Source organism: Penicillium rubens (assembly GCF_028828025.1).
Source record: "Penicillium rubens strain IBT 27055 chromosome Unknown utg000001l_segment0_segment0, whole genome shotgun sequence".
Taxonomy (NCBI): domain Eukaryota; kingdom Fungi; phylum Ascomycota; class Eurotiomycetes; order Eurotiales; family Aspergillaceae; genus Penicillium; species Penicillium rubens.
The window spans coordinates 4,891,198-5,101,691 of NW_026890599.1; the positions used below are offsets into that span (position 1 = coordinate 4,891,198).

General features: G+C 49.1%; 79 protein-coding genes across 79 annotated transcripts; 34 read left to right on the top strand and 45 right to left on the bottom strand.

The window, feature by feature from the left end:
- Window positions 1-757: 757 nt before the first annotated feature.
- On the top strand, window positions 758-2,128 carry N7525_001906 (uncharacterized protein; the record flags this gene model as incomplete). Its single annotated transcript, XM_002557441.2, has 3 exons — window positions 758-1,048; window positions 1,124-1,895; window positions 1,959-2,128. 3 exons carry the CDS (start codon window positions 758-760, stop codon window positions 2,126-2,128), a joined length of 1,233 nt encoding a protein of 410 aa, XP_002557487.2.
- A 2,387-nt stretch (window positions 2,129-4,515) lies between these two features.
- N7525_001907 (uncharacterized protein) lies at window positions 4,516-6,035 on the top strand (the record flags this gene model as incomplete). The annotated part of the gene is made up of 2 exons (XM_061212092.1): window positions 4,516-4,980; window positions 5,019-6,035. 2 exons carry the CDS (start codon window positions 4,516-4,518, stop codon window positions 6,033-6,035), a joined length of 1,482 nt encoding a protein of 493 aa, XP_061071318.1.
- A 2,019-nt stretch (window positions 6,036-8,054) lies between these two features.
- On the bottom strand, window positions 8,055-8,679 carry N7525_001908 (uncharacterized protein; the record flags this gene model as incomplete). Its single annotated transcript, XM_061212093.1, has 2 exons — window positions 8,055-8,076; window positions 8,162-8,679. The coding sequence occupies 2 exons, from the start codon at window positions 8,677-8,679 to the stop codon at window positions 8,055-8,057; spliced, it is 540 nt and encodes a 179-aa protein (XP_061071319.1).
- A 1,220-nt stretch (window positions 8,680-9,899) lies between these two features.
- On the bottom strand, window positions 9,900-14,568 carry N7525_001909 (uncharacterized protein; the record flags this gene model as incomplete). Its single annotated transcript, XM_002557437.2, has 3 exons — window positions 9,900-11,888; window positions 11,944-13,914; window positions 14,014-14,568. The coding sequence occupies 3 exons, from the start codon at window positions 14,566-14,568 to the stop codon at window positions 9,900-9,902; spliced, it is 4,515 nt and encodes a 1,504-aa protein (XP_002557483.2).
- Window positions 14,569-16,701: 2,133 nt separating this feature from the next.
- N7525_001910 (cytochrome P450) lies at window positions 16,702-18,441 on the bottom strand (the record flags this gene model as incomplete). Its single annotated transcript, XM_002557436.2, has 5 exons — window positions 16,702-17,028; window positions 17,080-17,458; window positions 17,514-17,694; window positions 17,754-18,309; window positions 18,361-18,441. The coding sequence occupies 5 exons, from the start codon at window positions 18,439-18,441 to the stop codon at window positions 16,702-16,704; spliced, it is 1,524 nt and encodes a 507-aa protein (XP_002557482.2).
- A 523-nt stretch (window positions 18,442-18,964) lies between these two features.
- On the bottom strand, window positions 18,965-20,071 carry N7525_001911 (uncharacterized protein; the record flags this gene model as incomplete). Its single annotated transcript, XM_061212094.1, has 1 exon — window positions 18,965-20,071. The coding sequence occupies one exon, from the start codon at window positions 20,069-20,071 to the stop codon at window positions 18,965-18,967; it is 1,107 nt and encodes a 368-aa protein (XP_061071320.1).
- Window position 20,072: 1 nt separating this feature from the next.
- N7525_001912 (uncharacterized protein) lies at window positions 20,073-20,401 on the bottom strand (the record flags this gene model as incomplete). Its single annotated transcript, XM_061212095.1, has 2 exons — window positions 20,073-20,206; window positions 20,242-20,401. 2 exons carry the CDS (start codon window positions 20,399-20,401, stop codon window positions 20,073-20,075), a joined length of 294 nt encoding a protein of 97 aa, XP_061071321.1.
- Window positions 20,402-21,483: 1,082 nt separating this feature from the next.
- Window positions 21,484-22,978, top strand: N7525_001913 (cytochrome P450; the record flags this gene model as incomplete). The annotated part of the gene is made up of 4 exons (XM_002557434.2): window positions 21,484-21,544; window positions 21,595-22,535; window positions 22,589-22,749; window positions 22,804-22,978. The coding sequence occupies 4 exons, from the start codon at window positions 21,484-21,486 to the stop codon at window positions 22,976-22,978; spliced, it is 1,338 nt and encodes a 445-aa protein (XP_002557480.2).
- Window positions 22,979-23,144: 166 nt separating this feature from the next.
- On the bottom strand, window positions 23,145-24,560 carry N7525_001914 (uncharacterized protein; the record flags this gene model as incomplete). Its single annotated transcript, XM_002557433.2, has 1 exon — window positions 23,145-24,560. One exon carries the CDS (start codon window positions 24,558-24,560, stop codon window positions 23,145-23,147), a length of 1,416 nt encoding a protein of 471 aa, XP_002557479.2.
- An 871-nt stretch (window positions 24,561-25,431) lies between these two features.
- On the bottom strand, window positions 25,432-26,042 carry N7525_001915 (DUF3237 domain-containing protein; the record flags this gene model as incomplete). Its single annotated transcript, XM_061212096.1, has 2 exons — window positions 25,432-25,856; window positions 25,907-26,042. 2 exons carry the CDS (start codon window positions 26,040-26,042, stop codon window positions 25,432-25,434), a joined length of 561 nt encoding a protein of 186 aa, XP_061071322.1.
- A 574-nt stretch (window positions 26,043-26,616) lies between these two features.
- On the top strand, window positions 26,617-28,408 carry N7525_001916 (cytochrome P450; the record flags this gene model as incomplete). Its single annotated transcript, XM_002557431.1, has 2 exons — window positions 26,617-27,025; window positions 27,078-28,408. 2 exons carry the CDS (start codon window positions 26,617-26,619, stop codon window positions 28,406-28,408), a joined length of 1,740 nt encoding a protein of 579 aa, XP_002557477.1.
- Window positions 28,409-29,170: 762 nt separating this feature from the next.
- On the top strand, window positions 29,171-30,997 carry N7525_001917 (cytochrome P450; the record flags this gene model as incomplete). Its single annotated transcript, XM_002557430.2, has 5 exons — window positions 29,171-29,476; window positions 29,527-29,652; window positions 29,702-29,801; window positions 29,851-29,919; window positions 29,976-30,997. The coding sequence occupies 5 exons, from the start codon at window positions 29,171-29,173 to the stop codon at window positions 30,995-30,997; spliced, it is 1,623 nt and encodes a 540-aa protein (XP_002557476.1).
- A 648-nt stretch (window positions 30,998-31,645) lies between these two features.
- On the top strand, window positions 31,646-32,539 carry N7525_001918 (uncharacterized protein; the record flags this gene model as incomplete). The annotated part of the gene is made up of 1 exon (XM_002557429.2): window positions 31,646-32,539. One exon carries the CDS (start codon window positions 31,646-31,648, stop codon window positions 32,537-32,539), a length of 894 nt encoding a protein of 297 aa, XP_002557475.2.
- A 539-nt stretch (window positions 32,540-33,078) lies between these two features.
- Window positions 33,079-34,796, bottom strand: N7525_001919 (uncharacterized protein; the record flags this gene model as incomplete). The annotated part of the gene is made up of 5 exons (XM_061212097.1): window positions 33,079-33,368; window positions 33,428-33,590; window positions 33,665-34,137; window positions 34,188-34,556; window positions 34,628-34,796. The coding sequence occupies 5 exons, from the start codon at window positions 34,794-34,796 to the stop codon at window positions 33,079-33,081; spliced, it is 1,464 nt and encodes a 487-aa protein (XP_061071323.1).
- A 920-nt stretch (window positions 34,797-35,716) lies between these two features.
- N7525_001920 (terpene synthase family protein) lies at window positions 35,717-36,845 on the top strand (the record flags this gene model as incomplete). Its single annotated transcript, XM_002557427.1, has 3 exons — window positions 35,717-36,062; window positions 36,112-36,385; window positions 36,437-36,845. The coding sequence occupies 3 exons, from the start codon at window positions 35,717-35,719 to the stop codon at window positions 36,843-36,845; spliced, it is 1,029 nt and encodes a 342-aa protein (XP_002557473.1).
- A 986-nt stretch (window positions 36,846-37,831) lies between these two features.
- N7525_001921 (uncharacterized protein) lies at window positions 37,832-38,903 on the top strand (the record flags this gene model as incomplete). The annotated part of the gene is made up of 2 exons (XM_002557426.1): window positions 37,832-37,978; window positions 38,028-38,903. 2 exons carry the CDS (start codon window positions 37,832-37,834, stop codon window positions 38,901-38,903), a joined length of 1,023 nt encoding a protein of 340 aa, XP_002557472.1.
- Window positions 38,904-40,494: 1,591 nt separating this feature from the next.
- On the bottom strand, window positions 40,495-41,904 carry N7525_001922 (uncharacterized protein; the record flags this gene model as incomplete). The annotated part of the gene is made up of 4 exons (XM_061212098.1): window positions 40,495-41,192; window positions 41,407-41,610; window positions 41,666-41,705; window positions 41,761-41,904. 4 exons carry the CDS (start codon window positions 41,902-41,904, stop codon window positions 40,495-40,497), a joined length of 1,086 nt encoding a protein of 361 aa, XP_061071324.1.
- Window positions 41,905-42,906: 1,002 nt separating this feature from the next.
- Window positions 42,907-44,010, top strand: N7525_001923 (uncharacterized protein; the record flags this gene model as incomplete). The annotated part of the gene is made up of 4 exons (XM_061212099.1): window positions 42,907-42,937; window positions 42,996-43,466; window positions 43,635-43,791; window positions 43,854-44,010. 4 exons carry the CDS (start codon window positions 42,907-42,909, stop codon window positions 44,008-44,010), a joined length of 816 nt encoding a protein of 271 aa, XP_061071325.1.
- A 1,029-nt stretch (window positions 44,011-45,039) lies between these two features.
- N7525_001924 (SDR family oxidoreductase) lies at window positions 45,040-46,036 on the bottom strand (the record flags this gene model as incomplete). Its single annotated transcript, XM_061212100.1, has 3 exons — window positions 45,040-45,262; window positions 45,323-45,924; window positions 45,989-46,036. The coding sequence occupies 3 exons, from the start codon at window positions 46,034-46,036 to the stop codon at window positions 45,040-45,042; spliced, it is 873 nt and encodes a 290-aa protein (XP_061071326.1).
- A 270-nt stretch (window positions 46,037-46,306) lies between these two features.
- On the top strand, window positions 46,307-48,568 carry N7525_001925 (uncharacterized protein; the record flags this gene model as incomplete). The annotated part of the gene is made up of 10 exons (XM_061212101.1): window positions 46,307-46,426; window positions 46,479-46,592; window positions 46,648-46,685; window positions 46,742-46,796; window positions 46,846-46,944; window positions 47,012-47,232; window positions 47,292-47,977; window positions 48,056-48,275; window positions 48,357-48,447; window positions 48,515-48,568. 10 exons carry the CDS (start codon window positions 46,307-46,309, stop codon window positions 48,566-48,568), a joined length of 1,698 nt encoding a protein of 565 aa, XP_061071327.1.
- An 814-nt stretch (window positions 48,569-49,382) lies between these two features.
- N7525_001926 (regulator of nonsense transcripts 2) lies at window positions 49,383-53,141 on the bottom strand (the record flags this gene model as incomplete). Its single annotated transcript, XM_002557422.1, has 4 exons — window positions 49,383-49,688; window positions 49,746-52,936; window positions 53,017-53,061; window positions 53,123-53,141. 4 exons carry the CDS (start codon window positions 53,139-53,141, stop codon window positions 49,383-49,385), a joined length of 3,561 nt encoding a protein of 1,186 aa, XP_002557468.1.
- Window positions 53,142-53,638: 497 nt separating this feature from the next.
- Window positions 53,639-53,920, bottom strand: N7525_001927 (uncharacterized protein; the record flags this gene model as incomplete). Its single annotated transcript, XM_061212102.1, has 1 exon — window positions 53,639-53,920. One exon carries the CDS (start codon window positions 53,918-53,920, stop codon window positions 53,639-53,641), a length of 282 nt encoding a protein of 93 aa, XP_061071328.1.
- Window positions 53,921-55,061: 1,141 nt separating this feature from the next.
- On the bottom strand, window positions 55,062-56,804 carry fhdA (putative transcription factor Tos4; the record flags this gene model as incomplete). Its single annotated transcript, XM_002557421.2, has 2 exons — window positions 55,062-55,215; window positions 55,281-56,804. The coding sequence occupies 2 exons, from the start codon at window positions 56,802-56,804 to the stop codon at window positions 55,189-55,191; spliced, it is 1,551 nt and encodes a 516-aa protein (XP_002557467.1). The 3' UTR covers window positions 55,062-55,188.
- A 3,237-nt stretch (window positions 56,805-60,041) lies between these two features.
- On the top strand, window positions 60,042-60,620 carry N7525_001929 (uncharacterized protein; the record flags this gene model as incomplete). The annotated part of the gene is made up of 2 exons (XM_002557420.2): window positions 60,042-60,337; window positions 60,401-60,620. The coding sequence occupies 2 exons, from the start codon at window positions 60,042-60,044 to the stop codon at window positions 60,618-60,620; spliced, it is 516 nt and encodes a 171-aa protein (XP_002557466.2).
- An 827-nt stretch (window positions 60,621-61,447) lies between these two features.
- On the bottom strand, window positions 61,448-62,815 carry sun1 (SUN family protein UTH1; the record flags this gene model as incomplete). Its single annotated transcript, XM_002557419.1, has 2 exons — window positions 61,448-61,495; window positions 61,559-62,815. 2 exons carry the CDS (start codon window positions 62,813-62,815, stop codon window positions 61,448-61,450), a joined length of 1,305 nt encoding a protein of 434 aa, XP_002557465.1.
- Window positions 62,816-63,097: 282 nt separating this feature from the next.
- Window positions 63,098-63,373, bottom strand: N7525_001931 (uncharacterized protein; the record flags this gene model as incomplete). Its single annotated transcript, XM_061212103.1, is given in 2 exon segments — window positions 63,098-63,302; window positions 63,321-63,373. The coding sequence occupies 2 exon segments, from the start codon at window positions 63,371-63,373 to the stop codon at window positions 63,098-63,100; spliced, it is 258 nt and encodes an 85-aa protein (XP_061071329.1).
- A 2,187-nt stretch (window positions 63,374-65,560) lies between these two features.
- Window positions 65,561-66,211, bottom strand: N7525_001932 (glutathione S-transferase family protein; the record flags this gene model as incomplete). Its single annotated transcript, XM_002557417.1, has 1 exon — window positions 65,561-66,211. The coding sequence occupies one exon, from the start codon at window positions 66,209-66,211 to the stop codon at window positions 65,561-65,563; it is 651 nt and encodes a 216-aa protein (XP_002557463.1).
- A 2,354-nt stretch (window positions 66,212-68,565) lies between these two features.
- Window positions 68,566-72,621, bottom strand: N7525_001933 (putative sister chromatid cohesion factor (Chl12); the record flags this gene model as incomplete). Its single annotated transcript, XM_061212104.1, has 3 exons — window positions 68,566-68,767; window positions 69,358-69,768; window positions 69,824-72,621. The coding sequence occupies 3 exons, from the start codon at window positions 72,619-72,621 to the stop codon at window positions 68,566-68,568; spliced, it is 3,411 nt and encodes a 1,136-aa protein (XP_061071330.1).
- Window positions 72,622-73,009: 388 nt separating this feature from the next.
- On the bottom strand, window positions 73,010-74,198 carry N7525_001934 (electron transfer flavoprotein subunit alpha/FixB family protein; the record flags this gene model as incomplete). Its single annotated transcript, XM_002557415.1, has 3 exons — window positions 73,010-73,587; window positions 73,647-73,815; window positions 73,893-74,198. 3 exons carry the CDS (start codon window positions 74,196-74,198, stop codon window positions 73,010-73,012), a joined length of 1,053 nt encoding a protein of 350 aa, XP_002557461.1.
- Window positions 74,199-74,569: 371 nt separating this feature from the next.
- On the bottom strand, window positions 74,570-75,823 carry N7525_001935 (uncharacterized protein; the record flags this gene model as incomplete). Its single annotated transcript, XM_061212105.1, has 1 exon — window positions 74,570-75,823. One exon carries the CDS (start codon window positions 75,821-75,823, stop codon window positions 74,570-74,572), a length of 1,254 nt encoding a protein of 417 aa, XP_061071331.1.
- A 463-nt stretch (window positions 75,824-76,286) lies between these two features.
- On the bottom strand, window positions 76,287-77,345 carry N7525_001936 (zinc-binding alcohol dehydrogenase family protein; the record flags this gene model as incomplete). Its single annotated transcript, XM_002557413.1, has 1 exon — window positions 76,287-77,345. The coding sequence occupies one exon, from the start codon at window positions 77,343-77,345 to the stop codon at window positions 76,287-76,289; it is 1,059 nt and encodes a 352-aa protein (XP_002557459.1).
- Window positions 77,346-78,213: 868 nt separating this feature from the next.
- On the bottom strand, window positions 78,214-79,619 carry N7525_001937 (uncharacterized protein; the record flags this gene model as incomplete). Its single annotated transcript, XM_061212106.1, has 6 exons — window positions 78,214-78,526; window positions 78,578-78,608; window positions 78,672-78,739; window positions 78,804-78,921; window positions 78,986-79,370; window positions 79,446-79,619. The coding sequence occupies 6 exons, from the start codon at window positions 79,617-79,619 to the stop codon at window positions 78,214-78,216; spliced, it is 1,089 nt and encodes a 362-aa protein (XP_061071332.1).
- Window positions 79,620-80,377: 758 nt separating this feature from the next.
- N7525_001938 (uncharacterized protein) lies at window positions 80,378-83,758 on the top strand (the record flags this gene model as incomplete). Its single annotated transcript, XM_061212107.1, has 5 exons — window positions 80,378-80,813; window positions 80,869-80,992; window positions 81,048-81,514; window positions 81,569-81,856; window positions 83,028-83,758. 5 exons carry the CDS (start codon window positions 80,378-80,380, stop codon window positions 83,756-83,758), a joined length of 2,046 nt encoding a protein of 681 aa, XP_061071333.1.
- A 576-nt stretch (window positions 83,759-84,334) lies between these two features.
- N7525_001939 (coiled-coil-helix-coiled-coil-helix domain-containing protein) lies at window positions 84,335-85,373 on the bottom strand (the record flags this gene model as incomplete). The annotated part of the gene is made up of 3 exons (XM_002557409.1): window positions 84,335-84,653; window positions 84,708-85,044; window positions 85,181-85,373. 3 exons carry the CDS (start codon window positions 85,371-85,373, stop codon window positions 84,335-84,337), a joined length of 849 nt encoding a protein of 282 aa, XP_002557455.1.
- A 264-nt stretch (window positions 85,374-85,637) lies between these two features.
- Window positions 85,638-86,787, top strand: N7525_001940 (thiamine diphosphokinase; the record flags this gene model as incomplete). The annotated part of the gene is made up of 3 exons (XM_002557408.1): window positions 85,638-85,752; window positions 85,819-85,886; window positions 85,993-86,787. 3 exons carry the CDS (start codon window positions 85,638-85,640, stop codon window positions 86,785-86,787), a joined length of 978 nt encoding a protein of 325 aa, XP_002557454.1.
- A 580-nt stretch (window positions 86,788-87,367) lies between these two features.
- On the bottom strand, window positions 87,368-88,571 carry N7525_001941 (uncharacterized protein; the record flags this gene model as incomplete). Its single annotated transcript, XM_002557407.2, has 3 exons — window positions 87,368-88,151; window positions 88,218-88,448; window positions 88,498-88,571. 3 exons carry the CDS (start codon window positions 88,569-88,571, stop codon window positions 87,368-87,370), a joined length of 1,089 nt encoding a protein of 362 aa, XP_002557453.2.
- Window positions 88,572-89,143: 572 nt separating this feature from the next.
- Window positions 89,144-90,448, bottom strand: N7525_001942 (putative mitochondrial carrier protein; the record flags this gene model as incomplete). The annotated part of the gene is made up of 2 exons (XM_061212108.1): window positions 89,144-90,196; window positions 90,260-90,448. The coding sequence occupies 2 exons, from the start codon at window positions 90,446-90,448 to the stop codon at window positions 89,144-89,146; spliced, it is 1,242 nt and encodes a 413-aa protein (XP_061071334.1).
- A 947-nt stretch (window positions 90,449-91,395) lies between these two features.
- On the bottom strand, window positions 91,396-92,451 carry N7525_001943 (uncharacterized protein; the record flags this gene model as incomplete). Its single annotated transcript, XM_002557405.1, has 4 exons — window positions 91,396-91,949; window positions 92,004-92,224; window positions 92,289-92,306; window positions 92,381-92,451. The coding sequence occupies 4 exons, from the start codon at window positions 92,449-92,451 to the stop codon at window positions 91,396-91,398; spliced, it is 864 nt and encodes a 287-aa protein (XP_002557451.1).
- A 1,920-nt stretch (window positions 92,452-94,371) lies between these two features.
- N7525_001944 (uncharacterized protein) lies at window positions 94,372-95,186 on the top strand (the record flags this gene model as incomplete). The annotated part of the gene is made up of 2 exons (XM_002557403.1): window positions 94,372-94,815; window positions 94,878-95,186. 2 exons carry the CDS (start codon window positions 94,372-94,374, stop codon window positions 95,184-95,186), a joined length of 753 nt encoding a protein of 250 aa, XP_002557449.1.
- A 2,561-nt stretch (window positions 95,187-97,747) lies between these two features.
- Window positions 97,748-97,969, top strand: N7525_001945 (uncharacterized protein; the record flags this gene model as incomplete). The annotated part of the gene is made up of 1 exon (XM_061212109.1): window positions 97,748-97,969. The coding sequence occupies one exon, from the start codon at window positions 97,748-97,750 to the stop codon at window positions 97,967-97,969; it is 222 nt and encodes a 73-aa protein (XP_061071335.1).
- Window positions 97,970-99,274: 1,305 nt separating this feature from the next.
- Window positions 99,275-100,988, bottom strand: gprM (the record flags this gene model as incomplete). The annotated part of the gene is made up of 3 exons (XM_061212110.1): window positions 99,275-100,558; window positions 100,612-100,766; window positions 100,820-100,988. The coding sequence occupies 3 exons, from the start codon at window positions 100,986-100,988 to the stop codon at window positions 99,275-99,277; spliced, it is 1,608 nt and encodes a 535-aa protein (XP_061071336.1).
- Window positions 100,989-104,169: 3,181 nt separating this feature from the next.
- N7525_001947 (uncharacterized protein) lies at window positions 104,170-106,731 on the bottom strand (the record flags this gene model as incomplete). Its single annotated transcript, XM_002557400.2, has 6 exons — window positions 104,170-105,002; window positions 105,060-105,715; window positions 105,772-106,309; window positions 106,380-106,580; window positions 106,635-106,663; window positions 106,712-106,731. 6 exons carry the CDS (start codon window positions 106,729-106,731, stop codon window positions 104,170-104,172), a joined length of 2,277 nt encoding a protein of 758 aa, XP_002557446.2.
- A 688-nt stretch (window positions 106,732-107,419) lies between these two features.
- N7525_001948 (uncharacterized protein) lies at window positions 107,420-111,075 on the bottom strand (the record flags this gene model as incomplete). The annotated part of the gene is made up of 2 exons (XM_002557398.2): window positions 107,420-107,655; window positions 107,712-111,075. The coding sequence occupies 2 exons, from the start codon at window positions 111,073-111,075 to the stop codon at window positions 107,420-107,422; spliced, it is 3,600 nt and encodes a 1,199-aa protein (XP_002557444.2).
- A 1,531-nt stretch (window positions 111,076-112,606) lies between these two features.
- Window positions 112,607-116,033, top strand: N7525_001949 (FACT complex subunit POB3; the record flags this gene model as incomplete). The annotated part of the gene is made up of 8 exons (XM_061212111.1): window positions 112,607-112,999; window positions 113,140-113,399; window positions 114,090-114,312; window positions 114,369-115,123; window positions 115,173-115,304; window positions 115,366-115,599; window positions 115,649-115,721; window positions 115,776-116,033. The coding sequence occupies 8 exons, from the start codon at window positions 112,607-112,609 to the stop codon at window positions 116,031-116,033; spliced, it is 2,328 nt and encodes a 775-aa protein (XP_061071337.1).
- Window positions 116,034-116,932: 899 nt separating this feature from the next.
- On the top strand, window positions 116,933-118,522 carry aspB (septin AspB; the record flags this gene model as incomplete). Its single annotated transcript, XM_002557395.2, has 4 exons — window positions 116,933-116,936; window positions 117,016-117,306; window positions 117,354-117,820; window positions 117,887-118,522. The coding sequence occupies 4 exons, from the start codon at window positions 116,933-116,935 to the stop codon at window positions 118,520-118,522; spliced, it is 1,398 nt and encodes a 465-aa protein (XP_002557441.2).
- Window positions 118,523-120,190: 1,668 nt separating this feature from the next.
- On the bottom strand, window positions 120,191-122,102 carry N7525_001951 (splicing factor u2af large subunit; the record flags this gene model as incomplete). The annotated part of the gene is made up of 5 exons (XM_061212112.1): window positions 120,191-120,673; window positions 120,726-121,309; window positions 121,358-121,946; window positions 122,000-122,025; window positions 122,075-122,102. 5 exons carry the CDS (start codon window positions 122,100-122,102, stop codon window positions 120,191-120,193), a joined length of 1,710 nt encoding a protein of 569 aa, XP_061071338.1.
- Window positions 122,103-122,279: 177 nt separating this feature from the next.
- N7525_001952 (8-oxoguanine glycosylase OGG1) lies at window positions 122,280-123,646 on the top strand (the record flags this gene model as incomplete). The annotated part of the gene is made up of 3 exons (XM_061212113.1): window positions 122,280-122,374; window positions 122,434-123,176; window positions 123,228-123,646. 3 exons carry the CDS (start codon window positions 122,280-122,282, stop codon window positions 123,644-123,646), a joined length of 1,257 nt encoding a protein of 418 aa, XP_061071339.1.
- Window positions 123,647-124,379: 733 nt separating this feature from the next.
- Window positions 124,380-125,191, top strand: N7525_001953 (40S ribosomal protein uS15; the record flags this gene model as incomplete). Its single annotated transcript, XM_002557392.1, has 4 exons — window positions 124,380-124,581; window positions 124,650-124,682; window positions 124,897-124,943; window positions 125,018-125,191. 4 exons carry the CDS (start codon window positions 124,380-124,382, stop codon window positions 125,189-125,191), a joined length of 456 nt encoding a protein of 151 aa, XP_002557438.1.
- A 374-nt stretch (window positions 125,192-125,565) lies between these two features.
- Window positions 125,566-127,983, bottom strand: N7525_001954 (fanconi-associated nuclease 1; the record flags this gene model as incomplete). Its single annotated transcript, XM_002557391.2, has 3 exons — window positions 125,566-126,084; window positions 126,156-127,491; window positions 127,547-127,983. The coding sequence occupies 3 exons, from the start codon at window positions 127,981-127,983 to the stop codon at window positions 125,566-125,568; spliced, it is 2,292 nt and encodes a 763-aa protein (XP_002557437.2).
- A 274-nt stretch (window positions 127,984-128,257) lies between these two features.
- N7525_001955 (DPY30/SDC1 family protein) lies at window positions 128,258-128,821 on the top strand (the record flags this gene model as incomplete). Its single annotated transcript, XM_002557390.1, has 3 exons — window positions 128,258-128,269; window positions 128,407-128,648; window positions 128,734-128,821. The coding sequence occupies 3 exons, from the start codon at window positions 128,258-128,260 to the stop codon at window positions 128,819-128,821; spliced, it is 342 nt and encodes a 113-aa protein (XP_002557436.1).
- A 1,533-nt stretch (window positions 128,822-130,354) lies between these two features.
- Window positions 130,355-131,569, bottom strand: N7525_001956 (RNA recognition motif domain-containing protein; the record flags this gene model as incomplete). The annotated part of the gene is made up of 3 exons (XM_061212114.1): window positions 131,488-131,569; window positions 131,326-131,431; window positions 130,355-131,273 (listed from the first exon to the last, which is right to left on the bottom strand). The coding sequence occupies exons 1-3, from the start codon at window positions 131,522-131,524 to the stop codon at window positions 130,355-130,357; spliced, it is 1,062 nt and encodes a 353-aa protein (XP_061071340.1). The 5' UTR covers window positions 131,525-131,569.
- Window positions 131,570-131,932: 363 nt separating this feature from the next.
- N7525_001957 (putative PHD finger domain protein) lies at window positions 131,933-135,250 on the bottom strand (the record flags this gene model as incomplete). The annotated part of the gene is made up of 2 exons (XM_002557388.1): window positions 131,933-132,782; window positions 132,834-135,250. The coding sequence occupies 2 exons, from the start codon at window positions 135,248-135,250 to the stop codon at window positions 131,933-131,935; spliced, it is 3,267 nt and encodes a 1,088-aa protein (XP_002557434.1).
- Window positions 135,251-135,659: 409 nt separating this feature from the next.
- Window positions 135,660-136,279, top strand: N7525_001958 (uncharacterized protein; the record flags this gene model as incomplete). The annotated part of the gene is made up of 5 exons (XM_061212115.1): window positions 135,660-135,682; window positions 135,748-135,926; window positions 135,984-135,995; window positions 136,054-136,131; window positions 136,188-136,279. The coding sequence occupies 5 exons, from the start codon at window positions 135,660-135,662 to the stop codon at window positions 136,277-136,279; spliced, it is 384 nt and encodes a 127-aa protein (XP_061071341.1).
- A 343-nt stretch (window positions 136,280-136,622) lies between these two features.
- Window positions 136,623-139,139, bottom strand: N7525_001959 (N(6)-L-threonylcarbamoyladenine synthase family protein; the record flags this gene model as incomplete). Its single annotated transcript, XM_002557386.2, has 4 exons — window positions 136,623-137,868; window positions 137,930-138,001; window positions 138,060-138,122; window positions 138,760-139,139. 4 exons carry the CDS (start codon window positions 139,137-139,139, stop codon window positions 136,623-136,625), a joined length of 1,761 nt encoding a protein of 586 aa, XP_002557432.2.
- Window positions 139,140-142,669: 3,530 nt separating this feature from the next.
- N7525_001960 (citrin) lies at window positions 142,670-144,817 on the top strand (the record flags this gene model as incomplete). The annotated part of the gene is made up of 1 exon (XM_061212116.1): window positions 142,670-144,817. One exon carries the CDS (start codon window positions 142,670-142,672, stop codon window positions 144,815-144,817), a length of 2,148 nt encoding a protein of 715 aa, XP_061071342.1.
- Window positions 144,818-145,674: 857 nt separating this feature from the next.
- Window positions 145,675-146,361, bottom strand: N7525_001961 (DUF5321 domain-containing protein; the record flags this gene model as incomplete). The annotated part of the gene is made up of 2 exons (XM_002557382.2): window positions 145,675-145,853; window positions 145,914-146,361. Coding segments are annotated over 2 exons (627 nt in total), but the record flags the coding sequence as incomplete, so codon positions are not given.
- Window positions 146,362-146,581: 220 nt separating this feature from the next.
- On the top strand, window positions 146,582-152,829 carry N7525_001962 (C50 family peptidase; the record flags this gene model as incomplete). The annotated part of the gene is made up of 2 exons (XM_002557381.2): window positions 146,582-151,196; window positions 151,250-152,829. The coding sequence occupies 2 exons, from the start codon at window positions 146,582-146,584 to the stop codon at window positions 152,827-152,829; spliced, it is 6,195 nt and encodes a 2,064-aa protein (XP_002557427.2).
- A 423-nt stretch (window positions 152,830-153,252) lies between these two features.
- Window positions 153,253-154,408, top strand: N7525_001963 (S-formylglutathione hydrolase; the record flags this gene model as incomplete). Its single annotated transcript, XM_002557380.1, has 4 exons — window positions 153,253-153,508; window positions 153,614-153,834; window positions 153,935-154,129; window positions 154,223-154,408. The coding sequence occupies 4 exons, from the start codon at window positions 153,253-153,255 to the stop codon at window positions 154,406-154,408; spliced, it is 858 nt and encodes a 285-aa protein (XP_002557426.1).
- An 845-nt stretch (window positions 154,409-155,253) lies between these two features.
- Window positions 155,254-155,565, bottom strand: N7525_001964 (uncharacterized protein; the record flags this gene model as incomplete). Its single annotated transcript, XM_061212117.1, has 2 exons — window positions 155,254-155,401; window positions 155,462-155,565. The coding sequence occupies 2 exons, from the start codon at window positions 155,563-155,565 to the stop codon at window positions 155,254-155,256; spliced, it is 252 nt and encodes an 83-aa protein (XP_061071343.1).
- A 1,701-nt stretch (window positions 155,566-157,266) lies between these two features.
- On the bottom strand, window positions 157,267-157,706 carry N7525_001965 (GFA family protein; the record flags this gene model as incomplete). The annotated part of the gene is made up of 2 exons (XM_002557377.2): window positions 157,267-157,617; window positions 157,680-157,706. The coding sequence occupies 2 exons, from the start codon at window positions 157,704-157,706 to the stop codon at window positions 157,267-157,269; spliced, it is 378 nt and encodes a 125-aa protein (XP_002557423.2).
- An 878-nt stretch (window positions 157,707-158,584) lies between these two features.
- Window positions 158,585-159,033, bottom strand: N7525_001966 (uncharacterized protein; the record flags this gene model as incomplete). The annotated part of the gene is made up of 2 exons (XM_061212118.1): window positions 158,585-158,784; window positions 158,832-159,033. The coding sequence occupies 2 exons, from the start codon at window positions 159,031-159,033 to the stop codon at window positions 158,585-158,587; spliced, it is 402 nt and encodes a 133-aa protein (XP_061071344.1).
- Window positions 159,034-160,383: 1,350 nt separating this feature from the next.
- Window positions 160,384-163,689, bottom strand: N7525_001967 (Ran GTPase-binding protein LOS1; the record flags this gene model as incomplete). The annotated part of the gene is made up of 3 exons (XM_002557374.2): window positions 160,384-160,410; window positions 160,484-163,525; window positions 163,678-163,689. The coding sequence occupies 3 exons, from the start codon at window positions 163,687-163,689 to the stop codon at window positions 160,384-160,386; spliced, it is 3,081 nt and encodes a 1,026-aa protein (XP_002557420.2).
- A 436-nt stretch (window positions 163,690-164,125) lies between these two features.
- N7525_001968 (xylulokinase) lies at window positions 164,126-165,925 on the bottom strand (the record flags this gene model as incomplete). Its single annotated transcript, XM_002557373.2, has 2 exons — window positions 164,126-165,361; window positions 165,425-165,925. 2 exons carry the CDS (start codon window positions 165,923-165,925, stop codon window positions 164,126-164,128), a joined length of 1,737 nt encoding a protein of 578 aa, XP_002557419.2.
- A 559-nt stretch (window positions 165,926-166,484) lies between these two features.
- On the bottom strand, window positions 166,485-167,835 carry N7525_001969 (cation diffusion facilitator family transporter; the record flags this gene model as incomplete). Its single annotated transcript, XM_002557372.2, has 2 exons — window positions 166,485-167,059; window positions 167,124-167,835. 2 exons carry the CDS (start codon window positions 167,833-167,835, stop codon window positions 166,485-166,487), a joined length of 1,287 nt encoding a protein of 428 aa, XP_002557418.2.
- Window positions 167,836-168,280: 445 nt separating this feature from the next.
- Window positions 168,281-169,420, top strand: N7525_001970 (putative SIR2 family histone deacetylase; the record flags this gene model as incomplete). The annotated part of the gene is made up of 1 exon (XM_061212119.1): window positions 168,281-169,420. One exon carries the CDS (start codon window positions 168,281-168,283, stop codon window positions 169,418-169,420), a length of 1,140 nt encoding a protein of 379 aa, XP_061071345.1.
- Window positions 169,421-169,615: 195 nt separating this feature from the next.
- Window positions 169,616-170,874, top strand: N7525_001971 (cyclin-dependent serine/threonine-protein kinase phoA; the record flags this gene model as incomplete). The annotated part of the gene is made up of 3 exons (XM_002557370.1): window positions 169,616-169,783; window positions 169,847-169,870; window positions 169,969-170,874. The coding sequence occupies 3 exons, from the start codon at window positions 169,616-169,618 to the stop codon at window positions 170,872-170,874; spliced, it is 1,098 nt and encodes a 365-aa protein (XP_002557416.1).
- A 1,768-nt stretch (window positions 170,875-172,642) lies between these two features.
- Window positions 172,643-173,604, top strand: N7525_001972 (putative cAMP receptor-like protein; the record flags this gene model as incomplete). The annotated part of the gene is made up of 3 exons (XM_061212120.1): window positions 172,643-172,840; window positions 172,904-173,416; window positions 173,572-173,604. 3 exons carry the CDS (start codon window positions 172,643-172,645, stop codon window positions 173,602-173,604), a joined length of 744 nt encoding a protein of 247 aa, XP_061071346.1.
- Window positions 173,605-174,154: 550 nt separating this feature from the next.
- On the top strand, window positions 174,155-174,918 carry N7525_001973 (PMF1/NNF1 family protein; the record flags this gene model as incomplete). Its single annotated transcript, XM_002557368.2, has 2 exons — window positions 174,155-174,537; window positions 174,624-174,918. The coding sequence occupies 2 exons, from the start codon at window positions 174,155-174,157 to the stop codon at window positions 174,916-174,918; spliced, it is 678 nt and encodes a 225-aa protein (XP_002557414.1).
- Window positions 174,919-174,945: 27 nt separating this feature from the next.
- Window positions 174,946-176,685, bottom strand: N7525_001974 (uncharacterized protein; the record flags this gene model as incomplete). Its single annotated transcript, XM_061212121.1, has 4 exons — window positions 174,946-176,215; window positions 176,328-176,469; window positions 176,530-176,560; window positions 176,623-176,685. The coding sequence occupies 4 exons, from the start codon at window positions 176,683-176,685 to the stop codon at window positions 174,946-174,948; spliced, it is 1,506 nt and encodes a 501-aa protein (XP_061071347.1).
- A 1,125-nt stretch (window positions 176,686-177,810) lies between these two features.
- Window positions 177,811-178,277, top strand: N7525_001975 (uncharacterized protein; the record flags this gene model as incomplete). The annotated part of the gene is made up of 2 exons (XM_002557365.2): window positions 177,811-177,861; window positions 177,963-178,277. 2 exons carry the CDS (start codon window positions 177,811-177,813, stop codon window positions 178,275-178,277), a joined length of 366 nt encoding a protein of 121 aa, XP_002557411.2.
- A 1,168-nt stretch (window positions 178,278-179,445) lies between these two features.
- Window positions 179,446-181,069, top strand: N7525_001976 (NTF2 and RRM domain protein; the record flags this gene model as incomplete). Its single annotated transcript, XM_002557364.2, has 2 exons — window positions 179,446-179,766; window positions 179,828-181,069. 2 exons carry the CDS (start codon window positions 179,446-179,448, stop codon window positions 181,067-181,069), a joined length of 1,563 nt encoding a protein of 520 aa, XP_002557410.2.
- Window positions 181,070-182,585: 1,516 nt separating this feature from the next.
- hsp90 (chaperone Hsp90) lies at window positions 182,586-184,978 on the top strand. Its single transcript, XM_002557362.2, has 3 exons — window positions 182,586-182,630; window positions 182,772-183,046; window positions 183,131-184,978. Exons 2-3 carry the CDS (start codon window positions 182,789-182,791, stop codon window positions 184,964-184,966), a joined length of 2,094 nt encoding a protein of 697 aa, XP_002557408.1. The 5' UTR covers window positions 182,586-182,630; window positions 182,772-182,788; the 3' UTR covers window positions 184,967-184,978.
- A 1,771-nt stretch (window positions 184,979-186,749) lies between these two features.
- N7525_001978 (uncharacterized protein) lies at window positions 186,750-187,632 on the bottom strand (the record flags this gene model as incomplete). The annotated part of the gene is made up of 3 exons (XM_061212122.1): window positions 186,750-187,152; window positions 187,209-187,518; window positions 187,578-187,632. 3 exons carry the CDS (start codon window positions 187,630-187,632, stop codon window positions 186,750-186,752), a joined length of 768 nt encoding a protein of 255 aa, XP_061071348.1.
- Window positions 187,633-188,838: 1,206 nt separating this feature from the next.
- N7525_001979 (uncharacterized protein) lies at window positions 188,839-190,217 on the top strand (the record flags this gene model as incomplete). The annotated part of the gene is made up of 4 exons (XM_002557360.1): window positions 188,839-188,924; window positions 188,988-189,155; window positions 189,206-189,660; window positions 189,718-190,217. 4 exons carry the CDS (start codon window positions 188,839-188,841, stop codon window positions 190,215-190,217), a joined length of 1,209 nt encoding a protein of 402 aa, XP_002557406.1.
- Window positions 190,218-191,600: 1,383 nt separating this feature from the next.
- Window positions 191,601-192,578, top strand: N7525_001980 (uncharacterized protein; the record flags this gene model as incomplete). The annotated part of the gene is made up of 1 exon (XM_002557359.2): window positions 191,601-192,578. One exon carries the CDS (start codon window positions 191,601-191,603, stop codon window positions 192,576-192,578), a length of 978 nt encoding a protein of 325 aa, XP_002557405.2.
- A 1,015-nt stretch (window positions 192,579-193,593) lies between these two features.
- On the top strand, window positions 193,594-195,181 carry N7525_001981 (uncharacterized protein; the record flags this gene model as incomplete). The annotated part of the gene is made up of 4 exons (XM_061212123.1): window positions 193,594-193,917; window positions 193,970-194,028; window positions 194,081-194,247; window positions 194,358-195,181. 4 exons carry the CDS (start codon window positions 193,594-193,596, stop codon window positions 195,179-195,181), a joined length of 1,374 nt encoding a protein of 457 aa, XP_061071349.1.
- Window positions 195,182-195,388: 207 nt separating this feature from the next.
- Window positions 195,389-195,787, bottom strand: N7525_001982 (uncharacterized protein; the record flags this gene model as incomplete). The annotated part of the gene is made up of 2 exons (XM_061212124.1): window positions 195,389-195,577; window positions 195,635-195,787. 2 exons carry the CDS (start codon window positions 195,785-195,787, stop codon window positions 195,389-195,391), a joined length of 342 nt encoding a protein of 113 aa, XP_061071350.1.
- A 709-nt stretch (window positions 195,788-196,496) lies between these two features.
- Window positions 196,497-204,246, bottom strand: N7525_001983 (putative polyketide synthase; the record flags this gene model as incomplete). Its single annotated transcript, XM_061212125.1, has 5 exons — window positions 196,497-196,756; window positions 196,813-199,791; window positions 199,843-202,821; window positions 202,896-203,546; window positions 203,610-204,246. The coding sequence occupies 5 exons, from the start codon at window positions 204,244-204,246 to the stop codon at window positions 196,497-196,499; spliced, it is 7,506 nt and encodes a 2,501-aa protein (XP_061071351.1).
- Window positions 204,247-206,456: 2,210 nt separating this feature from the next.
- On the bottom strand, window positions 206,457-208,439 carry N7525_001984 (uncharacterized protein; the record flags this gene model as incomplete). Its single annotated transcript, XM_061212126.1, has 7 exons — window positions 206,457-206,894; window positions 206,952-207,262; window positions 207,319-207,342; window positions 207,402-207,865; window positions 207,927-208,005; window positions 208,132-208,243; window positions 208,299-208,439. The coding sequence occupies 7 exons, from the start codon at window positions 208,437-208,439 to the stop codon at window positions 206,457-206,459; spliced, it is 1,569 nt and encodes a 522-aa protein (XP_061071352.1).
- Between the last annotated feature and the right edge of the window lie 2,055 nt (window positions 208,440-210,494).

Genomic DNA, 210,494 nt, shown 5'->3' on the forward strand with positions numbered 1-210,494 from the left:
ATCTAGCCCCCACAACGCTAGAGTTGGCGTCGCTAGATCAACGTCTCAGCGATGGCAGGTTTACCGTTGAATGGGGCCAAAACGGCCTCTCCGGGGTGATATGAGGCCTTGGACCCCGATATTTTTGATTAACAACGGCACATTCACATTCCCTTGATAGGCATGGGTTGGGGTCAAGGTCATGCGCAGCCTCTGGAGGATGCGTACGAGAAAGTGGCTGGCTGAGTCGCAATCAGACCTGCATTAGTGCAAGGGTTAATATAAGCTAATTAAACCAGAATCGGCGTTGTGCAGGGATATACGAGGTGTCTCTGCGACGCGAGACGCTAGATGGGCCGGGCCGTTGTCCAAGCTCCACCCTGATCTTCTCATTGGATAAAATCCCAATTACACTATTCCGTTCCAATCTTCTTGCGTCGCGACTAGCCTAATTCGGGCTAGACCCTGGAGGATGGCTAAACGGTGCTGACGCCCTCTGGAGTTTCGATAAGGGTCAGGTAATCGTGCCAAGCCCACCAACACTAACACACCGGAACTGGTTCACTCATTAAGTCGACTCAGCCTTCTTTGTTTTGCTCTAAATCTGTGTCCCAGGGTCCTTGGCAAAAATGTGGGATTTTAAGCCGCTTTTGCTGACAGTTGAGTTGAGAATTTCAACAGTAAGCGTGCCCATATTTGGAATGATGAAGTCCTCTTAATAAAGTCACTTTTGAGGTTCGTTCTCACTGGAGAGTTCCCTAGACATCCAGAAACGACCATGCGACTCCTTCTGCACTACCTCGTGGCATGCGCCCTGTTACTTTTACAGGGTGCTACAGCACTTCCACAGGGAATAATAATTCCATCCAGTGTCTCAAGCGCAACAACAGCTACACCCACAGGAACGCCTGTTGCAGAAAATGGAAGAAAATGTGACTTTAATACAATGAACGATTTCTTCGATTACACCAAGAAGAACGGTCTAAACATCACTTTGGAGGTCCAGAACTGCCAGAATCTATGTCTTCTCACATACGGCGTGGGAAACCCTGATCTTTCCGGGATCGGCGTAAGTTTGGGAAAACAAACGTTCTCCATTTTCTCCATAAATGTCGTAGCTGATTGGTTGTTTCTTCTAATCCAGATGATGTATGCATATAGCATACAAACCGGACTCACTATTCTCGTTGGCCCTGTTTATCGTATACTCTATCTCGCATTAGCGCCAGCGAGCAGCTTCATCCGAGATTTGAAAGACATTCAAACGAACTTCTTCTCCTCAAATGGCTTCTTTGTCGGTTCCTCGGCCATAGCTACACTCGCAAACCTGTCACAGAACCCATCCACCTTTGAGGTCGCCGAGATGCAGGCCATGGCATTCCTGCAAGTCAACAGCATCCTCGTGACCTTCTTCTGCATGGTAGTCGCGCAACCAATGTCGCGCTGGGCGGCGCGAGTGTTGCTCTATTGTATAGTGTTCGTCCTCGTGGTCGTTGCCCTGGGCCTGAGCCACCTGGGCAGCGACAGCAGGGCGAACTGGAGACTTGCCTCTGATGGCTGCGCACACAGCTCAACGGATTATAGTGTGATCAACCCCGTCCCGTATCCATCATGGGCTGTTGCTATCTTTACCGTCGCGGGTACGATCGCGTTCTGGCTACAGTCTCTTAAGGAAAAATTCCAAGCAGACAAGTTACACAAGTCGCTGTTTAGGTTATTGATGACGTTTTGGGTCTTGTTGATTGGACTCTTGACAGCGGGTATGGTGGTCGGCCTAACGATGATGTGGCGACAACGAAGGCATCTGCGAAGTTTGGTGAGAGACCAATTTGAGGATGATCAGTGGGGGTTCGGGCAGATTGCTGCCTTGACAATTTGGGCGCCAATAGTGGTCGAATTGATTTATATTCTGAATGGTGAGGAGCTCTTCATACTTGTTGGTGGTATTTGGTCAAGCTGACATGTCCATTTTGTTACAGACTTGGTCCAACGGAAGTCCAAGAGATGGAATCGCTGGAATCAGACTATTAGTGTTTACTTCTCTCCGAAAGCTTTGCAGGAAGATCAAGCTACACTCAGTTCCGACCCGCAAGCCGAAATGAAGGAGCATGGTGCAAGTGGAAAGGTGACCGACGTTGCTAGTAGCTAAACAAATCATGCTACACACGTTGTGATCTTTGGCCCTATATACTTTCAATTGAACGCGGCTGGATCTTTGAGGCAGTCGAACTTGGCAGGGCGCCTGTCTGCAAACATTTGGGGGCCATAGGGATTGTATAAACACTATGCTCTTCTCACTAAATGGCACCATAGTGGCGTCTGGATCTACATGCTTCTGTTAAGATATCAATGCCTGTGTTAAAATGAATATACCACTTCGACAATTCTTAGTCAGAGGTTATCTGGTTAAGCATAGGACTTCTCTGTCGGACTTAGGTCCTACAAACACTCGCTGAATACGAAAATGTTATATACTTTCCATGTTTCTTATTCACAAATGGACACAACTATATTTTAATGACCCCGCCCTGTCATCGAGACCTTGTACAGAAGCGAGCAGCATACTTCGTATACCAAACACTTACTCTAGCCCAATATGTGTTGTATTCTGGCCTATCTTAGTGGTAGTCATGACATCAACTTCACGAAAGCGTTGAAATACTGGGACTCGTTTAATGCACGTTTAGATCGATCACAAAGTAGATCTTTCGCTAGTACTATTGGTGGAATGAGACGATCTGTCCTTGCCAAGATGGAGATTGGCTTTATGCCAAATAAAAATAGAGTTGGGCCCGAACAACGGTCTGTTGGGGTCCCACTTGTGACGAGCCAGATCTACAAGTAAAGCATGATAGCAAAGCAAGAGAGTGCTTCAATTCAAGATACTAAAGACAAGGAAGAAAGAGAGAAAGAAAGCAAGAGATCTGGCGAGCGACCTGAGAAAGCTAGTCAAACCAAGATCTAGTGCAAACGGTGCAAACCCTGTCTCTTCTCGCTTAAGCGAGGCAAACAAATAAAGTAGCAAACAAATCAAGGAAGGCAAACTAATCATAACAGATCTGACATGTGATCTAGCATGTGATACTAGATCAGATCCAGATCGTGACACCACTACAGAAGCTCCCAAGGTTTGCCGTATCCCGTTTAATATCCTATTTATACCCGCCCATCCCCCATCATGATGATGTAGCTTTCGTCCCAAATCTTGCAATGCCTGCAACATCGCTGAACAAAATAGAAAAGCAAAAGCATACAACAGCTTGTGTATGACCGTGGTCACCTAGCGCGCACGGTTCGGGCATGGGCGGCTCGCCGCTCTATTCAGGGCGGATATTTACCAACGAGCATTCTTCGCCTGAATATTAGCCCGTACAGTAAAAGGTACATTAAAATTGTATAGAATTCTCTGCACGAGAAGCTTCTTTAAAGGCAGAAGCACTAACAGAGGGGATCTGTTAAGATGCCCTATAGTCACCTGACCCCTATACTTATAGTCTTACTTTCCTTTTCTCCTCTTTATAGTTTTCACACTATCTATAATATAAAGTGTTGTGTCTCCTTTATAATCTTATCTATATTATAGATCTTAATAGGACCTTCATTTTACCAACAGCCTCGGCAGACTTCGCAAGGGTGGAGCCTTAATCTTGCAAGTACCAGCAGACTCCTTGCAACAGGAGTCTGCAGTTGCAGAGGAAGTTCTGTTGTTATCGTTGCTATTCGTTTTGTCGTTGCTTCAGATAGTGGCAGAAATCCGGCCGTACAACAATGTATGGGTATCCTACAATGGGTAAATACACAAGCGTAATACGTTCAAAAATGGTAGATCATTTTAATACAATTACCCTGTGCTATATAACTACATGTACCTAGGTGTCTCACTATAATAATAAACACATTGCAGGGCTCAAAATGTGGTTGTGTTGTAGCTTGACTGGCCCTTCCGGAGATTAGTTAACTATTATGCACTTCCGTATAGGGTATTCCAATCTGCGGTCCGATGATTTTCTAGATTAAAAATACCCTGTAATCCAACGGCATGCAACCATAGTATTCGACAATTTGCCCAAATGAAACACATGCAAGTTGCGTCACAGCGTTTCGGGCCGACAATGGACCATTATCATCACTTATTGCTGTATTTGGAGTATGATTGACGTTTGACTAACCATTTTAACTCCAGACTGTGCGCAGATCCCCCTCTCCGGAGTCTCAGGGGCAACGGGTCTGAACACTGCCTGGCTTCTCTCTAGGGGGACCGTCGGCTTATTATCGGGGGCGCTAACCGTATGAGGAGAGATCTTCAGGATAAATGCAATATACTTGAGGGAAACCACATCTGCGAAGGACTGGCAACCCGTGCCAAGGGTTATGGGAAGCAATGTCGAGGTCTCGGAGCCTGGCTGCGTAGAGAGAACATCTTAGAGATTCGGATATAAAAGGAGGCGAGCTTCTCCGATCAGTATCGCACTCCAATCATTTACCACAAGCCTAGTACAGTGTTCAACAATTTGAGATATCACTTTTGTCTAAATTATGAAACTGTCCCACACCCTGACAGCTCTTCTACTCCCTCTGATATGCACTGTATCAGCAGCGGATGTGAAAGCATGGAAGTCCCGCAATATTTACTTTGCCCTGACTGATCGCATTGCCCGTGGAAGCGATGATACAGGTGGAGATGCCTGCGGTAACCTTGGAAACTACTGCGGTGGAACTTTCCAAGGCTTGGAGTCTAAGCTTGACTATATTAAGGGGATGGGCTTTGATGCAATCTGGATCACCCCTGTTATCGCTAGTGAGTTCGAATGGTTCCTCATGCTGTTCTGTCCTCGACGACGCAACTTATCTGATCTCCTTACCATTTCTGCAGATGCGCCAGGTGGATATCATGGATACTGGGCGCGGGATCTCTATAGCATCAACGAGAACTATGGCACCGCTGATGATCTCAAAAGCCTAGTTGATGCTGCTCATAAGAAGGCAAGTACAATCGATAGCGTTTCCTAATGGAAGGTACTGACCGGCTTGGAAAATAGGGGATCTATGTCATGGCAGACGTAGTTGCCAACCACATGGGAGGCCCCATCAGCGATAACAAGCCGGAGCCATTGAACCAGGAGAGCTCCTACCATTCCACCTGCACAATCGACTACTCAAGCCAGGATAGTGTTGAAAACTGCCGTATCACAGCAGACCTACCTGATGTGAACACACAGAGTCCCGAGATCCGTGCCCTCTTCCAGAAATGGGTCAAATGGCTCGTCGCGGAATACGGGTTCGACGGCTTGCGCATTGACACTGTTAAGCACGTTGAAAAGGACTTCTGGTCGGCCTTCTCCTCCGCTGCCGGGGTTTACACCATCGGCGAAGTCTGGGACGGTGACCCAGCTTACCTTGCCGGATATGCACAGGACATGGACGGCCTGCTCAACTATGCAGTCTACTATCCCGTGAACAACTTTTACCAGCAAAAGGGCTCTTCCCAGGACATAGTTGACATGCATGATAAAATCGACACCGCTTTCCCTGATCCCAGCGCCCTGGGCACATTCATAGACAATCACGACAATGCGCGATGGCTGAGCGTAAAGAATGACAAGTCGCTTTTGAAAAACGCACTCGCCTACGTGATTCTCGCCCGGGGCATCCCCATTGTCTACTACGGCACGGAACAGGGCTACGCGGGCGGCAACGACCCCGCAAACCGCGAGGACCTATGGCGCAGCAAATTCAGCACCGACGCGGACTTGTACAAGGCCATATCCCTGCTCTCAGCGGCGAGAACCGCTTCTGGTGGCCTCGCTGACAACGACCATGTCCATCTGTACGTCGCGGAGTCGGCATATGCGTGGAGCAGGGCGGGTGGAAACCTCATCGTCCTTACGTCCAATGGTGGATCTGGGTCTGAGGCTAATCACTGCTTCGACTCTAAGAAGCCTGGTGGGACATGGAAGAATACCTTTGGAGAGGGGACAATCACCGCCGATGAAGGCGGAAAAATTTGCATCTCTATCTCTAATGGTGAGCCTGCGGTGCTGGTTGCAAGCACTTGATTGAGACTAGTTATCTCTAGTCCGGTCCCCATAGCCGCTTAGCTGCAGTGAGTTTAGGGTTTTGATCTATTCAGTTGTGCGATAGTCCCTATCATGTTGTCAAGCCTGCTCCCGATCAACAATATGGTTCTATTGGGGCAACAGCATTCTGTTTGGGATATTCTTGTCATCTTTCATTTCTGTACTTATTGTAGTTGAATAAATCGAAGATCCTATTTAGCTGAAGACTGGGTCAGTCTGTATCAGCTTTGTCTCAATTTCCGCTTCCAACCCAGGGACCCATTTGGCCTATGAGGAGCGAGCCACTGAAGAAGGGGAACAGTCAAGGCCATTTTGTTATGTTCACCAAGTAATCCTCCCGGTTTGTCGTGCAATTAATCTACGTCCTGTCACCTCTGGCAACCATGTTAGGTCGCTGCTACGCCCGAGAAGTTCTATAAGGGTATATGTGGCTTTGTTAACGAACCTGATATACACTTAATCTCTGATGAGTTAGCTCTACGCTCTCTCGGTTTAGTAAACCTAGAAATGGATAACCCTGTTTTAACTCAGCCCTTTCTTTTAAAGCTGAAACTTTGACGAACCCGAGAGATTACCTGTTATATAGGGTAATTGTGCCGCTCAACACACACTCCGTGTATAGTACAGTAGATGCAAATTACCCGCAATATGCAAAACGTTCCTTATTTTATCAACTTCACTTACATTTTTGTACTACGCCACAATATCAGATCAAAATCAGAAATACCGAGGAGCGAATCCAGGAAGCACTCAAGCCTATTATACAACAATCATGCCCGGTATCGCTAAATTGGCGCGTGAATTCGATGTTCCATACTTATATATCAACTATGCGGGTTCGCGATCGCCAGTCTAATTCCCGATCAATCGGACTAAATCAACCAAATCCCTAAATCCAATTCAGGGAAAAAAGCATTGATTACCTAGGTCGAATGCCTAAATAATTTATATACTTCACCTACCCCGGAAGTGATTGAAAAAGTCTGCCAATCGCCTTCGAAAACCGCGGGTTCGGGCTAAATGGCTGGTTATGACTACATGTAGGTAGTAAAGCGGCAACGGCACTTGGCTAATGAATCGAAAAATAAAAAGAAACAAAAACATACAACAGTGAGGATTCGCTGGTGGTCACCCACCCAACTACTAACTCACCGGCGTGTGGCTTGAGTACGGCTGAGCGGACGGGAAGCCCTATTTTCCACACCCTATGGTCGTATGTAACAGACGAATTGTTAGAGAGAATGATACAATGCAAGCCATAGGGCGACAGGATGAAGCGTGGGTGCGGCGAGATGGGAATCGCAAAAAGAAGCATGCTGCACCACGAGCCTAGGGAACTTTATCGAGTAAAACGCTGAACCCCTTGGACTCATTACCAGAATGCAAATTTTGTGAGGTCGAAAAATTAATACAAAATGGCTCCAAGCCCTCTTGGAGAGGAAATGGTTCAACTTATATATTCCACAACCCGGGGTTCAGATAAAACAGACACAGGGATGTCTCAGGTTAAAAATACTAGGAAATCAGCTCCACAGCTCCCATCCACGACCTCGTGTTCCCTCCACGATCACTAACACACAAGGAAAGGTCCGACGGCTGGTTCCTGTTAATGGACCGATGTGGAAGATAGCCTTAACCTAATGAAAAGAAGAGTGTGCAATGACACGTTGCGGTGTCGTTGCGTACATAATTTAGGTCAAGAGGTTGAAAGTCTCCGATTCTGAGAGTGTCGAGAATCCCATAGTGAAATCAAAGAGATCACGACAGTTTCGGGAATTTGCACCCTTTCCTCGACATGACCCTCTCTCACGAAAGTGACCGAATCACTGGTTCTTCAGCACTTGAGCCATTCCACCTCTCTGCTCATATTGCTTTATGTACCAGAAGCATATCCCGTAGAGTAGATCAAATCCAAGGAATATGGAACAACACCATAGCATAAACGGAGTTGCCAGGAATCCAAATGCCTCATTCCAGTGCTGCACTCGGAGATAAAAGCTAGGGACCAATGCGAGGGATCCTGTGAAACGGAAAAACCTGCTAATTTCAGCCACAAGCCTCTTTCATTCTTCATATATAACAAGGTAACAAAAGGGAGTACAAACCATAGGGTAAAGGAGTACCCGCGCGTGCTACCCCGTGTCAGTAATACAGATAGAGACCCAACACTCAAAATAGCTTGCAATACGATGGCTATCATGAAGCAGGCCTTGGCTTCTCCAATTTGCTTCACGATCCCCACATAACAGGCTATTGGGGCCCCGAGCCCGACTGCATAGATCAATGGCAAAATGCGCTTTACAATGGGGGCGTGGTCCCACTCTCTAGCACCATATCGGATGGCAGTGTAAGTTACTGTGCCGTTGACGACGACGGCAAGTCGGAAGAAAAGCGTTACCCCCCAGTCATCTGTGGGGCAGATGAACGCGAACGTAATTTCCCATGATAGGTTGAGGCATTGGGATAACAGTGGCATGGCGTAAGTGTGATCCCGAATTGATAGTTGGATCATACCCACGTAGACAATGATCCAGGCAACGTTTGAGTACATATCCATAGACATGGATATATCCCCCCATTCTTGGAACTCCAGTGGAGCCTTTGAAACATCGAAGGCCTCCATTATTTGGGTTGGGATAGAACAATATGAGGTAGAAGCTGAAAGACAACCGGCGTGGATATTGTTGTGATAGAAAACGAAAGGCTATTCAGCATGTATAGGAATAAATATCTTACAAAGATAATACTATGAGAAGTACTGTGAAAAATGCGTATACTGTAAAAACTAAAACTGGAGCTGTCTAATCTCTTAATACATGGAAAGAAGCCCATATTTATGTAATTCTTCATCGTATTCCCCCACTATGTCAGACCAGAAAGGAATCAATAAGAATCAATAATGATCAAGATTTAACTAGATATAGTCTGAATCAAAACGTCGAAACGCCAGTATAGTGCGATAGTCACTTATATGCTGACAGCATAAGTATTGTCAAACTGCATCTAGCTAATACGCTAGTCTTCCTTTCGCAGGAGGCAAATTTCGGATTCTGCATACCGTAGGTCTATATTAGGATCCCGGGATTATGGCTACCATTAAGCCCTCAAAATGTCATATTAATAAGAATTAATTTGGGTTTTACACACGCCCCTAATGTAAAATAAAAGAGGAGGGAGGCTCTATAGCCAATCCGTATCCCTAGTTTCTATAGAGGACGTCTAAGGACTTTGCGATTCTCGTCGTATATTGAATTTGGAAACATGTCCCAAAAAAGAGCTGCTGTCATGGCTATATCTCGTTATAGTGGTGGGTGCTTTTGCTGTGACATCGAGCATACACTCCATTGTGTTACTCCGCCGAAACCTGATTTCCTCGGGCAATAGATGCCCGCGGGCAGTCTTATCAAGCGACGCACATGGGTCCGGATTGAAAAGGAAGCAATAATTGACACGCCATTTAAAATTTGACTGCTTTTACCGAGGATGGGAAATGTAAAGGCTGGGCAGTATATCAACTTGTCATACTCTTCTACGAATTACCTGTAATGTTCTTGCTAAAAAGAAGAAAAAAGAAAAGAAAAAAAAAGGCCGCACCTCGCAGGCCCTTAGCTCGCTCGATGACGACTTTACTTCTGCTTATACTCAGTCTCTTGGCAGCGATGCAAAGGAGCTTGAGGCTAAATTGAGTTATGAGGGTGTTCTGATTCCCCCCGTTAATGGTAATTTTCTTGTTACGCGGTTAGATGAAGAGTTGCTTCATGATACTAAGCGACCTTAAGATAGAGCTGATTTTTGGAAAATGTTTTTTTCAGGCTGGAATTGGATGAGGGAAAGAGAAAGAGGTTAGATAGGGACATGAGAATCCGAAAATACAAAGATCAATGTTTGACCCGACTTGCACGACAAGATGAGTTGGTTTCCTGCGTCAGCCTGATCGACTTCCCATGAACGGTACTTTGGACGATATTCTGCAGGCAACCAAAGAACCCTCTGCCCTTCATAGGTAATCCACAATCCATCGAGGTCAATGGCATAGTGATGTCTTGGGCCAGGACCAAGGAGTTCTGATGCTTTTTCCAAGCTGTACTCTGTGCTTTCGACCCGTTGGAGGCATTCGCGGCTGCTAGTATCCCAAACAATGAAGTCGCGTTTGTCATGCGACAGTAACCGTGTGCCGTCGCAGGAGAAGGTGAGTCCGTCAAGAGGCAAGCGATGGTGGGAATGAACGGTTTTCAGTAGGACGCCATTTGTCTGCCAAAGTTTGATAATGCCGTCATAATAGCCCGCCGATGCAATCATGCCGCAAGAGGACATGGAAACTTTGCGGATTTCACGATCATGAGCCATGAAGCTAGTAAGGCAGAAACCATCCGTTGATTGCCAAATCTGAATCTCTCCATTCGACAGGCCTGACACGATGATTGTTCCATCAGGAGAGAAAACAACTGATTTCACTTTATCATGAGCTTCCAGTATATGGAGACACTCGTCACCCTCCGAATCCCAGATGCTGATTGTCCCGTCATTTGAGCCCGACGCGAGGGTTCCATCAAGAGAAAACGAGAGTGAGTTAGATGGCAGTGACTGCTTGCCATGGTTCAGGACTCTGAGGCAGTCTCCATTCTTGGAATCCCAGATCCTCACAGTCCCGTCCTCATATCCAGATGCAATCCTCCCCGCCGAAAATGCAAAAGCCCAAGACACAAAAGATAGCCTTTCAAGGGGGTTGCATTGAGTGGGTATAGGATTCCAAAGTCTGACGGTGTGGTCCCCTCCTCCAGATACCACATTACCTCCAATGGTGCAAGCCACCGATTTGACACTCTTAGTATGACCTGTCATCTTGTTGAGTAAATGCCCACTGTGGAGATCCCAGATATTCACAGATCCATCCTCAGAGCCAGATATAATGTTTCCATTAGGGAGAAAGGCGACCGTGGAATAGCCACGACGGCGTTTGAATTGGCGGTCAGTTTGATTATGGGGGTCACCTAGGGTAAGACGACAGTCACCTTCCTGCCCCCAGACCTCGAGGTTGTTACCATGCGACCCTGAAACCATTTGTCTATCAGTGGAAACAGAAATTTTGTCGGCGGAATCTGCATGACCAAGAATCTGGAGGCATGTGCCCTTAACTACATCCCAGCTTTCGATCTGCCTTTCAGAACTATACACTGCGAGATGTTGGCTAGATATGAAGGCGACGGGCGATCTTCCATCAAATGATGTGATAGAGTTCAGACATTCACCAGTGTGAGGGTCCCAAATCTTGAGAGTCCCGGGTTCTGACTTCGCAGCAATCTGACCGGTAGGAGAAAACACCACACGGCTCTTGGGATCTTTGCTGATAGAAAAGGTTCTCAAGCATTCTCCAGTTTTAACGTCCCAAATTATGATGGTGCCATTCCGTGATGCGGATGCAATGCGTCTGCCATCAGGCGAAAAGCCAACTGAAGAGACTACGTCCTTATGGCCCTCCAGGATATTGAGAACATGACCACTTTCTTCTTCCCAGATCCTAATGGTATGATCCCATGATCCAGACGCTATGAGTGTACCACTAGGAGAGCATGCAACCGAAGTAACATGAGCGAAGTGGCCGTATAAGGTTTGTATGCATTGACTCCAGTCTGGATCAACCAGAGGGTTTTTTGCAAGCCAGTCTGGCTCCTCGTGCTTGAAAGCATTTCGAGTCAGACTACCCGTTGGGGCGAAGACGAGTGCAGACGCATATATTTGCAAAGGGTAACGTTCGACGACACCTCTGGCCGATAAAATGAACCGATGAGAGTCTCGAACCAAGGGAAGGAACTTTGGTTGAGGCAAGAGATTCTAGCTTTGTTAGTTATATTCCGATATGTAGTTCAACACCGATGTCAAGGCTCACCAAAAGCAATTTGATGAGTTTGACTGAAGTAGACACCGCAACTGAGTAGTTTCTTATGAGACTGAGAGCTTCAATCCAATAGAGAAGATGTCCCTTCCAAAATTCATTGATTGGACCATCATCGCGAAGACTGTCTGACTGAAACTTGGTTTCAGAATCTGAAAGGTGGTCGGCCCAATAAACACAAGAGTACCGGAGAGGCTCAAGTGGATTTTCATCTTCGGGTATTTCGAGATTCTCAATGGAGAAACCTGGGTGTTTCTGCTCATAGATATCTCTTTGCAAACCCCTCATGCACCCAGTAAGCGATTGAGTCACTATCATGTGATGTCCCTCGATGTGGCCATTTGGGAAAATGCTGGACAGGAGCTCTGGACCTTGAGCTTGAACGAGGTAGTCCTTCGCAGACTGATGGACAAAGCGAACAACGTCATCATGATCGCCTAGAGCGAAAAGTCCACATGTTCTCACAATTTGGTCTTCAGGGACCAATTCTGGTAATTGGGCCAACACGACCAGTTCAGATAGATGGAGAGGACGATATGCGCTTGTCATGATCAAAAGAACTGTCTTGCACTCGGTTGCATATTCGGAGTTGTTCATATTGACTAGCATTTTGGTGTACAGACCATAAAGGTCCTTGGGCATTTGCTCAACTCGCGCAAGCAGCATGTCCGGGCGGCAGCTTTTCAGTTCCCGCATGACCAAAGCTACCCACAAGAAAGTGCCGTCTGCTTTTTTTCTGAGCTCACGATTAAGCTTTTCCAGTGTTTGAGTAAGCTTGGTCTCACGCAGCTTCAAGCCCTTCGTTGATTTGTACTGTTTTCGACAATTCTTACCAAGGTCAGAGACCTTTCGGTCAATATAGGCATTGACGGCCTCAGAGATAGCGGTTGAGTTCAGTTCGAGAGAGAGCTGAAATATCCCGCCGTTCTGACCAAGATAACTTTCGATGTCATTTTCGTTCCGACTAGACAGGAGCCATTTCACCTTGTTGTTCTCGGCCGTTTCGATGATAAGCTCCAGGAGTTGCCGTAAGCCAGGTCCCTCCCTTTTGCATTCATCGAGGGCATCGACCACAAGATAAACTCTTTTCATGGAGCTGTCTTTAATCATTGCAAGAAAAGCAGCCTTTAAACTGTAGAACGCCGAGCGCCCATTGAATGCGTTTGATCCCTTGTGTTTGAATCTATCAAGGTACCGAATGAGTGACTGATCTTGACCCAAGAGCATCCATATCAATCCCCTCAGAACCGACGTTGCTGTATTTACGTTGTCTTCTGTACCGCGACAGAAAAAGTATGACAGGCAACATTCATCAAAGCGGGTCTCCAATCGGGCCTTGAGATCTTCAACAATACCCATGAGTAGCATTGTTTTCCCCTTTCCGGCATCTCCCCTCATCCACAGGATTCTATTGGAATTGTCGCCGTACCAGTTGGTGAAATCGATGTATTCCTGGGTCCGAAGAACCCATTGATACGATTCAGGAAGCAAGTCGTCTTTGAGTCCCTGAAGGAGTTGGATGTCTGCCTCCATGTCCGAGACGCAACATTCGCTCATTATTGCATCGTCTATTTCAGACCGACGCATGTTGACAAGAAGTTCGAGGTATGAGCTGGTTTGTTGGATCCCAATAACTTCAGCAGCCGCTTTTACGTCCGCCTCAGCTTCTTCGACACCACTCAATTTCCCATCCCAGTCATCCAATTTGACCAAATCTCCCAGGTACCTCACAAATTGGTTGCGATAGTGGGAGCAGATAGTTTCGATGATGTATTGGAGAATTGCTTTGTATAAATCGAGAATGCGCTCGGCCAGTTGCTCACGTAGCTCGGTCAAGTCGTCGTTTGCCATGGAGCTCTTTTGGTCGAAGATTTTTGAGAGACTAGAATACCATTTCATCTTGAGAACGACCTTGGTGATCCCCTCGCGGTTTTTCTCTGCCTCATATTTTGCGTTTGAGAGAAACTATGGGTTGTCAGAGGCGGAAAAAATGATAAAAGGTATCGGAAAACACTGGAAAGAAAGGAGAAGTGGGTGGATCAGGGTAACTCGAGACAAACTCACCTCTAGAGCAACACAGATGCCAGCCCATGCAGCAGCAGCAGCCGGAACAGCGCTTAGGCCAGCACTAACTGGCCTACTAACAGACCGAACAACATCGATGGCCTCGCCAAACTTTCCCTCTACCTTGCTGATCTTCGCTGTCTTGTTTAAGCCGGCCCCTAAAAGAAGATTCATTTGAGACAGTTTATTCTGTCGGCTCTGGTCAATGACCTTGCTCGTTTGATCTAAAGGCAGCACAGTTGGGAGTAGCCTTTCGTAGCCCTTTAATAGCCCTGGCTCCTCGGTTTTGAGATCATCGTAGGCTTGATGCCAGAGTTCATCTGGTGGAATGTCGACGGCTTTCCTCCTTAGCTTCTGTGTTGCTTCTTGGTTTCTAGAATTCACTACCACTGTTGAAGAAGGGGAGAGTGAAGAGCTCTGACTCTTGGGGTGGGTGGTAGCGGAGTGATCTGAATTGGAGGCAGAAGTATTGGCTCCATTCTCTGGACCGGTCGGGACGTGTTTCGAAGACCGAATTATCCAAAGGTCTCTCCAAGGCTTGTTTGGTTTTCCCATTGTAATGCGGTTTCGATGAAAGAGATACTAAATGTGGTATGTTGGGCGCGGGAAAGGGAAGCCACTTATCTGTGGGGTTCGGCTCTCGTGTTCGGCGGAGCCGATAAACATAGCCAATACAATGTTGTTGACATGCACTGTATGCAGGGTATGCGTTTGTCTCTGTATACAGACTGAGCTCTTTGAGTATTTGCCTAGCTCGGCCTGTTTGTCATATCGCTGGCTTCTTGGAGAGACTACAGTGTGTAGGCTCAGGAAAGCAGGTGGGAGAGAGTTGTATTGGGAAGAGAGGAAGCGAGCTTCCCACAACTAACTAGCTAAGGGTGGAAACCTAGACCCACATGTGGGGTCTCTACCACAACACTTACATACCAGCTTCTTTCCATAGTTTCATCATCACCTCACTTCTTCTTCTATCTCTCTCCCTTCGTAGCCTCAACAGGTTATGAGGCCCTCTTTCCCCCCTTTTCTTTCAAAGATCTAACAAAGATCTTAATCCAGTTGAGCTTCTCCCGGCAGCGGAGACTCTTGGACTGCTTGGAGAATAGCAGAAGCTATATCTCACACTCCTTTATCGCGGCTGAGCGAGAAGCGATCGGAAGACGCCTCTGTGCGAAGCCGAATCACCAAATTGCCACTGTGCGAGTTCCCGAAGACACCGCTGTGTGTACCCGGATTATAGAAATTCACCGCTGTGTGAACCCGCCTTTGTGCAACAAAAGCCCGGAGTTTTGTATTCTCTTTCACTGAGAAATATCTCTATCGTAGTACATAGTGTCTTTTATTAAGAAATATAGTCACTTTATCTTTATCATTATACTTATTTTGATTATCGATTTTTTATGCCCGGCCTCTCCCCAACCAGGAGTGAGAGTTCCGATATCATCTCGTAGTTCGAATCCCTTTAGGTCTCGGACAAACTCGTTGCACCCCTCCAGCCTCAACGTGTGCTCTGCGCCCCGACAATTCGTCTGCTTAATATTCCCAAGATAGCCACTACCTCCGATGCGTCTGTTTAGGTTTCTCCTACTCTAACGTCACGTCTAAAGGAGGTAACTAAAAAGCCACGGACTCTTAACGTTTCGATCTTTATAGGACCTATAGACCCTGTCACTTCTAATACTAACGTTATTAAACCTATTGCGGTGCAATCTAAGACCATGACCCGGGGGTTGAGCGCAAACCATCCGAACATTCCTAAGCAATAGGATGTTCACTTAACTGGCGTTCGTGCACTCGGCCCTACGCCATACAAACCACGCGTGATCGGCCCTGCCCACAGTCCCTATGAACTAACCACATTGCGCGACGTTCTAGTACCCCACATTCGCACTGTTTCTGCCTAGCATACTAATACTGAGAATCGGCCCTTATTCGTTGCTAATGGTGCTTCGAGCTCCATAGGTCAATCCAGTGGCCCAGCTTCCCTGTAAGCTCCAGGCCGACTGTTCTCGATGCCTGATCCTGCAACGATTCTCCAGCCGAAAACAAAGGCTACTGGTTCTTTCCCGTCCAACCTATCTCGCCGCTAGTTAACGGCATCCAATTTCCAGAGTTTGAGTTTCGGTGGATTTCTTCTTCTACTGGCCTCAGCCAGCCCTAATCATCTATGGTCTTGACTTTGGTATTTTTTTCATCCTTTCTGCGGCCTAGTTGAGCCTTTAGATCTTTCGTTTTCCCTTGCTGAATGATGTTCTTATTTTCAGTTATGCAAATGTTCAAAAGCGAAAGATCAATGATCGTTTAACGGGCTGTGTATGATTAACCAAATTATGTACTTGAGCCCCCAATGAATTGATTGATTTTTTTTTTTTTCACTTGAATTTAAATGTCAGTAGACTATCTCATAGAAACCCTAAAGTCAGATATGTAGTCGGGAATGTAACTGTTAACTAGATGAATCTAATATATATGAGCTGTTAGAATGCTATATAGCCGTGCCAAGCGCCCAACACACCTACCGGGTGTTGTTGGTACGCCTTGCCAAGGCCTAATATAGCCTTCCCGCTAGTCAGCTAAGAATTGTAAGCCAATTGTAGCATGTCTATCTTTTAAATTAATATATCCATGTCTAAGTATAGCATCGTTAAAATATTAGAGGACGTCCTAGGGCGTCCGACAATCTTGTTATTATTATGAAGCAACTCGCCTACGAGTAGTCTTGATCATTAGCTTTGGCTTCTTCCACAGCATCGCCATTCTGGAATCCCTTAACCAATCGACTTCTGTGTTTAGAAGCTCGATATCGTAGACCCAAAGGATTTTCGAGAGTAACAGACTCAACTCGATCCATGCCAAATTCCTTCCGAGGCATGCTCGAGGTCCCATCGAGAAAGGTTGAGAGGCCTCGTGGTCATCGACCAAATCACTTTCGAGCCACCGCTCTGGTCTGAACTCCAGTGGCGCATCAAAGTTCTTTGTAGATAGACAAGCTGCTACAGGATTGACGGAAACGATTGTCTGTTTTGAATTAGGAAGGTTCAAACCAAATGGATATGGATCTGTAGTTACCCCTTCTGCAACGAAGTGACCGTCGATGGTATCTCCGCCTTTGGGGACGACTCGCGGTAAGGCCAGCGGCAAAGGTGGATAGATTCGCATCGCCTCGAGAGCTAACGCATGAAGATATTTGAGTTGCAAAGCTGCTGTTGAGTTGATGTCCTCGAATCTTTCGAACCTGTCTCGGATTTCCTGCGTGGCTTTCTGATATACTGATGGGTTCTTGGTTAGATAGTATACGATGCAGCTCAATGTTGTCGCTGTCGTTTCGCTGCCAGCAATGACAAAGTCAGACGCATGGGCCGCGATCTGGACATCTGTCAAATCTTCTGGTCTGTTTTCCAGCATGCGCGTCAAGAAGTCTGGGCGAGTAGACGGATTTCCCAACCTCCTAAATCAAGGTGTTAGAGTTCCGCAGATAGCCCTGTGAAGCTTCGGAGGCATACTTATCGATCAGTGAGATGGTATAGTTCTCATGGCCTGCCGTGTCTTCCAGCATCCTCTCAATTGCTTTCGGGAATAACCACTTGAATGTGGTTGCGAATGCTGGAAACCGCTTGAAGGCATCTGCCAAAGCACTCTGCCCGATCGCCGTGATGATTCGCGAAATCCAAGGATGAACCTCACCTATGTGAATGATGAGTATAGATGCGATGTATGAGGTCTGGAGGGTCTGGAGCACTGACCTGATTTGACCCCCCCAAAAGACTCTCCAAATGCCAAGGAGCCAATGATATCAAAAGTGGCTAAATTAAACCAGACAACAATGTCGATGCCACCCTTTCTCGAACCAAACACGTCAAGCTGAGAAACAAACTCGTTTACAACTTCATCGATGAGTGGCTCTTGCGCTTTCAACGATTTGTCCGAAAAGGCGTGGCTGAGATACTTCCGCATGTGCCCATGCTTGCCAGGTTCACGCTCGCTCACGATCGAATGAGCTTTGTCTGCAAAGACGCCCCCATCATACCAGTCGCTCTTGATGAAAGTCTCATGGCCCGGCCGGAAGTTGTAAATATCTCGAAATGCACCTGCCGTGTTAAAGGAGAGATCGTTTGGAGCCGTCCGAACAACGCTTCCATATTGGTTGTGTAGCTCCAGCAACTTGAAGGGCTGTCGACCTTGGATGTAGTAGTAACAGTAGAGCACGTTGCTCCATGCGGCCGATCGGGGTCCTGGGAACTTGTACAGTGGATGTTGTGTGTGTCTATAGTAGCAGTATGCGGTGATAGCGAGAGCAAGCTGTATTTTATTTCAGAAATGCCTTGCGAGTCACGAATGCTGGGTACTCACTCCAATCAGCAAACTAGTCTTGGGTGTCAAGGCCGACAGGTGGGGTAGTAAAAGCAGCTCTGGAGCCTCGAGTGCATCCATGACTGCGGGTATGCGAAGAAGTGCTAGGTAGGTGCTCTGGAATTGGGGAAATCTTTGGGTTGTGGTCGACTGCTTTTACCAGGCGTTGCGCTCCAGGTTATTCTTTGACGTGACTAGGCCCCAGCAGGATGACAAATAAAATTGATGGCCTCGAGCAGTCTTATGTCGGAACATGCCCTTCTCGAGCGTGTCGGTGGTAAATAAGTCGGGGAGATACCGGATACGGAAAGGTGCCTCACAGATACAGAACTAACGGACTCTTTTCATAATTTTTGGATACGTGTTATTTTTGTAAGCCTAGTTGTCCGTCAGTTTCACTCATTATCTGTGTTGCAGATGGCATGACCAGTGATCTCTTTATGCTCGCAATGACTGACTGAATTAACTGCAAATATTGACTGACTATCTAAGCTCTACGATGGACAGGTACTCGGTATATATAGGCCCTGAAGGCTCCGTAAGCTCTGTAGACACCCACTGTAGCCTGCAATCCTCCCAGGCTCCTGCAACAACCCCAGGTGTCTCATATATCACAAAGGTCTGAGTCTACTTCCGAGACCATTCGTTGCATCTTGATGAAGAGCTCGTCCAGCCTGCTTTCAAGCTTTTTAAGGCTCTGAGCTTGTGCAAGATGATTCATTGATATCGCAAGCTCACGAGTGCGAGAGACAAAGGCCACCGAATACTTCAACTGCAACTTAATAACGGCAGCTGATACGACTTTGAATTCCTGCAGGGACTGGACTTGAAACTCGCACAATTGTATTGCCCTGTTGCGATCAAGACGCTTGTCAGGAGAATCGGACTTGCCGAAATCCACAGACTCATTTTGCTCCTTCACGCGGCAGACGAATGCGGTGATTATTGCCCCCGAGAGGCTGGTGATCTTCTCGCCAATGATCCCAAGAAGTCCGAAGAACTTTATTCTGCTGTTGCAGATGCGACATGTCAAGATGTCATTGCTTGCTGCCGTTGTTTGACGGAGATATGACAAAATAGCGTACATGTTGCTGGGACTGGCGGATAAAATGTTCGACTCAATCTCAGCAAGAACGCGGAGGATGGATCCTCGACATTGGCAAGTTGATGGATCTGTCCTCGGTCTGGCTCGGTCGAAATCTGTTGCGATAAAAGCGTCACTAGCCGAGGTATCGGAGCTTTGGTGTGACGACGAGGACGACGAGGTGCGTGCATGATCAAAAGCCATGAACGCCGACTGGGCATCGGTAGATGGAGGTTGAGATACCGCGAAGTCGCCTATGTCGTCCGACATAGAATTTGCTGGTTCGGTCATCGAGTCAAAGGCCTCGGCATCGAGGACAGCTCGATTTGCGGCACCCACGAAAACGTTCGTCTCCATATCGTCTGGCTGGAGATAGGCGATGTTGCTGAAAATATCATTAAGTTCGTTTTCGGAATAGTCAAGCTCACCGCCGAATCTTTGTCCCTGACGCAAGTCGTTAAGATTCGAGTGTTCGCCCTGGTTCACGCGATTCAAGAATTGGGAGGTAGTGGTCACTACACTGCCAGCCGGATCGGTCTCAGCCATTTCCCACCCGCCGATCTCCCGATCGACGCCATCATTGCCCAGAGGGCTCGGAGCCTTGCTGGTGCCAGCTGTCCCACTCATGTTAGAGAAGTTGGCTTGGAAATGTGATCTTGACTTCGGTCGCGAGCTGTTGCTCGGGGCTCCTATTTGGTAGGAGCATTTCATCGCCTGGCTTCTGCAGCGATCGCAGCCAGACTTGTGTCCACTGCAACGTAGCTAGTTGACCAGAGGAGTTATATTAGCAAGCCAACCGATGCCAGCACGAGAAGGCTTCACCTTTTTCAATCGGCAGCTTTCACAAGCGGAATGTGAGAAGACGTATCCTCCTAATCGGCTTGCAGCCTCTCCTTTGGCATGCTCGATAAATTCCACAGAGTTCTTCTCGGACCCGATCCTGAGAGTTCCAAACATTCTGGCCTAGCAAGTGATCTCAGTTCTCAGAGGGTTGTGAATAAGTAGAGACCCGAGCGCTTGCCTTGAACTTTATTATCTCACGTACCCAGGAATTATAGTATGCACCTGGGCAGACTGTTACGCTGACATGCACTTGTTATTGTGGCTTGTCAAATGGGGCAGGGGTTATGAAGCTATTCGGGCGGGAGATGCACAAGTCACATTCAGTAAATCAAGAGACTTAGGGCGGTATTAAGGGACCCCCCCCTTCTTAGGAGGAAGAGAAGAAGAAGAAAGGACTTTTCTTCTCCTTCTTCATTATCATCATCTTGTTCTTCATCATCTCCTCCTCCTCCTCCTAATGATCAGCTTTGTAGTAACACGCTCTACAGTCAAGCCAGATACGCTACCTCTTCGCTCTATTATCCTTATCTAGTCAGCGGATGCTCTACCCTGCCAAGTAGGTTTTACACCACTCGTGGGACGCCTCGTTCGCACCGGTCCGCACAGCCCGTCACTCCTGCATACGCGAGCCAGTTGCGCGACGGGCGAAAATACGAGATAATAACACGGAGCACACCTGCATTGCCTCCATCTAGTTAGCAGGGCGTCGTTGTGTCAGCTTTTTGCCATGTCGGATACAGACCTTTAAAGGCAAATGCGACCCAAAACAGCATGAGTCCGAACAGGTGAAGTCGTTTATTTTTATAAGTGGCCACACGATTTCCTTGGAAGAGTAACTCGAGCTACCTGGAAGTGAATGCTTATCGCTCAACATGACCATATCTCCGATCTCGGGTCTCTTATCGGTCTATGATCAACCCCCCAACAGCATTTACGTGCTCCCGTTCGTCATCTCTGCAGCAGTAAGCTCCTTGGCATTGGCCAATGGCCATACACTTCGATCCTTCATACCATACCAGGCCCTTTATTTTGCTAACAAGTGGCTAGGCCCTCTGCTATTTTATTAGCCTCATAGTCTTTAACCTCTGGTTCCATCCCCTGGCCAGGTTTCCGGGACCACTATTGGCTAGGTCGACCTTGGTAAGATATCAATTTACTCAATCGATTCCTCTCGCTGATTCAATTAGCTATGGCGAATGCGAATGACCTTGAAAGGCAGAATCCACCGATCCATAGAGGCTGGGCACCAGAAATACGGTAAGTTCATCCCTGCCCGGACGCAAGCAGCTGCTGACCTTTTTGAAAAGGCCCCGTTCTTAGAGTCGCTCCAAACGAGCTCTCATTTGCCTCTGTGTCCTCATGGAAGTCAATATACGGCCACCGGTCAGGGGGCATGATGCCAACGAAAAGCGAATTCTACGATATGTACGGGTCGGGGTTCAACTCGCTCTGCATTGGAAGTGAGAGAGATCCAGAGAAGCACCGGCAGATGAAGTCATTTCTGTCTGCTGCATTTTCGACGAAAGCCCTTTTGGAGCAGGAACCGCTTGTCTCTCAGACCGTTGATGCTTTCATCACGCGACTTGGCAACGACGGTGGTTCCGAGACAAAAGGCCTGGACATGACTAAATGGACAGAAATGGTAGCGTTTGACATACTCGGAGAGATGGCCTTTGGACAATCTTTCGAGTGCATCGTCCGAGGTGAGCCTCACTACTGGCAGGAAATGATTCTCAAACATCTTTACTTTGTCACCGTTGCGGACAATTTGCGGCGCCTGCCATTTGCACTCACATTGGCAAGATTCTTGGCACCTGTTCTGACTGCTGTGCGAAATAAGCACTCTCAATTCACCAGAGACAAAGTTGCCGAGCGCATGACCAACAAGAATCCTCGGAAAGACTTCATGTCCAATCTGATTTCGAAGGTTGAGTCCGGCGAAGTTGACCGCGAGGAGATGACAGCTCATGCATCCACTCTCATCATTGCTGGAGGCGAAACTGTCGCAACTTTCTTGGCAGCTACAGTGTACTACCTACTCAAGACTCCGGAGGTATACAAAGCTATGCGTACAGAAATCAGAAACCGCTTCCCTACCTATGAGTCAATCAATGCGACCTCTGCACAGCAGTTGCCATATCTACAGGCGGTTATCAATGAAGGGCTCAGAATCTATCCCCCTGGCTCACAGGGTTTCCCGAGACTATCACCAGGTTTCGAAATCGATGGCGAATGGATACCAGAAGGTGTACGTGTTTACTAGTTTCTTCTCAATCATGAGCATTCTAACCTGCAAGCCAGACTGAGATCTATACCAGCGCATGGACTGTGACGCACAATCCCCAAATCTTCAGAGACCCGATGAAATTCGATCCAAGCAGATGGCTGAAGGAGAAGTCGACCGATATCAAAGAAGCATCTCAGCCTTTCAGCTTGGGTCCTCGAGGATGTCTAGGGCGAAAGTAAGTGGCACAGCTCCGTAGCTGTTTACAAAAAGCGGCTGACAGTCTATACAGTTTTGCACTTATGGAGCTAAATTTGATCCTTTCGAAACTTTGCTGGAAATATGATATGGAGCTGATGGATCAGTCTCTGGATTGGGAAGGACAAAGCAAGGTCCATGTCATGTGGGACAAGCCTGCCCTGACTGTCAGATTTCACTCTGTGGACGGTAGCACACTCAAGGCATAGCGAGGTCAATAAATTTGGGAACGTTTCATACTCGAAGCAAATTGGTTGTTCATTTTGGTCCAACATTAGTGTGAATAGATGCTTCAATCGACTGACCAGCCAATAACCGACTTACAAAGGGAAGCATTGAATCTGACACAATGCTGCGGATTGGCTATCTATGGGGCTATCTATGGGTTGCAAATCTAGTAAACTCTGCATCACTTCGAAGCCGTTTGCTATGATCTTCCTCCATTGATGTAATCAACTGGACAACCCCATCCTTTGGCGGCAAAATGCAACAGAGACTTTCAAATTGTCGGTCTGGAATGCGGAAGAACTCGGCCTTACCAAGTGGGCCCCATTCAAGCTTATAGAACGGCAGATCAATCCAAGATGTAACGTACAGGTCAGGCCCCAGATTGTCGTTGGCGTACTTGATTGCCTGGCAATCTGGATGAGTGGCAGCCAGCCCGACGACAGCTTTCAGCAACGTTTCGTTTCGGGCCGCGGTGATCGTCTGTCTGACTCTGATCGCAATATCACCAAGATGGGTGCTCTCACTTCCTACCATATTGATCGGCAGGTCCGTAAAGCAATGGAAAAGGCAGTTACCGATGTAGGTTGGCGATATGGAAAGGTCCTTCCTGCCATCAAGGGCCACCACCACGTTTGACTTGCGGTTTGGAGGCTCGCTTTCGGTTATCGATGATGGAAAGCGAGCTCTCATGGTATGTCGCCACAGAAACGCCACCAACGCGTCGTTTGTCGACACCCACGCTCCGCTTTGACTCGGTTGTACCATAGCTTTGATTTCTGCCAGAGCGTCTGAACTGAACGAGAACATACTCGAGATGACTGGTGGCTTCCTCACTGGAAGAAGGGCAGGGATAAAATCGGGCCAGCGAAAATCGTTAACCCCCCTGAACTCGAGGCAGTTGAGTCGCCAAAGGTTTGGGTCACTTTCCAGGTCCTCGAATTTGTACTGCTTTTTCAAAAGTTCAACGTCGAGGAGGTCTGCTATGCCCCTCGAACCGGTACCGTCCCCCTCTGGATCAGCGCTATTTTTGAGGTCAACAGTCCCATTGCAGTGCTCTGAAAACCTTGCAATAATGCGTCCAGCCCCATATGCATCCACGAAATTGTGGTGGAAGCAAAAGGCAATCAATAGTCCGCCGTGGATAAAGTTGGCTTGCACCGACATGACTTTCCGTGTCTCTCCAATACCCGCTGTCAGGGGTGCTAGCAAGTTTGCATCCAGCTTGTGTGGCGGCATGCCGGTGTCTTTCAGATCCTGATATGTCTCCTTCCATTGGGACTTTGGGCCTCTGAGATCGTTGAATACGATACGAAGGTCTTCGAAGGGATTCGGTATGTCAAGGATGAGATGGCCTTTGCGCACACTGCTTTCCATATCCCTTCGGACTGTACCAGTCAGGTATGGGCGTTCTTCTGCCAGCGAGGACAGGGAGGTTTGCAAGAGCTCGGACGTTCCCGCCCTGTTATCGCTGCTAACAGGAAAGCAAAGTAAGTAGCAGTAATAAAATGCTGGAAGCATTTCATCCAACGCACTGAACCTTCGATGTTGTTGTAGCTCGTACATCTTGTTCAGCAATCCACGAGATGCAAATCAAAGTACTTATGTTGCCAGGCAGGTCAGGTCTTGCGGTAGTATAGAAACAAGCAGGATGTTTCGAGGAATGAGGTAAAGCCGACATAGGCATGAGCGGATGCAAGCAGGTACTTCCTAGACTTCCAAGATAAATGGACTCCAAGATGGCGGCCGTGATTCACGTGTTCTGCATATCCCGAAACAGCTCGGTTCCGTCCGAGTACGGGAACCTGGCGGATTTCTACTTTGGGCTTCGTGAAAAGTCGCTCATATTAAGAGAAATTGAGACTCACCCTACATTTGTACTGCCCCTAGAGCCTGCCCTTCTCTCCTCGGTAACAAAATTAATAGGCAGCCTCACAGCGCAATCGTCTTTCCAGAACCATGGCACCCAAGCACGGTGCCGTCTTCAGGCTCGAAGTTCCCGGCCGGCTCACTCCACAGGATAATTGGCTCCCGCTGTTCTATGGTTGTCTCTGCACAGCTCTTGTCGTATATATACAGACATTATTGCCTGGAAACGCGCAGCCATGATACCGCTTCGGTGCAGCTCCGCATACAGCCTCTTGATTGAATATTGTGCAACAATCAGAGATCCTTGCGAAGAGACGTGTGAGTAGGTGAGTGGGCCATAGTGCGTGAATGTGGATCTGCTGACCGAGGTTCCAGTAGAACATGTCGAGGGTCTTATCAATCTTGGGGAGAATCTGTCTGAGCAAGGTCATATGGACAGCGGACTATATGCTAATGAGCAATGCTTAGCATCCGATCATTGAAATCTACATAGCACCAGTTACATGAACATGATTATAGTAGCCTAGATACAAGTCGTGGAGATCATAATTTGAGTATCTCTATATCGCTATTTGACCAGAAACTGGAACAATTTCATGTGAGTCTTAGCCATGCGACCGTCTTGGTAAATCAGTCTCTCCTGCCCAATGATGCATGCCCAATTCAGCCAGGCATACTCCGGGCTATCAGTGTTGATGCGAAAAACCTGCCATGCGTTGATTTCCCCCATCTCTGTCGAGCGCGCGGCGGCTGTCTGGCCCATCATATCGAATATGAGTTTGTTCCATTCGCATATACCGAAAGAGGTGATACGGAATATATGATCGTTGTTGAGACCCTTGGCGATGACGCTGACATTCAGTTCCGCAAGTTCATTGTTATGTATCAGCGGATAATCGCCGCCACCTGGAAGCACCTCTGCCCTCAGACCTTCGATTGCCTCTGAGTGAATGCCGAATCCGTCCGGTAATGGAAAGACGGTGGTAAAGTGTCCTGCCTTTGGGTCAGCCCCAGGTCCAATGTGTGTTTCTATTTCAACTCACCGCCAGTTATGGGGCAGAAAATGAAAGTTCCTCGCGGCGTCACTCCGCCCGTGGTCACTTCGCCCAGGTTGAATTGTATTTCGCCTATGTGCACCAGACGCGGTAGGGGGTCGGGGTCTTTCGTTTGAGGTTCCATCCTTGGGGCGGTGCTCAGGCAAGCAACGATGGAACTGGGCGATCTTCGCTCTAGTACCCTACCCCAAGCTCTCACCTATGCTGACTGCATCTCCAAGTTACAATCGATGCGCGGGGAGGGAACTACTATGGCAAGTTCCGAATAAAGTTCTAGGTCAGATGTCAGCGCTAGTCAATAACCTTCCCTTCCCTAATCAGGGTATGGGCCGAACTACGTGTGCGGCTAGGCTATGTAAGCTCGGAAGTAATCTGTTTGAACGCGACGCAACCTGATGTGTTCAATGTCCGTCCTACCAGTAAATACTTCGTACCAGGGCTGAATCGATCTGCGTCCCAATATGGTCCTTTTGGCTCCTGCGGTGCCGATCCAGAGCTCTTGTTCGGGCATTTCCAATGGGTATCCTGGGCCGGCAGCCGAAAAACTCGAAACCAACTCCCCCGGGGCGCAAATTCCCACCATACTGTATCATTATTGCACAAAGGAAGGTCTATAGAGAGACCAACCAGCTGTCAGCTTTCACGCTCGACTTGATCCATCCTCAGAGAGCTTCGCTTCCTTGTCTACTCTCCGCACTATGGACGCCTCAAAGTTGCCTCTGGGCTCATTTGTGGGCACGACCCTATTATTGTTCATACTTTACAAGCTCGTCAAATTGGCGTACTACGTGGGTCAAGCCAAAAACACCGGCCTGCCGTATACTATTGTGCCTGTACTTGAGACTGAGTTCCTTGGAAAGCTCTTGACTCCGCTCATTCGCCCCTTGTTCACATCAAGACTGTCAAGAGGCAAGGGCTGGCCGCGATGGATTCGCTTTTCGATTCTCGACTGGGCTTGGGAAGAGAAACGCAGGGTTCACGAGGAGCTCGGTGATGTTTTCCTTGTCGTATCGTCTGAGGGTCTCATCTGCTACACCGCGGACGCCGACATGAGCTGGGATGTCATGAACAGGCGAAATGAGTTTCTCAAACCAAGAGATAAATACAGTAAGTTTAACGCTATTCTCATGGAACATCGTTCACTAACTCCACATGCCAGAGGTCCTTGAGCCGTATGGACCGAATGTTGCAACTACAGAGGGCAAAGCGTACAACTTCCACGTTCGCATTACTGCACCCCCCTTCAACGATGGCAGCGGAGCTAACGACCTGGTCTGGAACGAGGCTTCCGACCAAGCACGCGCGCTCATGGAGTCCTGGTCCCAGGAAAACACAACCCGCGACCTTTCACTTGATATCAACCGATTGACTCTGGCCGTTATTGCCTACACTGGCTTCGGCAAAAGATTAGACTTCAAAACCGAAGTTTCTGATCTTCGCAACAAAATTCCTCCGGGGTACAAGATGAGCCTGCATCACGCGCTGCACCTAGTCACAACGTTCATGGTCAAGATTCTTCTCATTCCTAAATGGATTATGAAGATGACATCAATGAAGGAGATCGCTGTCGCGCATGGTGAGCTCGAGAAGTATATGCGTGAGATGATCCGGACGGAGACCGCGAACCTGAGCAAAGACAGCGAATACCAATCTGCCGACGCAAAGGGGAATCTTCTTACATCCGTTCTGCGTGCTTCAGCCTTTGAGGCAAAGGCTGCCGGTCGAAAGCAAGCCTTCAGCGAAGACGAGGTGCTCGGCAATCTTTTTCTGTACCTGCTCGCGGGGTATGAAACCACCGCAAACGCCATGACTTACGGCTTCATCACCTTAGCTCTCAGGCAGGATTTGCAGGACAGGATTATTCAAGAGGTAGATGGGGTTTATGCAGAGGCAGCTGCTGAAGGACGCACGTCGCTTAATTACACGGATGACTTCGAGAAATTCCAGTACACATACGGCTTTATGTACGAAGTTTTCCGCCTGTACCCTGGTGTTTGCATTATCACGAAAATGGTCCCGAAGGATACCACTATCACCGTCTACCCGGAAAACAATTCCCCACAACAGCATGTCCTGCCGGCTGAGTGCCGCGTGTACCTCAATGTCAACGCTGTTCACTACCATGAAAGGTACTGGCCTGATCCCTGGGCTCTCAAGCCTGATAGATGGATGGGTACCATAGGGGCCACTCCAAATGCGCGCTCTAACAAGAAGGTCGTTGCGGGGGACAAGTCGAGACAGGTCAGGGGAACGTTGATGACCTTTTCTGGCGGCGCTCGAGCTTGCCTCGGAAGGAAATTCACACAGTCCGAGTACATCAGTGCTCTGGCGACAGTCTTGAGGGAGTACCGCATTGTGCTCGGCGAAGGCATGGACGCGAAAGTAGTGAAGCAGGAGATTGATCATCTGGCAGCGGGTACAGTCACGTTGGCTCCGCTCAAGTACGTCAAGCTGGCGCTGAAGAAGCGGACAGACGTCAAGACTGGCTAGATATCGCAGATAAAAGATAACTAGTAATTTCTCTCACAAGATTATCGAAATACCTCCGATCCTACCTCACCCAATCAACTTCTCAAGTACCTTCCCAAGTACCCAGACTGGGGTGCAAAAAGTCTGAGTCCTATGTCACTTTTTGGCAAGGGAAGTAGATCTAATTCGGTAATGTTGTTCTCGCTGCTTTCAAATACAGCTCTATCTTTTACATACATATTTTTGGAGGGGTTTTTTTTTTTTTTTTTTTTTTTTTTTTTCATAATAGTAGTGCGACAGCAGTTATCCCCCGGCGACCATCATCGAATTTAATATGAAAGGGTTTTAGAACGATTAATTAAAGGTGCGCAAGAAGCATAGCATGCTATTAATATGGGAAACTTGTATAGATTAGCTATGATGATGGGAAATTGAGTAGAAGCAGTGAAATAACTTCAATTTGAGCCTTTGTTTATTTCTTCAAGTAGCGAGAACAACAATACCTTGGCGAAAAGTGAGAGGGAACTTTGAATTTTTGTATCCCACTGTACCTGAAGAGTATTTATCAACCCCACTTGCCCACGAATGCGCACCTCTCGGGGTATGAAGCCCGTGAACTCGTATCTTCGGGAGCAGCACTGTATATGGTCAAGTCCGAAGACAAACTCGGCCCATATCTTTTATAGGCATTTGTAACAAAACCGGCGCGTCCATTTCCATCATGCTTCCGCTCCAACGCTAGTAGCCTTTCTTGCAGTAGGTTCATGAGCCTCCTGTGCGTCTATGGCCGTGATCTTCTCCTCTTCTGCTCTCGGTTCTCACACTCATGTTGATAGACACCTCGTTCGACAACCAATCCGCGATCTCGAGAACAACGTCGATATGCTGGATCACCTTTCGCGGGTACTTGCACTTAGCTCCCAATACCATGCGCTCGGAGCAGCGATCGCCTTGTTCGCCTGCGCTTGCGCATATGCCCTGGTTGCACCTCGACAACCGCCAAAATTCCCCGCTCCACAGCTTTACGACGAGACTGGACCAATCGATCTCATAGCATTGGATAAGACAATTAAGGAAGGATTTCAAAATGTGAGTGAGAACCTATCGTGTCGCGAGAGCTGTATTAACAATCTCCACAGTACAAGGGTAAATACTTCACCTTGAAGGAGGCCCATGGCGAGACCGTCATCTTGCCGACTAAGTTCATGGAAGAACTAAAGGCTCTACCCGACAATATGCTCAATCTAGATGACGAGATTGATGAGGTATGTCTGCAAGCGCGGTTGAGCAGTGCGGTAGCTGATAATGGTGCAGCGGTTCCTGTCCGAATACAGCCTATTCACGACAACGTCTGTGGGCGGAAGAATCTCGACTGTGGTGAACAGTATCAAGAACGAGCTCACAAAGACTCTCGGTAAACTAACCTACACTGCAGCGTCTTTGATGTGGCTAAAGCTTTGCAGGTAACCTGATGGGCGATATACATGAAGAAGTTGTGTACTCCTTCCAAGAATTGATCCCACCTTGCGACGGTAAGACTCGGGGTGACTGGACCTGGAAACATAATTCACTAATCTTCTTTTCACAGACTGGACTGAACTTGACATCCAAAGTAAGCTTGTTCACATCGTCGCATTAGTGTCTGGCCGGATTTTTGTTGGCCTTCCAATGAGCCGTAACCAGGAATACCTAGATTGCATCATCGAGTTCACACTCAACGTTTTCTTCGCTGTACCTGAAATCCGGGCATACCCGCGGCTACTTCGTTGGACCTCACGGTATCTCAACACCAAAGTTCGAGCAGTGCACAAATCACTGGCTACCATGAGACGATTGATGGCGCCCATCATCGATGACACCAAACAGCAGCTTGAAATGGGAACCGGGCCTCACAATATGTGTGCATGGAACATCAAGAACAGTAACCAGAAGGAACGAGATAGCCTCAACATCCAGGCACAGATGCAGCTAGCGACAAGTATGGCAGCCATTCACACGACTTCGATGACAGTGACGAACGCAATTTTCGACTTGGCTGCCAGACCCGAGTACCTACAGCCTCTTCGTGACGAGTTCCAGGACCTGAGAGCGATCGAGCCATTGCCGTACCTCGATAAGACGTCCATGCCAAAGCTGCGCAAGTTGGACTCGTTTCTCAAAGAGTCCCACCGCCTTAGTCCGATATCCCTGCTGAACATGCGGCGTAAAATCGTTCAACCTATCACTCTTCATGACGGAACTGTGCTGCAACCGGGAATGCACATAGCTTTCCCTTTGCACCAAATCTCGAACGATGAGGACTTATGGGAAAATCCAAGCCAGTTCGACGGCTTCAGATTCCAGAAGCTTAGGGACCTGCCAGGTAACGAGTCCAAATACCAGTTTACGGCGACTGGGACGAATAACTTGGACTTTGGCCATGGTGTGCATGCGTGCCCAGGTCGCTTTTTCGCCGCGAATGAGATTAAGATGATACTTGTACATTTGATCGACAACTTTGACTTCAAGTTCAAAGGAGATATAGGGCGGCCTGACAGCTTGTGGACACCAGGAGGCTACCATCCCGATCCAAGTGTGCGAGTGCTCTTAAAAAGACGTCTAAAGGCCTGAAAGGGATTTGGGTTTGCAGAAGAGACGCGGGTGACTTTGCAGGGCACCTGTGAGGATATCTACTAGAAGAATTTCTAAAGCACCTCAGTGTCACTAAAAAAAAAAGAGGAAAAATAACAAAAGAATCCATTTGAATCATGGATATTCACGATTTGATAATTTGATAATTTGATGATTATTCATAGGCCGTAACCCTGATCCAACACTCAGCAAACTGTTGAATAATATACTACAGAGTAATACACTAAACAGCATGTAATAACGGAATTTGAATCTTTCACAAAAAGGTGTCTGAAATAAAATTGGGATTTTTCTAATCTCTCCACACAGGGAAATGAAGCCGGACTTATGCATCTTCTTGCATCACAATTCACAAAGCATGCAACTGCTCGGATTGTCTCTTAAACCGGCAACGGGAGGCACACCGAAATGACTTGATTGCTAGCTATCCCGTTTTAGTATGTTCTTGTTGTTCCGGCTTTTTGCCTATCTGGGCATATTTCGAGTTGGGCGAATCCATCACAGAACTCATGAAAGTCAAGGGCCAACGCCATGATTCCCCGATGGCAGCCAGCATCTATAGCTTTACTGCTCCACTTGGATACATTAAGGTGCCACCACGTCTCGGTTCGACCCCCAAGAGCTACTATGACATCTCTCAGCATCAAAGAAGAAGACATCCCGCGGCTCGACGGCAAAGTGGTCGTCATTAGCGGCGGAGCCTCCGGTATTGGGCTTGCCGCTGCAAATATCTTTGCTAGAGCTGGAGCCAAAATCTTCCTGTTTGACCGCAACCCTCCCGACAGTGGCGAAGCGCCTGAAAATTCGACTTTTATTAAGGCCGACGTCACATCTTGGGCTGAACTCAAAGCTGCTTTTGCCCAAGCAGGCCATGTCGACATTGCCGTGGCGAACGCTGGCGTCTCCGAAGAACAGCCATACTTCGAGGATACTTTTGACGAGCAGGGCGAGCTCAAGGAGCCGGGATTCGCGGTGGTAGACGTCAATTTCAAAGGTACCGTCATGTTTACCAAACTGGCGGTCAGCTACATGCGAAAGCAAGGGAAGGGTGGCTCCGTTGTGATCACTGCTAGTGCGACTGGATACGCGCCTGAACAGAACTTGCCGGTGTATAGTGCTATCAAGTCGGGTCTGGTCGGTCTCGTTCGTTCTTTGCGTTCGACGCTCCCCCGTTTCGATATCTCAATCAATGCAGTTGCGCCGGCGGCGACCATCACGAAGCTACTCCCCATGGATATTGCCGGACCGCTCATGGCAGCCGGACTGCCCGTCAGTTCTGCTCACATGGTGGGTCTGGCAGTGGTTTATTCTGCCGTGGCCCGTCAGCCACGGATGGTTGAGACTTACGGCAAAGAGAATATGCTAGATCTGGAAAGCAAGTGGAACGGGCGCACAATTTTGACGTTGGGAGAACACTACACTGAATTGGAGGAAAAGTTGGCTGATCTGCGGCCGGTCTGGTTTGGCTGGCGGAACACTGACTTGACCAAAAAGCAGCAAGCTACAGCAGACTTCAGGTAGAAGTCGAGGTCCGTGAGTCGGGGGCTCGCCCGCAATCAAGTACAGTCACAAATGCTTGCCGCATAGATATGTGAGCCTTATACCTACCCACGTATCCATCCGAGTACCTAGCCAACTACGTATCCAAGTACCTCTCCAAGTACCTCTCCAAGTATTTGAACAAGCAGCTTTATACAAGTTATCCATTCAAGTAAGGCAGCTAAGTAGGTAGCAAAGAACTTGCCTAGCCGCCCCCCCCCCCCCCCCCCCAAACATATTTCTTTGGAAATCTTGCCGAGTGCTCGTATACATACCCCACTAGATGAATGAAAACCTCACCCGCCTTAGGATAGTACAGACACCTAGTGTCCCCGAATCACTCTAGATATTGGAGTGGGGAGTATGTGGAGCAACAGGCTTAAGGGGCGGCTGTGAGCCAAGTATATATCTTCTCTATAGCAGTATACAAACATGAAAAAGTAACCACATCCCACGATAAACATATACCTCGACAAGACTTTGGCGGCAGAGGAAGCCATGGAGAGCCCATCCCGAAGCTTTCATGCTGGGCTGTTGATGAACTTGAAGCCGCCAGGAGTCAAAGTTTGGAAGACCTGGTCTGGATCATAGCTCTCAGCGATCTCCCGCAGTTTCGGCAAAGCTGTTCCGTTCGAGAACTTCTGGAAGATGTCCTTGGTCTGAGTGGGTGCTGCGTCGTTCAAGTAAACAAAATCATAGTAAAGGCCCACCTTCTTCGCCCTGTTGTCGAGCTCATCGATCATGTCTTGGAAGAACTTGTAGATTGTCTCATCATCCTTGGCATCGGCCCAGTTACCGCCGTACAGAACAGCTAGTGAAGAAGTTAGTTCATGAATTGGGTAATTTTAGACACAGTCGCAAGATGCTTACCCAGAACCCCGTTGCCGAGTGGGTCGTAGAGCCCTATCGGATCTCCACCCGAGGTTTCTGCGGCTCGGATCATACCAGGGGTGAAAAGCTGATAGGTATTAGTGACGCTGAGATCCGTCGTGGTCTTGATCTGCGGGTTTGCTGCAATCACGTCGAAGAAAGTCTGGTTGACCAAGTACACTGCCTCAGCGCTGGAAGCCAAAGCAGTGGACGAAAAAGCTGTCTCCGATTTCCTACTCCAAAGTTCACAGGATTCGTGTCGTTCTCATGGCCCAGAATTGTCTTTCCAACACGGAAGTCCTGGAATGTAGAAGGTATATCGGTGAAGTTCTTGAGAGCAGCAGGTGCCGGGTCATCGCCTCTGTGCATATAGATACTATAGCCCGATACCTCGCCAGTAGTCACGTTGTACAGGATCGAGGGATCAGAATGAGCTGCGGGATCGCTGGAACCACCGGACGCAACAGCGTAGCTTGCGTATGCGTTGACCAAGGGATCCAAAGCCGAGGCGTCGTAGTAAGCGCTACCCCCCCACATGTATGGAACCGAAAAGGTTGCCAAATCGAAACGTGTGACAATACCAAAGTTGAAAGCACCGCCCTTTAAGGCCCAGTACAAGTCGGAGTTCTGTTGCGCATTTGCCGCGCATACAGTACCGTTGGCGAGCACAACTTCGTAATTGACGACACTGTTCGCTCCCCAACCGTGGTCTTGCTCAATTAGTTCAATTTTTCATCGAAGTGACCGGTCGATAACATACCGCTGTTGAAATAAGAGATACCACCACCAAGCAGAAGGCCAGACACTCCGACCTGTCCAAAGCGTCCACCGGCAACGGCAAGACTGTCTTTGGCAAGCACTTTGTAAACGTCCAGCCAACGGTTTCCTGCGCCAATCTGGACAACAGATTTGGAGTCGTCTGCGTACTGCACGCTATTCAGGCTGGTGGTAACCATGAGCACGCCATTGCTGATGTCGGCAGCGCCAGGGATGGGCATATGCCCTTGGGTGCGAACAGCAAAGGTCTGGTCAGCTTTACGAAGGATAGCCAGGCCACCAGCTACTTCCTCGGCCGAAGCTGGAGCAAAAACACACGTGGGCGTGGTTTGACAAGTCTGAGACCAGGGCTCTACACCATCAAATGTTAGCCTCCTTTCCGCGTGGGGGGCTTGACATGCATAGGAGAGAGAAGATCATTACCAATTACATCTTCGGCAAAGACTGAAGATCCAGGGTGAATGGTACTGTTAGGGTAGCTTCGTGAGAGCTTCTTGCATGCATTAGCGCGACGGTGCAAGACGCTAGCCACAACACCCTGGCTAAGATGGAAAGACAGAGAAAGGGCCAAAAAAGCACCAAGAGAAAGCATAATGATTGTTTAGAAAGATACTGAAATCAAAATTGGAGCCAACAATATTAAGCAGAAAGGTACTATGCAGCCGCAGGGCCAGCATCTTTATGTACCTACCGAATCACTCCCGAGTATGCCCTTGTCGGTCAGCACAACTTTTACAAGCGCATACATAGTAAGGCGTCCTGATTTGCTAATTGCGGTAATGATTCAGTAATACGAAGCAGTTTAATCAATTAGGCTTAATTCGAAGTGGCTATTTTCTATGGAATTCATCCCGACATTGCCCTTTCACATATAGAGCCACGCTGCTACATTCCCGTCTCTTATATTAGGACCATACGCAAGCCTTTTGCTTATCGAATTGAATTCTCTGGTGGTTTATACCAGTCTACCCCACCGATATAGTGATTGTAGTCATTAATGGCAGTAGAGGTTTCTAGCTTCTGTATTATCTCATCACCAAAAGGGGCAAGCTGAATAGCTGCGTTTGTAGAGGTTGCTGATGACCGCTTCCGCTTAGTAGTAGTATCTCTGACTCCTCTCACTCAAGCCAGGGTTGGTGCGAATCTACGAAGCCCAGCCGGCATGTCCTAATAGGGCCGACATGTCCGGTACACTATTCCTGTGAGGGCGCTCTACCCGAATTTGCCGATTTAGGAATTTTCCCAATTAAATCCGCAAATGCATACGGTCCTCGGCCCGACACATCGAAACAGCTGGTTATTGACCGGGCGCAAACTCGGAAAGAACACCAGATGTGACAGTTCGAATTAGTTTCATCCAGGTCGTCAGCGTCCTACGTACACGATCAATTCGAGCTCCTGATAAGACTGGACGAGTTTCCGAAGTCTCGTATTTTTCGACGATATGCTTCCTCGCACTTACTGAAAGCTGTTATCCACGAGTATAACCCTTCAAACCCGGTGAGCGTCGACATGGCTACCTTAACAGAAACCATTACTTCTCTGGCCCAACCGTTCGTGCACCTTGAAGACACTATCAATAGCCCTCCAGTCAAAGAGACAATCAGGCCCAGAAATGACACGACGATCACTCCGCCTCCTACTCAGTGGTCGTACCTTTGCCATCCACGAGTGAAGGAGGTACAGGACGAAGTCGATGGATACTTCCTGGAGAACTGGAAATTTCCAAGCTTCAAGGCTGTTCGCACCTTCTTGGGTGCCAAGTTCTCAGAGGTTACTTGTCTTTACTTCCCTCTTGCACTGGACGATCGCATCCACTTTGCCTGCCGACTGCTGACCGTCCTCTTCCTCATCGATGGTGAGTGCGAAAGGACATGGCCTAATGTAGCCTTCACTGACGAGGTTAGATGTTCTTGAGCACATGTCTTTCGCGGATGGAGAAGCCTACAACAACAGATTGATCCCGATATCGCGTGGAGACGTGCTCCCGGACCGAACCAAACCAGAAGAGTTCATTCTCTATGACCTCTGGGAAAGCATGCGCGCCCATGATGCGGAGCTGGCCAACGAAGTTCTTGAGCCGACTTTCGTGTTCATGCGCGCGCAGACAGATCGAGCGCGTTTGACCATCCATGAATTGGGGCATTATCTCGAGTACCGTGAGAAGGATGTAGGCAAGGCGTATGTGTTCTCGCCCAGGATTCGAGCTCGTGATGCTGACCGTTCGGCCAGGTTGCTTTCGGCTCTGATGAGATTCTCGATGGGACTTAGATTCAGTGCAGATGAGCTTCAGGGTATGAAAGCCCTTGAAGCCAACTGTGCCAAGCAGCTTTCTGTAGTCAATGACATATACAGTTATGACAAGGAAGAGGAAGCGTCTCGGACTGGACACAAGGAGGGAGCCTTCCTTTGTTCAGCTGTGAAGGTTCTGGCGGAGGAGTCCAAGCTTGGTATACCCGCAACGAAACGCGTACTTTGGTCTATGACTCGGGAGTGGGAGACTGTGCATGACGAGATCGTGGCAGAGAAGATCGCATCCCCAGACGGCTGCTCTGAAGCTGCTAAGGCGTATATGAAGGGCCTAGAGTACCAGATGAGCGGCAATGAGCAGTGGAGCAAGACCACGCGTCGGTACAACTAAATGTATAGACTCAGCAAGAATAGATAGAAGCATGAAGCGCGTTACAGAGATTAAGCTTAAGCAAGATGCATTGTGCGACCCTCAAACCCCCTTTTTAGGGGAATTTTGATGCCATGATACCTGAATTAGTACCGCTTTATATACCGCCCTAATACAGTGTACTGTGAATTGTCAATACATCCTGCCTAGATGAAGTTTTTGTACACCATACAAATCAGGTATCTCCATTATTTCCGGTATGTAATAGTACCTAGGTAATTATTTAGGTGCTTCAAGTTGTTATGTCATCCAGGCTGATGCCTGGTTTCCTAGGTGTCAGGCATCACTGTTTGCTAGCTATATTAGCTAGCTTCCATCTGTCAGAGAATCCATCTCTTCCTTCTTTTCTCCCCTTCCCCTTCTGGCTTTGCCAGATCACAAGTGCTTTAATTTTTCCACCCTTCTAACTTGAATCATTCAGGCATGAATTCTCCCTAAAAGAGCTGAACCCTGGCCCCCATACGTCTTCGTACCCTACCAGCCCTGGAGGTTACCTACCATGAGTCATCAAGTCAGCCCGACCAACAGGGGTTTCTTTGTTCCTGTCTCCCCGCTTGCCCGACTCGGGCTTATCCCGATGTCTTTTTGGCGATTCGTGCCGGCTGCTATCCTATTCCGGAAAAAAGACGAAACCACATTTTCAGCTCCCTTCTCCTTTGAGCAGTCGGCTGATGGAGTTAATCCTAATTGGACGGTTATAGTGCTGGATTTGAATCTGAACATATCCTTGCCCGATAAACGGTCTTAAGCAAAACCCGAAATAAAGTCCGAGGTTCGAACAGTCTTTCAGCTCTTGACCCATGTTCCAAGTCGTGCCAGTGCAAGTCACTCCATTACCACGCTCTCCCCCGCACCCTATATAAAGCCCCACCAGACATACACCCTCTCCCCAGCATCCACTTGCAAAATCAATCTACCAGCTATCCTCCATCATCACAATCACCATAATGGCCAATCCGCTCATTAGTAATCACCATGGCAAGAACGGCAAGTACACTCAGGCCTTCTTGGAGCAGAATGGGCCTGGAGACGCTCGACCTACGGCTCTTGACATTCTCAAGGACAACGACCGGATCGATAGCATGAAGGACAAGGTGGGCATTGCCGCTGCTGAAAACCAGAACTGGAATTGACCATAACCAGGTCTTTCTTCTCACCGGGTCCTCTGGAGGAATCGGCATTGAAACTGGTCGTGCGCTCGCCGCAACTGGTGGTAAAGTGTATCTTGGCGTTCGTGATTTGGAGAAGGGAAAGCAAGCTCTGGAAGAGATACTTGAACCCGGTCGTGTGGAGCTGCTTGAGCTAGACATTGGCTCAATGGAAAGCGTCCGCACCGCGGCCAAGACCTTTCTGTCCAAGTCAACCCAGCTCAATGTCTTGGTCAACAATGCGGGGATCATGGCATGCTCAGAGGCGAAGACAGCGGATGGCTTCGAGTCGCAGCTTGCAATCAACTATCTCGGCCACTTCCTTCTCTACAAGCTACTCGAGCAGACGCTCTTGTCCAGTTCCACACCTGAGTTCCAATCCCGCGTCGTCAACGTCTCTTCCGCTGGCCATCACATGAGCTCTGTTGTGCTCGACAACATTAACCTTGAGGGTGAGTACGAGGAGTGGAAGGCATATGGCAATGCCAAGACAGCTTGTATTTGGATGACGAACGAGATCGAGCACCGATACGGTTCAAAGGGTCTGCACGGCCTCTCGTTGATGCCTGGTGGTATTGCCACAGGCCTACAGCGCCACGTCGACCCGGAAACGTTGAAGCAGTGGGGTTCAAGTGAGCCTGCGCAAAAGTATGGCAAGAGCTCGGCTCAGGGCGCTGCCACAACCATAACGGCTGCCTTTGGTAAGGAATGGGAAGGCAAGGGTGGTGTCTATCTGGAGGATTGCCAGGAAGCTGGCCCGGTCCCCGAGGGTGGTACACTGGCGGTCGGTGTTGCACCACACGCCTTCGATCCGGAGGGCGAAAAGAAGTTGTGGGATTTGTCTCTCAAGATGTTGGACCTGTCAGAGTAGGGTGCAGAGGGCACATCTATTGAGGACGTTCTCAGGTTGATGGGGGTGGGAAAAGAGGTATTTACAGTGACGATCCGGGGAATGGGAAGATACATGAAGGGCAAGGTACAGCGCCTCGGAACTCCAAGACACGTGGCGCAGAAGTCAGGACCAGGACAATACGGCAATGAAGGGAGCAATCCACCAATATTGGCTACGAAGGTTGCGCCCTAGGCCTACTCGCCCCGTGTGAGAAGTCTGGTTTGGTTAGGCCTTGGACCAGGCAGCTCAAATGGGGATCGGTATCCGAACGTGATATTGATTTCCGGGATTGCGATATCCTTCGGGGTGTTAGCCGTGATCAAGGGCGCCACTGAGCACTGTATTTAAGCCGGCCAATGACCGTTGGGCCAGCAAACGTCTTGTGTATTGGAATTTTGACCTGCATATTTAAATCGGTATAAGAGAGATTGTAATACGATCGAACGCATACGTGATACAACCTTGAGAAGGAGACGCTCTTTCAAGAGCAGGATCATTTTTTGTTTCATTCCAATGGATTTGCTGATAGAAAATGTAGAGATCCAGTGGCACGAAGGTCTTACAGGCGGTATTTGTAGACTCCTCGGTTTGTCTAGTTGCTCACATGCATCGTTTTGCACCAGCTCAGCCGTGTCTGTCCGTGACAAGTGTTGAGAAACATTGGTGAGGATGTCTGCCCAAATGAGGCATGTTGGAACCACTCTACCTCAACTAATTTCATTGAGCAAAAATCAAATGCAGGCTGGTAAGTCAACAAGCAACACTTTCTATAGATATATTATCACACTTTTTTCCTCCTTCATCTCCCTGGTAGTAACTATATAGCCTCAAGATTTCACCACCTAAATAGCTGTATCCCCATGCCATTATGCTATCCTAGGTAAGGACTGCCACATACGACCATAGGGTGTGGAAAACAGGGCTTCCCGTCCGCTCAGCCGTACTTAAGCCACACGCCGGTGAGTTAGTAGTTGGGTGGGTGACCACCAGCGAATCCTCACTGTTGTATGTTTTTGTTTCTTTTTATTTTTCGATTCATTAGCCAAGTGCCCTTGCCGCTTTACTACCTACATGTAGTTATAACCAGCCATTTAGCCCGAACCCGCGGTTTTTAGAAGGCGATTGGCAGATTTTACAATCACTTCCGGGGTAGGTAAAGTATATGAATTATCTAGGTCGACCCAGGTAATCTACATATGTTCTGTTCTTTCGCCTTCTGCTGGGCTTTTCTTTTGTCCAGCCAGCCCGGGAGAGAGCGCGTTTTTGACGCTGGGTGATGATGGTAACATGCTGAACTCATCCTATAGGAAGATGGCCATCTCTTCGACACATAGGTAAGGTTTTTAGCGAGGTGGTTACAAAGGACATCCAACATCACAGGAGTGATGATCGCTAGTCGGCCAGCGGGAACTGAGGGAGATCTGGCACTGCCGAACAACCGCATGTTCTTGCGTATGTTAGTGATGGAACGCTCACTACACTTTGCCACCTTCACCATTTGGGACGTGGTAAGTCTGCCTGCTGTGTATCATATGGACAACGATCTTACGCTGCCATTTATTTACATTTTTTAAGACCTCATCTGACCCGACCTCCCCTGCTCATGCTCAAGAGTATATTCCGTCGTAACCCGAATAGCCATAGGATCCTGCTTCCCAGCACCAGCCGGCACCTGCTGATTCCCCTCAAGGATATACTCCTCACTCCCCGCATCAGAAACGCGACTCCCCTTATTCGTGTTCAGCACATCATCCAGCTCAAACCCCCCACTCTTCCGAGACCGCGACGAAACAAACGTCTTCGTCTTTCCGGTCTTCGACCCTGTTGCATTGTACCCGTCGCTGTGGTAGTACGGGTTCTTGGAGTTCTTGCGATGCGAGGAGCCCAGCCAGCGCGTGTTGCGGAAGAGCGGTTTGATGCCGGGTAGGGAGACGACGATGGCTGCGACGAAACATTCGCGGTCTGCCCAGCCGAGGGCGGTGCCGAGGTTTGTGATTGATGAGAGGGAGTAGTAGGCGCGCAAGATTGTCGAGATCATAATGAAGATTCCTGAAGAGAACATGACTACCAGGATTATCTTGCGTTGGAGGGGGATTTGGAGTTTGGCGAGGATTGGGATTGGGATCAGGATTATGCAGGCGTCGGATCTGTAGGTCATGGTGTTAGGATGGGCTTCTTCGGTTCTGGGAATTGGGCCTCTTAGGGTGACTTGCAATACGTTGAAGACGGCAATGACAACGTAAAGAGGTTCACGGAGTGTGCAGTTGTCTGTTTCGGTTAGTCGAGGTTGTCGTGTGGATATGACGAGACTTGCCTCCTGCGTAGGGTTTGATCTGCCAATTTCGCGTAACCGGCGTGCAGAGGCAGATGTGTGTTAATAGGCAAATCAACCACGTAACCACGCAAAATGCTGAAGCTGATGTGACTAGGTGACGGTGCCAGGTTCCTTCTCTGTGAAAGTTTAGACGTGCTCAATGCTCACATAGATCGCTGATGGGCGGCACATTGACATACGTGAGTTTCCAGTAGAGGCAAAGGAGAACACCCTTCAGGCACCAAATATAGCAGATGTACCATATCCAATTCATGAAGGCCAGCTTCGATCCGAGGATCATATGGGGGATTTTGCTGTCTGGGACAAGCATAGCTGTTTGCTCGTTTAGTCCGATGTTGTTGCCATACACTCCTATTTGAATTTTAGCTGTGCTGTAAGAAAGTATGATCGTTCATTGGTATCTTACCCAGGAGATAGATGATAGCAGTCAGCATGGACCAAAATATCTGTCATGGCGCTGTCAAAAGCAAATCCAGCAATGTCTGGATAAACCGTACATACCATGCCAGAAACAGCAAAAACATCATCCAGCCGGAGGCCGCGAATGCCTCCTACGTATAGTCGAGCATATAGCCGGACTAGGAGGAAGACCATGCCTATTCCATATTCGGCGAAAGTTTCAATCGTCAAGGCATCGGCGGACATAATGAATATCGAGCACAATGACAATGTCCAGTCGTGAAAGAAAGAAAAGAAAGCACTTTGAATGCCTTGGCAAAGTATATCCCCGAGAGACAGTATGGAGAAGGATCTCCCGGTATTAATATCAACCAGCCACAAGCAACGGCGCGATCAACTGGATCTATCACCTTTAAGCTTCTCGAGACAACATGAAACTCGCTTGGTGCCTTCGCGCCGATCTACTTCAAGATCAGGACAAAGGTATAGGAGACAGATCCGTTGTAGGATCTGTATGCCGTCCAATCCACTAGACCCGAAGAACGTGTCGTCGGTGATCGATCGATATTTTCGCTGCTTGTAACCCACTCTGATATACGATCGCAATAATGGGGACACTGCTACGACATACGTATACTGTCCACCGGGATCATCTGCAGCGGAACACATTCCTGAAAAGGATTTGACAGGATGCTACAGGATTTATACTTTTGTGCGGAGTACAAGGATTGAAGTTTTTTTGCCTGACAGCAATACCCCTATCCAGGACAGACTTTGTCAGGCCCCAATTTTTGCTGCAGGATTTGGACAGGGGCGATTTGCCCCACGAAGGATTGATATGTGGAGTCTAAAGGGCTTTGGGTTCTCAGTGGAAAAATCAAATTATGCAGTTATGCATCAGGTTTCTACTCTTGAATTGTGACTATCGAAACCAATAAGACATTGAATAGAATGTGAGACATCAGCTCGTCTAGATGAAAGAATCCAAACAGTGGAGCTGTCAAAAGACGACTGTTACTCGCGAGATGATAGGCCTGGCTGTTTCACGCCGGAGATTGTCGGGACTGATCACTGTAGGGATTAAGAAATGAGTACTCCGCAGCCGTGTTGTGGGGATTCTAATGGCAAAGACAATGATAGCCCGGTATGGATTCATCGGTACATAGCCATCTAGAGAACCTACGAATGATATAAGGGTTCGTCCAACACATGGCAACTCAGCCTACACAGTATCAAAATTCCTCGAAAATGACCAAAGTCGCATTAATCACAGGAGGAGGTGTGAATTCCCATAAAATCCATGCAGACAAAAGAAGCTAAACCCAACGCATTCACAGCCAGCGGGATGGGTTTGGCCGTAGCCAAAGCCCTATCCTTACAAAAAGACTGGGAAATCTACATCCTCGACATCAACTCAGAGCGCGGAGCGGAAACAGCAAAAGAACTACCCCGAACGACATTCCATTACGCCAATGTGACCAAATACAGCGACCTTGCTGCCGCGTTTCAGAGCATGTTCCAACAGCACGGCAAGCTGGACTTTGTATTCGCAAACGCAGGTGTCATCGAGCGAACCAATTTCTACTCCACGCCACAAGCAGAGAACGACATGGATGTGTGCCCGCCGCCGGAACCGGACCTGCCATCGATCGACGCTGATTTGAAAGGCGTTGTTTTCACGGCTTATTTGGCCCAGCATTATTTCCGTCACTCGCCTCACAGGGGCCATGGCGGGAGCTTGGTTATGACTGCCAGCTGTGGTGGGTTGTATCCGTCTTTCTATTCGCCGCTGTACTCTGCAGCCAAATGTGAGTCCCCCTATGTTGTACCCAGTACAGTATCACCCCTGTTCCCCGTGTACTATTGTACCATCATATGATATCAATGTGATATATCAACCACGGCATCCATACTGCATATCAACTACGATGCTATTTTTTAATTTCGCTTAAACGACCGAGACTAACACAGCCTAGTCGGCGTGGTAGGATTCATGCGATCAATCTCGCAACACTTCCACGCAAGCGGGATCCGCGTCAACGCCATCTGTCCAGGAATTGTGCGCACCAATCTTGTGGATGGGACAGTTTCCCACCGGGCCGATTCATCGAAGTGGAAACGATCGCCCGGCTTGTGCTTCAGCTCGTGGATGGTGGTGAACCCGCGGGTCGGGGGTTGACTGATACGACTGGCAGACACTTGCCCCTGGAGGAACTGTATGGAGTTGCGGTGGAGATTTCCGATAGCGGGTTTTACTTCCGAGATCAGCATACTTTTTGTGATGAGGGTATGCGTGAGGTTATGGACGCAACGGTGGTCGAGAATCAGGTGGGTGCTGTCCTTAATGGTTAGTGGGATCCCGTTCGGGGATAATATACCGTAAGATCATCCCACTTGTAGGTGCAAGTGGTTAGCCTTATTGTCGGACTGTTTCCGTCTCTGCAATAGTTAATGATCCTCGTTACGATATTTGGGATTTCTTCGCGTTTGTCTGTACTTTTTTCTTTCGGGTTGGTATGAACTCTTATTTGAGACACCGTTGAGATCGTCCCGGATTTGTATTCACATACAACACATGAGAATCAAATAGGACTAACTTCGGCGAAATACCGACTTTGTCCGATAAAGGGGAATCCTGCAGAAGTTTCCACATTAGAAATGGCCCCCAAAGAGAAACACAAATAACGGCAAATACACGAGAATGTATATTGCACTCCACTGCTTGCAGGGATGTTTAATCAAATCGGCAATTTTGCAAGACTATTTGTACAGAGTAGGATTCTTGAAGTATTCCGTGCTCTCGCTGAGGATATCCATTGATCATATAGGCCAATCAAGTAGTGAGGCGCTGAACTCGACATATCAATTCTCGGCTCGTACTTTGTGCGGAGTACCCATATCGACGGAGCACTCTGTATGTACGGAGTACGGAGCACATGAACTGACGGTCCGGGACGAGCATCACTTCCTTGTGGAGTCACTCGCGCATCACCGTTGCATGCCAAGTCACAGACCGTTTAAGCGTGTATATTGCAAGACACGGGCCAGTACCGAGGCTACTGGATTTTAAGCATGTCTCGGAACACGACAGCTTAATTAACGAGAGACAAAAGACCATCTGACACATGATAGATCACATTTTTACGGCCGTTAGAGACCCGCGCGGAGAACAAACCCCTGTTTCCGCGAACAAGAAAAATGCGCGACAGCAGAAACAAAGTTATTATTGGCTCGCTTGCTAATATTTGACACGCAAGGTATAAGCTCAAAGGCGAAGATCGTCGCAGCCCGTGGTGGAGCCAATCTGTACATTTTCTTTTATAACGCTAGCCAGTTAGGGCAATAGTACTCCACGCGGCTTGAACTTTGACTCCGAGATGCTCATGGGATGGCGTCCGGCAGCCCAGAAACTTCGCCATGCGACATGCGGAACAGTGGCTCCCAGACTGTGACGGCCCGCTTTGTGATATGACCATTTCCCGGTTTGGGCATGTGGTAGTAGATCAGCTTGTCGGCTGAGCACTCTAATATCTCACCCGCCATGCCGGTGGAGTCTTCTAAGAAGGTTTCATATCCTCTGAGGACGGTCTGCACTGGAGTGATACTAAGTTAAAGGTGATGTCAGTATTGTGCATGGATGCTCGAAGGCCATACAGGATCTCACCATTCAGGAGTGACAGCGGCAATCATCTCGGGTGGCACAATGGGCGTGTTCACAATTCCCGGCATGACACAGTTGATCGAAATATTTTCCTTTTGCTTCAGCAACGGGGCGACGCCTCGTATGAAATGATTCACTGCAGCCTTAGTGCCGCAGTATACCGGATACGTCTTGTGGGGAAAGACCGCGCCAATACTACCCGTGACGACAATACGACCACCAGGCTGCGGGTTATGGCGCATGAAATGGATTGCCAGCTGGGTGCCATAGACAACCCCCTTGTAATTGATGTCCACGACGGACAGATCTGGTGCCGGCGGGATGTTGTCAACTCCGTTGTTCTTCGAGCCGTAGATGTAGAGGGAAGACGTATCGACAATACCGGCATTCGCACATAATGCATCAATACGGCCCCAGAGGTGATGCACTTTGCTGAATACACTTGCGTACTGTTCGTAGTTGGAGACATCCGCAGCAAAGAAGTATGCTCTGTCCTGTGGCAGGTCTTTTAGGAGGGCCTCACCGGCCTCCTGGCGCCGACCTACACAAGCGACCTTCCATCCTTTCGAGCAGAGGTCCTTGGCGAGGTCAATTCCAATTCCAGACTGTAAGGGATCTCTAGTCAGCGACTGATAGCGGGTCCTGCGTAGTCGGTTTCATTGTACTGACAGTGGCCCCTGCGACGATAGCCACGCGGGGTTCGGTATATGAGCCCATCTTATGAGTTGAGATGTGATGGTGTTGGATAGTCAATGGGGGGAAGAAGTTTGATCGAGAAAAATGAGACAAAAACCCATCGGATCATAGTGTCCGACTCAAGTCTCGGGGATTTGCCCTCATATTGTAGTGGATTTAGCGCGAGACGATCCTGGGCCATTGAGTAATGAACGCCCCCTCTCTTCACACGACTGATTCATAGAGTTTATTGTTAAAGTTCTTCCTCTTCCCCGTTTCCCCTTTGCATCCATTGCATTTTCAAATTCCAGCATGGCTGTGGACACAGAAAAGGATTCGGTGCAGGCTGGTTCTCCAATGGAGACACCAGGCTCGCCCGTCGATGAAACAACTGAGCCGGTTGTCACTTCGAAGACATGGATTGTCTCGATGGTATGTATGTGACCAGTCAATTATGTTGTGCATGCTCATTCTGTGCATATAGATTCTTTCTTGTGGTTATGGCCTCTCTTTCTGGCCTATCCCGGTGGTGTCGGCAATTGGCACCATGATCTCTGCTGATATGGGGGATCCAACTGGATATATCTGGTTTGTTCCTGTGTGTATAAAGATTGTTCAAAGGACTTTATGCAAAGAAACTAATCCAATCATAGGCATGGACTATCTCGATCACCTGTGCTTTCTTGATCTTGTATGCTTCTGAAACACCGATATCTTCCCACCCCCAAGCTTATTTAAATTTCGCAGTGGCCCAAACACCGATCTTTTAGGCCGACGTTGGTTCTTAGTTCTGGGAAACCTGGTAAATTGGATCACTGTCCAGCATACAACGCCTCTTAACACTCCTCTAGGTATGCTTCATCGGCCATATTGTGGTGGCATCAGCCAAGAGCACCAACCAAGTCATTGCCGGGCTGGTTGTCTCCGGCTTTGGAGGTGCAAATTGTCAGGTACGAGCTCTCCAATTCTTCTCCATCTCCTTTTGAACTTCCAGCTAAAAGGTCATTCACAATATAGATGGCCGCATTCGCCCTACCAGAACTCCTCCCCAATAAATGGCGACACATCGGAGTTGTCATCGCCGATCTCACAGTCTACATAGCCGTCATCATCGCACCAGTGACAGCCCGCTATGGCTACGAACTGGGTACCTGGGCCTGGAACTTCTGGGGCGTAGCCATATTCCAAGGCCTATCATTCTTCGGCCTGTTATTCCTCTACCACCCGCCCAAGCACCCGTACGCCCAACTCCTGACCCAACCCCAGTGAAACCACCCAAGCTAACCACACAACTCAGCCTCGGCATCCCATACAAAGAAGCCTTCAAATCCCTAGACTACCTCGGCGCCTTCCTCTTCATCGGCGGCGCAGTCCCATTCCTAATGGGGATCGTCTGGGCCGGCGTATACGACTCCAACGACGTCCATGTCGTCGCCCCGCTAGTCGTCGGAGCGGCTGTTCTCGTCTGTTTCGCGCTGTGGGAGTCCTTCGGCAAGCTGAAATACCCACTAACACCAACCTATGTCTTCGCCAGCTCGTGGGGCCGCGACTTCACGGCGCCGGTCATTGCCCTCGGCGTCGTCAATATGTTCTACTACTCATCTAGTATCCTGTGGCCGCAGATGATCACGGTGTTCTATACGAATGGCGGTGCGGACTGGAAATACTCTGTTATTCTGTCTTTGCCGCAGGGATTTGCTATCTTCTTTGGTGCTATGCTTCTGACGTGCTTTGGTAGTAAGCTGCGACATTGGCACTGGCAGCTTACCGGGTCTGTGTTTGTGATGGTTGTTTTTGGATCGTTGCTTGGTATTGTTACGCCGACTAATAAAGGGACTATGATTGCCTTTATCTTCCTCTCTCAGGCTGGGTTTGGTTGGGCTCTTTATTTGAGTATTGCTATTACGCAGATGGGTGTTGAGCATAAGAATCTTGGTGTTAGTGGTGGTATCTCGGGGTGCATTCGCTTTGCAGCTGGTGCTGGTAGGTTTTCTGTTCTCGTTGCTCGGTTTTCTAACTCATACTGCTCTTGTGTTGGATCATGCTAATTCTCACCCTCAGTTGCGACCTCGATCTACCAAACTGTCTACAGTAACTCATTGGCGAAATACACGGCTATATATGTCCCCTCCGCTGCCATCTCCGCGGGACTCCCGGAGTCCAAGGTCACCGACCTAATGGCTGTGGTATCTCAGGGCGCTGCTGCGATGAAGTCATATAGCCCTGCTGTGGTAGCAGCAGCAGAGGCGGCTCTTAGCCAAGCCTACTGCAAAGCGATCTTGTAAGCGCCCACAATAACACAACTCTTACCTGCACTCTCCGGAAACGGGACAAAGAAACGGTTTCTAATGGTCTCTTCTAGTGTGGTGGCTATGGTATCGATGGCCTTCGGCATCTTGGGTCTTGCCGCTTGTCTATGCTGCAAGGATGTCGATTCGAAGATGACCAACAAGGTGAGTGGAATTCTTTTCGGTTTAGGATTAATCACTGTGAGCACCACTAATGGACCGCTTACTTTAGATCGAGGTGTACCTTGAGAACACAGATCTCTCCGACCGAAACAAGTTCCATTAGACCAAACTGTCTGCGTAGTGCTTTCGTGCTGTGCTAACGTGCTGGTGAAATAATTTCCCTTGAGCAAAACAAGCTAGACAAGGGTTGCTTTTGAGATATACAAAATGCATTTAGCCCACCATAATAAGGAGAGATTAGAGGGCAACACCTTCACTTCACGAAAACAATTCCTTTGGTTTTATCTCATGCTCTTGGTCCAATTAAATCCGTTACATTAGTTACTACTGCTAGACTAGACGATAGAGATCATAGCTAAGAGGTACACCCATGGCATTACATTCATATTCGCGTATCCATTCAGTCTGATTGATTCTCTAATTCTCCGAGCCAATTGAACCCCCATCATCCATAGATCGAACAGTGTACGATCTTCGCAAGAGGGCAGCAAAGTGGTCATGTCTTTCGCCAGGTAATTGATGATTGGCGACCATATCGGGATTCGGGATTCTGTATGCGGGTAACATCGAGCTCCCCATCCAGCTCAAGCACACCAGCCGGGATGGAAAGTGATAAAAGAAGGATCCCGAACAGCAACAGGAGTGCCACTTGGATGGCATGGCATTCGCGGCCGGGTAGATTCCATTAGCAAGGACAGATTCCAGGTCATACTCATACGGCGTTGCATACTCGCGTTGTGTGCGACGTATACCCTAGATAAGCTCATTGGGTTGAACCAAGAGTTTCACACCGGGCTGTGCAGAGATGAAAGAATTATTCCATGGTAGGATGGCAACCTTCCACGGGAAAGGTGCTGTCTGCTGTGTCAAGTGAAGATATGGGATATGGACCTCGGTCCAGATAGTGGCAGCATTCATTACCAATTGACGTCGCTGAGCTGGAGTTTGCGGGAACGGAAAGCGGTCCGGTTGGCGCCGGCTTTGTCCATCCGCTGGCCGGTGGGGGTGCGCTTTTCCTGGGTCGCTGCTTTGGAATATCTCAGTTGGAAGTTCTTCCGGTTAACCAGGGGGTATTGCTCACTCTCGGTGGGTTCGGGTTCGGTGGACGCCTCGTAGTTCAGGACCAGGTTCTTGATGCGCTGCTGTTCTTCGCGATCAGCTTGTTGCTGGCTCCGCATGGCAATAGCAAAGGTCGAGTCTGATGGAAGATCGATGGTGCGGGTCTAGATATGATTAGCAAATTGCTGAAACAATATTGCGGGTGGGTTGGAAAGTCCAACCTGTTGCTTGTTCCCCTTCTTCGTCATTAGGGAGAAGGCCATTGTCTTGGGCGCAACTGGTTCGGCCGGCACTGGTTCGGGGCTAGAGTCGCTGGGCATGTTCTCGCGGGGCCGTTTCATAGGAAGAGGGATATCAAAGACAGTCTTGCGTTCGAACCGTCTCGAGTCCATGCTCTCAGCCATCATCTTCTCGAATTCTCGATCAAATTCAGCCTCGGTAACTGGGTCGCGTTCCTCTTCCTGTCGGGTGACAACGATTTGCTCGTCCTCAGACTCGCTGTCGCTGTCGTCGTTTGCCTCGAGATTGGGTCCAGATGCCTTCGACGGGTTAAATGCGTTAATAGGGCGTACTTGATGCAGACGAGATGGGGGACCTACTTCGGCCTCATCGCTGGATTCCTGGTCTTCGTCTATTTCGGGAATAGCATCCTCCTCAAGGTCCTCGTCAGAAGAGCTGCTCTCCGCATCTTCTTCATCAGCTTCAACGGGTCGCTCAGAATCCTGCACGTTGTAGTTCAGGGCAACAGCTTCGCTGAAAATCCGAGTCGCTTCTTCAGCCTCGGTAGAAAGCTTCCACTGCGGGCGAATAGAATGGTACGTATCCTGGACGAGGAAGTCGATATCCATGGGCAACGGATCCTTGGTAAATAAGTAGTACTGGAAGAACGCAAGGAAGAAATCGAGTTTCTTCTTGGCAGAGCCACGGTCGAAGCAGTGGCCACACGTGTCAAGAAGAGTGCATGCCAGGCGCAGGCGGAAGTAGTCGTCTGGCAAGTCCAGCATACTAATCTTTCCAGGCGCTGGGGTACCACCTTCATGACCAAAGGTGATAATGCGGTACAACGTATCGAAGATTACCGGGGAATCGATCATCTTGTAGTTGTAGAGCTCACCTAGATATTTGATTTCCGCAATGCGCTTCTGATTGAACTTGAAGTCGTTCTGCTCGAGGCCAAGCGTGACCTGCTCCAGGACGTTGTCGACAATACCAATCACGAAATCCTGGTGGTACCGGTACAAAGCACTGACAAGGATCGCCAAAAGGTGAATACTGCCATATTTCACCTTGACCGGTTTGCTGAACACACGTTCCAGAATCTCGACAACCTCTGGCTCCTCCCAGTGAAGTTTGCGGATGGATTTCAAGATCTTGGTGTAGTTCCGCTTGTTCATATCCAGGTAGATTAGTCGGCGGATGTACTGCTCCATGGGTGTACGTTCCTTCTGCTGGATCGCTGGGCGTGGTGGCGGGTCAACATAGTAGATGGCATTTTCGATTACCATCCGCTCCTGCTGGGCCAGATGTTGCACGGTCTTCTTGCGACTCAAGGTCTCGAGGAAAGAAGCCATCCGAGGCGATGACTCGGGGTTGCGCAGAAGGTAACGGCCGCAGTTCTCCAGCAAATGGCCGATAATTTCAATGTTCATGCGCGAAAATTCGTCAAGCGAAACCTTGAAGCAATGAAAGATGATATGCTCCGGAACAACACCAAACTTCGTCAATTCAGCTAGGTAGCGAACATTGCTCATACGTACTTGACCGAGGAATTCCTTGGACTTGCGCCGCTGCAGACTTCGGAACTCTTCATCGAGGTACGTGGTCAGTCCCTGTGGAATATCTGGCAGGTATTGTCCAAGCGTTGCCACTAAGCGAGAATACAGAGGCAAAAGATCAATGCGACCCTTGGGGATGTCGGACACAGCCTTGACCAGCCGGTTTCGTGATGCTTTAGAATTAACCCAGCAGAAATCCAGAGCAAACTGGTCGACTTGGTCTTTGGTTTGCAACTCGGGAAGCTTGGCAAGAAGGGAGTCTACCTGTGCACCCACAGTCTTGCTGGCAATGGCAGTGGACTGGTCATCAGCCTCCGCGGCAGCCTTCTCATCCGAAGGCTCAGCAGAGTCGGCGGATTCGCCATCTGGCTTCCTTTTACCCGACTCCTCACCTTCGCCCTTCTTCTTTTTGCCGTCCTCGAGCAAGACCGCAGGCACCTTGCCCTTCAAATCAACCAGATTCTCATAGAAGCGTCTTTCCTCCTCGTCTTCCCAAATTCCGGCACCTTCGCCTTGGCCTCGCAGGTAGTCGGTGGTCTTCACAAGGCCAATACCACCACCGGCAGAAGCATCCGTGGGTTCCTTCTCGGCTAGATCGGGCATGTCGGTGCCCAAAGCCTCGCACAGCACCTGGGTATTAGCCACGAGCTTCTCCAGAACCTTAGACTGCTTCTCGAAATTGGCCTGGCGATCCTCGAAGATCTCACCGCTCTTCACGTATGCTTCGGCATTACGGCGGTTTTGTTGTGCCAGCGCTCTCTGGTCCCGAACCACGTGGGCTTTGACGTCCTCAAGGTACCGGTTCAAGATATTTCTAAACCGCAGCTGAGTCTTCTCTGGGGTCAGAGGTAAATCGGTCTCCGGGTGGGCATCTCCGTTGGTTTCCGTAGTCTGCACGTCCGCGCCAGTCGTAGCGCCATCGGCCTCGACTGTTTTCCTACCCTCTTCGGCGAGTTTCGAGCCGACGATATCCCAGCTGAAGCTCTTCACAAACAAAACTGCAAGGGGCAGGTTCGTATGATCACGGTCATGACCAAGTAATTCCTTCAGAACTTCCAATGGGAACGGGTCAGCCTGTTTGTCCTGGTCCTTCGAGCCTGCGGCGGGAGTCTTGGCTTTCAGCGGTGTATCGGAAGGCTTGCTAATGCCAACTGCTCCCTCTTTGCCCTTCGCACCCAGTTCCTCAGGTCGCTCGACGTCATCGAGAGTCTTCAGCACATTGACCAGCCAAAGCTCTGTAACGACGCGGAGAAGAACGCGGTGTCGAGACAAACGGTCTTTCTCTTCGCGTTCGCGGATCTCCTGGCTGAGCGCCTTGAGCTGCGCTTTATCCGGTGTGCTTAGTCCCCGGCCGAGCAGCCAACCGATCTGCCGTGTAAATTCCCAGGGGCCGAAACGCTGGTGCAGCGCACTGACAACCTCAACTCCAGCGGCAATTTCACCGGGGGACTTGAGCTTGCAGAGGCCTTCATAGCAGGCGGAGATGATCTCGGAAAGGTACTTGTGGAGCGAGAGGGTGCGGATGTCAGCGAGGAAAGTGGAAAGGGCGGAGGCACTAATGCCGGTGCGTAGACGTTTGATGAAGGCAGTGTTCTTCTTGAGCGCCGAGTCAAGGGACTTGCTAGTGGAGAATACATCTGGTTGCAAGTCGTTAGAATCACCCCGAAGGTGGGCTGGAATGACATTTCGTCATAAAGGGAGTCAGGTGGGATTTTACCAGATTCGCCTGCCCAGGCTCGCTCGTTCAGGTCGCGAAGCTCCCCTGTAATGGAAAAAGCCGAATGTCAGTCAATATCTCCAAAGTGAGGTGTGGTAGACCGTACTTTTACGTTGGCGATCCATGGCTGTGGTGTCACAGGCTCAATCGTGGGGTCCTTTCTGAATGTCCGAGAGGAAAGCGCATAAGTGACTTGAATGCCACATTGGGGGAAAAGAAAGAACAAGAGAAAACAAAGCTCAAAGCCTTGAAGTGAAGAGAGAAGGGAGGTCGAAGGTCTAAAGGTCTAAAGGTCTAAAGGTTCGAAGGCGGAGCGGAGATGAAGGCGGACTTTTATTTGCTTATCCATTTATCCCCTTGTGCGATAACTTGGACTTCACTTGGTCACTTTCACCTCTTAACCCCCTTTCTCGTGTTCATTCTTTCGGTTTTAACATTCCAGTTTCACAGTTTCAACTTCATCTTTATCTTCATCTTCATCTTCAACCTCCTTTTGTGATTCTCAATTTAATACTACATCATTTCACTATCCCCAAACCCCACTTCCTAAGGTCCCACCATGTGTTATAACCCTGCATCAAAAGGACGATCATCGCAGCACTAAATGCTGTTTCGAACCATTCTAATCCCCACTATGCACCTCTGTGAACCCCGTCTCCTTTCCCTTTTCCGACCGGTACAATCGTTCTTGCAGCTGGTGCTTCTGGTCCTGGTTACTCCAGCTGTGTTGGCGATGGAAAGTTGGCTTCCACGACTTCTCCGAAGATGTGCTCTCTCGGCTGGGACGCGATGACCCGGCAGTATCGTTATATGGTTTAGGGTTTTGAGCGAAGGGGAGAACGGTGTGATCTCTGCCGATATTTGGGATTTCACCGTGGTTATCGTTGTGATTGTTTGACGCCATTCCGTGTTTCGTAGGTAGTTAGTGTCGATCGAGGTTCCGACGTAAGATGCTTGCCCACTACTGATTTGGAGCTAGCTTATAGTGGTGTAAGAAAGATATTGGGAGTCATCAATGTTGTGCTCATAGCTCATCTGCTTCCAAGGTTGTCCTTTTATACCTCTTCGGTGCGGGGTATTCAAAACCTGAATGTGTGGCAATGAGTGAGATTGGTCCTAGTGGATATTTCACAGATGATACATGTGAGGAGGACCTCTCACAAGGCGTAAGGAAATATTCTACCTGTATTTGGGTGGAGGGGTGGATATGACGTGCGGGTGGCGAAGGTATCAGGCCATTCAGTAGAACAACTAGTATGCTATAAGTATGAAGGAACACCATCAATTCATTCCAGTGCAAGGACAGTATAGTTATTATAGCTACTGACGGGGATTGTGTTTGTATGTTGTACATGAACGTGATATCGTGGCAGCAATAGCACAAACCCTGCAGCAATCATCTGCTGCTGTATCACCTTTGGGAGGTAAGTCGAGAGCATTGTGACTAAATACTTCGCTGGGCTATATGGAGTGAGTGATGGCAATGCTGCATACACTACACTCCTAATCCAGTTTCGCCCCTGCTATTGGAGACATGACAACTATCTAGTTACTACACCATTGCATCCGTATGCTAGTACCTAGATAGCCGATTATTCGAACAGATATATTGAAATTGACTAGCTAACGTACAGGTCGTGAGTGCGTTCAACCATTGGAAAGCAGACTGACAAAAATGGCAAAACCAACGAGGCAAAAGCAGAAGTAGGATACATAGTCCGCGAAGGGACAGTGCCGGGAGGTACTAACGGACAAGGTGGCGAAGCGTCTTTCCAAAAGAGACACCTGCAACATAGGAGCCGGTATCAGAATAACTGATCTCTAGGGCAAACAAAACGGCCAATGATGTCCAAAGAGAACATGACACGTTGGACACCAACTTCGGGATATCCAAGGCCCAACCAAAACGAGATACACGCGCTTTTGGAGACCAAAACTCGTACACGTCGATGCTCTAACGAGGAAGCAAGACCAACGAGCAGAAAAAGAACATAAAAAGAAAAAGGAGGAAAGAAAAAAGGATGTTGATAATAAGGATTAAAAACAGGGTATGCCTCACGCCACGCTATGCGAGTCTCCCTAGCAGTCAGGGAGACCAAGAATCACTGGAAATATGTACTGAGAAAGCCCATCCGACGGTGGAAAGACATAGGAACTTTTTCGATCAATGATTCATTTGGGCTTGCGCCAGAAGTATTGCTGGAAACGAGTTAGTAGGGGTTCGGGTACGTCAATGGATGTATAGGGGCCATGGAGATACTAACCTTGTGCTGCTTCCGGCAGTTGCGTAGGCCTGGCTTCCGAAGATCATCCACCACAGCAGACCGCCGCATAACATCGTCATCCTCGTCGGGAATGTAGTAATATTCACTCTCAAGTGGCTTGCCAGCAGCATCCTTGCCTTCGCGGGCAACTCTGCCGATAAATTTGGTCGATTCGAGAATATTGCGGATATCAGACCTTGAGAGGCCGGTCGAGTACTCGTGGCCGGACTTCCAGTACGCAGGAGGGAGGTTGTTCAAGATGGTGGAGAAGGGCGTGGAGGACAATCGGGAGAAGGCGAGCTGATTGGCGGCGTGGTTGCGGACTCTCTCAGACCGTTCGTCGGTGTGCTGGGGCTTGGCCTCGGGAGTCTCGACTTCCTTGTCCTCGTGGATGGTGGCTGGCTGTCTAGGGGACCGGGTGGGCTGGAGAGGTTGGGCGGGCAGCAGGCTGCGAGGAGAACGACCAGTCTGAGCGGGGGAATCACCCGCCCGGAAAGAAGCCATACGAGGAAGAATGTTCTCTCCGAATGGTCCAAAGGAGTGAATGATAGGATCATTCTCTTCGTCGTTGTCGGAGAAATCTTCAGATCGGCTTAGTTCACTCAACTCGCTCGCCCGCGAGTCGTGAAGCATAGCAGTGGCACGACGGGCACTCTGAGAGGTCACTCCAGTGACGGTGTTGTGACGCTTCAATGGAGAGGGTTCATCTTCAAACACCACCACTGCAGCCCGAGAACGAGAAGGCGTGAAAATCGGCGAGGATGGGGGGATGGCATGCTGAGCAGCAGGCGAAGGGGAGATAGGCGATGCCAGACGCTGGCGATCCAGGAGCGGGCTTTCCTGCAGCTCTCGTCGGGCTTGGCGGCGCTGAGTAGGTGTTGATTCGTCACTGGTCTGTTCCGAGTCCGTAGAAGGGCAGTCCCTTCGTTCGCTGCGAGGCCATTGGACCAGTACGCGAGCCTCATGGACATCTATCATGATATCTGCATCTTTGATGTCCGAGGTAAAGGTCTTGCCTTTGGCCAAATCATATTTCCTCCCTTGGCAGTGAATCTTTATTCCATTCCATCCCATGCACACGATCTCAACCCTGTCCCGATCAAATGGGTTTGGGGCCGGCTTATATGTAGCCTTGACATGGACACGAGAGATCATCCGACTAGCAGAAAGCTGGTGATGACATGAGACACTGGATCTGCCCATCAAAATGGGCTCCCCGTTCTCCAGTAACATAATGGCGGGCACGGCAGACAAGGGCGCACGTTCGAGGGCAGCAGAGAAGGACCGTGGCAGGGAGGGTCGTGAGGCAGCGACACCAGGAGGGGGAGGCGAAGAGGACATGATATGGGTTGACGAGGTCGGGACCGGGGTGGGATACGTCGAGACATCGGGCTCGCGTGCTACACGCTTTTGAGGTCGAGGAAGGGAGGGCGACGAGCTCGGCTCAAAGGCAGGCAGTAAAGCTGCAGGACGTTTCACGCCTGAAATCGAGCCAACTCGGCTCTTCAACGGAGAAGACTCCATAGTAAAAAGGTGGGACGAAGTCGAACGAGCACTCCTACTCACGAAAAGAAAAACCTGAGTCGAGGTCGAGGACCCGCGTCTCCGCGTGTTATACGAACACAGAGAGGGAAAGAGAGTTTTAAAGAAGAGAAAGACGTCAAGGCCTCCCCTAAGGAAAAAGGTGTGGTGGGAGGAGAGAAATTGGTCAAGGAGTAAGGAGGAGAAGCATTGAAGAAAAAGGTCGAAAGGGTGTGTGGTGGTGGAATGCCCTGGGGCGGAGGGTCTTGTCCACCCTGCGCGGAAATGCACGCTTACAGCCCGAGACGCGTTCGATAGGCGCCAACCACGCTCCACTGCAGCTTCGCGATTTCAATTGCTGCCTTTAGGTATTGTTACAAATATTGACTCGTAAATTGAGGGATGAAAACGTGTAAAGGCGCGAATTAAAGGTTTGCTTCCTCGTAATTTGTGCTGTTCAACTCTATACTCCGAACACTGCGGCGCGTCCGCGTCTCAAAACACGTGACCCCACGCGAGACAGTAAAGCGGGTTTAAGGATCTGTCAGGAATGGTATTCATGACTTCAAGATTGGCATTATTTAGCATGTAGCCCCTAGGATGGTTTTAAACAGTCGACTGCAACATATCCTTCCTCCTAATCTTCAAACTATTCAAGTATCAAAAGCCAATACTGGTATTTAGGGTCTCCAAGCTCGTATATAGCTAATACCATGTAGCTAATACCAAGGTATAAAGTACGAAGTACTATGTTATACGGAGTACAATTGTACAATTCATACAATCCCCAGCAGAAAATGCCAGCCTCCTCATCCCCTCAGCCCCCCACTTACTGTCACATTGATCACCGGTCACCTCGTCGCATTTCCTAACAATTTGCCCGACCACCTTAAATCATTTTGGCTCGAGCTTTAGTGAAAAAGGCTTTCTTCCCAAGGGCATATGAGCTAAATTCCAGCCCGGCCAAGTATGAAAGCGAATAACAAAACAATCCTAGTTTTTCCACTGGGTTTTGTTGACAAGCGCTGGTGGGGCCTCGGTTAGTTTTTGATTTTTTGGTATGTTTTTCGGGATAGCTCACCTCACCGGTCTTCTGGAGCACTCCCAGCATTGGCAAAGAATCTTCTGGGATAATCTGCAGGTCGGAATGATTCCATATCAGCTGTGGAGTTATGCCTCTCGTAGAACCGATCCCCTTGCCTAATATATGGGTCTAATGCATGTCGCCTAACGGACGGTTATATAAAACGGTCCACTGAGAATTATATCAGTCTTGAACGAGAGATAATACAAAAAATCCGACGTAATCGAGCAAGGACCATTCCCTATTCAAGTCCTATAGTGTATTTTTGCTTATCAGATTAGAATTCCGGCACCTTCCCTCCCCGAGCTGCGGGAATGGTCAACTATTGGTTTTGTATTCTTTTCTTGGCCTGTGTATGTTCTTATCGGCCATTTTACTCCAACTAACGAACTTTGGCCTTGCTAGTGATCAACGCTGCTCGATATCAATGCTGCTCGATAGCCCCAAGCCAGCTTTCAACATGACGTTCATTTGGATCCCAGTGCCGTTCCACGTCCGATTCTACCTCTCCAAGCTCTTATCCTTCAGAGTCTCCGAACGGCCCAAGATTGTTGGTCTATGAGTCTTTCCGTTACGAGCATACGTGTAGATTCAAATACTCATTCAATATTCCGGTCGTGGCCCCCCTATTAGCTCTAGCTATGACGCTTATTTTGGTAGCATGAGGCAGGGTCTTCTCCACCGGGATATAAGTAGGATATGAAACACTCTGCCAGAGATGTCTTTGCCCTAGGATGGTCTTCGAGGATCTTGCTAAATACATCGCCCCTCGGGCGTGCCACGCATATACCAGCTGACCGGGTGCAGATTCCAGGTAAGGGTGATGGGCTGTTTGAAGCTTCACAGAAAGGTGCGGCTGGGACAATATGAGTTATCGGCTCCTTATATCACCCGGTCGCAAATCAGGAGAAGGATTTAAGCGGTCGGGCGCAGCGTGTGTCGTAGGGTACCGTCTCTGTGGCGGGGAGTCAGGATTGTTTGCGACGGACTAGATTCCACATATGTTGTCAGATGAGTATGTTTTCAGACCCAACTTATATTTTGATGACCTCACAGATTATTAAACTGGGAACTATCCCTCGGCAGCTGTTGTGTGGAACTGCATGTCTACAAAACTGCCTTGAGCATTAGTTGTCACGATCTCTTAGGGCTTCGCTCCTATATATATCGGCACGTGATTGGCAGGAATCACGAAGTTTCATTTTACCTAGGCAAGTTCTTTCAAGTAAGCTACCATATTGTTGACATGCAGTGCATGCAGGGTATGCGTTTGTCTCTCTATATGCAGATTGAGCTCTTTGAGCCTTTGTCTAGCTCGGTCTCTTTGTCATATAGCTGGCTTATATACCAGCTTCTTTCCATAGTTTGTTTCATCATCATCTCAGCTTCTTCATCTATCTCTCTCCTTTCGTAGCCTCAACAGGTTATGAGGCCCTCTTTTTCCCCTTTTCTTTCAAAGATCTAACAAAGATCTTAATCCAGTTGAGCTTCTCCCGGCAGCGGAGACTCTTTGGACTTCTTGGAGAATAGCAAAAGCTATATCTCTCACTTCTGGGAGAATAGCAAAAGCTATATCTCTCACTTCTTGGGGAATAGCAAAAGCTGTATCTCTCACTTCTGAGGGAATAGCAAAAGCTATATCTCTCACTTCTTCATCGCCGCTGAGCGAGAAGCGACCGGAAAACGCCGCTGTGCGTACCCGCCTTTGAGCAACCAGGATTTTTGTATTCTCTTTCATTGAGAACTATCTCCATCGTGCTCCTACCACATGGGACTCGTGGCAGCGTGTAGTGAAAAAGTCAACACAGGACCACAACCCTCATGAACGGCAACAGTGGGGCTCAGCATCCAAACTGAGCAAAGAGGAGTATCTCCTTCTACGTTGCTTGTGGAACCGATATGGGACTAGGAATCTCCCCGATATGCTGGAAAGATCAAATTTGGACGAATACTTTCGGCAGGCCAAGAGGTTCCGAGCCTACTTACCGTAGGTCACAGCCAGACCTCAAACGGACAGATACGATCGATATCTTAGGTCGGACCTGGCCCCGGATCCATAGGGAACCGGTATCTTTGAGATACCGGCGGCCGAGTAGGGTAGGATTGTCTCGGCGTTAATCGAGGAGCGGGCGCAACCTAGGAAAAAGTCAAAGCGGATGATCGATGAATCCGTCAACCTAAGCTTGGTAGCTTTTCTCATTGCTGTTGCCGCCAAACACCCCTCCTTGCGCGGCCGTTGGACGCCCCATAGGAGGCCGATCAAAGCCAAATTTGCCAACGGCGCGGAGATGGAGGCCCAAGTTGATGGGTACTTTGCGGGGGAGGATGGGCCTATAAGGTTAATTCTCGAGGCCAAGTCAGGTTTACGTGAGTACCATGAGCCCCAAGTCTCCATGCAGGAGACGGCGGAAGTAGTTGCGTTGATCATGACCCAGGATGTGGAACCCAATCGGTAAGACTTTCCATACCCCAGCCTCAGCTATGTTATACAGTGCTAATACTAAGTCGTATATAGGCCCGTTTTCGTTATCTCCCAAGATGGCAGTCGCCTGTATATCACAGCTGCCATTTTCAATAAAACATACCTCAGCTGGATCAAGAACAAGCGGACAAAGCTGCCGAGCGACAGCTTCCTCCAGATGAATCAATACGGTCCCTGGGTGCTAACCAATGCCGACTCCATGAAGGAATTTGCGGAGACTGCGCTAGCTATTATGCTAGCAGTCGATTCTTAGACGAAGGTTCTGCACTGCCTTTGTCGTTTTGTTTTGCTTTGATTTTGCTTTGCTTTTGAATGTATTATCTTCATTCCATATTTCCCAGAGTTGTACTCTCCCTGTCTTCCTGGCATGATGTCTTCGGGTATAGGGGTTCCAAGAACGTAGCGTGAATAAGAGGATCAATATACCGCGCACGCATAGAGGAATAGGTCTAGCACTAATTGAGTAGAAAAACACGAAGAATACACTAGTAAATACTGCGACCAGGATTAACTGAGTGTCATGGTGTGCAATTTCGAAGAAGCCGCTAACTACGACCAGACTGAAAGACATCCCAATAAATGAGACAAGTAGCAGAGATCGGCGTCCACGTAAAACAAGTCACCAAGGGTCCAAAGAAAGACATTGGGTAGGGAGATGCAACCTCCAGTCACCAGGACAAAGATGCAAGGCAAGGGAACGAGGGATAGATTTGGAAATCAAGAACTGATTGGTACTTGAAGATGAAGAAGGTAAATCTAACCGTGAAATAAAAAAAGATATCGCTCCCATCAATGTGCCTGACCAGGGGGTAAATGTGGTCATAAGAAATAAAACAAAGAAGATGCAACAAGGATTTGGATTTCGATCCCAGTCACACATAAAACAAAATAGAACTTAAGATACACAGAAAAGAATAATGATCCTTCGAATAAGAAACCGTGAATATAGACAGGGACACATATGGAAGTGAGACGAGAGCGGTAGCTCTGCTCACCCTAGTGTAATTCAAGTGTGGGAAGCTCATCGAATTCCGCTTGGCAGTGCAAGGACTGCCGCCGACCAAAAAGCGGTTGCGACATTTAGTTGTCGTAGAAGACGTAGTAGGCAGCGCCGGAGGTGACACCGACCTGAGGAGAGATATTGTTAGTACGGAAGTTTGCAGGCCGGAAGGTTTAGGACGAAAAACTTACTGTGCAGCCACTGTTGCCGCTGATGGGACCCTTTGAGTCGTAGAATTTGCCATTCTCGTAACGGCACTCATCGCTGAGGTTGTCACCCTCAAGCCTAACGTTGAAGTCGAGAAGCGCGTCGGTGGTCGGGGCATTGGGGAAGATGGACAGGAACTTTCCGGCATCGGTTTCACCGACGCCAAGGTTGAGGGGAGCCGAGTTACCAATAGGCTCGCTGCCGTCACCCCACTGGCAACCCTTCTCAGTGGGCACACCCTTGGGGTTGACGTAGTATTGGGCGGAGGTGACCTTGCCACCCCATTTGAAGTAGTTGTTACCGTTGGGGCAAGTCAAGTCGTGAACAGCACCGGGGGACGCGTTGAGAGGAATGGTCTCAGACTCGGTACCGGGATAGTCAGTACGGCAAACGGCAACGCTCTCGGACATCTTGTTCTTGACGTGCACACCGCCAACACCAGGAATGCAAAGCTGGCTGTGGTCCTTGTTGGTGAGGTAGAGCTTGTTGTCGATCTTACATTCCAGACCACCGACGGACTGGCCGGTGCTACCCTGGGTGGTAGGCCACTGGGACTTTTGGTATCCAGGTGGGCAGGCATAGGAGCACATGGCACCGGAATGGCACTGATCGCCAGTAACAGCGGTCACAATATCGCTGACCAGGTCATCGAGGATAGTGACGTACTGGATACCGGACCAGCCATCGAGGCCAAGGTAGTCAAGGGCGACAGCACCGTAATCCGAAGGGAATTCACCGCAGTCAATCTCTCCATCGGGGAAGTTTGCGGTGAGGCCGGTGGCACCGGAGCTGCTCGAGCTGGAAGAGCTGCTGGTAGAAGCAGCAGCTGTGGTGGAGCTAGAGGTGGGCTCTGCTGTGCTTGTGGAGCTGGCGGGGGTGATAACGGCCGAGGTCTCTTGGAGGATGGCAGGCGCCACCGTAGCGGTTGTGGTTGGGGCAGCCGTGGAAGTCGAGGTGGGTGTGGCAGTGCTTGAGCTGCTAGATGGGCAAGCAGCAGCAACGGCAGAGTCCAGCCACTCAAACTGATTGTTTGCGAGACCCTCGCAGGCTTTCTCGATGCTGATTGGCTGAGGAGCACCGGGCTTAGACGGGTCCAATACGACAAAATCATACACGACGGGGCCTGGGACCGAAACGGTCTCGGTCTCAGTAGCGCGCTTGTGGACGTGGGCGTGGCCATGGCCGTGAGCAGTCGCGAGGCCAGCCGTCGCCAGCGCGGCAACGGTGTTTTGGAACTTCATTGTAGCGGTAGTGCGAAACTGTTGATCAGCATATGTTAGTTCCGTCAAATCCATGTATAGTTCTTGTCGTCCAATGAATCCAGGCCGTGTAAAACAGTCCATGCAACCATATATCGCGTTTGTTGCGTTGCACCATCCTCCGCATAGTTGCCCGAGACACAACAATCCACACCACACCACATCGCGACTTGCTATTGCAACCTGTAGAGATAAACGGGAGATAACACATACATTCAAGGGTAGTGGCGCGTTTGTCGTAGAGAGTCGAGTAAAGGACGGTTTTCAAATGAATGTGGAGAGAACGAATCCCTCTGGTGTGGGAAAACTTCGAGAAAGGAGAGCTGCGGTTGGAAAGACTGGGGAAGAAGAAGTCAGGGAGAGGAGACAAAAAGGAGGTGGGGGGGGCGATTCAGTTGATGCCCCAATTGCGTTAGCGTGATAGTCACGGGAAAAGGGGCAGGTACGGGATTCAACTGCGAGATTCAAGCTGTCTTACACTGCCTACCTTGGTAGTGGACCCTGGACAAGGGTCTGGATGCTACTTGCTTTGCTTGGCATATACAATATCATCTCTCCAAGAGTTCCAAGACTTCATCCAAGATATGTGCTTTGTCTAATTATACGAAGTCACTCTTTCTTTCCCCAATTGGGATTCTATAACGGCGGGGACCCATGGGCGAGGCAGTTCCTTTTCCTTTTTTTCTTTTGTTTACCTTTGGTCCCTGCGGCTTGGCGCCAAAACGAGATTAAAAACTGCCAGGGGGAGCCAATCAGAGGTAAGGATTGCACTTCTTTGGGCCCCAGAATTCAGGTACACCAATCAAAATTCACCTGGTCTGTCGAAATTCCTTACGTATCCATGGGTACTCCGTACCAGGATCATTGATATTAACTATCCAGTTAATATTACATTTGCGTATTCTGCTTTGTTCAATTCTTTGACGACTTATTACAGCACGCTATTGAAGTTACTTCCCCCTTATAATATTGCTTGGATACGGAGTCCGCCAGGGGTAATAATCTCATACGCTTAAGTATAAGACTATCCCCCTGACAGCCTGATCTGGCAACCTGACCAATCTCCTTCCGTACCTGCCCAGCTTTTCCAAGACTTACAGTGCGGTGTGCGTAGCCAGCAAGGGATTCAATGTTTCCCCTGATGGTGGTAACGCTCGGTCCCTACCTAGTCCAGTTCGTATTCGACTTTGACTGGACTCAAATTCTAGCCTATAAATACCAATTTCAATAATGTACCGATTGTGGCCTGCTCAAGGCGTCACAAAAATTAAATCTCAGCCCACGGCAAAAGTACGATCTAAATGCCGCCAGATAGTCAGGAGTACGGAATACGTACCTACATTGGTTGAACTCCATAAGTGAGCTAACCCGCAGTGATGACGACTCCGCGCTTCAATTTTCTAAATTCACGCACTCCATACTCCATAGTCCCTCAGGCAGCCGAGAGCTGCCCCGCCTATCCACTTTTTCGATAATGAGCCAGCCAGTGGAATATTGATAGTCGAGCTAGAAGCCAACGGACTCGTCGATCCACAGCAATCTTAATCCTACTGTTTGGACGGCACGGCCTTGTCCGCGTCATAGCTCGCTCTAGCCTCCATAATCAGCCTAAAATTACATTAAATGTAATATTGTCTCCGTAGGTTACCTGCGCGGAAAAATCAAGCATTCGATAGTTAGCCCACGTTCTCCTCATTCCCCATACGGTAGCGAAGTTCGGCCTAGGTGGGTGGGCATTTCATCAAGGCATGATTTTGTCTTGACATCCAATAACCAATCAAAGCCGACATCCTGACATGCAACCTGCCTTTTCAGGTACGAGTATTCAGCTCCACAGTCCTCCGATCATTCCGATTCTTTCAGCCTTGTTTTTGCTGGTGCCTGCTGCAATGATTGTAGCACCTGGCGACTCTACTCCTTTTGCTCTGTCTAGTGCTTTTAAGCAGATTCAGGTATCGCTCAAAGACACTTACGTTGTATCTCATTAAAATATGCTTACGCGGCTCTGTGGGCTATATACGATATACGGGGAATATCACAACTATTCCGATTATACTGCCTATATTATGCTCTATTCTGCTCACGTTCAAGCATTTCTAACATGATTAGGTCTTATCCCACAGGAAACACAAGAAGACTTGGACAGAAAGAAAATCATACCAACACCAACCAGCGTCTGGCAAACGCACCTTCCCTATACCAGGCTGCACTGGACTTTCCTTTTTTCCCTTCTCCGTCTGAATCCACTCTTTTGATCTTGGTGTATGTTTTCCAGATTTCACAAATTCTGCGCTCAAAAGTTTCCAGGCAATCCGTCTCACATCGACCTCTCGATATCCTTGGCGGACCGTTCAGTTGGCCCTGAGCGAGTTAACGAATAACAAACCAAATTTCCGCTTTACACCCAGCCAACTGGATCATGTCATTCTCAAGGTCAGGCCGCAAATGTGGCCGACTACTCACGGTCCTGGTTTTACATAGGAAATTCCTTTCTACAGCCTATGCTTTTTACAGTCTCATACACTTAAAAGGTATCTGAAAAAGCATCTGAAACACGTCGGTGTGCCTCACATACATACAACCCCCCTAATATCAAGTTAGATTGAACAGATCATATTATTGGAGTCTTGCGTCAAGAATAGAGGCCGAATGAGCGACCCACTGTCCTTGTGGTAGTTCGTTTCATTCCTTCCTATCCACACGCCGATATCCTCATATGAAATCCACTTAGCGCCGCGCACAAGCATCAGCCCGATCCTGAACCGACTTAGCAATAGCAGGACGTTCCTGCACCAGCTTCGACCAGGCATCGACATTTGGGAATTCCTTCTCCATATCAATGCCAAACTGACCAGGATACAGATTCCAAGGAACGAAAGCAGCATCGACATACGAGAACTTGTCACCAACGAGATACTTCTTCCCCTGGAGAGCGCGGTTCAAAACACCAGAAACCCGACGGATTTCGTTGACATAGCGGTCAATTGCACTTTGCACCTTCTCGGAGTGGAAGCGGCTGAACCAGACAGCCTGACCGAAGTATGGACCTTGACCAGATACCTGGAAGTGGAGCCATTGCTTGGCGAGGTAGTATTCCTTCGAGCCGGCGGCAAAGCTGATGGTGTTTTGCTTGTCGTATGTGTCCACCAGGTATTCGACAATCGCGCCGGATTCCCAGAGGGTGATGTCGGTGTTTGGGTCTTCGATTGCGGGGACGCGGCCGTTGGGGTTGATGGACTCGAATGGCTCTTTCTTCATGTCTGGGAAATCGACGATTTTGTGGGTGTAGGGAATGTTCAGCTCTTCCAGGATCATGATCACCTTCCAGGGATTGGGGCCCAGGTCATGTCCGTAGACGGTGATAGGTTTGAGAGACATTGTTTCGTGTGTAGTGAGGTGGTTATTGGGATTGGAGTTGGGAAATGAAGAAAGTCAGTACCAGATCAGGACTGGAGCTATCTTAAACCACGCTTCCGTTCCCTCAGAACCCCGCAATTCTTGCCGATTATTCATCTTGAAACTTCAGAGGTCCTCAGCGAGTTTTCCAGGTGCTGTGGAGCGAAGCTGACAAATGTCCCAACCCGGAGCGGTGGACCCTGCGGAGACTTTCAGAGTGCGGAATTCGATTTCTCCACGTTGTTAGGCGTTTACTGGCGAGGACGGTGTTGCTATCAGACTGAACTGCCGGGTGTATCTCCCAGGTCCTGAGGCCTGATGAAATGATTACTAACATGTTGATCTCGGACAAGGTTGGAAGATCCACAGGTTGGCTGACCAGGCAAAAGCAAATAGCAATGAGATCCCGAGTGACCCTAGGACAATCCGGAGAAGAACATCAACATGGTGGAGACTCTGGCTACTTCATGATTCAGAACATTCGAGCTAGGATGGGTTCCTTCTCACAACTGTCTGAGATCGGATGTTGGATTGCAGCAAAAACCATAGGAATAGTCTCTTTCTGGCATATGGAAGAAATGTTGACGCATCGGTCAATGGTTCCTCTTTCCTCAAAGCCTCGAAATCGAGTTAAATGCCACCATATTCGTAATAGTGGGAAAACAGTGGATATGTACTGCTGCCAAGACCGCAGGGCGTGTTAGTTGGATTATCGAAAGAGATAGCGAGAATTGTGGAGATATTCAATGATTGTTGACTCTGATCGAGTCATCTGAAAAAGGGTTAGAATGCGGCGGACTAGCTGTATATGTATGTAGAAAGTGAAAACAAGGTTGACAAGCCTCGGACTTCGGGATATCGGACTAACACCCATGCTCAGTGTACTCCGATTTTATACCCTGACGACATGTCATAAGAAATATAAACTGTATCCAAAAGCCGCGGAGTATATAAAAATCAAATAGGATCTCTCTGTCTTTCGTACATTAGAATCCAAGGTAGATAATTCAGCATCGGAATAAAAACCCACATGGGTCGGACTAACATCGGACTACCTAAAATCAGCACATCCCTATTCTCCATCCTAACTCGACTAAAAATGTCCGGTTAAAACCTTTCCGAGTCATCTCATTCCATCCTTTGTATATTGTTCTTTGATTTCAAATTTTCTCAAGGCCTGGTCTATTTAAGCTTTGTTGTGACGTTGCAAGCACCCGCTCTTTGAGTCATCCCAAGCCACTTCGTAAATCGCAACGCTTTAGCATCCAGGCGTTTATCCTTGATACCAATGCAATTTTTAGAAGGCCTTCATCCTTTAACTTGTGGCTCTAAAACTGGCTGTTGTCAACATGAAGGGCTACCATTGCCCATCGCGGAGTACAAGTATACAACATACTCTATGTACGGAGTACTCCTTAGTATACTTGGAATAATATGTCGCCTGTGGACCCAAACCACCTAGAATCATCTAAAATCTCTCGGACAAGATCCAGGCCTCAACTCCGATATAGGAAGATCGATAGCCGCATTAGTGTCAGCCTCAAAATGCTCCGTCTAACACATGGGTCGTAAAACGCAAAGCCACACATGCACTACGAATGGGCTGCGCCCTTTCGCAAGATAGTTCTGAACTTGGAAGTCTTGCGAGTTTCGTATCAAAGGGCGTGCGAATGAATTACCGTGTTAGGAACCCGCTTTCGGTATCATCATTTGGGTTTAGAGGATGGAGACACATGTCCCAGAGACGATGTTGTGAGCAGCTTGATTTATCATATCCTTGACTTTCCCGTATATTTCATTGGCCAATTTCCAAGCAACTCAGATATTTTGGGGTTTCCACTCTAACCTCGTATAGTCCCCTCCAGGAAAACTTCCAACTCCGATTCTTACTCCGACGGTTAGACCCACATGTAAGGCAGTGACTGACGCCTTTGGGCCTATCCCTGTACAGTGCAGGGCTTCTAGACTTGATATCTACGTACTACCTATGTATGTACTATGACTGAGACGGTGGGGCTTAGGCGTTTCGAGATTTTCATTCTTCCCTCGGAGTGGCTACCTAGAGTACGGAGTAAATGATGTGTGGTGGTGATCACCCAACATCTACCTCTATATAAAGAGCCGATGATATCCTCGTAGAAAGAAACATTCAATCCATTGCAAAGCATCAGATCCCAAGATCTAAAAAGTGTCATCCTTCTCACACCTTTCTCCCGAACTATAAACGCCAAACCAACTCAAACTTCGTTTACGTCTATACCTCCATTGTCAACGAACCTACCAAGTTCCCCACGCAATCGCAATCCTCCAAAATCTTCCAAAACTACGCACAAGCGTCAAATACCCAAAATGTTCAGCAACTCCTCCAACTCGTCTTCCAAGACCACCTCGAGCGCAGCCTCAACCCACTCCACCGTCTCCACGGCCACAACACTCAATGCACCAGAGGCATCAACCAAGAACCACAAGTGGTACTCGCTCAGCTCGAAGTCCCCGAGCTCCGATTCAAATAAGGCTGCCGCAATGGAGAAGAAGAAGCTGCATAACGAGGCTCTTGCCGGCTACCTGAGCCTGCGCTAAGTCCGTTCGGGACAAGGGAATGCATCCACTTCTGTGATTATCATTACACCTGCTCGATCTACTCAGAATACCTGGATTAGATGCTTCGAGCCTCTTTCCTTCTCTTCTGTGTTCTTTTCTTTTTTCTTGTCTGTTTTTGTGCTTGGTTGGATTTGTTTCGATGTTAGGCTGCTGCGTCGATTTCCGAGTGCACTTGTTCGCCCTTTCGCCTCAACGATGGAATGATTTGGATACCACATACTATGTTTGATTATTTGTGCTTTGATTTTATATCTCAATGCGTTGGTCTTTTTGTCTACATTTAACAGTCATAATCTAGACTGTTTGGCTAGTTTATTGGTGTTTATATATGCTTTGAGGGAATAGAGGAATATCTCTTTCGTTTCAAGACCTAATATCAACCAAGTAATATTGAGTATCTGGCATTCAATGGCTCGTAGCAACCAGTGTTCATTATAGAATGTATGCGAAAAGCAGGAAAAACAAAACTCCAGCACACCATGACAAACGCTTAAAGGAGGCAACCTGGAACACAATGCATATATTACAACCCAGCCATCAACTCTCCCATCGATATGGGTTTCCGGACCGCATTCGAAAAGCCTTCGTGAAAAGTAACCCAGACCTTCCGCCCAGCCTTGGACGACTCATCAGCCCAGCCGTCTGCACTGTTTAGATCCTTAGGCTGTGGCGCAGGTTGCTCAATCAGCCGACCAAAGAAGTCACGCTTGACAGCCGCTTCCTTGATTGCTTTCGCTGCGGTCGTATCATCGGAGTTCTTGTCGCTCTTGATGCCGACTCTAGACGCTCCAATAGCATCAGTCTGCTTGCGCATTGTCGCCTTGCGATACTCTTGGTCGAGCACCTGGCGGACGGCATACCGCACCGGCGCTGTACCACCCGAAGCCTCGATGGTGCTACCTTTGATCTTCGAGAAGACCACGAGTGAGTCAATTGGTCTGTTGAGGTTATGTTAGATTTGTTATGTTTGCATGGACTCAGAATCCCACTCACGGTTCCATTCTATACGCCCATCCACCGTGGCTTCCTTCATGCTCCACTCGGACTTTTTCAAAAGCAACGCCCATCCCGGTCATAACACGCACGGTAGATTGGACAAGGGCACGTTCGGAGTCTTTGCGGACAGTAGCGGTGCTTCTCTGCTCTCCGTTTCCACGGATGACCACCGGCTTGATGTCTGGTGATAGCATGCGGATCAAATAAGGGACTAGATCTGTGATTATACTTTCAGTCGACCGGAAAATGCGAGCCATGGGTGCCGAGAAGGAAGCGTGGAATGCAGCCATGGCCGCGCGGTTCTGCTTTTGTGCTTCAAAGGCAGCAAAGTCGGCTTTGGGTCCTGAGAAAGGGTGGGGCTCTTCGGCTTCCTCGTCATCATCGTTCTTGTCGTCATCGGTGGTTCTGCCAGTAGCCGTAGCAAATAGGTGATGGAATGCGACAACCGACTGGCTGAGGTACGGAATCAGTTCCCACTCTTGGGATGAATGGACTTTCGAACTGATTGAGTCATGGAAATGAAGCCAGTCGTGCGCGGCGTTGGGTTTGGAGAAATAGTTATCATCCTGGTATTGCTGGATGGGATATGAAGCAAAGCAGTCCGATACACAGCGGTCATGATCACCGCTAGAATCGATCATTTCCCGCAATCGGTTGATTGCGTGTCGCTTGCGCAGATCTGCCACGCCGAGAGGAACACGGCTGCTGGGATTATCAAAACGATCTTGGAAACTCATGCCAACAGGAGCATCGGAGAAGCCAGCTCCCTCTGTGAACACACGGTTCACAATCTCACGAACACCCCCACGACTCATCTCCTTGAAGAACGCGCTACTACCCTCGGCCGATGCGTTGAGGACTCGAGTCTCTAGCCAGTTCCTCGTCAGTCTGAGTGAGGATGGCAACGACTCGTTTCGAAGCTTGTGCGCCACAAATTCTGCGGCAACAAGCACGCTACGAATATCACCCTCGGCAGACCCTTGGGATTTGGCACTGCGCTTTTTCCGGGCCGCCATACCCCAGGCTGCTTCACAGAGCCTTCGAGCTCCATCACTGTCACAGGGGATGCCTTCGCGGCCGAATATAACCTTGACTCGTTGAACGACATTCTCTAATGGAGCCTGGCGGACATTGATCATCTCTGCAATGGAAGATGTCCTGAGGGGCCGGAGACTGCTGTGATAGAGGTCATTGCAAACCAAAATCAACGGCCGCATAAACCGGAAGTTATCACCCTTGCGCTTCTTGCCATTATTGCCCTCCGAAGACAATTTCGAGTTTCGTTGGTCAAGCAAAACAAGGTCAATGAGGGCCTTCATGAAACCGCCCTCACCACCACTTCCAGAACCACCAGTGACACCGTCGACTTCGTCTACCACGACACATACGGGTTTACCGGCACGGCGGACCTTTTTATTGCCAATCTCCACGTTCATACCTTTGACGTTTTCGGTTCCCAGTGCGTCACGAATGCGGCCCTTGACCACGTCCCTGCTGCGGTCGTCACTAGCATTGATCTCAAGCACTTCGTAGCCAGCCTGTCTGGCACATACATGTGCCAATGTCGTCTTTCCAAGTCCGGGAGGACCACTCAATAAGAGAACCTTTCGATGGGTGTACTCTTCTTCACCCTCCTGGGTAGACTTCTTCGGTCGAGACTTTGCTAGACCAGGGAATACAATTGGCTCCCATCCCTTGAGCCACCGTAGTACAGATCGATGAGTGCGTTCATCTCCAATAAGATCGGTGAATTTACGAGCACGATATTTCTCTGTCCACATTGCAGAGTCTATCTTCTTTCGCTTTGAGCTCACATTGTTTGCTTCGATGGTTTTCTGGACTTGGGGTTGAGGGTCTCTGTTCGCGGGCTTCTCGTCTTTGGCAGCATCGTCCAGTAATTTGTGGATATCGATACCGTAATAGCTCTTAGTCGCCTTTCCAGGTTCTGTCTCCGACCGATTGGCGATCATTTGTTGATAGGAAACGGGGGCCTGGGCCTTCCTTTGTGGGACATTATGGGTCTTGCCAGCGCAAGTCTTGATCTGGAATCTTTTGGGAGCCATTGGGGCGGGGCGAGGTGTCAGTTGTAATGGTGTTCGAGAAGAGCCAGGTGTAGCATTGGTCGTCTCGTTCAATTTCGCAGTTGGCGCCGGCGCTGCCAGTATACTAGGTAGTTCCGCCGGAGGCTCCTGGAAGAAGTGCTCGGGCAAGTCATATTGATTCTTCAGATGCTCGTCCCGGAAAGCAGCGAGGTCGTCCTCATCGTCATCGTCATCGTCATCAACGAAGCCTCCAACCATGCGCTGGCGCTTCGGCTCCGTCGGCTCTCCCTCCGCATTTGTGCCTTTCCTCTTCTGCGAATCGTTGGTCGCATTGCCAGACGTGGGTGCAAGCGCACCCGGAGACGCCGCTATGAACGGCATTTTCGAAACGGGCGGCGAGGATGGGATAAAAGAGAGGTTTCGAGTAGGAGTGCGAGAAAAAGGTCTCGGGGTCGTCACGTTCTTCGTCGGCGTATCTACTACGTGGTTGTCAGTGGTGCTATGCCAGGCAATGCGGGCTTTCGATCGCGAACCAGGTCGTATGTCGTCTTCGCTGCGAAACACATCGGACAGATCCCACGCTCTATGTTGAATCACAACCCGGTTGCGGGTTTGTTCGTGCCGGTGCAGGTGGATTGCCTCGATATCGTCGGAGAATGATTCGGACGGTGGGTTTTCGTTGCCAGGACCTTCGGAGTGGAGGTGAAGGGCGGGGTCAAACGAAGATAGGAATGATGGCGAGGAGGGAAGCATTCAAACGTTCAGACGTCTCATGTCATTGAATGGTCTCCGATGTAATTCCCCTCTGATAGACGCGCGACGCGTGCAGAACGCGCTAGTCCCGTTTTGGCCACATAGTACTTTTACACTCTTCTTCGAAGCTGTCTACAAATGTATTTCTAGCAGTGTCCTATTTGTAGACTAGATTGTTTCGAAAGTACATTGTCAAGTTTAAAGCATTTGATCATGTCTAAGGATATTGAACTTAGATCAAAATGATGGACATTTGCTATTGTAGACCAAAACTTGGTCCTAGTCCTCTAGTCAATGGTATACTGTACGGTTCATTTAACAGACAAAAAAGGATATCAACCTGCTCAATAGGTCATGATACAAAAGAGAAACTATTCATGCAACCGGATTAGGCGCTCTTGACCTTCTCGGTCAACTCGGGCACCTTGTCAAACAGATCACCGACGAGGCCAACATCAGCAATCTGGAAGATGGGAGCCTCGGGATCCTTGTTGATAGCAGCAATAACCTTGCTGTCCTTCATACCAGCCAAGTGCTGGATAGCACCGGAGATACCGGCACATAGGTAAAGCTGAGGAGCAACGTTCTTACCAGTCTGGCCAACCTGCAGACTGTTATCGGCAAAGCCACTGTCAACAGCAGCGCGCGAAGCACCAATGGCAGCGCCGAGGGAATCCGCCAGCGGAAGCATGATGCGGTCAAACTCCTCCTTCGACTTCAAGCCACGGCCTCCAGATACGACACGGGTGGCTGTGGCGAGTTCGGGGCGCTCTGACTTGGCCAATTCTTCGGACACCCACTCAGTCATCGCGGGGGCGTTGGGGTCCGCTCCCTCAACGACCTCGGCGGAGCCGCCTTCGGTCTCGACGTCCTGGAAGGCAGTGCCTCGCACTGTGATCACCTTGACGTTGTCGGTTGACTGGACGGTCAGAATCGCGTTGCCGGCGTAGATGGGGCGGACGAAAGCTGGTTTGCGGTTAGTGGCCGGATCACATGTCAAACTTCTTTCTCTTGGGTTCACATACTGTCCTCGCTCTCGATGCCGGTAATATCCGAGATTTGCTGCACATCCAAGAGAGCAGCGACGCGGGGCAGCAGGCTCTTTCCGAAGGCAGAGTGGCCTGCAACGACGTGGGTGAATTCGCCCTTCTTAATGTTCTCGACGAGGAGAGGGGCATAGTTTTCGGGCAGGCCCTATTGTGCAAGAAATCCAATTGTTAGTTAAGGATCCTTCTAAAGGAATTGATTTCGGAGGATGCTGGAGTAAATACCTTCTCGTATGCGTCATTATCCACAGCCAGCACTTTCTCAATACCCTTGATCTTAGCAGCCTCGGCAGCGGAGGTGCCCTTGACGCCGGAGCCAGCAATGAAACCCGTTACTGAGCCACCGAGCTTCTGTGCAGCCGCAATTGCGGACAAAGATGAAGATTCCAGCTTGCCATTGCGCTGCTCGAGAACGGCGAGGGTCGAGAGGAGGCGGGCGAGTGCCGAAGAAGCGGGCTGGCTCAACTTGCGGGTGGGTTGGAGCTGAGAGCGGGCAGCCCGCAGGACAGAGTGCCTAGCGATTGGAATCATAATGACAACTTGGTGGAATAATTTGGCGTTGTTCTTCCAGGCGTGGGGGAAAAGAGCAAGATTGAAGCTCGGCGATTCACGGTGATGTGACTTTGGGTGGCTATCGTCGGGATTGCCAAGACTGGCTCCCGAGGTCGGACTCGGTTAATGCGGTGATCATATAGCCTGACCATTCTTCGAAATGACGCAGGCGACGGCGATGAAAAGACTTAATCCATTGCTCTATTACGTTGTATCTGGATGCTTGAGTTCGTCTACTGTTAGATTGATTCCAATTACTAGCACAACATAAATTGTCGGAACAATAGACACGTGATATTTTGTACGCCAGAAATACCTTTACATGCAGAAAACATTAAGAGCTATAACCATCATGAAGTCGCCTTCTTCTTCTTCTTACCGCCAACCTTCGTTGCGGCGGGCTTGCTTGTGTCACCATCCTCGAGAGCCTGAGCCTTGAGCTGCTGGAGCTTCTCTTTCCGTGCGGCCACGGCTGCAGCCTCCTCTTCATCCTCTGCAGACTTGGTCTTCTTAGTCTTCTTCTCCTCGAGCAGCTTGCCGTCTTCAGCGGACTTGCGCTTCTTGGAATCCTTGATAGCTTCGGTCTCAGGGGCAGCTTCCAGCACGTTGGCATCCTCCACCCACAACTCATCAGCGAGCCAAATAGGCAGGGCCATGGTGTTGGCGCCCTTGATGTGAAGAGCCTTGATGTTTCTCCAGCCCTTTGCTACAAACTTATCGGTCAGACCGTTGACCACAGCGGCAATATTCTCAGACAGCTGCTCGGCTGTGAACTTGGATGAACCGACCCGGACGGCAGCGGTAGTGGATGGTGCGAGCTGCACGGAGGCGCAGTTCAAAGTACGCTCGATCTCCTTAGCGACAATAAGAGGAGAGGCGAAAGAGGCGTGCTTCTCTTCCTTGGAGGAAGAGTTGACCTTCTTAGTGTCTTTCTTGACCCGCTTGCCATCCACTTTCTCGATCTCGGCGATACGGATGGGGATTGGACGCTTGCTGGACTTGTAGAAAATCTTTCCGAGGGTCTGGACCAGGCGCATGGCAATACGGTCATCAGCCAGGAAGACATCGTGCTCGGCGAACAATTGGCGACGGCTCTCGAAGCTCTGGTAGCGGGCCTTAAGTTTAGAGAAACCAATGACCTTCTCGATGCGGGAGGAAAGGCCCTGGGGGAAAGATGGGTCGGCAATAATATCCTTAACACCACGCTGGGGGTCGGCAGTGATCACACAGATACTGAGCGAGGGAGATGTGTTGAGAGAGTGAGGGATGCTGATCTTGCCGGGCTTCAGACGGTTCTTGTCCACCACATGCTGCTTGGTGGTGAGAACGAGCCAGATGGCTTCGTTCTTGGTCGCACTGTTCTCGTCATCGGAGTCATCGTCGCCAATGAGAGTCTTCTTGGTGGCGGTCTTCTCCTGTTCCTGCTGAGTAGACTTGATGTGCTTCAGCAGCGCGGTGGAAGCTTTGACGGCCTGATTGGAGTGAAGATAAGTACTTTGCGAAATTGGATCCTGGGAATCATTGGTACTAACCTGGGGCTTGTCAAGCTGATAAGGGGAGCCCGAAGTCACCTTCGAGGTAAGCTGAGTAGTAGAGGAGCCCATTTTAGCAAGTTGTAGACTCGATGGGTATCTCCAATTTTTTCGCAATCATATCGGGACTCAAAAAAATTTCGGAAGGCGGTGGCAGTTCATCCGTGCTTGGCAAAGGGACCACACACCGCCTGGCCTCTCAGGTCTTTCTTTTGGCTCTCTTTCTATTCTCTTGTTGTATATAATTTTAACAGCGCAAAATAATCAGCTTTGCCGTGTTCAAAAATTGTGATACCACCATGAACTGTTGTTCTGAATGTTACGACATCACCCCCGCAAAGCGTGAGATCAACACTTGAACAGCATTGCAGAGCCTTTGCAGTAGTACACCGTGTGTCTGGCTGTATACAAATGTTGAATGATAAAGCCTGGTGAACTAATACTAGATCCTAACGGAGTGTAGATCAAAAATAAAATGAGTGGTGTATAGCTAGATAACTAGACTGAACAGGTGCGGATCATACATCTCTAGGCTTTATAGTGACACAACGATCTTCTTTGCTGAAACACCCTGCATATGGACCCCAAAAGCCTCCTGAATCTTGTCCAGTCCCTTCCCAACGACAAACGCCTCGGGTGCTGGCACAAACTGTCCATTGGCGAGTGCATCCGGGAGGTAGCCCTTGTAGATATTGCTTACGACAGTGTCGGAGGCAGCCGCGTCCGGACCGAGCAAGATGAACTTGATCTGAATACTCGGGTCAATGCTGCCGCCCCCGGGCTTACCGCCAGCGAGAGCAATGAATTTATTAAGAGAGGGGCCCTGATGCTTGGATAGCACGGCAGCTAGCAGGTCGATGGAGCCGTCGCCGATGGAGTAGCCGCCGGCAAGGTGGAATCCCTCGACAGCAGCGCTGATATCCTCGACCACGGTGTCGCTCTTGTAGTCAAACACGTGGGCAGCCCCAAGCTTCTTGACATAGTCGAAGTTCTTAGGCGACGCCGTGGACACAACCTTGTAGCCGGCGGACACGGCTAGCTGGATGGCGGTGCTACCAACGGCGGACGAACCGCCGGTGATGATGACAGCACGCCTGTCGCTAGACTGACGTGCAGGCACAGTTGGCAGATCAAGGCCCAGGTAGCCGGTGTCAAACAGGCCATAAGAGGCTGTGAGGATGGCTAGCGGTATCACGCTAGCCTGCTCAAAGGTAATGCTGTCCGGTAGTGGCGTGGCTAGCCACTCGCGGATGACTGTATACAGCTGGAAACCGCCCTCGGGGGAGATGTTGGTGGAGATGGCTGCAGCTGCAGCTACAACACGGTCGCCGACATGGAAGCGCTCTACTCCCTCGCCCACTTCGACGACGGTGCCGGCCACATCCTCGCCAAGAACAAAGGGGTACCTGATATAGCCTAGCAAGTTCTCGCCGAGCATCTTCTTGGCCCAGTCGACCGAATTGATGCCCAGTGCGCTATTCTTCACCACAATCTGGTGAGGCCCCGGTGATGTGTACGGCGCCGGGCCAATCTCAAGCGGCATGACACCGGAGGCGGACAGCCAGGCCGCTTTGTTCTCTGGAGTCTGGGCCATTGTTGAGATCCTGTTATAGAGAATGGGTGATTCCGTATAGTGTGGGCAGAAGGGGTAGTACCTGGGGTTTAAGATAACAGGAAGGGTTGGGGGGGGGGAGCGTGCAGCTGGACTTTAAGCGAATTAAGAATGCAGATGTTGGTGACGGTTTTCCTATAGAGTATCGGTTTATGCGGAAACTGATAGATCCTTATAGGCATCCCACGGAGCCCCATGCGTAGAAGACGGAGTTAGGGCCGTCGGTTATTTAGCAATCATTAACAGCATCACATATCTGAATCAGAATAAACGGAATTAATGGATTTAGTTTAAGATAACACCGTGCCAACAATCGGCATAGGAGTGTGAATGCCGGTGGATTTCCTTTTTGGGTTTCCTCGAGGGGCGGATCGGATTCTAAGAGTCCGGTCCTAATTTCCATGACTTGGCTATGAAATATGTTTAGAGACTATTTCCATACCAGAATGCTCTATTGTATTGGCTATTGGTTTGCGTAGCCGTGTTTTCGGTCTAGTCGCTTTGGAGCGCCATCCCTACTCCCTGCACATGTGCATACGTAGCATCATACCCGGGCATGAGTTTGATTATTCTCGTACAAATGCATGAACTGGTTTCAGCATGAAACTACTGATCGTGACCGATCCCTAGCAATTCGCATGTGAAGTATGTTTGGATTGGGTTCTCCTTAGCCTTCTAGCTGCAGCACTTGGAAAGGGAAGAACTATCTATAGAAGAATACATCGAATACATCTGAGGAATCCAAGGAGACTACCAAAAAGAACCAACAAAACAGAGATAAGAGGCCGTATAAGTCTAAGTATTTCATTAACTTGAGTACTTCGTTAATTTCAGTCAGTACCCGAGTGACTTATTCCGGAGCCGCCTTCGATTGCTGCATCTCATATTCAACATGGACTTCATCCGTGCGCCGTATCTGGTATTGCTCCATGTCATTGAGAATACTTTCCTGACTCTCCTTCCGCGATGGAGTAGTTCTTTCCTTTTTCGACACGTGAGCCGGAGAACTGGACTGATTGTCGTATATCTTGTATTGTGCATAGGATGATGGCTTGGAGTGACCCTTAAATGTCGAAACGAGTTTCAATTTTCTCAAAATAAGTTCAAGCATCGGTTGTAACGTTGGTATGCAAGCGGCAATGACAACAACATTAGCTTCGACACTGGAGGCTTGTTAGTATGATAACAATTTGGTGGAAGATGGAATTGCTTGCTTTGTCCAAACCACAAGAGGTACAGTGCTAACTAATCCACGGAGCAGCGTTAGCATTTGGAAGGTCAGGATCAAACTCAGAAAAGAGAACTAACAGGTTGGATCAGTCTGGTCAGCCAGACCCTTGATCTGAGCACATTTTACCATTGCGGTTGCAGCCGCGCTAGCACAGATCGTACTTGTTAGCTTTGGGGCACTCCAAGGGATCAATTGGCAGATGGCCCTACATTGAACCCAGACCAAGCGCAGCAGTCAATGCAATCTTTTTGCGCAATGACATTTGCAGTTTGAACAAAACAACGCCTGGATAAATAGCTAGGAAGAGATCGACGAACGCGGAGAAAGCTGTTCATGCATGGCGTTAATCAGTCACTGTGGTGAGAATCACGATCCATTGAACACTACTCACCTCCGTTAAATGTAGCATAGTTTATAAGGATCCAAACGTCCCTACACGTGGCCTCCCCTTTTAGTATCATCGAAGGCTTCCAGAGTGCCCGTGGTGGATTGCACATGGTAACGTAGATCAGGATGTTGATGAGGGCAATGATAGCAACCAGAATAACAAGACCCCACACTGTAATACGTTGGATGAGGCTCGGGTTTAGGATTCGATGGAGTAGCGCCGCAACCGCAAGCTTCGGTATTGCGAAGGATATGATTCCGAAAATGAACGAGATCATATTCCACATGAGAGCGGGCTCAACGGTCTTAGGATCGAGATTGCTCATGTGCTGTCCATACCCATAAGTCACGGAGACTGTCGCAGTCGCAACGAAAATTAACCCGAAGATCTGAAGCAGTCGTATATGTCAAAAGTCTTGGTCCAGAAGGATTTCGGAGGAAGCCGAAACAGATGGGATAATCACCATAGATGCGCCGATCAACCAGTCATCGAACCCGAAGTTGCGTAGCATTCGCTGTCGGATACATAAACGAGCGATAACAAGTAACGTGGCAAGTGCTGTCATTGTCCACATTACCGCCATCATTTCTGGGCCTTTGTCGCCCGTTTTGGCGACATCAGTCATCGAACCCGCCATACCGGGCATTGGTCTATATCAAGATCTGAATCACCATTGACAACGAGAGCAGCTAGAATATTTATGAGACGTAAAGGAGCCGATGAGCTTATGGGTGGCAAAAAGATTAAAATAAAGATCAAAACTAGGGGATTGTCTGATTCAGGGACTAGTTCAACGGTAGTATATTATACTCCGTATGTGAGTACAGGTCCACTTTTCTTGCTTAGAACAGCAATATAAATAGTCGATTGGCCTACATTAGTGATAGTAACGGGTCAAACTGGGGGCACCATGCATTAGTGACATGTATCAACGATCCTGCGCGCCCTCATCTATCTCCGATGTAACCGCGAGGTGTTTTAGCGCACCTAATCCCGGCATGTTTTACAAGTCTTTGTCCTATATTGTAGACCCGCATAGTAGACACGGTCTGCTAGCCCGCTATCAGCTGCCAATAAGTGATCCAGTTGGATTGACTCCATTCTTTTGCCCTGAACCGTACGGAATAAATGAAGAATCCAATAAACACATCACGCAATAACCTTTTATGGTGCTAGTCTGAAGCCTCCTGTCTCATTGTTATTCATGCATGGGATGCTATTACAACATAATATCCTTGTCCTCCATAGTGGAACCCATATACGTTCGCATTCGCTTAACATGGATCACAGGGCCCCTTATATAGCTAGCCATATGTCAGATATTCCATATTCCTGTTTTGATTTCACCGTTTTCTCTCCGTGAAAGGTGTTCCAAGTTCTCACGCAACATTCAAAATGACTGTATCAAACGGATCTGCAACTAATGGCCATGGGCAAGCCATTATTGATCCTCGAGTTGCTACTACGCCCAGCGCCCCTGAGAGACTTGCCCATTTGCAGAAGGAAATTGAATCTCATTCCCAGGCTTACACCAACGGCAACGCTGATGCGCGCCTGAATCTCCTAGAGACAGCCCGGTCTCTCGTACAGGCAATGGAAACACCCCAGGAGACCATGTTGCGATACTGCTGGGCCCAGGTGCGTCAGAACCAAGATCTTAGTCGAGGAACCGAGAATACTTATTTGGCCGTTTCTACATCACAGCCCACAGCGTTCGCCGGCATCGAAACCTGTATCGACCTGGGTATCTTCTTCATATTAGCACAGACAGACAAGCCTAGGACAGTGGCAGAGCTCGCAGCAACAACAGGAGCGGAACCAGAACTTCTCGGTCAGTGATAATTCCCATATCAGTCAAACATAACGCTCATCTCATCATTGTGAAGGTCGTATCATGAAGCATCTTGCCACAATGGGGGTCTTCGTTGAGACTGGTATGGATGAGTATGGCCGCAACGGGCTGACTACCACATTGGCTATTAAGCGCTACAATGATGCTTGGCCGTGCATGTAAGTAGTTCCCTGGACATCCTCCTCTCCAGGTTGGTATACTGACTGCCGACAGTAATGGATGCACCCTTCCAGCAATCAATGCGCTACCCGCCTGGCTCAAGAAAAACGATTATCGAAGTCCCACCGAAGGAACAGACTGTCCATTTACCCTAGGATTTAAAACCAACCATCACTTCTTTGAATTTCTTAACGGCAAGAACCCCGACTATCCCGAACTCGGCGCCCAATTCAACAATCTCATGTCGGCCTACCACCAAGGCAGACCCAGCTGGATGGATGGGAATTTCTATCCGGTAGAGACTCTCATCGAGGGAGCGAAGACGGGTGAAGAAGACGTTTTTATCGTGGACGTTGGTGGAAACAAAGGACATGACCTGGAGGAGTTCATATCGAAGTGGCCCAACACACCGGGTAGATTGATCCTGCAAGACCAGCCACACGTTTTGAAAGACATCAAGTCATTGAACCCAGCAATTAAGCCCATGGTGCACGACTTCTACCGGGAACAGCCTATCAAGGGTGAGTGGGCTGAGACACATCCAAAATTAACTACTAGTAGTGACACATGTCTAGGTGCGCGAGTATATTTCTTGCACTCGGTCCTGCACGACTGGAATGACGAGACATGCCGGAAAATCCTGTCACAGTTGGTTGCGGCGATGACACCCGGGTACAGCAAGTTGCTGATCAATGAGAACGTTGTGCCCAATACCGGGGCCCATTGGCAGGCCACCTCCCTGGACCTGATAATGATGGTGGATCTTGCTGCCAAGGAGCGGACGGAACAGCAGTGGCATCATGTTATTGAGCCTGTTGGTCTCAAAATTACTAAAATCTGGACCCCACTGGATAGTGCTGAGAGTTTGATAGAATGCGAGCTGGCATAAGGTTCACAGGAAGAGGACCTCGGGGCGATCAATATATTATGCTTTTTTTACAAATCGGGCAACTGATTTCCAAGTGGATTACCACGTACCCAGGAGATGGGCATATGAAATATTTATTATAGCTTTGAGTCAGAGAGGGCGTTGTCCCTTAAGCTATTAGCGAAGATCAAGTATACTGCCGAGGTCAAATCTACTTGAAACGATCGACACCTCCGATGTTGCCTTTAAAGTTTTATCTTTCATTTGACGTAGATCTACGGAGTACTCCGTAGATAGAAGTTATGTTGTATGTGCTCCGTACGGAGTGGACGGAGTATGGATACTATAAATTTCCTATTTGGGTATGCCAACTGGAAGCTTCCTATGGCAACCCTAAAAGAGTGTCTTGAATGCCAAACAAACCCAACAGCATATATTACCTACACTGACTTATTAGGTATGAAAAGATAAACATGTAACGTGTTCTCCATGCATAAGAAGCGCGAAGGATCATCTTTTTTTCGTTGAAAGAGACGGGACTGGCACTTTGACCAAGTTACCCACCGAGACGCCACAAGTTCATCATCGCCCCGTTCCGAGTCCACTGATCGACCAAGCGGGCAAGACACCAACACGGTTCCCCTGTTTGTCTTAAAATCAGAAACATCAGAAATTATCCTGTCATGGAAATTCTTGGAAAAGCGGGAAATTCTCCTACGGACATTTCTTTCGCAAGCTTTGGCTTGGTGGTGCTGGACGAGATCCATTTCCCCAACCGGAAACCTCTAACCAATGTACTAGGAGGGTCCGGGGCTTATGGTTAGTTTTGCCTGCACTATATCCCACTATATCCAGAACAACTAGTTTTCTAATACATACATATCTGGTCCAGCCACTCTGGGCGCCCGGTTGTTCCTACCCTCACCACTCAGCCGCTCCTTAGCCTGGCCAATCCATGTGGGAAATGACTTCCCAGACGCCATTGCAGAGCATCTGCAGACCTGGGATATGAATCTGGCCATAGACAAGGATTCAGAAAGACCCTCGACTCGAGGCTTACTGGAGTATCAAGATACTACATTCGGACGTGCGAAATGCCTTTTCATTTACCATCTCTGTTTCCACTTATGGATCCAAACATATGGATGAGCTAACTTGTCTTCTAGCCAAGAATTTCAAGTACACCACACCGGTTCTGGCAGTTCAAGAAAGCAAATTGAGGGGCACGGCCTTGCTGGCTTCGAAGGTGTATCACTATCTTGCTAGTCCCCAGGATATGAAAACACATGTTCTAAATATCCTCGCTCTCCGAGAGAAAGAGGGTATACTAGACCGACCTTTGATTATCTGGGAACCGGCCCCTCTTTCATGCAGACCGGAAAACCTCGAAGCCTGTCTAGAAACCGCAGCTCTGGTCGACGTGTTCTCCCCAAACCATTTAGAGCTGGCGGCATTCTTTGGACAGTCGCCGGTTGCGTCCGATAGATCCGAGATCGAAAGGCTGGGCGAGAATCTCCTGGCTTGCGGAGTCGGCCCGGAAGGAAAAGGCGCGGTGGTTATTCGAGCTGGTGAAAATGGCTGCTTCGTTCAATCGCGCATCACTTCTCAATGGCTACCTCCTTTTTACAGGGCGAACATGGGAAAGGAACAGCCCGCTAAGGTGGTTGATCCGACTGGAGCTGGTAATGCATTCCTGGGAGGCTACGCTATTGGATACCTCCAAAGAAAGGGTGATATCCTTGAAGCGGCCTGTTACGGGTCTGTTGCAGCTTCGTTTGCATTAGAGCAGGTAGGGATGCCGGAGAAGAGCAACGAAGGGGGTGAAGAGCTATGGAATGGGGAGAGTGTTGTTCGAAGGTTGCATGAACATAGGGCGAGGCAAGAATTGTTGCAGTAGGTGGTGATGGTTGTAGAAAAGCCAATGGCAAGACAGGAATCATGGAATAAAGCAGAATGGGCCCGGCAATAACCTTCGAACTCTTGAAGCAAGTGAGAAAAGCTGGGTTCCTGCGGAACCCTAGCAGTCGTGTAGAAACCCATATCTATATTCGACAAGATTTCCACGGAAAATGGACCAGGAGCTCCTTTCCAACAGGAGATGTACCCTCCTCTGATCCTATGCAAAAGCTCTATACTGGATAGTCATGATGCAACAAGTCTATTCGATTTCCCCTCTTTCTTTTATTTGTCCCAGGGACAAGAGCGTGAAGCATATCAGTACACTAAGTTACACATTGACAAGGAGGAAGTATCAGAAGAACACAGGAGCGCAGACCGGGGGAATGGATATGCTGAAAGATCACGGGGAAAATGCATCAAAGGCAAAACCGGAGATGGTGAGATGGCAGAAAGGTCTATATAATACACAACTCCAATCTCAGTCCCTGTGCATTACAGAAAAGAAATCGAGCAGTACGCTTGTCTCTAGGGGAGGGTGGTGTTAAACAGGATGCAGGGATTCGGAAGCTCAGCTCTAAGCCTTGCTGGCCTGGTTCTTCTCCTCGGTGTCATGCGCGGCCTTGGGGATGAGAGAGTCGCTCTCGGCCCTCTCGCCTGCAACAGCGTTGTCGGCCTTTGCCAGGGTGTTGACGTCCTTAGCGCGGGTCTGCTTCTCAGAGGGGTGCGACGACGCATCCACCTCGGCAGCACTGGGTTCAGAGGTAGCGGGAACTTCAGATGGGGCAGGAGCTTCGGAAGGAGCGGGAGCATCGGACTGGGGTTGGGGTTCATCGTCGTCTTCCAGCTCAGCGCCGTAGACTTCAGGGTATTGGCGGAAGCAATCTTGCATGGCCCTGCAAAAATCGTTAGCACAGAACCATCGGTCTCAAAATGACAGTGAAACATACTTGAATTTCTCAATGCAGTCAATGCCCTTAGGCTCTTCTTCGGAGTAGACGAAGCAGCTGAAAGCAGCCTTAAAGTCCTCTCCACATGGCCCGTGGGCCATACCTCCAAGACACGGGCAGTCCCAGTTGATCTCGCCGGTCTCGGGGTTGAACGCGGCCTCCTGGCCGGCCTCCTCCTCGAGCTCCTGTGCGTTCAGTCCACCTTCCAAAACAGCCGACTCGCTCTTCTGGGCCTGCGCGGCAGCTCGTTCTTGCCGAATCTTCGGAGTAATGGAGTCGAGGGTCTTGGGGTTGGCATCATCGCCATTTTGTTTCCGGATCGAAGAAAGGAGAGAGACTAAAGCCAAACAGAAGCAGAGTTAGCGATTTGCGATTCCAGACCTCATTGGCCTTGACGGTGACGGGATTGTCGCGTCTTGCAACCTCGGGATCGAGGAACAAGGGCAGTCCCAACTCCAATCGGCGAAACGTACACTTCGGCTCCTCGGAGAAAACACTGCTCGTGTTGTAGTAGTAGACTGCACCACCGGCCAGGCCCAATCGCAAGAAGGTGTTCTTCCAGCTTCTCGACTTGGTCGGACCGGTGCTTATCAATCGTCTGTTCGCTGGGGTACGGGCTGCGACGGTGGGCGCGCGGGCGAGCGCTCGAGCGGCGGGACGGAACATTATGTGTGAGAAGAGTGCGAATCAATCGAATTGACCGAGAGTTCCTCCAAGAAGGGATTGGGAGGAGGGGAGTCGAGGCACCGCGGGATGGAGAAGTTGGAAAGCGATGTGGATTTTGGCCTGAGGTTGTCTGCCCGCGTCAGCCAGTCACGTTGCAGCTTTGAGTCGAGATAATTATATCGTCACCACGCACGCTTTCGGGCTTTGATTTCTGTTGTTTACATCTTTTGAACTAGTTCGGTTTGGTTTGTTTTATTACTCGCAATGGAGTGGGATCCCAGCCGATTCTTCCAGCCTAAGGGAAGTTCTTCGCCTTACGCTCTTCTCATCCTCAACCAGCCAATCAATGAGAAAGCTTTTGGGGTGCTGAGCAGATATGGTAGGTTTCTATATGAATGCTATATAAACACAATGTCTTGAATAAGGAATACTAATGGCTACGCAGCATCCTATATTATTTGCGCCGACGGAGGTGCCAATCGGCTTTTTGATATGCCGGAAGATAATGACCAAGTAAGCGATATATATGGACTGTACTATTTGCACAATTCTTCTAGACTGCAATTTTGGGGAGAAATACCTAACTGCATCACAACAAGACCAAGCTGACCGGATATAGCTCCCTGACTCCATTGTTGGCGACCTTGATTCCATCCGCCCCGCAGTGCGAGAGCATTATGAGAAACTCGGAGTGTCCGTCCTCCAAGATCCAGACCAATACTCAACAGACTTCACAAAATGTCTAAAATATCTCAACGCACATGCCGCAGAGATCATAGCTTCCCCCCGAAAAGGAGCAAAAGCCACCAAATCAGACACCAATGGCGCAAATGGAAGCACATCAACCTCACCATCTGATCAATCACCTCTGGAAATCGTCATCCTCGGCGGTCTAGGCGGCCGCGTGGATCAAGCTTTCTCACAAGTCCACCATTTGTACATGATGACGCAGACGCAGCGCTCAATCCGGGAAAATGAAACCGACACCTCAAGCTCTGATGCCAAGCCAGCTGCAGGTGGTAACCTCTACCTCGTCTCCGAGGAAAGCATTACCTTCATTATCCAAACAGGGAAGAATACAATCCACACGCCGGCAACAAGACGAGCAGATATCGTGACAGGGTCTGAATCTGGGGGAAGCAAATCACCGAGAAACCGGAAGCGCGGGCAAGAGCAGGAGCAAGAGCAAGAACCAGAACCGGAATACTTCTTCGAAGAGAATATCGGGATCATCCCGCTCTCGTCACCTGCTATGATCACAACTCATGGCTTTGAATGGGATGTGGAGAATTGGCATACCGAGATTGGAGGGCAGTTATCCACGAGCAATCATATCCGCGCCGACAAGGTCGAGGTTGAGACCTCTGTGCCGGTTTTGTTCACCGTGGAGTTAGCGGAGAGGTTGAAGAGGTGACTACGAGCTTCACGTGAAGCATGATATTGCCCAGGTGGGCACAGAGGTTAATAGGAAGCACCACCAGGCTGTCCGGGACATTTCACGCTTCACGGAGCCTAGGCTGTCGGAGGCACATCGCTACCGCAACTTTGCGATTCAGGCCATAGCAACAGTTAAATTGGCTTCCAGCAACCGCTGCGCCCCTATGCCAGCATTAAAATCTCGTCCGCAGGATGGATAAATTCGACTATACATATACTTCTACACTTCGATACCCCTGATACAGACTGGAAAATAAAGAATCGGTCATTAGGAGAGAAAAACAGGGGAGAGCCTCCCAAAAAGAAGATCAGAACAAGGACCAGAATAAAAACCCCAAGGCGCCATCTCTGGCTAGAACGAGAGACCCAGCAAGACAGGGGAAAGAGAAGGCAAAGGAAACCCAATATCGCATATCGCATAAACCACATACCAGTGACTAAAACTTGAACCCATAGACAATAATAAAAAAAAAACAACCATGGAGACGAATAGAATAACAACCATCCAAAACCACTGAATAACCTCTCGAACTGTACAGCCTCACAAAATTCATACCTCACGGGCGGTGCAGAATAGCCTCGTACAGAGCACTAACACCACCGATAGCGGATCCGGTCAAAAGACCAAGGTCTCCACCAGGGACAGAGTCAACGACCTTCCCAATAGCATACCCGCTATAGAAACCAAAGAAGTCGAAATCCTTGCCAAAGACAATGTGCACCAGCAACGCCTTGACGATATTGAAAGTCAACGGATCAAACTGGGCGAGACTAGGCGCAGACCGGGTGCGACGCGCACTGCTAGAAGCCTTCCAGCTCAAGTTGATAAAGTAGGCAGAAACCAAAGGCAAAAACAGACAAGTAAGGAACCAAAGCGAAAACGGCGCCCAGAATGCTCCTTCCAAGAACACAAATAGATCAGGGACGCGGATGGGAATCGCAGGAATCTGCGCGGCTTGCACAGGAGGAGTAGTAGTAAGGTAGCGTATCGGGATCAACTCTTTCGCAAGACTGCCACTCTCAAGCAGAAGCACGATGATCTCAACCGCCTTCACACTGCTCAGCGTTGCTCGCAGGGAATGCGCGCGGTCTACCAAGCCGGACGCAGTCCAGACATCCTCAAGGCTCTCGCGCAACTTGAGCGTCTGCGCATCGATGGCTTCGGTGATGGCAGCGGGAGATGCGGGCAGTGATGGCTCTGGGTCTACGACAGTAGCGAGAAATGGTTGGCGGGGAGTCTGGCGGGGTGTCTGGCGCGCCGACTGACGAGTGCTCGTGCGCGCCGCAGCGGGAGTCGGGCTGACTACAACTGGGCTGGGCATGGGTTCTTCCACACCCTCGCTAGTCCGTAGGTTAGTATGTGCGTTGACAGCGATAGATGCCGTAGCGCATTACGGGCGCTCTTACCTAGTTTCTTCTTTTTCCTCTTCCTTCACTTCCTTCTTCGCAGAGCGGCGTGCTGGAGTGCGCGCTGGGGTTCGCGCGGTTTCGCGCTTCACTGGCGATCCTCTGCGGGGTGGGGTGGCCAGGCGCGAGTAGTATTCAGAGAGGCTCTTGAATCCGGAGAATATAGAGCGGTTTTCGCGGAGATGTCTGTCCAGAACTACGACAAGATCGTTCTTGTTATAGTCATCGTAGCTATAGATTCGATCAGCTTGGTCTATGCGACAATCGCATTCGTTCTTACTGTGGCAGCTCGGTCTGATCGGCCAACTCGGCCAACTCAGGCTTTTTCAGCGACTTGAGATAAGGAAGAGACATAATGTATCCGATATCAACTGTGAGAAATTGGACCAATGTCAAATAAGAAAGTAAATACTGGGGGGAAAGAAGATGCAAGGGAGGGGAGTGGCCGGTAATTGTTTACATCCGCCGATCGCCCAAAACAAAACACGGTTTAGCGCGTTCACTCCCTTTGTTCAGTGTCATTCCCGTTTTTCTTTGGGCTTTTTGCTTTCTTTTTTTAGGTCTCTTTTTAAAGATATGTAACCAGGGTTGGATAGTAGAAAGGTTCTATGTTTCTTTTTGTTATGAATTATATAGTCTGCGCTGTTTGCTTGGATATCAGCAAAGATATCACATCTAATCGGAGTGTAGAACCCGCAATATGTCAAAATATGTATAATATGGGAATGAAAAGAATAGTTATGGTACAGGAGGCCGTAGCCAGTCTAATAATCTATCACAGAGTAGGGTACACAGTATACAAAGTGCTCAAAGCAGGGTCATAACATCCCCAATTGGGACAAAGAAATCCAACGCCCCATATCCCAATGATGAAAAAAGAAAGAAAACCAGAAGCCTTGGAAATGCATGCAGTTAGATGTAAGGCCTTACAGAGACCCTTCCATAATCTGGTAAGCCTCGAGTTGTTTGAGCAGGTACTGATACATAACCAGCATAGTTCCGCTTTGGATGCTAGTCCACACACCGCGTGGGCCCACGCCGCGGAACCACCCCGCAATACCTTCCGTTCGGTAGATCATCTTCAACCCCGTGAACACGGAGGAAGTGTCAAGTCGCGGCGTACCCGGTGGGGGGATCGCTGTGCTTGCCCCTGATGTGGAGATTGGTCGCGAGTGTGCCCGGGAAGGGTGGGAATGTGATGAGGCCGGTGCGTGTGGCCGTGGGCTTTCTTTCGGTATGTGTTCGACATTATGTTTGGCGCCCGAAGAACCGGATGGGGGTTCTGGTGGGTTTTGCTGGGTTTGGATGCGAGTCTTGACCACATCCATGGGACAGGTGATCACACCAGCCATACCGCCAGCGGTGGCGGCTGTCAAGATCTCCAATCCCAGTCCAATGTCCCGTTTGCCAACCCATTGTTTAGCCATTGATTGCTCTTTCTCGTAGAATGCGAATTGGAGCGCCGAAAATGGGAGGTCGCGGAAGATTGTAGCCTTGTAGCCGTGAAATAATGCTGAAATTCCTTCCAGGCGGACGATCTGACGGAACCCATCTCGCATGTTGCGGTAGTTGTAGCCCGAGTCGAAGTGCGGGTTGTTGTGCCGGCCCTGCAACTGGAGTCGCGTCTTCAGCACCTCGGATGGTACGTAGACAACCGATGCAGCCAAGTCCGCAAAGAAACCGCCTGATAAATAGGCGATGCTGGGGTTGACCCCAGAGTCGATCATCAAGCGCTTGGTATATTCATACACGCCGAAGAAGATCACGGTGCCGGGAAACGAGCCGAGTAGGGCCGGTGTTACTCCTCCATATAATCCGCGACAGAATCCTTCTTGGCGGTAAATTGTTGAATAGGACTGACCCATCGAAGTATATTTGGGCGGAAAGGTCGGATCGCCCTGTTGTCGGGTCTTGACTGTGTCTAATGAGTGCATCAACATGTCGCCACATGTTCCTCCGGTACCACCAGCCAACATCGCCTATAATTTTGAAATCAGGTCAGCCCTCGCGCAATGGTGGGATGTCGCTAGGGACAATTGTACATGTAGGTATGGCGGCCGAGGCTCCTCTTCCTCCAACAGCGCGAGGTCATTATGAACAGTGTGGTAGGAATCATTGATTCCACCCGTGGTCGGCTGTGTCCATGTCGGGGTATGCGAGTCCCCCACCGGTGCTGTTGAGTCCGAGGTCGCTGTCGAGAACAGGCCGAACACCCGCGAGGTCAGGCTCATGACAATATTATGCCAAACTGCAATCCCAAGCGGGTACTGGTCGGGACCAGGCTGGGATTAGGGGGGTGCTGAGAGAGTGGATGGGAGAGAAGCACCCCTGGGAGGTAATAGGAAGAAAGAGTGACAAGAGACCGAGAAAGGATTGATTAGTATTGTTTGCGAGACGATTGTTCCACCAGCCAAAATTCTGATCGGCTTCTTTTCGCCGCCAAGCCCGATATGTCGCCTCAGGCATGAGTCACGGGATTTCGTCATAGCATCTGAGAGATGCGAGAGATACCTACCTAGGTACAACATAGGTATAGGAATAGCATAAATAATCATCGTGATTTAGTCTGAGAGACTTCAATCAAATATGTGCAAGGGCACAAAATAATTGGTTCTTATAAACCCGCAAATGAGCTTTTTAGTCCTTATTATCTATCCTCCACGAACTTCCCTGGTACAATATATTCGTGCGTGTCCACTAACAAACTTGGACATAGTTACACCTTGTCCAGTTTGTTTGGACCCTGCTTTTATAGTGGTTGAGACCCCTTTCAGTTTGTGGCCTACTATATTTAGCGGGTTTCTACAAATTTCCAAATTTGATATAAAGAGAAACCGAAACAAGGTATGTTGACAAGAGGAAAGCAAATACAAAACTATGCATCGCAATACTCTAGAAATAATAAACACAAGTCGTTGCGTATAGCATCATCATGGCGGGAATCCTCCGCGTCCGCCTCTTTTCTACAGTCGGGACCGGGGCGTCCCATCCTCCGACATCCTCCAAGTTCTTCGCTCAGGCGGGAACATGCCAATGGGAAAGATAAAGCTGTAATATTATGCCTCGCACCAGCCACCTTCGTTCATAAATCTCGCAAACCGAAAACCCACGTTCTTTCCTAACGCTATGAGCTCCCAGCTTGCAAAGAAAGGTGTCTGGCACATCACCATAGCGACATTTACTGCGGCTTCTTGGCAGCGGTAGGGCCAGAGACGTAGCGGCCGATATCGGTGGCTTCGTAGCCCTGACGCACAATACCCTTGACGGTCTCCCAGCCCTGGCGAACCTGAGGAGGAGTGCTCTGGTGGGAGATGGCGGCATCGGCACGGGCGGTGAGCTGGCGGACGGCCTGTTGGACGAAGGAGCTCTGCGCGTAGCGGGCACGGAAGAAAGACAGGTAGACCAGCAGGAGCACCCAGCTACCCTTGGAGAAGGTGATAGCGGACAGAACAAGGCGGAACAGCAGGGCAATCTCGAGGGTAGCGACAACACCCATGCTAGCATCGTAGTATTGCTTGATGAACCGTCCAATGGTCTCGGCAAGGGGAGACTGCTTGACAGCGGGCTTGGAGCTGGGGGAGGTGGGAGAGGTAGGGGCGGCCGGAGCAGCGGGCTGCAGGGTAGGGATCAAGTACATGCGGCTGTAGGTTGCGACGTGGAAGACCGAGTAGACGCTGAAAGGCAGAAGAGCCAGAATGAGCTGGCGCGAGTACAGCCAGACCAGAGCCATCCCTAGAATATGTATAAGCTTGAATTTTTAACCTTCTCGCATCGCCGATCACTCACCGAGGTATTGCACATTCTCATCAGAGATGAGCTTCATCACAATTGCCAGAGGGCTGCCCTGGACACCCCGGGCGAAGTGGCCCTTGTACACGACGATTCCATAGGTCACGGCGGCCGAGATGAAGGTCAGACGGTAGGCGATCTGTGCCGAGGAGGAGTAGTAGTTGAAGAAGACGCAGGACAGGGAGTAGCGGAAGACGGAGAGCAAAAGTGTCACATGCCTAGAAATTATCAGTAACCCTGAATTGGGGTCTCTTTCGGTGTGCGCTTTAGCAATTGACCTACCCAACGAACCAGGCAAACCTGTAATGTGGTATATCGTTAGTATTGGAAACCAAGGCATTGAAGTATCATTTCGGCATTGGAGGGAAACGCACTGTAGGGTCTGTGCCAAGGCCTTGAGTCTCTCAACCAGAGGCAAGGTTGCAGAAGGAGGAGGAGGAGCCATGTCGTTTTGACAGAATGGAGAATATGATGAAATTGGAGATGAGGAAAAGGTAAGAGTAGAAAATGTGGAAAGACAGATAAGAAGGTGGCTGGGGGGAGAAGCGGGGAGACTTCACCCGTGGACGCACAACTGAGCTTCCCTTCCTCTCCGCCTTTGGTGACGTCGGGTATTCGGGAATGATGCAATTTCTTATCTATAGCATCTATATACTCGACATCTATAGAGCTTGTATTTCTTATTCTCTACTTCTGCTTCTGTCTGTTCGACCTTCGACCTTGTTTATATGTCTGTCTCAACCTCGAGTCGAGTCGGTGTGACCGACCCGCTTGAGGAGATCCAGTTTCAGCACTAACGGCCATTTGCATGTACTTGCAGGATTCTCCAATAGTTCATGTATAAGGTACATCTTGGTAGAGCACACATTTCCTTTGAGTACGTACCAAAGAAGCCTTGACGTACTCAATATATCCTTCAAGCTGATCTTTTGTTCGACTCAATTCAACACAGTTCGAAATTGTTCGGAAATCCATCTTCGCCATGCAGTTCACTGATGCGGAGGCCGCTGATGTAAAGAAATGAGTGGTTAAAGAACTAGGGGACACGCGACTTAATCAGGTACTGGAATTGGGCCTTCACACCCGTAGACAGTCCAAGTTCTGCTGGGAATATATCCGGAACCCGACAAGAATAAACAGCATAGACTCGGGTGGAAGAGCTATACCCATATCTCACAGCCTTAAGAATCGATTCATCCATGACAGTCCCAATTGAGACGGAAGCAGCAGGCCTGTACGGAGTATAAGTGCTTACGATTCTCGGTCAAGCAAAATTGCCAACCCTCATTAGCCGAGGTACGTTACAGAAGCCAGAGGCCCTTGTCAACGTTCGGTTTTTCTTCGGAATACTACTAAGACGCTGACCCCTGAAGGCTTGCTCTGTTTAGACCGATCGGAGCAAAGAGATAAGAAGATCACCCGAGGCACGGAGCAATAACTACCTTGTTGGGAAGCAAATCGCGAGTTCAAATTATTCCTTTAGCCCGGTTGCTACTTAGTATACTCAGTTAACTAGCGACGTAGTACTCCGTACTCCATACGCAAGTAGGCATCATCACATAACTTGGAGTTCCAATGGTCGACGCTTAACTTGCACGGAGGCTCGTAGAACACGGATACGTTTCTATTGTCGAATCCTTCTTGCGCTCAGAGCTTAGTACTAATTAATCCATGCGCAAAAGCTGAAACGAGGTACAGGAAGCATACCCAAGACTTAAATTTATCCCTATGGACCCTTCACAATCTTAACTTTCCGATGTAGTATGCACTAAATCTGCCAGGAACATAACAGACGAATCAGTTGAAGTGAATAATCTGAATACGGGTGATCTACAACAATCGACGCTAATATCGGGATAGCCCTGCTATTTTTAGGCGGGCACGTTGTGCCCTGAGAGGCAATTATCGTCAGGAACACGAACGCCAAGCTTGACCGATGTTTCGATCTAGCTTAACAACATCGGACTTTTAATAACACGAGATTTCCCTGTGGGGGTTATACGACATGGCCTTTCCAAATGTAGATTCGTCACTTTCATTTGATACAACCTCAGCCCTGGATACGGGCCCTGTAGGAAAAAAAAAAAACTACGAATACGAATCGAAGATCTCTCTATATTCAGCATCATTATACGAGCTTCGTGGGGTCCGAGTCAAGCAAGAATGCACAAAATAGTTCTTCTATGTAGGGTCCGATCTCGAGGAATGAGGAGTCCAAGGATATAAAATGCTCATTGATTCCCCTTCAAACTCTTCTATCCATCAGCTCACAACATCACAACAACAGCTCCTCTGCAAGCTCCATCTGCAACACCAGCTTCAACTTCACAATATACTTCAAGTATAGCTCCAACATCCATTCAAAATGATGTTCACTCCCGTTGTGGCACTCGCAGTTGCTGCCCTCACACCCATCGTCAATGCCTACCCTATCACCGGCGACGGTGTCAACTGCCGCTCTGGTCCAGGAACCTCCTACTCTGTAGTCAAGAGCTACAAGCAGGGAGCCGACGTTGCAATCACCTGCCAGACAGCCGGCACCTCCGTCAACGGCAACGAAATCTGGGACAAGACTGAGGACGGCTGCTACATTACCGACTACTACATCAGAACCGGCAGCAGCAGCTATGTCACCAAGAAGTGTGACAGCGGCAGCGGAGGCGATGATGACGGCGACAGCAGCAGTGGAAACCTGCCCGGTCTCACATCAACCCAGTCCAAGCATGCAAAGGATATCATCGGAGAAGCAAAGAAAGAAGACCTGGGTCGTCAGGGCTGTCTTGCTGGAATTGCCACTGGTCTTGTCGAGGTGAGTTCTAACATGCACATTCAATTTCGATATAACGCAGAACAATACTGACACTATCCCAGTCTAATATGCTCATGTATGCCAACAAGAAAGTCCCCGAGTCCCTCAAATACCCCCATGATGCTGTGGGCTCGGACTACGACAGCGTCGGCATCTTCCAGCAACGTGCTGTTTACTACCCCGACATCGCTGCTGATATGGATGCGGCCAAGTCCGCGGCTCAGTTCTTTAAGGGCATGAAGGCTATTAGCGGCTGGAAGACTATGGAGGTTGGCAAGCTTTGCCAGAAGGTGCAGCGCTCGGCCTACCCGAGTCGCTATTCGGAGCGTGTCGCTGAGGCCAAGAAGATTTGTGCTGCTGGTGGCCTGTAGATGGACATGGTTTTTGGCATTTTGCTTGGATCATGTTGACTAGACATTGTGGCTTCTCGACTGCCTTTATTGTTAGAATATGAAGAGTTGCTTTATTATTACCTATAGTACGAGAAATATACAGACGTTTGACATTGCCCTCTCCTTGGGGTTTGCAAAAGCAATGAAGGTTAATATTTGCTCCTCGCTCATGTCATGTATGTGCCAGATCTAGAGTGGTTAATTTTTGCTCATGACTGCCAGACGAGAGAAGAACGAGAGATTGTTCCTGTTAAGTTCTCAACGGTTTTTCCGTTTCGACAAATCTTTCTTTTATTTCTGTAGTTATCATGCATTTTGACGTCTCTTCATCTCATCCAAGATATCACCAGTGTCGTAACATATCTAGACGAGTATCCCTCGAATTACTCTCGCTTCCCGAAACAAGGCCTATCTTTCCAACGTAGACGATATAATATGAAAGAGACGGCAGATAAAGCGCCAATACGATGATCATCTAGATAGGAGCAATTACCTAGTAAAGCCGAGATAATTTATAGCGTGTCTGCTATAGTTAGTACATGTAGTCTGGACTAGGTACTTTGACAACGTTACATATAATATGAAATCACCGCAACCTTCCAAGGCAGTTTTGGATTGAATGCAGGAATTGTGGGGATAAAGAGGCCTCAGGCTGCGCGATTTTTGTATTCAGCAAGGATCATATGAAGATGTGATGTACTGCCTGAGACAACATTGAAGTAGTGGAGAGTCTGGCCCTTTTTACCCGAAAATTGTGTACTTAGTGAAAATGGCCCGTTTTCTGATCGTTGCCCCCGACGTTCCTTAACTTGGCCTTCTCTTTCCTCCCTCTTAGTCTATTGACATTCTCCCGTCTATCTCCAAATATCCAAAATGTCAGACAACACCCACCTACTCCCTAACAAACCTCACGAGCGCCCCCGACAGCCATACAACATATACTACACAATCCCATACTATAAACGATTCTTCTACTCATATACCTTTATTGGGTCATTCACTTTTGCCTGGATAAGCGACTACCTCCCAATAGTCGGCAAAGCATGTCTCTGGATCGGATTCGCTACGACATGCGGACTACTGATCGCTATACACCCATCGATCTGCACCGAGAGGATAAGAATAGACGAGACAGGAAAGCCGGTTCGAGTACGCCGTCCGCTGATTGGGTTCAAAAAATACGAAGTCGCTTTAGACGTTGATGGCATTAATAATGGGCTGTATGATGCTACGGATGGGAATACGGACCTGAGACTTCATGATGGGTGTCGGTATGGGTACGCTAGGATGCGGATATAGAATGTTTCTAGAGGGGTCTGGTTGAGATACTGTGATGATTTGAGTAATGGACACCTCGAGTGCCAGCCGTTAACCGGTACATGTATGTATGTGGAGGTATATTTCCGGCTTTCGTGTACAAAATGAGGGAAGGTGGCGATATACATAAAGGTGATTGTACTGTCTGAAAATAGGCCATTGCAGACAGAGCTACTCTGCATGACAAGCCAATATCATTGACTACAATATTTCCCGTCCAAATGTTCAGGGCTAATGTTACTTTGGGTTATTTTCGGATAGTAGCCTCGAAAAGATTCCCTATCGGCTACAGAATGCTATATTTCTCCTCCTAGTTAGCTCCAAGGTATTACCCCATGAGCTTTCCTTGCTATTTCGTAAGATCAATAAGACTCTTAGCTTGGATCAAGCTATTGAGGTGGTAGGAGAACACGACAGCCATAGCTGGGAAGGGTTGAATGCAGGGGTGTAGTGGTATCCCAAGAGGGAACCGGCGTTGTTTATTCTAGTCGATATAGCTGAGTATAGGTAAAAAAGAATTTAGCCACTAGAAGGAGGTAATCCACTTGTCTCTTCCAACCCGCAATTTCATCGATATATGATACTAGGTATAACAAACCCTTGAACTTAACCCATCCATCTCTCTGACAGACAAAATCATTAAGTAGCCTCATAATCACACCACTTCTCTATCGCATGCCATCTATATCGCTATCTCTTAGATATGCAACAGCAAGTTTTGGCATGCGTCCGCGTATCATTCTGTATACTAAATGGAATCCCACGATAAAGAAGTGACTTGTTACCCTGTGATACCGTCTGATTGTATAGAGTCCGTTAAGATCTGTTTTCTTAAAGGTTATACAGTGGGAAAGCATTGCCAATCAAATTAAACCAAATAAAGCTTCCCCGGAACTTGGTAATCACATGGCAGACCTCGGATCATCATATAGCGCGAACATTAGGATCCAACCTTGGAAGGTCTCTTTCCCCGCCATTTGTGGCCCCATTTCAAGGACAATCCCGAACCCTGTCTGCCCCGGATTCTGCATTTCCAATCATATGTTGTATGCATGGAGTAATGTGAAGCTGTACGCCACCAAAAGCACGTGCGAACCCACCCCAGTGCCATGAATGCCGAAGTGGCCACTCTCCTGGCCTATGAACAGCCACAAATCCTAGGAATCGTGGAGTAACTGGAGCCAGTTCTCACCCGGCTCCGTATATCGACTTCTTACTTCCTAATGTTTGGTCTGGGGAACATGCTACCTCGGTGGATCAACCCCGCAAACGGGAGTTCTCGTGAGATCACCACACAATTCACGACGGATGGTCGTAAGATCCGCCGATCAACAGAACTAGAACAATCACAAGAGAGGTCGATCACTGTACTTCGAAACAGAACCCTTGAGATGTTGAAGGTTCGCCGGATATTTGCCGGAGTTGGGATGCGGGGAGTTCCGTGAACCGTGGCCCGTAGATCAGTTTTCCCGAGGTCAGGATGACAGATGACAGCATTGGCAGGGAATATGTTGTATATGAAATGTTTTGACAGAATATCAAAATCAAGTTAATGACATTCCTCGGTTTGTGCCATGTGGTATTTAAATTAACGTCCACTAGAAAACCAGCCATATACTAGTCTACCCCTACGTGCATGTAGTACATACCCTGTCAATGTACGCAATTTAATTAACTTCCCGACCCCAGACCCTGTCCTCCATACATGTCTATACAGGGTCTGGTGTACGGAGTACATATGTAGCTAAATGAAATACATAAAAGACGTCCATTCAGCCGCGCAATTTAAAGAATGCCCTTATGTAGGTACAACCTTCCAAAATCGGAATAAAGCATCTCACATAATCACTAAATCTCCAGGGCCCGAGAGCAGAATACTCGCGGAGTTTCCACCCGATGCATCCAGCAACGATCTAGAAGGGTTCTCTGAAAGTCTAACAGGGATGTTTGTTACTGTAGTGTGCAGTAGGGTTCGGCTAGTAACCTTGGAATAACGCTCTCACTTCTAGCCGGTAGTACTACTACTATGCAGCAATACTCCGTATGAATCCATGGATACACGCGTTACAGGCTGAAACTATATCGAAACACTAGCCCTAACGAGGCAAAACCGCCGTCCCTGCGGGAAGTGGTGGAGTGCGTAATCCCGTGCAGGGGAATTAGTCTTGCCCCCGGTATTGTTGGTACCCTAATACGGATGGGTTGGGGCCGTCTTCGTGGGACCACTTTTTGCGCGTATGCGGTATTTTAATATGTAGTGACCGTCTGATCACGGGCATACCGAACCCATTTGAATTATCGTGGTTAAGGTTGAGATTGAAATTGAGATTGAGACGGGTGCAAAGTAAATGGCCGTGAGATCCCAATGGACAATGTGAATGTGCTCGGTAGCGAGTTTCGGGATATGGAAAGTGTATTTAATGTGGAGCCCATCCAAAATAAATTGTAATAGAGTTATATATCGTATACCAAGTGGAGGATACGATGAAATCGGCACATCATACATCATTGAATACATACATGTTGGAGTTGCAAAAATCATGAACGCCTTAACTCAGAAATGGTGAGACGCCCCCTGTAACACCGTCGAGAAACCCCTGGGACATCCCTTTTGTAAACCTCCCATCTTTTGGAAACGGGGAATAGGGTATAGGCTAAAGCACAGAAATAGAACAGTAAATATTTCTGAACATTGAAAAAAAAAGAAGAAGAAAAAAGAGGGGGCAAAACATAACGTATTTCAGTAAACATTACACTCGTTCTCGCCCGTACCCTGGCGCAAACGAAGACTGTGGATCCCACTCGCGTGCACTAGCACTTTGTGACGAGCTAGGCGGCCTAGGCCCGGAAAAGCTCAACGAGGGACGCACATAGCGTGCCTCGCGAGTAACAGTAATGCGCTCGGAGCCTAGACTGGGGCTGGCAACCGGACTGCGGCCGTATCCAGTCGTCTGCGTAGGCGTCGGCGAGGGCATGAAAGCGCTGCGGTCAGACCGGCCCATTTGTGTAGGGCTCGGGGAGCGCATGAAAGCATTGCGGTCTGGCCCTGTTCGGGAAGGGCTTGGCGATCGCATGAATGTATCGGGTGATTTCACAGATGTAGTCAGCATTTCGAAGCCCTTGTTGTCGGCGTAGCGGGTGGTCGCATCTGCAGAGACGAACTCGTGGCGGCGTGTCACTTTGCGGCGGAATAGATCCAGCCAGCCGGCGAACATGGATGGACGGGCGAAGAGGATGAAGTTCCAGAAGCCGACGAGCGAGAGCAGAAACACGACTGCTAGTAGGGTTGCTTCGTTGGGGCCGATGGCTGAGGCGTATTCACGGCAGAGGTCCTTGTTGCCGGTTTCAGCAAGGCACATTAGCCAGGGGCTTGCGGCTTTGACGTTTTCTGCCGTTGGCGCGACGGCGTTATCGAGGTTGATGAATACGACTGCGAAGAATATTACGTTGCCGAGGATGATCGATGTGAGGGCGATACCGCGCCATTGGAGTTTGAGGACGCGGCGGACGCGGCGGTAGGCTTGTCGGGCTGTCACGGTGCCGATGCTGGCCGTATAGGACGGGAGGTTTGCGCCGGAGCTGCCTGATGTTGAGGCGGATTTGTCGAAGAGGGAGCGGAGGTAGATGTGGATGCAGTAGATCATTGTCGATAGTTGGAAGAAGAGGGCTGCGACGGCGAAAACCATGATTGGGATCCAGTAGTCGTATAATCCGTTGTCTACGTTAATATGGCAGATATCGCCGAATCGGAATGACACTCCCGTCAAGATCAGCATAACCGTCAGTCCGATTGCTGGGATTCCGAATCCGCAGACAAAGGCTGCCCACATGAACTTCGGTCCCAGAACCTTTTCCCAGCATACTTGTAAGTGGAAAGCCATTGTGCGGATGAAACTCCATATGACCACTAGCCAGCCCCCAAATAATAACAAAGATCCGGAGAAGGCGCAGGAAAGATCGGAGCGCATATCATTGGGGGTGATCGCATTGTGGCATTGGTCTGGTTTGGCGCCGAGGGGGATGATGAAGGCGAGCTAGATTGGAGTTAGCTATGAAGGTCCGTAGCACACGCCAGCATCTGACTTGCCTCCATGCAACAGATTCCCAACGTAAAGCAGACACTCAGATAATGACGGTGAGTCCATTTGACAGGCAGCACGGCGTAGGAAATCAGCAAGAAGATACAAAGAGGGAGAATGGCGACGCTGATCCAACTCGTGGCATGAATTGTATTTCCCAAGTCTATTGTAACCGCGTTAGGATTTGGAAACAGACCCGGAAAGCACAGAACTTACCAGAGTCATATCTCCACTCGGCAAGAGGACATGGCAAGCAACAGGACAAAGTGCTGTTGCCGAGAGTGACCTGCTGGCAATAACGGCCATCGATAAATCCCCCGGCGTCGGGGAATAGCGTCTCCTGCAAGAAGGGAGACGGGCAATGTCCAGTTAGGGCGTGCTCCATGATGGCGAGATATGCATATCCTGCGCAAATCCGTAACGCGCCAGCGCGATATCGCAAAGGAACAGTATAAGTCGAAGAGAAAGACAGGAGAAATAGAGAACTTAAGGGGGGTATACAATTGTACTTGTACGATGTACGGTACTCCGTACTCCATGGGACCCGTGGACTGGATACTCTGTAAGGCCCCGTTCTTTGCCCCACCGGCACACGAGGCACTAGAGTCCAACCCACGGTCCTCCAGAACTCAATTCAGCCTTGGCAAAGTCGGTTAGCGGGGGATAAAATACGTACATACAGTATATTACTCCGTACTGAGTACGGAGTACGGAGTACACAGACACAGACCTTTTGAAGATACTGACCGAGGATCGTATCTAGAAGGCCATAAGTCATAATAACAACCTTGGACGATAAGACTCATAATGCACCTTCCCTTTAAATACTAAATACCTGTAGAGTACGGAGTAAATCTCCGTGTGGGTATCTCGGGTATAATATTACATTGTGGAATAATTAATATAATTCACTCAGCCTCTTCCCATGCTTTGCCCTTTCCGTGGCTAGTGCTTTTTACTATTTTTCAGCCTACAATGGAGACAATGCTAATGGTTAAATCGAGATTTAATTAATAGATCTAAATATGCATCTACACTACTCCATACGCAGTCAATACTTAGGAATTACGAAGTACGGAGTACACAGCTGACAGATACCTCCGAGCAAGTGTCCAGCCCCAAGCTGACGGCAGGTCTGCCAAGTACTCGCCTCTTCATGATTCGGTTGCATTTTTACCCCTGGAGATCAAATTCTGTGTCTCGTCGCACAGAGTGGTCAGAGTCAGAGTGGGCAGTGTCACCCTACAATAACGTTCCTTCTCGAGAGCTCACGCGTTAATCCACCCAATCATTACTACTAACCCACCTACCGCTGTGATCAGCACCGACATTCGTCATTCATAAGTCCAATCGGGTGGCTGACTGAGTTCTATATGATATATGTCTGTATGCCAGACGATCTATCACAGCGAAGTTGTGAAATGTTGTGGAATGATTTGCATGTAAAAGTCCCGGAATCCTCATCCACCACCAATTCGTTCAGATCCTGATGCTGTACCTAACTATGAGATCTCATTTATGGATAGAGTACTCCGTAGCTGACCACCTAAATATTGGACCAACCCGATATCTATATATACCGCCTGCCTATTAAGCATACCGCGTGCAAAATACACCATTACCTCAGTGGCAGAATTACATAATGTAGAAGGGGAGGTCCCTACCTAACGTGTGGATACAGTGTGGCCCAATATTGAGCAAGTCCCACTGTCCATCTCTAAAACCCACTAGAGGAAAGATGTTCATATTTACGCAGTATCGACTACTTATATGCTCAGATCACACCGCATCCTCCGGTGATCATCGCACTTAGCGCCAGCCACAACTCTTAAACCACTCAAACGTTGACTCTTGTTTTCGCTCTCTATGAAGATCACAATCATTGACTTACAGCATATGAGTCAGTTAAATGTCCACATTGAATCACAGCCTAGTTCTCCTCGTCACCTCAGTTCTACCCAGCTTTCTAATTCGGACTCTTCCTATACTCCATACATGATGATGTCTGCTAGCTCCAAGCTTAGAGCTATCCGATTCGCCTACTCCTATCCGCATTAAACCAACTCACAGTCAATCCTATACCACAAGGTAGAAAAAGCTGCTATAAAATAACCCTCGTCCTGCCGAAATACAAACAGGCCAACTGCTGCTATCAGAACTAAATACACATCTCTCAAGACTCCCCTACTTCGTTCTATTCCCAACCCATAAACCACTCAACAGAAACACCAACACAAGCTCAACTAATATCCCCATGGATTCAAGGTGCGCTTAATTAACCTCAGATATTTAGTGACCGTGACACTTAATCTTAAATCCTGAATACTCTACTCCGTACATAAATGAACCCCTAACTATCAACATAACTATCGCAGACCCAAACTCCTTTAAACTACATCGTATTTCAAGCTCCCTAGTCCACACTAAATCTCCAACTAAATCTCTTATCTTCCCCGCCACCTTAAATTGGAATTCTTCGGCTCCGCCAAACTTTCCATTCTCCACTCTCCATTCCGAAAAAGATCCCCGATTCCTACGGAGTACATGCGGGATAGTACAAGTAGCCCGAGATATTCTCGTCGGGGTAGATCCTGAATAATGTCGGATCTGGAGCGTTGTCGGATAAGTTGCCCCCGGAACCCCAGAAGGGTAAATCAGTGGGGGCATGTGGATTCGGTGACACAATGGGCAACGGAAAACCTGCAACGTTGGGGACTGAGGGATGGTTTTAGGGCTGGAGTGGGTTTGCGGTGAAGGTTACGTAGAGGAAGAGATTAGGAAGAGATTGATGATATTTGGTGTGTTGGGTGTTGGGTGTGTGGTGTTAAGTGACACTTGGTACATATGTACATATCTCCAAGGTTTGGTCAAGACTTGTGTTATTTCCAATCTCTTTATGACATAAATTAAGATTGTCAAAGCTAAAGAACAAGTATGGGGTAGATATTGATCGAATCAGAGACAAGCTCGAACAAATACTGGAGTATACCCTACATGTACTCCGTACATAATATGGAGAATGTGTGTCTCATGTGCAGTACTCAGAGGCAACTAAACCGAACCCTGCAGAATCAAATGGGGAAAGGTTTTCGACCCTAAATTTGCTAATATTTCTGTGCTCTTTTTCTTTAGATTCCATTTGCCCACTTTATGGTTATACCTATCTTGCACATTGTACAGAGGGCTGCATTATACTATGATTACTATAGGAGGTCCACGGCCCTGGGGGTATCATGAACAATCATTACTCATGTCTCTGGCATTCGTCACACCATGAGGACACATCCCCCGAATGAACGAGAATTCCCAGTCGCTTGTCACTTGATTCTCAGCATGGCATGGCGTGCTGGTGGTGACAGGACTGGGATGCATGGTCACAATTCGACAGCCGGCCCATTACTCTGCAAATACGCAGTTCACCCCAGTACCCTCAAATGATGTCATCGGATCCAATACAGGCCCGACCAAGAGGGTCCAGGTACTATACAATGAGGGTGGTTGCGTTGAGCCCGCGCCAACCCCACAACTCTAACCGTATCTTGTGAAAAACAAGATACCTTCAAGCCTCAGGAACCAGAGGAACCAGGCGATAGGGTCGAACTCTCATCCCACCCCCACTCCTTCAGCAACTGCTGCACACGATACTCAGTCGCCCAGCCCAGATCCGACTCGATACTCCTCAGCAGGCGCACGGTAGTGCGGCGCTCGCGCGGATCCGTCAGACATTGCCCACTAACAAAGAGCGGCTGCAGCGAGTTGATCCTGACACTTCCGTCCGGGCGGGAGAGACCGATACCCACGATCTCGCGGCTGTGGAATGCAATCTCAGATTCGATGGAGCGGTATGACTGGAGACGAAGCGTGATAGTGCTCCGACGACTGGTGGACTCGTGCGGCTTGTTGATGAGCAACAGAATACGCGCCATGTGGTAGTGCTGCATAGCGGAGGCGCACATGGGCAGGCTGTACCAGATTTCCTGGAGGGTGGAGATGTCTTCGATTTCGTTGGGCGGGCGATGGTGTCCGAGCTTGGATGAGTCTATTCGTGCGCAGGGCCGGAATGTCTCCGGTACCCCGTTGTACCATGCATCAAGCTCGGATTCGAGTCTGTACCACCGCTCCAGGAGGACTTGTTGCGAGACGGCTAAGGGTCCTGGCACGGGTCGGTGGTCGGTTAGGTGCACGTTGTCGCCAGAGCTTATGAAATTGACTATCTTGGACACTATCCAGACTAGTCCGTTGCTGATTAGATCTTCTTTCATTACGTCTTCGCCTTCCGGGTATCCTGCTGCGCCTGTGTTGCTGGGGCGGACAAAGCCCCCGTTGTCGATGAGTAGACCTGCTTCGGTCCACAGGACTGTGTCGTCTGTGTTCAGCCTTGTATGGCTTTCATTGATAACTACTCTCTGTCAGCGGAGGTTGGAGGGAATCATTTATTGGGGGAGAAAACACTTACAGGCAGCTAAGTAGTCCTGCCGCGCGAAATTCCAAAACGTCGCCTTCCGAGCCTTAGAAAGACCCGACTTCTTAGGCGTCTGTGTCTGATATGAATTCTCTCCCGGAGACGGACGCTGCTCGAGAGGCATCATTCCCACTTCAGCAACATCAAGCAATGACTTCACGCCGCTCAAATGACGATTCCACGCAGGCCCTGCGGCATCGAGGAACTCATACACGGACAAAATGGCCGTCGCCGCGAGCACCTCATCGGAATGAACTCCATGCGAGAGCCGACTATCAGAAAGCCGTCTGCGGCGCTTACGTGGGTTATCCGAATCTATACAAAGCTCGGCAGCCTGCCATTGACCAAAAGCCTCTGGGGTGCTCAATGGGGGTGGACCCTCTGCGTCAGGTTGCAGCTCCTTCATTAACAGCTGGATGGCCTTTTCATAATACTTTGCCCCGTACCATGCGAAGTCGGGGTCTTTGTCAGGCCACAGTTCCATGGCAGCTTGCTGGGTGCAGACTCCGCCTACCGGGGCCTTGGCACCTTTGACTCGGCCTAGCTGTTTAGCGGAATATGCGCAGGCCGCGAATTTTAAAAGCGGGTTGGTTCTTGCTCGCACTGGCACGTATGAAGCGAAATATGTCCCTAGGTCAAAGAGATCCATCCTGCAGACAGCATCGTTACTCATGGTTCCACGTCAGCCAGACGGAAGAAAACATACCACAGTCCCGGTCCTTCTGAGTAATGTCGCAAAAAGAAAGCAGTCTCGAAATCGTTCTCTGCATTGTCGTCTGGTGCGTGATTCATGAGACTCATGTGGCTCATATGGCTCAAGCTTCTCTGCGAAACTGCCGGTCTCGATGGAAGCGCAGTATTCCGATCAGGGAGCTGCATACTTGGGTCGATGGAGGGGGACATCGACTGCGAGGGGTTAAGGAGGAAATTAATATTGGTATTGTTGCTGGTGGATGACAGTGACATAGAGGGCGAGGCCGGGGGTATAGCGGCACTCTGCCGTGGGTTTGGAGAGGTATAGGAGGTACTATCGGAGACCGAATGGTCCAGGGGAGAAAAAGGGAAGCGATCGTGTGTTGCGACCGCCGACAAGGCTTCTAATCCCTGCGTCTCGGCATCATTCGTTCGAGAGTCCCCACTACCCCATCTGCGATTTGGAGAGTTTGTCTGCGCTACGCTGCCCGGATCTGTCAATGAGGACTCGAGGTCGTCGGCGTATGGATCGGAGTTGTCGACGAAAATCACTGCAGAGGATATGAGCTACCGTCTAAAAAGGATCCCAAATCGAAACAATATGTCGCAGTGGTGCCATACCATGTTTGGGAACATCCAGCCACACACTATCCTTGTCAAAAGTGTTTTTATACGAATAGAACCCGTTGAGACTGCCACGACCATCTGGGGAGTTCCGGTTCATCGACGCGTTCTGCTGATGGCGGAAAACTACACCTTCGCTGGGACGACATTCTCGGCCCCCTTTGCGGCATTGTGAACACTCGGGCTTCTCTTCATCGCCTATGAATTAGTTAGTCGCCAAGCAATCAAACGGTCGAGAGAACAGATTCCTACATTTGAGCTTTCGTGTTCGACACGTTAAGCTGGGTCGCGTCAGCAATGTACCACACCTATTGGGCGCATAAACTTACCAGCCGGTTCGTGATCGCATACCGAAATGGCATGAATGCGATGCAGTAACAACATCCGAGATAGAGAAAGTGGTGGGTTAAGTTTGGGATACGAAAACCTGGAGATCGACTTGCGGGGAGAGAGCAGGTGACCTGGGGCCCCCACACAAATAACCTGACTCAGCCCTGGAGACCAGGGCTGTGCTCCCGAGGTCAGGTGCTCAGATGTGGACGCGTGGTTTATATTAAGTGGAAATTGGGCTATGCTGTTTTGTGGGATATAATTAGACATTGCTAGTATAGTACGGAGTACGAAAGTACAGTAGTACTTATTGAGAATACGTTCATCAGCAAAAGGGTATTGTATTAATTGTCGTGTCCACGAACAAAACGTGGCTATCTACATATCTCCAACCTCCCAAGCAACACACATCCACTCAAGTGAGAAATAAATCGCTGAAAAGCATATGGTACATCAACACAGACACATATTCACAACAGAGCTTTGAAAGATTGGATCGGCCACATGTGCCAGGAGCAAGGAGCCAGGGGAAAAATTGAAGATAAATCGCGATATGGCCGGCGCGAAAACACAGGCGAATAGAACAAAAGACATTATAAAGATGGCTGGGTATAGCAACGTTGTTTACGATAGAACATAACAGAAACGCCAGCCTCGAAGCAAATCAAAGGGGTTAGATGGTTTTCTTTTTGGTGTGAGAAGGGGCATTAAAGGGCCGGAGCACCAGGGTTGGACTGATGCAGCGAGTTGAAGAGGTACTCGGGCGGCAGGCGCTGCATGTCGGATGGTCGATCGGTGCCAAAGGTTTGAGGGGCAGCTGCATAGCCCTGGCGGCGGCGCTGCACCTTGTTCAGGATGACACCGGCTAGCACGATGAGGAAGACGCATCCCAGAGCGCAGCAAAAAGCGACCAAGACTGCAATGCCATTGGAGTGATGTTTTTCTACGTTGGTAAGTAAGTATTGATTCCTGTCAAGGATAAAAGGCAGGTAAACTCACTGTTGGTGGTGTAAGGGTTTTTGTTCTCGGAGATGAACTTCGACATGCTACCCGGTTGGCCATCAGCTTGCTGAGAAAGGATAAATGGAGTGATATGGGTTCCGTTGTAGAGCGCGGCTGATGCATGTCCGAAGTCCGGAATCACAAGCGAACCCATGATCAACAAGGTCTGTTCGTTGCTCAACAAAGATGCCGCAGAATGGTCATGGCGGACAGGAAGAACCTCTAGAGCATGAATAACTGTGCCCTCGGAGAACAGACTTCCGGGAGATAGGAACTTGGAACCGTCATAGCTCAAGAAGAAGGCCGAGCCATTGGTCGCAGTACCTCCGATCCAGAACTTTGACAGATCTGCGCTAGAAGCTGTAAAGGTAGTCACATTCCCGGGGAGATCCGACTGAGATGCTCCAGAGAAAGAAGTCCATTTTTCGGATTTGACTTCGTAGGTAGCAATTGCGGTATTGTTTCCACCGACCTGGAGGTCACCCACAGCCATCAGCGTCTTTTGACTAGCCCAATGAAGGTCAACCACGGTGCCACTTAGGGACGAGCCAGGTTGATCCCATTCGCCGGTGGCGGAATCAACGTAGCAGACGGAATTACATGGCAACTGCCCGACACCTTCGAAGTTTCCTCCAAAGTAGATATCAGACGAACCCGGTCGATTGACAATAGCATTGACTGAGACGTCTGAGCCCGAGAAGGCCGGCTGAGTCTGAGAAAACTCGTTCTTGTCCAGGTCGTAAACCACAAGACCTTGCAGAGTAGTACCATCGATTTTTCCGGTGACGTTTCCACCCGCATAAAGGGTATCGTTGTGCACAAGCATTGAAACAAATGTTGAGTTACTGTCGACGCCTTGCGGTAGACCTGAGATCTTCTGATTGGTACCGTTGAGAATGGCAATGTTTTCAATGGTTGATCCATTGCTGCCAGCGGCAGCGAAATGCCCACCGTAGATAGTGAGATTCCGGCTCGATTCGCTATCATAGGCACCAGTGATCAGGCCAGTGCTCGATTTCTGGCGGTTGATCTTCATCGACAGAGGAATGAGTTGCAAATCATCGGAATCTAGCAGTGACACGGCACCACCAGCGATGATACCATTTGTGGCAAGATTGCCTGCCAAAATGAGCGTGTTGTTGTGGGAAGCAACACTGGAAAGCTGACCACCGAATTGCATCTGTGTAACATTAAGGTTCTGGAGCCAGTCCTTGTGAGAAGGAACCCACATGGCGAAACCGGCAACAGATACCGCGGGGTTCCCGTTGGAAGCAATGATTTGATCAAAGTCACCGCTCACAGCAATGATTGTTTCGTTGATAGCAGTTGATGCATTCAATTCAACAGCCCAGATCGAACTAACAGGACCGTTCAAGCCTGCACCCAGGGCTGACCACTCCTTGGAAGAGTATGAGTATGCCGCAACGTGCTCAAGGCCCTTAGAACCTGCGTCTGAGGTATCGGTGAAGCGACCTCCAACATACAGGACATTGTCAAGGGTGGTCATTGCTAGTACTGGAGAGTTCAACCCAGAACCGGGCATTGCTGTGATATTGCCATCCTTGATCGACATGATGTTGTGGATCTTGCTGTCGGAGAAGTTACCAGCGACATAGATCACATCATCATGCTCCTTGATGACTGAGATTGTTGCGTTATGGTCAAGCGAAGTTCCCGCCTTGTTAATGTCCGACTTTGTAAGATCCGAGGTTTCAACCTTGGAGGTCGGATCATAGTCGTATAGTCCATTGAGACCACCAGTGCTGGAGAGTAGTTCAAATTGGACACGAGACGCCACGATGGTAATATCCCCTTGGCCGTCCTTGGCCCGCAGGGTAACCTTTGGTCGGAAGGAGTCACTGCTGGCGTCAACGTACCCAGTGTAGAATGTGTCATACTTGTCGTGGCGGTTGGTCTGGTAGAAATATGACGGATCGGGCTGGTCAGAGTCAGACCCACTGGAAAGGGTAGCTGTGACATTAACAATGCCCCGTGAGCTGCAAGAGTTGTCCTGGCTGCAGCCGGGAGTATAAACCTTGATGGTATAGTTGCCGGATTTCTTCACGTCAGGCTCGAATGTGACGGATGTAGTCGAGGCATCAGAGTCGGACACCTTTGCAGACACATACCCGGACTCGATAGTCCAAGAGCCGGTGCGCGTTGACTTGGCGGGGTATTCAATGCCCGAGCATGTCGGTTCGTTGTATTGGTCAATGGCGTATGTTAGGATTTGATCTTGGAAGACTTCGATGCCGTTCAGGCCAGCTCCTTGCCCGTACCAACTGAGAACCTCGATCTGGAGACCCCGCATACCAACGGGATTAACCATAGTAAATTCACGGTATGTTTCACTCGTGTCGCTGGAAAGCGGACAGGACGAGTCACAGCTGGCTTTTTTTCCAGACTCGTCGATGTAAGTCAGATTCATGATGCCATTGTCGGGGAGGGCTCGAAGTAAAAACTCCTTAGTGCCACGTCCATCCAGATGAGTGTTGTAAATGCGAATCTTAGTCGGGAAAAAATCGAATCCGAGGTCTGCTCTCCAAAAGCCAGGCGCATAGTCGTGTAGAAGATAGGTCTTGCCTTTGGCAGCCTTCCCGTCTGTCGAGCAAATGATATTACGAGGATCGGAGTAGCCGTCCAGAGGTGAGTCCGTATCGGATGTGATGGTGGCATTTTGGAGGTTGAGAATTTGTCTTTCGTTTGAGGAGCTGGTGCTGTTTCCCAGGGCATCAAATGATCCTCCAAAGATGATATGACCATTGTCAGCCTTCATAATCGAGCTAACTGGGCCATTTAGGCCACTGAATGGGAGATCAGTCCAGCCATCGTCCGGCGCCCATGCGGCGGCGTTTGTCGTGTTGTCGTAGGCGAATTTTCCTCCAACGTAGACGCGGTTAGTGTCCTGATCGCAAGTCACGGCAGCTACCGAGCCCGAAAGGCCCGGTAAGGCAGTAATTTTACTGGTATTGGGGTCGAAGAGAGCAGCACCGGGTGAATCAACTCCGCCCAGGCTGGTGAAGTTACCACCGACAAATATCCCTGCAAATTTTCCATCTTTTTGAGTGAAGGGGCACATTGCCATGATTTGCGCATCGGCGGATGAAAGACTTGTGAGAATGCCGTTCGGTAGCGGGGTCAGGAGGGCTTGGGTGCCATCAGGAATTGATTCGGTCTGTTCCTTATACTGATAGAGGGACACGCCATCAAAATCACCAGTAATTGATACCCGTCCCAGCGAGCTCAGGTCCAGTTCCGGAACGGAGACTGACTCGAATGACAGGGCGTTGAGAGTTGGTAAAAGCGCGAGGAGCGAGGGCCAGCCGGCCGCCGCGGGCCCAAACAATGAAGAGATCCTCATTGTCGTGGGAGCGACGACGGGCGAGAGAAGTGTAGTTGACCAGTTGAAGTGGCTGGAATGGTTGAAGCGAGTGTGGGAAGACTAGACAGGGCTGTGCTGTCCAAGGAATTCAGGGAGGCCGTCAGGCCGCAACGCGTGGAGAAAAGAACGTGATAAAGAATGTGGCATAAAAAAAGAAGAACTTAGAAGCGAAGGAATGTAAATGAATGAATCATGCTCGAGACCGAAGCCTCACTGCATTTGAGTATCAACGAATGACTGAATATGAAGGTGAAGGGAACCCAGGGGAAGACCCAGTCTTGTTTTTCGAAATTGAAACGGCAATACTCTAAATTACAGCTCCCAAATTAAAAATACAAGGACCACCACGCTAATGCACTTCACAACTCACAGACAGCCAATGAGAATGGCCACTCCCAGCCTCCCGTCTAAATAGTGGGGACCTATGGACCGTGGATGTGTGATATCAAAGGTCTCTTGATGCTGTTGACAAGGATAGTATGATGTACTAGAGGAAAAAAAGCAAATGGGTTTGCAATTGAGGGTTCTGTTGTTTGTCAAACAAGCCCCTCAAATTAATATCTAATAGTCTGTCCATTACTAGGGCAAGGGGGACTCGATAGAATGAGGATCTACCGTTGTACGACTAATTTGCCGGTAATGACGAGATGTACGAAATATTTAGCACTGCCCTTATCTCCTGTGAAGTCATCCATGGGTATCCCCTTTAATCCCTTTTGATATGTCGAATGTGCTTTTTAATGTCATTTATTCTACTCCGTATGCTTGTCAACAATGTACTATCTATACTCCGTACTGTATTAGTAGATCGATGTGTATTAATATATCCTGAGAATCGCATCGTACACCAACGTTGAGCTAAATCACCAAGTGGATCCCGATGTTTTGTCGCAGAAATGATCCAAAGCCCCGCGTTGTTTCGCTTAAATATAGAATCCGGCTCCACGATCTGGTTCGGTCTGCGTATCCCAACACACGCACACCTCTGGGGCGTATGTTGTACGTTGTAGATGTCTCGTTTTTTGGAATCCACATAAATTAACGTATACCATCCGTATACGGAGTACAGATTACCAGGCAGCGAAATTGTCTACCCACAAGGTACATACCTAGGTTGGCTTGCGGGTCAATAGGTGGATATGCCCATAGAGTTTATGCTATGTGTTCTAGTAATGATGTTATATACAACAGAAAAAGGAAGAATATTGCTGATTTCACATCAGGACTGCCCTACCAACCGGATTTCTTATGCTACTTCTTGGCCTTCCCTTTCTGTTTGATGCTCACCCACGGCCGCTTTTTGCTCACCGATCCTCAGCTTAGCGGGATAGACGATATCGCCAGATACTTCGAGGGTAACGGATTTCGGATTCTGAAGGAGCTGGTACAAAACTGGCCAATTAGACGTAGCTGCGAGGAGGTATTAATGCAACACCTGACTTACATGCGCTCCACTTTCCTCATCAACTCCTCTCTCAATCTCTTATTGTCAACCAACTCACACGTAGCCATGGGCAAGTTCTACGAGTCCATTTCAGACGACCTACGTGACTGGGCCCTACGCCAAAGTGTTTTCTTCGTGGCTTCGGCTCCTCTGCGTGGCCGACATGTTAACCTTTCTCCAAAGGGCTTACCCGATTCTTGTCTTGCGTTTTTCGGTCCAAACCAGGTAGCGTATATCGATTCAACCGGGTCTGGCTGCGAAACCATCTCGCATGTGCGCGAAAATGGTCGCATTACATTGATGTTCTGCTCATTCGAAACGTCTCCTCGTATCTTGCGGCTTTTCTCTACTGGTACTGTTATCGAGTGGGACCAGCCCGAGTTTGATGTATGTGTACAGCGCATGGGGAAGACCCCGATTGCGGGAGCACGGGCTATCATCCAACTTGACGTTTTCAAGGTTAGCATTTGTCTTTCATATGGCTTTCGCTCGAGAATCAATCGGTTGCTTGGAAAGCAACACCGAAAAGCATCCCAAACATATTCGTCACAGAGATGTGACTCATAACAAGGATTGATTCTATCTAACAACATATCCAGGTTCAAACCTCCTGCGGTTATGGTGTCCCACTATTGACACTAACCGACGATCCTGAAACCGAACCCAGCCCCTATCTTAAAGACCGCCAGACACTGGGCCACTTTGCCGCCAAAACGGTTAGTGCCGGCCAGATACATAAATACCAACAAGAATGGAATTCTCGCAGCCTAGACGGACTCCCAGGTCTTCGATCTGCGTTGAAAGCTAGCGGGCATTACATTTGGCGGGTGGAGTTGGAAAATTGGTTCAGTCGACACTGGTATGAGGTTGATATATTGAAGTCGTTGGCTTTAGTATTGTTCGTGTTCGTGGGGGTTATGGCGCTAAGGTGGGGCAAGTGACTTGTAATTGTAAACAAGTGACTCTACTACATATGTAGTTATGCGTTTGATGCTCCAGTACTCCGCACTATCAGTTCATGTGGGAATGTTCTATGAGATTACCACTGTACTGGGCTCTTAAAAGCGGCAGCTCAGAAAGGAAAGCCCCGGCAGAGGAAATATGGCATGTAGAGTGCCATATATACATAACCTGAGTCAGTATTCCAAAATACATGACCAACTCAACCATTAATATCTAAATAGAATCCATCGAGTCCCCATGGAAATTTTCGACTAATTTTCCGAAGTTGAACTTGAGTGATTCCTTCAGACTCTCAAAGAAAAAGAATATACATGCTCTTTGTCGCCTCAGGCATCAACGCTAAACGCTTTTGGGCTGAATTGGCCTCCCTACGGCGCGCCGCAACGCGAACTCCAGAAGCCGAAATCTTAAAGCTTTCAACCCAGCTGCTCATCCCTCACCTACCTTTCTCATCTGTTTTCTCGCCACTTCAAATCTCTTTCTTCTGCATCCTATCCCTTCACCTGCCACGATCTTACATCCACAAGCTCCATCATGTAAGAGTTTTCCGCAGTGGTTCTGTTGCCCGGCACTGACCATCTTACAGGGAGAGCTTCGATAACATCTACCTAGACATCTCAAAGCAGCCTGGAAAATGCAAGCTCGCTGAAAGTGGTCTGGGTTGGCGCCCGTCCGGCGGTGGCGATACTTTCACACTTGACAGCAGCAACATCGGCGCAGCCCAATGGAGTCGCGCCGCGAAAGGCTTTGAGCTGAAGATCCTATCGAGATCGTCTGGAGTGATCCAACTGGATGGATTCGATCAAGAGGTATACTTCACCTGAGCATTCTGCGATCATTGACCTATAAACTGACGACTCAAAAGGACTTTGAGCGACTGAGCAAAGCATTCAAGATTTGGTACGGCATTAACGTGGAGAGCCGCGAGCACGCTCTGCGAGGATGGAACTGGGGCAAGGCAGAATTCACAAAAGCAGAGCTGGCCTTTAACGTCCAAAACCGACCCGCCTTCGAGGTTCCTTATTCCGAAATCTCAAACACCAACCTGGCTGGAAGGAACGAGGTCGCCGTTGAGTTTTCCCTCCCCGCCGGCGACGGAAGCGATTCCGTGGCAAAGCCCGGAAGCACAAGAAACCGAGGCCGCAAAGCTGCTGCAGGCCCCGACGAGCTTGTCGAAATGCGATTCTACATTCCCGGAACGGCCGTAAAGAAGGAAAAGATGGAAGGCGCCGATGGTGAGGAAGAAGACAACGAGGAAGAGGCCGAGGAGCAGAATGCTGCCAACCTCTTCTACGAGACGCTCATGGACAAGGCCGAGATTGGAGATGTCGCTGGCGATACCTTTGCTACTTTCCTGGATGTTCTTCACCTCACGCCCAGAGGTCGCTTCGATATTGACATGTACGAATCGTCCTTCCGGTTGCGCGGAAAGACGTACGACTACAAGATTCAATATTCCGCCATTAAGAAATTCTTCCTTCTCCCCAAGAACGACGATACCCATACTCTTATTGTGCTCGGTCTTGATCCTCCTCTGCGACAAGGTCAGACCCGTTATCCTTTCCTGGTCATGCAGCTGAAGCTGGACGAGGAGATTAGCCTTGAGATGAACATGACAGAGTCAGTTTCCCTGCGCTTGGGTCTACTTTACCTACTAACAACCTTTTAGGGATATCTTGAAAGATCAGTACAAGGACAGGTTGCAGCCGCACTATGAAGAGCCAATCCACCAAGTTGTCACCAAGGTCTTCCGTGGTCTATCTGGAAAGAAGGTCATTATGCCTTCCAAGGATTTCTCCAGGTCAGTGCCTGCCAGCCTATCTTTGCAGCATTCGTGTAGCCCGTTACTGACATGCCCATAGCCACCACGGTCACCAAGGCGTCAAGTGCTCAATCAAGGCCAACGAGGGTCTCCTATACTTCTTGGATAAGAGTCTCATGTTCGTTCCCAAGCCCGCGACCTACATTCAATTGGAGAACATTGCGATTGTTACAATGTCGCGTGTCGGAGGCGCTGTTTCCGCCAGCCGAACCTTTGACATCACTGTTAGCCTGAAGGGTGGTTTGGGTGAGCACCAATTTAGCAACATCAACCGGTAAGTACCCGATGTTTTTCTTTTTCCTGGGATATTCTGACATGAACAGCGAGGAACAAAAATCCCTCGAGGACTTTTTCAAAGCTAAGAGCATCCGCATCAAGAACGAGATGGCCGAAGAGGTATGTGAACTCTGTTTCCCTGGTGTGTTCATACAAATGCTAATTATCTTTTAGGCTGCTGGACTTATTGCTGCTGCTCTTGACAACGATGCCATGGGCTCGAGTGATGAAGAAGCACGACCTGATCGCGGATCGGCAGATGAGGATGAAGAGTCAGTTGACGAAGACTTTGCTGGTTCTTCGGAATCCGATGTGGCCGAAGAGTTCGACTCGGATCACGAGAGTAGTGGTGATAGCGATGAAGAGATGGGTGATGCTTCTGACGGAGGCGACAATGAGGATGAGCGTCCCAAGAAAAAGACCAAGGTTTAGATGTACAGCTAGTTCTTTTCAAAATATCCAAGTCTGTTCTAGTAATACAACATGTTATAGCATTTTATAGCATTTTATACAACATATAGTCCAATGTTAATGTTCCTGATATATAGTGGAGCTCACGTGAGTTAATTGGACCAATTCTGGGGCTTTCCAAGGTTCCTTAACCCCTGATCTCAGGAGAAGAGAGATCTGGCAAGTACACAAGTACACAAGTACACAGGTAAACTACACATGAATGTATACGAATGTACTAGTAGCTTCCGACAATCCAGTACCAATAGGAAATCTCACATTCCTAGGCTGGAAATAGAACTGCAGTCCTATTGCCTAGAACCATGCGAACTGCAGTCAGTAACGGTGTTTTTACGGTTTACGTATAGAGTAAAGTAGAAAAGAGCCGAAATATAGATAACATAGGAGCAATTCAAGCAAACAAGTAGAAGAAACAAAAATAAGAATCAGATACATTACATATGTACACATATTGTATAGTCCAGATCCGTATAGCCAACACATCAGGTGTTTTCCCTACGCGGGTCGATCCAAACCAACTCCAGAATAGCTGGGCCCCCGACCACTCCTCCCCCCTTTCTTTCCCAGACTGGCAGATTCAACCTCCTTCTCTCCATCCTTTTCATCTTCCTTCGTTTTTACTCTTCTTTTCTTCTCCTCGTCTCTCGCTTCCGGTCAATTTATTCCAATCCCACCCCCCTTTTTTTTTTGGGAAAGAACAATTCCTGGTACATTCCCCCCCCCCCTGCTCCCCCGAATTTTTTTCCCCTATCGCGACAATTCGACCCCACTGGAGATTAGGAAAGGCGACTGACGACATCCAATCTTCTAGGGGATCTTAATTTACAAGTTTTACATATCCTATATCCCCGGCTTTCGCAATGTGTAAGCTATTCCGCCCATGATCAGGAGACAAACAATCGGGAGACTCTTCCCCAGACAAGATGCTGATATGTTTTTGAAGCTTCGCCACCTGCGACCAGCTCCCCCGTCGCGTCTCCCGTCGTGTCCCGGGACTCTGCCACTCCTACCAGCGGCGTGGAGTCACCTTTCGTCGAGCGCAGCAACCCAATGGGCTCCGGTATCGCCCAGACCGTCACCTCCCGCGACCCCAAGGCCGCAGCTCAGGCCGCCACCGACATGAAGAACGTCGTCCGCCGCAAGCTGACAGGCTATGTCGGCTTCGCCAACCTGCCCAACCAGTGGCACCGCAAGAGTGTCCGCAAGGGCTTCAACTTCAATGTCATGGTTGTCGGTAAGTTAGACAGACAGTATTCCATGACCAAAGCTCATACCCACCAGGTGAATCCGGTCTCGGAAAGTCCACCCTCGTGAACACCCTGTTCAACACCTCGCTCTATCCCCCGAAGGAGCGCACCGGTCCTAATGCCGATATCATCCCCAAGACTGTGTCTATCCAGTCGACCAGTGCCGACATTGAGGAGAACGGCGTGCGTCTCCGCCTGAGCGTCATTGATACCCCCGGCTTCGGTGACTTTGTCAACAATGATGACTCCTGGCGCCCAATTGTCGAGAACATCGAGCAGCGCTACGACACCTACCTCGAGGCCGAGAACAAGGTCAACCGCAGCAACATTGTCGACAACCGCATCCACGCCTGTGTCTACTTCATCCAGCCTACCGGCCACTCCCTGAAGCCCCTGGACATCGAGGTGATGCGCCGCCTGCACACCAAGGTCAACTTGATCCCCGTCATTGCCAAGGCTGATACCTTGACCGACGAAGAGGTTGCCCTTTTCAAGCAGCGTGTATGTTCTTTTTTTTTTTGGAATCCCCTTATTTTCGATTGAAACTGTGGATGCTGACTTCTCTAGATCCTTGCCGATATCGAACAACACTCCCTCCAGATCTTTGAAGGTCCCCGTTACGAGCTTGACGATGAGGAGACCATTGCTGAGAACCAGGAGATCATGTCCAAGGTTCCCTTCGCCGTTGTTGGTGCCAACTCCGAAGTGTCCACTGCTGACGGTCGTCGCGTCCGTGGCCGTAGCTACCCCTGGGGTATCATCGAGGTCGACAACGAGGAGCACTGCGACTTTGTCAAGCTGCGCCAGATGCTGATCCGTACCCACATGGAGGAGCTCAAGGAGCACACCAACAACTTCCTGTACGAGAACTACCGGTCCGACAAGCTCACCCTGATGGGTGTTGCCCAGGACCCCAGCGTCTTCAAGGAGGTCAACCCTGCCGTCAAGCAGGAGGAGGAGCGCGCCCTGCACGAGCAGAAGCTGGCCAAGATGGAAGCCGAAATGAAGATGGTCTTCCAACAGAAGGTCGCCGAAAAAGAAAGCAAGCTCAAACAGAGCGAAGACGAACTCTATGCCCGACATCGCGAGATGAAGGATCAGCTAGATCGCCAGCGCGGAGAACTCGAGGAGAAGAAGGGTCGCCTCGAGACCGGACGCCCCGTCGAAGAGAAGGGCAAGCGAAAGGGCTTCTCGCTTCGCTAATGTCCATGTCTCTGCCATTGCTTTTTCCTTTGCCTATACTTCTGGCAACTAACCGATCCCACTCTCGTTCCCTTTTTTTTCCTTACTCTTGTCACCCATCACACTCCCTTACCGTCCCCATAACGCAACTGCTTTCTCACTGGATGGGCCCGCGCACTGAAAAAAGAATGGGGTTTTCTTTTCTTACCGATTGATTGATAATACGATCCTGCGAGGGTCAGCCTGGGACCTTTCACTTCTTGTGATGTACTTTTTGCTACGCCATATCTTGTCTTGCCACTTTTCTGTGTGCCCTATTACCCGCTCATTTCGTTATTTTCTTAGTGTTTGGGACATCTGGTTGTTCGCCGCCTGTCCGTGTGTTAGTCAATTCAGCGCTTCAGCTTTAGATTGTGCAGTTCGAGTAAACGGTAGACATGGTAGACATGGTTTTCGGATGTATACGGTGGCTTGCGTGTAATGGACATCACCTGCACCTGCAACCGAGTTTGCGTATCGAGTACTTTCTGTTACTTGCGTATCTAGTGTTTATTCGTATTGATTGGATCAACAGCGATTGCATCGATATAGCAGGGAAATAGGGGAAGTGTACGGGAAGAGAGGGAAGCTACACGATGTAGATTGTAGGACGGGTTATAGGCACATTAGAGTAAAAGCTGTATAACTAAAGCCGAGAACCTAAGGCTGTTGACATTATATACCGAAACAAACCCCATCCGGAACCCTGACTTATTAGAAGAAGAAAAGAGGAATACAGTAGAAGAAAAAAAGAGAAGAGCATACATAAGTATGTAAATGAGACCAGAAGTATGAGGGAGAGAGGGTTATGGAGGTCACGTGTGTAAATATATGACGTGACCATCATCCATCTACCCCAGCAGGTATAGCTAAGCGGTAAACGCTTGAGCGATATCTCACTCATCTGGGAGTGCGGACCCCCTCTAAGGCCTACGGTTCAAACCGCGCATGAACCAAAACAAAAATAGGGGGGTCCAGAGTGCGGACCCCCTCTATCCAAAAGAACTCAGATACCACCTATCTCGTTGGGAGTTCAGACTCCCTCTATCCTCGGGGTTCCTAAAAGACGGGCAGGGAGTACACGATCTCTTCCCGGAGTCATCCTTCTTTTTTTCCTTCTTTTTTTCCTTCCAAGGTTCTTCTACCGTGTATATCACACACTTTACGTGCCGTGCCTTTCACTCCTAACCTTGGAAGGTTATCATAACCTAGGGCTGCTCCCGCTGGTTAATCTACATGTTGGAGACGCTAGCCCGTGGAACTGGACCGGTCTTTATGCGTAGTTGAAGTGATATCATGTATTCATTGGGTTTATTCCTACAGTGCGTTGCAAGAAACAGATAGACACAAACACCATGGTTATTGATCGGAGAAGGTACTCTAGACAAACCATGACAGATCGGCTAGGATAGCTTCTGCCAACATATATTCACCCAACACCTATCCCAAACCTCAGGGAACAACAGCACGGCAGAGGAACTAGGGCTTTAGTGAGCATTACAATTGACCGTTGATGATGTGAACAGTTTTTGTTATGGTACACATTTGGGACCTACCCCGAAGCGACTGGTCCCGAGAAAAAGAAAGAGAAAAAACACGCCTGCATCAAGGGAAATAAGGAACGGAAAATCAACAGTATCAACACCGGTTTTACCAGGCCTCGGTGTCGAAGTTCTCAACGCTGAAGTATGAGGCAACAACTGTACGGTCAGAGAACTTGCGACCCGCCAGCGCCTTGAGGGCGTTGGTGGCAGACTCAGCGGTGTCGTACTTAATAAAGATCTTGCCAGCGCCGTGTCCGCGGCGGGGGATCTTGATTCCGATCATCTTTCCGAACTTCGAACACTCCTCGCCCACGTCCTCCAAGATTTCTTCGTAATCTTCGTCATTGAGGAGCTCGTCAAGCGTAACCATGTTGAGAAGCTGTAGGACCTGGGTGGTCTCGAGATCCTGGGAGGTGGTCTTGGCGAACATCTGCATGGCGTTCACGCCCATGTCGAGGCCAGTGGCTTGCGTGGTTCCAATACTGGCACGAACAAACTTGAGGCGGCGGTCAGCCAGTTCCATGCCGTTCAAACCTTCAACGGCCAGAGCAGTGTTGTTTGGGTCGACGTATTCATAAAAGGCAATTCCCTGGAAAGGTTAGTCGCAAAGTATTGGATGGTAGGGAGATATTTAGACTTACCCGAGACTCCTCTGTAGCAGCATCCTTGACCAAGATAAAGGACTTAAGGTCGCCGAATGACTTTAGCAACATGATGATAGCCTCCTCATTGATGTAGGTGGGGATATTAGAGATGCAGATCTTGTTGGGTGAGTCAGGCACCTCATTCAGAACAACGCCAGGCTGGACTGGCTGGGCTGCGCTGCCGTCGGGAACAATGTAGTCCTTTGGCCGTCGCACTTCAAGTCCCTTGTCTCCACTCTCTGGCATGGTAATTCCATCGAGAGCCAATGCGACTGTGGCGTCATTTGGATCCTTAAACTCCAGGAGTGCGAATGTTTTATCTTCAGAAACTTGGGCTGAGATGCACGGATCGACACTGCGAATAACATTGAGACCATTCAACTGAAGATTGAAGAAGGCGATAACGGCATCGCCTGAGACACCGGGCGGGATGTTGTAAACGAAAAGTCGTTTTGATTGACGAGAGTTGGAAGGCTTGAGGGCAGCGTTCTCGCTATCCCCAGTGGGGGGGTTCAGGAAGTCCTTCATGCGGCTTGGGTCCATTGGCTGCTGACGAGGAGCTCCGGGGAGAGGGAACATTCCTGATACTGTTAGGCAATTCCACTAGTCCAGAAGCTGCAAATACATACCTGAGATCTTTGCCTGCTCAGCCGTAACATTCTCATAACCAGGCGGCTTCATATCCCATTGAGTCAAACGACGTTTGCGAGTCAACACCGATGGCACATCTGTCAAATCCGGAGTAGGCTCCTTGCGCCGCGGGGGCGTGGCGCTTCGCTTGCGCTCTCTTCTCTCACGGTCTCCACGGTCTCCACGATCACCGCGATCACCGCGATCAGCACGATCACCACGTCCGCCGCGTCGGTCGTCAAACAGATCGCGACGGGGTCTATCGTCAAAGTCACGGCGGCGACGGTCGCCCCGGTCACCACCCCCACGCTCGGCACGGTCGCCGCGGTCCCACTCACGATCATCGCGACGATAGCGGTCCTCGCGCTCACGTGCACGGTAGTCACGGCTGGTTGAGTATGAGTTCACTTCACGCTCCCGACGGGAGTCAGCTCGGGATCCATGATGAGGCGAACGCGATCGGCGTCGTTCACCACGATCACTCCGATCGCCCCGTTCAGCCCCACGCTCACTTCCTCGTTCGGAACCACGTTCAGCACCTCGGTCGGCAGTTCGGTCGGGCCGGTCTCGCTCACGCCGCTCCTCGCGCTAGAATTGGGGTTAATCGCCGCGGTTGCGACCAAAGATTGGCTGGTACTTACGTAGTAATCGCGGGAACGTCCAGTGTCTGAGAGATATTAGTAGCTATATTTGAAGTAATTGTAAGGATAACTTACCCCTGGATGAGTAGGTATCACCGTTCATGTTGAAGTTGGTTGAGGAAATGAAGCTCTGTCACCAGTGAAGGGGAAAACTCATGACCCGGAGCTGCAGGCGGTGATACCCTCACCGCCCGAGTGTCGACTACGATACTGGCAGAAAAGAACAAACATGAAGACGACGTCTCCGCGGTCTCGAATCACTTTATTCCGTGTTTTAAGGATGTCTGTGGGTGCTTTGTCGGAATGGCGAAAGCTTCCTTTGAGCTTGAGTGAGCTTTGTATCAATACTACACTCAGATGTGGCCAGTCTTTTAGGTTTGTTAGCCAAGTTTTCAGGCCCGGGGATCGCAGATCAAACGACTGACCCTTCTTAGATGGCAGAACTTCCCAGAGACTAAGGAATGGCGATGTGTCCTATATGGCCACCTCCTGTCACTGAGGCAAGACTCGGATTTCTTGTACTATAGATCTGTGCAACCCCCTTCCCATACACTCACACCAACAATCTCCGACGATGACCATCTCGTCCGCATTATCAAGCATTACTTCAACCTGACACCTAATTTGACCGAACTATACTCCCAATGGTCATCACAAGATCCCAACTTCAAGAAAAAGGCTGCGCAATTCACAGGGATCAGGATCCTTCGGCAAGATGCGTGGGAAGCATTGGTATCTTTTATCTGCAGCAGCAACAATAATATTGCACGGATCTCACAAATGGTGGAGAAATTGTGCATACATTATGGAAAACCTGTGGCCACGATTGAAGGGCGTGCATATCATGACTTCCCTCCCCCAGGTGCATTAACTGGCAACGACGTCGAAAGCAATCTCCGCAAGTTAGGCTTTGGATACAGGGCTAAATACATATACCAAACTGCGGTTATGGTATCCAACCGAGATGAAGGCTGGCTGAACAGTTTGAGCAACCCCGAATGTCCAGCATTTGGCGTGGACCCTAAACCCAGCGGTGAAATGAAACCGGAAGGGCGAGAGGGATATCGTGAAGCCCATGAAAAGCTCCTTGAGCTACAGGGAGTTGGGCCCAAAGTGTCAGACTGCGTCAGTTTAATGGGATTAGGCTGGGGAGAGTCTGTGCCGGTTGATACTCATGGTGAGTTTCTCTTGATAACGTTACCGACCTGTTTCTAATCCTTTATAACAGTCTGGCAAATCGCACAGCGAGACTACCGATTTGGAAAAAGCTCCAATAAGAACTTGAACAAGACAACTTATGATGCTGTTGCCAATCATTTCCGCAAGCTTTGGGGTAAGGAAGCTGGATGGGCCCACAGTGTGCTTTTTACTGCAGACCTGCGGACCTTTGCAGACAAACTTGCTGCAACCAAGAAGGTTGATGTGAAGGTGAAAGACGAAGAGTCTGATATCAAGGTGGAGGCGAAAGTGACAGCTGCCGTCTCTTTGAAAATTCCCAAGGAAGAAGACGTCGATGTGAAAGTCAAAGTCGAGGACATAGACGATGCCAAAAAGCCCAGTGGTAAGAAGCGAAAGGAGGCTGAGACCACCGTTCCTACCGTTCAAACAACAGCGACACGAAGAATGTCCAAGCGACTAAAGCGCTGAGACTACTAAGGAGTATTTGGACTACTACTTTTACCCAAAAAAAAATGTCTGTACATCTTATACTGGGACACTGCAAAGTAATGAAATCATGTGCCGAAAGCACGAGTGTACAATAGAGTGTGGTGCGATAAACATGTGTATTTGTATTCAATCATCTTAGCTATATCAATATATCAACGATCAATGCCTATAACCGTAGTTAGTAAAACGGTCAAGCAACTTATAGCACAAGTCTTGAAGTTGAAACAAGTCGATCAGAAGTCCAGATAGATCATCGAGCTAGCATCCGAAAACACTAGCTCTGACATAAGAGGTACCAGAAAATAAAGTAATAACGAATGCGTTGTATCATCAGGTCGGAAGTTTGGGAATTGAGTAGAAAAAAAAAGGTTGGAACTGACCTGATATTGACGGTGGCGAGAGGATGAAAGGCGTGTCGAGTGTATACCTAAGTATAGTACAATTCGCACTCAAATTGAACAGAAAACATCAATTCCAATCAAGTCAAGTGCGAAATTGAGATCGTTGGTTGTTGAAGTTGGAACAAAAGCCGAAGAGAAACGAAGAGAAGTTTTGTCGAAGAAAAGAAATAAGCGAAGGCACATCACGTGACCCCACACACGGCCCCATCTTTCCCGTCCACACTCACACCCTCTCACTTCTCGATTTTCGATCTTTCATCCACGCCGACAACCGACCAGATTTCCTCCGCCGGACACATCGCCAATCCAAAATGGTTCGTCTTCACAGCAAGGGCAAGGGTATTGCCGCCTCCGCCATCCCCTACTCCCGCACCACCCCCGCGTGGCTCAAGACCACCCCCGACCAGGTTGTCGACCACATCTGCAAGCTGGCCAAGAAGGGTGCCACCCCTTCCCAGATCGGTGTTGTTCTCCGTGACTCCCACGGTGTTGCCCAGGTCAAGATTGTCACTGGTATGGAAATCCGAAGAAACGCGATCCCAGGAATTGGAGGATCGAAATTTTCTAACATTTTTATGCAGGTAACAAGATTCTCCGTATCTTGAAGTCCAACGGTACGACTCCCTCCGCCAGCATAATCACCTCCGTCGGGTGAAGAGAGCGAACAAATTGTGTGGGCAAACTTTTCTGGTTCGGTAAAAGAACCCGCTGGTTTCGAAGCGCAAAATGCTCGTCTCTCTCCCCGACACTGGTCGCAGAAATGCACCAGCAATTAAGCCTCTGCTTGGTCAAGAACATCTAGACTGACAGAGAGATTTTGGAATACAGGCCTCGCTCCCGAACTCCCCGAGGACCTCTACTTCCTGATCAAGAAGGTAAAACCTTTTTTCTCTCCCTTTTTCCCCCTTGTCTCCATCCGTGTAGATTATGCTAACCTCGAATCATCCAGGCCGTCGCTGTCCGCAAGCACCTTGAGCGTAACCGCAAGGACAAGGACTCCAAGTTCCGCCTCATTCTGATCGAGTCCCGCATCCACCGTCTGTCCCGTTACTACAAGGCCGTCGGTGTCCTGCCCCCCACCTGGCGCTACGAGAGCGCCACTGCCTCCACCCTTGTCGCATAAGCGCATTTTGGGAGGATGAGTGGTTGACGGAGGGAACCCATCGGATCGTCGTGATCGTCGTATCTGGAGGGTTTATCTTCTGCTAGGTACAACAAAAAAGATTACGATTATTTGATACCCTGTTCATGAATGCTCTAGATCCTTTGTAGTCGTAGGTTCGGCTGGTAAGCGCCGTAGATGGTAAATTATAGCATATATGATCGCTAGCCTGCCAATATATGTTGTAGAGTCGGTACTCAAGTAGTATACTGGATTTCGTCACGATCCTTCACACCTACTATTTGACCGATGTGGTAAGTTGGAGCGCTAGCAGATAAGGCTATGTTGCACCACTTTAAGCGGGCATATATTCATGGAAAATAGATGTATAGGCATTACATATCACACTCAGCTCTAACCTCCCTCGCCACAGCATTGCAAAGCTCAACTTGAACCCCAGCCCCCAATAAGACATGGATCCAAAGACGCTGGGTATCACTCAATCGATCATTCTCCGACTTAACCTCGGCGAACATCACTGTCCTCTTCTCATGATTCCACAGGAACAAGTCCGGGATTCCGCCACCGCGCTGCTGATACTCCTGCGCCATAACTTTGCAGATGGTAGCAAGTGCTTCTCCCCGGAAACATTGCACAATCTCAACCAAGTCATCTAGATCGAAAGACCAGTCAAGCCCAACAGCGCAGGGCTGTGCCTCCGCCTCTCGAGCATGAATCTCACGGATGATCCGCTCTGCATCCCCATTCGTGATCTCAACAAGCCGATGATTGATCTCCGATGCACGAGACGGGTAGAAGACATCGGTGTGGAGATCGAGCGGACAGGTCTGGAACGCAGTTTGGAATACGTTAGGTACATACGTGAATAAGATATCGTAGAAGAGGTAGCCGAACTGTATTGGAGATCAGAGTCAGCTCGTTCTTCCGGATATTCGAATGCTGCTTTGCATGGGATAAGACTCACCAGCGTCCGCACAATTCCCCCCTCGGAGTGATACCCCTTCCATCCGTGATCCCGGTACCAGCTCAGACACATACTCTCAACCCTACACTCGCCGCCCTCTCTCTCATCAACCCAAACAGTCGCTTTCCCCTTCCGCGGAGAATCACCCGTATCAATACGGATACCCTCAATCATCCGCTCAGCCGGCTTCCCTAGCATGACATGTCCGAAATCATGCTGCTCGCGCTTTACCACCCGCAGCGCCTTCTCCAGCTTCGTGATCCGCTTCTGCAGGTCATAATGAAAGATCAGATGGCACAGCGGGTCTTCCAGTCCAGCCTCGCAAGTCCGCAGCGCAAGTCTCTTCCAATGCTTGCGCTGAGCCTCTTCGCTGCGCCCATCTGCAGGCGTAAGCGCCCACATGTAGTGTTCTTCCAGCAGTGCCTTGCGCTGATACCATGCACCGCGCCGCGCAGCGTGGAAAAGTCGCTGGGCGAGAAGTTCCTCTAGCACCTCGTGCTCGCGTTTATGCTCCTTGAACCGTCCGAGCGGATGGAGGCTCTTGTGGATTATTCTTGTGAGCACCCATGCCGGCGAGAACCGGCGTAGATATGCGCCTTCGCCGCTTTCATAGATGCTGTCTTCTTTCTTTTGCTCTTGCTCGACTAGCTCTTTCCATCGGGGGTAGCACTTGTTGGCAAGGTCGATGATCTGCTGGAGGGAGTCAGTTGTGACTGGGCCATTGAATTCAAGCATGTTGTCAATTGCGAATTGGGTTTGTATCGCTGATTCGAATTCCAGTAGCGCTTCTCTGGACGAGAATATGGAATTCGAGCGGCAGACGATATACTCCGGGAAGTTTCTTTTGGTCATTTTGGCTAAGATAATCGTTGTGAGGGACTTTTCGGTCCATTCAGTGGAACGATAGAATACGAGGTGCACTCGCTCAAAGAGAGCACGAGGCACTGGCGAGATTCTGATACACGCACCCGTGTAATCCAGTATTTTCTGGGTGAAATGACCGTCTCTGTTATTTGAGTCTTTGAGTCCTGTTTGGGTCTGGCTCGCTTCACGAAGAGCCGCCAGCAGCTCTTTCTTGCTCTTGCCCTGGACCTTGGCCTCCTTTGCAAAGACCTTGAGTTCTTCCAGCAATAAAAGTGATGAAGCCTCTTCCAGCGTTGTGATCGCTTCTATGCCTTCTGCAAATCTGAATGTATTTCCGAGTTCTGAATCAGGCAGGCTCCGGGCCCGCTGTAGGTCCTCGGCAACAGAGAATAAATCCGAGATATCGGAGTAGTAGTTCAACCGATTGATACGGTGCCAGGCAGAGGTCTTGCGGAGAAACAGCCGAACATACCTAACTCAAACATTAATTTCAATCATAGCTCATCATGTTCCATAGGAAAACATACAGATACTGGGATTCGTAGTACAGCCCCTGCCACTGCCTAAAGATTTCCATTTCGGCCTCGTTAAAGAGATGCGATTCCTGGTCCAGCACAGTTTCCAGTACCAGGTTGAATGCATCCACATATATGGAGCTTTTGCCTTTTTGCCAGGCACCATCTCGTAGTCTGACATGTAATCCCGATTTAGTGTCATTCTGTAACGCCTCGTACTCCTCAATTGCATCCTCATCGGTCTTGATCGCAGGAAGGGAAGTCTCGAGCTCCGTTTGACTGCTGGTAACAATCCCTAAATCGTCCGCTGCGGGAGTCTCCTCTGCCGTGGCCGAAGGACTCGGACTCGGCGGTGGCTTAATCTCGGCGTCTGTACTAGAATCCTCATTTTCAACAGTCCGCCGACGTTTCGCGGGACGCTGCATCTCCCAAAAGTTCAGCAAGGACATAGTCTCCCGTGTCCATGGACACAATCAGTCCCAGCAACTCGAGTCTCCGAGTATAAGCAGACACGAACGACGTGTCTCGCGAACAGGATTGAGACACGAGATCACGTGTTCACTATAACTCTATTGGGTTGTTTGCCCTGTTTGCATATGACATAGACAAAGAGGCACAGCCAAACATTAACGACCTAAGCAAAGACAGTCCGAAAGAGAGAAGGAAAGAAATGCCATCTGAATATCAATCGCAAATCTTCTAAGTCCGCTCTCTAGATATAAAATGGCCCTACCAGTAAGCTCCAGCCCTCCCTCCCTAACGGATCAACACCGAGCTCCACTGCTTCCGCTCCGCGAACATTCGCCGATTCCACTGCTGCGACTCCCACTTCTTTCAAGATACACATCCCAGCTCTCAATTAACCCGTGCAGCCTCCCACTCTCGCAATCTCAGATCCACCCGCCTCCTCGGCTCCTACACACACCCCGGCGCCCCAACCAAAACCCACATCCACAATGGGCGAAGCGAATGGCGGCTCCAACACGCCGCTTGGCGACTTGGGCAGTATCCCTGCAGGCCAGATTCGTCCCGGTGGCGCACCTGCGCGCGTCTATCTCAATGAGAAGGTCGTGCCTTATCTGCTTGACGGGATGAAGTCTGTTGCGCGCGAACAGTGAGTGGAGTACTATGGCTAGCTAGATTTTCTAGACTAGTGTGCTGAATGGGTTTACTGATATATTTTCTTTCGCTTGCGCTAGGCCTGCTGATCCTCTCCGTGTGCTCGGCGAGTTCTTGCTTCAGAAGAGTAATGAAGTGGAGGGCGAGACTAAGAAGGAGTCGGAGTAAAAAGAGGATGGGATTTGGCGTTTGACGGTGCTTGATCGGCTGTTCTGGGGTTCTTGTTCTTCCCTTTTCTTTTTGTGGAAGGAATTGATTGCTTTGGTTTTAAAGGTTTATGAATGGACTTTGATGTACAATAAGACGTTCACCATTTGATACCCCGGTCAGTGTCTATATCTGCCTCGCTAGTAGGATCTGAAAGATGGCAGAAAAGAAGAGATAATAAGGTCTTAGAAAGCGAGGTGGTGATTCCTTGCGTATACGCATCGAGCATGAAACTATGCTAACTAGTTAAATATACAAGAAGGTATATTGTAGGAATTCAGCTTCTCAGCGCATGTACTCTGCATCTTGCAGTCCTTCCAGCTTTAACACTTAAAAGGGAAAAGAACATCTAGAAAGATATCTAAGGTATTGTAGTGTAGTCCTAAATAGAACGTCATTGGTACTATCTCAAATAAGTCATATTATTCAAGTCCCATCGTGAAGGGCAGAGACTATGTAAGTGACTGATTACACTTGTCAAAGGATATGTAACCACCAGGGTAAACTTATGGGAGGTAGGCCAAGGAACAGAAATGCCCTAGTGGTTGGAGAATATATTAGTCTTCACTAAAGACCCAAGTCTCATCAATCAAAGAGAATCCACGAATCCACACGGCCCTGGAATCAAAGACAAAGAGAGTCTTGGATAATTAGCTGCTCAGGAGGAAACCTTGGGTACCCTCTTCGAAGTAGTATGCATCTCACGCTGAAGTCCCAGACTGAGCTAAGGTCTTGTTAAAGGCGCATTAAATCATCCAAGTATCGAAGTCGAAGCCGAGATATATATATATTCAAGCTTGGAAGCTTCATAGAGATCTCTAAATAGGGTAAGTACAATCTTGTTCTCCCCGACCAAGTATTCGGGGAAGAACAAAAGGATTCCAAAAAGAACCTAGGTAGGTCAGCTTGTGAAACACATCTCACCTTTAATGGCATTAATATTCCAAATCGATTAATGCCTGGAGGTTTAAAGGTTGAGACTACAAGCGCAAAGTCGACGGCTTTGGATGGGGCGAATGGTTGATCATTCAGTTGTTTAGAGAAGTCGAATACAATCGAGCCGTTACTGGAGATGGTGTAGAGGTGAAGTTGTAGCTGTAGCTGTGACGAATTTGCTGACCATGAGATAACCGAATTACAGCGATAATCTTCTGTCCCTTTGCTGCTAGAAGTTTTTTTTTTCCTTTCCCGAAGTTGCGTCGCGAACAGACATAAATGAGACACATCATCAAGCGACCGAAGTGTGCAGCGATGAAGTTGCCGAGTCGTGGCGCTCCGTTTTTCCTTTTTTCAAAATCGTCGAGCCGAGAGAAATTGACAAACAAAGACAGCGACGCCCCGTGGCCCGTCGCCCAAATCCCGCATTAAAAAAAAATCACAGAAACAAAGAAAAAAATTGGGAGGAAGTGGGCAAATTGGTGAAACATGGGAACCAGGAACCAAGAGACATCAAAGGCCAGTCTCTGTTCTGGTTAGAAGAAAGGGGGAGACACTTTACCTACCAGCGTACCGATCCTCGCCGCCAGGAGCACCACCAGCGCTGCTGCGTGCCTGGCCTTCATAGGAACGTCCACCACCAACGTAGGGGTCGCGAGCCTCACGGGGAGGGCCGGCAGCATCAAAGCTGGGAGGGTTGGCGTCACGGTCGTAGTAACCACCACCACCGCGAGAATCATCACCTCCACGACGGTCATCACGGCTGTAACGGTCATCACGGCCACCGCCGTAGCGGTCACCACCACCACGGTATCCATAGTCGTCACGCGATTCACGGCGGCCACCATAGTCACGGCCACCGCCGCCGCCACCGTAATCACGACGGCCATAGTCACGACCGTAGTCGCGGCCATAATCGCGGCGATCATTGTAAGAGTCGTAGCGACCATAGCGGGAGTAGTCATCGTCGCGACGACGCCAGCCGCCACCGGAGGGGCCACGGCGATCATCGTAACGGTCACGGCGGGGACCTCCACGACCACCACCACCAGGGGGACCACCAGGACCATCTGAAGAAGGGAAATGTAAGCCGGTGCGAAGGCACAAAGGGAAGGGATGATGTAGCTTACCACGCTTGGGAGGACCGAAGTATTTTCCGGGGGTAGGGGTACGAGGACGGGCACGACGAGCCTTCTCGATGCTGAGGGTGCGACCTTCGATGACCTCACCCTGGAGACCCTCCTTGGCGGCATCAGCCTGCTCGGCGGTGACCATGTTCACGAAACCGAATCCACGGGACTCCTTGGTGTGGGGGTCAAGCATGATAGAGCAGTTCTCGACATCGCCATACTTTTCAAACAGACGCGAAATATCAGACTCGGTCAGGCGCGGGTGAATACCAGTAACGAAGAGGTTAGAGCCAGTATTGACGGCACCTTCATCCTCTTCCTCGATAGGCTTGCGAGCCAGAGGAGCTCTGTGAGTTGATTAGTTTTGGAATTGATATACCAGATCAGACAAATACATACCTGTCGTCAGAGCGGCCATTGGGGGAGCGGCTGCGAGCACGGTCGCGGTCGGCTCGAGGCTCATCGCGAGGAGAGGCGCTGCGCTCGCGATCATATCGGGGCTCGTCTATCGTAAAAGGGTAAATATTTTCGAGCGCGCCGAAATAATCATAAAGGACATACCCGCGTAACGGCTGGAATCGTTGTCGTAGTCCGCCATGATGAAAGGACCGAAGGTGTAGGTTGGAAGAAGGAAGAAAGAGAAGTTGGGAAAGCTGATAAGAGCGGACGCTAAGCACCGGGAAACTGCACACCCGAGGAATCAGGCAGCGGTGCAAAACTGCGTGGATTTTCAGTGAATTGGACGAATTTGGGGGATTTTGAGAAGAAAAATCAGATTTTTCATTCTTTTCTTTTTTGAAGATGCGAGCTTATGCAGGGGGTTAGCCTCGACAAACAGCTATTACGCCAAGACCAAAGAAATCGCCATATTACAGCTTTATTAGCTATAGAACTAGTACACATACTCATACAAACTATAAAACTATAGAACTAAACTAACTCCTGGAATTGGACTGCGCTAAAATCAAATTCGTGAACCCCATACGCATCATGCCCAGAGGAGTAATCATCGTGAGCCTCGCAAACGTCGAGTGCGACGGGTATTCTGTTGTGAAGCAGCCGGGGTACTGGTGGTCTGGCCCTTCAGGTCTCCATCATCGACCAAGTCCTTCAACCCTTCGAGTTCATCCTCATCCAGTTCACTGAGTTCTTCACTCATTCCACGCATGACATCCCGCCCAGTCCACCGTTCCTCATGAATAGTTGTACCGACAGGGTCAAATGGCTGCATGTACCATTGAATGCCACCCATAGCCAACGGTAACTGTTGATCCTGCTCGGTCAAGACAGGCGTCGGATGTCGATAGTAGGTGGGAGCGCTCTTCACAGGATCTTCAGCAGGAGGTAGCTCTTCTGCCCCAGGTGCTTCTAGAAGTTGTTCATCTGCAGGCTGGGCTTCCGTTGGAACCTCTGTCGTAGGAAGTGTTTTTTCAACTCCTTCCATCTCATCAGGGTGACCAGACAGCTCAGTATCACCTTCCGGTTCGACAGAATCGCCACTGCGTGACATCACGCTGTGGTCAAGAATCACATCCAGCTCCTTCAATTCCTTCTCGAATGGTTTGCGATTGAGCTCGCTTTCTTTCCTAATCGCATCCTCTAGGGAAGGCTGGATGACTTTGATTATCCGTTTTGCTAGCTTTCTCTTTTCGCGTTGCTCCAGGCTAAGCTCTGGAGCGCGACCACTAATCTGCGCTTGGAGTTCCGCGGTATCACCGGCGGGCTCCACGCCAATTTCTGAGGTGAAAAGACTGGCCAAGTCGGCAGAGAAGGCAGCAACGGACGGATAGAATCGTTCTTTGAGCCTTTGTCGAATTGACATCAAGCCTGGTGCAAACACACCCTTTCCATCGAGCCTGGAATAAAGTCAGTATGAGTATTGACAAGATAGGACGAGCATATCTTACAGTTGAGCTTTCTCAAGTATTGGCCACAGCAATGGGAACGTAGGGAAGTAAACAAGATCGACGATGTTACGGAGCATCTCTGCATCCTTCAACTTCTCCCTCTCTCGTTTCTTGACTTCGTCGCATAGCATCCTCAACCGATCAAGATCCTTGTAAAGTCGCTCACCAAACTCAATGCGACGCTCCAGACGTTTGTGTCCCGGAACACCCATTGCCACGTAGTCTCTTCGTGTCATTTCCATGGATGAGAAGGTCTCCAACTGCAACTGGAGTCGCTTGAGCAATGCTGCTCCACGTCTCGCCTCTCGCTTCAATGTCCAATACTTGGACGCATCCTCAGCATATTGCTTCCTTTGGCGAACCGTAAATCGCCCAAGAGAAGCGATCACTGAGTTTAAAACAACCTGGGGGATAACTGGCGCACCAGAAGGTAGCTTCCAAATTGTTCTGGGAACACGTTTCCGTTTATTACCGCCTACTGTTAAGGTAAGGCGAGGAGTAAGGGTGCGATCCTCTTCTCCTGCATCGTCGGGGTGCGCTGGCCCCATCGAGAGAGCTGCAGCTTGGCTGTCTCCCCAGCGTCTACCTTGCATGGCATTGCGGTAATATTCGATGGCGTCGGCAGTTGCGGCATCAGTACCATGTTCCAATCGCCAGTCAGGAGGAACGTGCTTGTCGCAGAAAGCCTTGAGAAGATGGGAGTCCATAAGACCATGGCCAATCTTCATCTTTAGATATAGTTGAGCTCTGCGTGCACATGAGACATGGAAGGCAACAAAGCAGTTTTTGTTGCTGCATTGGATAGATGCACCCATCCGCTGTTTGCAGATGTAGCAATTCAACTTCCATCGGCTGCGTGGAACCTTTTCGACGTCGGTCACCGGCTCCATAAGAGATGGATTACCAATAGAAACTTCAGGGATCCAGAAAGAGCAGAGTAGGTGAGCCCATTTGGAAGAGGTTGTTTGTTTAAATGCGCCCTCGGTGTTTGGGCAGAAAATACAGTTGGTGGACCCTCTTCCCAGCAATTGGCACTTGCGGCAAAGCCACTGACCTTCTGGAATGAAAGGAACACCATAACACTCCTGATGCACTGCAAGATCGCAGCCATCGCAGAAAACAATTGCATTCGCGTTCTCACAATCGCCATCATCACAGATAGCACACTTGCTATCTTGTTCTTCGCCCGGTCCAGCAGTCTCGCCATTGACCGCAGCTGCGGAGCTAGAGCGAAGACGTCCGGTCTGTGGGGGTTTGGGATTCGGCTTGGGAATACGCTTCTCAAGGGCATGCCATTCCCTCTCAATTTTGGTCATGGTGATCTCAAACACAGCGGGCTTAATGGGTTCGAGCTGATCTTCACGGCGCTTAGCATTGTATTCTTCCAACCATTTTTCATCCTGCTCATCCATGTCATACTCGACACGTCCAATGGCGGTGTTAATATCCCCATCTGTCATGGCAGGTTGAATCACATCGAGGTCATCTTCTTGGGTGCCTTCAGTCATTCGAATGAATCGCCGATCATGGCGGAGGAAGAGATCGCTCTCCTGGTATCCAACATTTGCCATGGTTCGATCGACATAGTTTTGATGACCGACACCCTTCTTCTCATAGAATGTAAAAGGGTCACGCAGTCGGAACGACGGCTTGGGTAGTGTTAGTTTCTCCCGGGGGTTGGGGCCAGGGGGCGGTATGATCTTTTGCCCTTGCTGGGCGAGAAGGGCGTTGAGGATGGCCTCGGGGCGACGAGGTGGACGGCCAGGCCTACGTTTGATTGGGATTGGGGAAGCCATTTCGCCTGATATGATAACCGGTGATCCTGACAGATCGGAGACTGTCGCACCAGCCAGTGACTCCAGACTCAGGATAGGAGCAGAGGTATCCGGGGCATCAACCTCTTCAGACGTGAAGACAGCAATTTTGCCATCGATGTCCAAGTCGGGATGGAACTCTTCCCACCCGCGTTCTTCGCGTGGCTTGTACCCATCGCCTTGTTGAAGAGCCAGAGCGGCGGCCGTAGAAGAGGTGAACCGACCGTGGGTTTGGTTCTTGTCGCGCCTTGGACGCGACATAGAGGGTGGTGTTGTTGGTACGATGGGAGGTGGCGGCGGAGGGGCTGAGAATGGTTGCTCCATCTCACGCGGTGGACGGCCTGGACGGCCTCGAGCACCTGCGGAGTGGCGTCGGGGAGTAGCTTTCTTGGGAGTTTCTTGGGCGGCGGCGGCGGCTGCAGCTGCAGCGTCGAAGTCGACAAATCTTCCTCCTCCTCCAGGACCACCTGGAACGTACTTTCGCTTCTTTGAAGGAGGGCCGTCAGGGGAATCGAAGGAGACGCTGTTGGGTGATTTGAGGGAGGACCTAGGTTTACTGCGTGATGGACGACCAGAGATTGAATGTCTGACCGACGGTGCCATAATTTAAGAACGAGGTTTCGGGTGTGTGTATGTTGCTCGTTGGGATGGCGATTGTTAATCGGACGGCGTCAGGTCGCGTTCAGAGGCCGACTCAGGCAGGGCCTCGGTAAAAATCAAAGCCGCAAGTCTGAAGTCATGCGACAGCAAACTAGAAATGAATGGGCACAATAGACGCAAAGGACGCCAGAGCCCTCGGAAGCTGCAAGGCGCGATGATGTGTTTGGTTATCTGGTCAAGGCGGAGACACCCAAGCTGTCTGGGCCTGTTGGCCTGAGGCACCAATCTGGACTTTAAGCACCTCCGCAGCTTGACATAGTGACATGACATCCACAGCTGTCCTTTGTGAGCTATTTACGACTTTGTTCCTTCGATCAAGCTTTAATTTTTCATCTTTACATAAATTTACAACATGAGCGGCTCCAGCGACAACAGGTACGCGTTATCCACCCGGAAACACCTCGCGCTTCAGCTTCGCTAACTGTTACTGCCTTCCCAAGGTGGCGGGGTGGAGCCAGTCGCCAGGCGTCGCAGCGCAACTCGAACAACCGTGATAAAACAGGAGGACAGGGAGGCGCAGGCGATAACAATGCTGCTTGGGGCGCATCCAACCCTCCGCAGGAACAGCATGTCCCTGTACGAGGCTTCAACACCGCAGAGGTTAAGAACGTTCTGAAGGGTATGTATATGCACCCAATTTGCAAGTACAAGGTCTAACCAAGCTTTTGATATACAGCAGGACAATATGGTACGTCTTGTATCTACCTCCGTATCTACTAAAGCCTAACCTATGCGCCATCGTTCAGAAACCAAGATGTCGACACCCTACAAATCTCATTTTAAAGACGGCCCTGCCCAACGATCTACTGCCTGGGGTCCCAAGGGTACAGTTTCCTTTCGATCGCAGCATACCTTGGACAAGCAATAACCATATCTACAGCCCAAAACATGGCGAACGGGAAAGACTTCTTCCTAGAGCTTCGCAAACAGATTGCTTCGCTGCAGCGAAGCGGTCCCCCTGTCGGCGGCTGATCATGACGATTACGACTTCATTATCTCAACATACTTGCATTGCACAGTCGGCCGGTCGCGAGTTTGGTTCGTTTTCATGGGTTGCAACGGCGCATCTTCGATACCCTACTGTGGAGGATCCATAGGTGGTGAATGGACTTGGAGGCTGCATGGCATCGGCGTCTCTGATGATTCTGGGTCTTACATGTCCATAATGCACTATGAATCCTTATCTTTTTTTTAAAAAAAATTCATTACGCGCTGTATCAAGGAATTATGGGAATAAAACTACATTATCATACACCGGTTATTATACAGAGATAGTATGTTACTATACAAGCACGTAGCCCTCCAACTGCAATCATCACTCTCGGATCCAGCCTCCTGGGCCAAGGATACCCCCATCACCAGCCTGCGGGTCGAGGGTCCATTTCCGCAGAGGACGACAGCTGAGGTCAGATCGGAAGCCAGCCTCGAACATCTCAATGCCCGCCCATCCAATCATGGCCGCATTGTCGGTACACAAATACGGAGGCGGAGCAACAATGTTTATATTGCCAAAGCCTCGCACTTCCAAAAATGAAGTGAGCACTTTCATGAGGAACTGGTTGGCGGCAACACCACCACTGACAACGAGGGTTTTGATCTCATCCTTGCCAGTATTGTGCGGCCGCAGAGTTTCCAGAGCGATAACAGTGCGCGAAGCAAGGTGCTCAAAACAGACGCGCATGGCTTCCCGGCCTAGATCAACTCGCTCTGCATGCGACATCTTAATATTCGTACCGCTTCTTTGAACAATCTTCCCGACCATGCTGGAAATCGAAGAAAAGCTGAACTGCATCATGCGCGTGTTCGCAAATGGAGTCGTAAGAGACCACCCCCAATCGCTCACTCGCTTGGTTATTTCTTGACCTCGAGTATCTGGCGGCGAGTAGTCCGCGAAATCGGCCTTGCCATTAGGGAAGACGAATTGCTCCAGATTCTTGCCGTACATTGTGCTTTTAGCTTCCTGGAGCAAAGAATCAGGTAAGATATCTCGTGCGGATTTATCGAGCGCCTCTCCAATAGCTATATCTTCGCTTGTAGCGAGGATCTTGTGGTCTGTGATGCCTTTAGATTGAACTAGAGTCGTATGGCCGCCAGAGACAAGAATAGACAGGAAAGGGAACTCGGGCGCTATTGCGGGTGGGCCGGCCTTGGATGCATTTTCCAGACACGTTACAAGTCCCGGTGTCAAAAGATGTGCCTGCATGTGGTGCACTCCGACCATGGGGATTTGCCATGCAACCGACAGCGCTTTTCCGGTGTCGAGGCCAACGGACAGGTTGGACCGCATTCCGGGGCCTCTTGTGGCGGATATGAAATCGGGGAGGCGGCGACGTGTTCCATCTGCCAGTTTGAGTCCATCGCTTGTTTTTGACTCTGGTAGGTAATTAAGGGCTTTCTGTACAAGGGTTGCGAGGTTGTCTTGGTGAGATTCGAGGGCGATGATAGGATGAATTCCCCGATGCGCGCGCGTGTCGGCCGTTACATTTTCAAGAAAATGGATTTTAGCTGCGCTTCCGGATTCTTTCTTTGTTTTCTCGACGATGGCTACTGACGTGTCGTCACTGTTGTTGGAAACAAATTAGTTGGATGGCTTTTTTTCCCCCCGCGTTCATCTCCGCTTACCATGACGTTTCAATTGCCAACGTGAGCAGACCACGGCGGGAGCTCAGGCATCTCTTCGTATTTAGTGCCGATCTGCGAAAAGTCGCAACAGAAGCAACAGAGAATAACATTGGCAAGATGCTTGACATACGACGGGCAACGGGGGCGAAAAAGATCGGACGCGCACGGGCCGGAGAAGCCCTCAACTGGAGCCCTAAAACAGGTACCAAAACAGCAATCTATACTGATCTACGGAGTACGTACTCGAGTGATGTCGGAAAGACTACTATCTACGGATCTTGAGTCTACGTACTATTGAGATTGATAATGTCGGCATAGGGTCGAGGACATTGTTGTATTTGCAGTAACGAACGACTAGGTTAAAACATTTATGCTCAAAAATCAAAATCATCAATCCAGGTCCGATCATAACGTCATAAATATATTGTTCCTCCAAAACTCTGATACATCGTTTTCCCTCCAAGAACAGGATGTGCGGTGTGCATCCAAGGACGAGTCAGCCCAGATGAATATGACACCGTTAAGCTCTGCGCCAGCGAAAAGAGCGAGAGGCAGCATAATCATCCAGAGAACTATCTTGAGACAAGCTGGATGAGCACTTAATGCGCCATTCTGTCATTTATAGGAGTCCATCTTGCAATTTGAGGATGTCGATTGTCGGGCGCGCGAGTTGCTGTGTGGATTGAGGTGACAATAGACCCAGGGTGCAGGGCGTAGTACCATTGCAAGAGCAAGATGCATACCCCGAGTCATTCAGAAGCACCTGGTCGCTCCTTATTACCCCAGCTGTGGACGGTCATTAGTGATACAGATCTCGAACTTGACCTCACTGTCGGACCGTCCACCGCCGCTCTTCTCGTGACATCTTCATGTGCTTGCCGTAATACTCGTCTGGATTCTCAATAGGCGTCACGCAGTGGACAGTTGGCGTCCCTTTGAATTGTATACGCTTGTCAACAGATCCAGCGCGTGAGGATGACTGCTTCTTGAGGATGCTCTTCGATGAGCAAGAGTTTGTGTATGCGTAGCTTGGAACTTGTAGTGAGGAGAATCTCTTGCTGGTCGGACTTGACGCGGAGATTGGCGAGACCGGCGTGCGAGGTAGAGCACTTGGTGACTTGAGCGACAGTGATGGCCGAGGGACATTCTGCGCAGCAGAGATGCTCAAGGACAGCTTTGGCTTGACGACACGGGCAGTGGTAGTGTACATTGTGACAGACGAAGAATCCACGATAATTGAAGAAGTTCACGACAACCAGTTGATGTTATTTGGGAATTTCAAGGAAATTTTGATCGACAAAGATATCCGAGTAGGCAAGGAGAGAAACAAATTATTGACGTAGATGTAGATAAGGAGTTGAAGAACTTGGGCCAGCCAAGTCGGAAAAGACAAAAATAGAAAAGGCGAAAATAGAAAAATAGGAAAATCTTAAACAATATGTAGAACGTAGTCTCCTGGGGGACACAGGGCGGCTATATACACTTGAGAGGGGGAAGACCTGCCACCTTCTTCTGTCTAAGCGCCCACCCTATGCACGACGATGCACAAATTCACCACCATCACACTTCAGTTTCTAACTTGGGAAAGCTTCCGTCCCATCCAGCCAATTATAATTATTGATTGGAATCCCCGTCTAGTGCGCTGTGACGGATGGTAGGATTCCACAATAGGGTGTCCAATATACCCTGCAGCCAACTGCACTTGGAACCCACACACTGGTCTTCCTGTCCATTTGATTCGAAACTCTCAACCGACTATCACTTAATAGGTGAGGAAGATCACACTTACATCAAGTGGATTCCTGCATTACTGAGTGATATCCCCGCATCATCACAGTGATTAGCAGTCACAGCGACAGCTGATTGGTTTGAGGATTCGCAGGATCGTTGCGGCGTCCTATAATTAGATGTCACATGGGGATGATGCCGCACCTATTTTTACTCTTGAAGATTGAGCGATGAAGAATCTATACTTGGACACAGAATGTATCGATGCACACTACAGAGTAAATGCAGTTGTAACACGCTGGTCACATTTTGTTGTGGGCTTTTTTTGGAAGGCCAAATGACATCCAGTCCTTACAAGATAATGCCCCATCTATGTTACATGCTTCTGGCGTGATCGCCTTAGTGGTTTTATTTCCTTACTTTTCAAGCAGAGCATGTATGTTGTACGATGCAATGCCTGAACATGTGTTCTATTTATGGCGCCTCCAAAATTGACAACATATAGTGGACACACATACTTACATACATCTACTTGGTTAGGACAGCGCTAGGGGATAAGGCGTTTGATCTTGTAAGACGAGCCACTATATCTACCCAAGTATCCGAACCTATGACTGGATCTGGCACTGGACGGTAAGAACCATATCAAAAACAGACATTCAAAGACATGGCGAACATGTGCAGAAGACACACAACTCTTGGAATAAAACTGCCTCGAGTTCCTATGAGGTTAACGGAATTCGCAACATTCTATAGGAAACCTCGGGAGCCTTGAGGCTTAGGTCAGGAGGCCGAGGCTTCCATAGCTTGTTGGGAGGATCTCTTGTAGTTCACTCTTCGAGATTATGGCGGACATACTATTCTTGTTCTCTCTCAGTAACCTCGAATAAAAAGAGAAAGCTATACCTCTTTTAGAATCTCTTTCTTGTATGTTCATCAACAAGGCGTAGCAGCCTCCAACAGGCTTTTGGAAATGAGGAAAAAGTTGTGCTCATGCATGAATCGAAACAAGATCAATGGCACTTGGGGTTCTGTTCTTGATGCTTGAAAGGAAAGCGAACATGCTGAAATGTATGAGAAAAAACAAAGTTAGCGGCCGAAATGACCACCATATACTATGTAGGGTATCCATAGATGACAGGATCTTAGCGACTTATTTCCCTTCAGCAGATGTGGCCCTGGATTCTTCAACATGTGTTTAGTATGATCAGCTGGGACCTGGCGGGATATTGTCCTCAAGTTCAGGATCATAGTCCAACGACAAGCAAGATGTACCTTAACTCATTGTGGACTCAAATGGTTTCCAATCTGGGAATCGTTAAGGATTAAAGCTAAGGATAGTCGATTTGGTAGGTGGTAGATAATCTTCTTTTCTTTTCTTACATTTTCGTGATGAGTTCTCATCGATATATTGGAGCAACATGTATATGGCTTCTTCGATCACTTTTGAATCCTTCTGTTTCTCTTGTCTTTTGGACATCTAGCTATTGCTCTATATGAGTATGATATTGATTTGGCCTTATAGCCCTTGGTAGTCCTAAGTGTAATGGCACTTGCTAGGATAGATATATATCCCAACTCTTCACAGAGTACCTTGCATGTAATTTGTGGCAGACATATACTATAGCCCGCATTGAAATTGGTAGCTAGTTCATCCATATTACGGATGGTCTTGCAACATACCTACCTAATTAGGTAGCTCGGAGACATCGTGTGGAGTTCCCCATATTAATTGCCAAAGGCACCATTGGCAGGCTTGGCTCCCGGTGAATCATTTCTTGGGCTTTTCAGGGCTTAAGCTCAAGAGAAAAGTACTTTCGGAGCTGGGAATTGCGGTGGGTGTTATAGCTACACCGCTACACCCACTACATACATATAATGTATGACCCTCGCCCCAATTTATATACGAAATATGGAGTAGTACGGAGTACATAGCTGTCAGGTTTCGCATATCTCTCAACTCTACTCTGTAGTGCAATTGAGTTTTAAGGCTCTGGAGAACCGCGCACTTTGGAAGAATAAGAAGATATAGATGTAGAATCAAGATGAGCTACTATTATAGCAACTCTAGTCGGGTAAATGCACATCTGATATAGAGTACAGAGTATGTGCGGAGAAAAAGGGGGATAACGGTACGGAGTGCTCCGTACATAAAATCCGGAGTTGAGCCGAGTCTGGAAGGCTTGGGAGAGGGGAAGAGATGGGAATCGACCAATTGAAGGGAAATTCTCCAACTTCTTGTTCCCACTGCACTCCGCACCGAACTCGGAGACCTTGGGTGTTTTCGCCCTTTTTCGTCTTTTCGTCTTCTCGTTAAGGCTCACCGGTCCCGAAAGGGCCATGTGACAGGTTCACAACTCCGGTTTTTCCCTCAGTTTCGATCGTTTTTCTTTCAAAGTCGCCTGCTGACTGTGTTTCTTTTGTTTTGCCACTAGGACCTGGATTATGTGGCTGGTTCAGCTATATATACCGTGGCTCATGGTGGCAAAAACAATGCCCATCCCAAGGAATAACTAGATAAGAAGTTGTTCTGGAACAATAAGAAGTAGTACCGCATTGAGGCTAATTTGGGGAGTTGATATTCTGTCGATTATCCAGGGCGCAATGCGGAGATCGGGGGACAAGTGAGACTCTGATTCGGTCCGATCTGCCCGGGTAAATAACGCCATAATGAAAAAGACAAGGGGTAAGTACAAAAAAAAAAATAATAAAACCAAAAATTTAAAAAATTCAACGTGGCCACGGGTGGACGCGTGAAATTTATATTAGAGAATGAGAATATCAAATCTATCTGAAAAATACCACAGACATAAATTATCTATTTCTAGTATTATTATGAAGAGAAGGGAAACTCTGGAAAGTGGGCTCCTTCGATTATCGTAACTTTTCTCCAGCGCTATTGACTCAATTCTCCCCTTCTCCACATCCCTCGATCCCTTCCTTCCCCCAGTTTTCCCTTTTGTGTGGGTTTTCCTTTTTGTTTAGTACTCGAAATCAACTTGGACATACACAATGGCAACCGTTAAGGAAGCTGTGAAGGAATCACTCCTGGGCAGCACAGAGGCGCCTCATCTGTCCCAGCAGTCGCGCTTGAACTTTGTTCGTCATGCGCAAAAGGACGAGAATGGCGAGCTCTTCATGGACCGGGAGAACTTCATTAATGCCGTGGCACCTAAGCATGAAGACTATGTGAGTGTCATCCCGGACTGCAAAAGTACTGAAATCTTCGCAATTACTGATCCGGTTTCCTCCCAACAGCACAAGATCAAGCGTGAACAATATGGTATCCTTTTCAACGTCGCAGACCGACGGAGAGCTGGCAAGCTGAACGTTACCGACTGGGCCTCCTTCGAAAACCTCCTCGCGAAGCCCGATGCCGAGTATGAGATCGCCTTTCGTCTCTTCGACTTCGATGGAACCGGCAGTGTCAAGTTCGAAACCGTGCAGGGATTGTACAACATGAACAAGAGTGCTGACACCATTCCCTTTGATTGGGACTCAGAATGGGCGTCGCTGTACGGAGGTCGCTCCAAGTCTCGCCATGATATGACCTACCCCCAATTCGCCCAGATGCTGCGCGGTCTGCAGGGTGAGCGTATCCGTCAAGCTTTCCACATTTTCGACAAGGATGGTGATGGATTCATCCAGCCCGAGGACTTCCAACGCATTATCCTCGAGACCTCAAAACATAAACTGTCCGACCATGTCCTGGAGAACCTCCCCACCCTGTGCAATATCTCGACCAGCAACCGCATCTCCTACGCCAATGTCCGTGCTTTCCTGAATGTCATGCGCGAGATGGATATAATTGATTTGGTTGTCCGCGAAGCAACAAAGAAGAGCAACGATGGCAAGATCACCCGTACCGACTTCCTGAACGAGGCCTCTCGTGTGACCCGTTTCTCCCAGTTCACACCTATGGAGGCCGATATTCTGTTCCATTTCGCTGGACTGGATGCGCCCTCAGGACGTCTCTCACAGAAGGACTTCGCCAAGGTCATCGATGCTTCATGGCGTATCCCGGTGATGGCTGTGGGCCAGGCCGTGTCTGCTGGACATGAAGTTGCCGAGAAGACCAAGGGTATGCTGCACAACGTTCTTGAGTCTGTACACCACTTTGCTTTGGGTAGTATTGCCGGTGCTTTTGGTGCTTTCATGGTCTACCCCATTGACCTGGTCAAGACCCGCCTACAGAACCAGCGTTCGTCTCGCCCCGGCGAAAGACTGTACAACAACTCCATCGATTGCGCTAGGAAGGTTATCCGCAACGAAGGTTTCACTGGCTTGTACTCTGGTGTCATCCCTCAGTTGATTGGTGTGGCGCCTGAAAAGGCTATTAAACTGACTGTGAACGATCTCGTTCGTGGCTTCTTCACAGACAAGGAAACGAACAGGATCAAGTACAGCCAAGAGATTCTGGCTGGTGGAACTGCCGGTGCTTGTCAAGTCGTCTTCACAAATCCGCTTGAGATTGTGAAGATCCGTCTGCAGGTCCAGGGTGAAATCGCAAAGAACGTCGAGGGTGCCCCCCGCCGCTCAGCCCTCTGGATTGTCAAGAACCTGGGTTTGGTGGGCTTGTACAAGGGAGCCAGTGCCTGTCTCCTTCGCGATGTGCCGTTCTCGGCCATCTACTTCCCCACCTACGCGCACTTGAAGTCCGACTTCTTCGGCGAAACCGCTACTAACAGGCTCGGCGTTGTCCAGCTCCTCACCGCCGGTGCCATCGCCGGTATGCCCGCCGCCTACCTAACCACCCCGTGCGACGTCATCAAAACCCGTCTGCAGGTCGAAGCCCGCAAGGGTGACACCAAGTACCACGGTCTGCGCCACTGCGCTTCCACCGTCTGGAAAGAAGAGGGCCTCGCTGCCTTCTTCAAGGGTGGACCCGCCCGTATCATGCGTTCTTCGCCTCAATTCGGTTTCACCCTAGCCGCCTACGAGGTCTTGCAGAAACTCCTCCCCATGCCCGGTGAGGGTGAGGCCATTAGCCCCGCTGGTCACATCGAGCCTAGTGTCGGGGGACACGGTGCTACGGCGCCTCTGCCTTACCTCCGGTCAAGGAACGCCCTCAAGCTCATCCTTGACCTTGACCAGAACATTGGCCGGGTGCAGGTCCCACGGCCGGAGAACTGGCCCAAGATCCTGCAGGGCTCGAAATAGAGAGGCTTGCTGTTAGATAGTGAGCTGTTTGTCATTTCTTGTCTTTGTTACTTCATTTTTTTACTAGCGATATGTTTCTCATTTCTCATTTGTTCAAGGCCTATCTTTCCCTCGATTTAGCATGAGATCTTTCTCTCATTCCTTTCAGATTGTTTTCATGTTCGCCCTCTTCGTGGTTTAGTTGGGCTTGACTTGGGACGTCCTTCCTCCCTTTGCATCATGATGTCTTCTCTTTCTTCGTTGAAGACCGCCTGTGTTTGCATTGTACCAACAGTAGATAGATCTGCAAAGAAGGTGTGTGGGTTGTATTAGAGGGCCCTGATTGTGGTGTTTCTATCAATCTAGATCTGGTTTGGGTAGATATTCTCCTGTTTTATCATGCGAGTGTAGGCGTACATGTAGATATGTATAGCGTTGACCCAAGTCGTACATAGAGAGCAGATAGATCTTATCCAGATCAAGTACTTAATCTATTTGGGTGCATCTGATCTTATTATCTGCAATGAACCATATTGTAAGATCTGGGGTTTGAGTTGTTTATCCCACGTTCAAGAAAATATGTACATGAATCATAATTTGCAAGCTCACAAACGGGTATCGGAATCCACTTTAAGGAGAGATTCCCTGTACAGGTGATGTTACATTTATATCTGCGAGGATATGTCGGTCATGGACTGGGTTCAGTGTGGGAAATGCCAGACCCGATTGTCGAGGATAGAGTGAAATTCCATCGTGATCTAGAAGATCAATTCGATATCGTTGAGATGGCAGTGGGCCAATGCGGCGTATATTCCAAACCCACACGACCAAGCCTCAAGACCAGAGGTTCGTTCTTAAAGAACAAACTTAGTCCCCATTCAATAGAATCTAAGCTTTCGTGTAGACTCTGTCTTAACAACCTCATCGGTGGCCTTTTCTTCCGCAGGCTGTGTGTGTTGTTTTTGTTCTTTCTCGGGCTCCTGACGCTTCTCTGCTTGTGACTGGGCAGTCTTTTTGTCATGCCATAGGGAATCTTCGGCTTCAATCTCGCGAAGTACTAGATATAATAGTTAGACACCGGCCATGAAATAGAATTGTCGGATATTGGTCGACGCACCCTCATCCCACTCTCGTTCCTTCGCCTCATCGCCCGTTCCCAGTAACTTCTCCACATCGACCTTCTCTCCGTTCTTGACTCGTGTGATAATCTCCGCTAGAAGCTCGATCTTCGCATCCGTCGTCCGAGTATACGCCGCATAGCCGTTCTTCAAAGTGAGCATGCGAATAGCTTGCGAGCCGATCAGAGTGAACATGATGATGTAGAACGTCGCCGGGTTCCATTCTTTAGATTTCTCTTTCGCGGGGTCCTTGCGCGTTCTGCCACCTCGAAGAAATCGGGGAATCATTGCCGTCCATACTGACGTGTCTGCGATCTTCGGAAGGCGATCGGAGGTCGAATATGAGCGCCCAGCCGGAGCGCGGCATTGTCTGGTAGCATTTAATGTAGAAGAAGCAGAAAATATTTGTCTGCTGAGCCCAAAGGGCCTGAATCTGAAAGCCATAGCTCTGTTCTTGTCTAGCAGCAACCGTCGATCTCTAAAAGCGGGAAAAGTTGAGGTCGTGATTGCCTAAGGCGATAAGGCTATCAAGTTCCCAATACAGTATAGCGCTGTTGTTGCTACGACAACCCCCCGTTTAGAGCGTCTGGCTGATAGCGATTGCACATCAAAGGCTCGACGCGAGCGATGACCTCAGTCCTGCAGCTTCGATAAAACGACCACGAAAATGGCGGTTACCGTCTTACCGGCCAGCTCTTTAACAGAGTCCGTGAAACATGCCCTCCGCTCAACGACAACATGCTCGGATGCTACCGTGTTGACCCTCCAAACACTCCTCCGCGGGTCGCCAAAGACGCCCGAGAAACCCACGAAACGCACAAAATCCACAAGAGAACCAACTGCAGCGCCGAGTCGAACGAGAACATCCCGCGCAACAAAGACAAAACCTGCAAATGATGCGGCGCTGCAATCATTGGCCGATCACGATGCGGTGGCATTGTCGTGTCAGGAGAAGCTGGTCTTTGCTACGGAGGTATTCAATGCCACATTGAAGACCCTCACGGATGCCGCAAAGATGGCTACAGCCAAACGCCAGAATAATACCACCGATACTGTCAGTGGCCCCGACACGGGCATCGTCTCGGCTGCGGAGTGCGCCAGACTTTCTTTGTCCACACTACGTACTCTTAAGAATGAGGCTGGGAACGACCAGTTCCCGAACATGCAGCTCGAGCAGGGACTGTGTGTTCTTGCGGGAAAGCTTATTTCCCTGGGACTGAACGACCTGGCATACAAAGAGCTTCGACTTTTGAAGCGGAGAATCCAACAATATCTTGATAACGGGAAGGCCGGGAAGAAGACCACAGAAGCGCAGGATGCGACGGAAGAAGAAGCTTCGAAAGAACGGATGTCAGATCTGCTGACATTCGCTCACATCTCGAACGGGAAATCGCTGTACGGCTTGCTTGTTCCCTTCCACTCGAATGTGATGCGGTTATTCGCTGCGGATAGAAGAGCCTCCACGATCCTGAAGGTGTACCCTTCTTTGCAACTTTCCGATTCGAGTAGCCCTGCTCAAGTAATTTTGGCTGCCTTGAAGTCGGGTCACCTGTCGAATGACAAAGCTGCTCTCCAACTCCAGCTATTATCAAATACAGTTCTATCGCTTTGCTCGGGAACATCTTTCTCGAAGGATGAGTCTTCGAATAGTTTGAAGCCTACGACATCATTGGACTTGCAACTACTTTCCCTCGATGTTCGATGCCTGAGCTGGAAGCTGTCCGGCCATGTCTGTGATGAGAGCAAAGAAGTGTTCGATCCTTTGCTTCGCTATTTTGGTAGCTTTTCTCACCGGAGCAAAAGCGTCGAGAAATCCGAGTTTGCTTCAATCTATAAGACGGTTACCCGGCTGCAAACATCCATTGCAGAGGTCAAGAAGAAGTCCCCAGAAACACAAAATGCCCACCAGGCTGCCAAGCTCATGACTATCCTCGGGCAACTCGCTTTCGACGCGGGTTGTTTTGACGAATCCATGAAGCTGTTCACCCAAGCCATAAATCCTCTCTCAAGAACTCAGTCTCTTTCTTTGGCAACAGTCCGGTGTAAAATTGCATCTGTTCATTTCCAGGCTTCCAAGACATCAAAAAAGTTCCTGGTCGGAGCTTTAGATTCTGTGTCAGAGGCGACTCAATCATTAGGGTTGCAATTAAGAGGCAGCGCAAACGACCTAGATGAACTGCTGGTGGAAGCTGCAAGACTGAAGAAGCTGGCTCTTGCGTGGTTCGGAGAGGCTATCACAAAAAGTTCCGAGACTGAAAGCGAGAAAAACGAAGTTGCCACTCAGATCAGGGAATATCTACAAGCGTTCATCAGGTTCCTCAGACGCTATGTTGGACGCCAACCAGCGGAAGATGGTGACGAAAAAGAGATCGAGATGTTCAGCAAACGTGTTTCGATTTCTAGAAGTATCATTCTAGCTGCCATTGATTCAACTGTCGCAATTGGGAAACTTTCTATCATGTCTCAGAGGCCACCTTGGGAAGACATGCTTCCAATCTTGGCTGATTGCCATCGCCTGCTTTCGACTATCGAAACCCCTGATGAGAAAGATACGGAGACGACGGAAAACCTAGGAATGGCACTTGTTAAACTTTCGAATCTGTTCTGGTCGCGATACATCAAAGAAAAAGAAGCCGGACAGGGTTATCGGGAGCTTTTACCCCTTCTCAAACAATCTACCCAGCTGCTTTCAAGTTGCTCGCCTTCCCAACGCCACACGGCATTTGCAGCACTCAAGTTCGAGAGAATGGCCCATCTGTACATCGAGGGCAATATGTACATTGACTCAGAGCTGATGTTTCGACAATCAATTGAAGAATACATTCTCTCTGGCACTCTAGAGCAGATTGTCAAGAGCAGCGGAGGGCACAACCCAAGTTTGTCGAACCAGGATCCCAAGAGCCCCGGTTTCATGCTTGGCCGTGTATTTTCGGCCCTTCTGAAGATGAAGCTGCGCAGGAAGGGATCTCACCCCTCTGTTGTCTATGATGATGTTGAACTAGAATTCGAACAGAGATGTCTTCTTCTCGAATGGCAGATGAGCTTGCTTGTTGACATGAATAGCTCTTCTTCAAACGAAGAAGAGTTTCGCTTGATTCTCGGCTCAGCTGTTTCCTCCCTCCTCGATCTCTATCCCCCTGACGTCTACCCTATTCGTCGTTCTCGTGTGATCCTCTCTGTCTTGCGGCTTCTACTGGAGCAGCCTACTGCCTTGGATTCAACATTGATCGATACTCTGCTGGATGCAGGAGCAAAGGCTTTGGATGGCGGTTTACAAGTCCGAGATGACATTGACCTTGCCTCATTTGCAATCCATATTAGCAACTCATTGCGAATCATCATCGGTTTCCACCGCGGCAAGATTGACGCAAGCGACCTAGACGACACACTTGCTTCCTGGACTTCATTGGCGCGCCAGTCCCATGACTGGAAAACACTGCTGCTCTGCATCAATGACACGGACTACTGGGTCTTGCAGTTGAAGGCACTGGTTGACTATACCGAAATTCACGGGCTTTGGAAGGCTCAATTATGCACCCTGGAACTGATATTACGCGCCGCGGAGCTCAATCGGTCAGGGGATTTGTCAGATGCTATTATCATTCTGTCGCGCTTGGTACTGCAGAATTGCCGCCTGGGCTACTGCCAAAAGGCAGGTGAACTCCTATCGCGTGGTGAGCAGTATCTTGCTCAAACTAAGGTTTCTTCTCTTGCTACCATTTCCTACAAAATTGCACGGGTGGAATACCTTCTGGAGACCGGAGAGCCTGAGAAAGCCGCCATGGTTCTTTCAGCAGCCCGTACACTCTATGACAAGTGCCAGAAGTCAGAATTAAGCAACTTGACTGTCCTGTCGAAGATCTCATGGGAGAGGCTGGTAGCAGATGCCGCATTTGTTCAGTCCAGGTTGCTCTCCGCACAGGGCTCAGCAACCCAGGCTCTGTACTTCGCAAAGCTGTCTGTAAGGCTCAACTGCCGCATATGGGCTAAGGTTGAGCGGCTCGCCCAAAGAAAGCAAGACAAGATGTTGCCTGCTGCAGGAAACTCTGATGTTGAAGCTGTTGCTGATGGTATCGCGAAACTTGATTTGTCTCAGAACGGGTCTTCCCCAGATATGTCTGCCAGCTACATCCAAGGTGCGCCTTTCTGGCCGCATCTAGGTTCCCACCATACCTGCTTGCTGAACCTCGCCACTTTGTCTGCCCACCATGGCTTGTTCCAAGATGCTATCTATTACGGCGAACAAGCGCTCAAGATTGACAAGACCCTTGATGCCAATGCACGGCTACTGGCGGCACAGACTCAGCTTGGTTGCCATTGGATTCTTAGTGGCCACATGAGCGAGGGACAAGATCATCTCTCTGCAGCGGCTGAATCAAATGAACAAACCCAGAAAAGTATCGAAACCGTGTCTTTCCAAATGGCGCTTGCATCCCTGTACAAGACGCAGGGTGCACATGACAAGGCACTCCGTGTCCTCCTGGAAGCAGATAAAATCATCACAGCGGTCACATCTACCGATATACCTGCCAATATGGAGGCACCAGGCATGGCAGAAATCGAAGAAAAGATGGACAAGTTACGGGTTAGAGCAAGCAGCCGGCGAACCCCAACACCTCGAACCCCAACACCTACGACCACTACCACTCGGCGGACCCGTGCAGCCAGTTCCGCTACTACCAAAACCACAAAGAAAGCCCCAGCTCCAAAGCCAAATCTCCCCGAAGTCCAATCTAAATCCATATTACAACTGAAAGGCAGCATCCTCAGGCAGCAAGCTGATTGCCTGCGGGAATTGCGTGACTTCGAGCGATCTGCGCAGGCACTCGCAGAGGCCAGACAATTTTCAGTGGCCCGAGAAAGCAAGATCGCCCTGGAAATCGGCGAAAGTGAGCATCTGTTGGCCGATGCTATTCGCCGTTTTGCCAGCCATGCCGTGTACTGCGTCTTGCCTGAATCTACAATCTCGCTACCGTCACTTAAGACACCAAGCAAGACGGCAGATGAGTCGAGTTTACCCCCGGCAAAGCCGTCGACAAGGAGAACCAGAGCTCCAGCCAAAACAACGCGCACCAAGGCTCAGCGAGCCAGTGACGACTTTTCGGTTATGCTGACCAAGGCAAGCGATTGTCTTGCCAGTGTCTTCTCTGATGCCACCATCCTAGGCTCAACGCTTGATAGCCATGCGGCATCTCGCTTGATGAGTCGGATCTCTATGCTATCACATGCAACTTCTCCCGGGATCCCGGCGACTCTGGCCCAGTCGCCCGCGAATATGAATGGTAAGTTCTGCGAGACTTTTTAGGTTTGACGTATATCTGACTTTCTCAATCAGAGATCGGACGTGTTGGCGCATTTGCCCGGGAGCGCATGGCGATTGATATCGATCGACAGCTGGCTGATTTCGCCGACCCTCTATTTTGGCCAACCTCGTTCCCCTCAGCTGTCGAACTGGACCAGGATCTTTGCTCCAACTTCACGCAGGATTACGTCGATATTCTGCCGGAAAATTGGAATGTTCTCTCTTTGTCACTAAGTGCAGACCGTACCGAATTTGTGGTTTCACGACTCCAGAAAGACGGCTCACCGTTCCTTCTGCGTCTTCCCCTGCATCGCGGAAACTCAGAAGATGACGACGAAGAACAGTTCACTTTTGAGGATGGGAAAGAGGAGATGCAAGAACTTATCAAGCTGGCCAACGAAAGTGCACATGCAGCCAAGGCCCAGACGGACAAGTTGTCAAAGAAGGAATGGTGGAAGACTCGCGAAGCCCTCGACCGTCGGATGGAAAATGTGCTTCAAAACATTGAGAACATATGGTTTGGAGGGTTCCGCGGTGTGTTCTCGCCGCTGTCGCGGGAGACTACCGCGCTGGCCCGGTTCGCGAGTACCTTTCAAAGCATTCTTGACAAGCATCTTCCTTCTCGGCAGAAGGGTGGCAAGGCCGCCGGACCCCGGCTCACACTACATCATAATGTAGTAGACTTGTTCATTGGGCTTCGCGATCTTGAAGAGCAAGAAGAGCCCGAAGACACACTGATGGATCTTCTTTACTTTGTGGTGGATATTCTACAATTTCAGGGCGAGCGCAATGCCTACGACGAGATTGACTTCGACATGATGGTCGTAGATACTCTTGATGCCTTGCGAGGCTACCACGAAGCTGCGCGCGATGAACTTGCAGCACGGCCGCCGAGACATACAATCCTGGTGCTTGATAAAGCTCTCCATCTGTTCCCGTGGGAGTCACTTCCCTGTCTCCAAGGATACCCTGTCTGTCGGGTTCCATCGCTCGAGTGCCTCAGGGACCGTGTTCTCCAATTCTGCAAGCCATCCTCCGGAACCATCGTGGACCGCAACTCTGGCGCATTCATTCTCAACCCGACAGGCGACCTGCGCACTACACAAACAACGTTCGAACAGGACCTCTCCAAGTTCAAATCCTGGACTGCAGTCGTGCAGCGCGAACCAACCGAAGACGAATTCCGCGACGCGCTGGAAAAGAAGGATCTATTCCTCTACTTCGGCCACGGCAGCGGCGCGCAGTACATCCGCGGCCGCACGGTCAAGCGGCTCACCCAATGCGCTGTTACTTTCCTAATGGGATGTAGCAGCGGCACTTTGACCGAAGCTGGGGAGTATGAGCCCTACGGCACGCCGATGAATTATCTCCATGCAGGCAGCCCCGCGCTCGTGGCTACGTTGTGGGATGTCACTGATCGGGACATTGATCGGTTTACCACGACTGCCTTTGACGCATGGGGTCTGATCGAGAAAAAGGATAAGAAGGATAAGAGTCGGGGAGAGAATGTTGGGCTTGACACGGCAATTGCGCGCTCGAGGAGTGCGTGTGTGTTGAAGTATCTGAACGGCGCAGCGCCTGTGGTTTATGGAGTCCCGGTGTTTTTGGAGTGAATGTGAGGTCATGTTTCTCTCTTATTGTGTATATATACCTTGGCGTTTTCCCCACTGTGGGCAGCAATGTGATTTGACTCTTCGTACTCCCGAGGTCAGTCTTTGGAGAGGTTAGGGGTTTAACAGACCTAACATTGTCTATTTGTGGTATATCCTAAGGTGTAGTTAGTAAACTAACTAACCAGTCTAATAGTTACCAACTCTTAATCCCAAATATCATCTATAAATACATCTACATACATCTAATCGTGTACATAATAGTATAAAATCCCAAATAGGAAGAACAATCCTATCGAAGTGGACCTTTTCCCCTCATGCGGGACATCCCCCCACCATAAAAACGTCAACCTCTCCCCTTCTTCCAAGGTTGTTCTCTTTCCTCCCTCTAACATTACAACATACACAACGTACAAAATATACAGAATGTCCGTCACCACAAACGCAACCATCGCCTCCTTCGGCGGCAAGCTCCTAAAACTGAGCCATGCTGCCACAACCACAAAATGCGAGATGAAATTCAACCTCTTCTTGCCCCCGCAGGCCCAAACACAGAAGGTCCCCGTCCTCATCTACCTCTCCGGTCTGACCTGCACCGCCGAGAACTGCTCCGAAAAGGGCTTTTTCCAGCACGGCGCCAGCAAGAAGGGAATTGCCGTGCTGTACCCTGATACCAGCCCACGTATGTATCTACCTTATCTTTTATTGCCACAATTGTCATCTCTTTCCATCAAATCGAGTTATCATGTTACAAAGGGAAGGGAAATATAATTGACCTTGTCCACAGGCGGCCTCAATATCCAAGGCGAGGACGACGCATACGACTTCGGCTCCGGCGCCGGCTTCTACGTCGACGCCACCAAGGCTCCCTACAACGCCGGCTACAACATGTATAGCTATGTCACCGACGAGCTGCCACAGACTGTCTTTGCTGCTTTCCCGCAGTTGGATTCCAGTCGTGTTAGTATCACCGGCCACAGCATGGGCGGACACGGTGCTCTCACTTTGGTAAGTTATACACTTGTCAAATCTGGATATTTGCTATATGACACAAGAGCTGGAAAAGGATATGTCTTCGTGGAGTGTTTTTGTCTAATTAATTCGTCAGTTCCTCCGCAACCCTGGCAAGTACAAGTCCGTCTCTGCGTTCGCACCGATCACGAACCCGACGAACTGCCCCTGGGGCCAGAAGGCGTTCAAGGGTTACTTCGGCGATGATCAGCAGGATAAGTGGAAGGAGCACGATGCTACTGAACTGATTAAGAAGTGGAGTGGGGGTCCGCTGGATATCCTGATTGATGTGGTGAGTTTGGTTTTGTCCAAGTCTTCTTCTTTTCTCTATTATGTTTCCACTTTCGTCCCTTTTTATCCCGTACAACATCTAATCCATATCCAGGGTACCGGCGACAACTTCTACAAACAAGGCCAACTCCTACCGGAGAACTTCGAAGCCGCAGCCCGTGACGCAGGCATCGACGGCTTGAAGGTTCGCTACCAGCCGGACTATGACCACTCATATTATACCATGGCTACCTTTGCGGATGACCATGTCGAGCATGCGGCCAAGTATCTCCTTGCATAGTGTGTTCTCTCCTTTTAACTCCTAATCTCAAAGATGTTTTACTTCTTATTGTCTTGCGTATATCTTTTGTAAACAGGATCTGATTGGTTCTTTTCTTTTGGCTCAAGTGAGCGCCAGGTTAGGTCGATGATTTAAATGGAGGTATTGAACGATAAGGTATGTCCTAGTTCTGGTCGAATATAACATATAAATCTCATAAGCTTTCACAAAGTAAGATGGAAATTGTTCATTCTCAGTCGCATGTATCGATAGCTCTTAGTTACATGAGCCAGCGAGATCCTTCGTGCACACTACACCTCCTCCGTATTTGGCCATAGTGCTCTCATGCCGGGTTTCGGCCATTTTAGATCTCGAACCGACTTTTTCAAGCTGGCTCATCAGGTCTCTCGAAGCCACTTTTGAGGATGGCATTGTCGATGAGATTTGTATGCCTGACGTGTTTGGTAACTGGGAATAGCCGTGATGCCCAGTTGCTCAGGTGGAGTAGAGATACCAATCCCGGCGAATCAGGGACGATGATAATGACCTCCGCAAACATCATCCTGGTTACTCTAGAATTGTTCGGCCAAAGACAAACAGGCCAAAAGCTCATACCGGTTGCCCTTGACTCCTTCGGAGACCTAAGTGCTGTTAGTACGAACAGGCCTCCAAACGCGGCAGTAACGCGCACGACAACATACCGTTTCACGAGGTCTATGCAAGCCATTGTATTGTTTCGGGCAAGGCCCTTCCCAGCGTTCAACCCAGTAACAGCTCATCAGGCCCATGTCCCGTTAAGATCCCGACGGTGTGTTCAATCTGTCCCCGGCTTGAGCAAGGCCTCAGAAGAAGTGACCCGCATGCACCTACAAACTCCCCCCCCCGTATGATTCGGAGACGGCCGATACGGCAGAACAGGTGTCAAAGATGTAACAGATAGATCCAGGGTATCTCTCGAGGTACGGCGTTACCGCCCACCAGTCCACAACGGGGGCATTACGATCGAGTGTTCCGCTGGAGTATCGATATTAGTATATCACGCATAATATAATAGAGGCAATGATGATTACTTACCTCAAGTCCCATGATCGCCCACGCATTCCAGGATCACGAGAGTGCCCGGAGTAGACATATATCCGCAGTGTATTAGGACCAGCGGAGTCATCCGCATGACCCATAAAAGTCTTAGCGAGGGTCTGTTGTGGCCGGGCGTTTGGACCGACTGGAATAGTAAAGCTTGAGGTGTGAACATACTTGTAGTCGTCTCAGACAGATGTCACCTGTAACGTGTCGGGCGGGAACACAGGGTGAAGATCCTTATACTCGTGAATCTCTCGCAGTGACCAGGTAGTCAATCACCTTCTTGTAGGATGTCAATTCCACAAGCTTGAGTGTTAGAGGTGCATGGCTGTGGCTCGAGACCAGAGCCTTCTGAAGTGGAAAGGAAAAGTGTAGAATTTGCGTCCGTAAGTCCGCCCTATTCCCTGTCCATGGCTTGGGGAAATATACCTGGTGTGTCGGTGGTTTCTTTTTATAATATATTGCAGCTGAAAGCCCGCGGGATGAAGTTGAATCGTGAGAGAGGCTTGTTCTTCACTTCCTAGGAATAAACCCACAAACGATAGACCTTCGTATATAAAGTGGATACAAGAGTAAGTGAAGGAAATGTAAGATAAAGTCAAGTGTCGTGTTATATAGAAGTATATGTCCACTTTTTCTCTCTCGGCTTGCTTTCTTTGTTAGATGATGGCATTGTGAGTAGGTCGGTCACTAGGTTATCCGTATACTGTATAGGTTATATAGTTAGCACAATTCTAAAACAAGCAAACTAAACTAAACTTACTATTGCAGTATATATACAATCTTATAGCACAGCTTGAGTATAGAATTCGGAGTGTAGACGAGCTTAGAGAGTGATCTAGCTAGTTGGAGTAGAGAGAGAAGAGGAGAAGAAGGATTGGATCCGCTACAAAGAGGTAGGAGCTGGGTAGTAGTTATAGTTAGACGGAGCCTAACAAACCAGGCATCCGGCAGAAAGAAAATAATTGTCAAAGGCATAAGCACAGAGATTCTAAGGTTGGATTATATTCACCTTCATAGATTTGTAGCCTATTTCAACTCTATCAGAGGCTATCCTTAGAAAAGTCGTTTCAACAAATTAAGCGTTTGTGGCCCCTTTCTACTGTCTAGCGAGCTGAGAATGGAAGGTAATAACTATCTATATAACCGGACGTTCAGGCGACTACCTGAGGAAACTATCAAAAAGGGCCAAAAAGACATATAAAAAGACTATCCTAGAAGACCACTGACTGAGAAGATTACCGCCGCATAAACAGCCGATTATTCCTGTCTAGAATAACTGTAGAATACCTTAGGTCTTTTCATTCCAGGGTTCTACCTATGCTATAGATAGACCAATCATCTTACAATGCTAACTCAAGGTTACCTTATGCTACGCTTTTGGGGGTGTAAAGTGACTTACATCGAACTTACTCGAAATGACTTCGACGCCTTGCTTAAGGACTAGTTCCGTAGACTTGCAGATATCGCTGCCCTCTGGTAAACCTATCCACTTGGCTGTGGAGGTGTTTTTGAAAATGGGGCGTATTGCATAGATTCCAACTTCACCCTCGATAACCGTAAATCCTCTCAGATGCCCAATGGAAACTAGAGAGAATACGATGTTTGAAAGATGTAGGGGCGAAGACCTATAAATGCTCCATGTAGAGAGATCATCATGACCTCAGTCTATTCGCTTGGAATACCTTTTTTAGGAAGATAAGAGGATTATACTCCAAGGTCTCATGCAGCCCCTGTTCTCAGATTTAGATTCTCATAGAATGTTGTGGATATTTTGCTATTCAATTTCAATCACCTCCCTAGCCCATGCTACCATTGATCCTCCGAACATCCTCATTCCCCATATCATCCACCCACTTATCCTTCCGATGATAGTAAATCTCCGCTGCCAATTCCGCACAATTAAGTCGGTGTTCTTCATCGAGCGTTCCCGACTTCACAGCAACTTCCTGATCATCGCTTGATGATGTGAATGGCGTACCGCAATCAGGACAGAACTCGCGCATTACCTGTCCGCCCCTGTCGCCGCGGTCCAAGTACATCTTGGGTGACCCCTTGGTGTACTCGAGACTGGATTTTGGCACGATGATGTTGGCGGAAAAGCTGGAGCCCGTATAGCGTTTGCAGTTGGTGCAGTGACAGATAATCACCTAGTGACACTATTAGTAAATGGGATATCCTGATTTTGATTAGAGGTAGAGATAAGTCATACCTTAGGGAATGATTCGTTGGGTAACATAATGCGGTATACTATGTTCTTGCAGAGGCAAGCGCCGGTCAGGCAATTCGGAGTCATTGTGGTTGTGGGATTGGAATTTCAGTGTCAAGGATTTTGAGGAATATAAATGTTAGGCGAAATAAGACACTGCTGCTAGACTAGCTAGAAAGTTCTGTACTAGCACGATAACGATGCTATTTTTATCCCGCCAAGAAGAGTAATTGTGAAGTGAATCCAAAGTAGACAGTGGAATTCGAAAATCAGTTTTAACTGTAAACCCTTACAATTTAATTCCCGTGTCGAAAGAAGGAGGCGAAGAGACAAGGCTATGAGGAAGATCATTATTACATGTATGCAGTTGAGGTTATCGTTCGCCTACAACCAAAGACCATATGGAGTTACGAGGCTATGTATTTTACAGAGACCTCACCTTTCCTACTCCGTACAGCTCCCTGGGCTGGTAGGTACATATGTACAAGGTATGTGTACATTACAATACAGTATTTGAACGTTTGGACACTGTATGTATTTTACAAGAAAGTGCTGTACTCCTCTGCACCACTCGCCTGTCTGCTACATTTCAGTACCTCACCTCCAAAGCTCTACGTTACTTCTTGAAACCGGCGTCACCACTCACACTCTTTGCTTCTTTCTCAAGCCTTCTCTACCAAGACAGACTAATTGTTGAGGCTACGAAACTAGAGAGGAGGGAAATCGTGAAGAAGAAGAGAGGTGACGATGCATCTATGGAAAGGAGGCATGTATATGAAGCCTCCGAGATGACAAACGAGACAAACTAGGCAAATTGTTTCTTACACATAGTAAATAGGGACATCGATACATATGTACCCCACTTTGGAAACTGTCCCTAAGACAAGATTCAAGCTAAAGCTATGGCCCTAGAAATTCCCATGAGCGATGTCCTCTTCAAACCACTCTGGGCTGCCTATGAACCCATTAATGTCCTCGAATTCACTCATTTTCATCGCCATCAGCATGTCCTCGATCTGAAATTCACCTGGTGGTTTTCCCAAATCCTTGACAAGGTCCTTATGCCGGCACCGGGCACAACGACCCTCGAGTTCATCCGGGGAGAATACTACGGGTATAGGCAGCGGGGGTTGCTTTGACGCACAAGGCTCGCACATGCGGCAATAGGTGCAGTATCGTCCATATCGACATCTCTCTCGACAAATAGCGCAGAGGACTTCTTCCTGGCCACCCACCATGAGGAAATGCCCTGGTTGATACATCCTGTGGCAGCATCCGCAATCGAGGCAAAATCGACGGCCACTCTCGATGTGGCCTTTTCCGCGCCTGGCTCGTAGTTGCTTATCGGCAAACGCATTTCGTGCTCGAAGTTTCAGACATATGTTGCACGAAAAGAGGTGAGTATATCTGGAATAATTAGTAACTAGAAGGTAGGTTGATCGGCATAGCAAGACTTTGTCCTGCTGGGAAGCAGTTACTTTGGCCAGAGCTCCATGGCAAGTAGATACGATAGTTTTTGTTCCCCTGTCGTAGGCGGCTCTATAGGAACAATAGTCCTGAAACGTCGGTTGGTCTGTAAAAGTGCCACAGATGAAGGGTAATCAAGAAACTGTATGATATATAATTGGAGCTCGGTCGGCAAATCTAATAAAGTAGTAGTAATACTACCCATGGCGATTAGATCTCAAATTGCAGACTTGAAAAAATCAACGGGGGGAAACGAGACGTATATTGGGCCAGTGCGAAGAGGTACAGTAGAAGTCGTAAACATATTCCTCAAACACACCACCCCGCTCTAAATCGGCTAAGCTTAATTAGGCAAAAGAAAACACCTTGTTACGGCCATCCGGCATACAACAACGAACTGAACCTATCTAATGGGTATCGGGATAAAATCTCCATGGGGGTACTGGGTATTTGTTTCGGAATCCACTGTACGTAACATTGGAGAACATTTGAAGGCATGTAGCTGAGCAAAAACCGCTCTTGGGTAGCTTATCTTATTCCATGTCGGAAAAGAATGACGTGGATAGTTTTTCAAGAGGGCCTTGATGTGTCCGTACTAACGATACGAGTGAACATCCACTTGGTTTCATGAGTTATCCCATGACAATTAGAGCTAGACTGATTTCGAATTCCAGTAGGTAGTGCACTATAACTAGACTCTTCATGTAGAAAACAACGTCTATTCTTGCAAATCGTAGATCGACCACTATTCCAAATGGGCACTAGCGTGAAATTAGGGGAGTTACAATTCAAGTTATTCAGCTCACAAGACATAAAAAATATAAACCCGATTTTGGTCCTATCCTATGAAGCTGCTAAGAGGGAGAAAGAGAAAATGGGGGGATACGCCAGGGCGTGTCCAGGTGGATACTGAACATAATGCGAATGCACCGCAGAAGGGATCAACGGGAAGCAAGAAGCAAGCTATATACTCGGAATTTCTTTTTTAAAAAAAAAGATCACGTAAATTCTTTTTTGTTCTTTCTGATTTGCCCCCGAGAGTTGGATCCAGCACTATTCTTGGGGTTCAAGCTGGGCAAGCATGGTATCAGGATCGGAATACTTGGATGAGAAAAGTAGATGGTATAGATGGCGAAGTCACAGGGCGACAGGAGGAGAGACGTCACCTCGTCGCGTCAAAACGTAAATATGGAAAAATGGGGGGAATCTAGAAAGCAGACAGAGAGGAGGAAAGGAAACTTCATGCGCTCAATCGTTGGATGAATGACTGTAAAGTTGCAGGTTAGTTGGGACGTCACCTAGATCGAAAGCGTCGAGAGTATTAACACAGCAGCACATACCGGGAAGAATTGCCGGAACCCTTTCACGTCCAGCTGGCCCATTGCGGTCAGGAACTCTTCGATGAGTTCGGCCCCCATGCCCATGCCAGGCAGTTCCTGATTGCGCAAATATTCCGCATACTCCATGCCTGTCTTAGAGTAGATAGTACGTTGCAGAGCGCCGGCCTCGGCAAGGACCTGCTTAGCTTGTGCATCTTTGGAGTTGAAGGATGGTGTTGTGGGGAGTGCCCAGCACAGTGGCGAGAACCGGGTAATCATGAATCCACCAAAGCCGGGGAGTGCGGCTTGGGCAGGTGTAGCGCCATTGGCAGGGGCAGGGGCAATGTCAGGTCCACCCCAGCAGCTTGCCATACGGCCCAACACGGAGAATGCCATCTTGGCGGTTGTGAAGTCTTCAATATCTTTGGCGAAGTGCTCGATAGTGGTGATCACGGTCTCGAAGATGGACTGGTTTCTCTCACTAATGATGACATTTCCCAGATCGTTGTTCAGCACAGCCAGCAAGAAGTTCAGGTATTCTCGCTTCAACTCGGCAAGCTGGATCTCGTCATCAGTGCCGGTGGTTGGTTCGGCAATACCAGAGAAGACTCGCTGCAAGAAAGGAGTCAGGAGCGTATCGAGGATGTTGTAGATCTCGCCCTTGAACCCAAAGATAACTTGGTCTAAAAGACGGAGGAACAGCGCCATCTCGTCTCGTGATGAAGTCTGAGTCAAGAGCCCATCAATCCACCGGGGCAGTTGAGGGAGAATCTGCGCGCCCAAAACACCGATGAGACGCGAGAACGCAAAGCGAGCAGCAGTCCGGATATTGAATGAAGAACTGAGAGACTCAAGCGCAACCAGGGTCGCTTCAGCCACCTGGGCGAAAGCCGCCGAGACCTCTGGCGCCGGGAGAGCAGAGGGTGAGCTGGTGCCCGGCTGCCAATCGGAGTAACCACGGGCGAGGGTTCCTAGAGCCATGATATCGTGGTGTATTTGCAGCAATGCGCGTTCGTCGTTGGCCTTGGCGGCTTCGAGGTTACGTTCCATGTCGCCGAAGACAGGGTTCATCACCGACTGGGCGTAGAGAACTTGCTTGTCTGCACCGACGCTCGGGGTCGAAGAAATGATTCCAACGGACTCGAAAAGGTACAGTTGGCTGTTGAACACGGCGTCTGCCGAGCCCTCGTGGTCCTCGGAAGACATCTCATCACCGTCATCACCCTCCGAAGGCACCTCAGCATGGATAACCAACAAGTCGCTCAATGCCTCCACGACAGTCTGTGCCACGTTGCCAATTTGGCTGCGTAGCTGTCTAGCTAGCCGCTGGAATAGATACCACGAACGGGTCTTGACTTTTCGAACAGGGTGGTGCACAAGCTGGAGGAAGCTCTCCAGAACTCCGGGGATAAGATGGGTGTGGCGAGTAAAGAATGAGCTATAACGAACACAGATTTCCATGTACTGAAGTTGGGTAGCGGGGTGGGTGAATGATCGGATATCGGACTCTACCATTGCGAGCATCATCTCGATCAGACGGCTTGCAGCCATTCCAGTAGGGGCGCCCTTCACGTAGAGACTGCCGGCCCTGACGGCCAGATCGCCAAACAAGAACATCTCGTGCAAAGCGAGATCTAGGTCACGCCAGTCGAGCTGCCCACCGGATGCCCGCAGTTTTTGGAAAGTTGTTCCCACCACCTCTGAGATTGCATCGATGAAAAGCTGCTCATCGGCCGAGGCGATAATTTGTTGCAAAACACCCAGTCTCTTGCGCAGGTCTTGGAACTCTGCCTCATCCGTCTGCTCATCCTCCTCGCCCCAGTTTGAGGTCTCGTCGTACCGCATTTTCGCAATGATTGCCTTCAAAATCGGAAGCAAGATGGACTTGTTTCGCTCCTCGAAGGATGGGTTCGCCTTCGCAAGCTTCCGGATATAGGTGAGCACGTCACTGACGCAAGGAATAACAGTCGAGCAGACTTCGTCGTACTCGTCTGAGAAGAATCGCAAAATGTGCGGCAGGAAGACCTGCAAAAGGGTTTCTGCCTGCTCCTTAACGGGACCAGCGTCATTGTCCAATACCCGAACAATATCCACGACTGTGTTGTTGACAAGCTTGGCAACCGTCTCTGCCAAATCAGTATCGTACTTGAATGTGAACCGGTTCTCCCGTAGTGGAGGGCTGTTAGACAGCTGCGTGATGATGGAGTCGAGGTTCAAAAAAGCGATCATCTCAATTTTGTCTGAAGGCTTCATCTTCTTTCCGATGATCTCTGTGAAGACGTCCACGGCCGCATCGCGTACCCGCTGTTCTCCCTCCCGAAGCTCCTGTTTCTCGGCCCGCCCAAGCTGCTGGAAGAGCAGGTCCAACATGGTCTGGTTCACGACGAGACCAATATCGATCCAGCTGACCCAGCTACCAACCGCCTTCAAGCACATCTCGACAATTGTATCATCACCTTCCCGCCACACTGCCAGAATCTCCTGCCAGGAGTTGGCAATTTTCTGCATGTCCCTCTCACGAATTAAATCCTTCAGCGCATTCGCCTTATCCTGTTCCCCGCGGGACCTGGAAACCAGCACATCGCCAATCTCCTCGTGAACCGAGCCCAGCACACGCAGGTAAAAAACAACACCGATTTGGTTATCCCGGCCCGCGGATTTGCAGGTCAGGTTCAGTAGATCGTCGATGCAGGTCTCCCAGCCGTTTGCGTAGAGGGAGGAGAAAAGGAAAGTAACAGTCTGTGCAATTTTATTTTGAATATAAGGAGCGTCGGGGCTGGCAGTGGCCTCCGGGCCGTAAGCCTGGCGAATGTAGGCTAGCACACTATCTCGAACAACGCCAAGTGAGGCCGGATCGATCAAGCCGCCCTGAGCGGCACTATTGACAATTTCCAGACTGACATGCCGTACAACTTCCGTCTGTTGGGGGGTTTTGGTGAAAAGAGAGAGGCAAACCTGCCATCCGGAGGGGTCGGAGCGGAGTTGGTTGAGGTATTCGAAGGCTTGCGATTTTAGGGTTTGGTTGGAGGATGGATTCCAGGCGATCTCAATTGCATTTGCTACCTGGGATGTGTCAATCATCTTGTGTCTTGAGGTAAGGAAAAGGTATCGGAGGGGTTGTTTGAAACGGCGGGGGAGGGGCGGTGGATGGGGTACTGGAAATTTCTTTTTTTTTTCTTTGATTTAAGGGTGCTGAAAAGAATTGGAATACTAACCTGTTCTTCCATCTTCCAGTCTCCCTTCGAGGTGTGGGAAGGAGAGAGGGAAATGAAATCGTAGGGGAGGTTTGTGTTGTTTTAAAATTGTTTTCGGTGGAGGAGATATCACCTGCGGGCCCTTCCTCGATATCGTAATCGGTCCCGTGCACCAGGTTCCGCCCTCGCTTGCCAAGAGAAGTCAAGTCTGTAAAAATATCTAGAGTATCTAAAGTATCTCAAGTATCTCGAGTAGAGATGTGGAGGAGATTTTGATTGAAATGTGATGTTCTTTGTCTCTTCACAAGTAGGGCAAGGGACACACAATTGGTTTTAGGCCGGAGCTTTATCGTTGGAACATCATACTATATATGTATCTCTCATTGCGAAATGAGGCTTTAAAATAGCTAAAATGATGCTAAAATAGTTCTAATCTAATCCTTTTCTTTTCTTTATGTCCATATTATTTTCAGTAATCATCTCCATCGCCCTTCTCAGCCACTTGCTGCAAAACCTGCAGTTCCATCTTCTCAAAGCCCTCAACGGCCTGACCATACTGCTCAAAGATCCCCTTTTGATACCCGTCCGCAATTTTCTCAATGAACTCAGCCTCATTCCACCGCTGCCCGATCAGGTCCTCAAATGTTTGACCGGGCTGTCGCTCGATACCCCAAACAGCCTTGTATGCGGCGCCCAGGGCGCAGGCATTGTCGCCAACGTCGAGCGAATATACGCCCTCAACACCGCCGAGGATCTCACCAGCAATTTTGGCAATTGCCTTGTTCTTAGATCCTCCGCCAACGAGATAAACTCGGCGTGGCTGTGAGGGAAGTCCACCTCCAGGGTTCTCGGTAAGGTCTCGAGACCGCAAGCGACATGAAAGCAACTGGCTCTCGATAATGGCGCGGGCTTCGTCCTGCGGCGAGTTCCATCCATCGGTCGTCTCTTTTAGATTCCCGGTATTGGCATCGTATGTAAAGCGCCATTGGCCCTTAGGGATGTTTGGTACGATCTCGTGTCTCGGGAAGAACAGGCCCATCTTCATCGGGTCCGTTGGGCTCTGTTGGCCCAACGGGGCAGTCTGCAATGCAACCTTGTCAAAGTTGGCCCAGGGCTGGGCAGGGGTATCCTTCAGGCTCTCATTGATGGCGTCTCGGACGTGCTCACGGGCCAGGCCACCGTTCTTATAGCACAGCATGAACATGTACAAGCCGGGGGTAGTAGGGTGGTTGAAGAAGTGTGTGGCCGGATCGGGTTTGTAGCTGGGGGTGGACATGAGGAAGGTAGTAGAGGTGCCAAGCGAAACCATTGCATCCGATGGCAGCAACGGTAGCGCAAGAATGGTCGCCGGGTTATCGCCAGTTGCTGGAATGACCGTACAGTCCGGGCTGAAGCCGAAACGCTCCACGAAGTATGCATGCACGGAGCCTAGGTGCAGGCCTCCATCTTCCGGTACCTCCCCGAGCTTCTGCTTGAGATCCTCAACTCCAAAAGCACCCGAACAGAGCTGAATCAAGCCCTCGTCGTACGCCCCTTTCTTGATGTTCCACAAGTTCATCCCACACACGTCGGAGATGTCGAATGGGGCTATATGGCCTAGGAAAAGTGATGCCAAGAAAGATGACACCAACGAGATTCTCGAGGTCTTTTTATAAACCTCCGGGTGTTTCCTTGTGAACCGGAGGATTTGAGGACCTGTGAATCTCTGATTACATTGCATTGTCAGCACGCTTGTCCCGCATATACTTAGACTTCGAGGGCTTCTTACATGGTGCGCTTTGCTTCCGGTGGCCTGCGCCAAATGTTTGCGATCGCCGAGAGCAGCGTCAAACTCGTCACATTCATTCTGAGTGCTCGAGTCTTGCCAATTGGGACTGTATGGGTGGGAGAAAGCGCCTTCCAGCTGTTCCTCAAGGGATTTGCTGGAATCCAGATTGCGGAGAAGGGACTCCGCATTCTGACCCCAGTATACACTTCCGTGCTGCTGTCCCGCACCACTAATTCCTTTCACGCGGCGGAAATCGAGACCCTGCTTGCGCAGAGTTTCTAGCACACCGTCCAATGCCTGCAGCCACAAAGCGACCGGGGCAAACACTTCGTGTTCGGCTTCATTGTTCAGCACACCTTTTTTGATCGGGAACCCCTTCGAGTCGGCATCGAAGTCGAATTTGGCAGCGTGGACCACTTTAAGATCGGAGTTGACAACTAATCCCTTCAATTGCTGCGTCGAGAGATCGAATCCAATGTAGAGGGGACTGTCTGATGCCATGGTGGAAAGAGATACAGTTCCAGGCAATAGAGTAACAGGAAAGAAATAAAGTAAACTAGGAATCTGCTAGATTTTCCAGATTTAGGCAAAAATAATCGAAAGATCAAGGGATGAATCCGGAAAAAGAAGAAAAAGAAGTGTCAAGTGCAAGCGGCAAGATTCCCAGGTGGGATGAACCGATGATGTAAAGGGACTATAACCGGTCCCGGTCTATGGTGGGCTCTACAATATATAACATCTATGGACCCTCCTATGATTCCTTTTATAAGTAGCGGAGTATAGTTGAAAAAGTGGGAAAGTGAACACCGAGAAACCAAATTAGGGTAAGCTCATCCAGGAATGTCAAGTGAAGCCCGAGATGTCCGGGTAAATAGCTGCTCTGCTAAATTCTCGGTAGAATAGAGAAATGCCCCCACTATATACGGGGTACTATATTGTGTGTTATATGTTGTAGCTGGAATGTCTGCTATTTCTGCTATATCGATTATATTATAGACTTGTTTTATATTCAATCTATACTCATAGATCTCGCCAAGGGTATCATTGCAAAATTCTATCCCTATTGCTGCTTTCGAGCATGGGGTGTCTCTGGGTCACCACTAACATCCCGTGCGACGAACTCATCAGAGAACGTGAGTTCCTGATGTTCCGCGGGAATGAAGCGGACCTTGATGCGCTTCACACCACGAACTTCAGATCCAACAGTCTGGCGAACCACCTCTTCGATGTGTCGTGACCGACTAATAGCCCAGGCCCCCGGAACAGCCAACTCAATGTCCATCAGGTAGTTTTGACCGGATTTCATGCCCTGCACGTCACGAACAATCACTTCGTGTCCATCTTCCATATCCTTCAAGGCTTTGGAGGCGGCATCCTCCACAGAGTGTCGGATCTCCTCATCGACCGTAGTATCTGCCAACTCCAAAAGAGAGGTACATGTGTTGCCCCAACCGGCTTTGATGACCATCAAGGAGATCAGGACTCCGCCAACTGGATCCAGCCAGGTGGCGTCTTGGAAGACATAACTTCCTCCAATTGTGAAAAGGGCGACGATACTCGTCAGGGAGTCGATGCGGTGGTGAACGGCGTTGGATGCAAGCACGGACGACTTGCGCTCTTCGGCAACCTTCATAGCTGGGATATAGTTAGCCACCTGATGGATATAAACAGCCAAATCCCTATATCTCTCTTCACTTACTAGCACGGTAAAGCCACTCCTTAACCACGATCGAGCCTGCTGCGATCCACGCCGCGTGGATGCTAGGACCAATTGGCCCATGACTGTGTGAGTGACCATGTCCCAGAAGTCCAGAGTGAGCTACTGTTTCAGCCGCCTCGGGGTAGAACTGAGCTAGTAGGACCTGTCCCGCGTTGAGACCCATAAACACTCCTCCGCAGAGCAGAAGCCCACTAACTCCTAGCGCACCGATGCTCTCGATTTTGCCATATCCATTAGGAAATCGTTCGCTCGGGGGTTTCAGGGACCAGGCGACAGTTCCCAGAGTCAAAAAGTCGGAGACGAGATCAGTAAGCGCGTGGTAGGCGTCGGCGATGAGGGATTGAGAGTTGAAGACGTAACCGCCAATGAATTTTCCAATTGCCATACACAAATTAGCGACAAGACCAATGCGTGTAATGCGAACACCCGCGTCGTGTTTGTTTTTGGAGGTTAGGTAGGTATTATCGTGGTGGTGGTGGTGGTGACCGTGGCCGTGGCTATGGCCATGGTCCCTAGTTTGTGTCATAGCGAGGGATGTCGAACGTGGAATGGAACGAGGTCTGGAGTGAAAAATAAAGGAAGAAGCGTCTTTTAAAACGGGAGAAGTAAATATACGCCGCTGGGCAGTAAAAGATAGAGAGATCCGTAAGTGGAGAGGACGAAGCCTGCATAGGGGCTGCGTCAGCGGCATCGCGTCAAAGGCACGCGAGCATGAAAATTGGGCCGAGTGTTCTTTGTGTTCTTTTGTGTTCTTTGTGTACTTGTAGTTAAAACAGTTTTAGTTTCAGTTTACACATCTCTAAAAAAGATCAGATGTCTTACGGTGGGATGTTCATGTCATCCGGCAAATTCCTTGATTTTCCGTTTCCAGTCTGCACTTGCACTGTATTTCTCCCTATGACCATCTCCATGACTCCTATTGATCCCCTGAAATCGGACTACTCCCCGGAACCTATCAGGATCCTTCTTTATCAATTCATCTTATTTTAGTATACATAGTCTTTGACGAACCTTGAGTCTTAGATATCTTCTTACGCAAGTATCCGCCAAGCATTCAACTACGCAATCGTTGGAGAATCTCCACTTCCGTTCCGCCCAAGACAACTGGACGTACGTTGTATAATGGTGCGTCTTCAATGACGACGCCTGCCATTCGGATCCCCTTTACGGGACCATTGCCGCCTGCTATCATAACGCCTCCAACTGCAACAACACTTGCAGGGGCAATCGAGGCCATCTGCACTTTCTTCACTGCACCACCGTCCTTAAATCTCCGCGGGGTCGATGTGGGGAGACATTCCCAGACGGTACTACTGACTGGCGCAGGTATCTCTGTCGCGTCTGGTCTGTCGGATTATCGAGGCGATCAGGGTACCTACCGGCGCAACAAATCCTATCGTCCGATTTACTACCATGAGTTCATCTCACGTCATGAGTCGCGCAAGCGGTATTGGGCGCGTAGCTTCATCGGATGGCCTGGGCTTGTGAAAGCAAAGCCGAACTCGACACATTGGGCAATTAAAGGTCTTGGTGAGAAAGGATACATCAGTTCCGTGGTGACGCAGAATGTCGACTCGTTTCATTCCCTCGCACATCCGGACCTGTCTACCCTCGAACTACACGGATACTTGCGATCGGTCGTCTGCACTAGCTGTCGAAACCAACTTCCCCGCGCTGACTTTCAAGCATCGCTGGAGAAACTCAATCCAGCTTGGGCGGAGTTTTTGGCTCGTATGGTTGCAGAGGGTGCGCTCGATACCGATAATCCGGAGGAGCAACGGCAGAAAGGCTTGAAGCTGAACCCGGATGGCGATGTTGATCTCGCTGAAGCGCCATATTCTACTTTCCGTTATCCTTCATGTCCGACCTGCTTGGAGAACCCTCCCACGCTGAGCGATGGCACGAAGGCTATTGTAGAGGTAGAGAGCGACGGTGCATTATCGCCGGGTTCAAACGCTGGCATTTTGAAACCTGCAGTCATCATGTTCGGTGAAAATATTGATCCACTGGTCAAAGCAGCGGCTGAAGAGGCGATCGACGATGCTGGGCGGCTACTCATCTTGGGTAGCAGCCTAGCGACTTTCTCGGCGTGGCGCCTGGTGGAACGAGCACATCAACGAGGCATGCCTATTGGTATTATCAATGTTGGCGGCGTCAGGAATGAAGCCCTGCTATTTGCAAATGTTGGACATGGACCCTCTGCTCATGTCCGGTGTAGCCATCCATCCCAGTCAGTCCTCCCGACCGTTGTATCTCAACTCCCAGTCAATGTATAGATTTAGAAAATTAGATAAAAATATTCTAATATCAAGCTCATTGTGAAATAGCATAGTTACAACGAAAAAATAAAATAAAGATAAAGATAAAGATAGAAGTAAGAGTAAGAATATAAGCGCCTGCTACCTCAGGCCAAAAAAAGCCAAGTCTGATAAGTCCCGGCTCAGCGCGGGGCTCCTCCCTCACGTCCCAGCATGGAGCACTTCAGGGATTCTGCAGCCCCTTTAAAGATCGCCTCAAATCTGGTCTCTCCTGGTCATTTTCTCTTCCATTCTAAAAAACCATCGGGGCCACCGGCTTCCAAAGTTCCACAGAAAATGGACAAGTCTCAGCAGCCCAGTTCCTTCCAGCAACTGGAAAAGGTATGCCCTTCTACTTATTACCGGTCTTGGACCTTCACTAACTGGTATCCGTCTGATTTCTAGCTCGGCGAAGGCACTTATGCTACTGTACGTCTCGATCCCTCTCGATATCTCTCCGCTTCTCTCCCCCGCTCCTAGCTTGATCGCCACTCTCCCCGTTTCACCGCTGATGCAGAATACTACAGGTCTTTAAAGGGCGCAATCGTCAAACCGGTGAAATGGTGGCGTTGAAGGAAATTCACTTGGATTCCGAGGAGGGAACACCCTCGACGGCAATCCGTGAGATCTCCCTCATGAAGGAGCTGAAGCACGAGAGTATCGTCTCGCTCTACGATGTCATCCACACGGAAAACAAACTCATGCTTGTTTTTGAGTTCATGGACAGAGATCTGAAGAGATATATGGACACTCGCGGTGACCGTGGACAGCTGGATCCTGCCACGGTCAAATCCTTCATGCACCAGCTACTCAAGGGCATCGCCTTCTGTCACGACAACCGAGTCCTTCACCGCGATCTGAAGCCACAGAACCTCCTGATCAACAAGAAGGGCCAGCTCAAGCTAGGTGACTTTGGATTGGCTCGCGCATTCGGCATCCCGGTTAATACATTCTCCAACGAAGTCGTCACACTGTGGTACCGCGCGCCGGACGTCCTCCTCGGGAGTCGCACCTACAACACCAGCATTGACATCTGGTCCGCTGGCTGCATCATGGCAGAGATGTACACGGGCCGTCCGCTTTTCCCTGGCACAACCAACGAGGATCAATTGATCAAGATCTTCCGTCTGATGGGCACACCATCCGAACGTACATGGCCCGGCATCTCCCAGCTGCCAGAATACAAGTCCGACTTCCAGATCTACGCCACACAGGATCTGTCGCTGATCGTCCCTCAAATGGATGCTATCGGGATGGATCTGCTGAACCGTATGCTCCAACTCCGTCCGGAGATGCGCATCAGTGCCAACGAGGCCCTGCAGCACCCATGGTTCCATGATCTGCCTCAGATCCAGGCTAAATTGCAGCAGCAACACCAGCAGCAGCAGATGGCTGGATATGGGGGCATGATTCCCCCGCAGCCCGCTTATTAGCGGTCTAGACTGCGCATGACGAGATGACGAGCTCGATTAGACAATTGGACATGGGAGAATTCGGCGTTATACCCGATGATGGATATTTTTGTTCACCTTTTTTTTTTCTTTCTTTTTTTTTACACCTGACATTGTGCATTTGGGGCCAGTTTTGTCAAAGATGAGAAGTATCTGGCCTGCTTGGAGATGTATTTCCTTCGGAACACTGGTTCTGACTTGATGATGCTTTGAAGCAGGGCTCCAGATGTTATCACCATTCTGCCTGCCGTCTTCCAAATAGCTTTTTCTCGAGAAATTCATTCTACCATCCACCCCAACCTGTATTTATTAACATACAGAAACATGTGAAACAAGCGCTTGGGCCTAGTTCAAATGTCCCCGTTGGAACTGCAATCCATGGGGATATCTTGGCTAATGGCTGCAACTGGTTCTTTGTCCACCAAGGATTTTCGGAACAAACAAGCTCATGGCTGCTACACTGCGCTTTATTATTAAGTACCCAACTGTAAGTGCTTAGAGCAACCCTTTCAAGCATTCAAGCATTTGAATGTCTTCATGTCCGTTCGGAGAAATCTTTCAAACATGCAGTTACCCGTATTTCAATCTAGTCTGCAATAGTGAGCTGTGAAAATATCGGGGGAAAACAGTGCTAGTGTCACACAACTGACTTTATAGGATTCCACAAGGTCTCTACAATTGTTGCCACTATTGTCACTGGTGTGCCCTTTGGCATATTCAAGTTACTTCACTAAGCATTGTTAAAAGACAGCTGCGCGGGACAAGGACAGCCTAAACAATGACTTTAATTATTAGTGCAACCCACTATCCTTCGGCTTGTCTATGCAGTCCAGTACTGGCCCTTTATCCAATCCCCTACCTATATCGCAAATCCCGGGAGATTGCACGTTGTGGTACCACCCAAGGAATCGTTCGCATGTCTTTCCCTGTACCGGTTGGAGCCCTGTCCCAGTGTTTGAGACGAATATCATTTAAAAGATATCCTGCTTGGTTCTTACCCCTATTCTTGGCAGTTGTTGGAAGCTAATAACTGTTGGGACCGCGCTCTCTGTTTCATGGGCATCAGGCTAGCATCTTCCTAGCTACAGGCCGATGGGAATAACAGCAATATGCTGATTGGGTCCGTCTTGCCTTATCTGTCATTTGGCTTTTTTCCTCCCTTTATTTGTTGCCTGTTTCGGATAATAAGCAGGTGGTATTGTGCTTTGGTCATATATGCTTTTGCCTTCGGTTTCGAGGGTGAACCATATCGCAAAGATACGTCCCGCTGGTAGATCTCTATCATCTGGATCCTCAATCTGTCACAAGCCAACTTGGCTTTGTTGAACCACGAGGATCTTCTCGGTTCATATCTGCTGTTGGATATAACATTCAGGTGCTGGAAGCCCTCCCCCCTCGCGACTAGGTCAGGTCATAGACCATGATACCATGACCCTGACAGAACAGCAAATATTGGCCATCTCGGCCACAGAGCGTGTGTGCTCGACTATTTCCCTGGTTGGCACTTTTGTTATAGTCGCTACTTTTATGTGGTCCCCCACGTTCCGTAAACCCATCAACCGATTGGTGTTCTATGCATCATGGGGAAATATCGTGGCTAATATAGCCACCATCATATCGGCAGACGGGACTCATTCTGGGGTTGAGAGTTCCCTGTGCCAGTTCCAGGGGTTTTTGATTCAATGGTTCGTGTCAAGTCGGTAACTAAATACCCCTTAACACACGACCACTAACAAGCAAGGATAGGTTCATGCCCGCCGATGCCCTATGGACATTTGCAATGGCATGCAATGTCTACCTAACATTCTTCCACAAATACGACTCCGAGCAACTACGCCGGCTCGAATGGAAATATGTGCTCTGCTGCTACGGTGTTCCATTCGTTCCAGCTTTCGCATTCTTCTTCGTCCAGACCCAAGCCCGAGGCCGGATATATGGCTCCGCCATTGTAAGCACAACCATAAAGCATTCCCTTCTATTGGTCTATACTAACCTAACTACCATCCGACAGCTGTGGTGCTGGATCTCTGTACAGTGGTCCTTCCTGCGCATCGCCATATTCTACGGACCAGTCTGGCTCATTATCTCATTGACCTTCGCCATCTACCTACGAGCAGGGACGGTGATTTACCAGAAACGACGCCAGCTTCGAAACCTCGGCGGGATCGACTCAGATCTTGTCCCAGAATCTCCCTTTGCTATGTTAACCGGCATCCAAGTCACCAGGGAGATTGCCTGTTCTACTCCAGAGCGTCGGTCATTGTCGGAGGGCAATGCGCGCGGATTGCCGTCTGCTGCGTTCAGAGCATACTCGGTCACGATCGAGGGCGGGAGTACGGCCAACACATTGCAAGATTCCAGAACAAAAATAGGGCCCAGTCCTCTTCAGCGGGAGAATTCCGGCAAGACCGCGCGACCGGATGGACAAGACTCGCGGAGGTCGACGTCCACGGAAGCTAGTTCGGCTACGTGGGCATATACGAAATACGCTATGCTGTTCTTCATTGCATTACTTGTTACATGGGTAGGTCTAGTGGAAGTCCATTATAGTCTGAAAATTGTTCTCGGTTCTTTTCGTGTGTTGATTTGTTCGACATTGCAGGTTCCCTCGACGATAAACAGAGTCTATTCCCTGGCTCGTCCGAATGACTTTAATTTCAGTCTCAACTATGCATCTAGCTTCGTCCTTCCACTCCAGGGCTTTTGGAATAGCCTTATATACGTCTCTATCTCATGGCCCGCATTCAAGTTACTTTGGTCTGACATCCATAACCGCGTATGCTCATGGCGCGTATCCCGTCCGGTGACGAATTTACAATCCTTCCATTTACGGAAAGGCTCTCAAAGCTCGACTCCTGCTCTCTTGGTAAAAGCCGAGCATGAGGGGGACAGACACCGAAGTTGGCTGGGCTTAGATCCATCAAGTTAGGGCTAGGAGGTGGTTAATAGCTGAATGCTATGTTTCCTTTACAATATGCTATACGCACTACTTCACGTAACCAATATACCCATTTTAACACTATTTAGCATTTAGCGAAATATAACTACCAAAAAACAATCAAATATCGATGTAGTGTGTCTCATCAATTCGATATATATAAGCACGTGACCGGCGCGTCGCGTTGAACAGAGTCCGTCCAACACCCAGACCCAAATTCCTAAAGAACCACAAACAGCCTCCTGTACGCCACTCACTCCATAGCTGCATGCTCTCCGTTGCTTCCCACTCTCCGACTCTACTCCGGCAACCGAAACACCCACCATGCCCGAATCAAACTCCCACCACCCGCCCGCCGCGTCGCCGTCCCCTCCCCCGCCAGCTCCAATCTCCCAAACCCCGGGCCCGCGCGCCTCACGTCTAAGCCAAGTCTTCGAACAGGCTCTGGCACGCACACTCCGTGCAAACTCATATGCGAACTTTGCGGGCTGTTTCCCGACACCTGCGCGCCATGTTCCTGCCAGCTTGGAGGGTGTCTGGCGGCAGCTGAACGCGAAGCTGGAAGCAAATGCCAAGGCTGAGTTTGATGATATTATCGCAGAAAGGGATGCGGTGGCGCATTTGAATGAGCTTGATCGGCTGGTTGGGGATGCGAGGGCTAGAAAGGAGCGGGAGGGAGAGAATGCCGAGGGGCAAGAGAGAATAGTGTATGTTGAATGGATTTGGCCGTTTATTCGGACTATGTTGGGTTTTTTGTGCTATTGGTTCTGACTTCTAACTTTGTTTACTACAGTGCGCATACACTCGGCGCCGAAGATCTGTACAAGGCGCACCTTACGCCCTATCTGCAGGAAGCGCAGTCGACCCTCAACGCCAGACTCGAGGCTACGCATGCGGAAAACGCGGAGCTTGCGCAGACTGTGCAGGCTCAGAGGCTAGAAATTGAGCGGCTATTGTCACATCTTGGATTGGTCGTTTCGGATATTGAGGGTGCTGCTTCGGCGGCCACCCAATTCAGCAGACAACATCACATTCGCCAGGACGCGATCCAGATGGATGAGGAGGTGAAAGCCCGTCCGGGCCTATGAGCTGCGGAAATTGTTTCTCTATCCGATTCATGATGAAATCAGGGCACTCAATTCCCTGCCGTCAACCATTCCGTCTTCCACCATATCCTGCGCCACGACTATCACCTGTTGGAGGTCCGTTGACTTGAGCTGCTCGAGCTTCGTATTCTGGCCTTCGATCGCTGCAGCAATTGCCTCCTTGCAAGTTCCGTCGCGTTCTTCCTCGGCTGCTCCGTCGCGGCGGGCCAGAGCTGTTGCTCCGCGGTAGTACGTCTGAGCGTTGCGCAAGAGCATAGCTCCGTTCTGCTTCGCCATGGCGTGGTTCCAGGGCGCTCTTCCAAGACGCCATCGGTGCATCTCAGCATCTCCGCGTCCAAGGTGGATCTTGGGCAGGTTGTCGGCATCCGGGAGCTTGCTAGCAGCCGTCAATGCATCCAGGGCAGTTGAAAGCGACTTCCAACGCAATGCTACTGCGTTCTCAAATGCCTCGTCATCCTCTGATGGGGGGATGTCCGAAAGCGCCTGGTTCAGCGATGTGAGCGCATCCGCTTTACCACACAGTCCTGCCGGGTCCGCGGATACGTCCAGCTCGGGGCCAAAAACATGTCCAACCTCCTGCTGGTAGGTTTGGATATCGGTATGTCCGCCTCGGTAGAGCAAATCGTTCAAGGCACAGATGAACTTAGCGCGCGCCAAGGCCGCCTCATACTGTCTGTCCGAACCTTCGGCATAAGCAGGCAGTCGTGAATGCACAAGCTCCGACGAGTATTCCTGCACCCAGCCAACACCGCCGGCACCCGGATTCGAAGTCAACAAGTTGCACAGCGTAGTCAAGGTCTCCAGCTGCGCCACCGCCGTGTCCACGAGTGTATTTTTCGTGACGGGCTCCACAATCATCGCCCACTGTTCTTGCTCCTCCTCGCCTGTGGACTCAGCTTGGGACTTCTCCACGGCCTGTGGTACAACCTCCGGCTCCGGTGGTGGCACATCCCCGGATTCCATCTGTTCGATCTCCTCTTGCATTTGCGTGTACTTCATCTCCTGTACGATCAGACACCGCTGGAACAGCTCAACTGCCTCTTGTAGGTAGGTTCCCGCTTGCATCTGCTGTTCTTCGTCAGGATGCTTTAGGTTTGACATCAACTCCGCTAGACTGGTCAGCACCTGGCCCGAATTGAACAACACGTCAGCATTGTCCTGCTCCAAAGCCAGTGCATCCCGGTGTGACTGCAGCGCAACCTGCAAGATCTCCCCCTGTGGCGCTGTTAACTGGGCCGCTAGTTTGGGGTGCTGGGTGATTTCATATTGGACCCGTGCTCTGGGTGGCTTGTTAGTAAAAGCTAAACTTGAAACAAGAGCTTTTCATCATGGACGAAATTGAAAAATGCGAGACATTGGCTTGTTTCGATGTCGGTTTGAACTATACATACTTGTTGTAAGCTAGATCAAATGTCCCCGGATGTTTCTGTAGTCCTTCGTCATAGTTGGTGATGGCCCGCATAAAGAAGCGCATGGACTTGGCCGCATCTCCGGCCCGCCATTTCTCGCCGGCTTCTTCTAGTTCCACGCCGGCTGGGGAGGTAGTTAGCAATTTTGGCTGTTGATTTTATTGGCTTATTGACAAATACACACCTGCAAGAAAATCATCTGCCGTCACAGGCACCTATATAAAAATGTATGAGATCATGACCAAGCTATTCTGTGCGGGGTATCTCTACCACATACATGTTTTGAGGCAGCCTTCTTCTTTGTCTTGGTCTCCCTAAGGAAGGATTTTGGCTTCGGCATATCTGCAGGAATGCTGTTGATTGAATTGAATGAGAGTCGACAGAGATGGCAGTGCACCTTGAAATTGAAAGTAAATCCGGCAGAATTTGCGCGGTGACGGAGTTCGGAGTATACTTTGTCACTTTCACCTGCTTTCACCTGCTTTCATCTTGACTACATCTAATAATGATAACAATAGTTATTGTCCTGGTCTGAGGGTTAGTACTTGTTAATTTTGTGAAAGACTTCAACTATAGAATACTTCAGCTTTAGAATGTGCGAATGAAAGACACTCAAAGCCCCTTCGAAACTGCATGCCAAGACTACCTAGGTAGATGACCGGTGTAAGCAGTCTTGTTTCATGCTTTTGTTGTTTCGCAGTAAAAGGGAGGTCTGTGTTGCCTCTGTAAAGATGATAGTTGTATAGGCCGTACTATCCCTTGCTGCTATAGTACCTCTAATATAGATAGATAGTAAATAAGCTACTAAGCTACCCAAATTTCACACACACCTCAGTATTACAATATACAATACTACAATAGAGTCACTAAAAGTTAAAGTATCAATAGTAGGACCTAATTTCCCATATCAAGTACCTTGAGTACTTGCCGAGATGATCGGCTCGCGTGGCAGCACGTGGCAAAGATATTCCCGGTTAAAGCTTTCTTGACATCAGAAGGGAATTAAATCATTCCGAGGTTATTGATCAATGACTTCAATGTTCTGATTTGTTACTATAATCACAAATACCCACCTTGTGAAGTTTCATTGCCTTGAATTGCACATCTTACGATTACGTCGATCTTTCCATAAAAATCCCTTCCACCCCTTTCCCGCCACACATTGTCTTTCCCCACCACTTTGACCCACCCCGTTTCGTCTTCTCCTTTCTGTGACTGAGGTCTATTTCTACTCCTATATTGTACACTGCATTGGTACCTTTGCGCCTGGTTCCAACACACCTTCGACGAAGTATTCTGAGTATGTCTCCCTTGGAGATTCATGATCGCCACTTGACAGTAATACCCGCTAACAAGTCAATCCTGCAGGCTGCATTCCATTCCAGGCCTTCATATACCTACAATTCGAAACCCTACCCCTCTTTCGGCGCAAATCTCTTTTTAATAACCATATCACCTCCTGGAAATGGCCCGCCAGCCCTCTCTCGACTCTGAGCGTCCCATCATGGCCCAATCGGTAGGAGTTCCCCCGTCCATATCCACCTCATCTGCCCACCGTAGGGCCTTTGCATTCGCGTTAGCGAGAACCAAGCAAGTCTAACCTATAAGTTGTTGCAGAACCGAAACTCGAAGCGATTCTCCACTGTCAGTGGAAGCCCCTCGCTGGCTGCCTCCGATCGCACAAACGGCACTCTTCCCACCGGTGACCCCAGAATCGCGGACATGTACCACCTCCACGATGGCTTCGAGCGCCTCGAAAGCAAGCCTCTCAACAAGCAGCGGTTTGTCCCCACAGAGGAGAAGTCGAACAACCTGAACAAACTCGCTCTTGGGGCTAAGGTCGAGCGCGCTCTGGGCCGGAGAATGACTAGCCAAGACGCTGTCATGCGCAAGCCTCTCTCTGAGAAGGCTGAGCCAACTGAGTCGCCCTGATTGCGACGATACATCTAGCAGACATAGGACTTGTCATGTGCTTTGTTCGCTGTATGGTTGACCGTGATCGTTCGCTTGTGGTTTCTTATTTCTGATTTCTTATTTCTGTTTTTTCTTTTTCATTCCGACATCCCAGCCTCTATCAACACGGCTCTTATGATTGCAGTTCTTTTTCACAGTCATACTTTCATGTCCTATCATACCCCTCTTCTCTTTTTTTTTTTTTTTTTTTCTCTTTTTTGGATCAATTTGTGGCGTTTTGACTTGATGAGATGCGCATTATTTCCTTGAGTATGAACTTCCGGATCTGGTATTTTCTTTTCTTATTTCCTTGCCTAACTATCACATATCTTGAGCCATCATGAGAACTTTCCTCAACTTCATCTATATCCATTGAATTCCTAACAATATCATCCTTCTTGTATACTACGTTGTGCTATGCTTATCGAGACAAGAATAGTCCCTCCTCATACGACCTATGTCCTTGACGTAGGAAGTAATTTAATTTACTTAGGCCAAGATGGTAAGACTCATGTACTTTTGGATGTTCTTTATATATATAGGTCTACATATGAAGAGGAAAGGCTATAAACAAGCCCTGTACTTGGGGCACATTCTGCCGGGCGGTCATCCGCCAAGCCACGAAACCCGCACGGAGTCAAAGAGAAGGAAGTTCTTTTCTTCGAAGGCGAATTCCCACAGCTTCATTCCACCTCTTTTCTTGTTTCCCATTTCCTGACTTTGTCCATCTTGGAGACCCACATTTTCTCGATCTCTCTCATCTTCCTCTCAAAACCCCATCTCCCGACTCTTTCTCTCTTCCATACTTCCCGCTTTTCCGCAATCTCAAAGCGCCTTTTCTTATTTCGATTCTTTTGCTTTCCTTCTATCCTCTTCAATTGCTTGCATTGGCTCCATTTCGCATTGTGAGTTCCGCTATCATATCCAATTCGACCACTTGGTCAGAACCTTGGTCAAAACCTCGAGACTAATGACTTACCAGTGAAGCGAGGGAAACGAACATTTCCATTTTTCTAGACAGTTCATCACTTGCTTTTTGACCCAAAAAAAAGCCTTTATAGTATCGGCCATTATTTTTGCCGCGCTCGGTTACTTTTAATCTCATTTTCCACCCGAAACCGAAGATAAAACCCCTCAATCCTACGCCATGGCCGACATGACTCAGGTTCCCATCAATGGCAACTACCCTGCCCAGCACGGTTACCCCGAATCCTACAACCATGCTTCTGTCACTATGAACACTGCTGCCAGCTTCCAGCCCGCGCAGTCCTCCACCCCGACAACCGCCACGCCCACCGACCAGCAGAAGAATGAGATCTCCAAAGATGAGGTGGGCTGGTACTTTGTCGAGCAGTACTACACCACCATGAGCCGCAACCCCGACAAGCTTCACCTGTTCTACTCCCGCCGCTCTCAGCTGGTTTTCGGCACTGAGGCTGAGTCGGTTCCCGTCACCGTTGGCAGTAAGGTAAGCTTGATTCGATCCCTCAATGTGAAAGTTATCTAACAAATCACCCCCACTTTCATAGGCCATCAACGAAAAGCTCAACTCGTTGAAGTTCCAGGACTGCAAGGTGCGCGTCCTGAACGTTGATTCTCAGGCATCTTTCGACAACATCCTGGTCTCAGTCATCGGTGAGATCTCCAACAACTCTGAGCCGTCCCGCAAGTTCGTGCAGACTTTCGTCCTCGCTGAGCAGCCCAACGGCTACTATGTTCTTAACGATATCTTCCGATACATGTATGAAGAGCTAGAAGAAGAACTCGAGCAGCCTGCCCCGGCTGCGCCTGCTGAAGCCCCTGCGGCCGCTGCCGAGGTTCCCGCTGAGGAGCCCCAGGTGGTTGATGAAGCCGCTATCTCCCAGGTCGATGAGAAGCTTGAGGAGGTTGAGGCAAACGGTGAGGTTGAGGAGCCCAAGGAGGCTGCTCCCCAGACCAACGGCGCTCCCATTGAGGAGACCCCAGCTCCTGTTCCTGCCGTCGAGGCTGAAATTGTGAACGAGGAGAAGCCTGCCACCCCTGAGCCCACTCCCGCTCCCGAGAAGGAGGAGGTTCCTGAGAAGGAGACGGCCACTCCCGCTGCCCCTAAGACCTGGGCTAGCATTGCGACTACCTCTTTCGCCGCTAAGGCCGCTGCTGCCGCCAAGGCTTCGGCCGCCCAGGCTGCTCCTGCTCAGGCTGCCCCTGCCGCCCCTGCTGCCCCTAAAGCTGCTGCTCCCGCTGCTCAGGCCCCCACCGCTCCCGCTGCTGCCACCCCCGCCCCCGCGGAGCCTGCCCGTCCTCAGGAGACCCCTTCCACCGAAGCCGGATGGCAGACCGCCGGCGATGGCCACAAGAAGTCGCAGCCCCGTGCTGAGGAGACCGTCCTTGCTTATATAAAGAACGTCAACGACAAAGTCGACGCCAGCCTGCTTAAGCAGACCCTGGCTCGTTTCGGCAAGCTGAAGTACTTCGATGTCAGCCGCCCCAAGAACTGCGCCTTTGTTGAATTCAACGAGCCCTCTGGTTATACCGCTGCCGTTGCCGCCAACCCCCACCAGATTGGCAGTGAGCAGATCCTCGTTGAGGAGCGCCGCCCCCGTGGCAATGCTTACGGCAGCAATGGCTTCCCCGCCGGCCGTGGAGGTGGTGCCGGCCGTGGTCGTGGTGACCGCGCTGGCAGCCAGGGCCGTGGTGGCTTCCAGCGTGAGGGCCGTGGCAGCTTCACTCCCCGTGGCCGCGGTGGGAACGTTGCTGCTAAGGGTCGCCCCAGCCAGGCCCAAGCCGCTTAAACACTTTTTACGTGATTTTGATGATCCTCTACGTTCTACTTCACCGTCGGTGTCATGTCTCTCGCAATTCCTGTGAGCATTCCTCCGCCGGATGATCTTTCCAGGATCTGTATTACTCCGATTTTGATTCTCTTTTTTCTTTTGCCCCGTCTCTTCCTAATGACATGTGTTACGTGACTATTGCCTCCCCCTTTTTTCCCGTCACAGTGCATATTAGCGGTTGGTCCGGGTTGGCTGGAAAAGTTGCGTCTCTTTCCTTCCCTCTGGGCACTTGTGTTTTAACCTGAACTTTTTTTTTTTTTTTTTTTTTTTTTTTTAAAGGGATCGGGTTTAGTCTTGGACATTCACGATTCTCTTTTATTTTGCACCATATTTCTTTCTTTGAGTGTCTTCTGCCATGATCTCTTCCTTGCTCCTTTCTTGCAAGACGTTATATCGCATCTTTTTTTTTTAACTAGCATAGCAAACTCCAGGGTTTTACGGTGGTGCGCCATCGGTCTTTCTTGTATTTTGCTTTCGATTTTCTTGGCTATGAGGACCGGTTCTCTTTCTGATGTGTAAATGGGATATGCTCAGGGGGGAATTATAACTGTATCATGGGATGAGCCTACCAAATATGGATTAGAGAATAATGAATCTCCGACTAAAAGTCCCTTTCGCTATACTTTACTTGACGACCCTTCCCTGATGTATCATCTTCTCACTTTCCTTCCAAGGTTCTCTTTTGTCTTCAGTCTTGTGTCCTGCTATTAAGCCTACCTGGGTATCTAAGAAGCCTACTTAGGTATGTCCCATGGATGCCGGTGTCCGGTCACTTCCTAGACTGGTCTTTGTGTGTCGGAGCTGACCATCTGATTGACCGCGGTTTTCAGGTTGCGAAATTATCTGGCCATTGATTCCCGCCTTGCTATCGCCTTGCTAAGACCTTGATTGACGCACCTGCCCATATATACCTACTGATTTTATATTAGAACTTGCTCAATGCACCTACTAATGTGTGCCTACATGTGCTGATTATATCTTAGTATGCCTTAACGCCTTGGAAACGAAATTATAAAAACCTGAGGTCCTTCTATCATGTAACAATGAATCTACCCTGTTAGGAGATTTCTTTTCAACAGACTATGTTCCTCATGTATATATCAAACCAAGATTGATACCCGGGGACCTCCTGGGGCTTACCTAATGGTGCGATGAGTCGACGAGTCATCCGGGGAAGATTCTAGAGTGTGGATGCCTGAGGCATCCACAGCTTGGCCACTGCCAAATATAGAGAAAGAAACGAGGTAAAAGCTACAAACTGGGGAGAATTAGAGTAAGTTCATTCTGAAAATGCAAGTAAAAGCAAAAGCAGAAGAGTCTAGAATAATACCGAGAGAGCTGCAGGGGTTGCCTGAACGACATGGAAGTTGCTGGATCACCGTAGAAACTCTCCACCAGAAATTTTTGGAAACACAAAAGGAACTGGCCCGCCTCTTCGACTCTTTCTCTCCATCTCTCCTCTTTGCTTTGGTTCTTCTCCCCCCCAGAGCTTCTTCTTTTCTAATTACTTTGCTTTCTTGTAAGATATCATCCCCCTTGTTCTTCTCAGACCGCTTCCAACTTCACCCCCACCCCCCACCGCTTGATCAGACTCTGCATCTGCATCTCTCTGCATATTCCTCAATTGCGAGAAATTTGATTTCTAACTCAAGTCTTTCAGAATTACTATCCGCCATCATGTCTGAGACCTTCGAGTTCCAGGCTGAGATCTCTCAGCTGCTCTCGCTGATCATTAACACCGTCTACTCCAACAAGGAAATTTTCCTTCGTGAGTTGATCTCCAACGCTTCCGATGCTCTCGACAAGATCCGCTATGAGGCTCTCTCCGACCCCTCTAAGCTCGACTCCAACAAGGATCTGCGCATCGACATCATCCCCGACCTGGAGAACAAGACCCTTACCATCCGCGATACCGGTATTGGTATGACCAAGGCTGTAAGTCTCTGATCCGAGAGTTGCGTCAAATCACTCTCTCCCTATGTCTATTTGTCCACCCATACTCATACCCATCTCTTTTAGGATCTGATCAACAACCTTGGAACAATTGCCCGCTCCGGCACCAAGCAGTTCATGGAGGCTCTGTCCGCCGGTGCTGATATCTCCATGATCGGCCAGTTCGGTGTCGGTTTCTACTCTGCCTACCTCGTCGCTGACCGTGTCACCTTTGTGTCCAAGCACAACGATGACGAGCAGTACATCTGGGAGTCCGCCGCCGGTGGCACTTTCACCCTTAAGGAGGACACCGAGGGCGAGCAGCTCGGCCGCGGTTCCAAGATCATCCTTCACTTGAAGGATGAGCAGATGGACTACCTCAACGAGGCCCGCATCAAGGAGGTTGTTCGCAAGCACTCCGAGTTCATCTCCTACCCCATCTACCTTCACGTCCTGAAGGAGACCGAGACCGAGGTCCCCGATGAGGAGGCCGAGGAGACCAAGGAGGAGGATGATGAGAAGAAGCCCAAGGTCGAGGAGGTCGATGAGGAGGAGGAGAAGAAGGAGAAGAAGACCAAGACCGTCAAGGAGTCCAAGATCGAGGAGGAGGAGCTCAACAAGACCAAGCCCATCTGGACCCGCAACCCCGCCGACATCACCACTGAGGAGTACGCCTCCTTCTACAAGTCCCTCTCCAACGACTGGGAGGACCACCTCGGTGTCAAGCACTTCTCCGTTGAGGGTCAGCTTGAGTTCCGCGCTATTCTCTTCGTTCCCAAGCGCGCTCCCTTCGACCTGTTCGAGACTAAGAAGACCAAGAACAACATCAAGCTCTACGTTCGCCGTGTCTTCATCACCGACGATGCTACTGACCTCATCCCCGAGTGGCTCAGCTTCGTCAAGGGTGTCGTCGACTCCGAGGACCTGCCCCTCAACCTGTCCCGTGAGACTCTCCAGCAGAACAAGATCATGAAGGTCATCAAGAAGAACATCGTCAAGAAGACCCTTGAGCTCTTCGTCGAGATCTCCGAGGACCGTGAGCAGTTCGACAAGTTCTACCAGGCCTTCAGCAAGAACATCAAGCTCGGTATCCACGAGGACGCCCAGAACCGCCCCACTCTGGCCAAGCTCCTCCGTTACCAGTCTACCAAGTCCGGTGACGAGCAGACCTCGCTCGCTGACTACATCACCCGCATGCCCGAGCACCAGAAGAACATGTACTACATCACCGGCGAGTCCATCAAGGCTGTTGCCAACTCTCCCTTCTTGGATACCCTCAAGCAGAAGAACTTCGAGGTTCTCTTCCTGGTTGACCCCATTGACGAGTACGCCTTCACCCAGCTGAAGGAGTACGACGGCAAGAAGCTCGTCGACATCACCAAGGACTTCGAGCTCGAGGAGACCGAGGAGGAGAAGACCCAGCGCGAGACTGAGGAGAAGGAGTTCGAGGAGCTCGCCAAGGCCCTCAAGAACGTTCTCGGCGACAAGGTCGAGAAGGTTGTTGTCTCCTCCAAGCTGGTTGGCTCCCCCTGCGCCATCCGTACCGGCCAGTTCGGTTGGTCCGCCAACATGGAGCGTATCATGAAGGCCCAGGCCCTCCGTGACACCTCCATGTCCTCTTACATGTCTTCCAAGAAGACTTTCGAGATCTCCCCCAAGTCTCCCATCATCAAAGAGCTTAAGAAGAAGGTTGAGGCTGATGGCGAGAACGACCGCACCGTCAAGTCCATCACCCAGCTGCTCTTCGAGACCTCCCTGTTGGTCTCTGGCTTCACCATCGAGGAGCCCGCCAGCTTCTCCGAGCGCATCCACAAGCTCGTCTCCCTCGGCCTGAACATCGACGAGGACGAGGCCGCTCCCGCCGCCGAGGCTGCTGCTCCTGCCGAGGCTACCGGCGAGAGCACCATGGAGGAGGTTGATTAGATGAGTTCAGTCAACTCGTTTTTTGCTAATTTTTAAGTCTTACGGGAAATGGGAAATGGGATACGACCCTCTGTGATGTTTTTTATCTTTTCATTTTTATGTGTTCTATAATAGGAACCGGCATCTTTTTATATTTCTCTTCAGGACCAGTAGACTGTAGTGTAGTGTCTTATTGTAGACTTTAGAGCCGTCGTACAGATTTACAAGCTTCATCTCATCCTGTTGGATCTCCCTCTCCAAACATTACATTATTGCGCACTTTAGCAGACCACACCTTTGCCTTCACAATCTTCATATATATTTGAACAGTGAGAATTAAGTAATAATAAATCTCCAACCCCCGTTATCCGTCAAACTGAATGAACCTCAGTAACACTTGGTCGACCAGCTCTAAATTCAGCATAGGGGAATTACGATATATATCTGTCAATGTGTATACATTACATCAATTGGGCGCGTAACTCAGTTGGTAGAGTGTTCGCTTTGCATGCGAAAAGTCCAGCGTTCGAATCGCTGCCCGTCCATTTCTTTTTTTTCTTTTCCATATTTGGTCGCAAGCCCAGCACTGAATCTGCAGTTTTTCTGTGACAATTAATATGCTGCATTCTTTTTTTTTTGGGTCAATTGCATTGTTTTCACCTTGTTCGTGAACTAGTAGCTTATGATAGAATGGGTTCATTTATTCGCTGGGAATCTGAAATTCAGAATCGGCAACCCAGCTGATATATGTATCCCACATGGGAACTGAACTATACTCCGAGAAGAATATGACAGGGCCACGACCAAGACCTCAAATATGTCGTTTGACTCAGCATGGTTGTCTCCGTCACCTTAAATGTGCCTACTCTAGGTTTGCTTGGAAAAGCCATGGGCCTGCCTGATACGCAGTAACCGAGTTAAGGGAAAACATCTTCGACCAATGAAGAAAATTGCTGTAGGCCTCCTCCCTTAAGACTATCCCCGTTCTTACTCACGAGAGCTAATTTATTGACCCAAGCCGTGTCTTCCTTCCCCTAGACCCTTGAGTAGCTACGAGATGAGATGCCTAGAGTCGGTTCGGGCCGGAGGCGAGGTGACGATCATCACCCAAACAGATTTTGCCCATGTTTGTCTTGACCACGACTGATATCAGTTGTGGCATTGAACCTTGGATATATGACGGTTTTTGTATCTCAAGAATTAGTCTACGTGTAGAAATTCAAAAAGGGCCTTCAGGTTCGTATGTTGTATCCATTTTTGCGATCGGGCCTTCTGAGCTGGCGAATAAGAAAACAGAGCTAGGCGCTCCATACAATTAGCATGCACCTATATTCTTGGGCAAGGCAATCGTTCAGCCCTATGGCTGTGTTGGCGGTGCAAAGTCCGATTTTGCTGGTGTAACTCTGCCCCCGATCCCGACAGGCACTGACAATCTTCACATATAGTAAGATGTTGCCCGGCTAAATCATTTCAATGCAACTTCATTGCGTCAATGTGGAAGTATTATGATCAGCTATATTGACCATATACTTCTCCGACCACTATCGACAAGTCAATTGAGAAGCGGTAGGTGTCAACTCGGTCATTCTAATTACTTGCCAACACAAACACGCTACGGCTATTACCTTCCAAGGTTTCTATACAAATTTCCGCTGACTTCCATTCTCTTTGTATAACATTAAAAGCCCAATCACCTCGTGGCTTAAGCTTAAATTGAACCTCCCTTGGCATTGCCATGAAACCCGCAACAGTCATTGCCCACAGCACCTTCTGACTATGGATTCCGACAATACTAATATCCCACTTAAACCAGTTCCCAGACATCTCCAAATTTGTTCTTGAAAACACTGACTTGTGAAGCCGCATCAGCTAGAGCAGAAGAGCCTGGGCCCCCCAAAGTGAAATCCCAAGTGCTAAAGCCGCTTTCTAGGTCCCTAAAATAGAGGTTGCCACTGTCACTTCCGATGTGCAGGTGGCCATCATGTGCGGGGAACACATGAGTGTGATTTCCAGAAGAGAAAGCCGGAGAAATCCTGATACGATCTTTACTTATCAAGACGACCGGATAATCGGGGAAATGGCACTGTCGACGGTCGTCGTCGGCTTTTTCGATGACAAAGGCTGTACGCCCCGTAGCAGATGCGCCGACTCGATTGTTCTTTGCGTACCAGTATAGATGTGGTGTCGCCTTGCTTCGGATAAAGAATCTGTCAGGTCAATTAGCCTTCTGAACTCTCCGCTTGAGAAAGACACGTAGACTGACGTATGACCACTGATAGGGTCCCTCTGAGGCAATGAAGGAAGTGGCCAGAGTCGGGGCCGGTCCCCAGTCCCAAGGTCCGGTAAATACGTAAAGAACATTTTACCCCTGAATGAGCTGGTAGGTTCATTATCGTTGAGACATTTGGCGGCTTGATCTCCCAGATCATTTTTGCTATAAGTAAACAGATGGGGGGAGAGCCGACGGAATGATGCATATTCGCGCTTAGAGGAGGCTTCTTGGATGGCTCTCCACCACGCATTTGCCAATTCAAAGCTAGCAAATGTAATTAAAGACCTCCATGTGTCCCTATCTGTGGTCTTAATTACAGTTAGCCTCAACTTGTGCGGGGGTAAATATCTTATGAAGAACCAACATTAACAATATAGGCGTAGAAAGGGGACGCATTCAGAGATTCCGTGGTCATTTTTGGTGAATAGTAGTTCACACGTTCACACACATAGACAGTGAAAGCACGATCGATTTTGAGGATATATCAGGGTTGGTGTCTCGCTTGTTCCTTCAGCTGGAATCCATAAGCATTCTGAGGATGAATCCTGTAAATCTATGATAATTGCACTTACGATTCTAGAAACTTGAACCCGTATGACGTTTAGATGCATAACCTCAGAAGAAAGCTGTGGCTTGCGTCACATCCTCCTTCATTTCCTCAGAGCTAGGTAAAGCATGTTGAAAATCCCAGTTAGTTTCCTAACCCTAATTGGGATGCACCGCTCCTGCAGTTTGATCATACTCCTGTTGTCGTCAGTATACAACTGGCTATCACACTAAATAAGCGTCTCGACATTCCAATCTAGCCTTCTTCCAGTCCGTTTTTGCTTCTTGTTATGGATTCTCACTATTTCTTTGTAATTTATCATACTAGGGGTATACGAAAAAGAAGTACATAAATAGGGGCATTATATGCATGAAAAAGACAGGGACAATCTAATTTATCACTTTCTATAGTATATAACTAGGATTTTCATATCTATAATATTTTTTATAGTATTATTCTTGTCTCCCATGAATGCTATACATGTCTTTATATCTGTATTTAATACGGTATAAGCCCGGCTCCACTCTATAAGAAGTCGGATTTTATATACTATAGCTCACCTGTAAGCGCTTCATTAAAGCTTTTCTGTAAGCTTGAGCTTTGTCTAAAGCATCTGCTTCTTAGGTAGTACTCATTAAAGCGTTTTTAAGCTTCACCTACCGCTCAATTCTCATTTACCTCTTACGAGCTTTTAATATACAACTAACATGGCTTTGGTTGTCGGAAAATCAACCATGTCTCCCATATTTCCGGAGATACTAGATTCATGAAGTGTGAAGAGTTTCTTTCGAACTTAGGTTAGATATTAGTTATCTGCCCTCTTATTGATTTCCGAGATCTGGCGGTCCTCTACGACTGACGTCATGTCATCTCCCTGACATCAATATCTGATTTCACAATTGCATCAGATGGAATACAACGGAGTACGAAGCAATCTCGTTGAGTAAAACTTGATTGTCTTTAACATTCAACAGAAAAGTAGCGTTAGTGATATCGTTAATAATCTAATGATATAATTTAACCACACGATTTAACGATATTGTTCGGCTCATTGAGCTCATTCCCACTATCGTCATGCCAGCCACAATCAGAGCAAAGTTCCTGCCTTTTGGAGCTCGCAGACCTACCTTCATCCGGTCTCTACGTGTCGAGCAGCGTGGGTTTGCGCAAGCCGCAAACCCCGGGAGCATACCTGCAGTCAGAACTCGATCGCTGTAAATTAGGGACAACGTTGAAGCTAACTTGGGCTGGGGCCAGGAAAATGATACGCCTTTCACAATACCAATTGCGGAAGAGAGCTTTCGAACATACAATTTCGATCCGCCGCCATATTCTGTCGAGACAACGAAAAACCAACTCAAGCAGCTTTATCGTGACATGACAACAATAAGGTTCGTACTGGGGTAGAGCCTGCTCACTTACGTATGCTGATATGTCTTAGGCGCATGGAGCTAGCTGCCGATCAATTGTACAAAGAGAGAAAGATCCGTGGCTTCTGTCACCTGTCGACTGGACAAGAGGCAGTTGCAGTCGGGATCGAGCACGCAATCAGCAAAGAAGACAAACTTATCACTGCATACCGCTCTCACGGGTTCACGTATATGCGCGGCGGTACGATCAGATCAATCATCGGCGAACTGCTCGGTCGCCGGGATGGGATAGCGCATGGGAAAGGTGGATCGATGCACATGTACTCCAAAAGCTTCTTTGGCGGAAATGGCATCGTAGGTGCGAATGTGCCACTGGGGGCTGGCATAGCGTTTGCCCAGCAGTATGACGAGACAGGCAATGTCACAATTAATCTGTATGGAGATGGAGCTGCGAACCAAGGACAGGTTCACGAATCTTTCAATATGGCGAAGTTGTGGAATCTGCCTGTCATGTTCGGCTGCGAGAGTAAGTCTGTGCTATTTTTCCTAGCTGATTTCATCCCTCTGACTGCAAGGCGAATAGACAACAAGTATGGAATGGGGACGTCTGCCGAAAGAGCTTCTGCCATGACGGAGTACTATAAACGGGGTCATTACATCCCTGGTCTTCGGGTAGATGGGATGGACGTTCTAGCCGTAATGGCTGCAGTCAAACATGGGCGTGATTTCGTCAAAAGGGGCAATGGCCCCCTCGTCTATGAGTATGTCACTTATCGATTCGCCGGTCACTCTATGTCCGACCCTGGAATTGCCTACCGTACTCGAGAGGAAATGCGAAAAAATCGTGCAAATGATCCACTTACATACTTGAAGACGAGGTTGGTGGACTGGGGCATAATGACGGAAGATGAAGCCAAGGCTATGGAAAAGGAAGTGAAAACGACCATCAAAGACGAAGTCGAACATGCCCAGCAGATGCCCGCTCCGGAGGCAAGTCTCGATATTTTGTTCGAAGACATCTATGTACCCGGCAGTGAACCTGCGCAGAGGCGAGGTAGGACAGTTGATGAGACTTGGTATTAGGGATGAACACTACTGTACTGCCAGGCACATATAGACCCAGAATCAGTCCAAAATAGGGCCCTCCAATCAAACAAAGGATACACAATGCGCACCGATTTGTCGGTTACCACAAGATGAAATAGCCGCAATCGTAATTGTTTAGATGCAGTGTCTCGAAATATGGGGCTATATAACCAAGTGTGAAGTGGCCCCAACCTATTATAACGAGAGCTCTTAAGGGAATAGTATGGGCCCTACCTTGTATAATAACGATTCATGATTCATTAATTCATTCCAAGGTTAGTTAGTTCATGGGATTACAGCAACAGGCCAAGGGTGTTGACCCCTACATTTAGTTCGTAAGAATAGATATGAACAATCTGTTTCATGATTCAAGTTAAAGATCGCCAATTTTCTCAATAATAGCTAGGGTTGTGTTATAGATATCTCCTTCAACATGGGCCATAATTGCTGTTCCCTGCAAATGTAACGTGGATGTAAATGTACCTTCCTCCCCGGAGTAAACGAATGGTTCGCCACTAAGAAGCGAGGTAGACTTCCTTCCAATAATCTTCTCTCTATAGGAATTCTCATTAATAGAGTATTCAGCTGAAAACTCAGTTGACGTAGGGTCGAGTTCGCCCTTAATCTGCGAAGAATCAGCAAACATATATGTACCATCAGATCAAGCAAAGAACGAATATACTCTAAGAGGACCCCAAGCCCAATTATAATCTAATTGTTATTTTTAGTAGAGCTATAGGAGACAATTGCTGTAAGCACTTACTCCGACTTGACATTATAAAGCTTGATATAGGATACGGTAGCTTTTCGGAGACAAAGGTTTCTTTTGAAGAGAAAAGAAAAAGTGATTTATCTAGTAGACAAAGTTGGTTTCTTACGAAGATGACCTTCAGTAACTATATGCGGTCGATCTAGGTGATTGATAACTAATGCTTTACATTATTATGACGTGTTCCGGTCTATGGAGTTTCTATCAACTTGGCACGACTCCCGAGGGTCAACGTTGGAAATCCGGTTAATTACTAACCGGCATATTCTACCTACAGTGGTGTTGCATGAGTATTTGCACCCCGGTACATCTGCCATTTACCGCTTTTCCATACCGCCTGCCTATTCCTACTAGTATAAACCCCACGCGCGCGCGCGCAGCGCGTAGTATAGCTACTATATAATTTACCCCCCTTTTCCCCTATTTTTTACCTTTCTAATTCTCTATACTACTATAGCCCGCGGCCCGGAGCTTCCCTTATACGTTCGTAAGCGTATATATAAGCTAAAGCGCTTAGTAAAATAGGGTGCTAAGCGCATTTAAGTCTCATCCAATAACGTGCCACGATTACCATTCCCACCTTGGAACCTTCTAAGGTTGGCCGAATCACCATGACTTCACCCTCCGTTTTTAGCGATCACGTTGACTCCGATTCCACCCCCCTACCTCAGATCCCTCAGATGGATAAAGACCAGGCCCAGGATGAGATGTCTTTCACTTCCCTTATGTCCGCCCTTCCCGCAGACCGCATTGTGCGGACTTTTTCACGCTTTAAAGGCCTACGGCTTAAAGCTGAGCAGTTACTAAAGTCTCTACAAGAGAAGGGAGATGGAAACCAGTTTATCGTCGTCCTCAATCTGTCGGCACGAACAATTAAAAAGCTCGATGAAGAGCATCAGAGCAGTCTAGGGGGCATTAATTATCGCTTTCAGTGGGAGGGGACGACAGGGCTGATCAAAGTGGTCCCGTCAGAGCGTCATGACGGAATCACAAACCAAATCAGTCGAGCAATCGACATGAAGCTTATTGCAATGGGACTTAGGTGGTCAGAGATGGTCTGGACTGGAACATCTACATATAAGCCCACCGCTGGTGCAGGTAAACAGGGAGACCAAGCATTCTTGCCACCAATTCGCTGTCCCAATGGGCTTCCCAGTGGGTCATGGCCGACTTTTGTAATCGAGACAGGTGTTTCCGAATCCCTCCCTCGGCTTCGCGAAGACGCTAAGAGATGGTTTATCATTTCCCAAGGTCTAGTGCGCATTGTTATCATTATGTCGATTAAGTTGACCGAAGTCACCTTTGAAAAATGGCAACTGGCCCCCACCAATGCTCCATGCCCACTCACTCGAGCATATCTTGATGGACTCCGCACCCAGCCCCTCAATGTTCCTCCACTTGTTACCCAGCCGATTCCCACTCAGCAGCCATACTCAGCGCAGGAGGTCTACGTCCAGCCTAACAATGTTGTCGGGGCCCCGTTAAGTATTCCATTTGCTGCTATTTACGACCGACCTCCAGGACCAGGGGAACATGATATCCTTATCAACGCCAATGATTTTCTTGAAATTACTGAGAAGTTATTCTGATATGTTCTGGTTTGCTATCAGGCTCACTGCCGATCTTCCCCATGTGCTTCTTTACCTTTCTGTGTAATGTTAATTGAGATAGTTCTACAAAGAACCGTGCCACTATTGACCTATAATCTATCGTATTTTCTACCTACAAATATTCAGGCTTCATACACCAACATATTACTAATATTAGTTTCTGACCCCTGGCCGGGATGGGATATACCGGAATCGCAATAAATATAGGTATGCTAGTAACCTTGATTTAATACCTTGGTTTAGCTGGGAGTATCCGAGCGGCGGTCCCGTAACGGGGGTGAGAAATCACTCACCCTCGGTCGCGCGACGTCAAGACGGTGCTCGCCTATTTTTTATCCGGGCGATATCACTAAACTGCTGTGTAACTAGTTATAATGACTTACTTTGTTGTTTGGTGAGTGACCTCCAGCTAATTTTTCAATATTAAGTTTGATTCTCCTAGGCTGCCCTCCTTTTTTTTTCTTTCTAAGGACATGTGTCAACTAGTAGAAATTAGTACCGGAGATTGTGATAAAAAAAACCAGTACGGGAGGGGAAGGGCACGTCAGCAGTTCAGGGGCGTGTAGGATTATTCAGGTGTAGAATAGTGGTGTTCAGGGCATTCAGGTGAATGGGCTGCATACAACAGTGAGGATTCGCTGGTGGTCACCCACCCAACTACTACCTAGGTAACTCACCGGCGTGTGGCTTGCTAGTAGTTTTATGCTGAGACCAAGCAAGTTTATCAGCTCTTACTATCCCACCCACTCACCACCCAATCAATTATATCCTATAATTATTTCTCATATGTAGCATAATGCCTGTTCAAAATAGCAAGCATCGCAACATCTCACACCTAACTTGACGATCAGGGGAATATAGAAAGTTCGCACTGTACCAAGTAAATTTCGTGATTGCCCCTCAGGATGATGCACGCGAGAAGATATTGTCGGAAAAGTACTTTCAATTATTTAAGGAAGAGCCTATGCGACTTGCTAGGGAAAAGAAAAGAAAGATGGAACATTTGTCCAAAGGTGAGCCCACAGGGTTTGAGGATCAACCTCCTCAGACAGGGTTGTTCAAGGTATTGGCGCGCTATGTGCCCTACTTTCGCAACCCGCAACGTGTTTTGGTTTTCAAGCTGGACTGCTTGTTGTTGACGTGGACTTTTATTGCTGGGATTTTGAAAGAAATGGATCAAAGTGCGACTGCTCAAGCTTATGTTTCGGGCATGAAGGAATCTTTGAACTTGTATGGAAATGAATTGATCAACTTCAATACGCTCTTCTCTGTTGGATATGCCATCGGTTTGATTCCAGGTCAACTTATCCAGACTAAGGTGAGTAGTCTTGGAAGGTCGACAAATTATACTCAACTAACAGTTTTCCAAGGTTCGCCCTTCTATTTTTCTTCCATTCTGTGAGATATCATGGGGAATCCTGGTCACCTGGTAAGTAGAAGCTAAATTACTCTATTCAACATATACTGATGACTTTGAACAGTATTGCCCAGGCACCAAACGCTCAAACAATATACGCATTGCGTATCCTACTCGGATTATTTTCTGCGGTCTTCTGGCCTACTGCTGTATCTATGATCTTCAACTGGTACACACCAGCGGAGCTAGCGAAAAGAATAGCCTTCTTCAACGTATCAGACGCGGCAGGTGGTATGTTCTTAAGCGCGCTTCAAGCCACCCTTTACACCAACATGAATGGCGTGGTATCGCCGGATGGCAATGGCTATTCATTGTCTCGGGTACAATAACTATTGGGCAAGGACTGCTCGGCCTCGGTATCATCCCAGACTCACCAGTTCTCACTCGCGCTATCTGGCTTACGGATACGGAGAGACGCCTTGCACGAAAGCGTATGGCTGACTTTGGCGCCAATACCTCAAACATGATTTCTACCAAGGTTGTAGTCCAGAAGCTGCGGAAACTCACCTTCCACCCTGTGACATATTTCTTCTCGGCTGCTTTTGCCTTGCAAGCCTGGGCCAACCGAGCCAATTCTTATTTCACTCTTTATCTCAAAGCGCTGGAAGACTCGTCAGGAAACCTACGTTTCAGTACATACCAAGTCAACGCGATTCCTATGGGCGGCTATGCTCTCCAGATCCTCATCAATTTGGGCCTAAATGCACTATCTGATTGGAAGCACTGGCGCTGGCAGATCAGTGTTGCGCCGGCGTTTTTGCTCGGCATTGTGCTTAGTGTCTTGAGTGCCTGGCCCTCAGATTGGAGGGTCATCATCACCTTTTATTTCCTTACATATGCGACAAATGCAGGGAGTCCATCACTTTTGGCATGGATGGCTGAACTCCTCAAAAAGGAACCGGAAGCGCGGTCTATCATTGTTGCGCTGACGGTGACAATTGTATACATTGGCCATGCCACAATTCCGATCCGCGTTTGGAGGACGAGTGACTCACCTCGTTATCCAATTGGATTCCCTCTTGCGACTGGCTTTATCTTCTCGTCTATATTTGTTCAACTTGGTATGCTTTGGTGGGGAAGACAAAACACGCAACTGGTTAGGTACGGATACGACGCGTCCAATGCTTCGACCAGGCTGGACGAAGAGAGCTCTGGGCCCACTTAAGAAGTAAGTGGTACAGCACAGTCAGCACAGTGATTCAAACCATATTTGGAAATATCGAGACCCGGGGTTTTCTTCGCAGGCAATATAGTTACTAGTTATATAGAGAGAACGATGAAACAGCCGTAGCTTATACAGGGCTTGGTAGAATTGAAGTCTGCTCTGGGGAATACAAAGCTATTCGAGCATAGCAGTGAACTGGTAAAGCCGTCAATGATGAGTAAATCCAGGAGCATAGCGACAAATGGCTTCTTGTATGGTTAGATCGGGTCCTAAAACCCACTCGTATTTGAAAGCCCGGGCGCGGTTCTGCTGGTGGTCGAAGCTGTTGCCATCTGTGTCCTCGGGCTTATCCATCCTAGTCGGATCCTGTTTAACCCTCTTGCTTTCAGGTTCCACCTATCCAAACATGGTTAGCCATATTCCATTCGAACCAGCAACAATAGTATCACGCACCTGCTTGTCTTCTTTCCCGATTACATCGCAGATCTGAGGGTCTGTAGACTGACACACCCAGCAGGAATCTCCAGCGAGCCGTTTGATCTCAGCTTTTGTGGCGGTCGAAAAGAGGTCAGATTTCGGACAAGACTCAGTTGATGCCAACGACATGGCAGAGGAAGATTTTGTGTGCCTAGATGCAAGATACCTAGTGGTATGAGGGCGTCGTGATGGCGTCGTGAGGACGAACTGAGCTCAGATGACTGTCTCACCTCGCTGAGGTTCTCGGAGAGAAGCAAAACTGGTGAAACGCCCAGAGGAACGCCTTGGTGCCAGAGGGGCCCACTCCCACCCGAATTGGCTCTTGACCCAGCGCCCAAGGCCCCGGGCAACACGGCCAGATTGCTGGACGGTGTTAACAGTGGCCTGAGCTTCGGGGCCAGGGGGTGAGACGAAGAAGGGGGAGGGGAGAGCGCGCGGGCAGTCGATACCCCCGTTTATTACGCACTCACCCTACTCACCCGAGTCGCGCGATGCTAAAGCGGCCCTCGATTCATTCTCACCTGGCGGCAACCAAGCCCTAACTGACCTCTATCGTACGACAAGGTTGGATATGAAATTATGTGGCATATGTATGTTGTGACAGCTAATTTCTTATCAAATATCTATGAAAGAAATACATATAAGGAAAGACATAAGAGTATTTATAGAAAAGCCACTAAAAAGACCACTAAAAAGACCACTAAAAAGACCACTAAAAAGACCACTAAAAAGACCACTAAAAAGACCACTAAAAAGCCTACCAAAAATGCTGTATAAAGAGGCTAACTATTCATATATACTACATACATGTTTGTATCTAATGTAGGCGGTATCCCGACTAGGCCGGTTGTCCGTCGGCCTTGACCTTAGGAAGCAGCTCCGGTCCCATGAGTCCTAGCGTATCCTCCACAAGGTCAACAACACACGCACCACTCAGAATACGCAGAACGGAGATATCGACGTTCAATTGCTTTATAAACCAAGATCGCGCCTCGACCGCAACAAGAGAATCCACTCCGAGCTTAACAATAGCGACATTGTCGTCCATATCACCTGGATTGAGTTGCAACAGAACAACCAAGCGGGCAGAGAAGCATTCTATATGCATTCAAGTTAGATGTAGGAAGGTGAAGGAGGGTCGCTTGATCGCATACCTTGGATGATTTTCCTGGCCTGTGCTTTGCTTGTCGCCTCGGCCAGCTGCACCTTGACAGGCACTATGGATCGTTTTGCACCACCACTGGTCTCCATCTCTTCTTCTTCAACCTTCCATAAGTGGCAGAACTTGGGGTTTGATCGCCAGAGCACTCGATCATCGATCTCTGGGTTGATCGCCCGGAGGCCAGTAATAATGTCTGGCTTGCGCCCCGAGTGAGGAGGACTAGCTAGCACAGCTTCCCCAAAGAGCTGATGGAAGTCCGCGACCGAGAGAGGGTAGGCTCCCAATGCGTTCAAAGCTCCAGATTTGAGCTGGCCAGTGCGCGTGATGTATCCGGCTCCAATAATGGCGCCAATATGCATGACTGACCCGGCCAGGCCTTGAGCTCTTCTCTGACCCACCAAGGAGGCCATATAGCCATTGGCCGCAGCGTAGTTGCTCTGTCCACTGCTACCAACCACCAAGCTAAGCGATGAAAACAGAATAAAGAAGTGGAGTGGATGATTGTCGCCAAACACCTCGTGAAGGTACCGACTACCGTCCACCTTGGGCTTCATTACGGTCAGTAGATCGTCAAGCTCCATGTTCGACAACATGATATCTTGCATGACCATGGCCGCATTTGCCACACCTGCAATGGGTGGGAAGGACTGACAGATCTCCTCGTAGACGGCCCGTACTGATGCCTTGTTTGTGACATCCGTTGCACAGACCTTGATGGTTGCACCTGCAGCCTTCATAATATCAAGCCATTTCTGCCCAACTTTGGGATTCCGACTGGTCAAAACAAGATGTCTGGCTCCGTTCTGGACGAACCATTCGCACAGCGACTGTCCGAGATCTCCGGTCAGCCCAACAAGGAGATACGTCTTGTCTGCGGGGAACGAGATTCCATGGTCCACAGGTGAAACATCGACGGGGACAGTATCATCAGCACCCCAGTCGACGATTGTAAATGCTTCTTTGTCTTCCGGGCTAAGATGGGGAACTTGTCTGGCGGTGCGCGTGAGCCTGTCCACGTGAGGTCCGGAAAGTGCTTGATACGCGTCAGGTGGTACCCCTGTAAGCAGATCGTGCAGTGACGCACCCTGAAGACAGGGCCTAGAGAAGGAGGTCTGTGACAACAAGGTAGTTGCAGTGTGAACTTGGCAGAAGTTCGGAAGAGCGGAGGTCAAACGCTTATGCAAGTTATCCTGAGTGGGTCCCGAGGAGGATAGATTCAGGAATGCTGATATGTTAGAGGGTATTTTGGCCCTCAGCACATTCTTGAATTCCAGAGGGTGAATGAAAATGGACAGGGCATCTTCCTTCAACCGCAGGTCATCGGTGACGGTGAATACGCATATGCCCTCCTTATCGGCGCGAGACCGTAAGATCTCGAGAAGCTCTGTTTCAACTCCCAGAGTCAATATTGTTTCACCTTTGGTGGCGGTCGAGAGGACGGTGTGGGCAATTAGCTCCCAGACTAGTCGAAGCAGTAGGGATTTTTCTTGTCCAGATACCACCGTGACGGAGACAACGTACTCCTGTGGAACAACAACAAGCGACGAATTTGACGTTGAAAGAGCAAAGACAGTCTCATTGGTATCCATACACCTGCCGATGATAGGGAAGAGATACTGCCCACCCACTAGCCTGAGCGCCGAGAGACAAGAGTACAACACGCATATAGATACAGAGTGCTCTGACGACGAATTAATGCTGGAGGAACCTTCCGTGACAAGTCTGAAACCTCCGGATGACGACTCCGAGTAAGCGATAGAGACCATGTCGGTGGTCGGTGAAACCTCATACGATATCTGTCGTTGCTTGGAGTTATATCGGCTGTTCTGGGCTTCCTGTTGGTATATGCGTGGAACCAACAAACGACCGTCTTTGCTCGTACAGAATTCAGGCTCAGTTGTCCACAGGATCTGGTCAAGAGTGCCTTCGCGTTCCCAAATTTGAGTGACACGGAGACGCAAGAGCATTTCAGACAGACGCCGACCGTCCAGCGCCTCTGTAGCAGAGCCATCTTCGACGTCGAGGAACTGCAGTCGAAGTTCCTTTCGCTCATTGCTGGCAGATCGGCCTAGCCCAACCATCATATTGTTGTAGGGTTCTGTGCTCTTGCAGCCACGGGTGACCCAGAGCAAATTGCGATAATTTGCGAAGAGTGTCTTCACGGCCTCTAGTCGACTGGCAGACATCTCCTTGAAAATGGAGAACTCCAATTCAGTCAGGACAAGGATTGTGGTCGGTAGGTTATTATCTCCGAAGAGGTCATTCACTTCCTCCAGTGTCTCGATGGTTGTTATCGTGCGGAAACGCTGGCCAACCATGCACTGGACATCTGTCGACAGTCTGGCAGTCTCAAGCGTTGTTCCGCCTACAATGAGAAGATCTTCCATTTCAGCATCCAGTGTAGTCCTCGAAAAAAGGGGCTGTCGAAGGAAGGCAACACGGTCATCAACTGCCTGCGTGACTGAAACTGAAAATGGATTGGCAAGTCCATCCTGGGACATGGCGACCGTGTCAAGTCCCGAATACCCTGTTTTTTGCAGCAAAGAATGCCACTGGGCCGTTGATAATGTTGGTGCCCACTTCTTGTTTTCTTCCTGGCTATGCCACCAGCTAGGGAGACCGCCCATCAGGAACCTGATTCGGCTGGGCTCCTGGTCTGTCAGTTCAAGGAGCACCAAGTACCCACCTGGCTTCAGCAGGGAACGGACACTTTGTAGGGCTTTCCCAATGTCCTTGGCAGCGCGAATGACGTTCAAAGCGACGACAGCGTCATACGAGTGCTCCTCGTACCCCTGGCTGTTTGCTTCTTTCTCCATATCGAAGGGTTTGAAGAACATTTTGTTAGTATAACCGCTGAACATCTCCTGGGCCTTTTCGGAGAAAGCTTTTGAGGTATCAGTGTATGTGTAGGATTTGAAGGCAAAACCAAGATGGTCGAGGATCATCTTAGTTGTCCCTCCAGTGCCGGCCCCTGATGTTTATTGTTAGACGATGATAATACTTAAGACGGGACGGAACTGACCGATGTCAATAATATTCATCTGAGGATACCGATGGGAGATTTGCTTGATAAGGCGAGCAGCCCAGGTGTTGGCCACGGAGAACCCAAGTCCTTCGGCGTACAATTTGTCCAGCATATCGTCCTTGATGAGATGCTCTATGGGATTTGACTCTCCTCTAACGATAGATGGATAAGCTTGTCCCATGAATTTGATGAGTTGTAGGTCAATATCGTCGGGGTATCTGTCAAATATCCGTTGTATCTCTTCCTTCGTGTCGTTTGCCCAGTCGGCCTCGCAATGTCGTCGCTTGCCACTGGCCACCTCCGAAACCAGGTGACTAGCCCATGCAAGTAGTTGTTGGTAATACAACGCGGCGTTGCACTCATGCATAGCCGATACCTCAGACCTGAGATTCTTCAAGTAGAAGTGGGCCGCTCGTTCACACGCGCGGGCACGATCCATTTCGTCGGCCGTGGCGCGAGAGTCTATCATGACGGAACTCGCATCAGGGTCTGCTGGTGCCCAAACCTCTTCAGAGAAAATGTTGCGGTCGTCCGCTTCAGTCGCCTTTGTGAAGGGTACCGTTGAGACAGACTCAATTTGGACAAAAGCGTTCCCTGTATCGGTGTATATGGTAACGTTTCCGGCCTCTGAAAAATTGGGAACACTCCCATAAAACGACAATATTTCAGACTGGTGGAAATGGTATGGATTGATTCTGACGCTGCGAATGCCAGTCGGTACTTGTAGACTCCAGAGACTTCCATCGCCGGGGTGGCTAGCGGCCGCAGACAAGGCCTGAAATGCGACGTCTAAAAATGCAGGATGCACGATCGAGTTCTCGGGCGATATTTGAGGCTGAAAACAACCATACGAGTGGCCCATCTTGCGCTCCAGTCGGGAAATAGACCGGAACGCCCCAGTATATCCGTACCCTAGCTCATAGAGTGTGCTGTAGAATTCATCGACGTCGACAGAAACCATATTTGGCAGGGCATCATCAAGAGCGCGGCCGGGAAGCACGCTGGCCTCTGATAGTCCTAAGAGCAATGAAACAGATCCACTAGCAATCCGACTCAATTTATCTGTCTCCTCGTTCGTCGGGGATTGCACTGTCCAGTTTGCACTGAAGATTTGATCGCCTGAACCGCTGTGTGTCAGTGTCCGTTCAATATCCGACAAGGTTAAAACCACCTCAGCGCCCGTAGTCTCATCGCTGAACGAGATGGCCCGATGAATGGCCAAGTCGCAGACTTCGATAAGCCGTACCTGCTCGGCTTGCGCCTTCAATAATGCCGCCTCGCACGCCATCACCACATATGCCGCACCGGGAAGCACCGCCCGACCCTGTAGACGGTGGTCGGAGAGCCATGGAATCTCCTTGGGAATAAGGAAATTTCGCCATGCTACCTCCGTATCCGTGGCATCGCCGTATGGAACACCGAGTAGACTATGCACTGGCCCAGGTCGGTTGCGCCCTGCCCTTTCCTTACGACACTCGAACCAGTATGATCGTTCATGGTCCCAAGGATAGGTTGGTATATCCCGTACAAAAGATACCTTGCTTGCGTTGGAGAAGAACGTCCGGTCATAGCCGGCGAAGTCGACTGTACCAGGCCCACAGTAAGTCCACAACATCCCCAAGGCCTCCGCAAACACGGTAAGGTCGTTCTTCCTCCGCGAAAGAACTCCGCCGTATGGCAGTTTGGCCTCACTTAGGTCCTGCATTGTTTGCAGAACGGGCGATTGAAGGGCTGGGTGTGGGCCGACTTCGAGCCCTACATCAAATCCCCCTACTCGCATGGTGAGCGCAGCCTCCAGTGCTCCAGCAAATAGAACGGGTTGGGTCATATTAGCGACCCAGTATTCGCCGGAGATCCCAGCCCAAGCTTCTGACATTGCTTCGCCCGGATAGACGCTGGAAAACCAAACGGGCGAAGAACCTTCGGGCGACAATGGGCGAATATCGCACGATCGCAATGCGTCTAGGTAGGGTTGTGCGCAGGGTAGCATATGATGCGAGTGATATCCCATATCGACCTTCAGCACCCGGGCAAACTTGTTATGCTCATCCAAATGTAGCCTCGCCTCGTTAATGGCATCATCGTCCCCGGAGATAGTTACGCTTGTCGAAGAGTTACACGCAGCCACCAAAATACGCCCATGGAAACCGGGATCTTCGCATAGTTCACGGGCTTCATCTGGTGATAGCCCAACTGCCATAGTTGCTCCCCGTTGTCCCTCTTTTCCACCTGCGAGCTTCGTATAAACACCGCGATAGTAAGCGATACGGATGGCATCAGATGCTGTGACGAGGCCGGCCGCGTATGCAGCGCCAATTTCACCGGACGAGTGTCCCACGACGGTATGAAAGCGAATACCAGCACTCTGTAACATGTCGACAAGCAAGATTTGGACGGCGGTGCAAAGGGGCTGGGAGATAGCAGGTTCCCCAATGCGGCTGTTCTCCGGCGATTTCACGAGCTCTTCTTCAACTGTCCATGATGGACGGTCATTCTCTCGTGGAAGGGTTGCCAATGAATTATCCAGGGATTGCACTATCTCACGAGCTCTGGGGGAGGCTCGGAGCAGCTCCTGGCCCATACCCGCCCACTGTGCGCCTTGTCCTGTGAAAACACCGAAAATTCGTCCATCACGTTTGAGAGATGGCTTGACACCGACCGGGTTTTCCGTTGTTGACAGCTTGATGCTCAGCTTAGATAGAAGGTCGTCGGTACTGAGTGCCGTGATTGCTGTTCGCACGCTGAAGATTGACCGTTTGTATTGCAGAGTGGAAGCGAGACTGCGCAGGTCTACATCGGTACCAGACTTCAGATACTCGGAAAAGTTCTGCAGTATTGACACGAGGGTCCGCTCCGATTGAGCTGAGAAGACAAATGGCGTCGTCACTGTTGACGTTTGCTCGCCAGGCTCCGCGTGGACTCCTCTCGTGTCTTCATAACTTTCCAAGATCGCGTGTCCGTTTGCACCGCCAAAGCCTATCATGGTGTAATGGTTAGCAGTCGTCTCAAAAGTTTTGGGGACCTATTGCTGTGCAGTGCCTGGTACTAACCAAAACTATTAACACTTACCCGTCTTGGTACACTCTTGTCGAGGACGGGCCATGGCGTCAGGGCTGTAGCTAGGCGAAGATGCTTTGCATAAGGTGCTACCGCGGGGCTCAGGTGATCAAACAGCATGTTTGGCGGAATATAGCCGTGTTTAATCGCTAGAGCCGCTTTGAGCAAGCCCGCAAGACCAGCAGTACCCTCGGTGTGGCCGATGACAGTCTTGATAGATCCAATATGGATAGCATCATCCTCGCCAAGGCCCTCCTCCCGTCCCCCAAAAAAGGCATTATGCACCGCCTCAGCCTCCCTAGGATCCCCGGCCTTTGTCCCAGTCCCATGAGCTTCGAAATATTGAGGTCTATCCTCTCGCCTAGAGACATCCAGTCCGGCCCGCTGGTATGTCTTTCGAATTAGGTCAGCCTGGGCTGCGCTGCTGGGCATGGTGATACCGCGCGTGCGGCCGTCCTGGTTGATGCCGGTTTCGCGGACAATACAGTCAATTGGATCGCCGTCTGCTATCGCCGCGCTTAACGTTTTTAGCACAATAGCGCCAACACCTTCGCCTCGGGCGTATCCATTTGCACTCGCATCCCACATCTTCGCACGGCCGTCGGGACAAATCATTTTCAGGTGACTGAGAATGAGATAGTTCGCTAAAAGCCAGAATTAGCTAGAGCCCACCAGACTTGAGACGGTAGGAAACGGAGGGGTCATACGGGGTGAGATAATCAAACTTGCACCACAAGCGACAGCCACCGATGACTCTCCACTTCGGAGCGACTGCACAGCGAGATGAAGAGCCACCATGCTAGAGGAGCAAGCAGTGTCAATAGTCACAGACGGCCCGTGCCAGTCAAAAAAGTAGGAGATGCGGTTTGAATGAATGCTGCGTGAGAGACCGGTGCCCGCATACTTCGGTATGCAGTCGATATCACCCTGCACCACATCAGTATAGTCGCAGCTCATCAGCCCTACATACACGGCTGTTGAAGAACCCTGGAGGCTTTCAAGCGTCAGACCAGCAGACTCCAGTCCCTCATAGACGGTCTCCAGGAGCAATCGTTGCTGCGGGTCAATCGCCTCTGCCTCTGCTGGCTGGATGTTGAAGAATTGGGGGTCGAATTTGCGGATATCTTCCTCCAAGAAGTGGCTATACTTGGTTATGTTGCTACCATGATGTGGTCCATTTGCGTAGTGGTAGCCTTCCCAGTTGAATCGGTCTTTGGGGATCTCAGTCAGACAGTCCCGGGGATCTCGCAGCAGCTCCCAGAGACGAGAGGCACTACTCGCATTTCCTGGGAACCGACAGCCACTGCCAATAATAGCGATAGGTTCATTCGGACAGGGTGCCATATTATCTATGCTTGATTATTGGAAAATAATGATTCATAAAGTACGAAGAAGAACACCAAGAGCCATGTGGGTATGTATATATATAGCGGGTGTGGTTTTTTTAGGGGTTTCTCTTCGGTGTCAAATCTACATAATCTACACCACGACGTGTGGCATAATCCCCTGTGCTTCATTGACTCCCATGTGTACCCCGCCACGTGGACCGACAACCGTCTCGTTCGTCGGTGGTCAGCGCTAAATAATCGTGATGCTTTGTCGGATCACGCGTTTTGTATCGTATTAGAAAATATATTCAGCAATTGGCCAATCTTCTGCCGTCTTCCCTCCGCAGGAGGGTGGAGAGGAAAGATTGGAGATGGCCCTGGCCGGGTCCACACTCGTGGTAGGACCCCCGGGGCGGGCCGGGCATGTCCCGGTCTATTAGTTTATACTCCGTACAGCAGGTCTAAATACTTTGTCTGTATCATGAATCATTGTTCAAGGTGGAAAGCCTACACAGATAGACGCTCGCAGTATCAATAGCTTTATACTATGTTCACAAAAGCTGCCAGGTCCATGAGTTCCCTAACCATAACCAAGACTAAGCCAAGCCTCACTAAGAGATTTGCCCAGAGAATCGAACGCCTAGCTCCACGGGGCCTATGCGCTGGGCTGTCCTTCGTCCAGTCGATGGGCGCATCTGTTAGCCAAAGGGTGGGGCTAAGGTTGACCTGCCACTTCGTTCCTCCATCGGGCGCGTAATAAGTGATCATCACTTGGGATATTTTTGGAAAGATGATTATGTTATATCAACATTCTCAGGAATAAACAGGTGCGGCTGATAGTCAATACTATATATATACATGTAGCTAATACATGTATGTACGTAGCTGCATGTACGTATTGTTGCAGCATCAGATTTACATGAAGTGTTTTTGGTGGTAGCATTTAATGTTCTTACTCTATGTCGTTCATTGCGTTAGACGTATTATATTATAGATATTATCCCCGCTGTATTAGTGCTATAGCTCCAATGACAAGGAGGATTAGTTCTCATCTGCATTGGTGTCACATACCGCGGCTAGGACTACCAACCCACATTTCTTGCCAGGGGAAAAAAAAAAAAAAAAAAAAAAAGCTGGCTGGTTGTCATATTGGTCCCTCAATCCCTTCGGTGAGGTTGGCTGGATATAATTAGAGACAAGACGCCAACAGTAAGCACTACCCGTAATTCTCGTATACGAATTAGTGTGGACATCCGATAGGGATTACATCGGTCCCCCACTAGTGCATCGGACAATATTCGACTTTTAGTCCGACTTCAGCCGTACCAGCTGCAGCCTAATGAAGCGTGCAGGAGTTAACGGAACGCTGTGCAACAAGAACGGCACAAGTGGCCATGTCGTAACTTTTTTTGGTAGTCCTTTTTCCTTTTGATATATTCCCCTTGTCCGTGTTATAGTTGGATGACAGAAAAGGAGTTCTTATGTATAACCATATAGTCTCCAGGGCTGCAGGAAGAGGAAGTTGTCGAGGACTCGATACGCACTAGCCCAATCTAGTGAGCTGCTTTTGTCTCCATTACTACCCATCCACAGCATAGGCCAATTTTCAGAGTGTTCGAATAATCATCGTTAGATTCCTCATCTTTCGCTCGAAGGACTCTATTCGTTGCGTCACTTCTCGTAAATGTTCAAGATGTATGATTTCCGCTAGTATAGTTGATTTCACTAGCAGACCTTTGCCATGTTCAAACAGCAGTAGTCCCCATCCTCGGGATTCTCGTCGGCGAGTTTGAAATGGCCAAAGCTATTATACATTCGCAGGATAGTTGTGAAGAATGGCGAAATCAGAATCAGCAGCCATTGTGTGAAGCCGTTGAATGAGCAGAATAAGAATTCACCAAAGCTGAAATTGAGTGGGAGAGACAGTTGAAAGGTGAGAAAAGTAAAAAAGAGAGTCGAAGAAAGGTGCAAAGCGGTTAAGGGTTCTGACAAGCTTAGTGCGAGGTCAATTTACGCCTCGGGGACAAATGGTGCAATACTATAATAAATGGTGCATGATGCGTCTCAATAGAATACCCCCATCTAGACACATCCTTCGGAGTAGATTCTTACTTCAAATCGTTGAAGCATGAAGAATTCTGCAAGTCTTTATTGTTACTAGATCTAACTGTAATAGCTATATAACTTTTCAGCTCCCACTAGCTTACCAGGTGATGTCTCCCTTGTTTATTGCTGCATCATCCTTACCCGTGTTACTGGACCCTTGTACACTCTCCGGGCATAAAGCACATAATAACTTAGTGAAACCACAACAACGCCCCCAAAAATAACCACACTCCAATTCATGGTAGTCGGGTCCACATTCTTGGTTAGGGGGAAGAAACGAAAGATCCATATCACCAGCAAAACCATGATGGAAATCGTGTCACAGATTGGGGTGAACTTGCCCATGCTCCAACGTGCCGGTGGTAGGGGCTGATTGCGCCATCGTCGAAGACGAACGCAGGTGATGGAAATGATGTAGGAGGACAGAAGAGCGGCTGTGCCGAGGGACATGATTGCGTTGAAAGCCACAGAAGACCCATTGTTGATTAAGGAGAGGAGAGAAACGATAACGAGACTGGCGCAAAGAGCATTCAGTGGAACAGTGAATGTTGGGTTGACCTGTTTTCCCCATTTTAGTCAGAGCATTGGATGAAGGTGCGTGAAAGAAGAGCCCACCTGTGCCAAGAAGTCGGAGAAAGGAAGACCCTTGTCTCGGGCAAATGAGTAGATCTGACGGGAGGTCGTAGCAACTTTGCTGATTGCCGCACAGAATTGCATGATCATTATCACTACTGTCATGCCTGTCGTGGCGCTGACTGATCCCGTGGCGTTGAGGAAGACTTGGATGAAGGGGAATCCTACTTCATCGATGTCGCCCACACAAAACGCAAATGTGATTATCATAACCAAGCCGGTGGACCCGTTGAGGATCAGTGTCCATACCATGCCCATGGGGAGCACCCGGGATGCATCTCGGATTTCTTCAGCTGTATTACTTTCTTAGTCGTTTTCCCCATGGACTGGGGAATAACAGGGTACATACCCATATGAACCGCTGAGTCGGGGCCTTTTCCGGGGATATTGTTAGCAATGGGCAAAATAATATTAACCAACGCGGGGACATACCAATCAAAGCATAGATGGGTCCAACCAGCCCGGCCATACACGCCAGTCCATTATTATCCCATCCACCCCGATTCTCGATTGAGCCAAATACCTCAGAAGCAGGAACCTTAGGGGACAACACCCAAAGTGGGATCAAAATACCAAAGAAACCGAAACAGTGCACAATCAAGATAATACCTTCGATCAAGGGAAGCTTCTGGGCCAAGAACGTGTTAAACATCAAGGCTACTATGGCCACCGCAATGACAAGCAGTGTGACATGCCAACGCTCATAGGTATATGTGTCAGGGTAGTTTATGGCAATCGCACCGACCATCATGTTGGCCACCGTGTAGCTGCATCCTGCAATACCGGTGTGCCAACCCAATACACAAATCCATCCAGTGAGGTAACTCAATAAGGCCTGGGAACCGGGGGGTGCGAACTCCGACACCCAATTGTACTGGCCGCCGGACAATGGGGCCCTAGAGAAATCGAATATAAGAGTTAGCGATCTCATCGCCAAGGCATGTGAACTATGCATACATGGAAGCCATTTCAGCCATTGAGAAGATCACGAAACTGAACCCTGCCAGGCCTCCCAGATAAGTATATATCATACCCCCTTTGCCACCGTTAGTCAATATAAGATGAACCACTAATCCAATATGTCAACAGTCAGCACACGATCCAATAATATAATGAAGTTGATTGTCCTAATAAATATATCGATAAGTTTAATTATGGAGACTTACAAGAGAACTGCTTCCCATGTGCACATAAGCACCGCTGTAAACCCAAGTACGGAAAGGAACCTGAAGTTCCCCTGCAGGACGTGTCATTTCTTTCGTTCTTTGGTCTTTCTGGTATTCATGGTTTGGAATTGGGAGCTCAGAAAATATGAGCAGAGTTGCGTACATTCAGTTCTTGGTCTCGCCCGACACGCCACATGTCTTGTTTGTCCTGCGCCGTGCCTTCCCTCCGGGAGGGGACGTTCAGGGAGGAGGCCTCCAGCGAGGAGTGTTGAACATTCAACATGATTCCGTCCTCGCGCCCCATGGTGAAAAATGGGAAATTTAATTCTTGTGAGTGAGGGGGACAAGCGAACGAAGGTGGAGGGGAAACTAGTACAAGGAAATAAAGGAAGAGCAGGCAGGAAGTAGATAAGGGAATTGAGAATCCTAAAACAACGATGGTGCAACTAGGGCGAGAATGTAGCCGTGTTTCCGATTAGAAAATTGCAACGTAGGCATAGGGGTAGATAATTGTAACGATAATAGACTAGGGACTAGGGTAGTAAAAATATGCTAACATATTTTATATATCTGGTGAACCCTGGTCAACAAGCAAAGGTTGTGGTTGGCAACGACCTAAGTACGATGCATTAGGGCACCACTAGGGGCATGCCGGTGGTAAGACACCCAACAAGCTAGATTTTTATTATCATTATGGAATACTCGTACACTAGGCTCTTTTATGCGGGATTAATATTATTCAGGGGAAAAAAGAATGCCCTGACGTCTGCCGTTAGCTATCCCGCCAAATTCTGGCCCGTTCAGGATCACAATCTGTTGAGGCTACGAAGGAGGACTGCTAGTGAGATAAACTAGCATGGAGGGGAAATCGGGAAGAAGATCCATGCTATGAATCTATAGAAAAACAGGCTGTATATGAAGCCTGTACTAACAAAGACATAGCAAACTGACAAAGCAAACTGACAAAGCAAACTGACAAAGCAAAGGCTCAGTCTGCACAAAGGGACAAAGGCATAAAGACATACCATACATGTCAACACAATCCCAGCTATGTACGCACTCAATTGAGATCATCTAATTGGTCGATTATTATATTAATCCTTCCTCCCGGTCAAGAATCAGGTTCACTGAGTACCTAGGTAGATTTCAGCCCGGGCTCAGACTCAGTGAGGTGCTTATGCCCATCACGTGATGGAATCTGTGATGTTCATGAACGCTTAGTGACTCAGTCTACGCTCAGACCATACCCAAAACACTTTGCCCCACATGTTTATATTGCTATCACTTTTTAATGGCCTGAAACTTTCATCGTGCTCCAATTTCTGCAGGTACACGATCTTCTAGTTACTTCTAGTTACGTTCCCTATTCAAAAAACGCACTTGAGCATTATGGAACGGATAGAATCTATCTATCCATCACGGGGCGGTTGTGTAGGGCGAAACCAGGTTTCATTCAAGCTGGCTAAGCGGTCTGTCTACATACATTTAATAAGTGTCATAGATAGATAATCCATTTTAGTGGAATCGATTTCATGGCGTTTTAGTTGAGCGATGCCACTCGGTAGTGAACTACGTTAAATACTAAGGTCCAAAGATAAAAATATAAAAGAAAAGCTACCAAGCCCAGGAATCGAACCTGGACCGCCTGGGATCCCTGAAGGTCAGAGGTGCCGTCCCTCAGGCGCCCTACCATTAGACTAACTTGGCTTTGTTATTGAGAAGTTTCCAAATCTTGATGAACATGCAGGCATTAATGGCGAAAAAGGACCAACTCTTCGCGGGCAGACTAGTGAGAAGGCAGGGAGGGGGGAGTCCAGAAGGGAGGAGGGGAAGAAGGAACGGAAAGAGAGAAGGAACGGAAAGAGAGAAGGAACGGAGAGAGAGAAGGAAGGAACGGAGTGAGGGGGAAGGTGAGGTTTTCCAGAGTGAAGAAAAAATCCGATCACGCCTTCCTCACCTTCCTCACCTTCCTCATTGTAAAAAGGGGAATAAAAGAGGGGAAAATATTTTGGGACAAGTCCGGCTGTAAATTAGTGGGCGGCCTAAGCGAGGACCACGTGACGCATAGATTACCCTCAGCTGACTCAGTGAGCGGATCAGGTTAGGCCGACTCCGTACTCAGTGAGAAAAAAGCGGCAAGGCCTGAGCACTAATACGGAAAGGTAACGCCAAGAAGTTCCTAGGAGCATCGAGTATAGAATGGCAATGCTTATTGGGTGGCTAAATAGCAAGCTCTATTATGGCGCAATTAATTGCAGTCATTTTTACTAGGATTGAAGATCATATTGAAATGCCAGCCTTTTTTTGATGGGACGATGGGTGCCACCTAAAAGTAGAGAGTTACACGTGATAGGACTAG

Bases quoted from the DNA above. Each gene is read 5' to 3' on its own strand.
- hsp90 (XM_002557362.2), top strand. From the start codon at position 182,789: ATGTCTGAGACCTTCGAGTTCCAGGCTGAGATCTCTCAGCTGCTCTCG. The intron at 183,047-183,130 runs GTAAGTCTCTGA...CATCTCTTTTAG, and splicing joins GTATTGGTATGACCAAGGCT to GATCTGATCAACAACCTTGG.